Source organism: Barbus barbus (assembly GCF_936440315.1).
Source record: "Barbus barbus genome assembly, chromosome: 2".
In the NCBI taxonomy this organism is placed as follows: domain Eukaryota; kingdom Metazoa; phylum Chordata; class Actinopteri; order Cypriniformes; family Cyprinidae; genus Barbus; species Barbus barbus.
Genome location: NC_136730.1, coordinates 41,752,147 through 41,990,206, shown reverse-complemented (window position 1 = coordinate 41,990,206; position 238,060 = coordinate 41,752,147). Strand labels below are relative to the sequence as shown.

The 238,060-nt window shown below is 38.3% G+C and overlaps 5 protein-coding genes across 7 annotated transcripts; 3 read left to right on the top strand and 2 right to left on the bottom strand.

Moving 5' to 3' along the window:
- Positions 1-1,337: 1,337 nt before the first annotated feature.
- Positions 1,338-69,534, top strand: phlpp2 (PH domain and leucine rich repeat protein phosphatase 2). Its single transcript, XM_079436303.1, has 19 exons — positions 1,338-1,625; positions 5,486-5,763; positions 13,659-13,792; positions 35,344-35,534; positions 38,624-38,749; positions 40,375-40,529; positions 46,012-46,158; positions 47,441-47,671; positions 51,093-51,295; positions 51,384-51,444; positions 53,566-53,661; positions 55,188-55,343; positions 57,056-57,256; positions 58,618-58,784; positions 64,509-64,635; positions 64,800-64,913; positions 66,323-66,517; positions 67,595-67,826; positions 68,224-69,534. The coding sequence occupies exons 1-19, from the start codon at positions 1,461-1,463 to the stop codon at positions 69,484-69,486; spliced, it is 4,242 nt and encodes a 1,413-aa protein (XP_079292429.1). The 5' UTR covers positions 1,338-1,460; the 3' UTR covers positions 69,487-69,534.
- Positions 69,535-74,773: 5,239 nt separating this feature from the next.
- Positions 74,774-79,070, bottom strand: LOC306882288 (MARVEL domain-containing protein 3-like). Its single transcript, XM_079436821.1, has 4 exons — positions 78,958-79,070; positions 78,467-78,636; positions 77,831-77,925; positions 74,774-76,310 (listed from the first exon to the last, which is right to left on the bottom strand). Exons 2-4 carry the CDS (start codon positions 78,631-78,633, stop codon positions 75,703-75,705), a joined length of 870 nt encoding a protein of 289 aa, XP_079292947.1. The 5' UTR covers positions 78,634-78,636; positions 78,958-79,070; the 3' UTR covers positions 74,774-75,702.
- A 1,679-nt stretch (positions 79,071-80,749) lies between these two features.
- Positions 80,750-110,499, top strand: usp10 (ubiquitin specific peptidase 10). 2 transcript variants are annotated; one of them, XM_079436799.1, is made up of 15 exons: positions 80,750-81,000; positions 91,401-91,469; positions 92,296-92,341; positions 92,688-92,747; positions 93,622-94,830; positions 98,260-98,351; positions 98,468-98,577; positions 98,838-98,896; positions 98,975-99,078; positions 99,893-99,992; positions 100,127-100,307; positions 102,268-102,433; positions 102,822-102,966; positions 104,525-104,590; positions 107,102-110,499. In XM_079436799.1, the coding sequence occupies exons 1-15, from the start codon at positions 80,980-80,982 to the stop codon at positions 107,287-107,289; spliced, it is 2,616 nt and encodes an 871-aa protein (XP_079292925.1). In that variant the 5' UTR covers positions 80,750-80,979; the 3' UTR covers positions 107,290-110,499. The 2 variants fall into 2 exon arrangements, with proteins under 2 accessions (XP_079292925.1, XP_079292926.1); XM_079436800.1 differs by lacking the exon at positions 92,688-92,747 and having other exon boundaries at positions 80,757-81,000; positions 107,102-110,493.
- A 7,825-nt stretch (positions 110,500-118,324) lies between these two features.
- Positions 118,325-140,457, top strand: LOC306882914 (cysteine-rich secretory protein LCCL domain-containing 2-like). The gene is made up of 15 exons (XM_079437912.1): positions 118,325-118,657; positions 121,303-121,637; positions 125,258-125,376; positions 126,531-126,663; positions 129,546-129,661; positions 130,033-130,133; positions 130,223-130,390; positions 130,967-131,027; positions 131,119-131,185; positions 131,280-131,410; positions 131,504-131,547; positions 132,119-132,191; positions 132,304-132,379; positions 137,100-137,230; positions 138,628-140,457. The coding sequence occupies exons 2-15, from the start codon at positions 121,383-121,385 to the stop codon at positions 138,677-138,679; spliced, it is 1,527 nt and encodes a 508-aa protein (XP_079294038.1). The 5' UTR covers positions 118,325-118,657; positions 121,303-121,382; the 3' UTR covers positions 138,680-140,457.
- Positions 140,458-177,101: 36,644 nt separating this feature from the next.
- Positions 177,102-193,023, bottom strand: hnf4b (hepatic nuclear factor 4, beta). 2 transcript variants are annotated; one of them, XM_079445555.1, is made up of 10 exons: positions 192,371-193,023; positions 189,326-189,509; positions 188,244-188,338; positions 185,209-185,312; positions 183,493-183,636; positions 183,266-183,353; positions 182,277-182,429; positions 180,715-180,978; positions 179,228-179,347; positions 177,102-177,930 (listed from the first exon to the last, which is right to left on the bottom strand). In XM_079445555.1, the coding sequence occupies exons 1-10, from the start codon at positions 192,483-192,485 to the stop codon at positions 177,803-177,805; spliced, it is 1,395 nt and encodes a 464-aa protein (XP_079301681.1). In that variant the 5' UTR covers positions 192,486-193,023; the 3' UTR covers positions 177,102-177,802. The 2 variants fall into 2 exon arrangements, with proteins under 2 accessions (XP_079301681.1, XP_079301680.1); XM_079445554.1 differs by having other exon boundaries at positions 177,102-177,933; positions 192,371-193,018.
- Between the last annotated feature and the right edge of the window lie 45,037 nt (positions 193,024-238,060).

Here is a 238,060-nt window from a genome sequence, read left to right as displayed (position 1 = left end):
ATTCTTGATAAGAGTGAATGACTCCAAATCTCTAGATTTACAGACCTGATGTTCTTTTAACAGAACAGACTGATGGAGGAAGTGTCATTATCAGAAACAATACAAAATGGATATTGATTAACTAAAAGAAAATGGTCGATTTTTTGCCTCTTCTGGAGAGCTGCGTACTCAGTAAATGTTCAACCTGTGTTGAATTCTAAATAAAATGTGTTATAAAAAAAAAAAGTGGCTAATTGAACCGTTTCAAATCAGTTTAATCTGGATCAGAATGATATGGATTTGAAAATCCCATGTTTTGCTATCCAGGATCAGGTAACCCATCTTACTTTTGTGCCGGTTTTTCAAAGCAAAATTGGATTAGATCACCCAGATCCAGATACACACTTTTTCAGATTTCCAAATCTGGATTACTAGTGCTCTACGGAGCCCCTAAAGGGACATGGAGGAAAAAAAAATTGAGATGGGGGGGGAAAAAAAGACAATGTTTGGCATTCTAGATTTTGCATAACTACTTCTGACTGGTCCATCTCTGATGATTGTGCCAATGTAGTTTACAATCAGTGATTTAAAAAAAGAAAACATATATATTTTATTTTTGTAATATTTACAGCTGTTTGGGGATTTGGTACGGTGGCCGAGAGAGCTCAATGCGCTGCAACTTCAGAAAACACATGCAAATAGAAAAAGCAAGAGCAAGTCAAGAAAACATCTTCATCAGTTTGACAGCAGGTGCTGCAAATGCTCACAACACAAACAAATACATTTTATTTGCAGTGCGTTTCTTTGTTTGGTTGTGTTGTGAGCATGAGCAGCGTGTGCGTTGTAAAATTGGGGAAGTTGTTTTCTTTATTTGCAGGTGTTTTTTCTATTTGCAGCATGTTGAGCTCTCTCGGCCACCGTAATTTGGGGATATATTACATGTTACAAATGTTGTATTTTTTTGGACCAGTTTTAAAGATTTATTGTATTTTTGTTCCTGAAATCCACCCTTTTGCTGGGATCAGAATAATCATTTTTTTTGTGGATCAAAAGTATCCCAATCTTACAAAAACGTTTTGAACAACACAAATTTTGGATTTAATCCAGATCAAAACCAATCTACTCCGAATTAAGAATCCCTTTTTCATTTGAACAACCCATTTTCAAGATTTGATCCAATCCGATGGCCAAAATCCGATCAGGTTACTTTTGAACAACTGGCCTCAGGTTTAAGGATTCTCATGAATAATTCAGCAGCGGAAGTGCATGAATGGGCGGAGTTATCTATGAATAATAATGAGCGCCGCCCCCTTATGTTTATTGATTGGGTTTATTTGACAGCCGTGCGCTTCAGTCCCACTATGGCGTCTCATCAAATCAGGATGGGCTTTTTCTACCGTCTTCTGTACTGGAATTTATCTGTCGCCGATTGGTATCTTACATCTGGATTTCTGTGCTGAAAGACGTCAAATGTAGGCGAAATGAAGGACGAGAAAAGCACAGCGCGGTCGCTCCAGAGCGCCGACACGGAGCGGAGAAATGCAGCCGATGTGGAGGATGTCCAGGCGGGCAGCGGAGCGCCGCTGATCCCGGTGCTGCATGAAGCACCGACAGCCCGAGCGGGAACGGGAATACGCGTTTTAAAGGTACCAGATCTAGCTCTGTTTAGGTCTCGGCGTTGCTGTTAAGCAGCAGGGCCAAAGTACGTGTGAATCCGTGAACTGCATCAGCAATTATCTGTATAACACTTCCACACGCCGCCGTGTCTCAAACCCAGCGAGCGCCCTAGCTAGACAGCATCGTGTTCCGCGTCTCGAAACGCGCCTGTGATGCTCGATATCGCTGTCTGTGTAGGCGGTTCACTGGGTTTTGTGACCCATCCTGTGATAGTAGATGGTCTAAATCTCAATGCCATTTCGAATGAAAGAGATTGCTCTCACTTTATGTCGCTTCTCTTTATTAGTTTATAGGCTGCATCAGAATGGTAACATGTTAGGGGCTGTTCTGGCTATTTTGTAATTGCTATTTCTGTCTCTGTGCACTCATTTCATCGCGTCTCGCTGTTTTTTAGAAACTCGCTCCCTGAGCACTGTTGACATGATGAGAAAAAGTAGTTTAGTTATAGTTTTAAAAACGCGACTTGAGTATGGCAAGCTGTTTTAACATGTATTCCTTAAAACTATAGGCCTACCTTTCAAACGGCTCGGATTCTGAGTCATGCATTCAACCGCAAACTGGTGCATTACTACTTTTAAAACTGTACTTGCAGATAATATATTATTGGTGAAATAAAAGGCCACATAAGTGTACTTGGAGCACAGTTTGTTTCTTAAAGACCCCCTGTAGGCAGACATTTTATCCCTAAATTTTATACTAAAATTTTATACTAAAATTCTGTGAAAAGATTATTTAAAGCTATTATTGTGTTCAATGAGAACGTAGCAAGTAGACATTACAAATAGTAGCTTTAGAAAGAAATATTTTATTTCAGCATAAAATTTATTACACAAACATTTAGGCTACAATGGCCTAACGCAAACTATGAAATCTCAGTATTATTTGTTCATGCAATGAAAGTAACTGGTAACCAAAACAGCTTTGTTACCAACAGTCTTCAAAATACCTTGTTTTATGTTGCGCAAAAGAAAGCAAGTCATTTGGGGTTGAAACTAAATGAGGGTAAGTAAATGACAGATTTAAAAAAAAAATTTTTTTGGCGGTACTATCCCTTTTAATGTTGTTTTTTTTTTTTTTTTTTTTTTTTTTATAGCCCAAGTGAAATGATACTCTAAAGCATTGGTTTTCAAACCCTGGGTCACAATAGTCCAGACTTAAAAAATGGGTTGCCAGGATAATTTAAGACAGGGCTGTCCAAACTCTGTCCTGGAGGGCCGGTGTCCTGCAGAGTTTAGCTCCAACCCTAATTAAACACACCTGAAGCTGCTAATCAAGCTCTTACTAGGCATACTAGAAGCTGCAGGAGTGTTGAGGCAAGTTGGAGCTAAACTCTGCAGGACACCTGCCCTCCAGGACCAAGTTTGGACAGCCCTGATTTAAGGAAAACGTATGTAAACAAGTTCAAGACTCAAGAAAGAAGCAACTAAATAAATAAAAACAATGAAGGTATCCGGCAGCCGCCTCGGGTCAGAATCAGATGTGTATTTGTGTTTGCGCTCTGTTTTTGCAGCGTTGTACTTTGTAGCAAATCAGAGACATAGCTGTTGATTTCTATAACACAGTGTCCAATCAGAGGAGTTTTAGTGAGTCAGAATCCACTCACCGCGCAGAACGCGAGTGTTCTTGTTCAGTCCAGAGTTCTGGAAGCTCTTGATGCGAATCCCCCGATTATAATGATCAAAGTGTAGAGGTGATGTAAATAAGAGATTAATTGTGCCGTGTTGAGACATTCATTGATTATAGCCGAATCAGAGATCGCGCTAAACTGAAATGAGTGACAGCTTTTTAAGGAAGTGCGCTTTCTTTGCTGTATATAGCCTATTCTCCATACAGAATTTGAATAAAAATGTCCTTTTTCATGCTGTTAGGAGGACCAATATGGTGTACTTGAAACAAACTTTCGGAAGTGACATCCTTATATTCTCTTGAAATCGATATGACATTGTGATAATCATAACTATAGACTGGACAATATATGATGTGTTATATAATTGGTATTTCTACGTCTTTTCTAGACATGGAGCACTTTATTTTGAGAGTTGTTTGAGTGAGAGAACATCTGTAACTTTGTCCAGATTGGGGGAATTGTAATGTTTAATAATTTCGTATTATGTAAATAACTTTTTACATGTATAGATTTTTGTTTGTATATGATGTCAATTGTTTTTAGAAAGAGAATCGGCAAAAATCTGTATCGACAGGTATAAACAAACAAAAAATCGGGAATCGGCCAAGAAAATTGCAATCAGTGCATCTCTAAAAATAACAATTTAATTTTTTTGGTAAATTGGGGCTCTGCACCTCCACATATAAAAAAAAAAAAAAAAAAACATCTGATCACATGGCTGTAAACTGAAATTGAAAAAATATATTAGTCACGATTTAGATTGCTTAGTAGTAATACAAAAATAAATACTAAAAACATACATTAAATTCGATAGTTCTTTTAATTAAATGCATATTAAAACAGCTTGCCATATCTGGAAACACCTGCGTTCTGTTCCATTCCGCTGCATCTAGCCGTTCATGAACGCAGGAATGCGTTGTGTGACGTGATGATGCTACGACCATTATCTTCACAATACACAGCACATAATACGCTTACAGGAAATATGCCCGTCATTATATTCAGGCACTGTAATAGATTATCTGGACAAATGTAGATGTCCGATGCTTCCTCCTGCCTGTGAGTGAATAAGCAGTTACCTTGTTCAGCTTACAATGCTCTTCCCCACTATTATTAGATCACTGTGTTCTTATAGTCATGCTATCTTATCTAGTTGCTCTTATCTATTTAAAAAAAAACTTTTCATTATTCACAGCATTAGGATCCAATGCAATGTTCTCATTCATCAATATTAATACATGTCATTATTATTTATGTCACACTTACAGTAAACATAACTTGACAGATGAGTGCAGATAGAAAGGATTTGATTAGGAGAAGTCAGCTGTGAAATACTGCTCACTTTTATTATTACCACATTATTTAAATGAGTAGAACAAACATAGACATAGAAGACGGCATGTATGAGAAATTGCCAAATCACCTCTAGTTTCTGATCCGATTTGATCAGTGACCTTTTGTGGATAAATATTATTCAAAAATAAGTAAACAAATGCAGAAAAAGGTTTGAGTATGTGATTAGAAAGGTTAATAATGATGAGTCATTATATTATATTATGCTTCACTGAAGAAAGAATCAGGTTTGGAACAACATTATTATTATACATTTATTTTTTTTATGATTTTATTATCTTATTATGAATATTAAACCGGTTGTTCCAAACCAATATGACTTATTTTCTTTCTTTCTTTATAAATAAATAAATATTATGTGGAATATAATAATAATAATAATAATTATTATTTAACAGGTTGCTCTAAACCTATATTACTTCCTTCCTTCTGTTGAACCCAAAAGAAGTTCAATATTTAGATTTTTTTATCCTTCCAACGAAAGGTCCACTGTTATTTTAGACACCCAGAGCTGCTGATGCCAGTGTGTAGTGGTCTGAGCATCATCAGAAAATGATTTCACCAGCTTTACTAATGACATGTCGTCTCTGAAGTGGTCTCGACTCACACATCTCTGCAGGGTGTTTGTGCCCTGGGTAAATATTTGCGCCAAGCGAAAACAAAGCCTGGTGTCTCTCAAACAGGCTTTGTGTTGCAGGGTGGAGTCCCGACAGCCACCAACTTGTGGTTACCAAGGCATGATTTCCTACGACTGATTTGGACTCAAACATTTTATTTGACCTTATTTCTAGAAGGACATAATTTCTCTAAAGAATGCAAGCAGCATCTAATCTAGACTCTTCTCCGCAGCGTAACATGAAGAGGAACGGCAGTCGAGGCTGTGTGACACGGAAGACGCGCTTCGGCTCTCGTGAGCGGGACTGGCTGAAGGGCGACGCTCAGCGAGGCTGCGTGTGTCTCTACGGGGCCTCGGAGCCTCAGCCTCCAGCCCCAGGGCCCCAGACCTCCAGCAGTGCCCAGCCGGACCTGAAGCTGGTGCTCTGCTCCACCAACACCACCGCCGAGGAGCTGTGCGCTCAGAGAGACGTGCAGGGCCTCTATCTGCAGCTGCACGGAGACTTAATCAGGTAACGCAGATGCTCAGTCACCCAGCTGTAATTTTCTGGCTAGACGAGGTCTTGTTTTGATGATAATCCTTATCAGACTCACGCTGTGGAGCAGTCGGGCCGCACACACACACAGACACACACACGCGCAGACGCAGGTCAGGGTGTTTATCAGAAATTATAAGGTGAATATCAGATGCTTATTGGTTATAAACAACTGGTTATGTGAGTTGTAGGTTGGTCCTTTATTTGCACATATGTGACCCTGGACCACAAAACCATAATAAGGGTAAATTTTGGGAAATTGAGATTTATACATCATCTGAAAGCTGATTAATAAATAAGCTTTCTGTTGATGTATGGTGTTTTATTAGGATTATAGGACAATATTTGGCTGAGATACAACTATCTGGAATCGGAGGGTGCAAAAAAAAATCTAAATATTGAGAAAATCACCTTTAAAGTCGTCCAAATGAAGTCCTTAGCAATGCAATTTATAAAATATCTTCATGGAACATGATCTTTGCTTAATATGCATGGTTTTTGACAAAAGAAAAATCAATAATTTTGACCCATACTATGTATTTTTGGCTATTGCTACAAATATACCCGTACAACTTAAGACTGGTTTTGTGCTCCAGGGTCACATATTTTAAATGTTAATGATCCTCCAGGATATCGTCATCATGAACATGCTCGTCTTATCTCAGGGTCCTACAGTAAGGATGGCCTGAAGGCCCGGCTGGAGTGTGAGAAGTGCACTTAATTGTGTTGAACATGCATTTGCAGTGTACTTCAAATTAAAGTATATTTTTAACAAGCAACTTTTGCAGGTTATGTAATATTTATGGCATAAAAGACCACTTAAGTGTAAAAAATACACTTTCATGACTTAAGCGTTGCTTAACATGCTCAAGTGCACTTTTAAAAAGTGCACTTTGTAATGGTCAAATTAAAAGTGTTACTTTAAAGTGCATTTCTTTACAAGTCATTGTTTTAAAAATCTTTTGTTATGCTTTAAAATTATTTTGATGTGTTTACTAACATACTAAAGCACATGTAAAGTGTTTTAATTGTATTCTTATTTATAATTTTGTAGTTATGTAATAATTTTGTAATATAAAATTTGATTGTTATAATTTTAACTGTTGTGTGTTCAATATTGTATTTAAAATTAATATTTATAATGTACTAAATTAAAGCGTCATCGTTACAAATGAGTCATTACAAATGTATTTGTCCTTCGTTAATGTTTAAGCCCTGCTTAATAGGGTTAAAAACACTCTAGGGTTCTAACCACATTTAATAGAAATATAAATTCTAATAGTTATATTTCATTAACTTGCAGTTATGATGCAATAAAGTGTCTGAATTTTTTTTCGTTTAGTTAAAATTTAATAAGTACTTTTTTTTTATTTTATTTTTTTTACGTGTTTGTTTATAAATGAGTTTTTGTACCATGCAAACTTAAATGCTTGGTTTTCTGTGACGATTTGAATGTTGTTGTGGATTGATCTACCTGTGACTAATACACAGATGAGATTTATCGAAATTGTGTGAATGATTTGTGAATATTGGAAGCAGTGGTTAGAACATGAAAAGTATAAACGCAAGAAAAAAACATTTTATTTTCTATTCATGTGTTGCTGATAGTTTATGAAGCCTGATGCATCTGTGTGTTTATGAAACAGAAATATTATACAGTGAATGAATTATAGTAACTCCTCTAAAGAATATTTAAAATAAAAATAAAAAAATATTACACGATTGTCTGAGATACTTGATTCTGATTGGTCTACTGCTACTTCTCTGCTCGAATATTTTCATTCGATGACTGCTAACTTATTTTTGCCAATGGCAGTTTATTTCCTACTTGGCTGTAAATATATGAATTTATATAAATAGTATAAATTGTATAATGTTAATATAACTATATTTATATAAAATAAATATGAACTGTATAGTAAATAAATAGAAGTAATATAATTTCAATCAATATTTATATTCAATATTTTATTCCCATTTATTCATTAGCCTTGTAATGAGCTTGAAAATGTAGTCATCTGATTATTGCAAAAAAAAATATTTCTTTTTGTTTCCCTGCTAAAATGTGATTTGTATTTATTTATTTTTATTTATTAATTATTATTTTTTTACATTAATTTTTTTTTGCTATACATTTTTGTAGGGCTGCACAATTTGGCAATTTTTTTTTATTTTTTTTTTTGTGAATTAGATCAGTATTTTGATTCTTTTTAAGTCTAAAATATTTTAATTAGAAAATTTTCTAATTATTTCTATGTAAATGCTTTTTTGTAAATCAATTATTTAAAAATGTTTTATTTTTACAGCGCAACGTAATGTCTTCACTTTTGAACATTTTCGAAAAAAATGACAGAATTTGAACTTTTTTTGAGTGACCTGTCCTTTTACAATCATTACTACCAGAGTTTGAAAAAACCCACATTTTGAAAACAGTATGAACATTAGTAATAGTGTCTTAGCAACCGCTACTGATAAGTGCACAAGAGCAAAATGCCAGAATATGCAGGCGTTTGCAACACTCCCTGCGCTCTCGAGGCGGGTTTGTGCTTTCCCCTGTGTGTGTGTGTGTGTGTGTGTGTGAGTCTAGTGTCTGCCGTCTGCAGTGTCTGTGGTGGTTTTGAAGGTGTGTCTGACAAAGAGAGAGAAGCAAGTCATGCTTTCCCCTCTCTCTGCCCTTCTGGGAATGACTGGGCTGTGGCTGAGATGGCTGAAATCACATTATTTTGCAGGAAGCAGTCCAGCCCTGAGCCGAGGTAAAGCTAAGCTGAATTAGCTGTGAGGAGGCTGCACATTAGAGCAGCTCACAGGGACATCTGCTGATGTGTGTGTGTGTGTGTGTGTGTGCACGCTTTCTATCCTCGTCTGCTATTTATTTCACTTCAGGTGAGCAGCAAGAAACCATTAAATCCCTAAAGTGTCCTTGTCAGTTTCACTCTGCCTCTCAAAGCAAAGAGCAAAGCTGGGGCGACTGCAGAGTCGGGCTGCATGATTAGTCGAAATAAAAACAAAAGCACAATATGGCTTAATGCAGTTATTAGCTGCAAAGGCAACTGAAATAAATGCAGTGCGTGTTTGCAATCGGCTCATTATCCGCCAGTGTTTTCAGTGTCTCAGTGCGGCTGGGTTGTTTCGCAGTAAATGTCTGCTCTGAGTAGCATTAAAGGGGTGGTTGACGTTTTTTTTTTTTTTTTTCTAGGCTTGATTGTGTTTATGGGGTGCAGTCTAACATGTTTATGCTTTGTTTTTAAAAATCACATTATTTTTCACATAATTTACCTTTATTCTACACCGCTCTGTCCCTTCTCTGATAAACGCCCTGATCATTTCCTGGTTTTATGAAGCCCCTCCCTCAGAAATACGCGATGGGCTCTGAATGGTTAGCTGACCCAGTGTGTTGTGATTGGCTAAACCGCCTCTAGTGCGTGTCTAAACGTCCCGCCCCTCGCCTCAGCGGCATGTGCTCCGGTTGTATTTTAAACAATGGCGTCGTCTATACTGCTCATCAATTTGAGCCCGATTGAGACTCAGAGAATATTAGTGAAGAGGATCACGCAGAACCTGTACAAGCCGAGCATGGCTCTCAATAATGTTTCTTTGTTTGTTGCTGTCTCATACTTTTAGATATGCTGTTATTTGTAAATGCTACTGCTTATGTTAGCTTCTAATATACGGTTTTACCCTGATTAAAGATGTAATACAGCAGAATACATGATTGTGTTGTAGCATTTTTGTAAAGTAGTTGTTTACTTTGTAAAAGAAAGAAGTGTTTTCCAGCAAAGATTGCTCACTACTATGGCAACCGCGTGCACATCCATGTTTAATGCTTTTCGCAGCTATGTGAGAAATATCTATCTATACACACAAAGTGTATAATTGGAACACAGTTTATTGGAGCTGAGAGAGAGAGCGATGCAGGGGACACGAGGTACAGTATTAAGAACCGCTGCTTTAGAACATTGATTTTGAAACTTCCATTAGAATCTTTAGAAGACACACTCGTGATTCATATTTGAATAGATTTTTTCCTGCACCCCTAGTTTTGACGGCATGGCAACAAGCCTTCCTCTTTTCTAAAGCAGTGCAACATGGCTCGGGGGCCGGGGTTTATGTAAAGTTCCGGGATTTGTTGCCATATTTGTAGGCATTAAACTGCCGTAATTTTAAGTCTATACCTCCGTTTGTATTGAACTTTCAGCGTCACAACTTTGCAGATATTGTTTATTTTGCAACATTACTCGCTAACTAAAGTTTAAAAAAAGTGAAATCACAATCAACCACCCCTTTAATGTGCATTTGGAAATTTAGCATGCACTAACCATCTTCCCATACTTTTAATGAGAAGAGCTCATCAACAAAAGAGAAGCTTTGAGGGCAAAATAAAAGTTCAGTGGTTTAACGTTTTAAATTGAAGAAATTAAGACATCCATAAATATTAGGATTGTAATATTATAAAATTATTATTGTTTATTGTTATTTATTTTTTATTTTACATCAATATTACAACGTTTTTTTTTTTTTTAGTAATTGTATAAATTAAAAAATATTTTATTATTATTATGCTGTAATTAGTTATTTATTATTGTATTTATCTTAAATACTTTTTAAATTACAAAAATATTTCTCATTTTGTTTCTATTGTCATTTAGATTTTTATATATTTATGTACTACTACTAGTAATTGTTGTTTTTCTTAAACACAAATTATACAGCAAAATTACAATAATTCTTATTTTGATTGCATTTATTTTTAGTAGTAGTACAAATAATAAAAATAATTTATTATACTGTTTTTATTTTAATGCAAAAGTACTATCTATTTTTGATTTATTGAGTAATAAATAATAATATTTATTAAATACAGATTTCTTTCTTTTACAGCTAAATTACAAAATTAAAATGTCTTATTTTTGTTTTTAGTATTTTTTATATTTTTATGTATTTAATTTATTCAATAATAATAATGTCGCAAATTAGCTCAAAAGGGAAATGTATATAAATAATTACAATTAATTAAAATGATTTATATCAGCTGCCAGTAGTAACTGTAGCAGAATTGATAGTCATCCGCTAATCTGTTCGTCCAGCGAACGTTCATATCAACTGTAAGAGAGCATATTTTCGTGGCTACAGAAAATATCTTTCCTACATTATTAATGCATTAGAGCATGTAGCGAGGATCAAAATCGTAAAGGGACACTATTCACAAGCAGGACCAGAAACTCATGTAATTTGTGCTCAAAAGTTTTATTGACTAACGGCTAACACGCATAACTACTCTAAACCAACAAATGAATAAACATACACTCGCGCGTACATACAAAGAGGAGCTAAAGTGGATGAATGAGAGAAACCAGAGAATGAAGCTATGAAAAGAGTCCGTTAAAGGGATAGTTCACCCAAAAATGAAAATTCGGTCATTATTTTCTCACCCTGAAGTAGTTCCAAACCTGTATGAATGTCTTTGTTCTGCTGAACACAAAAGAAGATATTCTGAAGAATGTGGGAAACTGAGCAGTTCTGGGGTACCATTGACTTCCATAGTATTTTTTTTTTCCTACTATGGAAGTCAATGGTTCCCCAGAACTGCTCAGTTTCCCACATTCTTCAGAATATCGTCCTTTGGTGAACTATCCCTTTAAATGGCAATTTCAGTTTTTATTGGAAAAATTGCAATTCTATATATATATATATATATATATATATTACTCCCCAAATCCTGTAGCCCTTCAGCAAATCTCCGTCTGCTGATCTGGGCTTCTGCTATGAAGGTACGGTGTGGCCGACCCCTGCTCCGCTTCAACACGAGGACACCTGACAGGTCTGCTTGTGAGCATGTGATCGGAGCAGCTGTGGGTCATGGATTGCAGCGTTCGCCGGCCTATCTGCTTCAGAGCGCCGCGTGGATCCGTTAACAGGATTAGAGCTGTGGAATGAGATGACGATTTAATCAGGGAGAGAAAGGCGGCGGCGCTGTGCGAGGTGGATGATTATGAGGCCGGACAGTTTTAATAAAAAGCAGGATGCCGTCATGTCACGAACAGATGATCGAGTCAGATCAACAGACTGATTATTTGCTTTGTTTAAAGGGAATATTGTCAGACGTCATGAGCTCGGTGTGCTTTTGCTTTCAGTGCTTTAATGAATGTTGAGATATTGAGTTGGACGAGACGTGATCCCTGTGGATTGGGATATATTATCTGTCAGGCGTGCTGGGAAATCACCCAACTCTGAGGGAGAGGCACTGCTGGAGGATGTTAGGACAGAGTCTGATCTTAAATCGAAACGCCTGTGGGTTTTCACGCTGGTTCAGGGGGTTGTGTGTAGCCCCACATTTTCATGCTGACACTATTCAGTACTTGTAATTTCCCACAATGTGTACCAGTCTGTCCATATTTGTGATAAATAACTGTTACTGAAAAAATGTTTTATGCCTTAAAGTTTATCTGCATGCAATTCTACTGCTGTTTTTAATTAATTAATTTTTTGCAAAATTGCAATTCTGTTTTTATTTATTTATTTGGTAATTTCACCTAAAAATGACACTTTCTCTTCCAGGAAAATTTACCAAAACTATTAATGACTTATTGTTTGTGTACAAATATATATAGTAATAAATGTATAGTAATACTAGTAAATTTTGACCTTGTGGGGCTTTTTTTTTTTTTTTGGTCCCCGTGAGGAAACGGATTATAAGTACATTGCAAGGGCACATTCAATACATGTAAGTGTATTTCACAAGAGTTTCATGAGGATTGGTAGCTGAAATAAAAAAAAATAATGTCAGGTATTTATGAAATGTCATTATAAATCTGATAGTTCCCTTATTGCTCAATAATATGCCCCAGTCAGTCAAAAACATACAAATATATCGATTTTGAGGCATCACCATGTTGTACTCATTTGGTTATTTGATTCAAAACAAACACACATGGCAACAATTAAGGAATATTTACTGTTCATATAATCTTTCGTTTCTTAAAGGAATAGTTCACCCAAAAATTAAAATTAGCTGAAAATTTACTCACCCTCAGGCCATCCAAAATGTAGATGAGTTTCTTTCTTCATCAGATTTGGAGAAATTTATCATTTCATCATTAGCACAGCAATGGATGCTCTGCAGTGAATGGGTGCCGTCAGAATGAGAGTCCAAACATCTGATAAAAACATCATCGTAATCCACGAGTAATCCACACCACTCCAGTCCAGCTGCGTGTTTGTAAGAAACAAACCCATCAAGAGGTTTTAACTTCTTACCAAAATACGCATTCATAATCCATAATAATGCTCCCTCCAGTGAAAAAGTCAATCACTGTTGTCCTTTCACATCAAAATCCACCCACAAATTGGTTTAGAACTGTTTTCAATCGTGATCTGTGCAGATTTCTCTCCTGATTCAGACGAGAAGACTTATTTTTACTGGAGAATGCAGTATTAATAATAAAAGGCTTGTATTTTAGCTAGAAAGCAACGGTTTGAAGTTTAAAAACGTCTTGATGGATTGGTTTCTTATAAACATGCAGGTTTTCTCTTGTCAAGTCCACTTCTTGGACTGAAGTGGTGTGGATTGTGATGTTTTTATCAGCTGTTTGGACTCCCATTCTGACGGCACCCATTCACTGCAGAGCATCCATTGTTGAGCAAGTGATGCAATAATAAATTTCTCCAAATCTGTCCTACATCTTGGCTTGAGGGAGAACATATTTTCAGCAATTTCATTTTTGAGTGAACTATTCCTTCACAATGTTTTGTGAATCTGGCCCCTGGTTTTGTAAGACATCAGTTTCTGAAGTGTATTTGTCAGTTGTTTATGATTTAGAGTGCTGTATTTCAGTTTGTTCTCGGCTCTGACTCTGGTCTCCTTCTGTTTGTAGGAGGCTGGACCCCTCCGAGCATCCTCTTCAGATGGTCTATGAGTACCTGACTGCTATGGGCTATGAAGACCCGCTCCGTGTCCAGCAGGAAGCTGCCAACTCAGACCTTAGCTGCATGATCCGCTTCTACAGTGGTGAGTTGTGGGCCGTGGGAGGCTGCTTTCTGCTCTATTGACTAGGCCAAAATCCCAGTGCTCTGTGAACACATTGCTGTCTTTACAGAGCAAACTCTTTTGAGTCCACCAGAGCTTTTTTGTTGTTTCGTGTACACTGGAGAGGGAAGCTCATGCACCATTTCTGCGACTGGGTGTAGTCAAATACTACTGCACGGGTGCAAATCTGTGTTTTTGTATACAACGCCTTTGGCCTGACAGCTGTGGAATGAATAATGGGCTTTTTCTCAAGTCAGGCATCAGTGTGTGTCAACATCAGTGTTGAGGGGATTGTGTCTGAATCTCTTCAGTCACACAAAGGATGCCAATTAAGCTTTTGTACATAATGGGTTCTAGAACAAAACTCTTCCTGATGAGGTGATTGACTGCTTTTTTGAGATTGGAGAAAAAAAAAAAAAAAAAAAGCGTCAGCAAAATGTTTTTCCTCCTTCCACCAAAAAAGTACTGTGGCAGTGCCACAACGCAGTTGTATTGGAAGGTAATACTATGGCATTAAATGATGCCTTATGTCCAAAACAATATATTACCGTAGTGTCATATCCAGATAACCATGGTTATACCCTCATGCTTGTTTTGCTGGCCATTTCTGTCAAAAAAAAATCTGTGTAATGAGTCAGTCCATATAAATACTGTTGCAATTTACCATTATTTTCTCTATAATTACACACACACACACACACACACACACACACATATATATATATATATATATATATATATATATATATATATATATATATATATATATATATATATATATATATATATATATATATATATATATATATATATATATATATATATATATATATATATATATATATATATATATATATATATATATATATAGGTCAATAAAGTATAAAAGGAAGGCACGTTCTTAGAAATACCAAAGACTATATAAATACCAAGTTGTTTATTTTTACAATGAATGGGAGAGAATGTAAAAAATGTTGTCTAAATATGCAATGTTATTTATAAATATAATAAAATTAAATTTACATTTGAAGTACTAAAATGACTAAGTACTAAATAGAAATATATATTAAAAAGACACACACTTTCCTTGAAACAGACTTTGTAAGTATACTCTTTGTTGGTTTTATAAGGTTTTGAAAAATTTGTATACCATTTTTTTTAAGAAATGTTTTCATTTATTGACTCAAAAAATCATGTGGTGTGACGTAATTAAAAATATATATTTATTTTAGTTTTTGGAGATTTGCACTACATAATTTACTTGCCTTGTCATAAATTGGCCAATTTATGATGTATGTAGGAGGCTTATTGAACATGGCACAAAATCATGAGGGTCTACCGAGTCCTCTCTATCATGTCATTTCCTGTTTCTTGTTTCCTGTGGCTTTAATGTGACATTCACTATGCATTGACTGGCAAATGACTAAGCAAGTGAGCGGTTTTGGCCACAGCTTCTGCTTAAATGTGTAAATCCTAAAGCAACATCTGAGGCATGATGAATTCAGCTCAGTGTCGATATGAATGGACTTGATTACACGCCGCATTTTTCACAGTTTTGTTATAAATTTAAATATTGTGCAGTGTGAACAACCAAAGATATTCTGGTCCCTAGATATGTCTAAAACTATTATGAAGCATTTCCAGTAATTGAAATAAAAGCTGAAATAAAATATCAATATTAGAAGAAAATCTTCAACGTTAATAACTTGCACTATAAAACAATAGGATGAATGGATGGATGGATAGATGGATGGAAAAATCTACACACCCCTGTTAAAATGCCAGATTTCTGTGATGTAAAAAAATGAGACCAAGATAAATACTTTCAGAACTTTTTCCACCTTTAATGTAAACCATAACCTGTACAACTAAATTTAAAAACAAACTGAAATCTTTTAGGAAAGGTGGAGTAAAAATTAAACTAAAATAATGCATAAGTGTGTACACCCTCTTATAACTAAGGATGTGGCTGTGTTCAGAATTAAGCATTCACATGTTAAATAGGAGTCATTACACACCTGCCATCATTTAAAGTGCCTCTAAATAAACCCAAATAAAGTTTAGATGTTATAGTAAGCTTTTCCTGACATTTTCTTAGTCGCATCTTACAGCAAAAGCCATGGTCCACAGAGAGCTTCCACAGCATCAGGGGGATTTCATTGTTAAAAGGTATCAGTCAGGAGAAGTGTACAAATGAATTTCCAAGGCGTTAGATATACCTTGGAACACAGTGAAGACCGTCATCATCAAGTGGAGAAAATATGGCGCAACAGTGATATTACTATGCAATGGATGTCCCTCCAAAATCGTTGAAAATATTTGCCAAGAGGCTGCCAAGAGGCCTACAGTAACATTAAAGGAGCTGCAGGAATTTCTGGCAAGTACTGGCTGTGTAGTACATATGACAACAATCTCCCATATTCTTCATGTGTCTGGGCTATGGGGTAGGGTGGCAAGAAAAACATCCAAGCCCGGCTAGATTTTGCATAAGTCTCCCAAAAGCATGTGGGCAAATGTGTTATGGTCTGATGAAACCAAGGTTGAATTTTTTGGTCATAATTCTAAAAGGTATGGTTGGCACAAAAACAGCACTGCGCATCACCAAAGGAACACCATACCCACAGTGAAGCATGGTGGTGGCAGCATCACGCTTTAGGGCTGTTTTTCTTCAGCTGGAACTGGGGCCTTAGTCAAGGTGGAGGGAATTATGAACGGTTCCAAATACCAGTCAATACTGGCACAAAACCTTCAGGCTTCTGCTAGAAAGCTGACAATGAAGAGGAACAACCCAAAGCATATCCAAATCAACAAAAGAATGGCTTCGCCAGAAGATGATAAAGTTTTGGAGTGGCCCAGCCAGAGCCCAGACCTGAATCCGACTGAAAATCTGTGGGGTGATCTGAAGAGGGCTGTGCACAGGAGACACCCTCGCAATCTGACAGATTTGGAGCGTTTTTGCAAAGAAGAGTGGGCAAATATTGCGAAGTCAAGATGTGCCATGCTGATAGACTCCTACCCAAAAAGACTGAGTGGTGTAATCAAATCAAAAGGTGCTTCAACAAAGTATTAGTTTACGGGTGTGCACACTTATGCAACCACATTATTTTAGTTTTTTATTTTTACTCCACCTTTCCTAAAAGATTTCAGTTTGTTTTTTAATTTAGTTGTACAGGTTACAGTTTACATTAAAGGTGGAAAAAGTTCTGAAGTGATTTATCTTGGTCTCATTTTTTTACATCACAGAAACCTGGCATTTTAACAGGGGTGTGTAGACTTTTTATATCCACTATAGATGGAAACAAACAGTTAAACAGTTGAGTTTTTGAATACATTCAGCCGATCTTATTTAAATTTTCGTCAGTCTTAGTACACGATGTAACTACAGAAGAGTCAAGCTTTAAATGGGAAAAATATCAAAACTCTTTGGTCATTTGAGCACGATGCTAATGGTCTAATCGGATTCAATGATCTATGCTAAGCGGAGCTAAAAGTGCTACCACCAGATCCGGAGATCGGCTGAATGGATTCAAAAACTGTAAAACTCAACTGTTTAACTCTAGGGGAGTTGTAAAATGAGCCTATTTCCAAAAAAAGTGGAGTGTTCCTTTAACAGCTCCTTTGAATCACATTCAGTCATTATTACCCACCCTTTTAAAATCCGTTTTGTAGTTGTTTATCGACCCCAAGGACCACAAAGTAACTTCTTGGATGAATTAGCTGTGTTGCTCTCAACCTTTCCTGAGGATGGTACTCCCCTAGTTATGCTTGGAGACTTCAGCATCCACCTAGATAAACCTCAGGCTGCAGACTTCCACACTCTGCTTGTCTCTTTTGATCTCGAGGGTGTTAACTATGGCTACTCACAAATCAGGCAACCAACTGGACCTTATTTACACACACCACTGCTCCACTGATCATGTGCTGGTTACTCCACTGCACACCTCGGATCACTCCCTCCTCACTCTTAACCTCAACATGGTTCCTGACACAGCACATACCCCTCCACATGTCACTTTTCAACGTAACCTACGCTCACTCTCATCCTCCTGGCTATCTGCTATGGTTTCATCTTCGCTTCCTCCTAAACACTAAACAATTATCATCTCTTGATGCTAACAGTGCTACGGATACTTTCTGCTCCACTCTTACATCTTGTTTAGACACTGTCTGCCCCTTGTCTTCCAGGCCAGCCCGTACCAGCACTTCTGCCTCTTGGCTGAGAGATGTTCTCCGTGAACATCGTTCTAAGCTCAGGGCTGCAGAAAGGGTATGGCACAAACCAAAAACTCCTACTGACCTTAATGTGCATCACTCACTCCTCTTCCTTCTCTGCTAATGTCTCCACTGCTAAAAGGGAATACTATCATAATAAATAAACTCTCGCATGCTCTTTAAAATGTTTTCCTCCCTCCTTTGTCCTCCTCCTCCCCCTCCTTCATCAACTCTAACAGCTGATGACTTTGCCACGCTCTTCATTAATAATATTAAAAGTGCAATTTTCCACACCACAGTCTGTCAAGCACATCTTACCAGCAAACATACACTGCCTCACATCCTTCTCTTCACTCTCTGAGGAAGAAGTCTCCAAATTCATCCTTTCTAATCATCCTACTACTTGTCTGCTTGATCTTATTCCATCTCATCTCCTTCAAGCCATTTCTCCTGAAGTTGTACCTTCACACACTAACATTAACACGTTTTAGAGAACTACAGTTTCCTTTACGGTTTCCATTCTTCCTTTCATTGCGCAGACATGATACGGTATCAGCACGGTCCATTATACTATATACCGAGCGGGAAAAGGCGTTGTTATTGTAATATTAAGTGCTTTGTACTGTAATGTTTTCTCACCGGTGAATGAGACATGAGGTAATCTGACTGTTGATGCCATCTCTCATTATGTTTGATTATGTTTACATAGACTCTCTGGTCTGTCTGTGCGAGTTTGTGTTTTGGAGGAGGCGTGGCTTTGGAGAGTGATTTGCAGGGAGGATGGGATCTTATGCTTTCAAAGCTAGCTTGCTTTTCTCTGAAATCGACTACCCTACCTTTTAAGCATGCGCAACAATAACGATGGATTATTACATGGAAAGCTTTCATGAACCGCAATAAAATTCCCTGCATATGGATGCATCCTCCATACTGTCCTTCCTGAGTGTATTTAAGCAGCGGCAGTTAGACACAGACTATCTCTGGGCCTGATTAACCCACGGCTCCCCTTGGTCCGGGGCAGTGAGTAAATGCCTATCTGTCAGTGCCTCAGGGGAACGGAGACGTACCATTCCTCATCCTCAGGTCCTGTCAGGGCCGTGGTGGTGAGGTACAGTCCCTCACGTCTGCCTGATATATGGCCACGGAGACTGAACGGATGACCTGCATCCTCCTCATTTGTACACCGTAACTGTGGGGACAGATGAGACTTAGTGGAATAGAGTGCTGTGTGTTTGCTGTCCTAAAACCGTCCCGACATCTCAGAGGTGAGGAAGGAACGATCAATATTGTATAGTTTTGGTAATGGTACTTTATCAAAATGTTGCATTGATCTACCGACGCCAACTATTGATTTTTCAGTTGTTCTTATTTTACATTGCAAGGCTTTATAGTTTCTTGGGTATCACAAAACACACAGCTTTTGAAATGGGGCTGATGATGCAATGGATGAGAATAAATCAAACTCAATTTGTGGTGGTGATGATGATAATAATATCAGCACACCCCCCAGGTGCTGAATGCTGTACTCACATTTGTGTGTCATCCACTAGTGTTATTATTTAATAATGATATTTAAGGCCCTGTAATTTACAGATTTCAGGCCCAGATGAAATTTATGGATGCATTTTCTCAGCTGGTTTGGTTGGAAATCTGGTGCAGGTTGAATTTGAACCGGTACAATATGTACTGCAGTGTTATCAGTAGCTGACTTTATGAAAACGTTATGAAATGAAACAAAATATTAATAAATAATGACAAGGCAAGACTGACAGTATGTGAGCAAATGTAAGTTTACATCGTTTTTATCAAAAAATACTTTTAATTTCTTTTTGATGTAAAACAATTCCTTGAGTATGATATCACTTGTGAAAAAGTGTGTTAATTGGGTTAACTTGTCATTCCTTTTTGTATTATCTCTGTTTTATGTGGTTATGGTTGATGGTTTTAATGTACAGCACTTTGGTCAGTCTTGTGGCTGTTTTTAAATGTGCTTGATAAATTAACTTGAACTTGAACTACTTTAAATCTTTTTTTTTTTTTTTTTCTTTTTTTTTTTTTTTACTAGCAGGTAATATAATATTAATAAAATAAAAGGCCACTTAAGTGTACTTTACTTGGAGTACAGATTCAAGGGTGTTTCTTAACTAATTTAAGTATACTTTTATATGAGAGTAATGAAAAATTGCAACTTAAGTGTACTTAAAGAGTGCACTTTCGTGATTGTTTCTCAACACACTTAGGTACACGTTATTCAATAATACTTTTCAAGTAAGTTTTAAATGAACTAAATTACAATTTGATCATTATAAATGTGTTATTATAAAGTTTAATTAGTGATGTTTCAATTAAAGACATTAAGTATATTTTATTTTACCATAAATGCCTGTCAGTACATTCAGCAGTACACTTTAACTGTATTTCAAAGACAATAGAAGTAATTATGAAATTACATAACATATGAAAAAATATAAACTTGTGTATGTAACTATAAAACATTTTCATTTAATTGCAATTAACATGCACTTAGTCATCATGAAATCAAAAATTACAATTGTAATATTTTTACGCAGTGTTAAAATATTTATTATAAATGATTTATCCGTGCACATAATTATTAAAAATAATAATTTGCATTTGTGATCTTTAATCAAAAACATTAACCTTCCCTCCCTCCTTCAACGACATCTCTTCATGATGTAAGACTTGAAAAAGGGGTTGGACTACACTGACTGTCCAAAGACCAGGCTTTTAGCACCCTTCGCAGGGTTGACCGGTAATCTGACCAATCATAACACCGAATCCACCTTTTTGTTCGACAAACAAACCAGACAGGAGAGTAGATAATGGTGAAATTTGGAGAGTTGAAAATGGTGTATTGACGTCCTTCTGCTGTTGAGACAACATGCCATCATTCATGTTTCATGCTATAACTAACAGGAAGAGATCAATTCACATTTGAAAAAGTGATCCTTCACCTCAGAGTTCAAAATATTTGTTTGAATTTCTTAAATTACAATTTAAAGGCTGAAACTGTTTAATACTAAAAGTAAACTGCTCTGTCTTGTCTGTCAGCGCGTTGTCTGTGTCCTCTTTGATCTGTGATTGTATTTTTCACTGATTGATGATGTGTAGCTTAAGAGCGCAATCACCTCAGTTCAAGCAGCACGTTAACAGATCATCTGTTCCGCCTTACTACTAGTTATAGCATGAAATAAACATGAATGAACATTAGACTTATGTTGTCTCAACCGCAGAAAACCGACAAGACCCCATAGTCCACCAATCTAACTCTCCTGTTTGGGTTGCTTGTCAGACAAAATGCCGGATTTGGCATTATGATTGGTCAGATCGCCTGTCAATCAAACTCCCAGCAACGGTTGAAATCCTGCCCTACATTCCAGAAGCCTTTTCACTCGGATATACATCACAATATGGAAGAAAAGACTGTCGCAATTTCTATGTCATGCCGAAAGGGATAGTTCACCATTGTATGGAAAAAAATACGATGGAAGTCAGTGGGGACCAGCAACTGTTTGGTTACCAACTTCATCTTTTGTTCAACAGAAAAAAGAAATTTATACAGGTTTCGAACACTGCTCAAAACTCGCGTTTGAATCATCGGTGGCAAATTCTTTAAATATGAAAACATACTTACAGGCTGTGAGTCAGAAGCGCCAGCCTGTCCTTGCAAAGTTGGAGTTGTCCCACTTTATAGAAACAGCCTTTGAGCAAGCCAGCATTATAGACTACTCTTCCAGTTTCAGGAAATAGTCCTCTGTAAAATGCGCTGAATACTCGGATATTTGCATTTCATTTTTCTGGAACAGTGTTGGAAATACAACTTAACCACTGATTACTAGCTGTGTCCTCTTTTAAAAGCCCAAACAAAGTACTTTGGCTTTCACAACGAAACACAGCGTCTCCAGGACATGGCGCCGGCGGCAGCAACAATACTACAGCGAGAATAACAGTTCCGCCCTCTTTCATTGCTTATACGTTTGGGTGGTGTTTTGCAAATCTTCCCACTCCGTTACATAGACATGTGGGGGCGTGTTTAAACTAGGTGTTTTAGGAGGGTGTGATCGAGTCTTAACTTTTATAAAGATATCTCTTTGGTTTTGAGACTTTAATCTTTGCAACTTCAGGGATCTTATTTATGCACAAACTTGAAATCGCATCATATGACCCCTTTAAGTCCAAAAACTTTACATTCAATTCGCACTTAAGTATATTTTGTAAAAAATTTATCATTTCCATAACAAGTACTCTCTTTCAAAGTATAAGTGCACTATTTCAAAAGGGATTTAAGGGACTGTATCTTTTCACAAGGAAGTGTGCCTGCAGAAGAGAGCGCAATTACAAGTGAAGCAGCCATTGTGTTGAATATGATTTGCATCATGTTATGTACCAGAATAAATAGTGAGTTAACAGATGAGAGCTGCAGCCTAGGTGAAACCTTTTGTGTTTCTGTTGGTTTTTATACCTCCAAATCTCATCTTGTTAGATGATAGACAATCAAAGATGCAGAGCAGAGTGAATTTGAGGTGTCAGTCATGATCCAGCCTGACCAGTTTCATAAAAGGGTTATAAATGCTCATTTTATCTCTTTTTTTTTTTAGGCAAGAATCTAAAATAGATGTTCGTATGTTGATGTTAACCAACAAATTAGTGTGTATGTTTTGCGTTCATCTTTTACTGTGTCACGGTGAACACTGTTTTTATCTTTGAAAGGCGTGTTATTGTGTAATTGTTCCCAGCAGATGGTTCAAGGTACAGTGCAGCTGCGAAAAAATGGAAAGCTCCTTACAATATATTAATTTTGTTGATATTTTTGCTGGGATCGGTTATGATTTCCTTTAATACACCAGACAGCTTCAGGGATTTATCTAAAATGATATAGTGACATTATGTATGCATGCATGCATATTGGGAGAGTGTGTGTGTGTGTGTGTATGTGCTCGTAAATGTGTTGGTATCCCTCAATGTGAGTGCCAGAAGACTGTTGGAGAGCAATCAGTTAATAGTAGAGTAAGCCCTTAGCTGTGAAGCGTTTCAGTCCTGATCACGTTACATCCTATCTGTGATGTTGTAAAATGTCTTACTGAAGATGTCAGAAATTTTAAAGCTATGCCGCTTTATCTAGGGAATATCTGATTTCAGGAATGGTGTTTGATGGCTTGTTAAAGGAAACAACAGTTGAGTGGCTGCTGTATTCTGTGCACTTTTGGACTAACTTTTGCCAAGTGAAGAAAGAGAAAGTGAGCGAGATTGCTGTCCTCACAGTGAGTTAAATGCTGGCCAGAGCCTGTGAGATTCAGCCGCTCGTTTTGTTAACTTGTGGGAAAAACACACGTCCAGAGTCAGGGCCAGCTCAGAGTGTGTGAAGCGCTACGGACAAACACTCAGCCAGTGGACTTCAGAGTAAAAGACGCTGTGTCTCTGATAATCTGGACAAAAGTTGCTCAAAGCTTCAGAAAGAGTTTTTCACAGCAGTGCCATAGAAGAACACAAAAAAAGAACTTAGTTTGAACATTTTAATCTGAAGAACCTTTTTTCAATATAAAGAACCTTTTGCATGTCTCCACGGATTTTAAAACTCTTCATGGAACCACAGATGCCAATAGAGAAGCTTTATTTTTAAAAGAAAACATTAACTAAGAGGTGGCGATTTCACATCAGTCTCAACAGTTTGATTACTTTGAAAACATACTTAGCCTGCGTCCCAATGTGCATTCTATCCATCCTAAATTCTATGTGATATTAGTCATTTTCAATACTATTTAGGGCAGATAGGGTGAATAGTATGCACATTGGGACGCAGAGTTAAACATATCTATCAGTGGGGCGTTAGCATATCAGACGAAACGGATGAGTAAGATCTTTGTGCAAATTACTAGGGCTGGGTAAAAAATATCGACTCTCCGATTTTAATCGATCTTCAGTTTAACGCAATGATATCGATTCGGGAAATCCCCGAATCGATTCTTAATGCGCGTGCTTCATGTAAGAGGATATGAATATTCACCTCTCGTCCTGAAGGTGTCACCATCTTTCGAATTGCTCCACTAAAAAAAACAACTGTGTGCACCCTATTATTAATGTAGATGTGTATTTCAGTAATAAACTTAAGTAGGAGAGTTTCAGTTACCAGCATTTATATTACCAGCATTTATATCAAAATATGGATCCCATGTCTGCAAAACTAACATTTTAAATGAAATATTGATAGCTAATCGAATCGAAACCATAAAAATAAGAATCGAATCGCAGAATTGGTCACAATACCCAGCCCTACAAATTACCCACCAATTTGCCAAAATGTTAAATAGTTACGAATTGTCAAGTGTGTTGCAATATCAATGTTTTTATCAATCTCCATTTTAAAGAGGACATTGTTTTAAATATTCACTTTTTTTTTTTTTTTTGCATATAGTTTCTGGCATGTCTGCCAGCTCAGAAAAGCTATAAAAAAAAAAACACACAGCCAGTTTGTTATGGATTGTCATCGAGCGAGCTGTTTTAGTTTAAAGCTTGTTGCTATGATGATAGTTGGCTATTTGAATAAGACCACCTCAGAGCCATATATTCATGCATCTTGTTGACGCTCGTCCCATTCAATAATCGCAATAAGCTTTGTTACTTTTAATAAGAAACCGTCTTAGATTTCAAATTCTGTCAGTTTCGTCACAAATGTCAAACAGTACATGTGGTTTTGATGCTTTTTATAGTGGTGTGACAGATCGCTGTAGTGCCTCAGTTCAAGCGGCACGTGAACCGATAATTACTTCCTCTTTACTACTAGTTATAGTGTGAAATAAACGTGAATGAATGAACATCAGAAGGTATGTTGAAAGATAAAGTTTAGAATAGCTTGGGTCACAATGTTACATTTTCCTCACAAAAGTCATTTCAAAGAACTCTTAGAGCAGAGATTTTGGCAAAAAAATATATTCTCTATTATATATTATTTATATTTTTACCTGTTAATGATGCCGAAATGCATGTTTGAATTGATCTGTCCTGAAATAAGTTATGACAGACACGCTTAAACGTTTATATTTCAACACCACATTGGAGTTAGAAAACGAATAACATCTTTAGAATTAAAGATGTAAAATAAATTTGTAGTTTAAATGTTTGTATACAACTTATATACAAAGTTCGATGGCAATGGCAACGGCGGCGGCGCGTTTCTGCCGACCAGCGCGTCTGGAAGCAACAGGCAGAGCAGCGATGATCCTGTAATCACCGTGTCGGAGGATGAGGTTCGGAGGGCGCTAAAGAAAGTGAACGTCAGGAAAGCAGCCGGACCTGATGGGATAACCGGCCGTGTTCTGAGGTCCTGCGCCGATCAGCTCGCTGGTTTGTTCACTTCTATCTTTAATGAGTCCCTTGCTACCGCCGTGGTTCCCACCTCATTCAAAAAATCCATCATTATCCCTGTGCCAAAGAACAATAAACCCTCTTGCCTGAATGACTATCGCCCAGTTGCCCTCACATCTATAGTCATGAAGGTTTTTGAGAGACTTGTAAAGAGCCACATTTGCTCCTCCATCCCTGATACTCTGGACCCTCTTCAGTTTGCCTATCGCCCAAACAGATCCACGGACGATGCCATTTCTCACGTTCTCCACTCTTCCCTCACACACTTGGATAGCAACAATGGAAATTATGTAAGGCTGCTATTCATTGACTATAGCTCAGCTTTCAACACTATAGTCCCCATCAAGCTGGCATCTAAACTCACAGACCTCGGCCTAAACTCCTCACTCTGTGACTGGATTCAAGACTTCCTCACCGGCAGACCTCAAGTGGTGAAAGTTGGCCAGTTCACCTCAAACTCCATCACTCTGAACATAGGAGCCCCACAGGGCTGTGTCCTGAGTCCCCTGCTCTACTCTCTCTACACGCATGACTGCGTGTCCTCTCACAGCTCCACATCTATTGTCAAATTCGCTGATGATACTGTGGTTCTGGGCCTCATCTCCAACAACGATGAGACCGCATATTTGGACGAGGTAGAGAGACTCACATCATGGTGCCAGGACAACTGTCTCTCTCTGAATGTGAGCAAAACTAAAGAGCTGATCATGGACTTCAGGAAGAGACAGCAGCAGCCCTACACTCCTCTTATGATCAGTGGGACCCCTGTGGAGAGGGTGAGCAGCTTCAAGTACCTCGGTGTAAACATCTCCGAGAACCTGACTTGGACTACACGCATCCAAACACAGGTAAAGAAAGCCAGGCAAAGACTGTACCATCTGCGACAGCTGAGGAAATTCAGGGTCTCACCAGCAATCCTGAAAACTTTCTATTCAGGGACCATAGAAAGTGTATTGACTCAGTGCATCTCAGTGTGGTATGGAAACAGCTCCAATCAGGACTGCAAAGCACTACAGAGAGTTGTGCGCTTAGCTGAGCGCATCTCAGGGTCTGCTCTCCCCTCTCTGCAGGACATCTACCTCAAACGCTGCAAAAGTAGAGCTGTCAAAATAATCAAGGACTCAAATCACCCTGGTAACCAGCTATTCACTGCAACCAGCTAAGTCCAGTTTGATTTTTCAAGTAGGTTTAATGTAATTCAAGTTTAAATGACTTGTATAACCAAGTTGATAATATTTTAAAACTTAAGTTCAGTTGCTGCCTTAAATTAAGTGTTTTTTCTACAGTGATCATCAGTTGAATTTAGTAGTTTAGGTTAATTTTAACCTTTTAATATTAGTAATGTACTAACTGGGTTACCTGTATAATTTACAGGTTTTTTTAAAGAAAAATTCACATGTACCTGAAATATTTCTGAATGAATCGGTATCATATTGATTCAATTCAAATTGAGAGCTTTTGAATCCGAATTGAATGGAATCTTGAAATCCGTCCCCATACCCAGCCCTTGCTCATTATATGCATATACTAGCATCTGCACCATTTCATTCTTAGTACTTCACTATGAATGGACGGAAAGTTACTTGACATCAAACTTGAAGATTAATTCAAACTCAAAAATGATGCTTTTCACCTTTAAAATGCTGTGTTCTTCTGCACAGATGTTCTTAAAATTCTTCTGAAGAGTTAGTGTTTGATTACAGTATATTTTTCCTCGTCAAAACACATTAGCCGGTTTCCTCAGTCCTCTCCTTCTTTTAAGAAATCCTGCTGTGGTCATGGAACAATCTGAGGGAGTGAACATCGCTACATGCTGACTCAAGAGACACTGAAGGCAAAAACAGGCCCTGAGGTCTGGACTGGTCCTGCATGCTCGGGTGTTTCTGTGCAGTCGTTACTGCTTTTTTTGCTCTAAAGTCCCTCTTGAAAAAGAATCCACTGGCTGTTGCTGTGGCTTTGCAAAAATAAATCATCTGCGGTGCTGGATTTAGCCACTAATGAGGTATTGATCTGCGAGGAGCCTTAACTTTTCAGGGGGAAGTAGATGGAGAAACTGTGAGCTGAGACCTGTCTGGAGGACACACAAACACATTCAGTGTTTTGCTGAATTAAAAGTCTTGACTTGTTTGAAATGGAAAATATTGAAGTGAATGAATACTGAAACTGTCTGCACATGATCTGTAAAATCAAGAGAGCTGGTTGGCAATCTGAAAACATTTGGCAAGGTGACAAGAACTTGAGAGTAATTCTATTCCCAATCACATGTGAAACTCTGTGTGTCATGTCAATAACTATCCTCTGTGACTGCACGTCATCCACATATGGGAGTCTTATAGATTCTTTAATGTATCTGCATAGGCAAGAGTGATTTGAGCATAGCAGATCCCAAAATGCTTGTACATTTCAGGCGTTTCCTGCAGGAGTTATTAAATTACCTTAAAAGGTAATTGTAATGGTTAAACTGTTACTTTACCAAAATTATTTTTTAACATCATAGTTGCTGTTTTAATGAAGCAAAATGGAAATCTTTCAGAGTAAAGTGCATGTACCGCATTCATGATATTTTCATGATGTACTGTATGTGGAAAAACCTATAACGATAGTATTTTATGGTTCTTTTTGTTAGTTGAATCTGTGATCTGAGGCAAATCAGAGAGGGCATGCATCCCATTTGGCAACAAACATGCTTGTTAATGTAGCTGTTCTCTCTGTTATTGAGAGCACTCTTTTGCAGTGAATTAATACATTGAAATTTAATGCATTTGGAGGAAATAGGAAGTAACAGCAGCACCTACAAGTGTTAACGTGTTTATTTTTAACTTGAGACATTATAGTAATGGCTGCTAGTATTTGTCACATTTTAGTTGCATGTATTGCTTCATGGCCTTAATTAGCTGCTTAACTCATAAAAAGGCGAAACAGGAAATGGATGTGTCCCATTATTCATAACTAGAGTGGTCATGGAGGTTCGAGTCCCTCAGGAAGGCAGTTGTATAGTTTTTACCCTTGACATGTGTACTAATAGTTTGAGTCTTCATATTCAAGATCACTTTTCTGCTTAAACAGGGTTGGTGTTCATTTTCCTCTCTGTCCCGATGAAAATGCCTCAAAGTCCATCACTTGTGTTACATTATAGGTTTATTATTAGTGGGCTTCACGCGGAGTCCTGAGTAAACCTGTACTTCCGCCCCACTGGTCTCCCTGTGAGCCGGCTCAATCTATGCTATGTTATATGGGTTAAACAAGCACACCTATTCATCTTTTCTCTATACGGGGGATGTTATTTCTGAACTCTGCAGGAGTCTGATCATTTCAAGACTTTGTTCTTTGATGGAGGCCAAACTCTTTGAAGCTGGTCCATGCTGAACCCCAATGAAGAGAAAAAAAAAAGTTTTTGTCAGAATTTTGCAATGAGAAAGTGAGTTAAAGGTTGATTTGCTTCATTAAAGGGTTACAAAATATAAAGCACAATTTTTGAGGCCATAACACACATGCTGTGTTTTGTACATAATGGAAGACGATATATTAGCATGTATTTTTTTTTTTAGTTTTAATTTATTTAATTTTGGGCTTTATTTTAGACTTATTATGGGTTGGAATGTGTCAGATGCACACTAGATTTCAACATGTTAGGACGTTACTTTTTCTGCCAATCAGAAGTGTTGATTGCAAAATAATAATTAGCATGGTCTGAAAGCAGGAGTTGCATTTGTCCCCTGGTGTCATGAAAAAAAAAGTTTCACGAATACACAACAATGTTTTCAAAACCATTCGCGTTTACACGCATCCACGAAAACGCCCAAAAACGCTATATTACCAATGCCAGGCCAGTAGTTGGCGCTGTCACCTTGTTAGTAAACAGTACCTGTAGGGAAGTGATGATTATATGATGTGTCTCCGCTGTTGGTTGTAATATTGGTGAAGTAGCCTAAATCCACACTTTACTGAAGAAGCGTTAGCAGCAACAACAGTACCGTGTGTGTGCTTGTTCACGCTTTCCTTTAAAACCGACACGTACTGCGCATGTCTACATGCCTACCACGTACTACACATGTGCATGAAGTCACAGTTTTCAAATATTCACGTATCGGGTGTTTACACGGAAACGATAATGGTACAGTTTTCAAAAACTTGCACTTTGAAACCCGTTTTCCAAAAATATGGGTTTTCAGTCCCCAAAACGCCGTTGTAATGTAAACAAACAGTCAAAGTGCATAAAAAGGCTTCCCGTTTTTGTCATGTAAACTGCCACTAAAGGTCTTTGCACACGGAGTCCGAAATTTTCGCACGTTAAAAAATAAATACGACCTCACGTTTGGTCAATCACGTTTACACACTGCCTCCGAAACTTTCGTCCGTCATGAAAAAGAATTTCAGATCAAGTTCGATTTTTAGCATTTTCGCATCTGTAGCACGCTTTCTGATACAGGAAAGGATGAATGCCCCGGAAACATGCACACAAAAATGTCGGTGTGCAAGGACCTTAAAATATTTCCATTTGGGAGGACTAAAGTTTGCAAATGTGGCTTGAACATTCAGATGCATTTACACTTGGCGACGCGTCTGAAATGAAGGGTTTCGTGGCTCACTCTCTCTCATGGCAGGACTAGTAACAGTCATCAACTGTAATATCTGCTGGAGGCATGAAGGCCAGGACTAGATGAATGGGTTTACCGTGGGCTTTTCTTGTGCGGGCGAGCCACATCTTTGCTGTCTGGCAAATCTACAGCTGAAGATTGATTTCCAGGATTGCCTGATTGGAGGACATTTTAGGCTTCCTCCACTACTGAAGGCTTTCATCTGCTCTCAGACAGGCTCTTCTCCTGCAATTATGGAGGATTCCTGCGTGTAATTGAGCGCTGGCTTGTTTACCACGTGGAAAGCGTATCGCGTTGGCCTCTAATGTATCTCAGTGCATTATCACTCAGTCACAGTGTTGTTCTATTAGTGGAGATTCAGGAGGAAAGTGTATTTCGTTTCTGCGGTCTTGTGGCTTGTACAGTTTTAGTCTCTGTCCGTGTTTTTCCAGATCGCTCACTTGGATGTCAGACAGCTGAGCTCACTGAGATTTAGCACGCTAGGATAGACTCATCTTTGTACAGTCACTCGTATGTCATGGGTCATGTGATTTCTAGCACCTCTGGTCGAATGATGGGAATATGATGTTACAATTATTGTCATGTGAAATATGTTCATCCTTGCATATCTACGTGAGATTTACATTACAGAAGTAAATGCACCCTGCATATTAAGAAGTGCTTGCTGACACCCTTCTTGATAGACGAAATGTTTGATATGATATTTGGTTTTGATTTGACTTTTTAGCCAATTTAAGATTTTATAGAGTGGGTGAATCTTATGGTTCAGGTCAAATTTCATAAAATTAAAACTATATATATTTATTTCTCAGAATTGCGAGTTTATATCATGCAGTTGTGAGAGTCACAATTACATGTTTTAATGAAAAAAGTGGAAAAGGGCTTCCATAGATATGGCAACTGACTGAAATAAAAGAAGTTAAATATAAATATTAGATGTTTTTCATGTATTTTAAATTAAATTTCCGTTAATTAAATTCAATTAATAGTTAAGTAATAAATTAATGTTTAATTTTAGTTTCAGTTATCAATAATAGCACCGTTCACAATGCAACGCATCAATCAATAAATGAATAAATGATTATTTCTTTGATAGGCTATTTTCTGTGATGGATATGTTCGCATGTTTACAGAGATTTACCCTAGAAAAAGAGTAAACTGCCATTTCAGCCTTTCCTTTTGTTCCTTCAGTCATTTGAAAGCATGGTTTGCCCACAAAGCTGTTTTTAAAGTCTGGATTCACCCCAACCACAATCAGCTGTCTTTTCTTTTAACAGAGTATTTTGAAGTTAGCACTTTTAGCTGTCTTTCTCCAAGCAGTGACCCTATTCCTGAATGAATCCGTTGTGAGTTCACTCGGTGTCTGTTTTAGACCGGATCTTGTGTTGGTCATCCAGTGTCTTCTTGCACAGGCCGGGCCGGCCGACGGTTATTGGTTGGTTTGTGTGGTGTGTTTGGTTTGGCATCAGCACTTTGGCATTGCTGTGTGATGAGCTCTCGTGTCACTGATTCCCATGACTCATTGAGGTGGTCATCCAGCAGAATGAGCAGAGACGTGCGGTCAGATCTTTGCTGACTAGGCAGGCTTTTACTTTTCTTAGATGTTGGCTGGAAATGGGTTTGGTGACGTAGTGCTCATTTATTGCCATTGCACGTGTATGTGTTAGTGCATGTGAGGACAGTAAACTGGAAAGGATATCTCAGTATTTTTTCAAGGCTTTTGCTAAAATTTAATACCGGTTTATTTATGCATTTGCTTTGAAAAAGGGTTTTTAAGGAATCTTAAACTTGGCAGCCATGTTGCCAAAGTAAATTGTTTAAAACAAGAGAAACTGGACAATACGGTGTAAAATAATCCCCCCCCACTAAATTAACAAGGAAACTTTTAGTTTTAAGTTTAACTTTTTGTTTTACTAAAACATTTTTTTAGGGATGCAGCAATATAAAAATTCTGGCTGATGCAATAAGCAGACTATAATTTAAAATGTTTAAAGCAAGATGAAATATTTCGTCAAAGTCTAGTGTAAAATAATAAAGGTCAGCATTTTTCCCCCCAAAATAAACGAGGAAATGATCTAAAAATTGCATGTATTTTTACATTAGTTGTGGCCTAATGGATAGAGAGTTGGACTTATAACCCGAAGGTCGTGGGTTCGAGTCTCGGGTCCGGCAGGGATTGTAGGTGGGGGGAGTGAATAACCAACACCCTCTCCACCCTCAATACCACGACTGAGCTGAGACCCTTGAGCAAGGCACCGAACCCCCAACTGCTCCCCGGGCACCGCAGCATTGGCTGCCCACTGCTCCGGGTGTATGTTCACTACTGTGTGCACACTTGGATGGGTTAAATGCAGAGCACAAATTCCGAGTATTTCACCATACTTGGCCACACACCACTCCCCCCCCATAGTTTAAGGAAGTCATGTGACATACTATTCTTTGAAAGGTTAAAGCATGTAGAATACCATGTCACATACTGTTTTCGAGGAAATTAGGAAGTACAGTGTACAGAGTATGCATTAAGCGTCTAGTTCCTCCTCTAAGTGCTTTATTACCGGCGTTCTCACCCAAACTCACGCCAGCGCTCGACTCAGAAGTAGACATGTCAGAAAACTCAAACAGAAGAGTGTTATGAAAGCAGCACGGTGTCAAGCGTTTACACTCTTCAGAAGGTCAACCTACACGTGCTTTACTTACCGCTGCTCTCTGCATATGAGGCTAGAATATTTTAACATCCAGAATATTGTATACTTCACCAATAAGTCCAAAGATTAGTGAAGCTTCCACTCAGTTTAAGATATACTCTTATTGGTTAATGACTATTGCAATATGTTGTTTGTAATGCTCTGAAATTCTCCAGCCTTTGAGCTGATCTACAATTACAAGCTATATTGGTTGATGATTGAGCTGTACATGATGCGTTACATTTACTTTGTTTCTGCTCCATACTTGCTACTGCCTACAGAGGGTGCATGCGTATGTATCACTATGAGCTGACCAATACATGTGACATGGTTTACTGGCAGCCCTATTCACCTGTTTCCACGTCCCACCGTGAGCTCACACTTCACACTACATATGGACTTCATTAGCACATCTGTGTGTGTGTGTGTGTGCGACGTACAGACAGTTGTCCTTTCCATACACTAGCATGCATATTACTTCAGACCCTGCAACCAGTGTGTTATTTTAGTACAATTAATATAATATTATTAGTATTACCTTTTATTTATTTCAATTTTATTTTTAATAATTTATTAATTCAGCTTATTTAAATTTCTAATTTTAGTGTTTTTTTTTTAATTTTTTTCCTCTTTAAAAATGGGAAATATGAATTTAAGAAAACAAAACCATACAATTCATACGTACATAGGGCCCTATGAAATCCATTTGTATTTATTTCCCAAATTCAGTTTTTTTTTTTTTTTTTTCTGGATTTTTTCTTTACTCATTTTTTAATTAATGATATTTAATTTAACCATTAAAAAGCATGTCTAATTCATTTAAAATCATGAAATATTTACAATTTCACATCAGTTTATTAAAATGTTTAGGGCTCTATGAAATGTTTTATTTTTTCCCACCATATGTTTTATTGTTACCAAATTCTTTGTTTTAGCATGTACAATTATTTTAATGCATAAAACAACTTAATTTGTTGTAGTAGTATGAATACCTTTTACATTTCTCTGTGTATATGATATGATTATAGGGCCCTACATACAGGCAATTCAGTACACCTTTTCTATGTTGAGTGTTTTTATTTTAATATTTTTCAGGAGGCATAAAGTGAGTGTGATTCATCTATCCTGATATCACAATGAAGAGAAAAGATGAAAAAAAAAAAAAAATTTTTTTTCCTTTTGTTTAATTATTTTATTCATATTATTGACATTTTATTAATATGTAGCTTGGCATAATCTTTTATTTATTTTTTTTATAATTGTATTTATCTTTTTTTCATTAATATTTGAAACACGTTTGTCAGGAGAATCAGTGTGGTGCAACCTTACAGTCTATGGGTGTAACCGATATGGGAAAAACCTTCTTGACTGTGTGAGGTTGTCAAGGCTCTTGAAATATTATATAATTTGTCCTTTTTACTATAGGTTAGTCTGGGTCATCAAATATAATGGTATGACTCTCCAAAACATAATAGTTCATAAAATTAATAATACTTTTAATCATTTTAAAAGTATTTTGGTAACACTTACAATAAGGACACATTAGATAACATTAGTTGTTGCATTAACTAATCACTAAGCAATACATTTGTTACAATATTTATTAATTTAATTTATTAATTAAACACTTCCGTTAAGTAAGGTTGGCAGATACAACTTGATTTTATTAATGTATTAGTAAATGTTGAAGATTAATAAATGCTTTAGAAGTATTTTTTATTGTTAGTTCATGTTAACTAATGCAGTTAACTAATCTTAACTAATGTGGCCTTATTGTAAAGTGTCACCACAATTTTAGTAACTTTTTAAGCAAGTATGTATTCAAGATGTAAGGAAATATGTTTATACATTTGACTTTATGGTTACACCACATGACATTTTTGGAGTCATTAAATTTAAACTTTTCATTAAACTTTGATATAGTTTTCCAAAACGATCCAAAACCAACATGAATACAAGGAGTACTTAACAAAGTACTAACTTGTCACATGTTTAAACTTTTTTTCTTCATAAAGGACACTTGATTCATTGACCTCTACATCATTGACCCAAGATACAAAACTCATAGCAATTGCACAGAAACAAACGCGCTGACAGAACACCTTTGCATTGTGGGATCGACCTCTGTGTGGGGAAAATATACCTGTTTAGTTTGATAAATGATATCTGCGCTCTGACATATATACATGTGACGTGACCCTGGACCACAAACCCAGTCATAAGAGTAAATTTTTTGAAATTGAGATTTATACATCTGAATAAATAAGCTTTCCATTGATGTATGTTTTGTTAGGATAGGACAATATTTGGCCGAGATGCAACTAAAATCTGGAATCTGAGGGTGCAAAATACATTTAAATATTGGGAAAATCGCCTTTTAAAGTTGTCCAAATTAAGTTCTTAGCAATGCATATTACTGATCAAAAATTACAGTAGGAAACTTACAAAATATCTTCATGGAACATGATCTTTACTTAATATCCCAATGTTTTTGGCATAAAAGAAAAATGGATAATTTTGACCCATACAATGTATTGTTGGCTATTGCTACAAACATACCTGTGCTACTTAAGACTGGTTTTGTGCTCCAGGGTCACATATATTCTGTATATGGCAGTTGGTGGACTTTTGTGTGTGTGTGTGTGTGTTTGCACAGAGAAACCGGTGAACGCAGACCAGCAGGAGCGGACTCTTCTGAAGGGTGTGTTCAGCGTCAGGAAGGGAAAGACGCAGCTCCATAAATGGGCCGAGCGACAAGTCATCCTGTGCGGGACGAGTCTCATCGTTGCCTCTGTCAAAGACAGCCTGACCGGCAAGATGCACATCCTGCCCCTGGTCGGGGGGAAGGTAGGGGTTCTCACACACGCACACACGCACGCCCCGGGCTCCAGGAACAGATAACAGAGAGCAGATGCATCAACACAGCTGTGAACGAATGAGGATGAGGAGGGAAGGGAGGGAGACAGACACACGACAATCAGACCTTTCTCTCCAGCATGTGTTCCAGCATGGGGGCAGTTGTGGCCTAATGGTTAGAGAGTCGGACTAGTAACCTGAAGGTTGTGGGTTTGAGTCTCAGGTCCAGCAGGAATTGTCGGTGGAGGGAGTGAATGTCCAGCACTCGCTCCACCCTCAGTACCACGAGGTGAGACCCTTGGCATCAAACCCCTAACTGCTCCCCGGGCACCGCAGCATTGGCTGCCCACTGCTCTGGGTGTGTGTTCACAGTGTGTGTGTGTTTGTTCACTTCTCACTGCTGTGTGTGTGCACTCGGATGGGTTAAATGCAGAGTACAAATTCCAAGTATGGGACACCATACTTGGCCACATGTCACGTCCTTTCCTTTTAAAGGAACATTCTGGATCGTTTTCCACTTTGTCTGTGGACAGTGAGTGCCATGCAGTCGATTACCACACACAATACTTTCAGCTCCGAATCATTTCAGCTTCAATTTATAGTAATACACTTCAAGTGGACGTCTAGCAGTCGAGTGGCCCAGAGGGTTTAAAAGCAGAAATGTGGAGTTTTTTTTAGTTTTGTTTTTGTTGAAGCACTTGCATGAATTCTTCAGTTGTGATGGAGAAAGGAAATGTACTTGCAGATAAGCTCAAAAAAGCACTGTTACATATAATTTTAATAGCAATTAACATGAAATCAAGTTTCAACGCATATTACATTCAGTGAACACACTTAAAGGAATAGTTCACCCAAAAATGAACATTTTTACTCACCCTCCATTCATTCAAGATGTAGATGAGTTTGGTTCTTCATCAGAACAGATATGTAGAAATGTATCATTGCATCACTTGCTCATCAATGGATTCTCTGCAGTGAATGGGTGCCGTCAGAATAAGAGTCCAAACAGCTGATAAAAACATCACAATAATCCACGCCACTCCAGTCCACCAATAAATGTCTTGCGAAGTGAAAAGCTGTATGTTTGTAAGAAACAAATCCATGTTTCTTAAGCTAGAGAGCATGCTAGTTTTGTAAGATCCAAGCTTTGTTTACAGCAAAGGAAAACCAGTCTCCTCTTGCCTAATATCGAAATCCTCCATTTTTCTTTCCAAATCCTTGGTTTGTATTTCTAATTCGTGACCGGTGTTTTGTTTTCGTCACTTATCACCGGAGCTTATGCTACGCCTATGTCATCCACTGGAACGCCACTCTCTCATGAACAGATGTACAACAGTTAGCAGAGATTACGGTTTATAAAATTTTAAATATTTGACCCTGGACCACAAAACCAGTCTTAAGTCGCTGGGGTATATTTGTAGCAATAGCCAAAAATACATTGTATGGGTCAAAATTCTTGATTTTTTTTATTTATTTTTTTATGACAAAAATCATTAGGATATTAAGTAAAGATCATGCTCTATGAAGATATTTTGTAAATTTCCTACTGTATATACATAACTTATATATGTGTGTATATATATGTGTATATATATAACTTAATTTTATATTAGTAATATGCATTGCTAAGAACTTCATTTGGACAACTTTAAAGGCGATTTTTCTCAATATTTCTTTTTTTTGCACCCTTAGAGTCCAGATTTTCAAATATTTGTATCTCAGCCAAATATTGTCCTATTCTAACAAACATACATCAATGGAAAGCTTATTTATTCAGTTTTCAGATGATGTATAAATCTCAATTTAAAAAAAATTAACCCTTATGACTGGTTTTGTGGTCCAGGATCACATATGCATATTTTTCTTACACAAATGCATTGCTTCAATTAAGCTCCTGGAGCCGTGTGGAGCAAATTTTATGATTTATGGATGCATTTTTTGGGGCTTCAAAACCTCAACAACCATTTACTGGCATTATAAAGCTTGGAAGAGCCAGGATCCTTTTTTTTTAATATAACTCCGATTGTATTTGTCTGAAAGAAGAAAGTCATATACCCTTAGGATGCCTTAGGATGATTCAGTCAGTGTGGAATAACTTGACTGGTCTGGTCTGCAGAAAGCCAAGTCCTGATCCCAGCTGAACTCCTCTGGTGACTTTATATGCAGACCTTGAGCCAAAAACTCATCACCAAACACCAATGACTTGTACGTATATTATATGGACAAAAGTATTGGGACACCCCCTTCTTTAGAACAGAAAAAGGCTATTCCAAAACTGTCATAATTCATGTATTTAATTGTATTTGCATCTCTGTTGCAACAGTTTTGGACGTGTCTTAAATGACTGTACCCACATGTACAAGTCATTGGTGTCCCAATACTTTTGTCCATACATAGTGTATCTGTGTGGATTTTGATGTGAGATGACAACGGAGGATGGACTTTTTCATTGGAGGAAGCGGACTCATATGTGACCCTGGACCACAAAACCAGTCATAAGGGTCAATTTGTTGAAATTGAGATTTATACATCATCTGAAAGCTGAATAAATAAGCTTTCCATTGATGTATGGTTTCCATTGATTTGGCCGAGATGCAACTATTTGAAAATCTGGAATCTGAAAAATCTAAATATTGACAAAAGTTGTCCAAATGAAGTCAATTGCAATGCATATTACTAATCAAAAATTCAGTTTTAATATATTTACAGTAGGAAATTTAGCAAAATATCTTCATGGTACATGATCTTTACTTAATATCCTAATGATTTGTGGCATAAAAGAAAAATCAATCATTTTGACCCATACAGTGTGTTATTGGCTATTGCTACAAATATACCTGTGCTACTTAAGACTGATTTTGTGCTCCAGGGTCACATTTTATGGACTCCTATTTTAGTCAGAATCGATTATTTAAAATTAAAACATCTTGATGATGGGTTTGTTTAGGCAGAATGGCTGCTTCTGAGGAAGAACTAATTGCTGAAGTTTCATGGCATAGAAGTGTTTTTTTTTTTTTTTTTTTTTTAAAGCATGCCGTGTCTCCATTACCAACAGTTGACATCTTGCTTTCTTGGCTCAGGTGGAGGAGGTGAAGCGGAGGCAGCACTGTCTGATGTTCAGCTCCGCCGGACCGCAGGCTCAGACCTACTACGTTAACTTCGACACGCTGGCCGACTACCAACGCTGGCATCGGCAGGCTTCTAAAGTGAGTGAATGTGCTTTATCTAATCTAGACATGCATTAAGATTTCATTAGCAGACCCACAGTGATTCAACAGCCGATCAGTGTTTTCTCTTCTTTCAGTTTTTCAATAATAAAAAAAAAAACCCTCACAGACTGTATGCATTTGTATTTTCCGTACCCGCCGCCTGCAGTGAACAGCTTTGCTGAAACAGCTGTCTGTGTTTTCATTTGTGTTTTGAACACGCACATTTATTGTCCTGAATTTGTATGTTTGCTTTTTTGTTTGGTTTCTCTGCGCTCGGTTGGTGTTCATTTGTCTTAATCACCTCATTAATTGGCATTCCAAACTCCGGCTGCGTCTCTGGAGTCTAATGAGGTCTGACCATCTCTGGAGAGCTCAGCGAGCTGCCCAACGCCAGAACCACCCTGAATAATGCAAAACGCGTTCTGGACAATTGTGTGCGAGGGTCATCCTGCGGCAAAGGGCTGTTTGAGGTGGCATGATAGATGAGAGAGTGAGCGTTTGTTTTGTTTCTCTAATGTGCGTCGCTACAGCCGTTGTTCTGTGAGGTCTGATTGACTCCATAATAAGAGCCTTTCAGTTCAGATCAAGTCATTGTTGACCAAAACTAAAATGATTTAAAGTCATTTTTCTCAGTTGAAATAAAACCTAAAATATTAGATGAAAAACCAAACCACTAAAGCCTAAGTTTGAGTTTAAGCTAAAGCTGAAATAAAAATAAAATATTTTTTACAATAAACAAATTTAGCAAACGCATAACAAAATTGCTAAAACTGAAAATTTTGACAAAAGCTAAATCAAAACATTAATAAATATTATAATAGTATACAAATAATACTGAAATAACAGTGGGACAAGTCAGGCATTTAGGGATTGGTGGCAATTGTTTATTTATTTATTGTAACGTGCAAAGCTCTTAAAAATCAACAAGTTATGATTTTCTGAAAATTTCAAGTGGCATGATTAAGTAAAAACATTAACATTTTATATATTTTCAAAAATTCTAATTTTTATTTATTTTTACAAATCATGCATTTTTAACAAATCATGCATTTTGAGTTTATGGTAATATTAGTAATATTTTAAAGCAAATTTGATTTTTTGCAAACATGAATTTTTAGTTTGCTTGTTGAAATATTAGTAATATTTTTAATTAAAGATGCTTTATTACTTTAACCCTTTTTTATAAATAGAGATGAATAAAGATTATGCTAAACTGCTTCTGTATCAAAGTTATGGTCACCGCTGAGATCCTTAGCAATTCTCAAGCAATGATGATTTTCTGATTGGATGGAACCACATTTTAATGTAGCTGATAAATAAACTATTTCTTGGTGAATAAAAGATTGTAATTCTTATTAACCCTGGAAAACCTGACGTGAAATAACAGTCAAAAAACGGTTTATTGAACTGATAGACTAAATAAATGCATGTTTGCATAACATTGGTTATCTTCTGGTCCACCATTTAATTCAAGCAATAAACCATTCGAGCCAAGGCCTTGCAGTACACTGATTTTCCCATGGTTAGGCTTTGCGTCATGCGTAACCTTATTTTGATATAAGCCGTTTAGCAGCATATGAGTGTGTAAAGAGTGGGATGTTGATGAGGTGTGTGTTTTGTAGGTGGTGTCTCAGACTATCAGTCTGGTGGATCTGTCCTGCTACAGTCTGGAGGATGTGCCCGAGTATCTCTTCTACTGCCAGGACATCACACACCTCAACCTGCGCCACAACTTCATGAGTCTGGACGGCCCTGGAGGACTCCTCAATTTCAGCAGGTGAATTCAGCATTAGATATAGGCTTTATGCTTGGTATACTATTGTTCGGTGGGGTTTCGTGATGGTTTGTGTGCTTTATGTAAATTGCGGACAGAAAGACAGAAAACTGAGCTAATGTTTTCCTGCTAGGTGTACTTTAGAAAAACCTTTCTTGAATGCTCTTTGCATAATCACAAACCTGTGCATAAATTTAGGCTGCAGTTTCCACCTGGGATCTGGTCTCTCGCTGCGCTGCCGTGCACAGACTCAGTGTAAATGGTAGAAGAGCTATTTGTTCTGTACATGCTCTTATGTCAATGACAGCCGCTTCTGTGCAAACACAAGCAATAAGAGCATCAATAAATGGGAACTTGCAGAAGAGATGATGCTATTACACGTTAATCATCAACTATGATTATTGGTGTTTAAAATGGTACGGTTATCATTAGATGATGATGCAGCAGTAAACAGGCCTGTCTCTGTGCAAAAGAAATGTCTAGGTCATGTTTCACCCCAAAATCAAGAGAACATAAATGTATAAGAAGCCTAAATTGTCCCTAATTTTTTAAATCACTATTTTTTCCTTTTTTTGTGACCCCCAATCAATGTTATTAATGTAATGAACCGTCCATCTTGTTTGGACACATTCTATTCGTTTATTCATTCATTCACCACAGTTATGTATAAATAAAGTGGTGCAGAGTGATCTAATTGACAGGTTAACTTATATCTATTTTTTTGTATTTCAATAGGCTGTCAGCATAAACTGGGTAGTGGGTAGGCTTTTAAAGTTGGCATGAAATGGGAATTGGGATTTTCTTCCTTAGTGCAATGGCTTCTCAGTCGAGAAATTGTTACTTGAAAACAAATTTTTACTGAAAATCTTAAAGGTGGGGTAAGCGATTTCTGGAAGCCAATGTTGATATTTGAAATCACCAAAACAAACACGCCCCTACCCCAAAAGGGTCTCGCCTATAGCCTATGCAACCCAGGCAACGATTAGTTCTGTGAAACATTAGCCTCTTTTCCACCGAAATTACCTGAAACAATATGTCCCAGGAACCTTTTTTTCTGCGTTTCCATCACGGTCTAAACTACCGAGAAGATTAGGCAAATAGTCTAGTGACTTAACGTTATATCAGAAGGACTAACCGAGGTTATGCTCCTCTCTTCGGGATACATGAGCACTGAGCGCCCGGTGATCGCATGGAGCTCAGTCTCTGAAATCGGCAAAGCACATTTTCAAATAGGCACTGTTTTTATAAATAAACCGCAGATTTGAGTTTTAAACAACTACATTCTCGCCTGAAATGCACGCTTCCAGTGTAGGCAGACTTTAGCTGTTGCGGCGCGCTGCGTCTGGTGTAAACACGTTGTTACTCACCTATCAGAAAGAAACAAAGCAACCTTGGCGTCCGATCTCAGGCCTTCTGCTCCTCGAGTTCTCTCCAGCGCTGGAAAGCTGATCCGATATTTACACGGGTCCTACTTCTTGCCTTATCGTTCCACAGACGTTTTCCTCTGTTTTTTTTATTTATTTTTTTATCCGCCATCTCTATCTTTCTGTCGCTCAGCTCCGCTGTTCACTGAGCGCTCTCTCCTCCACATCATGAGTAGACACGCCCCTTACTGCTGATTGGCTACAAGTTTGTTTTGGTATTCGGCCCCGACACGGTTTTCTAAAACATTTTTGAAAGATTACATACCCCACCTTTTAAAGTACTAAAGTAACTAAAATTAAATAAACTAAAACTAATAAATAAAATAACTCCTATATACATATTTAAAAAAAATGACAAACAACAAAATGGTTGGAACTTTAAAATGTTAAATTAAATGAAAGGGAAATTATTAAAAGTAAAATCTAATTCAAAATCTCTATCGGTCTATCTCTCTCTATACTATAATACACTATAATAGCATATCAGTGATACTAAATGACACTTAACTGCAAAATTCCATAAATGAACCTTGGAAAAAATGCAGCAGCCAATTAACATTTGCATATTACAAAATTAAAATTGTTCACATTTTAAAAATGTGAAATCTATAAATATTGCTTTGGCAACTAAGTGAAATAAAATAAGTTTAAGTACTAAAACTGCTAAAAATAAAGATGAAATAACTTTATTTTTATTATTATATCTCTCTCTCTCTCTCTCTCTCTCTCTCTCTCTCTCTCTCTCTCTCTCTCTCTCTCTCTCTCTCTCTCTCTCTCTCTCTCTCTCTCTCTCTCTCTCTCTGCCTCTCTCTCTCTCTCTCTCTGCTTGTCTCAGCTCTGTCATATATTTAGTAACTGTGTGTGGTGGGCGGTGCAGGATGCGTAGGCTGATTTTTTTTTTTGTGTGTGTGTGAGCCGAGAGCTCAGCATATGTTCTGAGTCAGGCTGCCACCTCCACGGCTGTGTCATCGCCTTTCCTCCCATCCACATCATTCACTCATATTAATGTTTGGTGCTGTAGTGGTTTTTGTGATTTTGTGGTGTCGGGCGGTTGCTCTGGGCTGGACAAGCGCTCAATGGTAGTCATTCGTCCATGAAGAGCCCTGTCTGACGGTGTCATTTGCCTGTGGTAACAAGGATACAAAGGCCATTGAGCCAGTACCCGGAAACAGGAGTGTGGGAAATCAGGCAGGAGAGACCAGGACAGGCATGCAATGATGTCACTCGGTTTGAAACGAGACTTTGAGAGTAATAGTCATTTATAGCGCAAGTGGTTGTTTTATTAGTTCTCTTTGCTAAGCCATCACTGTTTCTGTTGCTCATATTTATAGATTTGAGCGAAGCCATAACCCTCAGCTCGTCCTACGCTGTTTGTGCTACAGACATGAATGAGATTTAAAAACAAGCCGCTTGGTGAGGAGAGCTGTGCTGTTACTTTTCTAAGGGATCAGACTTGAAGATGCACAGCCATTCAAAAGTTTGGGGTCATTTGTTATTATTATTTGAAGGAAAGAAAGGAATTAATACTCTTATTCAGCAAGGACAATTTTATTTAGCAGAAGTGACAAGACATTTATAACGTTGCAAAAATTATTATAGTTAAATAAAGATTTCAAATAAATGCACAAATAATCCATATATATATATATATATATATATATATATTAGTTAGTCATGGCCAAAAATATCGGCACCCTTGGTAAATATGAACAAAGAAGGCTGTGAAAATTAATCTGCATTGTTAATCCTTTTGATATTTTATTTAAAAAATTCACAATCTAAACTTTCATTTGGATAATAAGAATTAAAATGGGGGGAGATATCATTATGAAATTAATGTTTTTCTCAAATACACGTTGGCCACAATTATTGGCACCCCTAGAAATTCTTTTGAGTAAAATATTGAGTAAAGTATATTCCCATTCATATTCACAATTTTGAGCACTCCAAGGTGATTATGAACATGAAATTATCCAGCCGTGGCTTCTTGTTTCACAGAAATATAAATAGGAGGGACAACAAAGCCCAAATTCCCTTAATCATCCATCACAATGAGAAAAACCAAAGAATAGGCCTATATTTCTGATGTGCAGCAAAAGATAATTGAGCTTCACAAATTAGTGAAGTGGCTTTAAGAAAAGAACTAGAGCAGTGAAAATTCCCATTTCCACCATCAGGGCAATAATTAAGAATTTCCAATCAACAGAAAATGTAATGAAACTGCCTGGAAGAGGACGTGTCTATATCGTCCTAATGCACGGTGAGAAGGAGAGTTTGAGTGCCTAAAAACTCTCCAAGGACCACAGCTGGAGAATTGCAGGAAATATCTTGGGGTCAGAAAACCTTAAAAAAAAAGTCAAACAGCTCCTACATCACCACGTGCTGTTTGGGAGGGTTTCAAGAAAAATGATCCTAGCTCATCCAAAAACAATCTCCAGCATATTCAGTTATCAGACACGACTGGAACTTCAAATGGGACTGGCTTCTATGGTCAGATGAAACAAAAAAATTAGCTTTTTAGCAGCAAACACTCAAGATGGGTTTGGTGAACACAGGGATAAAAAGTACCCCATGTGTACAATAAAATATATACTGCTGTATTTTTGATGCTGTGGGCCTATATTTCTGCTGGAGGTCCTGGACATCTTGTTTAGACACATGGCATCATGGATTCTATCAAATACCAACAGATAAAGAATCAATAAGTGACTGACACTGTTAGAAATCTTATAATGGGCCATGTTTGGATCTTCTAACCGTACAATAATCCAAACACAAACCTCAAAAACAACACTAAAATGGGTCACTGAGCACAAAACCAAGCTTCTGCTGGCCATTCCAGTCCTCTGACCTGAACACTGTAGAAAATGAGTAGAAGAGAAGCACCAACATGGAGCTGGGAAATCTGAAGGGTCTGGAGTGATTCTGGATGAAGGAATGGTCTCTGATCTCTTGTCAGGTGTTCTCTAACCTCATCAGGCATTATAGGAGAACATTTAGAGCTGTTAAACTGGCAAATGGAGGTTTCAACAAGTATTGAATAAAAGGGTGCTGTTAATTGTGGCCAACGTGTATTAGAGAAAAACATTTCATAATGATATCTCCCCCCATTTTAAATTCTTATTCTCCAATGAAAGGTTAGATTTTTATGACTTTTTAAAATAAAAGATCAAAAGGATTAACAATGCAGATTATTTTTTTTTTTTCTGTTTAATATTTTTTTGTGGAAACTTTTTTCAGGACTCTTTGATGAATAGAAAGTTTAAAGGAACAGATTTTTAAAAAATCTTTTGTAGCATTATAAATTTAGTGTCACCTTTGATCAATTTAATGCATCCTTGCTGAATAAAAGTATTAATTTATTTTAAAAACAATGGCTTTTGAATAGAAGTGCACATATATTCTACCTTGAATGTTACTTTTGGACTTGAATATGTAATAATGGAGAGATGCATTTTACAGTATATGGCAGATTACTTAATTTTTATTTTTAATATTTATAGAATGTTTGATGTTTTTCCTGTCCTTTAGTCGATTGTCATACCTGCTAAATTCACTGAAAGAAAACCTCCCCATGGGATAGTAAATATGGTCTCCCAGAAGAGATATTGTCTACATTTGGATCAAAACTATCTCCATTGAACATCTTTCTTAATTTGTCTCCAGGACACGTCTTTACAGAAATGTACAATAGTTTTATGCAAGATTCTACATTTATTAATAAAATAATTTTATTTAAAACAAAAGCATTAATAAATTGCTGTTAACAAATTAATATAAGTACTTATTAGAATCAGTTAACAAATGAGTAAATTAAATTAAACCGAAGGACTGAGTGATTGAGATCCGGTATGTTTGTGTATTGGCTGTATGGAGAATTTTTTTTTTTTTTTTTCTCTCCCCTCTCCTCATAATTGCTGGTCTTATATATGTAGAGAAACAATTTGCTTGCTCTCTAAATGCATTTAATGTAAATCCATTATGCATAAGTGTTTCTCATGATAGAGTCGTCATCATCAGGAAATAAGTGTGTCCATTAAGAGCACTGCATATTTCTGCAGATTTGCCCAGCTGAGGAGCTTAAATCTTTCTCACAATGGGCTGGGCGTCTTCCCGGAGTCGCTGTGTGAGATCCAGACACTGACGGAGCTCTATCTGTCCTGCAACGGCCTCAGTGCCATCCCGGCCCGCCTCGAAAACCTCCAGAGGTCAGCACACATCACACCACCTTACTCTGCACAACACACCGTCTGTGGCTGCTCTTTTGGCCAGAGTTTAACTACATAATACACCGTTGTTTGTTTGTCGCTGTTGGTGTAGCTGATCTAAAACCGAAAACTTGTGCTCGTTTAGTTGAACTCAAATTTCAAGTCCCTGATCCTTTTTGTTCCTGCCAAAGTGACCTCTCTCTTTTTGTAATCAGCTCGAAGTGCACAAATGGGCCGTGTAGGTCATTTGAAAAACATTGCACAACATAATGAGCGCGATTATGGGTTATAATCTAAATAATCTTTTGATTTGCATGATTGTGTTTAAAATATTCAGTGCTTTATAGCACCGCTGCTCCTGCAATTACAGTCCGCTATATTCAAGTGCTCTCCCAAAGAGCCTGTCAAACGAACTTCTTTTTTTCACCTAAATGAGCCAGTGAAATGCATGAAGTTCAGTCGTGCATATTACGCTTGCTGATTAAATCAAGCATAAAAATCAGCCTAGTTTTACTGCCCTCAGCTCAGCTTTATATAGGAGGTGCTCTGAACATGACGGAGGCCTGCAGTGGAGTCTTACTGAATGAACAGGATAGTGCCGAGCATACCGCTCAATATTACTGCCCTGAAAACAATTAGGCTATATTATATACAATTATATAATATATTATATTATTCGGAATGAATGAAATCTCTAATTATGTTGCTTTAAGTGTTAAAAATGTACTATTATATTATAAAGTTAACCATTATGAATGAAGTCTCTATGTTGCTTTAATAAGTTAACCATTATAATATGTATTATATTATATTATAGAGGATTAATTTAGTAAAGCAACATTCTGTGAGGCCATGCATTCTTGTTAAACATTGTTTATAGGCATCATGTAAAGAGGCAACAGATATATAATGGAAAAAAAGACACCAGTGCTCAATAAATACATTTATTAATAATAATATGCATACATTTGGCAGTTAATAAAAAATGGTTCATATAACAAACATAGTTCTTCAGCATAACCGTAACTGTAGCCTTGTAGATTTTCTCTATGGCCAAAAGTTTGTATACATAAAAGGTCTGTAACAAGGATAAAACAATCTAATCGCATGGAATGTGATTTTGTTATAAAAGAAGTTCAAATCTGTTCATTTTAATAAAATATCCATGCCTATAAATATAAACAATATTGACAATGTAAAAACTAGCATCTTTAATATCATAGTAACCACTTTATAATTTTCCAAATTTAAAAGCGGGTTTGTTTGGCTGTGATCTGCTCAGCTTACAGACGCTGTGTTTGGATGGAAATCGCTTGGATTCTCTTCCGGAGGAGCTGGGCAGCCTCACGCAGCTCTGCAGCTTGGGACTCTCCTTCAATGACTTCCCTCACGTCCCCGGCGTGGTGGAGCGCCTCTGTGCCCTGGACAAGCTGGCGATGGCGGGGAACAGGGTGGAGATTCTGGATCTGTGCAGCCTGCTACGAATGACTCACATTAAGAGTATTGATTTACGGTGAGCCATTAGAAACATCTCTCCATATCCATCCATCTCTCTCTCTCTGTGCGTCATGTTGTCGGCTTTACCTGCCTCCATCTCCTTCTGTTTCTCTTCTCTCTCTTCTGTCTGTCACCTGTCTGCATTATTACTCTTAGCTCAGACTTTATGCATAATGTAGGATCAATATACAGTAGTTATGTAATAAGATCAGCTATCGGTAAATCACAGAGGTGACAGCAGCACAGCTCTGTCACACACAGCCAGACTACAACACTCAAATCTGGTGCTATTGCACATTATTCTGACCAAAAATGCACATTGGAAAAGACCATCTGAAAACAGCAAACTGCAGCTGGATGCTTTTCTTGTCATATATGGGCAGTGAAATGGATCAGACCACAATAATAGATTGATGTAAAAAATGTTTTTAAATAATAATGACTATCTAGCAGAAATGCAGAAAATGTTTATAGATACTGATTGTACACAGACATAACATAATGTACAGTTCGAATCAAAGACTTCAAGTTTTCCTACTAGTTTTTTTTATTTATTTGAAGAAATTAATCATTTTATTCAGCAAGGATGCATTAAATTGGTCAAAGGTGACAGTAAAAACATGTATAATGTTACTAAAATAAATAAATGCTTTTTTTTTAACTTTCTAAATTCCTGAATATATATGCATATGTGTGTGTGCATGTATGTATGCACGTATGTATGTATTAATATAATACAATATAAAAAATCAGTTTCCACAAAAATATAGCAGCACAACTGTTTTCAAAATTGATAATAATAAGAAATGATTATTGAGCAGCAAATCAGCTTAAGATTTCTGAAGGATCATGTGACACTGAAAACTGAAATAATGATGCTGAATAATCAGTTTTGCATCACAGGAATAAATTACATTTTTAAATATATTCACATAGAATTTTTTTTTATTTTATTTTTTTTATAATTTCACACTATTACAATTTTGTTTTTAATCCAATAAATTAAGCCTTGTTGAGCATAAGAGACGTTTCTCAAAAATGCATATTTAAAAAAAAAAAAAAAAAAAACTCTTTTGAATAGTAGTTTCTCCTGTAAGTGAATAGTAAATAGTAAGTGAATATAGTAAATTCTCCTGACTAAATCTGAATATCTTTCAAAGATTTGATGTTACTAAGACATTTTAATTTATTTTGTTTAAAAGCACTTATAAACAAAACTTGTCATAACACAAATCTTAACCTGTATGGCTTTACTTCCAGCATCGTAACACCAGATGATCAGGATGGAAATGGTGATTTCCCTCAGCGTTTGGCATTTTTGAGTGCAATATGCATCAGACGGTTAGTAAACGTGCTGTGGGCGTTCTGATGTTAAGACTGCCCTGTCACTAACAGTCACGATTGCTCTTCTCATAAAGCCTGTGGTTCTGATGGCAGCTCACAGTCTGTGACTCACCTGAGAGAGAGAGAATGAGTAAGAGACTGAGGTTTGTGGATTTTCTGGGTCCTGACTGCACCTGCTGTGGATTAGAAATACAGCCAGGCTCGTAGCGCAGAGCTGAGCTGTCGTGGGAACTCGCGCCGGGCCTCAGAGAGAGACCGAGGCGTCTGTCACCTGAACAAGCTTTGAGTTTTTCTGCTGGATTATCCCACCACTCAGATTCCACACATACTCGCCCATCTCACGGGCAGAACGAGTGCAAACAACAGATGTGAGGGGGAATTCGAGTTCACGGGGGGCTTCGAATAAACAAGAAAAGGTTTAATGCGCCTATTATTTGGCCCTGATCGTCATTAGCCAACTGTGGCGTCTCTCATAACGGGAAGCTGTTCAGTTCAATGCAGGGGAACACGGATGAAACATTGTGAAGGTCATTGCTGGTTCTTTCAGGCTTGACTTCCACAAAATGTCACCTAAACATCAAGTCAATATGCATTTATATATGTAATATATGGAAGAATATTCAGTGTATTTGCTGTTTATAATATAAAAATATTAGCTAATAGATTGGGGTGAGTAATATTTTTTTTGTTTTTGAAGAAGTCTCTTATGCTCACTAACACTGCATATATGTGATTAGAAAATACAGTAAGAACTGTAATACTGTGAAATATTTTTGCATTTTAAAATAACTTGTATTTTTATTTTTTTATATTAAAATATAATTTATTCCTGTGATGCAAAGCTGAATTTTCAGCATCATTACTCAAGTCTTCAGTGTCACATGATCCTTCAGAAATCATTCTAATATGCTGTTTTGCTGCACAAGAAACATTATTTCAAGCATGGTGATGGATATGACAATGTTAATGTATTTGGTCTTGGCGGAAATAGATCTGCTACACTGCTGCTGTTGGTTATTGCTGTAGTTGTAGATTATTGCTACAGTACAGGAACTTGCTACTGCCAATGCATATGGCGATACGGTACCGTGAGTATTTAAGACATAATGCTGCTGCACAAATAGCATATAAAATAACCGTAGCAGATCTATACAGGTGGAGCTGGGGAAGGTGGAGGGCTTCAGAGAAACTCTGAAAGCACACTGCAGGAATCTCAAGTGAATGCTAGCCAGCCATGTAAATGCAAGGCAGTAAGCTCATTGGCTGCATATGCAGCATGAACCAATCACCTATCATCAATTACGTTAACAACCCATCAGCCTGCGTCATCTAGAGTTTCATGACTGGACTATATATTTTTTACTAATGTTGAAAACAGTTGTGCTGCTTAATATTTAATAGTGTAGGTGTAACATTTTTATATTTATATTTATATTCGCTATTAGTAATGTATGTAAAAGATCTCCTAATATGCTCTCATTCCCTGTTGGCAGTTAGTGCAACATTAAGCACGTTTTTGCAACCTTTATTATTTGTAAATTCTAGAAATTATATTTAGCATATGTCTGTACACGTTTTTTGTCTGTGACGCTATAATTACCCTTATTCTGGATTTCTGAAATCTTATTTTTATCAGACAGGAAACTGGATTTTTATGAAATCTCTGACTTCTCATTTTACCTTCATGACTCAAATAAATCAGCGAATGAATGTTGAACTTGTACATTTACATTAACCGTTGAAAAACATTTTTAATATAAATCGATTTAATATTTCAATATTGAATTATATTATAACAGTATTCAATATTGAGTTATTTGAGAATTCATTATTTAAAAAACAGCAATGTAGCACTTAGGTTTTTTTGACTGCACAAGCAAACTCTACAGTAGACTTATTTTCTGAGCTTTTTAAAATAAACATAAGACAAGTACTCGATCCGTGTTGTCTCAGAGCTCCACTCTGTTTTTATCATTTTCTGTCCATATTTTTTATTCATTTCTTTGTCCACCAACATTATTTTTGCCGTTTGGATTCTTCACTTGGGTTGATCTTCAGTATATATGCAGCTGACATTAGGTCTGTGTTTGTAGGTTAAATGGCCTCCGCTGTGTTAAAAGCGACACTCTGGAGCCGGTAAAACATCTCGCGCAGCTGGACCTGAGAGACAACCAGCTGACGTCTCTGGACCTGAGCTCGGCCTGCAGTCTGGAGACGCTGCAGTGTCAGAGGAACCAGCTGGGAGCCCTGACGCTCAGCGGCTTCATTCTGCGCACGCTCCACGCCAGTGACAACCGTGAGTACAGACCTCCACAGCATCGTTTCTGAACCAGAGGATTCCCTTCTCAGGCCTCACCCTGTGTTATCACTAATATCTTTCATAGGTCTGACCACAGTCAACATCTACCCTGTTCCCAACCAACTCACACATATGGACCTATCAAGGTAACTGACATTAATTTTGTGCATATTGTCTTTTGAATCTGTTGTGAAACACACATTTCTACCAGCAAATACAGGTCCTTTTCAAAAAATTTGCATATTGTGATAAAGTTCATTATTTTCTGTAATATACTGATAAACATTAGACTTTCATATATTTTAGATTCATTACAACACAACTGAAGTAGTTCAAGCCTTTTATTGTTTTAATATTGATGATTTTGGCATACAGCTCATGAAATCTCAAAAAATTAGCATATCATGAAAAGGTTCTCTAAACGAGCTATTAACCTAATCATCTGAATAAACTAATTAACTCTAAACACCTGCAAAAGATTCCTGAGGCTTTTAAAAACTCCCAGCCTGGTTCATTACTCAAAACCGCAATCATGGGTAAGACTGCCGACCAGACTGCTGTCCAGAAGGCCATCATTGACACCCTCAAGCAAGAGGGTAAGACACAGAAAGAAATTTCTGAACGAATAGGCTGTTCCCAGAGTGCTGTATCAAGGCACCTCAGTGGGAAGTCTGTGGGAAGGAAAAAGTGTGGCAGAAAACGCAGCACAACGAGAAGAGGTGACCGGACCCTGAGGAAGATTGTGGAGAAGGACCGATTCCAGACCTTGGGGGACCTGCGGAAGCAGTGGACTGAGTCTGGAGTAGAAACATCCAGAGCCACCGTGTACAGGCGTGTGCAGGAAATGGGCTACAGGTGCCGCATTCCCCAGGTCAAGCCACTTTTGAACCAGAAACAGCGGCAGAAGCGCCTGACCTGGGCTACAGAGAAGCAGCACTGGACTGTTGCTCAGTGGTCCAAAGTACTTTTTTCGGATGAAAGCAAATTTTGCATGTCATTCGGAAATCAAGGTGCCAGAGTCTGGAGGAAGACTGGGGAGAGGGAAATGCCAAAATGCCTGAAGTCCAGTGTCAAGTACCCACAGTCAGTGATGCTGGTGTTGGTCCACTGTGTTTTATCAAGGGAAGGGTCAATGCAGCTAGCTATCAGGAGATTTTGGAGCACTTCATGCTTCCATCTGCTGAAAAGCTTTATGGAGATGAAGATTTCATTTTTCAGCACGACCTGGCACCTGCTCACAGTGCCAAAACCACTGGTAAATGGTTTACTGACCATGGTATTACTGTGCTCAATTGGCCTGCCAACTCTCCTGACCTGAACCCCATAGAGAATCTGTGGGATATTGTGAAGAGAAAGTTGAGAGACGCAAGACCCAACACTCTGGATGAGCTTAAGGCCGCTATCGAAGCATCCTGGGCCTCCATAACACCTCAGCAGTGCCACAGGCTGATTGCCTCCATGCCACGCCGCATTGAAGCAGTCATTTCTGCAAAAGGATTCCCGGCCAAGTATCGAGTGCATAACTGAACATAATTATTTGAAGGTTGACTTTTTTTGTATTAAAAACACTTTTCTTTTATTGGTCGGATGAAATATGCTAATTTTTTGAGATAGGAATTTTGGGTTTTCATGAGCTGTATGCCAAAATCATCAATATTAAAACAATAAAAGGCTTGAACTACTTCAGTTGTGTTGTAATGAATCTAAAATATATGAAAGTCTAATGTTTATCAGTACATTACAGAAAATAATGAACTTTATCACAATATGCTAATTTTTTGAAAAGGACCTGTATTTTTTTCTGTCCAAACCTAAAGCGAAAATGCTACACAATGCACCAAAATCTCAGCCAGATGAAGCATTTATGATGTTTAATGCACCAATTTGGACCAACGAAAAAATAATTTTTGCACATTATGGTTCAGCTGGTTAATAAATGTTAATCGAATTGTTAATTAAATGTTAATTGAACATACACACACACACACACACGTGTGTGTGTATGTGTGTGTATTTTTATATATATATATATATATATATATATATATATATATATATATATATATATATATATATATATATATATATATATATATATAAATAAATAAATCATCATGAACATTGTAATGCAAATGTGACCAAATGTTGCTCGGCTCATTTACAAGAGGCTCAGCGTGCTCCAGTTGTGTCCTTTACCCTGCTCACTCCTGTACAATGCTAATGCTCTGATGTAATTAGCCTGGAGTTAATTCCCATCCCTCCTGCAGGAATCTCCTGGAATACCTGCCAGACTGGGTGTGTGACAGCAGGAAGATTGAGGTGCTGGACGTCTCCCATAATCTGCTGTCTGAGCTCCCGGCCAGGTGTGTGTGTGTGTGTGTGTTCAGATATATATATGGTTTTTGAGGACACAAATGTGTATAATGACTTGGGTACTATATAAATAAACATGGTTTATGAGGACAGTTCCTGTAAACCAAAAGGGTTAAAACCATACTAAATGGCATTTTATGACATTCAAAGAATTGCCAATATTTTTCTGTAAGGGGTAGGTTTAAGTGTAGGGTTGGTGTACTGTAGGGTGATAGAAAATACAGTTTGTACAGTATAAAAACCATTACGCCTATGATGAGTCCCGTAAACCACAAATGCAAGTGTGTTTGTGTGTGTTTAGTGTGTTTAGACTGCCATGAATTGAATTTGCATCTTCCCCAGTTTCCAAAAAGAAACTGTCCTCCTGTTCCTCCATTCCAGACTCTTAATGTCAGCATTTTGTACTTATTTATTCAACAAAAATTTGATATGAGTGATGTGGGTTAAAGCGACTGTCTGGCCAGACGGTGGATCCGAATAGAAACGGGCCGGCGTTCATCAGCAGACGCGTGATGAGGCCACTCTGCTGTCTCAAAGCAAAGTGATGTAAACGCCAAGCAGATGAAAGCACCATTTCCAGCTAATTCCACATTAACATTCAGTCATTTGCATCTGAAAGAGCAAAAAGCCGTGCACAAATGAGATAATATGCAGCTTGAAGTTTGTGTCCCATTTGAGACTGTGAGTGCTGCATGAAAATGCTGTGTTGCTGTTTTGAAGGAATGGTTCACCAAAAAAGAGATTTGTCTTTATTTACTGAACCTCATGTCATTCCAAACCCATAATGCTGTTATATTTTCCATGAGAAGAGGTTTTTTTAAGAGACGTCATGCAGCTCTTGTCCATGCAGCTACATTACTGACCAAAAAGTACAACAACAAAAAACAAAACAATGAACACGGAAAACTTATCCACTGAAAATCTTCAGTTGCAGCCATAATAGAAATATTGTAATTTTACAATTGTACTGTAAAATAAAATCATTTTTTAAAAATACTCATTTTTTGTTTTACAGTGAAAAATTACAATAATAATTTACTGAAACTCTTCAGTTGTTGCTTAAATTTAGTTTAATATTTTAATTTAATATTAATTATTTTTTATATAATATTAATAATAATTATGATTCTATTTATTGTATATACTTTATTATTATAATTATTATAGTCATATTGATATATAATCACAACAGTTTTGCAGCGAACAAACCTGGAGCTTTCTTTCTTTTTTTTCCCGTTAATTGGTTATTTATTTTTTTACATTTTATTTTAAATTGCAATTGCAATTTTTATCAGATTTTTTTAAAAATCAGATTTCCACAGAACAAAATATTAGCAGATGAGTTTTTATTGACACGAGGATGAGTGAATAATATTTGCATTTTCATTATTTGCTGAACTATCCCTGTAAAGGCGTCTAGGCACTGATGGTTTCAAGACTGAATTTCGGTGTGAAACCAAAAACAGTGTCTTTTCTTCTGAAGTGTCTTTGTTTCTCTGTCCCTCTGTGCTTCCAGACTTCTCAGCAGTCTGAGTCTGCGTAAACTGCTGGCTGGTAACAACAGGCTGGAGAGACTGGCTGACCTGCTCGACCACATCCCTCTGGAAACACTCGACCTGCAGCACAACAAGTTGCAGGAACTGCCAGAGAGCTTCTTCTACAAAGCCTTAAAGTAGGTCACTCCCTCCTTCTGCCCTCTCTCTGTTCGTCTTACTCTCTGGGCTGTTCTTTCTTTCTTTTTTTCTCTTTCTCTCTCTGTTTCCTGCGATTTTTCTGCGTGTGGCAGGTGCAGTGCAAGCTGCAGCTGCGTCTCTCTGCTCTGTGGACCTTTAGCCCTGCTGCTTGAGCTCTTCATCAGACCTCCTAGCCTTTTACAGGAACTTAGCAAACCACATAGTTCTCTGGAAACAGCTCTTTGGAGATTAAAATCGCTAAGATATTAGATACATGCTCAGAGCTACTTTGAAACTGTAGCTACTCATGATTTAAAGTAGTTAGACTGAAGTCAAGCTACTAAAAAAGTATCCAGCTACATGCAAGTTATTTAATTGGGCAAGGTCTTTTTAATTATATATCAGATTTTTTTATTTATTATTTAATCAGAGCAGACCCAGAAAATGAAATAGATAAATCATGATTAGAATGGCAGATTTATACTTAAATTGACCCCTATAAATACATGTAAAAATGCTAGAATATTAAGTTGAAAGCGGGGTTATTATAGTAAAGTAAAATGATAAAAAAAACATTTGTTACTAAAATATATTAAAATAAAATCTACAAAATGTAAATATTTTATTTCAGCCAGATGCTTGATTTACTAAAAGAATTAAACTAAAACTGAAATTAATATATAAAAAATTATTTTTAACACTTTACAATAAATGTATTGATTAGTTATTGATGGTTCATGCATTAACTAACAATGAGCAGTGCATTCTTTACAGGATTTAGTCATCTTTGTTATAGTTAGTTAATAAAAATACAACTGTTCATTGTTAATGTCAGCTAGGGTCCATTAAATAATATAGTTAATTATTTAAAATAAAGTTAATGTTAATTAATGGAAACTTAATGTAAAGTACTACCAAATAACATGACAAAATGAATGACAAAAACATTTAACAAAATTACTAAATTTTCTCCTGTGAGTCGAAAGTTTGAAATATTGCAAAAATGACATTTGACTGAAATGCTTGTATTGAAACATTTAGCATCCTACCTATGATAAAACTGTGGTAGAAGTTAAGTTTCGTGAAGGACTGCCAATGGTAGGAAGCCTTTTAGCTGTGTTTATGATCAATCTGTATAACGGTGACTGTAAAATATGTATTTTAGGTATGGAAATTACATGTTTTGAGTTTTGATATTTGTGATATGGCCATTGCACTACTTTGGGGGCTACTTTAACCCCCCTCAAACCCCCAAAAAAGAGAAATTGACTACGGTCCGTTGAATTCTTAGAAAATAATGCACACTCTGCTTCGTGGCCACATCACCACCTCAAATATAAACAGCTGAACAACTGTCAGGCTACTTGTGGAGTAAGTAACTAAAACTACATTTCCCAACACTGGATCTACAGCAGCACAGAGGAAGGGACATGCTTCTCCAGAGCCTCTCATGGATGTGTACAGGAGGAAGCGGCTCAGTGAGGCACAGTAATATGAGCCAGAACTGCCCGCAGCTCTTCCATTTCCTGTGGCTTAATTTAATTGTCATCCATTAAGCATCTCTAATGCTGAAAGATGTGCTGCAGCTCTGAGGCTTTGGTTGTATCAGAGATGATTTTTGCTTTATAAACGTGCTTTTTAAAAAAAAAATATTACTTATACTGTGTGTAAACTTACTAACTTGTCTTCCCTTGTTCTTATTGTCTACTAGTTTAAAGTATTTGAATGTGTCTGCCAATGCGCTGGAGACGATCCCGCCGAGCAGCCAATCGGAGGAGAGCCTCAGCACCCTGCAGGAGCTCTATCTCACTGGAAACAACCTGAATGAGAACTGCCCTGCTCTACTGGTGGGGCATCAGAACCTGCGGGTCTTGCATATGGCTTATAACCAACTGCAGTCCTTCCCTGCTAGGTACGAGACCTTGAACTAGTGTGCTTCCATCAACAGGATGGTAGGAGCCTGTTATTCAAATGACATGTGACCCTGGAGCACAAAACCAGTCATAAGTAGCACAGGTATATTTATAGCAATAGCCAACAATACATTGTATGGGTCAAAATTATCCATTTTTCTTTTGTGCCAAAAATCATTAGGATATTAAGTAAAGATCATGTTCCATGAATATATTTTGTAAATTTCCTACTGTAAATATATTAACTTAATTTTTGATTCGTAATATGCATTGCTAAGAACTACATTTAGATAACTTTAAGGGTGATTTTTCTCAATATTTAGATTTTTTTTTTTTTGCACCCTCAGATTCCAGATTTTCAAATAGTCTCAGCCAAATATCGTCCTATCCTAACAAACCATACATCACCTGAAACCTGAAAAATAAATAAGCTTTCCATTATTGTATAAATCTAAAAAAAATTACCCTTATGACTGGTTTTGTGGTCCAGGGTAGTGTTAATTTTGTCAGCTATTTTCAATTTTAGTCTTAGACTTAGTTCCGTGTTAAAATGTCCTTGTTAGTTTTTATCATATTTAGTCAACCTTATCCTATTTAGTTTTAGTAAAGTTTTAGTCGACAAAGTCTCAACATTTTTGTCTAGTTTTAGTCAAAGAAACTTGACATTTTAGTAATAAGATTATTATTATTATTAATGAACCATACAGCAGTATTAATTTTCAGAATCAGCTTTATTTGCCAAGTGTGCGCAAAAAATGTATGCCTCATTTACTCTATATATACAGCTGTTGTAAATATAAATATGCATATATATTTACAAAGTACTAGGCAGAGAGAGTCAATAATTAGAGATGGGGAATGAATTACAGGGGAGAGGGGAAAGGTGTTGATGGCGGTGTTGTGAGACGGTCAGAGTGGATGTGGGGTGTCAGACCAGGCTTTTGCATTTCAAATCTGCAATAAAACTTTGGCAGCCATTTTTTTTATTTAGTCTTACTCGAATGTACATTTTAGTTATCATTTTAGTTATGACGGAAACTTTTATGCACATCAGGCCATAGCTGGCGTTTCATCTGTTATAAAGGAGAAAAATGCAAAAAATTTTCCTATGCAAAATGACAATTAAACGTCTGAAAAATGGTCTGCTATAAGCAGATCTTCACGAAATTAGGTGAGCATATGCACCGTATGACCCTGAAGAAGCATGCAAACTTTTATGGAGATCGGCCTATGATTAATATATATATATTCCGCAATGAAGAGCGAGCGTGTGCACATGGTTCAGATCAGACATTATATCAGTGTATATGACCATGAATTGCTATTGTTCCTTTCTAAATGAGCTCCCTTATGTTTACAGCAAGCTCAGTAAACTGGAGGTACTGGAGGAACTGAATCTGAGTGGGAACAAGCTGAAAACGATCCCCTCCACCGTGTCCAGCTGTAAGAGACTGCATACGCTCATCGCCCACTCCAACCATATCAGCGTGTTCCCAGAGGTCCTCAGCCTGCCCGAGATCAAGGTCTGTGATGTATCATGACAGGAAATGGGAAACACTGCCTATAAATATTGGAAGGATCTTAAGGGTCAACCAGAGAGTCATCAAGTGGCAGGAACAAATTATTGTCTAAAAATGTAATATGTATGGATAGCAGTTGCAGTAAGTTACGAAAAAAAAAGTTTACTAGTTATCAACCCTCATAGACATGATTTCAATAAAAATGTTTGAATAAAACATTCTAATCAATATTTTAGAATGCTTTCTAAAAGACTAATGGATGGATAATTCTGTATTTTTAATCAAATAAATGCAGTCTTGGTGAGCATAAGAAACATTAAATCTCAATTATTCCAAACTTTTGACCAGTAATGTATAAATTTAAATGCTAAATCTAAACTGAAATGGTGAGAACATGCAAATTAGGGACACTTCATTAAAATTTAAACCTAAATTTCTCTAAATTGTGTTTAACTTCCATTTAGATGTAATATTTAAAGTTGTTTAAACAGTTTAATTTTTTTTCTTGTTTTTGTGTATATATTATAATATTTATAATATGACTGTGAAAACCTCACTATTTAAAAAAAAAAAAAAAAAGAGGAAAAAAAAGACATTTAATTCTGGAAAAACTAAATAGTTTTTGTCCCCCTCTAAAAAAAAATATACATTTTATTTCAGTTATTTTATATGGGATGATATTCGACTCAAGGTGATTAATAGATGCATGCACAATTATCCATGTACTGCATAAATTTTATGCATGTATCTTACTAACCACAAACAAATGTCTTTCAATTTGAGTCTGTGGAATTCGGGATTAAATGATTGTGCAGCTATTTTAACAAATACAGACATGTTTGCGTATAAAAATGTTGTGATCTGCATTAATATATCATAAATTGCTCATGCAAAAAGGAATCCATGCATTTGTGGATCAAGTGACACGTGCATTTATTGACATCTTGTTTGCATTAATCTTGTTTGGTTCAACTGGATTTTGAGACTTCATTTTTGCAGTTTGCAGCATTTCACGACGCCCACACACACAACTACCAATGAACAAAGCCCAGTGCAATTCATTAACGTGTACACGATTTGAAAAATTCACAAATGTGCATCACTACACTGAAATCAATGCTTTTCAGCCAGTGTCTGCAGAGTTAAGAATTACACCAATGTGCAGCATTTTGTTCAAATAGACTTATTTTTGAATACAAATGTTATAGCTTGTATTAAACTATCATAATTTGTGCATGCAGCGATTTTAAAATGCACGTGCGTCGCCTGATCCACAAATGCACATTCATTCACATCTCTTCTGAGTCGATTTTATGTGATTCATTTGAATTGAGACTTTTGAATTGAGACGCCCGTTTATCCTTGCCCAATCCACACACAGCTCGCGATCCACACGCAGCTGAGCCTAAGAAAATCAGCAACCATTAGATGGCACTAGCCCCAGTCACATGTGCACATTCCATTGTGTAGGCTTTTATGAATGTTACATCGTTTTTCTTTTGTTTCTTTTTGGTTTGGCTATTCTACTCTGCCCATAGAAATATAATAAGAATGTTTTATTGAACTTGTTATAAAGTCTTAGGACACAGAATAGCTTATATTAATTTTGCCAAACAAGAACGTCGTGATGGTACCTTGATGGGTTTTTTGACAATGACAATGAATGTTTAGGGACAATTAGCTAGAACACATTTTATTTAGGCCTACTTATTACTAAACTGAGTCATTAGCTTTTCTGAGTCCGTGTCGGCTGCAAAGATGAAGTTGACCTTGCTGATTTGCCATTTGTTTCTAAGTAGCCTATAAATAGCATCTAATTACTATTTACACTTATTGCAAAGATCTGCTACTTTTACAGCATGTATAGAATGGCTATTTTCAATGTGTAAATGGCAAATCTCTAAAAATGCTTGGTGTAAATAGAATATATCATATTTTCACTTAGTGTAAAGCATCTATGGATATTTGTACTTATAATAGTGTAAACGGCATCTATTGCTATTTTCACTTAGGGCAAATAGCCGCTGCCCTAAACTAAAACCATACGGCATTGCCATTAACAGATGTACAGTTACAATCCTTTCATTCTATGGATGGAGGCGTACACAACCATCAATGATCCTAAAGTAAATAGCCAGCTTTTCTTGAAAATCAATGGCTTTATTCTCGAAATTGAATATTTCGCGCACAACTACCGATACCGATAGTTATGTGCAAGTTTGACATTGTCGAATTTGTGTCAGTGCATGGTCTGCGCTGCTCCAAAACGTATGCTCTGCTCCATGCATAAAGCGCGCGCTGCAGAGCCGCCACACAGTGCCGCAGGAGTAAGATTTCTGATCATGTGAAGAGTGAGAGAGGCGCTTTCAATGAGTGCTCTTTGGGAGCAGAGCCTGGTTTATACTCGCCGCGTCAGCACCAGCGGCAAAAATTAAACGAATGCTGAGGAAAGGATGGAGGACAGGATGGAGGATTTGTTTTCAAGTGAAAGTAAAATAAAAGACTGCTTCTTAAACCAGAGTAGGTGAACATGTTGGTTTTGTCTTTGCTGTTTATCTCATGTTACGCTATGGAGGCTTTCTTTAAATGTTCTTTATTTGATTCCTCAGTGTTTGCTAAACGTTCTGGTGTAGCCTATGCCATGCCTCGTCTTATTCTTTTATGTTAATTACATTATATAAGTTAGATTGTAGCATACTGTTTTATTATTGTACATTTTAGGCTTGCTGTGATAGACTGTGTTGGCGGTGCTACCGGTGTTAAGCCACAAGACCAGTTACATCACTTGCCCACCGCGGCACCGCCCCCCACCGTCGTTTTTAATTTTTTTTTATAGTAATAAAATTCATTTAGTTCAGTTATAGGACACTACAATTAAAACCGAACGTGGCTGCACAACAGCATCACCGATCAGTTTTTTTTTATTTTTTTTAAACATTCGTTTCTGGGGTGGCGATGGCGCAGTGGATAAGACACATGCCTTTGGTGTGAGAGACCCGGGTTCGAATCCACTGTGAGACACCACTGTGTCCCTGAGCAAGACACTTAACCCCTAGTGTAGTGGCACAAAGAGGTTGTCGCTCGTCTGGATCTCAGTTGGTGCAATTAGAAAGGCTCAAAACAGCAGAGTTTCAAATGTGAAAGAAAAGACTTTATTATAACAAAACAACAAAGCCGAGAACGCAGCCGCCACATCAACTGCCTCTCAGTTTTCAAGTGTTGGTTCATCACCTTATATACCTTTCTCTTATCTATGTTAGAACCTTCTATTTTTTTATTTGCTATACCTGGTCGGTTTGCCACCATTATCTCATAGCCCACTTTGCTTATTATCTAATTGTGGAATATGGCTGCCGTTGCTCTTTTTTAAAAAACATGCATAACCTTTATTATCTTGAGGTGACTCAACTGTCAACGGTCTTAGTTTTACATATTCTTCAAATATGGTATGGAAATTTCCAACTAGCTCTCCCTCTGAGTGCATCTCATATGAACTCACTGCACATAGACAGGCATTCATTCTCAGGCTATTTTAACACAGTATTTAGTATATTGATTGCTTCCATGATTTACATTTTCTTGTTAGTATAACCTATATTCTACGGCAAAATTATACAATACTAGTTGCTCCAGAGGCGTGCGACCTCTGACATATATAGCAATTGTAAGTCGCTTTGGATAAAAGCGTCAGCTAAATTAATAAATGTAAATGTAAATGTTCTCATTTATTTGGTTCCACAGTATTTGCTGATTTTTTTTCATTATTTTGCATCAAGGTGTATGGCGTCCGTGCCTCCAAAAATTCTTATTCATTTTGCTAATAAACATTCGGTTTCATAATTATTTATTCCTCATTCTTTACTGATTTTTAGTTTTGTATACCCATTTAAACTTTATTTTTTTATTAGGCATAGCATGGTGTATTTTTATTCATTTTGTTAATAAAAGTTATATGTTCTATGTTGTATTTTGTTGTTGCTTGAATTGAATTCAAGCAATTGATGCCAAATTGCTGCTAATTTAAAAGTGAAAGTAAAATGCGCACAATGCTTTTATAAGCTACTTAAGCAAAGGAAAGTAAGGGAAAGAGGGAAACTGCTTGATACGGAACCACCGCAAATTTAAAAGTGAAAGTAAAATGTGCACGGTGCTTTTTCAAACTAGGCTATTTAAAAGTGAGGGAAAACTCAAACGAACTAAAAGCAAACAAATTTTTGCTGAATTGCCGCAAATTTGAAAGTGAAAGTAAAACGCGCACGGCGCTTGCAGGCCATTTAAAACCGAAGGAAAGCAAGGAAAAGAGGGAAAACTCAAACAACCGATTACATTAGACAGACATGATACATTTTGGTAAGCCATACTGTATCTTTCAACATTTTATGAAGTACTTTCATGTGTATTTTGCACTATAACTTATTAAACCAGAAGAGACTTTAACTTGAACTGGGGTGCAATTAACGATCTGTCACGTCACATCTAAAACCGTCAAAACGGCATTCATTGTTTGTATTTCATGATAGAATCTACAGGATTTGAAAGCTGAGAGTTTGTTTCTTATCAGAAGTAAGAGCACAGAATTCTTTGATTTGTTGGATGTGAGGCTTGGTACAAATGTTTGGTGTATAGAGAAAAACTGCGGATCTGGCAATGCTGGCTTGAACTACAGGTGATTCATCTGGTCAAATAGAGCCTGCTTTAATGTTGCTTTTTTTTTTAACTGTTAATGCATTATTGTCACGTTAATTTTGACAGCCCTAAATTCAACAGATTTTCTTCAATCAGTATGAGTTGCAGTCTGACACGGTTTTCCGCCGCCTTTTGATTGACAGTATATAATCGGCCCTGATCATCCGCTGATTTTGAACAATCCACTGATGGCTGATAGTGAAATAAATGCTTTTATCGGCCGATAACGACTGTTGGCCGATACATCGGAGCATCTCTACTCAAAATCCAGTTGAACCAAACAAGATTAATGTAAACAAGATGTCAATAAATGCACGTGTCACCTGATCCACAAATGCACGGATTCCTTTTTGCATGAGCAATTTATGATATATTAATGCAGCTCACAACATTTTTATACGCAAACATGTCTGTATTTGTTAAAATAGCTGCACAATCATTTAATCCCGAATTCCACAGACTCAAATTGAAAGACATTTGTTTGTGGTTCGTAAGATGCATGCATCAAATTTATGTAGTACATGGATAATTTTCCGTGCATCTATTAAAAATTTTAAGTCTAATATATCCCATAATTTTACAATACATATTTTTTACTTTAATATTTATTATATTCTACGTTTATTTTAAATTTACAAGTTATTTAGTTATGTCTGGCAGAACTGAATTGTTTTTGTCCCCAGATCCGACAAAATTGAGTAGTTTGTTATACACTTAATTTTATTTCACATTATTTTGCATACTGTTTTTTACTTTACTTTATTTACTGTATCTTACATGATTTAAAATTTTTATAGTTTGCCAAAATTAAACGATTTTTCTCCCAAAATCCAACAAAATTGGGCTGTTATTTGTTACACACTTCATTTTATGACAATTTTTATTTTACATAATTGATTGACTTTATTTGACATTTTAAGCTTATTTAATTGAGTGTGGTGAAATTGAATCACTTTTGTCCCCCAAATGCAACACAATTGTGCTGTTGTTTGTTACAGTTTATTTTCATGAACTGTTGTATTTCTTCTGCTCTTTGTGTAGCTAGTAGATGTGAGCTGCAATGAGCAGACAGAAATCCTGTTGCCGGACTCTCTGCCTTCAACGCTGCAAGAGCTGGATCTGACCGGCAACAGCAGCCTCATGTTAGAGCACAAAACGCTCAACCTCTTCAGGTGAGACGCTACAAACAGCAGTCCTCTGTGTGGGACACCCAGTACATTATGCAGCTGATGAATATTAATACGTTCTGATACTCTCACAGACCCAGGTGGTTAATTGCTTTTTCTGTTTTTTTGTATTTATCTCTCACACCTCTGTGTGTCCTCCTCTCTTCCAGTCACATCAGTACTTTGAAGCTGGACCAGAAGCCAGCCGTGACCGCAGGAGACGCACAGGGCACATCCACCCTGTGGGATCATGGTTACGCTGAGATGTGTGGGCAGAGAAACAAGTGAGCAAAATCTGAGGACATGAGATTCACAGATCAGGAAACTTTTTTTTTTTTTTTTTTTTTTTTTTTTTTTTTTTTTTGGATTGAGCCCCAATCAAAAAAATCGAGTTGTTTTTGCAGATTACCATCCCTAACCTATAATTTTCTATTATATATTGGGGAAAAAACAGTCAAATGCCAGCAGAAATAACCAGTTTCAATCAATTTCAGATAAACCATTCCCTAAACGTCACGCAAAAAAATAATAAAAATAATAATAATAATTAAAAAAAATTAGGATGGTGGTTTTCATGTCATTCAGGCAGACCCTTCCTGTCCGAGTCGGTGTTTCTTGGCCAGAGTGAATCAGGACCGGATTTATGAAACATTTGCAGGAATAAAATTTTTCTTAAGTGCTGTTTTCTTACTTAAGAAATGTTGTTTTCTCGAGTATGTTTGAATTCCCAAAACCATTTTTCTCTAGTTTGTTCTTAAGCAAATACAAAATAATTGAAATTCTTAAAAAGAATCTTCTTAAAAATCATTGTAAATAACTTCTTAAAGTTAGGATAACCTCCAACTTGTCTTAAATTCCCAAAAATGTAAAATTTCCCTTTCTGAAATGACACCAATGATTGAAAATGTAAACAATGATCGGTCAGGATTATGCATGACAGAACTTCTGAATTTGAAATTCAGCAACTCTATAACCAACTTCTTAAATAGGAAGGCAGTGCTGAAGTCGCATCAAGTCAGCTTAAAAAAAAGACAAAGTTTTTCATTTAGTTGATCAGAAAGTCTTCTGCAACAGCTGCTAATCATACCACTAACAATATTGACTTCATAAGAACAAGAGGTTCTTAAGAAAACATTTTTCAAGAATTGCACTTAAGAAAAATTCCAAGTTTGTAATCATTCTTATCAAACTCCTTAAGAAGGTTTTTGTGAATCCAGCCGATCTGGCCCCGAGACAACTAATTCTCTAACCAATAAATGCTTGGATGGCATAAAAACAGTTGGCATTCTCAGAATAATTGTAGCATTGGATTTCGCTGATACCAAGGGCAAGACGCAGCAGGAGGGCCGGTTTGAATGCAGAATGCATCCCATAGGCTTAAACGCCTTGTTTCTACATGTTTAATGTGACCTCAGTGTGCTTGGCTCCCCCTGCGAAGGGCATTACCTCCACAGTTTCAAAGCAGTCCGTCTCAAATATCGCATCCTCTCTCGGTACCCTTCATCCACCGAGGGGGGCCACTTTTGTGTGTTTGTCAGAGAGAGAGTTTGTGTATGTACCTATATAGGTGTATCCATGACCATTCAATGAAATGTATTTGTAATGTGATATTGTACACTTTGTAAGATTTTGGTTGGGTGTTGGTTTCATCAAGAGCAGTTCCATTGAAACCTGCTGTTTTACCTGGGTTCAGGTTGTGTGTGTCTGTGCTGGCCGTGGATCGCTTCGGGGACAGTCCGGAGGCTGCTTATGGGATTTTTGATGGCGATCGTAATGAAGAAGTTTCCAGGTTACTGCAGTGCACCATGGGAGATGTTTTGGCAGAGGAGATACAGCACTCCAGTGTGGACAGTGTATATATGTGCAACACTTTCCTTACCTCCCATAGGTGTGTTTTGCACACACACACACACGTTGATTTGATTAAGCTTTTTTTTTCCCCATAAATCATGTTTGCTTGTACAATCATTGGTAACTGTATGAATTTATAACACATTTTATTACGCCACTCTCTGGAATACTTGATTCAGTCAAAACATTCCATCAATATATTTGTATAATGACTGTCTATTTATACACTGGTGTACTTTCTAGTGTCACTCTGCATTCTCTTATCACAAGTAATTTAAATGTCATTAATTTATTTATTTGGCAAGTAGTCATGTAATGAATGGGATAATGTATAGTCAGTTGGTCATTACTTATGTAATGCTCAGCAGAAAGTAGTTAATGTACATTTAAATGTATTATGTATTATATATATATATATATATATATATATATATATATATATATATATATATAGAATGAATATGATTCACAGTTTCATCTTTAATCTTTATGGAAAGTATATTAGCTATAATGTGTGATAAAGGAAAATATCTTTAAATAACAAATTGTGTATTGCAACTGTTGCATTCAAGTCCTCATGGAAAATGTATATTTACAATTTGGGAAGTCGTAATTACAACATCAGGTGTGTTTAAATGAGTTTGGTCAGAGCAAGATAGCAATTCAGCAAGATTTTTTTTAACTACTTCTACAAAATAATGAATGCAGATCAAGTGTGTTTTGTAACCTAAAGTCATTCTATATCATTATGAAGTCATTATCTAAGATACTAATTTCCCTGTTTAATACTGTAAAGCTGCTTTGACACGATCTGCATTGTAAAAAGCGATTAAAAAATAATCATAGTTGTAGAGTACTATTGTAGTTCATATATGCAACTTAAAACAGCTAGTTTTATTGAAAAAGAAATCCATTATTGCATCCACCATATTTTGTCACTGACGCCCACAACTCTGAAACTCAAGCTTAAAGAAAACTCACTTGCAATTACAACTTGCCATTCAGCTTCTAAATATGACTTAATTGCACCATAGTTCAGACAGCTTTGAATTTAGATTCTTAGCTATATGAATAACAAATGCATTTCTCAGACTGCGTTGTGCATTTTTTGCAGAAAACTTGGCATGGCAGGCCAGAAGCTCGGTGCCTCTGCTCTGCTCTGTTACATCCATCACGAGTCCTCCGAGCCTGGCCGCTACTTCAGCCTCACTGTGGCCAATGTAGGCACCTGCCAGGCTGTACTGTGTCGTGATGGGCAACCTCTTGCCCTCTCAAAAGTTTTCAGCCTAGAACAAAGCGCCGAGGAGATGGAGCGTGTCAAACTGGCTAAAGCTATTATCACTGAGGTATTGACTCATTCTCCGGTCATCCCATAGACCTTAGTCAGGTTAGATGCCACATTGAATTGTACGTAGATGAAAACCAGGCTGTGAGGGATAGACTTAGTCTTAATAATGTATAAAGTTCCTAGATCTCTCAAAAATCTCATCGCTTTTTCTTTTTTTGGAGACGTTTTGTCAGCTCAATAATTGGTATGTTAAACAACATCCATTGCAGTCCCATTGAAGGCGCTTTATCCCTCACCTCTTAGCCTCATTCCTGTCAAAAATTAAATATGGCTCTACCCTGACTAAGCTCCAAAAGCTAACTGGCTGATGCATCATGCGGTTTATTGTAAATATGGCCATTAATTGGAAGTAGCAGCTTATTTGTCTCTCTAATTATTTGACTCTTGTGCTGTAGGATAACAAGGTGAGTGGGGTGACATGCTGCTCACGGTTACTTGGCTGTTCCTACCTGTTTCCTTGGGTGCTTCCCAAACCCTGGGTGCACACAGAGCCTCTGTGTTCCCAGGATGAGTTCCTGATCCTAGGAAACAAAGCACTCTTCCAGAAGGTTTCCTACCAGGAGGCAGTGAGCACTGTGCTGGCTGTCAGAGACCCCCGCGCTGCTGCCAAAAAGCTCTGCACGCTGGCACAAAGCTATGGGTGCCGGGATAATGTCGGAGCAGTGGTGGTAGCTTTGCATATCGGAGAAGACAGCTGTACATGTGAGCCTCCTCTCTTGAATGCAGAAGCCCGAGGACCACCTTTACCGATCTCGGTGTCCCCTGGTGACCCAGCCACACCGTCATCTAGCAGTGGCATTGCCTCGGAGTTCAACAGCGAGATGTCTGCTTCGGAAGTGGGCAGCGAGGCTGGGTCTACAGCTTCGGACGAGCACCCCTCTTCGGGACCAACAGCTCGTCCGGAGCGCCGCTGTAGTTTGCATCCCACTGCTACCTTGTGCAACACAGGGCCAGTGGCGACCTTGGGACCAGGGGCACACCCGGCTCTATTCCAGCGGCAGCCTTCCAGCGCAACCTTTTCAAGCAACCAGTCGGACAATGGACTGGACAGCGACGACGAGGCTCCTTTAGAAGGCGTCATCTCAAACGGGAGCAAGCTTGAGGTGGAGGTGGACATCCACTGCTGCGCTTTTCAGCTGCGCTCCGGACCACCGGAAAGTCCCAAGGACCTGGACGGCCAGCATGATTCGAGGGGCTCGGATTATCCCAACAGCAAAATGCGGTGGCAAAACAGCGTGGTGGTTTCTGCCACCAACGGCTGCCTGCTGGCCGTATGCGGCCGAGAGATCTCGGATCTGAAGAAGTCTCCTTCAACCTCTAGTCTCTTCGGGAAGAAGCTGTCTAACGGCTCCGTAGTGGCTCTCGAGGACAGCCACAATATTATTGAGGTAGCATTGGAGGCCCCAAAAAAGAAGTCGGGATATTTCGCCGCACCAGCCCAGCAAGACCCGGAAGACCAGTTAATTATACCACCCAGTCTGGAGCAAGATGTGCGGGAGCAACTGAGAGGCCAGAGCCCTGTGGTTCCTGGACCGCCGCCGGTTCCTTCAACACCTCCTTCAGCGAGAGACCCCAACTGGGACCATCCTCAGCCCCCCGTCCCCGGTCTCCACCCCACCACCGTCCTGCAACAGGACGTCTACGACACAGCTCTATAGTTGGTGCAAGAGGACCGCACCATTGGAGCATCTCTGCATCGTAGTGCCACATCAAAGAGGCTAGCACGCTCGAGATAATCCAGTTCTTATTTAGTGCCGTCATCACGTGTGGGTCCATGCATGTGCATTCTTGGGCTGATCCGAGTCAAGAACGGAAGGGTGGAAATGTCAGGGCCGATGAAGATTTTGTGAAAATAAATGGGCTATTCCTGACCAAAAACCACAGCATGGAGCTGGAGTACCTCATACATCACCATGCGCGAGTTCATTTCGACATTCGCACTTTATATCAAAGGTCACACAGGCTTACGTAGGCTTCAATAATCACATTTGCCTTCTGGAGGAAAGATGCTACCAAGCTAAACTGAGACCAAAAGATGAGAAAAGTGCCTCTTGAAGATGGTTGGGGTTCTGAGAGCCTTTACTGTTCTGGTGTAAGTGCAGTGTTGTTCTCCTACCATCCTATAGTGGCGACTAGTCGGTAATCTGCACTTTTGAAGTCTGTGAGGAATATTTCAGACAGATCTCTTCCCCATCTGACCTGCTGGAAACATCCCACTCCATTTCATTGAAAGGAGTGGTGGTTGTTGTGGAAAGATGTTGCTGAAAAAGACCAGAGCATTCTCCGCCGTTCCTGATCTCCTCTCTTGTATGCATACGGGATCTCCCAAACAAAGCCATGGGGGTCTCTGGGACCCTCTGCACAATAGAAGAGTACAATGAACCCAACGTAGTGATGGAGGTCAGAGTGAGATGGAGACAGAAACTACATCCAATGCTCAATGGAAGCATCGGCACACCTTTAAGGTCATTTGGGGAGCAGAAAGACCTCACAACCTTGTCTGAAATCATAACTTGAGCTGTCTCGGGTTGTTTAGAGTACTTGAAGTTTCAAGTGTGCCATGACTGCATGACAGAGCCCATGCTGTATAGCCTTGGGCCGTGAATACGTCATCGGGTCTTTGTAGTAGTCCGGTTTTGCTGTTGATCTGAGCGAAGTTGGGATATTTTCTCATCTCATAATAAAATTATATTTAGGTTTTTTATGTATGAGAGGTACTGGGTAAGATGATATCATGCATTGTGCAGTGTGTGTGGGTATGTGTGCTCTGTTAGCCATGCATGGTACGTATAAGGAAACAGGCTGGTTTGAGTTAGTTTTTTTTATTTGAATCAGGAGACCTGAGGAAAGACTATATTGGATCATTTGAGTTTGTCATTGCCACAATCACAGTATCAGGGAATTGTGAGCAGTAAAACACTGCTCATGGTTTGAGGAGACATCTAGTGGTGTTCATTGGAAACAACAATGTTGTTTTTTCAGGGTTTTCCCTGGAATTAAGTTCCTTTTACACAACTCATTACATTTAATTTATTAATAAATAAAATAAATACAGAATTAGATCATTAAAATTAGGGACAATTAAGTGCAAAGTCTATTGTTAATTGTTAGATACTCAATTTAATGATGTTATTAAAAGCCCTTTTTTTCTTTTGCCGATTGTAGGGCATCAGTTCTATTAAATTATATTTATTAGGTGCACGCTCATAACTCATTAGATTCAATTCATTCGTAGTCTTTAGAAAAGAAGCAACAGTTCACATTGACACTGACGCACTTCAAATCTAGAAATTGAATCTCATAGACGTCTCAGCATTGGCATATTTAAATTTGTAGATCAACTTGAAATTGAGCTCAAGTCTGTTGCATGCTCAGATATTATGTTCAAGCCATTTCACCAAGATTGAAGAGATTAATTTTGTGAATTATAACCTTTATAAGCAGACATTTTGAGTTTCTTTTTCTTTTTATTAAATGATATTCTCCATGGTCAGATGGCAATGTTCGTTGTGCCAAACTTGCATACAGATTTGTGCTTGCTATATGTAGGAGAAAAAGCTGCCATGCAACTAATCTGGATCCCCGTATTTAACATCCAGGAAGGTTTTGAATTGAACTTTTACTGCCATTAACTTCAAGCATTAGAGAGATGTTTGTGTTAGTTATAATTGCCTACAGACCTGAAACTGTAGCTCTTGTGCCAAAAGATGCATAGTAATGCTACTTGAAGGGCAGGTAGGGTGCTACTGAGAGCTGAAGCCAGTGGCATGGACGCAGCAGCCCTACATGACTCATTGTTTTTTTTTTCTATCATGGCCTTAAAGCAGGTTTTCCACAGTCTTTAGTGTTTATAGTCCAGTTCTCTTTTTTTGCACAAAATGTGAAGTACAATTTTCTAGAAATTGATCTCTAGATTCCCTAAGAGCTGTATGCTTAAGTGCATCAAGTATTGTTGTACAGTCTTATAAAGTAAAAGGGTTTTACACTGTATAAGCACTTTGTTCATAGCTCAGAGAATCTATATACATACATTTAAGAATTGCATTTTAGCTATTGTTGAAATGCATATAAAATCATCATTAGACTTTGATCTGTGGCCTCTTTTAGTTATTTTTTTTATAACCCCTGAAAAATGTAATTAATGTTTGGTTGAAAGGAGAGATGTGGTTGAGGCGCAACATGCTGATTCATACTGTGCTAAAAGGCAGAGTACAAGCATTCGATGGCTTGCTTTGTTTGCAAGATGTAGTCGAAGTCTGTTATTGGCTATAGAAGCGTTTCATCCCTCGCAGTGCTATAACATTGAAATGGAAAGTAATATTTTGAACCGACATCACTGATACAGCCACTTTATTACCACTTTGAGAGCACCTTCTATAGACCTACAACATGATGCATATCTGCATCGTACTTAAAAATGATATGCAACAATCATACGGTGTCTAATTAGATCAATATTAATCTGAAAATTGAAGAACATGACTGGGGAAAATCCATAAACTTGTGTATGTCTGTGGGTGTCAAGTGCAGTGCTCTGTTGTGGAAATAGTGTTTCTTCAGCCTAGGCAACTATACTAGTTGCTTTGCCACGTAGACAAATGTTGTATTTGATATCCCTTTAACATTTGTGCTCTGTGCTCTCCTGACCAAAACATGTTGAGGTGAAACTCACGTTTCTGAAAATGTTGGCAAAATGCAGTTTTCCTTGGTGTATTATTCAAATAGCCATTTGAGTTTACTTTAATTTGTTAATGACACAGAAGAGGTGGTTCTTAAAGGCACAGCGGACACCAGAATCAACATTATTATTTATGTAACACAAAAGAACATATTTTGAAGAATGTTGATAACCAAACTGTTTTGGTTACCAACTTTTCTCAAAATATCTAAAATGTTCCACAGAAGAAAGTGAGTCATAGAGGTTTGGAATCACATGAGAGTGAGTATAGAACAGAAAAACATTTTTGGGTGAACTATCCCTTTAATTATATGCTTAATGGAAGAACACACAGCACAGTTATACAAATGTTCCCACTCACATTAAATATTAGACTTTTTTTTATATTTTATGGCATTTTCTTTGGGGGGGGGGGTCTAATATTCTATCACAGAGCATGAAGTATTTTGGTAACAGTTTACTTGAAGCCTGTATGCATAATGCATTATAAAGGTATTCATAATGTACGTCGTAATGCATTTTCATAAATAAATGTAACCAGAGTTTAAAAGCGTTGTCCTTTTGTTTTAATGCATTATGTGCAACGATGAATAGATAAATATTATAATTTATTATAACTGGTTAGAATTATTCTTAAGCTCAGAGTGCATTACAAGGCATAATTAATGCATTACAACTACATTTATAATGCATTATATATATAAAAGCTAAGTATTACCGTACTTTTTTTTTAAAGTTGATTTTGTTTGCCATTTGTGTTAGCGGTGTCTTAGTTTGGGCATTGCACTATAAAATGTTAAAGTTTGAAGTGTTTCAATCTAAACACCGGTTATTAAAAACAGGTCAAAGTTAGCTAAAGCTTCTGCGCATTACTGCATTTTCTGTAACTTTCTCTGATTTTATAACTGGCTTTGCAACTCTTGTGTGAACACTTGCGCAGAACTAAAGGAAAGTTTTACAATGCAGCAGAGTGATTTAGATTTCCCTTTAAGAAGATAAAGATATGATTTCACACAATGACAAGCAATTGGTGAAATTAAAGGTTGATTTATTTTTTTGGTTATAACACCACCTCTCCCAGCTCAACTACTAGCAAGCCATTCGTAGGTTTATTCCTGAAAAATAAAAAGTGTAAACATTCTGGATTCATCAAACGTGTGCTTTTAACATGGCAGCCAGTGTCAACCAATGGTGTAAGCTTAGGGGCAGGGCTAACTGTTTATCTGACCAATGACAGGTGAGGGAAGTGTTCAAGAAACTTGACTAAAAACTGATCAATTCTGCACTTCCATTTAGTAGAAAATGACACGCATCACCTTTTAACAACTCATTATGTTTCTGCTTTTCCATGTTTTATCCAGTGAAGTTATCAGAAACATGCTTCCTTTTTTTTTTTTTGGCCGAACAAGGAAAGCATTTGTCTTAAGTCTCTTTGTAAATCTGCGCAGTGTGAGAGCTGTTGTTAGCGCATGAAGTGTATGATTGTGATTTTACCCCGAGAGAGATGAAAGCTGCTTTTGAATGCAAAAATGCATCTTTATCTGGTGTATTCATTGACATTTTTGCACATAATCACAGTTCGTTCTGGACAGACAGATTGAGATGAAGTTCCTGTTGTTGACATGTGACCAAAGCTTGATCTTGTCATTTATGTACATTTTGTTTTTAAGAGATGCTTTAATATTTCCTCTTGATGCCAAGAAGCTGAGGTTTATTTTTGTACTTCATAGTTTCATGCAAATTTATAGGTCCTCCAGTGCAGAATCTAGGATTTAAGGGTTCTATGGTAAACCATCACCCATCAAGGTACTATCTTTGAAGATATTAAATATTCATGCATTTAATGTGAGAAGCATGCCCTATATAAATGAATATAAATATATATATATATATAAAGAATATTATGTGATTATTTGTATAAAATATTAACTTTTCTGTTTATAAGAAATTGTTTTAATATCTGAAGCATAATGTATATTCTATTTTTAAGTTTCTAATTTAGCATGCAGTAAACTGCTGAATTTTTCATCGTGTTAAATTATGGAATTGTTTTTAGTTTAGGAGATCATTTGAGTTGTTTTACTGATTTAGTAAAAGGACTAAATGCGAGCACTTTTGCTTTCTGTCAGCTAGGACTGTACTTAGAGTGGGTGCTGGCTCATCGTTTCATTTCAGATGCTGCTATGCTTAGTTTTGAGCAGAAAGCTGTATTTTTAATTAACTTTTCAGCCAAGTAGCAATAAAAATTTTTACTGTGAAACTCGTGTCTTTGTCTCAGAAGTCCTTTATGGGATGTATTTGCATATAACTGATATGCATGTCTCAAAATACTTTCATATCTATAGTTGTGTAACAGATGCACATATAAAGAGAAGGAAATTATCTGTTACATTTACAAACTGAACTAGGCTCACTGGCACCAAAGATAATACAGACATAAATGAGCCATACATAACACATAGTACAACTTCCAAACGATCTCCATCTTTTTAACTAATTTTACATAAGAATAGCTTAATAGCCCAATCACTAGACTATGGAAATTACTTTTACTGTACCTTCTAAGCACACTGCAAAAGAGTGTTGTTCATTTTTGTTGTTTTCCAGTGCAAATGTCTTAAATCATGATGCATTTACTTGGGAAACTATTTCACGTTTTCTGTGAAATTGATCAAAATGAAGCAAGTTTTTGGTTAAAACAACTGGTTTTCCGGAGCCAGATATTTTTCATACCTCATTGACATTCTTGTTTCAAGCATAAACGCTTCAATTTGTTCATATTTTAAGATTTTTACATTTGCATTTCAAATAACCGATTTAAGAATATTTACATTTCTATTGGAAAAAAAAAATTTCTGCAGTGAATGCAACATTTAATGTCATGACTTTGAATTTACAACTTTCAGATCTGATTTAACACCTTGTGAAAGGATAAATAAAGACCTGCAGAAACTCTAACGTAACACATTGTGTAATTCAACTCACTCAATATATTGTTTCTTTTTAATTAATCAAATCTAATGTTTGTGAAAAATATGAAAACTTATAGGTCCTTCATAATAAAAACTCTTAAGAGAAAGCAAACGTATAAAAAATATGGAAAAATACATATCTTTCTGATACTGTAAAAATACTAACCAAAGCATTTACACTGGTGTAGGACCTTCTGTGCTTTCCACATGAAATAGCGTAACCTTCACAGGTTGTTGTCTTCTGCCGGCCTCTCCTTCATCTTCTGCACTCGTATGAAGGCTCTGATGGCCAACACGGCGCTTAGGGGGAATATAATAATCCCCAGAACACCAAACAAGCCTCCTGCTATGTCTGCCCCATTGAAATTGCACTCGAATCCTCTGTGACCTTTGCTGCTGTACATGGCTTCTCTTTCTTTACAGATTGGGTTGTTGTAGATCTCCTGCAGCTTTATGAAGTAGAAAGCGACGGCAGGAATAAAACCCAGACCTATGAGCACATCCAGCAGGGCTTCAGCCAGCAGCAGAGGAGGGAAACGGTAGGGCATGCGAAACACGCCGAGGGCCAGCGTGGCACAAGCGTAAAGCATCAGCGCTCCGCCGCAAGCCATGCTGTAGACGTAAGGGGGCAGTTTGAGCTGGTAGAACTGGTCGTCGAGCTTCTGGACCTTCTGCGCCTCGGCTCCGGTGAATGCGTTGGCTCCTCCGTAATAGTAATGGTACAAACCGCCTAGGCTGGCGATATCCCGATACCGACCCGAGTTACTGTGGTTCACTCCAGCACAGATGACAATCAACAAACCTAAGAAGAATTCCATGGCCTGACAGATGCCTACAGGACAAGAACATATGCACAATAAAAGAGATTGCATAAATATACAATATTGTTCAAAGTTTTTAATATTAATACTTTATCAAAACTGACTATAAATACATTTATAATGTTACAAAAGATTTCCATTTCAAAGAATCCTGAAAGAAATGTTTCACAGTTTTAACATACTACTTATGATTTCTGACAGAGGATATGACACGGATATGAGTAACGATGCTGAAAATTCAGCTTTGCCATCAGACATTTTAAATATGAAATAGAAAACAGTTCACAATGTTACTATTTTTACTGTATTTTTGATCATATAGAGTGGTGGCCGAAATGATTAGCACACTAGTAATTTCAGCAGCTAAAAATGGTTTTTAAGTCAGTTATTTGTATGTTTTGCTGTAGTGTGTCAGTAGGAAATATCAGTTTACATTTCCATGAAGATGATCAGATCTCTGTGTGGAGCAAACAAAAATCTCACTGGATTATTACAGTTAATGGCAAAATGAATGTTTGGAAATGTAAACTGATATTTCCTACTGACACACTACAGCAAAACATACAAATAACTGACTTTAAACCGTTTTGTAGCTGGTGAAAATACTAGTGTGCTTATTTTAATGAGCATGAGAGACTTTCTGCAAAAACATGTCAATAATATTACTGACCCCAAGCTTTTGAACAGTAGCGTATATAAAAATACATAGTATAAACGGCTTTCATTTCAGTGCAAAACCACTTTAAATAAAATTCTAAATCACCATTTTTACACCGTTTATAAAAGTATAAAGGGACATGCAAAAGTATAAACACAAGTATAGAAAGAAATGAAGCAAAAACAAATAAATGTGTATATTGGTCAAAGAAGAGACAACCTGTTCTGGTTTCCGCATCAAATAAAACTGACAAAAAGTTAATTTATATACATAGGAAACATTAAATTAAAGTTATGCTTCTATGTTAATGTTTCAAATAACTTTTGAGAAAATATTGAGTCAAAATGTTGGTGAAATAATGTTCCATCATTCAGTGTAACGGATATATTTATGTAAAATTGAAACTACATACTTCTGATCTGTACTTAATACATAAATTTTAAATGATAAAAAAAACTTAAACCCTAGTGGTATGAAGGATAGTGACAAATATTGCTAAATATTTAATATTACCGTTAATGATTCTTGTTCTAAATATGTCTGATAAGATGTTTTGGTAACTACCGAATTACATTTTAGCTGGTGTCTTCTGTAAACCGTAGTAAAAATATGATAGTCATTATTTTTTGCTCAGAAAAAATAAACAGGACACATTCTAATGTATGCAAGAAAAAAAATTAAAGCTGTATTAAACTTTATTGAAAACTCCTTTTTGTCTTATATCTCCACCTAGTTTGCTGCCATGGTTAGTGACTTTTTCCCCCTAAATTAAAAGATAAATTCATTTCTCTTAATTTCTGAGCTCACTAGGTTAGCAAGAGATTGTTTCAAAGTAGCTTCTCCAGCACAAACAAAACCTCAAAGTGAGTTTACCTCTGCTAGTTGTGATGTATTTTAGGTTGTAAAGTGTATGATGGTAGGGTTGATGGTCATCATAGTATGAAGATGATGTCTCGGTGTAACTGGGTCTGTAGAAAATATCACAACAAGCAGGGCAGAAAGTCACAGCATGCATGCATACTTCTGCTGCTGAGGACATACATATATGTGACCCTGGAGCACAAAACTAGTCTTAAGTCGCTGGGGTATATTTGAATTGTTGGCTATTGCTACATTGTATGGGTCAAAATTATTGATTTTTCTTTTATGCCAAAAATCATTAGGATATTAAGTAAAGATCATGTTCCATGAAGATATTTTGTAAATTTCCTATCATATATATATCAAAACTTAGTTTTTGATTAGTAATATGCATTGCTAAGAACTTCATTTGGACAACTTTAAAGGAGATTTTCTCAGTATTTAGATTTTTCTGCACCCTCAGATTCCAGATTTTCAAATAGTTGTATCTCGGCCAAATATTGTCAGATCCTAACAAACCATACATCATCAGTGGAAAGCTTATTTATTCAGCTTTCAGATGATGTATAAATCTCATTTTCGAAATGACTGGTTTTGTGGTCCAGGGTCACATTTTGTAGGTGTGAAAGAGACAAAATCACTCCTTACACTCCCTGACTATGATAGCGGGTGGCCTCGTACACACGGGGGTCCCTTTGTTTCTCTCGGTGGCTTCGTGATCTGTCGTCTCCATCAGGTGTTCTGTACTCATCTCTCCTGTCTCGACTAGAGTAGTCTTTGTCCCTTGTGTGATGATGCTGGCTTGATTCTGGCATTGCCTGAGAAATAAGGAGATTTCACAAATGTCATGGGTTTAAAACTTGATGTATCTTCATGCACATTCATGTGAATAATACTGAAACCAACATGACAAGTGGTCACATTGTTAGTTAACTGATGTGGTTGTGGTTTATATATTGGAACAGTCTTTCAGTCTCTCAAGAAATATTCTCAGTTTAATCATATTACTTTTATAAAAGTATTTCTGTAAAGTATAGATGGTCTTACTTCCTGAAACTAATCACCAAAATAAACCGTACTAGGAAACGATAATTTACACGTAACTCGGTAATAAACTAATTAATTAAGAAAGAGCCTACCTTTTACTGAAATGGCCGAAGTAAGCAGTGATTTGTGTGGGTTTCGCTCAGGTTTCTTGTGTTGTTGTGAATGAACACACCTGTGAAACCTGTCTGACTCTGACTCCGCCCACAGAAGCGTCACGAGACTGTAAACCAGTCTGACTCTGACTCCGCCCACAGAAGCGTCACGAGACTGTAAACCAGTCTGACTCTGACTCCGCCCACAGAAGCGTCACGAGACTGTAAACCAGTCTTTGTGCTCGTTTTAAGAGACATGGAGAATTATTTAAATGTGATTACTAATTAGAAAGCTATGAAGACTGTTAGAATTTGCTCCGTATTTAAAGTCAAAATAATAATTATAATTTAGAAAATGATGATTAGGCTAGGGCATAAACACAACTATACAATAAATTATTTTGAACCAGGGAGTCAAGCACTTTTTGGGCTAATCTATTAATTATTTTATTTAATTTGCAAGAGTTATGAAGAGAAAGCATTCTATCAAACAGCTCGTTTCAATGAAACACGATTCGCCAGCAGTTTGTTTCGATCAGAACTACACCTGTTGTCCAGTTCCTCATACAGGTAAGCTTACATCCTTCTGGTAGTTGTAGTCCTTAAACAGAAAGTCGTTCATTTATTCATAAATTAAAAAAAAAACATAGGAAATTTCTGATTGCTTGAAATGGTATTACAGGTTTTAGGATTACAAACCCTTTGATTAACTTTCATGGAGTGAAACACTGACAGTAAAGAAAAAAAAATAAAAAGGCATTAGGACTTTAAACAATACTTTGTATCTTTTTCTTTTTAAATTACCTATTTTTTTTAATCACAACCTATTATGTCAAAAAAACCATTGGTAAAAGAGCTTTCATGTTTAAAGGTCCAACAGACTGGAATAATGTACCTGCTCATATTCGATCTATTACATTATTTAAGATGTTTAAGCAACCTCTGTTATCATATTTTACTTTGGATTGTCCATGTTATTTTTGAAGATGGTATTGATTTATATATATGTATATATTTGGCTTATGTTGTGATCAGATACACTAATCGGTATATTTTGTATTATGTTTTGTTTCATATTTGTTACTAGTTGTTATTTAATGTTGTGGTGCTTTTTTTCCAGTTAATGTTTGTGTTTTGTTGTTTGGTGTTGTTTATGGATGTAATGTTATTTTGTTTTTTTGTTACTATGTTGTGATTGTGATGCATCTCAAGGGGTTAATCCTAATAAATAAATAAATTCAAATTCAAAACATTTGTCAGCTTTACAGTGTATATATTATATATGCACTTTTCGTTTGTATTTGGTCTTTTTGTTTTTCTTAATTGCCCCTGGCAATTTGATGTGGCTTGTTGAAAATAAAAAATCAGATCATTAAAAAATTATTAATAAAAATGCTTAGTTTTTTTATTATTAATTTTTTTATTGAATGCTTGATACAAACATTTCCTTTATAATCTGTTATGGTTAAAATAAGAAAAATAACAGAATATATCACACATAGTGAAATCAATGTCTAAATTGGATTTTGTAGCAAATTATTTTGAAAAGTCAGACCAAAATTTTTTAACAAGGCGGCATTTGAACAAAAAGATGATCAAATATTATAAGGTAAAAGCCATGCTTTTTTCCAGTTAATCTTATATATTAAAGAATTCTAATAATAATAATAATAATAAAGTATTTGTGAGGTAATGACTAAAAATGCTTACAGTAAACCAATGCAAGTTTGAATTAGCACGTCACTTTGGCGCGCCCGCCCCGCGCACGCACACGATCTCAGGGCGCGCGCTCGAGCAGCACACACACAGGCGCGAGATAAAGATGGCGGCGACGGTGGGGGAAACGGCGTGATATGCTGGAGTAGTAGCGCTAAACCTGAGTAAAACCACCGTGTGACAGACCATAGCAAAATGGAAACCATGTCACAGTAGGCGTTTACTGGTAATACCAAGTACTACAAACTCACCTTCCCCCCCGAGACAACATTAATCTAGTGATTGTGGAGAAATCTCACCGGGAGCATGGCATCGCACAGCAACCAGGTAACGTTAGGAAAACACTTCAGCCTCGTTTTATGTTGCGTTTCATCTCATCATGGCGTGCGGAGTGTGTGTTTTGACTCGTGCTGTACGTTACTCTGTGTCGGAGTGTGTGTTTTGTCCGCGAGTCTGTGTGTGGCCCACGCGCTGCTGCAGCGGCCTGGCCACGCGTTAATAACGGTCATTAGCACGCGAGCGTTTGTGAACCGACCGCGCTTTTGGCGACGTTTCTATCGGATATCCTGTGTCTACCCCCCTCCACTGAGTACAGTAAGAAGCTATGTTTCTACAAAGTGTCTTCAGTTCAAGCGAGATGAAATAGAGTCGTGTCGTGTGGCTAATGTAGTGTAATAGGCCTGTTGATTGGGGGCGGTATCGCTTCCTGTCTACAACCTCATTCAAACTCCTAAGTTTGAGTTTTTCGTTTGTTTTTTGCGCACATGCCATCATTACATCTTCAGTGACGGCGTGTTACCCCCATGCTGTATTTTCATCCGCTTCAGAGCGGTTTTGATGTATGCTAACTTTAAACGAGGCACCATGTAGATGCTACATCATTGTAGCTCCGACTGTTAGCCACATGCTGCGCACACAATGCTTTCCTTAAGGTCCTGTATAAACGAATCGTGCTTAATGTTCTAAACAGGGCTTGTCATTTGGCACAGATTCTTAAGTATGTGAAGTTATGAGTATTTCTGGTCACTGGGACATGCCTGTAATAAGCAATCTAGATACATGAAGCACGAGGTCCTGTCAAAGTGTTAGTTAGCCAGGCTACCTGCCAGTATTCATGTAAACATGAAGAATATAGTCATTTTCTCTTAATTTTGGCATGTTTGAGCTGCTTTTTTCTCCCTGGTTTAATTTTAAAAGTAGCTTTATGTAATTCCTACAGTATTGTTAGGTTTATCATTCAAGGTCTGTCACTGCCATGTTCATAGCAAAGCTCTCTGTAGATATGGATATGCATTCATCAAGATCTATATATAAACCTATATTAATTTTTCTGTTTTTTGACAGCACTTAGAACATCAGATGCACTGAAGATCCTATTATTCACTTTATTAATTTACTGTCTTTGTACCAGTTCTTTCTTATAAATTATTAGCCAGAACTGTTAAAGTAAACTGCACGTGTAAAAGTACTGTAGTACTTTTGCCTTTTTTAGTAATGAAAAATAAACAATATATATTTACCCGTATACTGTCAGCATTCAGTAAATACAAATGAATATCATTTAAGGATGTCTTTTGAATATCTAAGAAATATTTAATCCCACGATTAGATCCTCTGAAGTGTGTATTTTTAGCCTTAAAAACCATAAAAACACACATGCAATGGTCTGATGGAGAGTTTGTCATGTCATTCTCTGTGTGTTGTAAATGTTACACTCTTTTTTTCAGGAAAAGTGTGCAAAGACTATTTATTTATTTGTGATTACAAAATTAAAATCTGTGCCTAATTTGTTGTTCCTGGTCAAAAATGACCTGCCTTTTGAGAATTGCTCGTAAATTTTCTGTGCTATATCACCAGTTCTTAAATGATTATTATTATTAATTTTATTTACTTGTTTATTTAGTGGATATATTGTCAGTTCTGTTTTTTTTTTTTTTAGACAAGGTGGTATTAAAAAGATTCTCCAAAAATTTAAAAATGCTCAATTGTTTTTGAAAAGTTGTCAAAACCTGTGTGAGCGAAGTCGGCTAGTTATAGTCCATTGCGATAACATGAACTAGCATTTTCAGGGGAAAAACTCTTTGGATCACAACAAAACAAGAGGTTTCAGTTGCTTGAGTATGACGCAAACTAAATGTGTTTTAGTAATTCGTTTTTAAATTATAATTTAGTAAATATGTAAAATGCAAAATTTTTAGCATCATTATTTAATATTTTTAAATTAAACTGTGTTAAGTCATTTTTATGTAGGCCAACAGCCACCCTGCTGTCTGAGATATTGGCATCGGCCTTCAAAAAAGCCATATCGGTTGAGCACTAATATGCACCGCCACATTATTTTTAGTCAACTGGTTTACGTTGACTAACTGTAACTGCTGCGACTGCGTACACAAACGTCAAACAGAAGTAGAGTTAACTGTGATTTAGAATAAATTCACAGACTAGTTGGAATCCCACATCGAGTAAACAATAGTTTCCGACTTACTCTAGTGCATGCTTGACATGCATGCTGCTCTGTACCCTCAAATTCCCTTGGCATTGGTCACACTTTCAACCGTTACAAAGCTTTGTGAGCCGATGTGTCTATTAATGGTGTGTGACAGTCTTCGCAAAACAATGTTTACAAGGATTAGGCAATGTTGGATTGAATATGTGAGATGAATTTGATGAAGACGAGTCCTGTAATGAAAGAAGCGCCCTGAAAATGGAAGTTGGATGTACTGCAATTCTGGGTGGTGCAGTTTATGAAGTTTAGAGGATATCCCTTGGTTGTAGCCCGTTATAGATAAATGAAAAAATAAAAATGCAGGCAGCTGATGGGCACTCTCCAAGTATGATGACATCTTCTTTAAAAGCTCAGTGAGCTGGCATGTGGGAAGATGGCACCACAATTGAAATGGTACAACAGGATTATAGCTAGCAGCACAAAAGTAAAACTTTGTCCATCTCCTTCTGAATGTGTGTGTGTATATATAGAGGATTTGTTGCTCTAAAGAAGCATTAGGGGATACGTAGATATGTTGAATCAGTGATTGGTTTTAGGGCTGATTTGAGTTACTTGACGCTTGACCTGCGTTGATTTGACATTATATTGCTGGACTGAGCAGTATAAAGGTCTTGCCATAGCATAAAAAAGAAAAGCCATATCTGAAAGCGTGGTGTTTGTGGTGATGGGAGAACTTGTTATGCGATTCTTTTTAAGGGAAGGTCTGAAACCAGAAAATCCAGTCACTTGTCTGGTTTGTCTTTATCTGTGGGGGGGGTGTGTGACACATTTTACGTAAAACCACATTCACAGCAGCTCTTTCTTTATCTTCGTAAATGTGGTTTATCAGTTTAACGTACTGGAATATAAGGTCATTTAAATGGATAGATTTTGTCATTTACTCACCCTCATGTAGTTCCAAACCTGTATGAATTTGTTCTGCCAAACACAAGATATTTTTAAGAAAGATTGTAACCGGGCTGTTTTGGGGCACCATTGACTTCCATAGTAGGAAAAAAAAAATACTATGGAGGTCAATGGTGCCCCAGAACTGCTCTGTTTCCCACATTCTTCAGAATATCTTTCTTTGTGTTCAGCAGAACAAAGAACTACTTGAGAGTGAGTTAATGACAGAATTTTCATTATTGGGTGAACTCTCCCTTAAAACAGTTTTTAAAAATACTTAAACTAAGCAACCTATCATGTTAAAGTCAGCATGGAACTAAATTTGTGATTGCTTTTTATTCCCTATTGTTAGGTGTATCTGAGTGAAACTGCTTCTCAAACAAGTAATGTAGGCCTGGTCTTGATTTTGTCTATCTCAAGTATTGATTGGATTGTTAGCTAATTGCTACGCTCTCATGTGAGTGACAGGTTGCTGGAGTGGTGGGATTTTTGTCCTGCCCTCGAACCGGTGAAAACATCATCAGAGAAGGGATGTAGTTGGCGAGGTGATGTGGAAAAAAATGTTTTTGATTAAGTTTTGAGGGCATGTGAGTTTGGATAAATCGTTTATCACTGCGGTATTCCATAAACTAGTAAGAATTGTCCATTTTGATTTCATGGTGACTTTAACACTTCCTCACTTATGAGCATCACCCATGGCTCTTTCGCGTTCACGAAAGTGTGTGAGTGTTATCACCGGAGCATGTTGAAATAATGCAGATGGCTAATTTGTGGTAATCCCCAGTCCAAATGAACTGTGATGGGGAGCTTAGTGTGGTACGTGCGGCATGCCTGTGGAAAAGGGGCAAAGAGACATTCTTTCTGTTGTGATTGTACTCACCATCCAGAGGCCATTGGATTACGGCTTGCTGCTTGTCCCTTGTGGTGCCATTTCAGCAGTGTAGGTCAGTGATTTGCAAACAGTTACATGTGCTTGAACTGCAGTTTCTTTTTTTTCTTGCTCTCCCTTTTCATGCAGCTAGTGGTGAATGTGAAGGGGTATTATGTGCACGCTTGCAGAGCCTGTTGAGTTTTTAATCTTTGACGCTTTCAGTTCACCTAAAGACTAACATCAAGTTACTGAGATGTAAACTTTTAAAAATAATTTAGTACATAATTTTAAAAATAATTTAATACAGTTACTTAATGGTAAGTGTAGTGATTAGTCTTAACTAAATTCAGGAGTCTTTCAGTTACACTGTTAGTGCTTGTAGGATTAAGGTAATTATAGCCTTCACAGAAAGCAGGTTATCTGCAGGATGGTCTAACCATTATAGGACCAGATGCCATGTATTAAGATGAGTACTCCCAAGACAGCTGAAGGCTGTAGGCCTGCAACCAGTTGCTAGCCTTGGTTAAGAAAACACTTAGTAATAATGACCAGTTACTTCAAGGGGGTTTCTGAAATGAACTGCAACTAACATCATTTTGATTATCATGTAATAAGTCTGCACTGTGTGTGGCAATACCAGTTATGAGGGGTGATTAGGGCTGGGTATCAAGTTCGATACTTTTTAGGCACCGACCGAATTGCCTCGATACCACCGAGTATCGAAAAACGTCTTGTCGTTCGGTACCAAATTTCTATACCTAAGGGGTTAATCTCATTAACGTCAGTGAGCCAATAAGCCTGCAGCACTAGGTGTGTTTGACTAGAAGTGACGCGGTGCTGATTGATCAGTGTTTGACCTCCGCGAGAGCGTTTCGAAAGCGTACGGAGCAGTCTGCTCTCTTTATCCTTCAGTTTCGCTTACTTGACACAGACTGAAGCTCGCGTGACATTTCAGCGTCTGCCGTCTCACTAAATGAGGACATAAACACATGAACAACAGCTCTAGAACTGCTCGGAGAGTCACTTCATCAGCATTTTACCATTTGATTTGAGTAAAACTTGCATCATATTATATACACACAGAACTGTAAAGGTATTCCCGGAAACCTGTCAAAATAAAAGTTAACTTGGAAGACTGCGGCAGAAATAAATTAATATTGTTCAGCAGTGTACATACTGCTACTACTAGGCTACTATTAAAATTATTAAAAGTCTTATTTTTTTAATTAATGATCACACAACATTTCCATGTTTTAATTTTAATAGTAAAATTTTGTTTGCCAAAATAAATAGTTTTATTTTCAATAATTTAAAGGAAAAATGAAATTAATGTTTTATGCCTTCATTTGAAAACCAGATACAGAACACAGAATTTCTGAGGAAAAAGAAAACATTTCATAAGGCTGTTTTAAGAATAAATTTGAATAAACTAAGTAGTTTTTATGCATTCAAATAATTAGACATACTACAACATAGAATTTAATAACAATAAAACATATTGTGAAAGAAAATAAAACATCCACTTATGAAAGTGGATAAAGATTTAAAATTTCTTGAAGTCTTTAACAACCTAGAATAAATGAATAGAAATGATGATTCTGTCTGAGCTATGCGTTTTAAAACGAACACGCACTAATGTAAACTGAAAACTATTTGAGCTTTATTAAAATTATTTGTACTGATTTATTGTTGGCTATATTTTGTTCCTTTGTGCAGTGGCTCAGGAGATGAGTCTTTAAGTCTGTATACATGTCAACAAGTTTTTTGAGATAATGTAATCTTGTTAAAACTGTTTTCATAAAATTGGTATCGAACACAAGGTATCGGTATCGATATCGAACATTTTTGAACGATACCCAGCCCTAGGGGTGATACTAGGACATTTTATTACATTTAAAGGGGGGGAAATTAGGAATAAAACTTACTTGACAACAGTTTCGTTTTCAATATCATAACTAATATAGTTGCCTTAAATGTCTAGTTGCTGGTATGCGAGGAGTTTTTCAGCCTCTCATGTACACATCTCATGTGGCTCATCCACACAAAGCCAGAGCTTTCCCTATCCAATTTTTTCCCCCTCGTTCTTCCGTAAACATGTTGTCGTCATAAGAAATATCTGCGTACACAAGAAGCCACTGAAACACTCAAAACGATGTAGTATACATGCCAGACCAGTATGTGGCGCTGTAATTCCAACACAACAAGACAAGTTATTAAAGTTAGTAAAGCTAATAGGCTCAGTAGCTTCTGCAGCACGAACACAAGCATGTAGTCTGCCGTTGTTGTTACGTGATGTAGCAGTGTCTGATGTGCCCGTTAACAAAAATCACTTTTGTAACAAGTTTGCCACCTTTAATGATATGCTCTTTATGCCAGAGTCCAATATTTCTTAAAGATGTTTTATTAAATTCTGCTGGATTACCCAAAGTTCTCTTAGGAAATGATATTACTCAGCAAACATTTTTAAATAAGTTAAGTTTTATGAAAAATCTCGGAAGATTTTAGCTTGGTAATGGATATGACAATGTTAATGTATTTGGTCTAGGGCTGCACGATATATTGCATGCGCGAATTGTGTAGCTTGTTGGTGAACTATGGCTCTGTATATTAAATGCTGCTCCATTGGAAAACCGGTGATGGAGATTTACTGCTAATCACAGAACCATTTTTACTGACAAGATGCGCATGACTATCGCATGCAAAATATTGTGCAGCCCTAATTTGGTCTTGGCGGAATAGGTATGCTACGCTGCTGCTGGGCGGTTTACTGGTTCATACCGAATACTGGTTTATTTTTATGAATTTTTAATATACCGCAATACTGGTGTATGTCGCTTAAACAGCGTTTGGAACACTGCGCGACTGTTTGAGAGGGGTCCCTTTTCGCTGTTGCACTGTGGTGAGGGCACAGCTGTCTGTTAGTTTGACGTTGAAGATGAACAACCCTCTACAATGCGAGTAAATCAGGGGTTCGGTGCCTTGCTCAAGGGCACCTCAGTCGTGGTATTGAGGGTGGAGAGAGCGCTGGACATTCACTCCCCCCACCTACAATTCCTGCCGGCCGGAGACTCGAACCCGCAACCTTTGGATTACAAGTCCGACGCTCTAACCATTAGGCCATACATTTAACTAAAGAATCATGCAAGCACTTGAATATTTCCCCCTTTACTCGTACTGCACAAAAAGTGGTTCAATGTTGAATGTTATAGGGACTGATTATTGCAAATGCAGATCCCAGTGTGTTCTGGTTAAACTTTTTTTTTTTTTTTTTTTTTTTTTTTTTTTTTGCGCTAAGCTTTGCATATGGTGGTGTGTTCTTAATGACAGCTTACCTAAAAAAAATATATATATCCTATTCCTAAAATAAGAAATATCCCAATATATCGCCTTGCTTACAGTATCTCAATATATCGCAATATATCGTATCGCAACCCCTGTATCGTATCGCCAGATTCTTGCCAATACACAGCCCTAGTTGATACTGGTTTCATTTGTTTGGTAACAGCCTAAATGTATTTATTATTCTAATTGACTGATTAAATGTAACAATTTGACTCAAAAGATGCGCACTTTTAGAAAAAAAGGCTTTATTAAAGGTAAAATTGCCCATAAAAGGTAATTTTTTTTTAAACTTATATGAAAAGATTAATTTCTATCACTGATGTGAACTGACCGCACAGAATATGAAGAATATCAAAAACTGCAGCTGTCCACAGTAGTCAGATATCAGCACAATAACATACTCTGCAAAATATCGCCTAATTATCATTATCAAAAAAAATCCCCCCAGATTTTTTTTTTCAATATCGCACACCCCTACCGGGAGAACCAGCTCATTTGCATTTAAAGGGAAATACACAAAAACGTGCATTTTGGTTCATACCCTAAAAGTGGCAAATTTAATAAGCTATAAAAAAAAAATTCTGTGGGGGTATTTTGAGCTAAAACTTCACATACACACTCTGGGGACATCAGAGATTATCTTGTAAAAAGGGGCATAATGGGTCACCTTTAAATCGCTCTCTAATAGTATTTCATGGCCCTATAAAACATTTTATTTTTCCCCAAATTCCTTTTTTTTTTTCTTTCTTTTCTTTTTTTAAATGCTTGTGCGATTTGTAGATAAAGTCTTCTGACTGTATCATTGTGCACATTGTTTTTCCTGTTTGTCAGCATTGTAAATAGTCAGGCTGTAAATAGTCAATTGTGTTGTTGCCTGAATTCAAGTGCTTCACACTCGCCCAAACCATCTCATACTGTTCATTTTACTTGTGCAGATCTTAAAATGGGTCATAAATCTGCAGATACCTTGTAAATGGTGAAATCAAATTCCTTCCTTCATATTTGTTGATATTTGTGTATTGAAAATATTTTTATTTGACGATTAGACTCCTATCTGATTTTCTATATTTAAAAAAAATATATTTTTTTTAGGCTAGTTAAATTAATTTTCAGGCTACCAAAATCTGAAGAGTACCTGCCCGAAGGGCTACCAGGGATTTTGAAATTTTGCGAGACCTTGGGCTGTACAGTGCACAAAAAATTGGTCTGAATAAATGTAGTAAAATAGCACGTGTGTGATAGTTTTGCATGTGTATGAGCCTGTTTACAAACCTATTGTCCAACAAAGATATAATTTATTGATGTGCTTTTTCTCCAAATTAACTTCATAACATAGTTGAGTGTTTCAAATATTTATGACCAGACGTGGTTTCATATTACAGAATGATAGTATTATATACAGTGATAAAGGCAATATCGATTCGCATTGTTATAAATATACTTTCCTTTATGAAAATACTCCAGATTGAAGAACACAGATAAAAAATATATTTTGTGCAATCGTATGTTTATTGTCTTCAATTTTCATCAGTTAAAGGTTCTCTATCTCCGTTGTCCGTTTTATTCAGCGATACCTTCATGGAGCGTTGGCAGTAGTATTACTTCTACTATGGATATGTGGAGTTTCTGCACAAGGGCGCCCTCCGGCTTACAGTATGAATTAAACGGTGTGTACTCAGCAATGCTCCCAACACCCTATTTTGGGTAAAAATAGGAAAGATAATACTTTTCTCGAACAAAACCGGATTCCCTGAATTATCGTCATTGATATCGTTATTGTAATAAAAACCAGAAATATTGTGATATATTTTTAAGCCCATATTGCCCATCCCTAATATCAATACAGGGCCAGCTGTATCAATACGCGTATCATCAAATCTCTGTGACTATACGTCATCGTATCGATGTATCGAACACAGCACTGGTTGAGACCCCTATATTTTGATCAGTTCTGTTTTGCTGTTCAGCTGCTTTTATGTGAACGTACGCTTAGAAACATGTGATTGGCCTAATCTTGCTTAAGATACACTAAGCAAGTAGTCATTATTTTTATTTATTCATTTATTATTATTTTTTTTAGAATTTAATTTAGAATGTTTTTGCACATTCCTAGTTTTCCCATTCTTCTGCTTCAAATGTGGTATGCATCATTTGAGTTAAAATGGTCTAATGTCTCATGAGAATGTGATTGAACAATAAAAATCTTTGTTTATTCGGAGCATTACATTTGGGAAACTTTAAAATTACGGTCAAGGTATAATGTCATGTGTTTTCTCATCTGACCAGTATCCCACATCAGGAGAGAACACTTGCTATTGCGAAAAGCTAGCATGACTAATATGCGATTGAAGCTGTGGGATTTGGAGGTCAGGAGACCAGCAATAATCAGTGTTGATTACAGATAGCATCTTGATTCATTGGTAGCATGGGAAAATATATTGATGTGATAAAAGATCCACATATTCTACTGCTTTTCACTTCATATTGTGCATGCATTGTGAATATTTGATGCATATTTTGATATCAGATAAACGTTTTTGACTTGTTCTGTTGTAAACCATACTTTCAATGCATCTGGAGTACTTGTTTAGTCTAAGGAATTAAAAGTCAGATCACAGGTTGTGGCAGGTTAGCACACTAAAAATCTATCAATGTAAAAACCTTCACAATATATTCAGTAATGTTTAAATGTCTGTGCTCAAACAACGTTACACATTGGCCGAAGTGAGTGCTTGAAGGGTCTCTCTCTGCCATTGCTTTGCCCTGTAAAGTGGGACACGAGGGAGCCATATTGCCATGCTGCATGACTCATCAGTTTCCAACTTGCTCTATACTTTCACCCAACCTGATGTTGCAATCATGCGGGAATGATGGCTGCCATGCCCTCACATACCCTCATACACAGTGCTTTAATTGTTTTAATAAATAAGTGGGCTGAATTTAATAATAGACTCATTGTGGTGCTGACTGACTCCAGAAAGACCACCTCAGGGTTATAGTGTGCCGTAATTTAGTAAATGATTGTTTGCAATTAACATGAAGTTAAAATACCTAACAATCATTAAGTGACACCTAACATTGTGCTTCTGTTCGATTTTTATTTATTTATTTTTTTCTCCACAGTACATCTTTGGGGAGTTCAGCCCAGATGAGTTCAATCAGTTCTTTGTGACTCCCCGCTGTTACGTTGAGGTAAAATAATTGCATACATGAATTCATCCTAAACACACATTAAATGTTAAAGGCTGTCCAGAGCGTTCTTTTAAGCTTTTTAGAAGTAATTACATTTACTGTATCGTCATTTATAATTTCCTTTATTCTCAAAGTAATTCTGCTACCATAAAGATATTGTGATTAGGTAGAGTGTTTTTGTAAGTTTCAAATATGTAAAATAACAATGTATTTTGTAATTTCCACTTTTCCCATTTTCATGTGCAACAGTTAAGCACAAAATTAAAGTTCAGTTTCAAAATAGAGTATTTGCCTTTTTCTACCCTAGTTTCAGTGTTTAATTTGTTTAATTCCAAATTAAATGTAAATTTAAATGTGCAAGTGTTGGATCGTCTGAAACTGAATTTTCTCTAATACTATGCTTTCAGTGTATCAGTTAAAAATGTAACATTAGAGCTAGTGTAGGAAATGGTGCATGTAAGTTTACTTTAAATCTTGCTCCAATTTGTTACACAAGGTATGGTAAGTTTGACTTCAAATACAAATACATTTCCATTATGCATGTTACATTGCCGATGTTATGCCACCGTACTCTCCATCCACCTTTTCCCTCCTTTTCTTTTGTACAAAAAAACAAGTCATTGTTGTTTAGCACACTGCATCCTACGTCTATTTTGGTTGCAAATTATACTCCAGCCTTCCAATCCAAAGTACGTAAAAAAAAATGGACCCGTTTAGTTCAGATAACATGCATTTAAATTAGTTGGTTATGAAGGTTTATTTGTGTATATGTACACATTTTATTGACTTGATGTGACTGAGTGATCTCATGTAAATTTCTTATCAGCTTCCCCCCTTCAATGATAAAGTCTCCTGCGTCAGCCATTCCTCAGGTAAGATCAAAGCCTCACTTTGAATGTTGCTACAAGTACTGATTCAGAAATAAAGATGAGTTATAGATTACAAGATCCTGTCACATAAGCATACACAATGGTTTTCGTTTATTATGCCTTAACCATAGCTTACATCACACATGGAAAACATTTTATAATATTCATCTGTCCTGTTCTCACCCTAATCCTTAATTGGTAGAATGGTCTTCATTCATCACTGAGTTGAATATAAACCTCCTTAGGCTACACGCCCATCTCTGTAGTTCTAATAATCTTTCCCAGGACAGTGTCATATTGCCCTCTCAGGTAGTTGTGACCTTCACCCTCATCTGTATCAATTATTTAGGAGGTTACTGCACTCCTGCTGTGCCTTACATAACGGAATCATTGAGACGGCAGGTTTGCGGTGAGTTTTCGGTCCACTACACAGTGCCTTACTCCTCTGTTTTTGTTGCAGAACTCAACACTCAGGTCTTAAACACTGACCGCTTTCTAAACCTTCCCCTTTATCAACCTTTAAACTTTTACTACTTATTCTTGCCTGTCCATTTAATCTTTGGAGCTTTGCATGCCTAGGCGCCAGGCCTCTGTCTGGCACACGTACGCATCTACCTGCAGTGCTTGGAGTTGACGGGAGGCTTTTGACATTTTTATTTTCATTCCTTTTCTGGAAACTCTCTTCCAAAAGCCATCACATTTCGAGAGTGGACTAAGAATATGACTTCATGGACCGTCTTTCAGGACCTCTAACTCCACCTGAAAATGTGGCAGTCTTGACAGTCCACAACCTGCTTATGAGTCCGTCCTTCATGCTTTCCTAAAATAAAACCCCTAAAATGAATACTAACAGAGGATGTGGTCTTAATCTATTCATTTATCCATTGCTTGGGATCTTGTTCCCATGATGACTTCTGGTTGCTTTGATTTCGCTGATTACTGGCTACTTTTAAGACTCAGTCTTACAGTAATTGTGACTAACGCTGTTTCATTCACTTCAAACTATCCTTCACTGCTTCGTCTGCACAGTTCAGTACCACAATCACTTTATATGCATTCAATCAGATTTGTTGTATTTAATTATTGACTACATGATTTTTTTGTGAATACAGCTTTGTTAATATTTTTATCCTTTGGTAGAGCTTATTGAATATTCAAGTTAAGATGTGTAACTAAAACCTCGAAGTATCTAATTTCAAATCGAGAACTTCTCTGTATAAATGCCAGTTATGCTGAGCCTTTTTACATGTATGTCAGTCTAACTGAGATGTTTTGATCTACAGGAGAGGACTACCAGCATATCGAGTTTGGTGTAGATGAGGTAATGAATGCGGAGCCTGTGGCAGTGAAAGACTCGCTGTACAAAGTCTCCAGCACTCTTAATCCTCAGGCCCCTGAGTTCATCTTAGGCTGCCAACCATCTCAGAAGGCCCTTCCCACAGCCACGCCGCTCACTGATATCCCAGATGGCGCCGACTTCAACTCCCTGTGCTGCGGTAATTCCGAGACCTTGGTCCTGGGCGGCCACCAGGCCTGCTCGGACAATGATGGCGTTTCGGGTGGCTTAGGACAACGTAAGAAAAAGAAAAAACGGCCGCCGGGATACTACAATTACCTGGAGGGTTCCAACAGCAACAGCACCGGTGTGGCCACAGATGGAGTCGGGGCCTCAGGCCTGGTTAACGGACATGCTCCAAATGTTCCACTCATGTGTTCAGAGGACATGGTAGGGGACGTGTTATCTGGGGCTGAGCTCATCCCCCCAAATTCTGTAACATCCAGTACATCCACACCCCAAACCACCCCTCTTTCCCATCAGAGGACTTGTGAAAGCCCTGACAATTCGACATTGGACTTGACGAGCAGAGCTGCCTCTTTGTCCGACAGAAACGGTGCAGCTTCTTTGTCTACTTCATCTTCGTCCTCTCAGAGCAGCGGGGTGGCACAGAGTGCCAGGACTGCAGAGCAACATGCAGAACCCCCAGCTCTAGAGAGTCCAGTACTTCTGGGTAACGGAGGGCACAGCTCCTCTCCACCATCTCCTCTTCCCCCTGCTGCTGCTGTGGCCACCCCCACAACCACAATTCCTGCTACTACTGATGAGAGGGAGGCCGAGGGCTCGGGGGAGGCTAACGGGCTGCCAGAGACTGCCTCGGCTGCCGGAGCCGCTGACGGACTCCAAGACCCATCTGAAACGGTCGAGGTGCAGTCAGCTTCCTCTGTAACCCCTCTCTCCTTAGACTCTGAAGTTCAGCTGGTAGTCTCGCCCGGTCCCCCTGCAGCACCTGTGGCCAACCCCCCGAAGTCCTGGGCCAGCCTCTTCCACAACTCCAAGCCTCTGCCTGGAGGTCCTCAGGCTTACGTTGAGGTGAAGAGCGAGCCTGCTGTTGTCGCGTTGACTCCGGCTGCCTCCGAGTTGCCTGAAAAGGCCAATGAGGTGCGCGAGAGCCCTGTCCCAGTGTCTGAAGACCCTATGGCCCCGAAATTGGCAGGTAAAATGTGACATGACAGTGTTAGAGGTTTTGAGTCCAGACCGCAAAGTGTTGTACTGCACATAACAACTGTTGATCAACTGGTTAAGCAAATGCTTGTTTGCTCACTCGTTTGCATATAGGGATAGTTCATCCAAAAATAAAAAGTAATTTACTCACCATCATGTTCTTCAAAATCTATCAGACTTTCGTTAGTCTTTAATACAGAAATTAAGATATTTAAGAATTGTCTATTAAACTTGGTAAACATAATCCATGCGTTGAACAGATTTAATTTAGGCATTTATTCACAAACTTTGATAATTACACATACATGGGGCATATAAAATATGGTAAACGGAAGTACTCATGCAAGCACATTTGAGTTTATAGTTCTATGTATGTGTGTTGATAAATTTTTGATCTAAATTCTGTTCATATAAAGTGATCATGTCTCTTTAGAAGACTTGGATTAAACTGCTTGATTCATATGGATTACATTTACCTTGGCTTTAACTTTTTGATGGAGGGATAAATATTTCTTAGATTTCATAAAATCTTTATTTCTGTTTTGAAGATAAGGATTCTTATGGATTTGGAGCAAAATGAGGGCGAGTAATTATGACAGTTTAAATTTCTGGGTGAACTATCCCTTTGTTTTTTTTGTCATTGTTTTACATGGTTCACATGATCAATGCCCCAGCCTATATTCAAATGACAAATCTTGGTTTAGGTAGAAATTTATTAACAAATCTAAAATGTCAGTGAACTAACTTGTTGGCTTATTTAGAATTTAAATGTTCAGTGTTGATCTGTTTAAATGGAATCACATCTTCAATTTCTGAAAAGCTTACTCTTTTGGCACCAAACCATGTGCCATTATTTATATCTGCCTTTGAAGAATCTTCACACAGCTCTTTTGCCTACAATGACTGTTTATTGTGACTACATCTGTCAAGTTAAAGACCAAAAAAAAAAAAAACACATGAAAGTTGTCCATTCATCTTATGTGCTGTATTCCACATGAAATTGGACATTACTATTTTCATATAATGTTTTTCACCTACTATATGTGACCCTGGACCACAAAACCAGTCTTAAGTCGCTAGGGTATATTTGTAACAATAGCTAAAAATACATTGTATGGGCCAAAATTATAATTTTTTCTTTTATGCCCAAAATCATTAGGATATTAAGTAAAGACCATGAAGAGATTTAGTAAATTTCCTACTGTAAATATATCAACTTAATTTTTGGTTTGTACTATGCATTGCTAAGAACTTCATTTGGACAACTTTAAAGGCAATTTTCTCTATATTTTGATTTTTTTGCACCCTCAGATTCCAGATTTTCAAATAGTTGTATCTGTCAAATATTGTCCAATCCTAACAAAACCCTACATCAATGGAAAACTTATTTATTCAGCTTTCAGATGATGTAAATGTCAATTTTGAAAAATTGACACTTATGACTGGTTTTGTGGTCTAGGGTCACATATAGTAGGGAAGTATGTACTTTTGGATGCAGCCAGTGATCTCTTGATATATAGAAGGAAGCTGAGTAAATGTTCCTTAGATTTCCCTTTTGTATTTCAGAAAAGGAAATAACAGCATGTGGGTTTGGAATATGAAGATGAGTAAATAATAGAAAGATAATTTGATGAAATTATTGCATTTGATTCTCTGTGATTCATGTTTCTGTCCACAAGATGGCAGCAGCATGTTTTGCTTATTTGCTGACAGCACCCATAAGCCCTCTCTGGTTCCTAAACACTTCAGACGGGTTATTAGGGCCTATTTGCTCATTCTTTTAAAAACCACATTTCCTCATCCTGTTGCTCAGACTAATCATGACAGACCTTGAGAAAAGGCCCACCCAGGTGCTGTTTACCCATCATATTTCCGACATTAATGCTCAGAAAGAGACTTTATGGGAATCCCAGTCTGGCTCCATCTGAAGCACAAAAGCAGGGTGGTTTCTCATCTAGAGCCTGAGTGCTGATTTGTTACAATGGCTACTGCTCATTTAACAACTGTGACCTGATTTCATGACCTTGGAACCAATCACAGGGACTTTCCACTGCATTAAATCCTCCTTTGGATTTCCTCTGGTGTTCCTCAAATAGGAGAATTCTTGTGCAAGAAAATAGTGATAATTTCAAAATCTTATAAAACGACTGCCTGGTATATTGTGTAAACTTGCCGTATTATGATTGGATGCATTCTATTGATCTCAGCACTGGCTTATGAGGCATTTAAACATTCTAGACTCTTCTCCTGGGTAAATGCATGTTCTGTTGCATAACAGGAAGAGCGTCTGCTTGATTGATTGGCATTTATGTGACTGTATTTCAGATGTGTTTTCTTCAAGGCTGCTAATGGAGATGGGATTTATGATCTTGTGAATCTGTTTTTATTATACATATATTATTGTGCAACAAAAGGTGATTGTGAAACAAGTCTTTCCGTCAGCATTCCTTTTTGTCATTCGCTAATCTCTTTTGATGTAAGACACTTGGACAGGCACTAAGTGGAGAGGAATCTCTGCTCTTGTCCTGACCATTGGCTGCCCTCGTATGATAGTTTTAGTAAATCTACAAAGTGCCATTATGCATTTCTGTTTTAGGCTCTCCAATTGGATTTCTGCTCTAGCTGTTGTTTTGAGTTAGTCATGAATGTGATTTGACCTGGTTTAAATCTATCCAGCCACAGTCACACAAAGCTGCAAGCTAAAATTAAAGGAACGTTTAGATTTACGTGACCATTGCTGACGGTTTACTACTTTAACTTCAAAATCAACATGTGATCACAATTGACCCCATTTACTTTTGCAGTTCATCATTATTATAAATCAAATCACTTTCTTTTTTTCTGTTGTCACCGAATAGCTACTTAAAACAATCCAGTCAATTCCCTGTATTTTATATACATTTTTTAGAAATATTGTTTCAGTCATTGTCACAAGTAAAATGGGTTGTTATTAAAGCATCCAAACCAGCTTGTCATAGAAACATTAACGTGTTTTAACCAGTGGAAGATAAAGGGATTGTTACTTTCAGTTCTGCTATGCATGTCACTTTAATTCTATTCTAAAATTGATCAATTCAAATTTCCACGTTACCATGGGAGCTGTACCATTATTTCAGTCTCCCTTCCTAGGCGTGGTACAAAATTCTCCTCATTTCTGCCACAATTAGTTTCATGTGCGTCAGTCACATGTTACAAGGTTAGAGTGATGGACATCACATCTTTTTTTCTTATGATTAAGATTGACAAGTGTGTTTTTAGACTGTGTATCTGGTTAAATGTTGCTTTTGAATGGAAAAACATCTCATGTAAATGCCCCCCAAAGAAACACTTACTCATACAAGGCTTCGTCTTGAAAATTTAGTTTTGTACATCCCTAGTATTTCATCCATGAACTTGATTCGGTTTTCTTTCCATTTGACAGAATTAATTGAAAATGTGAAGTTGATGCACAAACCGGTGTCTTTGCAACCAAGAGGACTGATTAACAAGGGAAACTGGTGCTATATCAATGCTGTATCCTTTTTCTTTGCCTCAGTTCTTTCAGTCTTATTGATGTTGCTTAAACAATACTGAATTTATTAAGCTGTCTTGTCCTGTTTATTAATTTTTACCTTGACACTGAGCTTTAGACCCTGCAGGCCCTGATTGCATGTCCCCCCATGTATCATCTGATGAAGTCTATTCCCCTTTTCACTGAGACTCAGAGACCCTGCACATCCACACCCATGATGGATAACTTGTAAGTTTTAGGCTACTTTGCTGCCCTAATTAAGTCATAATTATTTCTGTTATTACACAATGTATTGTGGACTGGATGTGGAATACGTCATAACTTGATATTTAAACTTGTTTACTAGGTTAAAATGCTTGATCTACATTAGACCAAAGTTAGAAATAGGCACAAGTGATTGGTTTTGAAGTTGTTTTTTTTCTATAATGCAGGATTTTCATATGCCATACCGTCATATGGTATGTTGACCTTAATCCTTTGTCTTGTAGTGTTCGGCTTGTGAATGAGTTCAGCAATATGCCTGTCCCTTCCAAGGCTAAACAGCAAGGTAAAGTCTTTCCAGAGTTGATTGATTAAATCTTTTTACTCCCTGCTCTGTATTTATTTATTTTTTTTTCATTTGTAGCTGCTGGAGAGAAGATAATGAAAGATCTTAGAGTGGGTGTTCCTTTTGAACCAACATACATCTATAAACTCCTCACCCTCATCAAATCAAGCCTTTCTGAGAAGGTAAACGTTATGAAGACTGTGCTGTTTTTAATAAAGTCCATTAATAGTGGGGTTTGCTTAAGTCTCGTTCTTCGAGGGTGCCCAGTGGTACACATTGTGAATGTCTTCTTTATCGTAAGAAAACTACAACTGCTACAATTGTAGTTCATGTCATTTTTGGTAGTAATTGCCACAGACAATTTACTAGTTTGTCTATCATTTTGACTTTGTTGAGAGATGACCCTCGTGCTTGACTCATCCAAGGACAAGACCTTCCTGTTCCGTTTCTTTATGTATCTGTCTACACGTTCAATAACATTGACGAATGAGTGTCTTTCTGAGTCAGAAAGCTCTAATGAACAAGATCAAAGCTGAAAGATAAAGACCTCAGTTAATGAGCTGAATCTTTGGATACACAGTCTTCTTGATCTGGAAGAACAAGATTGACCCTGAGAAATGCTACCTTTGCGGACCATATGAAGAGGACGGATGGCATCAGGGCACAGCCGAATTGGACACTCGTTTGGAGATGATTTCCCACAATCTTACATGTCATTTGGCAGCTGATTTGAAAGAACAGCAAACTTATTCTTGTTCCATATGCGTTGCAGTTATTGAATTAAATTATAATGTGGTTCTCATTAGTCATTAGGCTTTATGGTGCCTTGGAAGCCACTGCTTTCTGAAAGTAGTACCTTCTTTCAAAAGCTTAGTCATTGTCTGACTGGTAACTGGCTTTGTTTGGAACAAAGTCAAAGAGTGTGGTGTGAGGTGTGGCGGATGAGTAAAGTCTGGCTCTGTTAGCATGTGTTAATGATCTCTGTTTTTCTCTCAGGGTCGCCAGGAGGATGCGGAGGAGTATCTTGGTTTCATTTTAAATGGACTGCATGAGGAAATGCTGGCACTGAAGAAGCTTATCTCTCCACAGGAAGAGAGTACGTTCCCTTCTTATTTCAGTATTAATTGCAAGGGGAATCAGGCTCTTGACTGGTGTCCTGTCCATTCTAGGTAATACTCTATTTCTGGCTGCTTCATATTAACTAAATTGTCTCTTTCTGCCTCTGAGCAGAAGCTCCCACACCAAATGGTCCCGAATCTCAGCCTAGAGTGGAGGAAGACCCTGTGGAGAAGGAGGAAGAAGGCAGTGATGATGAGTGGGAACAGGTCGGGCCCAGAAACAAAACCTCCATCACCCGGCAGGCAGATTTCATCCGCACTCCCATCACAGACATATTTGGTGGCCACATCAGGTAGGCCTTGAGTGCACATTTCCACGTCAGCTATTGTCAAGCTGGTACTCTGTGTATCTATAGTGTAGAAGCTCCTATATGCTGTTCTACACAACTTAAAAAAAAAAAAAAAAAAAGGTATTAAAAAAGGCTTGAGAACCACTGCTGTAGAGTTGTAATCCTCATAACAGTGGCTTTATGAGACACCTGACCTCTTTGACACATTAAACCACAGAGGTAGACAGATATGCAGCACTTCTGCAAGAAAAATAAACTTGTGGAAAAGAAAAGCCATTGGAACCAGGAATGGGTTTGGCCTTTTCATTGGCACTCACTGCACACTGTGGTATGACACAAGAGCTGGGTGAGTGTGGTGCCATCTTCAGCCCATCCTGCTGTCCTGATGCTCCTCCAAGCTGTGTGGCTGTGGCCATTGCAAACAAATCACTGCAGAATAACAAACCCTGTGGCTCACCACCACCGCCCAGCTAATTTAGGTGGCTGCAGAAATGCAGACGCCTGAACATGTGGGGGCGTCAAGGCTTAAGTGAAGCCTTTTCTCTATGCGTTTGGGGCTATGGTGTCTTTGGTTGACTGTTGGAGAATTTAATTGCGTAGCTAAGCCTTTCTTTTGCTTTACTGTAAGAAACCTACAGTTTTTTTTGGCTTTCCGATTCATAATAGCATACTATAATTTGATGGAATGTGATGGTTTTAAGTCCTCTAGGGCTTATTACTTTGTTTTAAAAAAAACATTTAATTTCAGTTGTTTCTCATCAGCGGTAGCTGTCATGGTGCTTCATTATACATTAAACATAATTGCAATATGATTAATTTATAGGGATGCACGATGTTGTATTTTTGCTGATATCCAATATGCAGATATTTTTCAGCTAATTTTAGCCGATGCCTATATCGATTATATTTCCTTTTGTTTGGAAACACCAAGTGTTTCCCGTGCAGAGATTATTAAATAATTTTTAATTTTGGTTAGTTTTTAACAACTTAGAATTATATAAAGTTTTTTTTATTTTTTTTTTATTTTTTATTTTTTATTTTTTTGATGAGCACATTGAAAGCTTTGAAAATAACTACACTAGTCAACATTTGAAGTGGATCAAAACCATTCATCAAAACCAAAACAATACCCGTTCTTGTCTTAGGACAACTTTGAACTTTTTTGATCCATTTCAAATGTTGACTACTATATTTTAACTAAATGACTAACTTTTTTTTTTCAGGAAGATGCAGTGGTTGCATTGACATTTTAATTGCAGATTTAACATTTTGTAGATGGTCAAGAGCGTAAAAGAGTTGTAAAAATTCTAAATCTTTTAGAGCTCCTTATTTTTTTTTTTATCCATTTGAAAAAATTAATGTATAAATCTGTATATACAATTTTATTTGCAAGTCATGTTTGTGATAAAAAAAAAAAAGTATTCATGTAAGCTACATGAATTACTGCTTTATTTAATTAGAAACACAATCTTAATAGAATTTCTGTATTTTACTTTCATTTTGTTACAAGTAGGAAAACAACCTTACCGAACAGGCATTAGGACCCAGGGGAAGCTGCTGCTGCTGCACATGCTAGTGACTGTTTATTCTATCGCACATCGGAGATGTCTTCTGTATGTGCATTCTCAAATTGAATGAGGGCTATCCAAAACAGTGAATCTAATCGTATTTAGACAAAAGTTTGCTTCAAGATTGACCACACTATTGATGTGATTTGTATTGCTAGCACACCCTTAGCACATGTGAGTTATTCGTCTTATCAGCAAGGCATATCGGCATATTTTTTTCATATCTGGCCAATGATATTGTTTGTTTTAGGCCATTATCGGCCAATTATGATAATATTGTGCATCCCTATTAATTAGTTTAATATTGTTTAGTTTGACCTTTTTTCTTTTAACAGGGAATAGTTGGTTATTAATTTAAAATTGGTCCCCTTTTCACAATTTTTTTTTTTTTATAGATCTGTGGTATACCAGCAGAGCTCAAAAGAGTCAGCCACCTTGCAGCCGTTCTTCACACTGCAGCTGGACATCCAATCAGAGAAGATCCGCGCAGTTCAAGAGGCCCTGGAGATACTGGTGGCGCGGGAGTCTGTTCAGGGCTACACCACTAAGAGCAAGCAGGAGGTGTGAATCATTAACCGCAAACGACATCTACCCACAGATGTGTCTACGTTAGTTTTTCTGTGGGATGTTAATGTGGCTCCCTTTACTGCTGCATTGATGTTCCCCTTGAAACCGAAGATGGATTTTAATACCATTACTCTAGTTGACCACTTATATTAGAATTGTATTTTATAAATATATTAATGTAAAACTTGTTCCTCATTTGGGATGTGCAGTTGCTCAATTTACTCATGGTGCCAGAGCTCAGGGCTGGTACTAAGGAATAAGAAATCAACCTACAAATGGCTAATTATCAACCCTTTATATCTAGATTTGGATACGAGAAAGTATTTGATGCTGATGAAGTTGAAACCTGTGGCTGATTTCCTAAACTATTTTTCTACTTTAGATTGAGATCAGCCGGAGAGTGACTCTTGAAGAGCTTCCTCCAGTGCTGGTGCTTCACCTCAAGAGATTTGTTTTTGAGAAGACCGGTGGATGTCAAAAACTGGTCAAGAATATTGATTACCCTGTTGATCTGGAGATCAGTAAAGGTGCTTATTTCATTCTTATGAAACTATTTTACTGCGGTCACATTTAGATGGCATGATTTAAGTTGCGCTTGTTCTTTACTAGGTGATACCAGGAGAAAAAATTCCTGTTTTCCACAACCCACTGTTGCTGCCTGTCATTTTATTTTTATAGTAACTTGTAACTACTAAATATTTGGAATAATGCTAAAGTAAAACCTTTATAAAGCATGTTATAAGCTGACCATGCCATGCACATCTGAGATGTTTGTATTACTTTGTAGTCTCTGGTAGGGTTGGGCGATATGGGCTTAAAAATATATCATGATATTTCTGGTATTTATTGCGATAAGGATATCAATGACGATAATTCAGGGAATCCGAAGGGCACCCTTGTGCAGAAACGCTACATATCCATCGCAGAAGTAATTGCACTGACAGGAAATCCCTAATATGGACAAAGGTATCCAGTTATCGCTGAATAAAACGCACAACGGAGAAATTTTAACTGAGGAAATTTGAAGACAATAAACATATGATTGCACAAATTATATGGTTTATCTGGTGTTCTTCAAGCAATCTTGGGTAAGAAAAGTATACTTATAATGCAATTCTAATCGACATAGCCTTTATTACTATATATAACACCATCATTCTGTAATATGAAACCACGTCTGGTCACAAAAAGAAGTTATTTCAAACACTCGACTATGTTAAGTTAATTTGGAGAAAAAGCATGTCAATAAATGATATCTTTGTTGGACAACAGGTTTGTAAACAGGCTCATACACATGCAAAACTGTATTGCACACTACGTTTATTCAGACTGCGCTGTACAGCCCTGACCAATTCCAGATTGTACAAGAAGCTCCTCATTTAACGATAAACTCCTCCTCAATTTCACGTCCGCCTTCCGCGACTGTGTCAAGAACTAGACTTAATCGTTATTATCAAGGGAAGACTAATTCTTATCGTGGGGATAAGAATTTACCGGTAATTTTTACTGGTATATTGCAAACGATAAGATATCGCCCATCCCTAGTCTCTATTTTCCACACACACTTTCTTCATTCTCATTTCCTCTCACTCTCTATTCTTTACTCAATTTCACTTGAGAAACCTCTCTATTTTAATGGATTGGTCCAAGACGATAAGCCATTGTTTTGAAAATCTGGGGATTGTGTTTATGAGCAAAACTCTACATGTGCTCCCAATTCTGCTACCCATGAAGAGACCAGGTTTACCACAAAATATGAACCTGACCAAAATAAACAAGTGTAATAATGAGGGAGCAGCATAAAGACTTCTCTATTGTGAATTCCTTCCTGCTGATTAAAGTAGGCTAGATGTCACTCACTCCAAAAGGGAACCAAAAAATACCAGTCTGCATGTTAGTTCATCTGGACTCGATTTAGAACAACTTCTCTGGATTCAGTTTATTAAGTTTTCTACTCTTACTGAGTGTTTTCTCTCTCTTTTTGTGTGATGCTGTTTCTCAGAACTGTCAAATGGATTAGTTGTTTAAGTGTACCAGCCATAAAAACTGCTGCTGCATATTAAAATGATTCATCATTATTTTCAGATCTCTTGTCACCGGGGGTGCGGGGCAAAACTCTGAAAGGCCAAAGAACCTACAGGCTCTTTGCAGGTATGTTTGTTTTGTTTTATTCCATTGTTATACTGCAACTACACATTTAAGTCTACTCTTTGCAGTTGTGCATTGAGAACTAAATTCTAAACATTCTCTGACCGAACAACTAAAAATCAGTAACGCTGTGTTTTGGTCCATTCTGTCCAGCATTGAGAGATGTGACTGGTACCATGTGACGACAGCATCTCTGGTGCTTCAGTGAGCTGGAAGTGAAAGTGTCATGAAACTCCCCTGTTTCAGCACTGGTCTTCCACACCTTAGATCTGGGGGGGGTGGGGGAAACTCTAGAAATCGGTGTGTAAAACTGTGGGAAGCGGTACTTTTGATGTCATACAACAATTGATCTGTGCAGTGCACACTGCCAAAACCTGGTTATTTTTGGCAATTTAGACATCCTGGGCAGAACGTGTCCCTGGAAAGTGGCATGTCTGGTCACCTTAGTTTACAGGGGTGAACTGACAGCATGGAAGCTCTTTCATGAGATTTGAATTCTCCGCTGTAACCTCATGCATAGTACACCGCAGTGATTGGATCATAAGACTTCATTCTTATGAATAATACTGGGAAAAGCTCAGAAAACTGATTACGTAGATGCGTACTCTCCAGCCATGGCAGCCAATCACCACTCCAAATTAACGCATGTCACTGCATGATTTATAATAGTACTTTACGACTGTTGCTTGTCAGACTGTACGAACATGATGATCATGTCACACTGTGGGATCTCAGTTGTCATTTAAAGGGATAGTTCACCCAAAAATGAAAATTCTGTCATTAATTACTCGCCCTCATGTCGTTCCAAAAAACTTTATTCAATTCTTCTGACCTGCATTACACGCAGGGATGAAATGTTGGCTATAATGAAAAATCTATGAAAGGCGGCAATACTTGTGTATTTAAGATTTTGTTTATCATAGCAAAGGAAACATAGGAATTCCGTGAGCGGGGTTTATGCGGTTAGAAAAAATCTCTAGCATTAATTATCATGGCTTGTCTTGAAAAACGAAGACAGTTTGACGTTCATTGTTGAAGTTGCACTGCAGGACACTTTTTGACACAGCCAGAATTTCGTCTGAGGTAAAATTTGATCGCAGCCGTCGTTAATTGGCTGTTGGTGAACATGTCAAACTAACAATCAAAGACTACAGATTTTAGTCTTGGAGGAATCATTTAGTATTTGAGAGACCTATGTCTCAGATGGCCAGATCTTGGCTAAAATCGGATTGTGTGCCCGGCTTAAACTTTACTCCTATCTGTTTTCAGATCTTTGGCTAAGAATTTAAAAAGTTCTGAGTCACAGGCATAACTATGTTTTAAAGAGATAGCAAACAAGCCTGATGTCTTTCCCCTATGAGCTTCTGTACACATTGATGTTACCTAAGAATGGCCCTCAGCTATACAGCGTGGCGTAAAATCTCCTGCCTGATGATTTGTCATTTGGACCTTTTCCACAGTTAGATACTAATCCTGTTTATATGAGCTTACCTGACAGGCCTGTGCACAAATACTTTTGTCTTCCAGCAAGCTGTCATCAAAACTTACGTTTCTCTTCTCTGCCCCCGCACAACATACTGACCTGTTTAAACACACATGGCCTTCCCTTACAGGGGATGTTCACCTTTTTCCCCCACCTCCAAGAGTGAATTGTAGTTTATTTTTCTCTCTGAGGGGAAAAAGTGGCTGCCTGCTTGTCAAAAAGTAGCCTGTCCAGCAACCCCTAGCAACAGTTGCCATACCATTAAATTTCCCCGAAGCCTATTTTCTGACTGTTTTCCCATGTTTGAACATCTGGTAAGAGTGGAAAATAGAGAGATTGTCTCTAAAATTTTCATTTAATTTAATAGCTCATGATATTTCACCTTTCCTTACCGTAAACGTTACTGGCAGCCAAGCATTTACATGTTGAATGTGTCCTATCAAAAGTCTGCCAATTTTCCTGTGCGATTTGTTAGAACCTGTGCAAATTATGTCAGGCTTGTTGTAGTTTACACTGTCGGAGAAGAGGTTTAAGTTGTATAACTGTAGTTATTACACTCACTATATATTACAATGATTTTTTTCTATAATAACTATGTAGCAATGGCTTTTTTTATAATGCTGTATGAGTGAAATGCTTCTGATCAATTTTTCTCTATTTGGAACTCTGCAAATTCAAAACAGATAATTCATAAGTGTTCCGTAATGTGAATCCGTTTTGCATTGAAGCCAAACTTAAGTCAAAAACAACAGTCAAGGGAAAAATAAGTCAATTAATTCATTATTAAAAAGCCAATATTTGCACACCTGTGACCGCATGAGTTGAATTGTGTAACGCTGAAGGTTGCAACATTGTTTAGCTACTGTAAACAACTAAACTTCTGCTGCTTCGTGATTTGTTTTGGACACATCTGGCACTGTATTTTCTCACAGCTGCACAGAAATATCTACCATGCCATAGGAGTGGCAGCAAAATCTATTGGTGTGAATTTGAGTTTTGTACATGCTGAGTCCTTTGTGTTTTTCCCGCAGTCGTCTATCACCATGGGAACAGTGCCACGGGTGGCCACTACACTACAGATGTCTTCCACATCGGTCTGAACGGCTGGCTGCGCATTGATGACCAGGCGGTGAAGATCATCAATCAGCATCAGGTGGTGAAGCAGACTGCAGAGCGCACTGCCTACCTGCTGTACTACCGTCGTGTGGACCTGCTGTAGAAACCATACTCATGCACACAAACACACTCTCTCTCACACACACACACACACACACACACACACACACACGTACATTTAACCACGTTTACATGCAGACACGCACACAATCTCACACAAACAAACACACACACAATCTCACACAAACAACCACGTGTCTCAACAGGAACACTGCCCAACTTCACGATTTTCCTTTTCCCCTCAACCCTGCTATTCCAGAGAGCCAGCTTTTCCAACTTTTTTTTTTTTTCGTCTTTTTTTGGAAGAGGAAAAGACATCAGACGTATCTAAAGACTTTCCTGTAATAGTGTTTTCCCCCCTCCGCGTGGGTCTGGAGTAGCTGAGGGGAGAAATGTTAGCACTGCAGAACGCTCCAGTTTGGAGAGACGGACCTGAATCACTGCAAACGTCCACAGCCTCACGTTTGACTGGCCAGAGTGGATCCCTGCTGAAAGAACTCAAACCAGTTGAGGCTGATGGACTGCTGGAGAAAATCATTCTTTTTCTTTTTTTGTTTTTGTTTAATCTACTTTTTTAAATGGCATAGGATAAAATATGAAGTGTTTTGCCTTTTAGCAAGAGATGTCAGCCTAATTTGCAGCAGTTAAGTGGAGCCTGTTAAATTCTTGACTAGAGCATCAATGTGGCCCAACACCAGCAAGCTACCAAAATTTGTGTAGATCTCAATGTAGGAGTTTTTCAACTCCCCAAGCGAGACACTCCAACTCCACCAACACCATCACAACCTCTTCTCTACCCCATTTCTCTGATGCTTCAGATCTAGATTACACTAGAGTCATGGTAAAAAAAGATGGCGGGTGGGAGAAAGCGTGCTGCATTGTGCTGAAATGGAAAAAAGCAAAACAAGAAAAAAAAGAAGAAAAAAAACTAAAATTGGCTTCTTGGTTTGAGACCTTCAGTGTGATTTATTTTTTTGGGGTGTAGGATTAGAATGACTATCTTACAATTTTAATGCGCTTTAGGACATAAATGATTACAAAAGCTTTGTGCACGTTAAAATGTAAAACCGGACGATTAAAAAAGGCAGATGTGCGTCGTTTGCACATTTCTTGCAGATATTTAAGTTTTAAAAGTATTAAATGCAAAAATCTGAAACTTGGCGGTGGTCACCTGGATCAGCTCCCTGGGGGGGTTGTGCTTGTTCTTTAGGCTTTTTGTGTACTTTCACATGTTCATGCAGGCGAGATACCAGAGATGTCCGATACTCCATCATGAACATTGACTCGCGTTCATTTTTTTTTGTGCCCTCTCGCCATCTTTCATTAGTTCTGTTCGTTCTTTTCATGTATCGTACGAGTAAAGTGTATTTGCTGTCCACTGGCTGCCTTTTGATGTCAGTAGAGCAGCAAGAACTGAGCCACTCCTGCCAAGTTTGGAGAGGGAGCTGTGTTGAGATACATCTGGTCTGCATCTCATTCTGTACGTTAGCCCGCTCCGAGCAGTCAGCCTGTAATAAACATGTTGAGGCTTCGTGTGCAGCTCTGAGGATAATATCTCGGAATGAGTAGCAAGAAATGTCTCTTACTGCAGTTATTTTGCTGTCGCACGAGGTGAGATCAGCTTTGCCTGACGAAGCCTAAAGTGCAACCGCAGATGCGGACAAACAGCAAATCATGTTTGCGTCTGTTTTAGAGACCTTGCATCATCAATATTATACCTGATTGTATTTTGTTCATTTTTCATTTTTTTTAGTTTTTCTTCATTCCCCATTCGTATATTTTCTGTTCCATTTAAATTGATAATTTGAAAGGAAATGACCCAAGGTTAAAGCACAACAATGAATAAAGTTATACAAGTACTATGCTTGACCTTATTTCATTTTGACTTTTTTTTGGTAATTTAAATTCAATTTTCCACATAATAAAAGTATCACTGACATGGAGAAAAGTTATTTATTTAATAACTAACACGGTAACTTCGCTCTACTTTCCTAGGCCCAGAAAGGGTAGACAGGCTTTTAGCATTTTCTGCACTGATTTGGGTGTTAAACAGAGCTGAGATTACTACAAACAACTTGTTGGTAGCTGAGATCATCATCATCATCAAATGAGCTAAGTTGTTAAATAAAAGTGGTTTGAATGATCAGTGTTTGAAAACTCCTCACATTCTTGTTCATCGCCCTGTTACTGAATATACCTCTAATAACACAACTTTTTGGGAATGTTTCAGGCTTTACACTCAATGTTTCCAATCTTTACACAAGCGATACGTGCATTTTAGCCCCTCACAAATGCGCACACTTTGTGTTGTTGGCGACTTGTAGAAAGTAAACACATCGCTTCCAGGAACAGATCCTTTGAGCTGAGCTCTTCACACAGTCCTGCCTCTGACCACAGGTTAGGCTGGTGTGAATTCATCTTTCCACTCTAGAAATGCAGAGCATGAATTTCACATCCATCTGAATGAGCTTATTTTATCCCAGCAACAAGAGCACAGTCGAAATCTTCCCTCGAATCCATGTAATCCCAGTTTTCATTGTCATTTCATTTACAGACATTTGAAATGTCAGATTTTGTGTACAGAAAGGGTCGTTTTTTTTTCAATTGCTTGATTACAGTTGCCAAGTCATGCTTTACCGTGTGCCCTTTTGAACTTCTTGAATTTGGTTTATTTGAATCAACAGAAGGACACAAGGAACGCATCCCCCACGTGAAACCAAAGGATACAGAACTTCTATATAAACAGACACTGATGCCTCTTATGATTGCTAGAAGATAAAATGTGCAAATTAAGTATTTTTTTCCCCCCAACCTCCCAAACTTTGTCTTCATATGCACCGTTCAAGAACTTGACCTGATTTCAGTTGCTGACTTGTCACCGGAAGAAGCTTTTGGAAAAATCACCACTGTTTTAATGTGTTTAACGCCTATTTGGTCACATCTGATGCACTCATCATGTCTTGTTTGTTTCTTTTGACTGTTTCAAGGTGGAGATCTGGGTTTCATGTATTAGTTTGACCCTTGAGGCGGTTTCTTTCTCTTCCTTGAGTATGTCGGTCAGGGAAAGTCCTGGTGTATAGTTCAGATGCTGTCTGTCTTTTCGGTTTGTGCTTCCTAACCCTTGTGTCTGCTGAGATCTTGACGCGTTGGGAAATTGAGCTAAATACAAACTATATGCTGTGTCTTATCCTTGGCCTTCAGCCTTCTACTTTTGTCATCCGTTCAAATAAACAATAAATTGTGGCAAAGCTTTATTTCCATTGCAGATTCAAGTCCGAAGCCTTTCAAACGAGGCTGTTCAATGTAGTCTTTTCCATTGCATGTTGCCCCCTCTCTTGAGGAATGTGCAGCGTAACCACGAGCAAACGTGAAATAAAAAGAAACCGATCCTTGCAATTCCTCCTTAGCATGTATTATGAACTAACCCAAGTAGGTTGAATTTCAAAATTGCTTTTCTTTGTGTGTTATTCAACATTTCTGCCATATTTCTTATGTGCTCAGTCTGGCAGTTCTGCATGGCTGTTCGTCCAGTGTGCAGTTTCTGGGCTACGTGGCCTCATTGTTTATCTTGTAAAGGCCGTCTCATCACTTGTAGGAAAAGAGCTTATCCACACAGGTTTGGTTGTTGCTTTTAAACATGCAATCAAATGTGGTATTTTCTTTGTTAATATCATAATATAGTTTAAGATTCGTTACAGGAGCTGCGATCTAGGGTTGGATTGGCTGATCAGAGCCTGAATGTATTTGGAATGTGCCCATACTTGGTGCATATCCTGGCACTGATCTTTTGTTTGGTAGAGTTTACATCTGCTTATTTAAAGTTCCAAAAAAAAGAAAGAAACACGAACACACGAAGCTAACTCCATTAGATAATGTTGCAAACCAAGTGGTAATTTTTATAAATGGCTCATACGCTTAAAGCAGACCTGTTGATTATATTTTATTATTTTAATTTTAATATGCACACTCCTGTTCAAATGTTTGGAGTTTTGAGGTTTTTTTTTTTTAGAGAATTATGCTATGCAATCAGAAATACAATCAAAACCATAATTTTGTGAAATATTTTACTATAAGTTTTCTATTTGATTTTTTTACGGTGTTATTTGTTCCATGCGACGCTGTATTTCAGCATCGTTACTCCAGTCTTCAGTGTCACATGATCCTTCACAAATCATTCTAATATGATGATTTGCTGCTCGAGAGTTATTAAAATTAATGTATTTAATATTTTTGTGGAAACCATGATGCAACGCAAGAATAAGTTTAAAAGAACATCATTTAATGGAAATAGAAATCTAATGTTTTAAGTTTTCCTTACCAGTGTGTCATTGCTAAATAAAAGTGTTAATTTATGCAAGAAAATACAACACATATGCCTCTAAGTGCTGTCTGAAATCTTCTAAAATGAGCATTTTTATCAGGCTCCTATATTTATGGGTTAGGTTAAGTTATTTTACTTTAATTGCATAGAAAAGGACCTACACATTGCCATTAGAGTAAAATTACGGAACCTAAACACAGGAGCCTGATAAAAATGCTAATTTTAGATGAAAATTTCAGAGGCTTTTGCATCTGAACACTTCGTGTACACACACACACACACACACGTGTATGTATAGAAATGACCAGTAACCGTGTCACGTGTAAATTATGATTCTCTACATGCTGTGTATTTAGATTTGGATAGTTAAAGAATTCAGCTCTAACACAAACTAAAAGCCACAAAACCTTGTCTTTGATTTCGTTGGGGTCCTTAAAAACATTGCTTTGTAACTTGAATCCCCACCATCGCAGTTATACGTTGGCCTCTGATTGTCTTATAATGATGTAGTATTACTTCATGATTGTCTTGGCTGCTTGAACAGACCTTAAAAGAATTCTGTTTAGAAAAGAGGAAAGATCTTTTACAAGTTCTTACAACAATAAATTGTCTTGGTGCTGCTGACCATCTCATAATTAGCATTTGACATGGAGCAGTGCCCTCTTTCCCCGTCCAGGGTTGGCACTAAGTCCGGCTCACTCAAACAAACTGCAGGCATTGAGTCTGGAGTGCGCAGGAATCTTAAACGTGCCTCAGCCCAAGGAGAACGGCATATTCAAAACAAGACAAATTGTTTCTAATGCCCATGTTACAGTGTGGCTCCTGGCACCGTGGAACGGTAGTAGGCGTTAGGACTTCGGGTTGAAATGAACATTGTGTTTTATGTACCGTATGTACCTGAAAACACCAAATTGTAAGCGATTTTTATATTTTAATTTTCCAATTTTAGGAATTTTGCTTTGTCATTTTTATTAGGGTTAGTTAAGTTTTAGGTTATTTAGGAGTATTAATTAATGATAACAACCCTGGTCCCAAGACTTTGGGTCATCATATGAAAATATGTTTATGAAACCTGAGAGGCTTCTTGAATTGGATGTAAATTTTCCATGCAGTTTTCAGTATTTATTAATACAGCATTTCTTAATATCATGATTTGCCATTTTAGCTTTGTGTTTTTCGTTTTAGCAATGTGTGTAATTTTTTCTTTTTAGCTTTCATTTATTTCTATTCCAGTTTTAGTAATTTCATTCATTGTTTAATTGATTGAATTCAATTAATGTAAACAATGTTTATAGTTCAAGTTGACACTAACAGCAGTTCAAAATACAGGCTGTTCTGAGTCGACCATGTGAATGTCAAAAGGCAGCAGTTAGGTTAAAAAAAAAGTCGGTTTAATGTTTTTAAAGGAATAGTCGACCCAAAAATATATATTCTGCCATTTACTCTCATGTCATTCCAAACCCGTATGCATCTCTTTTTTTTGCTAACACAAATGAAGATATTTTGAATAATAGTGATAACCAAACAGTTTTGGTTCCCATTCACTTCTATTGTATTTCAATGTAAGTCAATGCATGGCTAATTTTGAATGTGCATCTATAGAGAAATTAGATTTTTGTTGTCAAAATGGCGTAGTTCCATCTACCAGCAGGGTCTGCCTGGTCCGTACCATAATACCATTGCCCAATACTGACTGGATTTAATAACTAATGTGGTCAGTCCTTGGTTTCAGCCTCAATTTCTCCTTGCTCCTTTTTTAGCCGCTTTTCTGAAATGCATCTGTTGAAATCTTTCCTATTTTGGTCTTTCCATAGAGATCTAGGTCTGGTTTATCTCTTCTTCAATTGTGACCCTGGACCACAAAACCAGTCATAAGTGTCAGTTTTCTGAAATTGAGATTTGTACATCATCTGAAAGCTGAATAGCTAAGCTTTCCATTGATGTGTGGTTTGTTAGGATCGGACAATATTTGGCCGAGATACAACTATTTTGGAATCTGAGGGTGCAAAAAAATCTAAATATAGAGAAAATCTACTTTAAAGTTGTTCAAACGAAGCTCTTAGCAATGCATATTACTAATCAAAAATGAAGTTTTGATATATTTTCAGTAGGAAATTCACTAAATATCTTCATGGAACATGATCTTAATATCCTAATGATTTTTGGCATAAAAGAAAAATTTATAATTTTGACCCATGCAATGTATTTTTGGCTATTGCTACAAATATACCCCAGCGACTTGAGACTGGTTTTGTGGTCCAGGCTCACAATTGTTCTCAAATCATGGAGATTTTCTTCCTATCTCACTACTTACAGAGAGGGTCTCCAAACTTTACTGCTGAATAAACATTGTAGGGCAATGCAGCTTTCACCAAATAAACGACTGTCCATGAGGCTGATGTAAATTTGACCCCATACACCTCCGGTCAGCATCTGAACTCGGTCAGGGTCACGGCTGGTGATCCGTGCAGGAAGAAACACTGGCAATTACATTCAGACCATCACTGATTACATGATGAGCAGCAGCAGGACTCACTGAGGATGTTTGTGTAAGACAGTTTTCTGTTCAGTGTTTATTTGCAGATATGGATACCAAGGACTGTTGTTCTCCAGAATTGAATCAACATGGGATGTTCTCAGAGGACTTGAAGTCACCATGACCTGTCATGAATTGAAGTCTTGGGTGGAAATCAAGGTTAGCGCCCGCTAGTGGATACATGAAGAATAAATACTCTTGAGTGAAAATCTGTGCAATGCATACTGCTCACTGTATGTGCTAATTATGAAATATGCCTTGTGAAACAAAAAAGTATGCTTAATTGTTTTGAATGTACACTCCAAATCTTAAAAGTATATATAAAAAAACAACAGCTGTGTTTGTAGATAATATTCATGAAATAAAAAGCCACACAAGGAACCTTTTTAATAGTAAACGCAAGTGCCCTTTGTAATATCAGCACTTTAAAACATGATAAATAAAATTATTTAAAGTGCACTAATTTTGATGTGTTGACCAACATACTAAAGCACATGCAACATGATTATTTAACTGTAGTGTTATTAGATTACAAATGCATTTAAAATATTAAATATAAATGTAATGTTTTAATTCTTGTGCAGTGCATTATGGGATACAGTAACCAGCACAGCTTGTATAGTGTTCTGGCAAATGCATGTATTCTATGCATACAGAAAACTGGCGTACTAAGTACAGTATATCACACACACATCGTATTCTACACAGTGCAGAAAGACTAGTATGGTAGTATGCTTTTCTAAAAGCAGCCACAGTCCCAATACAAACTAACATTCAACCACGTTCGCCAAGGGAGTTGTTGACATCCTGCCTGAAAATATAAATTGCTAAATCAAACGTCAGCGTAATTGAAACCAATCATTCACAGTTATTGTTTTTATGCTCCTGAAAGCCAGTAAAACATCTTTATATGCGCAATTGTGATGTTGCCATGTGTGGCTGTCCATGAATCACAGCTTGATGCAAAGGAGCCAGTACAAACACAATCAAAAGGACCAAGGACACCCCTTTACGAAGCGTTCGGGTTCGAGTACCAAAAGAGCAGCCGCTGTGTTTGAACTGTCGACTTTTACTGAAGGTTTCTCCGGTGACGCAAAAAGAAGTGCGCTGGTCCCCGTGTTTCCCCCCCTCAGTAAGAAACATTGTTTAATAGTTTAATGGCTGAGCCTCAAACTCTATATAAACCTGAGATTATGGCTTCCCCTCTCACCGCTGAGCTCTGGGATTGTTGTGCTTGGACTTCAGAGTGTTACAGCTCAGTTTTCTCATAAAAGAGACTGTGATTCGAATACACAAAGCAGGGAATGAATCTGGTTTGGAAGAAGGTAGCATATGGCTGCTAGGTCAGCATTACTCTACTGGTCACTACAACACTGCTGCACAGAGACAGATTTGATATTAATAAGACATTAATAGACCAAATCCAGTTAGGGACAGTGCTGTATATTATATGGAGTAAGTCAATAACATGCCTTAATTTCAATAAACATGTTAATAAGTTAAAGGCCTAATAATATGAGATATTTGGCTTTATAGGGTTAAGATGGATTCAGAAGTCGTCAGCCAGTTACTAATCCTATTCTGGTTCATATGATCCAAAGTTGCACACCCTTGTGCCAAATATCTAAACCCTATATCGCCTGATTGGAGGATGTGAGATATTTGGTGGTGGACACACATCAAGCAGATCCATCTGACTCAGCTTTTTCAAACACCAGGTTTCTTTGCTTACAGCCACATCTATTTATTGTCGACTTCTATGGCAAAAAACATTTGAGTGCCAATTAATTGCCACAATTCCGCTCGTCATATCCTTAACTGACATGTTTGCTACAGCATACAGGTAGAGGCAAGCATATAGATGCTACTGACTGCACTATTGTTGCTTCAGGGAATCGTAGAATGAGTTGTAAATATGAAAAATTCACAACATGTAACGGCAGAGTGAAACAATGTGATCCCACTTTCACCTATTTCTCAGGACCAACAAGAAAATAGGTTACATAACATATGAAACATAAAATATTTTCTTTAGATGTGAAATTAGTATTCTTGTATATTCTCTTCTGATTTCTAAATTCCTAATAAATGTAAGCGCACAGGTATTCTTCATCATGCACACAGGCATTCATACAGTCTTGTAATTTATTAGTCAGTGATGGTTCATGTTTCAACGACGGAGTTGTTACAACAGCAAAAGTTGTAACAAGGACACCTTAAAATAAAGTTACCTAAAATATTCTTGTAATTTTAACTCTATTTTTCTATTTTAACATATTTTAAAGTTAATATTTGAAAATTTATTTTCACTATCAATGTTAAAAACTGGTCAGGATTATCAAAAGGATCTTCTGTAACGTAAGGTAGGTTTTGTAACATCCGTAAGGTAGTTAAGTTTCGGAGTTAAGGTTTAAAAAAAATATGGTCATGCAGAATGATGTGTGTTACACATATACAGTCATTACCAAAAATATCGGCCCCCTTAGTAAATATGATCAAAGAAGGCTGTGAAAATTAATCTGCATTGTTAATCCTTTTGTTCTTTTATTTAAAAAATGCACAAAAATCTAACCTTTCATTGGATAATAAGAATTTAAAATGGGGGGAGATATCATTATGAAATAAATGTTTTTCTCTAATACACGTTGGACACAATTAACAGCACCCTTTTATTCAATACTTGTTGAAACCTCCATTTGCCAGTTTAACAGCACTAAGTCTTCTCCTATAATGCCTGATGAGGTTAGAGAACACCTGACAAGAGATCAGAGACCATTCCTTCATCCAGAATCACTCCAGACCCTTCAGATTCACAGCTCCATGTCTGTGCTTCTTCTCTTCAGTTCACCTCACTCATTTTCTACAGGGTTCAGGTCAGAGGACTGGAATGGCCAGCAGAAGCTTGGTTTTGTGCTCAGTGACCCATTTTAGTGTTGTTTTTGAGGTTTGTGTTTGGATTATTGTACGGTTGGAAGATCCAAACATGGCCCATTATAAGATTTCTAACAGAGACAGTCACTTATTGATTTTTTTTATCTGTTGGTATTTGATAGAATCCATGATGTCATGTGTCTAAACAAGATGTCCAGGACCTCCAGCAGAAATATAGACCCACAACATCAAAAATACAGCAGTATATTTCATTGTACACATGGGGTACTTTTTATCCCTGTGTTCACCAAACCCATCTTGAGTGTTTACTGCTAAAAAACTCATTTTTCAGTTTCATCTGTCCATAGAAGCCAGTCCCATTTGAAGCTCCAGTCGTGTCTGATAACTGAATATGCTGGAGATTGTTTTTGGATGAGCTAGGATTATTTTTCTTGAAACCCTCCCAAACAACATGTGGTGATGTAGGAGCTGTTTGACAATTTTTTTAAAAAGGTTTTCTGACCCCGAGACTCAACTATTTCCTGCAATTCTCCAGCTGTGGTCCTTGGAAAGTCTTTAGCCACTCAAACTCTCCTCCTCTCCGTGCATTAGGATGATATAGACACACGTCCTCTTCCAGGCAGTTTCGTAACATTTTCTGTTGATTGGAAATTCTTAATTATTGCCCTGATGGTGGAAATGGGAATTTTCACTGCTCTAGCTCTTTTAGCCATTTCACTAATTTGTGACGCTCAATTGTCTTTTGCTGCACATGAGAAATACATTCTTTGGTTTTTCTCACTGTGATGGATGATTAAGGGAATTTGGGCTTTGTTTTCCCTCCTCTTCATATTTCTGTGAAACAGGAAGCCATGGTCTGCTAATTTCATGTTCATAATCACCCTGGAGTTCTTATACTTCAGAGATATTTTACTCATAAGAATTTCTAGCGGTGCCAATAATTGTGGCCAACGTGTATTTGAGAAAAACATTTATTTCATAATGATATCTCCCCCCATTTTAAATTCTTATTATCCAATGAAAGGTTAGATTTTGTGAATTTTTAAAATAAAAGATCAAAAGGATTAACAATGCAGATTAATTTTCACAGCCTTCTTTGATTTACCAAGGATGCCGATATTTTTGATCATGAGACTATATTATTATTATTATAATTAAAGAGTTAAAATTAAAATAGGCAGGAAGGAAGTATGACAGAGTACATAGTAATAACTTGTTATAACTAGCCTTATTCTCCATGCATATTACTGATGGCGAAATGTCATATAACCATTAATGTATTGACGAATCTAATGACATTTCAAAACGGTAACTCATCGACAAACATCCGGCTGTCGTGAGTTGTTGAGTAATCCTCTGGACGCGTCTCTGGAGCTGGTGTGCGATGATTTACGTTCTTTGCGTTTTCATCCTGACATCGTTCGTCAGAGCGCCGGAGGTTTGCCAGGAACACAGCCTTCCTCAGCCTCCCCTCCTCTTCTTCACGCTGCTCTCCTTCGCTATAAAAGGCGCAGAGCTGCTTCCACAGACTCAGTCCGAGTCACCAGCTGTCAAACAGAGTCCACTACTCACACTTGTTTGACTTTCAAGGAACATACTCCAGCCGCAAGACTTAGAGCTGCAGCAACCTCTGGGATCGCTCGTGCAGAAGACGCAAACTAGGTAAGACGTGTCTCTGACTGTGCATTATATGGAAGTTAAATTAATAATATGCATCGATTACCTGGTGCATTTAGTCAATTAAAATAGGATGTGCAGCATCAGGGGAGGAGCTGCTTTTTTCCTCCTTTTTTGTTAATGATCCATTTATAGTCAGAGTGTAGTATCTAATGCTTATTAATCTGCACATCAGTTTAAGAGCAAGATGCATTATGGGCATAATTTTGGACATTAGTTGCACTCATTATTGTCAGTTGGAAAATCTGCATGTGATTGAACTGTCATGCTTCATCTTATTCCATTTCAAACTTTAATGCTTGTGAAAAGCACAATGTGCAAAACCAACCAGCATTTAGCCATATAAACTACAGTTGGACCACCTGGCATGTTTTGGCTCGTGTTTATGTGGACCAGGTGCCCCGCTGGCGTTTTCCTGGCTGCTTTGTCTGTCATGGTAGTATAAAATTCAGGCGAGAGATGAGATGGCACTGAATGTGAACTAAAGAGAAAGAGAGAGAGAGCGGCAGCTGGAATTGAAGGGGTGCCTGTGTTTACTCAGACCGGTGTTGGATGTCAAGGCTCTGCAGAAAGAGTCAGAGAGAGGGAGAAGTAAATTACAGAGCCATGAGAAAAAGATTTGGATTACTGTAGGTCCATTACGTTTCTGGAGTTTAATGTTTGGCTCTTCGACAGTTAGATGTGTGGGCTAGAAGTGGCCTCTATTGTCATTCACTAAATAACTCAAATTCACTTGCTCTTCGCTCCCATTCTCGCACACCGTTTGATCCTGGATAACTCCATTCCCAGAGAAAGTCAGTCCGGGACAGAGAAAGACCTGCTTTGATTAATGTGTGAATGGCACAGCTGCTGAATGTGGATCTGTTCTGCTAATGAATTATCCGTTGTCACCTCAGGAAATTAATGTTTGATAAAGTTTATGGATAGATTGTGAACCTGCAGAGATCAAACAGACCTACTGGTTCATCAAACTAAGCTATCTAATCGAAAGAGATCAGGCTTATGGTTTGATCTTTTGAGTAGTAATGAAGATTACAATGGGGTTTTTGTTATGTGAGGCTTTGATAGTAATTGTTCTGTAATGATGGGGCCTTTGGCTTGACAATTGATTATGGCAAACAATAAACATTCTTCTAATTGGAGCACAAACTATTCATTTGCTGTGGTTTAATGTGGGCCGGTGAGTGCTGCTCCAGTGAAGATAGATGAAATATTTCATCTAAGCAACTTGTGGCAATTCTGCAGGGAGTAAAAAAGGTCGAATTAGACAAGAATCCTGCAATGTCTGTCATATTTCATCTCAATATCATAAGAAACATACAAGGACTTATATTTTTCTTAAAGAAAATGAAGCCTATTTTAGGACCATTAAGATGTTTTGCATTCTGACTTTATTATTATTAGAAATTAAGTAAATAATTTAATTATTAACTAATTATTTGATTAATTATTAATTAATATAGCTCAGTTCTCATTGCTGTAATGTGGAAAAAAAGTGTATAACTTCTGAATAATCATGATATTATCTGTTGTATTTGTAAATGTACTTTATGGTGATTTAAAAAAAACCATTTACTTCAATATTTGTACTGCAGTAAACATTATTTGGTATTGCAGTAAAAAATAACCACTTTAATTCATGTATATTTAAACACAATTTTGATATTTTTACTGTGATATAGTGATAGTGATATAGTAAAGATGATAACCACTTTAAGTTATGAACGTTTAAATAAAAAAAAAAATTATTTCATTATTTTTACTGTAACAGTTTACTGTAACAGTTTATTTTTTAGGGATTACAGTAAAGATAATCAGCGCTTTAAATAAAAAAAAACTCCATTGTATTTCAATTCTTTCACAGTAATAAAGTGATTACATTTTTAGGTGTTACAGTAAAGATAATAACCATTTTAATTTATGCTCATTTAAAAAAATTGTAGTTCAATATTTTTACAGTAGCCTAATAACGTGATAGTCACATTTTTAATTATTAACCGTACTCATTTTATGTTCATTTAAAAACTTTGTATTTCAATATTTTTCCAGTAGTATAGTGACAGTAACGTTTTTAGGTATTACAGAAAAGATAACCACTTTAATTTGTTGAAAACATTTTTACTGCAATAGTGAATACAGTATCCAACATGATTTGGTATTACAGTAAAATTAGAAAATGAATTCGGGAAGAAATGTGCTGAACTGTCATGAAAGTAATATCCCAATTAAACATGTTTGTCTTAAAATTGTGCTTGTTTTATGAAAACTTACTTATTTAGCGGTGAAATGTAACCTGGACTTGTTACTGTTAGATTGACCTAATGGCTAAGCATTAGTTTAAGCAAAGAAGCAGTGGCTGCACTTCATGGATGGATGGATGCGTCTCGTGTCGTTCCAGAACAGCAACCCTCTATGATTGTTGTTATTGGATTCTGTTTGTGTTCATATATGTGTGGTGTGTGTTTAGTCAGGATGCAATAAGAGAGACTAATGAAACCAATTTAGCAAATTCTTTTTTGAAGCACTGATTTCTCTTTGTGTGTAAACACATGGACGTGTGTTTACTATCCAGCATTTGCTCCGACAGCTTTCCCAACGCTTGTCCTCATGGAAACCATATTTCTTTCCAGATTTTTCAGAACAGAGCCCTGAAGACACGCTCACACAAGGCAGTCTACTGTAGTCCGACCCTGAAAGCATCACCGCTGCCATGCACAGGCTCGTCTCCATTGCCCTGCTATTCCTGAGTGCCCGTTTGGCTGCTTCCCTCTTCCTTCCTGACTCTCTGGAGCTGAGGCAGCTGATGCAACGCTACCAGGATGAGCTGGAGCCCAACGGCACAAAAGCTGATGCACCTGTACGTACTCGCAGAGCTATCAGGTGGTCAGACAGAGAGGAGATCCTGCAACTGCACAACAAGCTGAGAGGAGAGGTGTACCCGACCGCCTCCAACATGGAGTTCATGGTGAGAATGGAACACAGTTTGAGTCATTTTACACTTGCAACCAACCAACTCTTTTTATGATTTACTGTAATACTGAGGGTCTGTATAGAGACTCTAAAATGAACTGAGCTGAAAACTCAGGAGGTTCTGTTCCAAAACCTAGGGAATCACCTTCATAGAAAGCATTTTAGGCCATCATAAGTGTGCTACAGATACAAAGACTGTTTCAAAATGTAGGAAATAAAGTTATGTTGATTTCTAAGATCTTATTTAAGTTTAAAATGCTGAAGGAAAGTTTTCGATGCTACAAACTGAAACTTTCCACCCAAGATGGCAAATAAATTTAGAGAATTATTGATTATAAATACAAAAATAATCGTTCAATACCAAAAACTATCAAATTCAATCCATTTAAAAATGCATTAATCTTTCTAATATTTGTGTGTGCTATGCATTCCTTTATGAAATGGAAACTTTTGCATACCTTTTAAAAAAGTACATATTAAGGAAAATAATATAGTTTGAAAAAATATACTTAAGTGTTAAATGAATGTAACATTTTCAGACTTTTAAATACATGCTAATTGCAAGTATTTGAAATGTTAGTTTAAATTGATGTTCTGTTGAAACTTGTATCATGCATTAAAATACATTTTTAATTACAAATTTGTAATTATGTAATTGCAATTTAATGCATTTAAAATATATTTACTTTAAATGCAAACATTTATTACCCTACAGTTGAAATTAAATCAAGTACTTTGCTTTAGTATGTTAGTCAACACATCAAATTATTAAAACATAATGATTTAAAATGCACTTTAAAATAACATTTTTATTTTACCATTACATTATTACAAAGTGCACTTTTTAAAATTTTACTTAAGTGTGTTAAGAGACAGTAAGGAAAGTATACTCTTTTTAAGTACACTTAAGTGACCTTTTATTACATTAATATTATCTGTAAGTATAGCATTTTTTAAAACACATGATTTCAATACAATTAAGCACACTTATTTTTCTCAAGGTTTGTTATGCTTAGATTATCACACTGTTATTTTAGCAACATGCTAGCATTAGTTGGAATCAGTAGTTTGTCTAGTCTCCCAGTGCTACCTATGAATAGTCAAATCAGACAGTTTTGAGGCTCGATTTCAGTTAGTATGCTGCTTTAGAAGGTAACTGTCTGTGTAGACAGCAAGGCAGTTCTGTATTCATTTTTGTCAACAGGCATTTTTTTCAATATCGACCACACATGTTGAGAACTGTACAAAACCAGCACTTGTTCTGCATTAATGACCCTGATTTATACTAATTGCATATTGTGTTAGCAGCATTCATCGTTTTTTTTTTCTGGTGCAGTAAATGTCTTTAGGTTTGTGTAGGTGCCAAGTACTGGCTTTAGTGGAAAAGACATGTTGAGTTTACAAGTGTAATCCTGCGGTGCCTTTTTACTGTGGAGACAATTACACTGAGGTTTAGCTGCCTGCTGACGCAGGAGCCATGACACAGATAGAGAACAGAGCCAAAGATTGGTGACATTACTGGACCAGAGATGAAGCCTCAGTTATGTGACAGAAACGGCAAGTATGTTGCCTTTATTTTCAAGTGCCATAGGGATGCCCTTGTGAAAAAGTACACTTTAGAATACATTCAAAAAGAGTACTTATTATGGAAAATAATATACTTAAGTGCGCACTGAATGTAATGTTCTTGAACACTTAGTTGCATGTTAATTGAAATGAAAATGCATAGTAGTTTAAATTAATATGAAATGCAATTAGTTGAACTTAAGCGTTTTTAACCCACTTACGTAGGACTTCACTACATCTGCATGTAATTTCATTATTACATCTATTTTCTTGGAAATATGGTGAACTGCTGAATGTACTAACAAGAATTTATGGCAAACTAAAATATACTTTAATGCCATTTCTATTCAAACTTGTAAGTAATGTATTTAAATATATTTAAAATTACACATTTGTAATGACAAAGCTGCAATGTAGTACATTTAAAATGTATTTTAAATGTAATATATAATAACACAATACAATTCAAATCAAGTGCTTTAATATGTCAGTCAACACATCAAAATGACACTTTTAACAAAAGATTATTAAAACAAAGTTATAAAATCTACTTTAAAGTAAAACTTTTAATTTGACATTATAACAAAAAACAGTTAAGTGTGTTAAGAAACACAGTCATGTAAATGTACTCTAAGTACACTTAAGTGGCCTTTTATTACTTGTTTTTTTACAGCATGCTTTTATGATTTGAAGTACACATGTACATTTAGCACAACTAAGTGCACTTCTTTATACAGTAGGTATAGTTATAGTTCACCCAGAAATTATAATTTTGTCATCATTTATTTGACCTGGCAAAAGCTCTTGGTTCAGTTGAGCATAACTAGATACACCTGCATCACTTTCGCACATTTGAAGGCCTCTATAGTATTCCATAGCAAGGCATTGTGGGAAATGGAGTTTTTGAGAGAGAAACTTTTTCCATAGGACTTTTTAAGTAATCATAGGTGTACTAGGGACCTATAGAGAGCACAGTCCTGCTTTATTGCTGTTTTCTGTGTACCTTTGCCGTATGGTAATCGAACGTGAGTTTAATGTTGATGTAGTGAGTTTTTTAGGGGAAAGATACAAAGAGCAAGGGCTTATGGTTAATGTAGTTGGGTTTATGCCTTTGAGAAAGACAGGAGTCTACCACAAGCAGGGGTTTCAGAACCGCTGCCAGGCCTCAGCGAACAAGTAAGTGTTTCAGAAATGTGGCTTAGTCCCAAACAGCACCTTTAGAACTGAGGTTAGAGAATGTGTGAGTGTTTGTACCCATCGTGCAGTTGGAAATTTACTCAGAGGTGAAGAACCCTGTTCTGTGGTGCAAAGTGAGTCCTCCCTCCCTACAGGTGGAGAAATAAGCTGGGCAAATGTGTCTCATTTAACCCTGATTGCTGGGGATTTACAATGGATGTGAGCCAAGCTCTGATGTGCGTGCATGTAGCCAATATTTTAGTTGTATTGGGCCTGATTCCCAGTCCAATAGTGAAGATGAAGAGTCAGAGGAAGGCAAAGGGAATTATCTGGGAATACAACTCAGCATGTTCAGTATTTTGTTAAAGTCTCAGTGCAGATATATGGGAATTATGGACTCTGTGTGTTCTGCTGGGAGTTTGATTTAGTTTGTGTGTGTATGAAGTTTCATTTGTGTATGTGTATGAAATGAAGTTTCCCCTTCATTTCACGGGAAGTCGTGGCCTAATGGTTAGAGAGTCGGACTCGTAATCCAAAGGTTGCGGGTTCGAGTCTCCGGCCGGCAGGAATTGTAGGTGGGGGGAGGGAATGTCCAGCGCTCTCTCCACCCTCAATACCACGACTGAGGTGCCCTTGAGCAAGGCACCGAACCCCCAACTGCTCCCCGGGCGCCGCAGCATGGCTGCCTACTGCTCCGGGTGTGTGTTCACGGTGTGTGTGTGTGTGTGTGTGTGTGTGTGTGTGTGCATTTGTTCACTACTCACTGCTGTGTGTGTGCACTTGGATGGGTTAAACGCAGAGCACCAATTTCGAGTATGGGTCACCATACTTGACAATACGTCACGACTTTACTTTTTACTTTACTATGATCAGGTTTGGGACGATGAACTGGAGAAGTCAGCGACGTACTGGGCAGAACAGTGCCAGTGGGATCATGGACCTAAAGACCTACTGATGTCCATCGGGCAGAACCTGGCAGTGCACTGGGGAAGGTACGAGTGCAAACACATTTACTAAGACCACATCAGTCTGTTCCTGTAAAGTAACCAGTCGTACATGGTGTTAACAATGCCTTGGGAAACCATGGAAATATTTGGGAATTTTAAAACTGTAATTTCCAGGCCTAAAATGTCTGGATTTTTTATTTTATTTTCTTAAGGCAAGAAGAGTTATTCCTTCACATTTGGAGATATTTTTTGTTGTATTTCGGACTTTTTGTGTATTTTATCCTTGTACTTTACATCTACTATTATGCATGTATCCAGATCACCTTAAATTGAAGTAACTTTTAATAACATTTCACAGGCATAACATTTTTCCATTGTCCTTTGTCAGTAGTATAGGAACCCATACCTTTTAAAAAATAAAAAATAAATAGTTTTTGTATAATTTTCATTGAATTCATTTAAAATCAACAATATAGCAATATATGCAATATAGTTTCCCATGAGAAAACAAAAAAAAAAAGGTGGTGATTTTGTATTAATTCATTTGTGCAATGATTTTTTTGTAAAAAAAAAAACATTTTGGTCCACCCCTCCCCTAAACATATCCATCAAATGCAAAAAAAGATTGTATGAAAATGTACAAATAAGATCATATAAACGCATACGAAATAGCCGAAACATGCAAGCTCTGCCCAGATTTAAAAAGTAACTCAAAAGTAACTTAATGCATTACTTTCCATGAAAAGTAACTAAGTAACGTAATAGTTACTTTTTTAGGGAGTAAAGCAATATTGTAATGCAGTACTTTTAAAAGTATCTTTCCCCAACACTGTTTACATTGCATCAAAAGTATACAGTTTATCAGTTCATGCATTCACTGGGAATTTAAACCCATCACCCTGCCACTGCTAGCGGTATTTTCTCCTTTTTTGAGCTGAAATTCAATTTATTTTTTACTTGAACTATTATGGATAAGCATTTAATCCACCAAAAATTCACAACCAATCACCCAGGTGAATTTCCTATTATTTTTTAATCCTTATTCAGTAATCAAAAGAAATGAAACCTGAATATACAAGTAAATGTAATGGGTTTGATAAATGCTGCTCTTTAAGTTGCTTTGTGTAAAAACATCTACCAAATGAATTAATGTAAATGCATTCATAATTGTATTATTTCTTGCATCTCTCTCTTGATAGGTATCGCTCTCCAGCCTACCATGTGCAGGCCTGGTACGATGAGGTGAAGGACTACACCTACCCTTACCCGCATGAGTGCAACCCCTGGTGCCCTGAGCGCTGCTCTGGACCCATGTGCACCCACTACACTCAAGTGAGTGAGAAAGACCAGTTTGCTTACAGTTTACAAACAATTATCCCAGTGGGACTAAACAACATGACATTGTTTATGGTTTTAAAACTTGCGTGCAAAGGTGTGCACATGCCAGCAGAGTTTAATAAATTGCATGTGTGACATGAATTAAAATAGAAATGCCTTTGAAAGCAGCATGTGGACCACTGGTGTTTAATAACCTCACATAAAACAGTGTCATGTAACACATAATGGTCCCAAAATGTATTTAGACATCTGAGCTAGTCTTAAAAATATGTGAATGCCATTTTATTACATTGCAAAATATCAAATCACGTGGTAATTAAAGAAAGGTAGCACAAAAAAGGGTTGTCAGGTATGATTAAAAAGTACATACAGTATTTAATTTGATTGAATAATATGCTAAATTAAGGGAAAAAATATTTTGACATTTCCTGGATGTCAAATCTTAGTGGACATGTTATTGGGGAACTGATTCCATCAACTAAAATCACTTTGGGAAAAACTATAAATCCTAAATTGTTACAGATACCATTTGATTTGATATTGTGTTGTCTAATGCTTATGTTAGTTCACCCAAAAATGCAGATACTTTAATGAAAATACTACTATATTTTTAATATTCTCTTGTCATTTTGGAAGTCCAGAGAGGTTTGTTATTGGGCATCAAGCATGCACTGTATGCTTGAGATTCTTTTTACCATATTTGATGTCCTCTATGTATGTAAATTGATGAATGTTTATATTCAAATTAATTCTGTTCATCTTATAAAATGATAGTATCTGTTCAGAATTTGAAAAAGTAATGTGGATACTGTCAAAACATTTTGAACATGCCAGATCAAACAGATGCAATGCACAAAGAAAAGGAGAGTAGGAACGGGAGAGCAACTAAAGTTCAAGAGAGACGACAACAGAGAAAATTGAGGACAAAAGGAGGGGTTGAGCAATAGCCTCATGTCCTCTCAGACTTTACTTTATCGCTGGGATGAGTTTGTGAAAATACACATTCGCTCAGCTCTGAAAGCAGGTCACAAGCATCTGGAAGCCGTTCCCAGACTCCTGAATCATTTTCCTGTTTCACCCGAATTCCTTTGAAGATGCAGAACGCAGAGTCGTAGGGGATCCGCGCCAAATCCGCGCCGCGAATCTCCCCATTGCCCTCCTCTCTCACGTGCTGGATGTGGGAGAACAGGTCTAGAGGCCCCACCATCTTCTTGGTGCCAGACGGTCCCTCAGGGTTAAGCTTGAGTTTGTGTTTTTTGAGACTGATTAGTTTGCTATATCATTGTCCCATGGCCAACACTGTCTGCAGCCTCTGCAGAGGAAATGCATTCCCGAGGGAGTGTTGAGACGTGCTCCCTCGATTGCGTTCTACAAGGTTATATGCAAACCCACTACGGTTTAACAGTATGTACAAAAAAAAAGTCTGTGTAAGCACTTCCCTTTCATTTCACAGTCAAATGGTTTGGCTCGTGCTGCTGGGCTGCACCCGATGAACTCTATTGTGTTTAAGCGAATCAGAGAGGGCCCTGACCGCAGCTCAATGGGCTGCACGCAGGCATTACTTTGTTTGTGTGGATAAGAGTGGATGTAGGGACGTTTTTCAGGAAACTGGCCCGGTCACACTTGAGGTGCTTCTCCTTTCCGCCCTACAGGGCAGAATGAAAGAGGACAGTCTCTATTCACGGCCCCCGTGGCCCCATCAATCTACTGCTGCTGCCCCAGAGCAGAGACCACTTCCTGCTGGGGAACACTTCCTCCGCAGAGGGGAGTCGACATGGATGTCTTTTTTATGGTTTCGACAATAACAGCAAATGGACCTGCATCTTTCATGCATGCAAAAAGAAAACTATTTGGTATCACTTTATTTTAGGTGTTTTATTTTGGTCAAAAAAAATATTTTTGGAACATTGTATTGTGTTTATGGTGAATTGACAAACATGTTTGGTGCTATTGAGGGGGGATACAAGTAAGGTTAGGCACATGTTTTGTTGTATGGTTAAGTTTAAGGTAGACTGAAAAGGTAAGTGGTTGCAAACAATTTATTTTAGCTACATTTAAATAACAAAATGTTGAAAGTTAGTCAATTAAATGTGTTTATTTAAATGGATTGCAACCACTTACCTTAAAAAAAAATGAGTAAATTCAGTTTTACTAATATATGTATAGGGTGAGGGGTAGGGTCATCAGTGTAATCAATACAATACATGAATTAATTACAGATCCACAGCTGGTTTTAGCTGGTCTTCCAACCTGGTCATAGCTGGTTGTAGTTTTTGCAGGCTGGTTTTAGAAGGGTTTTGACCACTTCTTTAGCTGTTCAGGCTGGGAGAGCAGCTGACCAACCAGTTACCAACAGCTGAACATCTTAACCAAGCTGGGAGACCAGCATAAACCAACTAAAACCAGCCAACCAACTTAGGCTAGTCTTTTTTTTTCTGTGCAGGGATGCTGATATTTTTTAAACATAATTACAATGTAAAATTGTGTATATATACACAACAGGCACATTGCATTAGAAAATTGCTGCCTTCTAGTTTTTTGTGGTTACCAGTCGATGGAGCTGTTAAGGTGTTAGAGTTTTTTACTGCAATGCTAAACAGCTGCTATGGGGTTCCTAGGGTGTTCTAGATGGTTTCCAGGTTGTTTCTGAGTGGTTGCTAGGGTGTTATAAATGGTTGCTTACTGGCTCAAGTCAAAAAGAGCTTTTACCACATTGCTATACAGTTGCTAGGGTGTGTTTCTATGGTGTATCTAGACTTCTGTCAACATTCCAGATGACTTACATGTCAGTATTTACGAACAAATCCATTATCCTGAGTATAAGCAAGTGCCTTAGCAGACACCATTATTAATAGCATATTTCTCTTCATTTTCAGCTGGTCTGGGCCACGACCAACCGTGTCGGCTGTGCTGTTCACACGTGTCCGCGTATGAGCGTATGGGGAGAAATCTGGGAGACCGCCATCTATCTTGTCTGCAACTACTCACCCAAGTAAGACAAGCTCTTTCTGCTGACGTTTATTCACTGAACACCAGATGGCTAATTACTGTTCCTGAGGATGAGCCTATGGAACGAAACTTTCTTAAAGCAAAGGTTCCATCCTTAAAACATGGAGGCTATAAGCAAAGTTTCATCCTTAGGAAAATGGAAAAGTAAATGGAGAATTTTAGGAAAGGAAAACATTGGCAAAATATGCTATTCTTTTCCAAGCTAATGATTTAATTTGGCAGCTGGGAGTTTTTTTCCTTTAACTAGTCTTGAGACCCGTGAGAGTATGTGATAATGTGTTTTGAGTGTTCAGTCAAATGTCCAGATTTTGCAGTCGTTTCCAAACTCATGCTGAACCCGTGCCCTATTTCTAGGGGGAACTGGATCGGGGAAGCCCCGTACCAACACGGCCGCCCCTGTTCCCAGTGCCCACCAAGCTATGGAGGAGGATGCAGAGACAACCTCTGCTACAAGGGTGAGTGCTGATAGATGAATGATTATAAAGTTATAACACATGGAAGTCTAAATCTAATTTTTTGTTTTATTTTGTGATTTTGTTTTTAGGAGACCCTGAACGGCATGAGTCTCCAGATATGAATGAGGTGGAGAAGCCGCAGGAGCCTGTACAGCCTCGAACTACTCCAACTAAGCCTCAGCCCAAACCCTCTTTGCCCCAAAAACCTGCAAATGCCAATCCTTCCTCAACCAAGACTACAAAAACTGCCTATCTAGGTTAGTGTGAATAATATTACTTGAAATAAACTGCAAAAAATGCTTTTCTTACATTTTTTTTGTCATGTTTCCAGCCAAAATATCAAAAAATGTAAGTTTTTTTTTTTTGCTTATAAAAAGGAAAATAATCTGCCAGTAGGGTAAGCAAAATAATCTTAGTTCAAACAGAAAACAAGATTATTTTTCTTACCCCATTGGCAGATTATTTTGCTTGTTCTAAGCAAAAACTCACTTAATTTTGACTTGTTTTTTTCTGAAAACAAGACAATAATTTTTCCTTGTCTAGAAAATCCTTCTTGATTTAAGAATTTTAAGATATTTTGACTGGCAACAAGACACAAAAATCTAAGAAAAGCATTTTTTGCAGCGTAACGAAAAAACTATTTAGAAATTATTTAAAAAAACGATTAATTATTATAATTTTTTAACAATAAATATAATTGAAAATAAATAAAAAATAATTATTAGCATTTTTAGTATTTTACAATTATTTAAATGTAGCTTTGGTAATAATGTGTACATTTATTTAAATCGCTTATGATAAAAGATTTAAAATTTCTACTATTTACCTTTCAGCACAAAACATTAAATGTGAGACAAAAATGAGAGACAAATGTAAAGGAGCAGCCTGCAACAGGTCAGTGTAAAATAATTTGATATTTCTTTAAAGATTTTAAGATATGTTAAGTTCAGTAAATTTTACTGGTGATTTTCTTTTTCTTTTTAAGGTACAACTGCCCAGAAAACTGCTTAAATAAGAAGGGGAAAGTGTGGGGAACACTGTACTATGATGTTGTAAGTTATACTTTGAGATTTCACATGGTCTTGTTTAAGTGGATGATGTTAGATTTTTTGACCAATTCCTTTTTTTTTTCTCCTACTTTTTTAGCAATCGAGTATTTGCCGTGCTGCTATCCACTATGGAATAATCGACAACAATGGAGGCCTTGTGGACATTACAAGAAAAGACAACTTCCCATTCTTTGTAAAGGCAACCAAGAATGGCGTAGAGTCATACAGGTAGGCTAAACATTACGATGATATCATTTGAATCCAGTTCGTCTACAATTCACAGGAGTTACTCAAATCTGTGTTCTGTGATTTTCTTTACAGTAAATACAAACCTGGCAATGCATTTACAGTGTCGAGAGTGGAGGGTGAGGATTTCATCCTTCATCATTCTCATCTTGATAATTACTAAAATATTCCCATATTTTTCAATATGAAATCAGAATTAGTGTATTTTTGGATATTACATTTTAATATAATAAACCTTTATATTAGGCCGCCTCATATAAAGTGGGACCTAAATATGTGACACAAGTTTCTAAAGGAATGACATTGAAGTATATTTGAGTTTATAATAGAATTATGAAATTATATAAAGATGTGCTGAACTTAAGTTGGTCAAAAAATACTCTAAAGGTCAACTAATTTAATATACATTTAATTGCATTAGCATGCAATTAAGTCCCCGAAAACATTACATTCAGTTAGCACTTAATTATTTTATTTTAAAGTAATCTTTTTAAAAAGTATGCTAAAGTGTATTATTATGTGAATGCAAATATTCTCATTGATTTCATATGCATATTAATTAAAGCTACTCAAATGACTTGTAAACCATTTCCAGAATAACTGACGGTTACACTTTATTTTAATTTTAAATAATAAACATGTTATGTTTTAAGGCCTGGTTGACCAATAATGTATTTTTCCCTTCTTTAGAGCAAACAATAGACTGCTACACGACAGTGGCTGAGATTTGTCCCTTCAAAACGTCCATCTCTCATTGTCCAAGGTATAGTTCAAAGTATTGAAATTCTCATCATATATGCTCTATATCAGTTCAATTGTAAGTGCTCTGCTTGTCATAGCAATGTAGCTTATTAGTTTCTCTTCTATCTCATCAGAGTCTTCTGCCCAGCCAATTGCATAAACGAACCTTCATATTGGGCTCCAGTGGTCGGCAGCAACATCTATGGAGATGTGAGTACCTGCTTCAGTCCGAGAGTGTCCTTATAGGGCTGAGAGATGAGAAATGAGGGAGAACAGGCATTCGTAGTCAGGCACTTACGAGTGCTAAAGTGAGCATGCTGCTCTTGTGGTGAGGGTCGACCGCGGGAATTGTCTGTGTGAGTCTAAAGGGAGTTTTCGGTGAAGGTGGCCTCCATTGTCACCACTAATTTCTTTCGCAGAGTTTAGAGACTGACCACAGAGCAGCAGCTGGGAGAGCAGCTCTCTTACACTGACTCATGCATGCCTCAGGTCAGGACTTGGCCTTACGGACCACTTAACCGTTTAGAGAACGGCTTGCTGTGTCACGTCATCATTGCAGAGGTTCTTTTTTAACTTATTAATCAAAATGATGACACTGATGCATTTGATAGCCCATAAAGAAGTCCACTTAATTGTATTTAATGTGCATTTGTAGGTACTTCAAATCTTAAAAGTATACTTTTAAAAGTCTTTTATTTGCTGATAATATATTCCTAATGAAATCAAATGCCACTTAAGTGTAGAGACTGTTTCTTAACACACTTAAGTACACTTTTAAACAGTTCACTTTGTGATAATGTCCATTTAAATCATTGTTTTATTAATCTTTTTCACTTATCACTTGTTTTGATGTGTTGACTAACATACTAAAGCACATGGAAAATACTTCATTGTAATGTTAACTTTTGTGTGTTATTCAATGTTACATCTAATGCCAATATATTTTAAATGCGCTAAATTTCAACTGCATCATTACAAATGTGTAATTTAAAATATTTTTAAATACACAACATACAGATATCAATGGAAATGACATTAAAGTATATTTAAAGCATATTTTATTTTAACATAAATACTTGTCCTCACATTCAGCAGTAACATTAACCATATTTCAAAGATAATAGAAGTAATTTTAAGATGACATAAAAAGATGTACTGGGTCAAAAAAGCACTCTACGGTTAAGCTAATCACATTTAATATAAATGTAAACTATAAAACATTGTAATTTAATTGCAATTAACTTGTGATTAAGGATCTGAAAACATTAAATTCAGTTTGCGCTTAAGTATTGTCACGTGTTGGTTTCAGTTTAGTTCCTGTTTGTTCTTATTTGGTCGGCACGCTGAACTCTTTGTTCTGTATCGGGGCTAATTACCATCGCCCCGTGGACCTCCCAGACACCACCGGACTTAGCTGGAGGGAAGGGATCCTCTGGTGTCTGGAGAGTGTCCTGCCCCGATCCAGAACCAACTTGCCGATCGCAGCTTGCTCCAGTCTGCCGTCCGCGGGTCTCCCATGTCCGCCGCCATCTGCGGCTCTCCCGAATCTGCCGCCGTTCGTGGCCCACACAAGCCAGCCGCCGTCCATGGCTTTCCCAAGCCCGCCGTCTGCGGCCCATGCAAGTTAATATGGCAAGCCCGCCGGTCATTGTTTACCCAAGGCCGGTGCCCGCTCCTCGACAGCGCCCTCCAGTGCCTGCTCCTCACATGAACCCTCCTTCGTCTCCACTGGTCCCGTTAAGCCCTCCTTCATCTCCGCTGGTCCCGTCCATCTCTCCTTCGTCTCCGTTAGTCCCGTCCAGCCCTCCTTCGTCTCCACTGGTTCCGTCCAGCGCCACGCTTCCAGAGCGCCCCCAAGAGTCCGCGCTTCCAGGGCACCCACCAGAGACTTCTCCTCCTGAACTGCTCCCAGAGGGGAACTTCCGCAAGAATTATTTTTTTGGGGGGGGCCATATAGTCACTGCCTGTGTGGCCGGGCCAAGGGCCAAGGCCAAGGAGTGCCCTGATATGCCATGGCCTCCTGACTCTCCTATTCCGCCATGGCCGTCCAAACTCCCTGATCCGCCCTGTCCTCCCGAGTCCCCTGATCCGCCATGGCTCCCGGTATCCCCTGATCTGCCCTGGAGGCTACCCTTGTCTCCGCCCTGTTCTGGCCCTGCTCCAGCCTCCAGGGCGCCTCCCCGATGTGACTGTTACGGTACTAGCCGCACCTTCCGGGAGGGGGGAGATATCTGTCACGTGTTGGTTTCAGTTTAGTTCGTGTTTGTCATTATTTGGTCGGTTTCCTGTCATTAGTTAATTCTTGTTTATTCCATTCACCTGTTTTGTATTAATAATCTCGTTTGTTCCTTTGTTCCAGTCCCTTTATAAGTCCTCAGTTCTCCCTTAGTCTTTGTCTTGGTTGAATGTTTATAATGGTATAGTGTGTTGATGCCTATTAAAACTACTTTTAATCTACTCCTTCGTGTTTGTGCGCCTACCTCTACAACCACAACCGTTACAAATATATTCTTTTGAAGTATATTATTTCTGTAATAAGTACTCTTTTTCTTTTTTTTTTTTCTTTTTTTTTTTTTTTACAATATGCTAAAGGGTGCGTCTTTTCCACATAAAAAAAGGCAAAGAAAAAAATAAAATAATGTCAATTACTATTGTCATTCCAAACCTGTATAATTTTTTTCTTCCATTTAACACAAAAAGGAACTTCTGAAGAATATTCGAATATAATAAATGATGATTATTCATTCACACAACTCACTCTGCATACCTTATGTGAGAGACAGGTCAAACACGGTCAACTCCAATTTGTGAATGGATCATTCAGAAATGGATCAGCTGGATTCATTGCACAGCTCTGAATCAAACTAAGTTTAATTTACAACAATTCAAAGTCAGTCTTCAGTTATTTCTTAATTTAACTTAAATCAGGATAATTAATTCATGTCTTCTCAGAGAGCTAGTGTGGATCGGCCTGGTTGTGTAGTGGTGTGTGAACTCAAATGAACTTATTGCCTTTTGGCCCTTTTGGCTTGTTACAGCCGCATTCCTGTGTAAAAGCTGAGCCTCTGTGTAGCTGGCCTCAGATAAGAGCACGCTTTCCAGCAAGCGTTAATTAACCCTCATTATTCAGTGGTTTGGGCTTGGTAATTTGTGAAGGTAGTCTTTGTTTGAAAGAAGTACATGAGCAATTGGATGAGTATTATAAGATAGCGACACACAGACGTGTGCGATGAGCTGTGCGCTTTCATTACTCTTCATTACTGAATGGTTTTGTGGACAGAAGCAGACATTGGACCTTCTTTCCAGGTTAAAAGAATAAAACCTGAAGGAACGTAGTTCCAGAGGGCTCACGCACACTAAGCTGCTCTGAAGCCAGGCCTCTTACCAACTTGCCTTTTCTGGAGCTCTTGAGCTCTGGTCTTGCTCTTGTGTGTGCCTTAGACATCGAAGTGACGTAATTTGTCTAGGCTCCTTTAGACTGTTTACATCTTAAAGACTGTGGAATTGAGTGTGGAAAACATATTTGCATGGTGCTATGGACAGTGTCATTATTACTGTTGCTCACTTACGACTAGATTTTAGCCTTGATTTACAGCCTGGAGGGGTTGAGTTTATATTTTTTAAAATAAAGGTTCCAAAAAGAACCTTTTGTGCAATGGAAAGATTCCATAGATGTTAAAGGTTCCTCTTGGAACCATAGATTCCAATGAAAAACCTTTATTTTATGAGTGTAATTGACGAAAGACAGGGCCAGTCTGCAAATTTTGGGCAGGCGGAGTTGACAGATTTCTCAGAAAATTATGTAGTGATGGGTACAGACTCCAATTGGTAAGCTTCTGACTATGATTCCATCCAGCGTGTTTCATATTTTGAGCTTGTTGTAGAACAACTTGTAGTGTGTGATCTTCAGTCGTTCAGTTAATATCTAGATATTTACAAGTCAGGAGTATATGATGCTTAGAGTTTTGGAATATATACATATAGAAGTTGTGTAGTCTATTTCAGCCTTTAGGGATTCATGTGTCATGTGGTGTAACCATCAATTTATAAATAATAACATATTTTGTTCACCTTTTGTACACATCTTAATCAGTTTTTAAAATGTATTTTTAAAACAAATATCATGATTTATTAATTTATAAATATTATTTTTTTGGGGGAAGTCATACCACATGACATTTTTCAACCTGAATTAACCTTGCTTTGCCATAACTAGGTCAAATTACTTTATATAATTTACTGCTTTACATTTTTAAATAATATTTTTTTATTAATAAGCATTAAACTAGTTTTAAAATATTGTATTTTCTAAGAATTAATTATAAAAGATTATGCCAAACTAAACATATTGTTAAAAAAGGTCAAAATGTATTTAATTTCAGATATAAAAAAGTAGTAAAATAGAAGAGGTGTATTTAAATCATTGCATTTAAAATATATTTTTTTTAATTAAAAAAGAAAGAAAAAAAGAGCATCAATGTAACTACACCGAAAAAGTGTAGTTTGCTCACCAAGGCTGCATTTATTTGATCAAAAATACAGTAAAACAGTCATTTTGTGAAATTTTACAATTTAAAATAACTTTTGTTTTTATTGTAATATATTTGAAAATGTAATTCATTCCTGTGATGCAAAGCTGAAATTACTCCAGTCTTCAGTGTCACATGATCCTTCAGAATCATTCAAAAACTGTTTATCAATGATAAATAATTATGCACCAGTAGTAGCTGCAGGGTAAGCATAAGGTACATCTTTCAAAAACATAAAACAATTACCTTTTGACTGGTAGTGCATATACTATAGTATATAACAAAAAAGTTTGTGTTTTGAGGAAGCATGATATAAATCTTCCAGCATGAAGGTCAGTGGAACTACTTATGAACGCTGTCATGTCGACTTCAAGAATATGCTTTTGTCTCCTCGTGTCCAGGGCTCCAGTATCTGCCGAGCAGCTATCCACGCTGGAGTGATCAAAGCCAGCGGCGGCTATGTGGACCTCCTGGCTCTGGATAAGAGGAAAAGCTACACCGGGACCTTGAAGAATGGCATCCAGTCCGAGAGGTACATGTCCTGTATCTCGCTTCACCTCTGCTCTCCATTCCTCCCTTCGCTTTCTCTCAGTAACTCAATTCAGTGGTCAGAAGCCATGATGGGCCAAATCTGCCTGTGGCACGTTAGTGGTTGAAGAGTAATGGTGTGGTTTCTCGTCGAGGATGGACCACACAGGGGATCTTTACTTACTCTCCAATGCAAAGTGCTTAAATCGACAGAATCGGCTCCAGTGTAATGAAATCTACCACTTGAATCAAACACCATCATCGAAGGAATCGATCGTGGCCTCTTAAACGCTTGCCGGCCTTGACCGGCCTATATACTGAGCATAGTAAAGCCATTTACTGACAGCTTGAATAGATTTCCTATTCATATGATGCAGTCTAGGGGAAATGGGGGGTAGCCAGTCGTGTGAACTCTGCGTTATTAACAGGGAAGTATTCACATGCTCTCTATATTAACACTGGATGGAAAAACTGTTGGTGTCTGACTCAGTCAAGGATAATTACAGCACATTCGATGCCAATGAAGCAACCAATACACCAGCATCTGAAGGCCAGTCCATTTCTGAATAAATGAAAAGGCCAAGAGCAGTAGTCAGTAATGAATGCTGGAAGAAATCTGAATGAAACCGCAGCACGAGACAAGCACTGAGCCAGTGTTAATGTCATGCTTTCCAAAGCTAATCTAAAGCATGTACACAAATCATTGAAGTCGATTAGAGAGCAATGATACTCAATGAGTTAAGAGGACGGTCAGACTAGACCAACCCAAAGTTGAATCCCTATGGTTTCCTTTCTGACTGCCACTTAACTGTATTGAATAAGCACTTCTAGTGTACTTCAAATCTTAAAAGTATATTTTTAAAAACTGTACTTGTAGATAATATAATAATAATTAAACATAAGGCCACTTGAAGTATAAATTGTACTTTAACTACAAATGTCAAATAAAAAGTTCGATTTTAGAGTGCATGTTATTTATATATTTTTCATATATTTTGTCACGCTTTAAAGAAGTACACTTATTTTGATGTGTTGACTATCATACTAAAGCACATGCAACGTGTTTTAAAAATAGGTTTCGTTATTTGATATTTCATTTAAAGTTCATATATTTTAAATGTACTAAACAAATGTGCAATTACAAATATAGAAGTCCTATTTAAGTTGATCAAAAAAACACTCCAAAGTTTAAAGTTCAGCTAATTGCATTTAATATAAATTTAAATCATTTTTATTTAATTGCAATTAAGTGTCTGAAAACATTACAAGAATTTGCTTTAGTGTGAACTGAATGTAATTTAACGCGTCTTAGATCTTTTTCACAAAGATCTGTTCATAAAGTGGCAAGTGTGTGTGTTTTAAATAGTTTGTTAATTGTTTATTTCTCTTTCTTTCTCACAGTAAAACCAATACAGAAGGCGGTTCGTTCCGTGTCTTCGCCGTTAGAGAGTGAGACGGCACTGACGGGACACAAAAGATCACTGATTTGCTCTCGAAAGTCAGGACATATCAAATGAAATGCAACTTTTGGATGAAAGAGACATTTGCAGAAGACCAAAGGATCTGTCTAAGTCTGCTAGCTCAATCCATGGGCTTCCAAAGGTTTTATATACAATTGCGAATAAGATTTTTGACCACACATACAGCTCTTAACAAAACGCAGTGTGGTAGAATTGGTATTTTAACAGCGGTGCTGGTTTTAATCGTTGTTATTTTTTAGATTCAAGTAAGTCGGTTTATTTTTTGATTATATTCTGTTAGTCTTGAATACAAGCAAATTCTCTAATTTACATACAAAATGCATATTGATTACACTGTATTTAATCTGTACAGATATTTTGTTGATTTATCAGGCTCATTGTGTGCATCTCATTTTTTGCTTTATTTTCTAAATCATTTATGGAAGCCATAGCTGGAATAGGGTGTAATAGTCACACCCACTTTTTTGCTTTGAGAAATATTTTTCCCAATTCAGTTTATCTGTAGTAAAAAAAAAATCCAACCATCTCCACGATGAATCACAAAATTACAAACATATGAAAATATAATTTTGAGCTCAGAGCTCATGGTACGTCTGTCTCAAAAGTTTATGCTTTATTTGCTAAAATAATTTTCTCTATGAGGAAAATGAGTGGGATGTTTACTTGTGGAAACTTACTATTGCAATAGTAGTTGAGTGTGTCCAGTGCAGTAGGGGGGGGATTTATTGGACCTGAAGTGGGCAAACAAATGCTTCGCAGAGAATTGGGACAGAAAAAGAGGCAAACCTCCAAGCAAAAGAAACCTTTCCTTCATAATGCATGTGAGCCTTCCAGAGTCAACAGTACTCGGACATTATGGTAAAGGTGCAAAAACATTGAAACAATATTCAATCCCAGGAGGATTCAGAGTCACTGAGTGCATGTTTATGCTCATCTTTCATTATGGTATCTTCAGTTTTGTTATTTATTATTATGCCTCCTTCAACCCCTGCTCAGAACTGCATATTCTGTGGAACAGAACCAAATATTTATGAATGCACTCACTTGAGAGTCGAACGTCTGTCAGCGTCAAACATATTCCTGTTTGGTTAAATGCTATACACAACCCAGAGCTTGTCATTACTGCTAAAAGCAATTTCATTAGAAGTTTAAATGTATTTTTTATTTCGCACGAAATTAAACTCAAGTGCACCGTGCCGACTGAACATCAGTTTAAACCACTTCATACTGCAACGTAATAAAAAGGTACTTGCGCTGAAATCCATGCCTCTGAAAGGAAAGATCTTAGTGCTTATCTCTTAGTTAGTGTTCAGATTCCAGGATTTAGACTTAATGTAGATGTTCTTATGAAATAAGGGCTGTGGAGCACAATAATCCCTTTGAAGGCTTCCGTTTTGCTGCTTTTAACTTTTCACCTACTTTTATTTTCTTTGTAACTTTCTTGAATTGTTACCTCAGTCTTGTTGCAGCGATATATTTGAGTATTGATGTTTTTAGGGAAATCATAAATGTTTGTACAGTACAATGGTTTGTGTAAATATTCAGATATGTGCTTCGTATTGTAAAAGTATGAAAGTGTATGTCATCTGTGCCTTTTTAAAGCCAGAGGATAATTGTTTTTGCACAAATTTAAAATTAAGACTATAAAATCTATTATATTCAGACGATGCCTGTCTTTTGTTTCATAAAACATGTATTTATGTTACTGGGTTTTATACTGTCCAATAAACAGGACTTATTTTGTGAAATCAAAACCATATCAAAAATTCCCCTAGACCACCCAAGCACTGGTTGACTCTTCATGCACCATTTTTTTTTCAGTGAATAAAGAGTAGTAGGAGTATACCTATCTCAGATATTTCAATATAAATGATTTAGACTTCAGTCAGGGTCATCGGTGGATGCATTTTGTTATAAAAGGAATTCTTGGTACAAATATCTGAAAACAAGTACTTTGGAAGAGAGATGCACTAAATGAGGCCAGTCCAAATCTGAGACAAACTGTTCTTAGCAAGAACGGCAGTTAGGCTCTTAGCCAGAACACATTGTCATTGAACAGTTTAACAAAACAGGTTGTCTAAGCACATGGAGATGCATGTTTTATGCGCAGGCCTGTTCTGGGTCAAAAACTATGCAAATGCAAATAATACAATTTCTGTCATGACAACTCTTGTACGGATTTGCATTGTAATGTACATGAAAATGTTAATGTGTTTGGTTTTAGCGGACTAGATCTGCTACGCTGGTGCTGCTGCTGCTGTGGCAGAGCAAGTACTGATACCTGCTACTGCCAATACATCCACAACATGCTGCTGTGAGCAAGTAATAAATACTGCTGCTGCGCACATATGAAATAACCCCCATATATAGCATACAATCACCACGCTGCAGATTTATACAGGTGGAGCTGGGGAAGGTGGAGGGTTTCTGAAGCACACTGCAACTGCTGCAGCAAGCACTAACCAAGTATTTGAATGTTGAACAGCGAGCTCATTGGCTGCTGATACAAAAAGAATCAATCAGCTGTGCCATGTAATAATGATGTTATTATGTCAGATTGAGTTTGACCTATTAGACTGCGCCATCTAGAGTTTTATTCCAGAACTTTGGAAATGTAAATAATAAGCAGACAATTGCCATATATTCAGGCATGTGAAAAGGAAGTACTCTTTAGAATATTTTTAAAAAGAGTACTTCTTACTGAAACTAAAAGAATATATATATATATATATATATGAGTATATGTAAGTGCAAATGCAATGTAATGTTTTCAGACACTTTTTTGCATATTTACAATTAAATAAATGTTTTATAATTTAAATTAGTTGAACTTAAGAGTGCTTTTTTGACAAGTAGGACTTAATTAGCTACACCTTATATATGTATTTTCATAATTATTTCTATTTGAAATTAATTTACTTAATGTATGTTATGTTAAACTGTAAGATGTTTATCAGCCCTGGTCCCCTGGAAGAATGTTCAATGGTTGAAACAGGGCGTTCCCCTGGGAATGGTCTACAGGAGAAAAGTAATCTCGATAGATGCGTCCAACACGGGTTGGGGAGCTCTGTGTGAAAGGAAAACCGTCGTTTGGCCATTGGTCAAAAGCGGAGGACAGTCTACACATCAACTGCCTAGAAATGCTGGCTGTATGTCGGGCCTGTCAAACCTTCCTACCAGACACCACGTCCTGGTCCGCTCGTACAGCATGACTGTGGTGTCCTACATAAATTAGCAAAGACTGACAAGGGCTGTCATCGAGGTGCCTTTTTGTGCTACTAGAGTGCCTCCTGGAATGGAATTATGTCGGAGCTATAATCCACGCTCAAGGTCTACGTAGCAGCTATAGCCGCTTCTCAAGCCCCTATAGTGGGCCAGTCAGTGGGTGTTTTCTGAGAGGGGCCAGAAGGCTGAACCCGCCCTGCCCACTCACTGTCACGATGTGGGACCTGCCCACTGTTCTAAGGGATCCCCCCTTCGAGCCGCTGCAGTCTGTGAACCTTCAGTCCTTGTTGTTAAAAAACGCTCTGCTACTGGTGCTAGCATCGGTAAAACGTATGGGAGACTTACAAGCACTCTCTGTGAGCCCTAATTGCCTGGAGTTCGGGCCTGGCGACTCTAAGGTCGTCCTGAAACCAAGGCATGGTTACATACCCAAGGTGCTCTCCACTCCGTTCAGAGCACAGGTGATTTCTCTCTCTGTGATTCCTCCCTCAGAGGAGGACCAGGAGCGGAATCTATTCTGCCCCGCTAGGGCACTGAAGGGCTACACTGAGCGTTCCGCCCCGTTTAGGCAGTCGGAGCAGCTCTTTGTCTGCTTCAGTGGCCACGCCAAAGGGCATCCTGTCACAAAGCAGAGACTTTATAAGTGGGTAGTTGATGCTATTCTGCTAGCCTACTCTTCCTTGGGCCTACAGTGCCTCATAGGAGTTAGAGTCCATTGAACTAAAATGTCGCCTCTTCCTGGGCGTTGTCTAGCGGCGTGAACATTGCAGACATTTTTCTCCTGAACTTTTTTTCCCAGTACTCGTTACCATATCTCAGGGAACCGAGGTTACGTTCGTAACTGAGTATGTTATTATCAAGAAGCAGATGATTAGGAGTTAATTAAGAGAAAACTCTTAGTTAATAGTGAATAAGAGTTCCCTAATCTGAAGTGTTCCCGACATTTTGTTTACTTTTTAATAGGGATGCACCGAATCCAGATTTTTGGGGTTCGGCCGAATACCGAATCCACTGTTTAAGATTCGGCCGAATCCGAAACCGAATACCGAATCCTCGCACCCTTAGTTTTAACATCGGCGATGTTGTGTACTGCTTAGGGTCCTTGCCACTAGAGTGCTGCATTGGGATTGGGACCCGCCGGGTCCCGTGGGACCCAACGCAAATCTCGCTGGAGCGGGCGGTTTGAACTTTGCTGCGGGCGGGAATGGGCGGCTAAAAAAAAACACTGCGGGATCGGGAGGTAACCTAGCGACATGATGTCATTGTCAACAAAATCAAAGTACTTGAAGTCTAAAGAAACGCGCGGTAGCCTAAGCGTTTTAGATGTCCCCGATAGCCCAGGCTATATTCATCTTCCCTACCAGTGCGTCAGAATACATGCAGGTCAGGGAAAGGAACAAACATGAATCTCTTTAATAATAGCAATACAATACGTTTTTTTCCTGCGGGACGGGAGAAGACACAAAATCAATGCATCTCTATTATCGTGCGGGAATAAATTCTCAGAGTTTTGCGGGTGCGGGCGGGAGTGGACATATTGCGGGAGCGGGCGGGAGTGTAACACACACGTTGCGGGAGCGGGCGGTAATGGTCAGAAATTCGGCGGGCGCGGGACGAAGAAAACAGTCCCGCGCAGGGCTCTACTTGCCACCACGAGACAAATTGGCATTGCAAATTGAACATAAAGCTCGACTTGAATCGCCTTCTTTTGGTTGAAAGTACTGCCAAACAAAACTTTTTTTGCTTACGAGTTCCATTTTCAGATTCTTACAGCCTACTACATTCGAACGGGTCCTATGTAAACACCTTCACGTAATCAACGGCCGTGTGACGTCGAAGCGCAAGTCTAGGGTTCGGTTTCGGTGGAAAATAAATCTAAGGTTCGGCCGAAACCGAACCCCGTCAAAAAGCCCAGGATTCGGCCGAATCCGAATCCGAATCCTGGATTCGGTGCATCCCTACTTTTTAATGATATTGACTATTTGGTAACACTTTAGATTAAGGAACACTATTCAGTATTAACTAGTTGCTTATTAGCATGCATATTACTAGCATATTGGCTGTTTATTAGTACTTTTCACTTCCTTTTCCCCTTTCCACTTTTAAAGCACATATTAATGCCTTATTCTGCATGACAATACTTTAGATCCCTTAATCCATCCCCATAACTAATCTTTACAACCTTACTAACTATTAATAAACAGTAATTAGTGTTTGTATGTTTCCTAAACTAAAGTGTTACTGACTATTTTTTGATCCGTTTGTGTAAAGTACTAAAATCTGGATGTACAGTACATTGCAGGGATGACGTGATGTTGAATATATGTGTGTGCTGCACTTCACTTCAGCCCTTTAATCCCGTCTTCCTCATGTCATTACGAAGACAAGAAGGAATTCACCAGGTTTACCATAATGGTAACTCTGAATGTTGAAAACCTGCTGACACTTCAGACCTGTGTTTATTGAACAGCTGTTATGGAAAGTAAAGTGCTTGCGGTTTAAACAGTCAGATACACTCTTGAACAGAAACGACAAGCATAAGAACAGTGTTGGGTTAAAAACCCTTCATATCTGCTGTGATGATGATTGCATTTTCAAGGCTTAATGAGAGATTTCTTTAATATCTTCACTCCTAAACAACAATGAGAGCAAATGGAGACCTTTTCCAAAAGTACCTTATTTCTCCTCTGTTTTTTCCCCACTAAATAAAGGGCTGATCCACTGTAATATGTCAAACAGCATTTCAAGGTCTTGTGGATTAGAGGGTTATGTATTGTTGTCTTGAATTGTGACTTTAATTATAACCTATCATAATCAGTGTCTGAAATCCCTCCACTGACTATAAAGGTTTCATTTTGGCCTACATATAAATCTTTCAGCTGTAATTTAAGAGAGCTGTGGGTATTCTTACCCTGGCCTTTCACACTTGCTTGTGCTTCCTCACCAACATGTGTTTTAAAGCTAAAGACGTTTCTAGGACATGACATTTGGCAATTATATGAGTCATTCAGGTCATTCAAATTGGGGCAGATTCTTAAAGGTGATATGTATTGTTTCTGTAAAAAATAATGGAAAGATGCAAAAGAATATTTTGGAAATTTAAAATACCTAAAATGCATTTTGGCCATTTTAAACATTTAAAATAAATTTTACATACAAAATATATTGCCCATTTAAAATACTATGCTGCCATATGGATATGTTTGGTTGTCAAATAGATCTTAATCCCATTTTAGTTTCCCAAACTTTTCCTGCTTTCTTTCACCAATGCTGCAGTGGCCTACTTCAGGATCATGTGATTATTTGATTGAGCATGCGACATGAGTTTTTGACACTTCAGCAATGGAAAAAGGCCTTTAGGATGACTCAGAGACATTAATTCACATGTTATGGTTATAAACCCACTGCTGTGCATGATGGAAACAATCTAGATAAACGCAGCAGTCAGCAGTCTTCTGTATATGTATGGCAGACTGAACCATACAACAAATCTTGTTAGCTCAGTTGCCATAAGTTCACAAAGGTTACTAATTTCTAGCTAGACATTTCTGAATAGATGATGTGGAGCGAACATGTTCCAGGCAAGATTGTTGTTGTGTGCACAAGCGATATAAATGAGTTCCCTTTCGATACTTCACTCGTACTGCGTCTTGCTAAAGACGCTTTGGAAAAAGTCATTTTTGAATCATCATTTTGAAGTCATCATTGAAGCCTTATTCAATCACGCAGTGTAACCGCATGGCCATCGGTTCGTGCAGTGCATTAAAGACGAACCAATGGCTCGGCAGCGGTGCTGCACAAACCTATGGTTGCAAAGCCCACCAGAATGGGTGGGGCCATCTGGCTATATAAGCGGCTGCTTCGCCACAGGATTCAGATTTCTTCTCCTTCAGCGACGACGACGTTCCTCGTTGATCTCCACTGACTGGAACACGATCTCCTGCTCGGCTGACTCTCCGCCTTTCCCACTGCCTTCAGCATCACACAGCAGTGATCCGGCTTTCCCTGCTGCTATTCGGCAAGTGATATTAGAGCAAATTTCTAAAGAGCAAATTTCAAAGTTGTCGCAAAGAGCAAAGTTGTTTCAAATGCCACGCCGATGACGGCCACCGTGAGTGCATTTCCTGCTTAGGGAAATCCCACGTGGAATCCGCGCTCACCGAGACGGAATATTCTCATTGCGAGAATATGAGTCTCACCTCTCTGCGCTCGCGGATAGCTTTCTTTTCAGAAAGAGACTCCGCCCCTCGTGCCCTCCCGTTTTCTTCCTCCCAGGAACCTGTGATGAAAAAACAGCAGGGCAGAGGATCACAGCACTCGGATGCGAGCGAGCTTAAGTTGGCTCAGGCCCCGCGTACCTCGCTCTCTCCACGTAGAGAGGTTTGTCCTCTTCACCCAACCTGACCAGCGTCCCTTTGCCATCGCGAGCAATCTGGTCTCATTTGGGGGGGGGGAGTTACGACAAGCTGCTGGATGACAGCATGTCATTAGCAGCCTCGGACGCCGAGGAACTGTTGGGCTTGACTGCCGACCCCACCCCCTGCTGCCATCCGTGCCCTGCGACGTTAAGCCCGGGATGGATGCAGAATTACTCCGCGTTCTCTCGAAAGCCGTTGAGGAGCTGGGTTTGAGTGGTCTCCTCCAGAAGAACCCATGACGAGCTCACCAGCTCATGGCATGCCCCATACTCTGCATGCCTTCGTACTTCCGCTTCATCTGCCCTCACTTTGGTCGACGGCACTGAAGATAAGGGATACGAGAAGCTTTACAACCTCCTCCTCTGGACGAGTCAGTGGCCGCTCACCTCTGCCCGCCCACTGCCGATCTATCCAAGCCGTGTAGGACAACTTCGCCTCTCGTTGGACGCGCCTACACTTCAGCTGGGCAAGCAGGTTCTCCAGGTCTTCCAGGCCAAACTCCTCACCAGCACAGACGGGTCTGGCCCAGACCCCGCGACACTCAGGAAGCTGAGGAGTGCGACAGACCTGGCTTTACGCACCACCAAGGCCACGGCTCAGGCCGTAGGATGCACCGTGGCCAGTCTAGTGGTGCTAGAGCGCCACTTATGGCTGACCTTGATGGAGATCAAAGACGCCGACAAGGTCCCGTTCTTGGATGCACCGATCTCTCCCAATGGTCAGTGGTTGAGGGCTTCGCTGAGCATTTCACTGAGGCACAGAAGTCGTCCCAGGCCATGCGACACTTCCTGCCAAAGCACTCTAGCTGCCTTGAGTTGCCCCAAGTCTACGCTGACTCAGCAGCCTCTGAAGCCTACGCCTGCTGCCGCCGCCCAACCAGCCAGGCCTGAGCCTCGACGACGTTTCCGCTTGGCCAAAGGCTACCAGTTTCCAAAAAGACAGGGACTGCCGGCGTTGTCCTGATCCAAGGGTCAGAAAGAGGAGGAGTCCATGTCTCGCTGCAGCCGGACCACCCCCCAAACTGCCTCTCGTGAACTGCCAGTCATCCTATCCAGTTCCGGGTGCAGTCGGAGATGTGTTTGCTGCAAACTCTGGGCCCATTCAAGCGCCCAAGTGGCGATATGATGTTACAGCGACTAAAATAAAACAAAGAGGTGGTTCTCCCATCCTCATCCCCAAAAAGGATGGCGGCCTGCGGCCCATCCTCGATCTAAGGCGCATGAATCGTGCCCTTATGAAACAGCCGTTCAGGATGACTACACTGAAACAGATCCTCTCGCAAATCCACCCAGAGGACTGGTTCTTTTCTCTGGACCTCCCACCACAGGCGATTCGTGAGATTCCCCTTCGAGGGAGTGGCTTATCAATACATGGTCCTTCCCTTCGGCTGTCCCTGGCTCCACGCACATTTACAAAGTGAATAGATGTGGCTCTCTCCCCCCTGAGACAGAAGGGAATCTGCATTCTCAATTACCTCAACGACTGTCTCGTTCTGGCCCAGTCAGAGGCGGAGTCACTATCTCACAGAGCCCTGCTCCTCAGCCACCTAGAATGCTTGGGGCTCAGGGTGAATGTTGCCAAGAGTGTACTGTCCCCGAGCCAACGAGTTTCATTCCTGGGAACAGTGCTCGACTCAGTGTACAGGAGACCGATGGTCATGACAGAGTGCGCGGTAGCCCTACAGCAGCTCGCGGCCTCCTTCAAACCTTATGGCTGCAGTGTCTCCAGTGCTACGGTTGGGACTGCTTCGTATGCATCCTCTTCAGTACTGGCTGAAACCATGATTTCCATCCCATGCGTGGCGTCACAGACGCCTGCTTATCAAGGTGAACCAGGCGTGTATCAGCCCTGGCCCCCTGGAAGAATGTTCAATGGATGGAACAGGGAGTTCACCTGGGTATGGTTTACAGGAGGAAAATAACCTCGACAGATGCGTCCAACACGGGTTGGGGAGCTCTGTGCGAAGGAGGCTCAGGGAATCGAGGTTACGCTCGTAACGGAGTACGTTATCGGAAGATTTGCATTTGTATTTGTGAGGACTTTTGGAAATGGAAAACTGGCTCAACAAAGCCAATGCATACTTTTAAAACGATGAGGGGAACTGCAGTACTGCGTTTGCCATATTAATTTATCTCATAAATCTGGTCTTTGTTTTAGTCTGTGTAAATTTTGAAAGTTTTCCTCCAGTTTCAGAACTGATTATAAGATAGATTGATGATTTGGCAGATCCAAGCCGTGTAGGACAACTTCGCCTCTCGTTGGACGCGCCTACACTTCAGCTGGGCAAGCAGGTTCTCCAGGTCTTCCAGGCCAAACTCCTCACCAGCACAGACGGGTCTGGCCCAGACCCCGCGACACTCAGGAAGCTGAGGAGTGCGACAGACCTGGCTTTACGCACCACCAAGGCCACGGCTCAGGCCGTAGGATGCACCGTGGCCAGTCTAGTGGTGCTAGAGCGCCACTTATGGCTGACCTTGATGGAGATCAAAGACGCCGACAAGGTCCCGTTCTTGGATGCACCGATCTCTCCCAATGGTCAGTGGTTGAGGGCTTCGCTGAGCATTTCACTGAGGCACAGAAGTCGTCCCAGGCCATGCGACACTTCCTGCCAAAGCACTCTAGCTGCCTTGAGTTGCCCCAAGTCTACGCTGACTCAGCAGCCTCTGAAGCCTACGCCTGCTGCCGCCGCCCAACCAGCCAGGCCTGAGCCTCGACGACGTTTCCGCTTGGCCAAAGGCTACCAGTTTCCAAAAAGACAGGGACTGCCGGCGTTGTCCTGATCCAAGGGTCAGAAAGAGGAGGAGTCCATGTCTCGCTGCAGCCGGACCACCCCCCAAACTGCCTCTCGTGAACTGCCAGTCATCCTATCCAGTTCCGGGTGCAGTCGGAGATGTGTTTGCTGCAAACTCTGGGCCCATTCAAGCGCCCAAGTGGCGATATGATGTTACAGCGACTAAAATAAAACAAAGAGGTGGTTCTCCCATCCTCATCCCCAAAAAGGATGGCGGCCTGCGGCCCATCCTCGATCTAAGGCGCATGAATCGTGCCCTTATGAAACAGCCGTTCAGGATGACTACACTGAAACAGATCCTCTCGCAAATCCACCCAGAGGACTGGTTCTTTTCTCTGGACCTCCCACCACAGGCGATTCGTGAGATTCCCCTTCGAGGGAGTGGCTTATCAATACATGGTCCTTCCCTTCGGCTGTCCCTGGCTCCACGCACATTTACAAAGTGAATAGATGTGGCTCTCTCCCCCCTGAGACAGAAGGGAATCTGCATTCTCAATTACCTCAACGACTGTCTCGTTCTGGCCCAGTCAGAGGCGGAGTCACTATCTCACAGAGCCCTGCTCCTCAGCCACCTAGAATGCTTGGGGCTCAGGGTGAATGTTGCCAAGAGTGTACTGTCCCCGAGCCAACGAGTTTCATTCCTGGGAACAGTGCTCGACTCAGTGTACAGGAGACCGATGGTCATGACAGAGTGCGCGGTAGCCCTACAGCAGCTCGCGGCCTCCTTCAAACCTTATGGCTGCAGTGTCTCCAGTGCTACGGTTGGGACTGCTTCGTATGCATCCTCTTCAGTACTGGCTGAAACCATGATTTCCATCCCATGCGTGGCGTCACAGACGCCTGCTTATCAAGGTGAACCAGGCGTGTATCAGCCCTGGCCCCCTGGAAGAATGTTCAATGGATGGAACAGGGAGTTCACCTGGGTATGGTTTACAGGAGGAAAATAACCTCGACAGATGCGTCCAACACGGGTTGGGGAGCTCTGTGCGAAGGAGGCTCAGGGAATCGAGGTTACGCTCGTAACGGAGTACGTTATCGGAAGATTTGCATTTGTATTTGTGAGGACTTTTGGAAATGGAAAACTGGCTCAACAAAGCCAATGCATACTTTTAAAACGATGAGGGGAACTGCAGTACTGCGTTTGCCATATTAATTTATCTCATAAATCTGGTCTTTGTTTTAGTCTGTGTAAATTTTGAAAGTTTTCCTCCAGTTTCAGAACTGATTATAAGATAGATTGATGATTTGGCAGATCCAAGCCGTGTAGGACAACTTCGCCTCTCGTTGGACGCGCCTACACTTCAGCTGGGCAAGCAGGTTCTCCAGGTCTTCCAGGCCAAACTCCTCACCAGCACAGACGGGTCTGGCCCAGACCCCGCGACACTCAGGAAGCTGAGGAGTGCGACAGACCTGGCTTTACGCACCACCAAGGCCACGGCTCAGGCCGTAGGATGCACCGTGGCCAGTCTAGTGGTGCTAGAGCGCCACTTATGGCTGACCTTGATGGAGATCAAAGACGCCGACAAGGTCCCGTTCTTGGATGCACCGATCTCTCCCAATGGTCAGTGGTTGAGGGCTTCGCTGAGCATTTCACTGAGGCACAGAAGTCGTCCCAGGCCATGCGACACTTCCTGCCAAAGCACTCTAGCTGCCTTGAGTTGCCCCAAGTCTACGCTGACTCAGCAGCCTCTGAAGCCTACGCCTGCTGCCGCCGCCCAACCAGCCAGGCCTGAGCCTCGACGACGTTTCCGCTTGGCCAAAGGCTACCAGTTTCCAAAAAGACAGGGACTGCCGGCGTTGTCCTGATCCAAGGGTCAGAAAGAGGAGGAGTCCATGTCTCGCTGCAGCCGGACCACCCCCCAAACTGCCTCTCGTGAACTGCCAGTCATCCTATCCAGTTCCGGGTGCAGTCGGAGATGTGTTTGCTGCAAACTCTGGGCCCATTCAAGCGCCCAAGTGGCGATATGATGTTACAGCGACTAAAATAAAACAAAGAGGTGGTTCTCCCATCCTCATCCCCAAAAAGGATGGCGGCCTGCGGCCCATCCTCGATCTAAGGCGCATGAATCGTGCCCTTATGAAACAGCCGTTCAGGATGACTACACTGAAACAGATCCTCTCGCAAATCCACCCAGAGGACTGGTTCTTTTCTCTGGACCTCCCACCACAGGCGATTCGTGAGATTCCCCTTCGAGGGAGTGGCTTATCAATACATGGTCCTTCCCTTCGGCTGTCCCTGGCTCCACGCACATTTACAAAGTGAATAGATGTGGCTCTCTCCCCCCTGAGACAGAAGGGAATCTGCATTCTCAATTACCTCAACGACTGTCTCGTTCTGGCCCAGTCAGAGGCGGAGTCACTATCTCACAGAGCCCTGCTCCTCAGCCACCTAGAATGCTTGGGGCTCAGGGTGAATGTTGCCAAGAGTGTACTGTCCCCGAGCCAACGAGTTTCATTCCTGGGAACAGTGCTCGACTCAGTGTACAGGAGACCGATGGTCATGACAGAGTGCGCGGTAGCCCTACAGCAGCTCGCGGCCTCCTTCAAACCTTATGGCTGCAGTGTCTCCAGTGCTACGGTTGGGACTGCTTCGTATGCATCCTCTTCAGTACTGGCTGAAACCATGATTTCCATCCCATGCGTGGCGTCACAGACGCCTGCTTATCAAGGTGAACCAGGCGTGTATCAGCCCTGGCCCCCTGGAAGAATGTTCAATGGATGGAACAGGGAGTTCACCTGGGTATGGTTTACAGGAGGAAAATAACCTCGACAGATGCGTCCAACACGGGTTGGGGAGCTCTGTGCGAAGGAGGCTCAGGGAATCGAGGTTACGCTCGTAACGGAGTACGTTATCGGAAGATTTGCATTTGTATTTGTGAGGACTTTTGGAAATGGAAAACTGGCTCAACAAAGCCAATGCATACTTTTAAAACGATGAGGGGAACTGCAGTACTGCGTTTGCCATATTAATTTATCTCATAAATCTGGTCTTTGTTTTAGTCTGTGTAAATTTTGAAAGTTTTCCTCCAGTTTCAGAACTGATTATAAGATAGATTGATGATTTGGCAGAAGTGGGATAGACCAGGACAGTCATGGAGGAGGACATGAGATTTAGTAGAACTGAACAGAAATTATGAGTCCTGTGAACTCTGGAGAATGAGAGGAAGGAGGGGAGAAAGATCTGGTGATGCAGGATAACAGGCAACTGGAGGAGTGTTAGTGGAAATTCAGATATTTTCCTCCTTTCTGAATCATTCTTTCTAGTAAAAATTAGACCATGTGGGATGACAATATTATGCTATTTGGGACAGCACAGAAAATTATTTCAAAACTAATGAGTAGTTAGTTGTAAATGCTATGGTATACTAAAATGGTAATCAGTTTTGATATCATGATATCCCATTTGTTAAAAAAACAAAAAAATCCAAAGGCCAAAAATATTTTTGCTAAAATGTTGCAAAAATGTAAATGTTTTTTTAAAAGTATAAATTAAATATTTATTACAATAGAAAATCTTAAAAGCATGGAACATGCTCTAATATAACAATATATATATAAAAATTAAACATCTAATCATTATCAATCTAGTTGATCTCAAGTAGGATATTTTACCCATACACTTGATTGGCTCCATGACTCTCTCTCCTCTCCACCTGTAGCTGGTGTGTGGTGAGCGCACTGGCACCGTTGTAGTGTGGCTGCCGTCGCATCATCCAAGTGGATGCTGCACACTGGTGGTGGTGAGGAGAGACCCCCCCCCCCCCCACACATGATTGTAAAGCGCTTTGGGTGTACAGCAATACACAAAGCGCTATATAAATGCATCATTCATTCATTCATTCATTCGCATTTAGTCTAAATGTAACGATAGATAGGAAATATATTTTAATTTTCAAAAATTAAAAAGCGTTACTGATTACATTTAAAACATATTTTGACCAGAAAAAATATTTTTGCTGTGTGGAACAAAGTACCATGGGATTATGTCCAATACCATAATTGTGCCAAGACACCACCACCAAAGTTCCTTCTATAAGTGTTAGCTGATGTTTAGATGAAATTTCTCAACCAAAACACAAGACTGCTTTTTTGAGAAATTAGTCAAACAAAACTAGTTGAATTTCACTAAATGTTGTAACTAGTTTTAATCAATATTTGCTCTGCATGATTGTTAAAACATGTCCATGGAGAAGTTTTCAAAGTGGACATTGCCTTACACATTAATCAAAGTAAACAATGCAGGTGAGTGTCTGTGCCCACAAATCTCAGATTTCCACAGAGAAAAATACAGTACCTTCAGCTCTGCTGGACACCAAAAACTAGGCCTGTTGGTCATAGTCTAACATTAGTCTTTGAACTATCATGAGATCCAGATGTCATTTCTAAAGTACAGTAGGTTTATGGTACATCCTTGTCTTCTGGCATGTGATATAGACATCCGTTCAAGAATCATGCTATAAGAGCGGTCAAAGGTGAGGGGTCTCAGAGACACGCAGGACCCTCCAATAACAGAGGCAAAGGAAATGGTGTGTATCTCGGGAGTCTGGCCTGTAGAAGAGCTGCAGTAAATCACCTGAGATCTAGGAACACCACTGAAGCTCTCATCAGACAGCCACAAATATTTGTTCACACTCTGACTGACATAAACATGTCCACATATCTTCCAGATACATAATATAATCAGTAGGCCTTTATAAACATAATCTGTATTTTATGCACAAGTAGACAAAAACTTTTTTGTACTCTCGCTAATTTCCCCAAACTACGCAAAGACTGCATTGAGATACAGAACTATTAATAAAAGGTGAAAAACGTTTCTATTCCCTGTCTGAACCCATCTGAAATACTATCCTGATAGATTTATAACAGAATCTGCAGATAATGAACCCTGTAAAGCCTAACAAAGACCAGATAGAGATTGCTACGGTGTAGGAAGGTTGATGTCGACAAAATGTGCAAATCTCTTAGTTTAACCAAACATAGGTAGAATGGTGAAGGTACACAATTTAACAGAACAGACAAAGGCTAAGGAAGAACTGAGGGTTTATGTAGGGGAGCAAACAAAAGGAACTGACGAGTTAGTCATACATAGGTGAGCAGAATGATAATCAGGAAGCTAAGGAAACCTTGGTCACAGGGGAACAGGCCAACTGAAAAAAGGACAAAACCAAACATAACCCTACCATTACTCCCCCCTCCTGGAAGGCGCGTCCCACGCTGTAACAGTTCCACCTTGGAGGGAGGGCTGGCGTGTCAGGGAGCCAAGGAGGCACCGGCAGTTCGGGGAGCCATGGAGGTACTGGCCATTTGGGAGGCCAAGGAGAATGGGCCTTTGTGGCCTTGTCCACATTACCTGGCTCGGCCACTATGGCCGTGCATGGGCATATAGTAAAGGAGGGCTGGATGGGACCAGCGGAGATGGAGACGAAGGAGGGCTGGACTTGGGATCTGTTGCCCTCCCTGGGCCAGAGGGGCGAAACAGCAGCCCTTTCAGGGCTCGACTTGGGAATGGGAGCCCTCTCTGGGCCGAACTTGGGAATGGAAGCCCTATCTCGACTCTGGTCAGGGGTTAGAGCCAAGAGTCTCTTCCTCATTCTCCTCTTTTGGGTTGAGGTTAAGGTGATTGCAGCTGTCAGGGCTTGGGAGTGGATCGGCTGGCGGGCTTGCCAGTGGAGCGGCCGTTGAATCTGGGCTGAGGACTGAAGCAGAACTTGGGAGAACTCAGGAGAAGCACGGGTGGAATGGAGGGATCGGGCTTGTTGCAACGTGGAGGGTGCTGGTAGATGGTGAGCTGAAGCACCCACCTGCTTCCAAATGGGAACAGGACTACTATCCTCCACATCAACAAGGAACTTGGAGCCATTTAATTGATAAAGTTTGCTACGGGTCTATAGCAATCGTCAGAAGACGAGTCCCATCCGGAAGCAAGCATTAAGCATATGATCGCTCCAGCTCATCAGATGGAAAACACTCAGGAACTCCTCCACATATCACTAAAAAGGCCGTCCATCCTGCTGGATGTTCAGGAGAACGTCCTCAGCCCAGTTCATTTTTTGAAGTCCGTTCTTCTGTTACGGTGTGCCGTAGGAAGGCAGATGATGACAAAAGGTGCAGTTCCAAATCTCTTAGTTCAATAATAAACATAGGTAAAGTGGTGAAGGTACACACAACTTAAAATATCATAGACAAAGGCTAAGGGAGAACTGAGGGTTTATGTAGGGGAGCAAACAAAGGAACTGACGAGTTAATTAGTCATACACAGGTGAACAGAATGATAATCAGGAAACTAAGGAAAACTAGGTCACAGTGGAACAGGCCAACTGAAAACACAATGAAAACTGGGACAAAAACCAAACATAACTCTTAACATAGATGAAAAAACAAACGTTCCTCAAAAGCCTAATGGATCATATTTTATAATTACTTTTCAATTTACAGAAGCAATGTTGGACAGAAGTTATGTAGTAGATTGTGTACACTAGGTTCTTCAGTGAAAATTTGATCATGCTGATAATTTCGTGAGAAGTCGTGGCCTAATGGTTAGAGAGTCGGACTCGTAATCCAAAGGTTGCGGGTTTGAGTCTCGGGCCGGTAGGGATTGTAGGTGGTGGGAGTGAATGTCCAGCGCTCTCTCCACTCTCAATACCACAACTGAGGTGCCCTTGAGCAAGGCACCGAACCCCCAACTGCTCCCCGGGCACCGCAGCATAAATGGCTGCCCACTGCTCCAGGTGTGTGTTCACAGTGTGTGTGTGTTCACTGCTGTGTGTGTGCATGTTGGATGGGTTAAATGCAGAGCACGAATTCCGAGTATGTGTCACCATACTTGGCAGTATGTCACTTCACTCACTTATATACATTTAGAGGACTTAGAAATTAGAATAAGGCCTTAGAAATGTCTTTAATTTCTTAAGTATTCAGTTAAACCACACAGGGTGCCATCATGTTGTTTAGTGAGGAGAAACTGTTTATAATTCTGAGCCTGAGGGATATGGAGTATGAGTCAAACTGTGGTTCAGGCCCAACCGAACCACAATGCTGTTTTTTTGGTTTACACTTTAATGGACTAATTTTTCCCAAAGGGACACACTTTCATAGTGGGAAAACATGACAGATGTTACAGTTTAAGTGTTCTATTCCTGTACTGCGTTTTACCACTCTGCTAATGCACAGTACTGCTGAGATGGTTAAAACAACAAGCTGAATCTCTGAGATGTTTTGGACCATTGATGCTCTGGTGGCTTGTTCTGAGGTGCTATTTGATGAATGTCAAGTCTTTTATTGCCACCATATGCTCATGAAATTCTCAGAAGATTACGTTGGCATCTTCAGGATGGGCTCTTTAAGGTCCACTGCAGTGTTTGTAGAATTGTTGGTGTCAGTGTAAGTTCATCCATTAAAGTTTAAACCGAGAAAACCATATAAATGTCCTTCCAGAGAGCATTGCATTCTCACAAATGCCATTTATTGGATATTGCATAACCCAGAATTGTGTATTAGGACTTGAAGATCCTGAACTTTTTAAGATGGAGATGCTTCTCAGCAACGGGGCTCATTTTGTGTGTGTTATTTTGTGTTATTTTTACAGTTAAAATGCAGATGCAGAATGCTTGATTAATTACATTTTCTAGACACATTTTCTAAAATTCAATTATAAGCATCTCAAAATGCACACCTCTCTCTCTCTCTCTCTCTCTCTCTTTAGTCTTACTCCCTTTTTTTCAAAATGCACACAACTAAATTGATAAAAATAATAAATTATACCATTAAATATTTAAAATTAAATGAATGGGGGGGGGGTTATACTAAACCCAGACAGAAACCACATGTCTAATAAGGTTTAATATTTCTCACACTTAATAAATGATATTACAGCAACACTTCTATGAACACGCGTGACTCATTGGAAATACCCTCTTATCATCAGAGGGACTCATTGTTTTCCAAGAACGATTATGATCGTCATCAAACTGGAATCATAGGGAAAATTTTCCCATATCACAGACTGTGCAGTTGTGACGTAGTCTTTATAGGGTGGCCGCTCTCGCCAACACTAAAGCAAGTCAGATTACGTAATGACCCCCTGTTACATTTTTGATAAGATTACAAAATATGGTTGAGCTGTACAACAAAAAAACCTCAGCACATGCATAATGTAGGTCTTCTGTATCTGACCGGAAAGGTTCTGAGAAAGGTTTCTCTCCCAGACTGAAAGGACTAGACTGGGAGTGAGACGAGTTTATTCACCCCACGGGAGGCACTGGCATCACAGGAATAGTTCAGCCAAAAATAAAAATGTTCTGAAAATGTACTCAGCCTCAGGCCATCCTAGATATGGATGATTTTGTTTCTTCATCAGAACAGATTTGGAGAAATGTAGCATTTCATCTCTTGCTCACCAATAGATCCTCTCCAGTGAATGGGTGCCGCCAGAATGAGTCCAAACATCTGATAAAAACATTGCAATAATTCACACGACTCCAGTCCCTCATCTTGTGAAGTGAAAAGCTGCATGACTGCAAGAAAAAATTATTTAGACCATTATTTAGACGTTATTACCTTTAAACCATTTCTCAAACCATAATATTGCTTTCTCCAGTGAAAAAGCCATCTCGTCTGAATCAGGAGAGAAATATGCACAGATCAAGCACTGTTTACAAGCAGAAACAGTCGAAAACATTTTGGCGAGAAGCAATTGTTTAAAGATAAAATGACTTAATAATGTCAGCTTTTCACGTCACAAAACATTAACTGATGGACTGGAGTGGTGAGGATTACTTGTGGATTATTGTGATGTTTTTAATCAACTGTTTGGATTCTCATTTTGACGGCACCCATTCACTGCAGAGGATCCACTGGTGAGCCAGTGATGGAATGCTACATTTCTCCAACTCTGTTCCCAGAAAGAAACATCTTGGATAATTTCAGCAAATGTAAATTTTTGGGTGAACTGTTCCTTTAAATGACAAAGAAAAGTTCATGACACAATACGCTTCTCTAAACGTTTGTTTTTACTTTGCTTTCCCCCCAAATGTCACCACTTTCACAAAGACTATAACAAGAAGTTGTCTCTTGATGTCAGTTTAACTCAACTCTGCGTGGGGAATGTTTTCAGTCAAATTCAAAGGGTTTTACATTCCCTCAAGCTGTAATTTACTTTCTCTAACCATGTAGGACGTGAATGGCTTTATTTATTCAACAACGTATAGTTATAAGACTACAAGAACCAGATGACTATAAGAGGTGAAACTTGAGCTGTGTGTTGTTCCACTGAACCATAAATTAACTGTATAGTTGGTTTGTTGTGACGTCTATCCGCACATGTTGGTCGTCTCAGGGTCTGGCTCTTTAAAGAGCTCAAATGCCCCAGCTTTGTTGATTCATATTTTTATTTCCCAGGAGGAAAAACACCAGTCTGACATGGGCAGAGAGCCACCGAGGCTGGCCGCTGACATATGCTGAAAGAGGAGGGAGCAGCAGCCCCGATTCCAGACAAAATACTCATTCTTGGAACTAATATTTTAAGCTGTGAAGAAGCAGCTTAAAGAGAAACAGTTCATACTGTTCTCCAGAAATCTCACATCCCTCACGTCTCTTTAATTCGTTCAGACACGGCATCCATTCCATTGGACGTCTATTTTCTCTGAGGTTTCTTTGGTGTTTGTCACTTGGCGCCACCCAAAATGTAAATATTGGATGCTGCCACTAATGCAATCAATGAGTGTCCTATCACATATTGTCGATCAGAAATTTTTATATTCTATTCTATTCTATTCTATTCTATTCTATTCTATTCTATTCTATTCTATAATGATAAAAACAAACAAACAAACTAGTGGATCATCCTTATAGTAAGTGCACATGCTTGACCATGTAATTTCTATTTTTAATAATCTTACAGTGTTTTACTTTTTACAGTTGTTTTTGTTTTATCTGTTTGCAGCACAAAAAATAAATAAATAAAAATAATAAAAATAAAATTGAAAACAAATCACTCTTTTCCTCCTGTTCATTTTGTTATCGTGGAACAATTTTGATTTACACATGTTTTCCATGAATGCCATATTTTTCCACAATAATAATTCATGGTTATCTCTCCCGTTCTCCAGACAGAGGCGTTACTCAGAAGTATCCTGCAGTATAAGCCTCTTTCCTGGCTCTTGTACAAGGCATCTTATAGCATCCTGAGACTCTTACTGCTATATTGTACTTTTTTATTCAATATACTGTCATTTTGTAGGCTATTTGGTTGAATGTTTGCATTTAAAACGTGTGTTGCATGGTCTGACAAAAGCAGAAGAGATCATTTTCACAGATACTCGTAAGATACTTTTCACATACTGTAAGCTTTTCTCCATTGGTAAAGGAGCCAGTACCTGTTCAGGAACATCTCAAGGACTTTGGGTTTCACATCAGCGTGTACAGACTCAGCTTGCAGGATTCTGTCGTAAACACGTTCGGAGACAAAACGTGTTCTTCCTCTTTTCAAATCAAAATCATTCAGGAAGTTCCAACAAAAGCTGCCAAATACTTTATGTTTTGAAAAACACAATGATCCACAAATGTAGTATTGCCTCCTCCAGCTGCAGAAAGTCCCATTCAATGACTGTCAATCATTTTTAGAATTTAAATCATGTGTTTCTTCCAAGACTTGTTTGCAGATCCTCATAGTGGGTTGCAGGTATTTCCACATTATAAGCCTATTTAACACTGAACATATTAACAGTTTTTAGAGTGGTGGTTTACCAAAATTAATTGATAGAAGCTTATCACAATACTTTGAAATGGCCATTATAATGAATAAAATAATTATTGAATTGTAATCATTTTTAGCATAAACTACCCTAGTGAAAAATAAATATACTTAAATGGATTTGAAATGCATTTATTTCATGCTAAGTATACTAAAAATACATTTTCATATTTATGTACTTAATAAAATGCCCTGCAGTTGTACTTTTAGTATACTAAACTGGTATACTTAAAGTCTGCTAAATTGGAACAACTAATTTTGTACTTTATGCACTTAATTGTGCATAAATAGTGCTGAAGTATGATTAAAGATATGTTTAGTATATTTGATTGTGCTGAAGTGGAACAATTGCAAGTACACTTCAGGTACATATTAAAAATTTAAACTGATATTATACATTTCTCATCAAAAGTGACATTAAAACACATTTTAGACTTAATATTAAGAAATGTGCATTGTGCTCAGGGACGAAAGTACCATTTTTCAGAAAAACATAATTTAAAAAGATAATGTTGTAGACAGAGATATATATTTCCCTATCTGTCGGTCACTACGAGTTATGTCGTGACGACATTAGGGGATTTACTTGGAAGCCCCGACTGCCTCTGATAAGAGAAAACGCCAATGAAATTTGGCTAGTGGATTTTGCATACCTGAGCCACTCCCCGTGCATACGGGTATAAAAGGGCGACAGGTGCATCCACTCATCAGATTTTTGCTTCGGAGCCGAGTGGATGAGAAGTTTGCGATCTCCACAAAGCCTTCTGCCTCAAAAAAAAAAAGAGTTTGTTCCTGGGTGGCGTCACGGTGCAGACAGCGGTGTCCCTGCAGCAGCGATTCCCCTGGGCACTTCACCTGAAAGAGCAAATTTCTAAAACACTGAGCGGTTCGCGTCTTTTTAAAGATGCCGTTCCGTCCGTGTTCTCTTGGTTGCGGTCGCTTCCTGTCCTCGGATGACGGTCACGAGCGTTGTCTTCAGTGTCTGGGCATCCAGCACGCTGAAGATGCGTTTGTGGATGAGTCATGCGCCTGTTGTGGGCGTATGAACATGGCAACGCTGCGTTCTCGCCTTTCCTTTCTGAAAGGATTGGCACCCTCTGCCGCCACCCGTCCCGGTCTCTCTGGCTCGAGCAGAGGACCGCCGGCTGGCGCTCTGGGAGATCTGAGGGTGACGGTAAGAGCTTCTCCGCCGGGCACGTCCCCACGGACCTCTTACTCCTCCCGCAGCGCTTGTTCCGTCCGGTTCCCGAGTGATTTCGCTGGTTCGCCTCACGGGGCCGCCAGCATTTCATTCGGTGCGCCGCCCGAGGATCAGATGTCGATCGCGGCATCGGGGGATGGGCTTTCGTCCTCTGAGGATGAACGATCGGCGGGGCTGCCCCCCTCGGGTGTTGTCGCCACTGCCGATCCGGACCCAGAGCTGACGGCCATGCTTGCCCGGGCAGCCGTGAGTATCGGGCTGGAGGTCAACAGACCGCCCAGTCCCGAGCCCTCGCGGCTGGATGATTGGTTCATCGGCGCAAAACGCGACCAGCGGCCGCACTTTGCCCCGGTGCCTTTCTTCCCGGAGGTGCATGAGGAGCTGACGAAGTCGTGGACGGCCCCTTTCACGGCCAGAAGCCGCTCGTCTCCCTCCTCCGTCCTCACTACCCTCGATGGCGGGGCGGCCAGGGGGTACGTGGATATTCCCCAGGTGGAGAGAGCGGTTGCGGTGCACCTGTGCCCGCAAAACGCCGCCACCTGGAGGAATCGTCCGCGTCTCCCGTCCAAAGCCTGTAAGCTGACGGCCGCACTCGCCGCCAAGGCTTACAGCGCTGCGGGCCAGGCCGCCTCTGCCCTGCATGCCATGGCCATCCTGCAAGTTCACCAGGCCAAGGCACTAAAACAAATGCACGAGGGTAGTCCCGACCCGGGGTTGATGCAGGAGCTGCGCACGGCGACTGACTTCGCTCTCCGGGCGACGAAAGTCACGGCGCGGTCCCTCGGGAAGGCGATGTCCACGTTAGTGGTCCAAGAGCGCCATCTCTGGCTCAATCTGGCCGAGATGAAGGACGTCGACAAAGTACGCTTTCTCGACGCCTCCATCTCCCAGACGGGGCTATTTGGCGACACTGTCGAGGGTTTTGCCCAGCAATTCTCGGCAGTACAGAAGCAGACGGAGGCAATTCAGCACATCCTCCCTAAACGGCGGGATGCTCCAGCTGCCACCGCTGGCCCAAGGGCCAGGCCCCAGTCTGCTGGTCGCCGTGGGCGCCCTCCTGCGTCCTCCAGAGCTGCTCCGCCCCGTGCTGAGTCGTCACCTAGGCCGGTGCGTCGAGCCTCTCGCAGGAGTGCGGCGCCCCCTGCGCCTCAGCCGGCCGCCAAGTCCTCCAGGAAGACGACAAAGCGGCCCTGACGCGCACAACCCGGAGATGGAGGAATTTGCTCTTTCCCAGGAGACGACGAGGCTAGCGTCGCTCCTTCCCCCGGAGGAGGGCCGGGTGGAGAATCCTGTCTTTTCTTTTCTTTCTGTTCCGCCACTGGCTCAAGGGCCAGTGGTACCCACATTGTCAAAGAAAGAGCAATTTCCCTCTCCTCCGGGTTCCCAGGTCTGCGGGCTGACAGTGTGCGACGCACTGCCTCCTCACTCTCACCCGAGACCCATATTGCCAGTGGCCAAGAGAGTGCGGTCTGGGGACGCGATGCCTCCCCGCGCACCTCTAGCCAGTCCCCCCGGGGACTCAGGGAGTTTTGTGGGGATGAGTCAGAACGCACCGCCTTCTGTTCCATCCAACCTTACTCCCCCTCGCTGCACCACTGCGGGCACGTCGATTGTGCCTTTGGTGCCACTTGCACGGTATCTGGGGGCGTGGCTTACGCTACCCAGCCCGTCTCGCTGGCTCATTCGCACAGTTCGACTCGGCTATGCGATTCAGTTCGCCAGGCGGCCTCCCAGGTTCAGTGGCATCCTCGAGACTTCGGTGGCAGTCCGAGATGCACCTGTCCTGCGCGAGGAGATTGCTGTCCTTCTGGCAAAGGGTGCAATCGAGCCGGTCCCTCCAGCCGAGATGAGGCAGGGGTTTTACAGCCCCTACTTCATCGTGCCCAAGAAAGGCGGTGGCCTCCGGCCAATCCTGGACCTGCGAGTCTTGAATCGGGCCCTACACAAGCTCCCGTTCAAGATGTTGACACAGAAGCGCATCGTCAAATGCGTGCAGTCCGCGGATTGGTTTGCAGCGATCGACCTGAAGGACGCTTACTTTCATGTCTCGATTCTCCCTCGACACAGGCCGTTCCTACGGTTTGCGTTCGAGGGGCGGGCATGGCAGTACAGGGTCCTCCCCTTCGGGCTCTCCCTGTCTCCCCGTGCCTTCACGAAGGTGGCGGAGGGCGCCCTTGCCCCGTTACGGGAAGTGGGCGTCAGGATCCTCAACTATCTCGACGATTGGCTCATTCTGGCCCGGTCGCGAGAACAGTTGTGTGGTCACAGGGACCTGGTGCTCCGGCACCTCAGCCAGTTGGGGCTTCGGGTCAACTGGGAAAAGAGCAAGCTCTCCCCTGTGCAGAGAATCTCTTTTCTCGGTGTGGAGTTAGACTCCGTGAGTATGACGGCACGTCTCACGGACGAGCGTGCCCAATCAGTGCTGAACTGCCTGAGTTCCTTCAGAGGCAGGACAGTGGTTCCGCTGAAACAGTTTCAGCAGCTCCTGGGGCATATGGCATCCGTAGCCGCAGTCACGCCGCTCGGGTTGCTTCATATGAGACCACTTCAGCACTGGTTACACTCACGGGTCCCGAGATGGGCATGGCGCCGCGGGACACGTCGTGTGACCATCACACAGTCGTGTCGCCGCTCTTTCAGCCCCTGGTCAGACCTTGCTTTCCTACGGGCCGGGGTGCCCTTAGGACAAGTGTCCCGGCATGTTGTTGTCACAACAGATGCCTCCAGCAGGGGCTGGGGCGCTACATGCAACGGGCAGGCAGCCTCGGGGCTCTGGACGGGGCCTCGACTGCTTTGGCACATCAACTGCCTAGAGCTGTTGGCAGTGCATCTGGCCTTAAAGCAGTTCCGGCCACTGCTTCTAGGCCAGCACGTGTTGGTCCGCACGGACAACACTGCGGCTGTTTCGTACATCAACCGGCAGGGGGGTCTACGATCACGCCGCATGTCACAGCTCGCCCGCCATCTCCTCCTCTGGAGTCAGTCACAGCTCAAATCGCTGCGCGCCGTCCACATTCCGGGGGAGCTCAATCGTGCAGCCGACGCGCTCTCACGACAGCTCACGTTCCCCGGAGAATGGCGACTCCATCCCGAGACGATCCGGCTGATTTGGAGTCGATTCGGGGAAGCTCAGGTAGACCTGTTTGCTTCCCGCGAGTCCTCCCACTGCCAGCTGTATTTCTCCCTGACCGAGGCCCCCCTCGGCACGGACGCACTGGCACACAGCTGGCCTCGGGCTCTGCGCAAGTATGCGTTTCCCCCAGTGAGCCTGATCGCACAGACGCTGTGCAAGGTCAGGGAGGACGAGGAGCAGGTCTTGTTGGTTGCGCCATATTGGCCCACCCGGACCTGGTTTCCGGAACTCACCCTCCTCGCGACAGCCCCTCCCTGGCGCATCCCTCTGAGGAAGGACCTTCTTTCTCAGGGGCTCGGCACCATATGGCACCCGCGTCCAGATCTGTGGAACCTCCATGTGTGGCTCCTGGATGGGACGCGGCAGACTTGAGTGGCCTGCCACAGGCTGTGGTGGACACCATCACTCAGGCTAGGGCCCCTTCAACTAGGCAAGCCTATGCACTGAAGTGGAGTCTGTTCGCGGACTGGTGTTCTTCTCGTCGAGAGGACCCCCGAAGATGCACGATTGGAGTGGTGCTTTCTTTCCTGCAAGAGAGGTTGGAGCGCAGGCTGTCGCCCTCCACCTTGAAAGTGTACGTGGCTGCTATTGCGGCCCATCACGATGCAGTGGACGGCCGGTCCCTGGGGAAGCACGATCTCATCGTGAGGTTCCTGAGGGGTGCCAGAAGGTTAAATCCTCCTAGGCCACCCCTGATGCCCTCCTGGGATCTCTCTATTGTCCTGGCTGGACTTCAGAGGGGTCCCTTTGAGCCGCTGGACTCAGTCGAGCTGAAATTCCTGTCGGCCAAGACAGCGCTCCTGACCGCGCTCACTTCCATCAAGAGGGTCGGGGACCTCCAAGCATTTTCGGTAAGCGAAGAGTGCCTTGTGTTTGGGCCGGCCTACTCTCACGTTGTCCTGAGACCCCGGCCTGGATACGTGCCCAAGGTTCCCACCACGCCCTTCCGCGATCAGGTGGTGAACCTGCAAGCACTGCCCTCGGAGGAGGCAGACCCAGCCTTGGCGTTGCTGTGTCCCGTAAGAGCGCTGCGCATATACGTGGACCGCACCCGGAGCTTCAGAAGCTCCGAGCAGCTCTTTGTCTGCCACGGAGGTCAGCAGAAAGGGAAGGCTGTCTCCAAGCAGAGGTTGGCCCACTGGATAGTGGATGCCATCGCCTTGGCGTACCAATCCCAAGGCGAGCCGTGCCCCCTCGGGGTGAGGGCTCACTCCACACGGAGTGTTGCCTCCTCCTATGCGCTGGCGCACGGCGCCTCTTTGGCAGACATCTGTAGAGCTGCGGGCTGGGCGACACCGAACACCTTCGCGAGATTTTACAGTCTCCGCGTTGAGCCAGTCTCTTCCCGTGTGTTGGGTAACAGGTAAGTGGCGGGAAGAGTTGGCCGGTGTCACGCTTGCTGCGCCATTCCCCCTTACTCGGGGATACGAGCGCCTATTCTCTCCTCCAGTTAGTTCCCCGAACGGCGAACCCTGGCGGAGTTCCTCCAGCACCCCCGGCAGTCAGGCTGGGCGGAGCAGTCTGACGCCAGGCCCAGTACCGGTGTTAGCTTGCCCGGGTCTCCGGTCAGCCCCTGTACTCGGCTAGGTGCCCGTGCGGCCTGATTCCCTTCGGGTGATCCCACACGTGTATTCATCCACGGTACGGTTTCCCTCATGGTAAACCCGTGTCTTCCCTTTGACAGAGCTCTGTCAGGCCCTGCTGGCAGCCTTCCTCCCTTCTCCTAGGTAGGATCTGCCCCAGGGTCCAGGCGTATGTAGCACTGCCCCAGGCTTGGGCCAGTCCATACCAGTGTCTCCACACGTTACCTCCCTTCGGGCAGGGTGTGGCCTCCGTAGCGCCCTTCTCCGGAAGGCTCGCTTCCCCGTCGTTACTGCCGGGCTGTAACAACAAACAGGAAAGACTTGAAGCAATCTTTCATAGAAGGTCGAAATCCCTTCCGATTTCTGGGGAAAGGAACAGCGGCTTGGCTATCTCCAGCAGCAATGTACTCAGTGGTCCCTGCGGGCACCAAGGTTAGCGAATTTGCGCTGGGGCGACGGGAAGGTTGCGACCTTCGCATCGCATTTGTCTGTCACGCGCTAGCTTGTCAACATCTGCATGCCACAAGGTCGTGACGGGGTTCAGGTTGTGGCGCTTTCCATAGACCCCTAATGTCGTCACGACATAACTCGTAGTGACCGACAGATAGGGAACGTCTCGGTTACGTACGTAACCCTCGTTCCCTGATGGAGGGAACGGAGACGTTATGTCCCCATGCCACAATCTCGAACCATCGCTGGTTGCCAGGGACACGTTCTCGGCTCCTCAGCGGAAAACCTGATGAGTGGATGCACCTGTCGCCCTTTTATACCCGTATGCACGGGGAGTGGCTCAGGTATGCAAAATCCACTAGCCAAATTTCATTGGCGTTTTCTCTTATCAGAGGCAGTCGGGGCTTCCAAGTAAATCCCCTAATGTCGTCACGACATAACGTCTCCGTTCCCTCCATCAGGAAACGAGGGTTACGTACGTAACCGAGACGTTTTGCTGTGGCCTATAACTCAGAAGTGTTGTCTATCAATACCAGGTGGTATTTTGTACAAATGTAGAAAGACTTCAGTTTAATTTCACTTTGACCATAAGCTGCAGATTGTTACTTTCGTTGGTTGGGACGAAAGTAACACAACAATACAAGCTACATTTTTTGTGTTACTCTTGTTTTTATTAAATATACATGACTATGACCTTGTTAATATGTAAGTGCAAACATATTTTGTCCTTTATCTTTGCAAAAAATATCAAATTACATTTTCATTTTAAATTTAAGTTTGTACTGTACAAACTTGAATTGTTTATTTTTATTCAATTTATTTTTATAACATTTTTTTAATAGATTGAACAATATGAAAATTAAATTAGCATAATATAAATTCTCAACATAATGTAACAGTAGGCCTATTCATGTTTCCATCCAGTTGTTTGTATGCATACATTCAAAATGTGCATAAAACATCTGGAAACCCTGCAAATTCATAGGTGGAGGTGGAAAAGCTAAGGTATGGCTAAAACCTAAATACGACTAAGGTAAATGTGACATAGCAGCTGCCCTGAGACTGATGTTCCTGACAGATAGGCCTATGTCCAGAAACGCCCTCTCATGAACATCTGGCTGAATCAGACCTATGTCTGTCTCTCTGACCCTCACTCTTAGCATATTCTATTGGTATAATAGGACATGTTTTAATAAATGATGCAAGACACAGAAAGCAGTGGGACAAAAGAAGTTCCTGTTTCGTCCCGACAGGAACTCTTGACATTTAAAACCGATTTACTTTTATACTGATAAACTCTGAAACTTCAGGATGTGTTACAGCTCTAAATAACCTGTAGACTGATCATTACTGTGACACATGAAACGAGAAACACAACACCATTACCGCTTCCATAATTTACTTATTGTACTCGAAAACTGCTTTCTGGACCTAACCTCGGGAAACAATGATGAAATCACGTGATATTTCTCCGCTCCATCAAGGGTTGTGTACTGAATGTGCTGTCATAGCTTGGAAAGTAAATCTAGTCAGGGCTCTGAGAAAATCACCCGCTCTCCCCCTACGCTAAATAAAGTTTAATTATAATTTTTATAACAGTCTCGAGTTATCTGTCAGTAAATATGTTAATAGATTTTAACTATACTTACTAAGAAGTAAATGTATTTTACATTTTACTGACGAGTTTGCACCCCTGTGTTTGTTTGCTTAAATGTTTATCTTTGTAAAATGGTCTTTTGTGCTATCCACCTCACATGCAAAGTTGGTTGATTGCGTAACTGCAATAAAGTAATAGGCTAGTTAACAATTACTTATTTACATAGGATATCCTTTATTTGATATTATTTAGACACTTAGGCTATAGTTTGACAGAATGTTCTAATTCAACACGCCATGGGAAGTCAATCTAACTTAACGGTTTGGTTATTTGTGTTTTCACCCCTGATGGAAGTTAATCACATATTATGCACACTGTAATTGACTGCATTAGGTTAGTTTAGGTTATTTTCCTTGTACTAGAAGATGTAAATCTTACAAACTAGCTTCCAGTTCACAGTTTGAGCTCTAGAGTGAACATGCATCAAGCAAAGAGCTGCTGGCAAGAGGTAGCAATACAAGGTTGACATAAGAAAGAAATGACAGATTTAATGTACTGTGTGAAAGCCATTTGAGAGAGGAAAGCTTCTATATTTCACTAGACTATTTTACATTATGTAATGTTATTGCTTAATACTAGTAATGTGTAAATGGTCTTTCAGAATTAAGGAGACATGGTTACATCAGATGAGTGGAAAAGTACTCTCCTGTTTGTGGCCTCGTTGCTTGTGCCTGATTCTCCCTGTGGAGTCGCTCTGTATGTAATCAGGTGCGCTAGAGGCCTCAGTTTAAGCCAAAGTACAAGGGCTGCCAAGACTTGCCTGTTTGCTCCTTATTTTCACTTATATCTCAGCTTCAAGAGCCAGGCTACAGGTGCGAGTGTGCGGTTCAGGGTGAAAATGTGAGCTGGAGGTTGCAGAGGGGTCATTCATCAGTGTCCGTTTCGTAGAATAACCTACACAGATCTGGTATTGAAGCTCATGGCTTTTCCATCGTTCGTTATAAGAGAGCTTCATGCCATGCAAATAGTGGTATTGTGAATGATCTGGCCAGACAATAGAGCCGAGGCTGGACACACATTCTGGCCCTGTCAGATCAAACACAGCTGCGCATGTGCCCTCAATAAACCTGCTCCGTTTTTGTAATTTATAGTACCACACGTCCTAGATTTCCTCTCGACAAACATCAGCAGAAAGACATAGTAATTCAGGGAGCCATCCATAAACACTGTCAAAATGGAAGTCCAAAGATGTGCCTGAGAACTTCTCCTGTAAAACAACATTGACAATGACAACTCGAGGCACTCTGAGGAGGCTGTGATAGTTGGCCACAGTGTGTGAAATTTGGAGTTACGTGCTATAATGCCCGTGTTGCCAGTTACATTGCACAAAACACTGACTGCACTCTTAAGAAAGGCTCCAAAGATTTTTTTTATTTTTTATTTTGCAGTGATGCCATAGAGGAACCATTTTTTTATGTTCCTCAAAGATCCTTTCAGTAAACAGTTCTTAAAGAAACAGTTCACCCAAAAATTCAATTTTGCTGAAAATGTCCAAGATGTAGATGAGTTTGTTTCTTAATGGGAACAGATTTAGAGAAATGGAGCATTGCATCACTTGCTCACCAATGGATCCTCTCCAGTGAATGGGTGCCGTCACAATGAGTCCAAACAGCTGATAAAAACACCACAATAATGCACAATTAATCCACACCACTCCATCATTAAACGTCTGACGGCACCCATTCACTGCAGAGGATCCATTGGTGAGCAAGTGATGTAATGCTACATTTCTCCAGATCAATTCCCATGAAGAAACAAATTAATCTTGGATGGCATGAGGGTGAGTAAATTTCCATAAATAACGAACCTTTATTCTGGATGGATGGGGAAGAAAAAGGAAGAATATCGCACCTATGTAATTAGATAAAGCCACTTTGTGGCTATCATATAAGAACTGATAATAATGTGTGATGTACATTAAAGGAATGACACGCCAAGGGATTTAATTAAGATGATAAACTGTTAATTACCACCACTGAAATTCATTATGTGTAACGAATAAATTACACAAACTTTCAATGTCTGATTTATAGTATGTCATAACCATATTTAGATTTGTTATCATATAAAGGCCTGTTCTATTAAGGCTTGTCTGTTGAAACACTACTGAGAGGCTGAAAGTACATCAAGATGTCAGACTTTGTTTTTCTGACTAATCACTGGCTCAGCATACTATTGGGCTGCGTTGTTCTACATCATATTATAAAGACTGCAAACAGACAGGCTTTGTTTAAACCTCAAAGCCTTAAACGCAAGCTTTGATGTCTGGTTTTCATCACCAATTTAAAGGTACATTCAGGAGTTTGGCACTAATTTAAAACCTTTTACAAATTAAGAAATAAACTGTTTTTGTAATGAGTCAGCTGAATAGTGTACATCCACACACTGTAGGTTGACAATACTTACAATACTTTTCTATAAATAGTGCTTAAATTATATATAAGTTCTGGGTCTTAAAGAGTGCTTATAAAGAGTGCTTTCATGACTAAATACACTTTGCAATAATGTCAAATTAAGGTTTTACTTTAAAGTACATTTTAAATCTTTAATTGTTAATAATATTTGTCATGCTTTAAAGGAACACTCCACTTAAAAAAAAAAAAAAAAAATAGGCTCATTTTCCAACTCATTTTCTCATTTTCAAAAATGACCAAAGAGTTTCAATATTTGTCCTCTTTAAAACTTGACTTTTCTGTAGTTACATCGTGTACTAAGACTGACGGAAAATGAAAAGTTGTGATTTTCAGGCGCAATGATATGCGGATATTGAGCGAGATGCTAACGGTCTAATCAGATTCAATGATCTATGCATTAAACTGCAAATGTATTATAGCAATGTGTGTACCTTATAGCTAAGAATGCTAGCTACGTAAATTACTGAATGTACCTTAAATCTGCAAACACAACAGAGTTAGTTACAGACTTAATTTAACCCATTTTGAGCTTGTTTGAAATTGTTTGTTTCTTTTATTTTAACCATTTTGATTCCTGCTAAATTCTTCAAGAAACAAGATTTAGGTAGTTTAAAACATTTTAATTTTTTTATTTAATTAAATTTTTTGTCATCTATGCAAATGCTTCATTTAAGCAACCTGGTTTCCCGTCATAAATAAATTTGCACAGTAGAAGCTGGGAAATCAGAGAAGAGTAAAAACAGCTGACTTCTTGCAACGCCATTATAAACAGAGAGGAGGTGCTTGTGTTGTGTGTTAAAAATGCTTGGCTTCAAGTGACAGGTCTGTGCTTTACTTCTCCCCACTTCTGGCTTTCAGTGTCTTCTCTCATTCTTGGATAGTAAATCAGCATCTCCTCCAGCTACGATGACTTTATTTTCATGGCTGTGTCTTCATATTACATTGATATTTTGGGCTCTTAACCATACAGGTTTCTTTGATTAAAGAATTATACAGAGACACAATAATTTTCCCACTGCTCTCAACCACAGTGTTGTTTTAACATTTAGGCTGTAATTTCAATGTTCTCACAAAACATTGAACGCAGTCCAAAAAGAAAACAATATGCATTTGTCACATTTCAAAAGGTTAATGAATGATGAAAAGATGGAAAAGAAAGCCTTTTAACACTCACAGCAACCAACTATTATTATGTCCTCTTTTTTCTGGGTTTTGACTTTGTTTCCCTGTTGCTTTCATACCTGCTGAAGGTAATAAGTAGTTTGACCAATAGCGTGCAGGCATTGAATATATTCAACCAATCATGAGGACAAAGCAGGTTGGCTTTACAGAGCCGTCAAGGCAAGGCAAAAAATGCATACATAAGGGATGCATCTCAAATGGAAGGATCTGCATATTTAGGATGCAATACCATAAAGCTCTGTCGAAGGATGTCTCAAATGGAAAGATCCTTATAGTAGCAGTTTTTGATTTGCATCCTTCATTCGGCCTGTTTTGAAGGATGCATCAGGTGTATCCTTTGCATCCTTCGATTACCCGCATTCTTCGTATATATTCAGATCACTTACCAAGCTCATATACAACAGGCTGCCTGCATTTCAGTGAAAAAATTTGGAATTTGAGGCCAACTTTACTAAAAGAATTTTATATACTTTCTTATTTTCACTGGCTTTGAGCTACTATCAAGCTTTGTGTCATGAGCCAACTACAGACACCTGTACAGTAACGCAAGAGCCAGGACAGATGACTGAATCCAGACACGCGTGACAGCTGTTCTGGATAGCAGTAGGAGGGATGCATCTTAGTTGACTTTTGAACTTTTCCACAGGCTTCATTTCCTGAGAAATGGGAGAATTTGGATTACAGTCTATGGATCAGCGTTTGGTCATTTTGATTCATTATGATCATTTTTGTTGGCAGCACTGAAACAAGAGATGTGTTCCTAAACATTTACAGATGCCTGCTGACCTTTTGTTTCTGAGCATATTTATTCTCCAACATGTACTGGCTACTGTGCTGGAAATGGTAATAGACAATCTTATGTAAATTGGCTTATAATGCATAGTGAATGTTATGTAACGAATCACAGGATTAATCAGGAATACCTTTATGTTATGTCTGCTAATACATTGCACTACAGCTACAAAATCTACGTTACAGGAGTCTTTTATTTATTATTTTCCACAAAGCTATAGCAAAACTGTTGTTTTTAAGAGCAAACTGACAAAACATAAGCACCACAAGTCCAATGTTATTTTAGGATAATTGATAGACTATTAATATTTCAAATTTTCTGTTTTCATTTTAGTTTGAATGTTTATTTTAGTATTTCTTTTAATGCTTTTAGGTTTTGTTTGAGTTAATGATATTAACCCCACCCCAGTCACTCAAAATGACATGCTGTATGATGAGAAACCACTCCAACTCCTACTAATGCGGTCACCCGTTCACCCTTTACTTGACTTGACTTGTATTAAACTACTGACTAATGTCTGACTGTTCTTTATGGTCATTACCAGTATATGGTATATTTTTCTTTCATTGGAAACATAAGACGCATGACAGTTCTGAAACTGGAACAGTGTGTTTATGTATTTGGATGAATGTTTGGGAACATTGTTGATAAAAAGGCTGTCTAGTCAACTTCCTCTATTTCCCTGAAATTTATTAACGATATATTTATTTATACATTTATGCATTTATTTTCTACGGAAGCGTATTGCATTTACTTGAGGAAAAAAAAATCTACTCTGTTTTTCTGAATTAACGAGTTAATTATCTCAGAATTACGAGATAATTTTTCATAAAAAAAAAGTTTTTGCTCTGTTTTTCTGAATTAACGAGTTAATTATCTCAGAATTACGAGATAATTTTTCATAAAAAAAAAGTTTTTGCTCTGTTTTTCTGAATTAACGAGTTAATTATCTCAGAATTACGAGATAATTTTTAATGAAAAAAAAAATTTTGCTCTGTTTTTCTGAATTAATGACTTAATTATCTCAGAATTACGAGATTTCTTTTCCTCAAGTGAATGCAATACGCTTCCGTAATTTTCGACATCAAAATCAGTATTATATAATTTTTGTGTTTTAAGGCACTGCCAATTTTTGTACGATAGCTACATATTTGGCAATTTTGATGTTATGCTGTATAAGAGATTGCAATTAAATGTATTATAGTTTAAATATTATGAAATATTATTATAATATATTAAACGGAATTATATTTGACCAACTTAAGTAGGACTTAAAGTGTCAAATACACAGACAAGAGTTCATGGTAAACTAAAATATACTTTAAAGTCATTTCTGAAACTTGTGTTGTGCATTTTATTATATTTCTAATTACCTATTTTTAATGAGAAAATCGCAAATTAGTACATTTAAAATATGCTAACTTTGAATGTAATATCGAGCACAGTACATGCATTATAATAAAATACTTTACATTTGGTTTAGTATGTTTGTCAACACATCAAAATAAGTGTACTTCTTTAAAGCACTGCAAAATAAAAAATAAAGTAATAAAGTAAAACTTTTAATTTTACATTGTTACCTTTTGAAAAAGTACTGCCCCGTTGAAAGCTTTTGTACCCCTTTTTTCTGAGATTGTTGGAAATCTGCATGAAATTAGTCTTAACAATAATAAATAATGTCACTGACTTGCCAAAAGTGGTGGCGAAATCAAGTTACCCTTCCAGCAGAAACTCACAGGCCCTGCCAACAATTACAGTAACATCCGGAAAAGAAGAAACCTGGTTTTGCAGGTCTCTCAGAAGCAAGACTTCAGGTCAATAAGTGCGACGGCATGCTGAAAGACCCAGTTTGTGCTAATGTGGACTGTGTGGTTTGTCGTTTATTCAATCTGTTTTCCGATGACAGCAAAGACGGGACTGAAGCAGCATGGAAAAGCCCAGGGAAGAGCACAGAGAAAGGGGTGGGAAAGGCAGCCAGCTGGAAATAAAGTGGAGTTCTTGGAGAATGTTGAACGGCTTTTCAACACCAGTCAGCAGCCCCGAATAATCATGAAGAAAGAGGTATCTATCTACTTGAATGAAACCTGTGGTTCACTCTTAGCAAAACACAAAATAAACTGCTATAATAAAAGGAGAAAACATTTTATTTCACTGTTGTATTTAAAAGTGATGACAGGCATGCAGTGATACCGGATGATAGAATATGTGTCATAGATGGTTCGGATTATTGTTATAGCAAAAAAAGGTGAATTCAATTGACTGGCTTGAATTTAGACACTGCTAAAAAAAAAAAATTTGGAATAAAACACATTTCCTTCTCCATACAGTAGAGTGCTGTAGGAATTATGTACAGTAGTTTTGTAGGCCAAAATGTAAAAAGGAATTAGTATTTTAATACTTCCAATTCCATTGTCCTGAAGTCAGTGGATTTTTGTGAGTTTAGTTTTCTGGTTAAATGTCTAAAATCAGTGTTGGAGTTAATGCATTACAAGTTATGTAATCAGATTACTTTTTCAAGTAACCAGTAAAGTAATGCATTACTTTTAAAGAGTTACTTCTTCAAATAAGTAATGCAAGTTAGTTATCACTGACACCTCTCCTGTACTGTGAGAGGAATTGGGAGTGAGGTGCAGAGGCAGACACACATCCTTCAGTCTGAAGCTTATTTATTTCACCTTTACAGTTGGCAAAAAAATAACTTTTGTGGTTTTTGTTATTAAAACAAACAAACAAGTAAGCCTAGCCCAGGTGACAAAAAGTAATGCAAGAGTAATGTAATGCATGACTTTGCATAAAAAGTAACTAAGTAATGCAATTAGTTACGTTTTATGGAGTAACGCAACATTGTAATGCAGTGCACTACTTTTAAAAGTAACTTGGTGAACACAAGCTCAAGATACATTCATGTTTTATTCTATGACGTAAATTGCATCAATAACACCCCCTTGTGATTTTTAAAAAGCTTTTACTTGTCTTGAAAAAGGGTGTCTAAATGGGACTACAGTGGGGATGTTAAACATCATGACACTGAACAGGTTCACTTTCACAGCCTCATCATGTTTATAATCACAGTCTTGCAAACTATTGTAACAAATTGTAACTCTCAGGGGAAATGTTTAGTGATGTTAAAGTCATGTGATTATAACTTGCATTTAGCTTTTTACTTCTGCCGATTGAATTTATGCTTCAAAATTAATCAAATTTGTGTTACTTTGTAAAGATTGCCAAGATGAAGTGTAAGAACTACAAACTTTTGTCAGTCACAGAGCTTTTTTTCTGCGATAATCCGAAAGCCAATGGAAAAATCCTATTGGGTGTTTGTCAAGGGAATGTGGGTGATGTGAACGTCTTCAAAAAATACGTCATCACTGCAAGTACTTTATTTACAGCCGTTCAGAAGTAGATCCGATCTGACTTTCTGAAGGCCCTTAAAAACATGAAATGAATTATTTTCATTTGAATCTGAACTGGATTACAAACACACTCTCAACAGGTTTTTTTGTAGCCTACTCACTGACAAAATATGTGACCTACTTACACTGCTGTGATGAAATACTTTTTCTGGTAATTTACAGACTAGAAGTGCTATCCTGTTATGATCTCTGTCTTTCCGTTATTGCATTAATGCATCAAATTCACAATGCCTATGGTAATACCATAGTAACATAGTGGCAGTTTTTTTGCTAGCTGGGGACATGTCTTCACAGGTGAGGAGAGAAATGTATTGAACTTGGCGCAATTAAATCGTTACTAATGCATTAGCTATGATTAGTTTTGCAAGTGTGTGTGTTTATGAAATCACAGGTTTGATAAAAAAAAGAGGTCCTATTGAATAAGTGTTAACAACTGTAGTTCTTAGTTATTTGGACAGATCCGCTCGTTGTGGCTACTGTTGCCAGGGGGGCAAATATTTCTTGTTCCATCTCTTTATTGATGTATAGCCCCTCTGCTGCTGGTGACTCAGACTATCCCTCCTGAAGGCCTGACCAGCACAGCTGCTAACTTGTTTCTAACCTACAGAGAGAGGGAGAAATCAAGAGAGTCCACCCAAAACATCACCCTCGTGTCATTCCAAACCTGCATGCATTTTTTTTTAAACACAAAAGAAGATATTTTAAAGGTGTGGGTCCAATTGAAGTCCATAGTAACCAACATTCTTCAAAATATCTTTATTTGTGTTCAGCAGAAGAAAGAAATACAGTTTTGAAATGACATAAGGGTGAGTAAACGATGACAGAATTAGATTTTTGGGTAGACTATTCCTTTAAACATTGTGGTAACCTCATACATGGTAATTTAAAAGATAATATGCATTCTGTCTGAGTTCGGCAATAGTACAATGCATCTTTGCAATGATAATCTAAATAAAACTACAGTACTTAAAAGTGCTTCACATGTTCGGATTAGTTTTGTCCTCCTTCTACAGTTTTTGTAAGTAAGGTTTTGTTTGTATGGGATTATTTCTCATCACAATTTGTTCTGTTATGACTTGTTCTAAATGTATATTTATAGAGAAATAAGTCAAATAATATGAAAGCATAACAAGCACTTCCTGACATGGGAAAAGCTTCATATTGGATAATAAGCATTTGGCGCCCTCTGGTGATTTTTTTCTCTCTTTTTTATTGATCTCTAATTTATTCTAGTTTGCCTCATAGCTGAGTTCCTTTCCAAACAATTAAATAATAATTCACTTTTACCTGATAATCAACAAAAAATAAATCTAACATGAGCATAAACTGCAAAATATGTATTTAAAAAAAAAAAAGATAACAGACAACAGAAACAAACATATGATAGACTGAAAAAAATTGGTGTATTTTTTTTTCTTTGAAACAATCTTCACTCAGACATTGCTAGTAAATTTCACAAATAATTACAAAGAAATGGCAAGTAATGCACTGAATTAAATGTGCATTTTTTAAGAACAAAAACTGAAATAGTATTTTCTTGTAAAACCTATTATTTGTTTTATTTACAACAACAAGAACAAAATCACTTTTACAGTGTATGATATGATAACAAAACCATGATATTTAAGGCCTAGAGAAAAATCTCTTATATATTCCAAGTGGGGAAAAAAAAAAAAAAAAAAAAAAAAATCGGGCAGCCCTTTTTCTACATATAAGGCAGACCAACCCTCATGTGTTTGACATCTGGTATCTGATTGAACCATGAACCCATGAGAGTTGTTGAACTGTAATGTTTATGCACGTGCCCTGCCATGTCACCATCCAATAAATTAGACAATCATTTACCAGTGATCTCCATACAAAATATTTATATACTGCTTGGAGACCGTTTATTGTGTTCATTTTTCACTCTCATTAAAATTTTAACACTGTTAGATTTTAACACTATTATTAAGCATTATCCTACTCACTATGTGTAAAATATAATGACTCCTTGTTCTCAGTTTTATGTGTTTTTCAGCAGAGGTCATAAGTATATAAAGTTATTCATGTCTGTTTAACTGAGGACCTTTATACATGCGGTTAAAGGCACGTGTGGACAGTTGGCATGGCGAGACTGTTGGACATTTCTCTTGGCATGTCTGCTGCTTGTCCATGTGTGAAGACCACATGCCCGGTGTGTGTGGATAACAGGGCATCTTCAGACAAACCTGCTGCATACAAAAGGTCAGAATGTCAAAAGTGACATTAAAAATGCAGTAAATTGAAAATGCTTTGAAACTAAGTATTGTGAAAAGTGCTATGCAAATATAAGGCAGCTTGTTTCAATAATGAGAAAACATTTGCAATTACTTTTTTAAACAGAAAACTGAATTACGAGATGTAAACTTGCAATTCCAAGAAAAAAAAAGTCAAGATTGCAAAAAAGTAAATTCGGAATTCTGATAAAAAATAAATAACTGTGAGATATAAAAAGTCAGAAGAGTGAGATAAAAAGTTGCAATTACATTTTTAATTTGATTTATTTATTTTTTATTTTGTGGCGGAAACAAGCCACAAATTCCATGCAAACACTGTAAAAACCCGGGAAAATAATTATAATGGAACAAATAAGCCCTAATATTACTTAGATAATAATACTAGCCTGATAATAATAATAATAAAAATATAACGATTGTCTTGCTTTCATCAAAGGCTCTCTCTATCGTTGATACACAATACTATATGTGACCCTGGAGCACAAAACCAGTCTTAAGTCGCTGGGGTATATTTGTAACAATAGCCAAAAATACATTGTATGGGTCAAAATTATTGATTTTTCTTTTATGCCAAAAATCATTAAGACATTAAGTAAAGATCATGTTCCATGAAGATATTTTGTAATTTTCCTACTGTAAATATATCAAAACTTAATTTCTGATTAGTAATATGCATTGCTAAGAACTTCATTTGACAATTTTAAAGGAGATTTTCTCAATATTTAGATTTTTTTGCACCCGCAGATTCCAGATTTTCAAATAGTTGTATCTCGGCTAAATATTATCCGATCCTAACAAACCATACATCAATGAAAAGCTTATTTATTCAGATTTATTCAATCTCAATTTGACACTTATGACTGGCTTTCACATATTATACTATCGGCACAACCCTACTCTACAAGAAACATGGAATTAAACATGCAATTTTGAAGTAGAAAGACTGAAATTGTATTTTCTTGTAAAATATACTCCGGTAATATTTGTTTTATCTATGGAACATCTTTGAAAAAAATATTTGTTTACAGCATGATGTTTAATTTGACTGTTTGGGAGAAGCGCCTGGTCACTGCTTCATCGTATGGAAAACAGCAGCATGGATATTGTGCAAAATATCTTCTTTTATGTTCCATGGAGGTAGAAAAAGTCAAATGCGCTTGATACGACAAAGACTGTTGATTTTTGGGTGAACTATCCCTTTAAACTCTATAGGACTGACAACTTGACTACCTGTGCTTGTGATACTCACAGGAGGGTACAGGAAGGATCACGGATGTGAAGTTAGGCATTGGGATGTGCTCCATCAGTATTCCTCTAGAGAGGACAGACTCTGTAGCTGTGGTGAATATAAGTGGCTCAGGATTTGACTCTACAGAAAGGCAAAAAAAAAAAAAAAAAGTTACTGTTTTATTCCATTTCCAACTTGTTTATACTTTAACTGCAGGTAAGTCAGAAAGAGCCCCCATTCCCTCAGAGAACAAATGGTGGGTCTTATCTTAAGCCCGAGAGCTTAGACTAAGACAGATGGACTCTGGACTGAGATCTCCTATGGAATCTTAACCAGCGCTAAGTTCACTGAAGTTTATGCTGGAGAAAGTCTACAGTAACTCTCCACGATGTCTCCAGACCAGCACTGCTCATCTAAGAGTATATACTGATCCTAAATCAGCAGTATATGGAAACCCAGAGGAACTCAGGAGAGTTTATTGAATTCTTAGCAATCTTAGACTTTTGATTGAATTTTGTCTCATATGTTCCTATATGAGAAATAAACAGAGGAGAGACTATTTTTGACATACACTATGAATATAAATCTATAAAGCTTTTAAAAAGAGTTCTTATTATACAAATATACTTGAGTGTAGAATAACTATAATGTTTTCAGACACAACTGCATGTCAACTGCTAAAATGAACATGAACATAAACATGTATTATAGTTTAAATTTATATTAAATGCAATATTAGATCGCTTTTTTGACCTACTTAAGTAGGAGTTAAGTAAAAGACATTCTATAATTGCTTCTATTGTCTTTGAAATATGGTTAAAGTTATTGCTGAATGTACTGATAAGAATTTATGGTAAACTAAAATATACTGTAATGTTATTTCTATTGAAACTTGTATGTCATGTATTTAAAAATGTAATTACACAATTGTAATATTGCAATTTAGTACATTTAAAATACAGTAATTTACATGTGATTTTTACATGTATTTCAGTCATCACAATAACTGTACTTCTTTAACGCACAACAAAAGATTATTATCATGATTTTTAAAACATAATAATTTAAAATGTATCTAACATTAATTTAACAGTTAAAAAGTGTGTTGAGAAACAAGTGTGTTAGGACAGACATTTATTTTTAGTTAATTAATAATATATTATCTGCAAGTTTAGTCATTTAAAAAATGTATACGCTTAAGATTTGAGGTTTACTACATGTAACTGGCCTACAATTAAGTGCACTTATTGAAAGCATTTGATGAGAAATGAGTTCTTGATGAGATCTTTGATACTGAATTGCAGACTTGAATATCTTGGCAATCTGACCAGAGTCTGTGACATTGTTGAGATCTTTTTTACTGGAGACACATGTAAGATTTTGTCAGGAGAATAATCTGAGAAGCTTGAGACTTCAGCAAATGTCTTAATTTGATCTCCATTTAAGCTCACGGATGGCTAGGAGGAGTAATTGAGATCTCATTTGTGATTTTTAGATTGGTTTTATACCTGAGGCTAGCAGTGCTTCAGATCCTCTGCTTGCTTCTTCTCCCAGGAGCATCTCCATCAGCAGGCTGTCCACACTGGCTTTGCCCAGGAGACGCATCAGCTGCAGCTGCTCCACCATCTGCCAGGCCACACTCTGGAGTGTGGTCAGCAACAACAGCAGCTCCCCAAACCGGCCTCGCTGCTCGCGCGTGGCCTCATCCAGCAGCACCTGGGCCTGGAATCGCAGGCGGCGCACTGCCTGAGAGCACTGCAGTCCAGGACAGTCTGAAACAACACACACATCAAGATTAGCTGAGATGGCATTCGTCATTTAGTGCATGGATTGGATAATCAAGATTTGTATGTGCATGTCTGTCTGTATATCTGTGAAAAATTATATTTCAATAAGCAACAGACAGATCATTAAACTCTTAGGACAGACAGCTGCAAATGATTTTGGGGGAAAAATTCCAAATCAAGAATTGAAAGCAAGTCAGTTCTTCAGTTCTGAATTTTGTCCAACTCTTTTGTAAAGTTTTTTTTTTTTTTCCATACACTGTAAAACATTTTTTTTTTTCCTTTTTTATTTTTTTAAGTAAAATTGGAGCATGTTTTAGAAGAAAATAGTATTTAAGATTTTTATACTTTAACATTTTTGCTAAATTTACTATCAATTTCAGAGTGAAGGTTTTTTTTTTTTTTTTTTTTTTTTTTTTTTTAAATGACATCACTTCCTGGGTAAGAATGTCATTAAGGCTTTTGTAATGTAAAGCATATTACAAAAAACTAACAGGATGGAAATTATTTGCACAGGTAACACATACTGTATAAAATCATTCGCAATTGAAATTTTCAAGAAAATGTATTTTGTACAGAAAAAATGGCCAAAATATATTTGTTATTTATGCTAAATATATGTTGTAAACAGTAAAGCTCAATTAAATATATTTTTGAAATTGTAAAAAAATATTGAAATACACAGAATGTAGTTTCTACCTTCATATGCCAAAATCAAAACTAGATCTACGATTAAATTATTTATTTATTTATTTTTATGTGCAAAGTTCACGTGTTATTTCTTCACACATTATAGACAACAAATAAAGTTTTTCTTCAAATGTGACAAAATTTTATTTATTTATTATATTTATTTATTCTAAAATATTTTGAAACATATTGTAGCAAATATATTTTTGGGCTAATATATATATATATTAACAAAAATAAATATATTAAAAAAAGAAAAAAAAAGAGAAAAACCTGTAATATTTTACATTTTAGCTTTATATGTTAGATTGTAGCACATGGTACAAAAATGGCCTCTGCTGAAACAAAGGAAAATGAAACAAAGCAAATCTTACTGACCAACCTGGCTCCACTCTTATAATCAGACCTCCAGGCCAACAGGCAGGAAAGTCTATAACTCAACAATCCTCACCAGCATGTCCCAGATATTAATAGATCCCCATAAAACATCATGAAACCAAGAGAGACAGAACAACCAAAGAGTGCCAGGAACAAGTGCAGACGCTCCTGGCATGGACAGAGTTTGACTGGGAACACAGCGGTGATCCCTGACTAACCTGGGGCGAAGAAGATGATGGTTTTGAGACAGACAAATTCAGTGTCTGTGATGTTCAGCTCTTTCAGAGGTCTCACCAGCTCTTCCAGGATACGAGTGGCTACCTTGGACATCTCCTGCTCGGTGCCTCGAACAGGAATGATGAAGTCATTTCCTGTACAAACACAGTATATTGACAAATCATGCTAACATTAAGGTTGTTACTTTCGAGCCAATAGCTCTGTAACTTAAAAAACAAAAACAAACAAACAACAAAAACAGCAAGTATTTGTATAATTTATAAACTGGAACAGGTACTTAAAAATGTATTGATTATAAATTTTATAACATTTATACAGTGCCAATAAAGACACATATTGAAATCAATATTATTATACTATTAAGGTACTATTATAGTTTTTTTGTTTAAAACTTTGTTTTAAATTATTAGTATTTTTTGTTTTCATTTTAATTTCAGTTTAAGTTTTCATAATTTTGCTGTGTTTTTGTCATTTTAAAATATATGGATATTTAAAAAATATAAATATCTTATTTAAAATTGTAATTCAGTTGTATTTAATTATGTCTACATATATCTTTTCATTTCGGTTATTTTAGTGCATCAAGTTAAACTAATCGGCAACTAGCTGAAATAAAATATGAAATGTTTTTATTTATTTACAATAAAATAATAAAATGTATTTATTTATTTATATACTGTACTTTATTTCATTTTTATTTTAAACAAACAAACAAACAAGTAAAAAAAAAAGTTTTAGTTAAATAATGACTGCAATTTATTTCCTGGTAAGTGCAAATCTTTCAAGAATAGTTCACTAGTTTGTGAGGTAAATCTAATATGATTTCCATTTTTTTTAAATAGTAAGTTTAATTTAAATTTATGCATTTTAATAATTTATCTAATGCATACAATATGATTGCGACATGAAAAATGTAGTGCAAACAGGAATGGCCCGTCTTTAAGTGAACCCAACCCAGCCATCCGCTCACCCAGCAGGATGATGTCATTGTAGGGAAGTGAACGTCGTGCCACCCCGAAGATGAGGTGCTCAGCAGAGTGAGCTCTTAACAGTGCCACCTGCACACACACACACACACACACACACACAAACACACGCACACGCACACACACACACACACACACACACACACACACACATACTCAGGACAGGAAGTGACAGCTCATGATCAAACAAACAGGTCAGGAACAGGCCTACCCTGTCATCCACCGAGAGCTCGCAGAACTCAGGGATGCGCTTCGCCCATTCCACTAGGAGGAGTAGCTGCTGTTTCATGGATTCACACACATCTCCCACGCCGGCTATCTTCTTGGAGTTGATGTCCCTCATGGGATTCTGGTTCTGCAGATGGCAGAATGACTCTGAGCTTAATATGAATAGTTCAATTACAGTTATGTTTGCATTTATGCATTTCCCAGAGGCCTTTATCCAAAGCGACTTACAACAGAGAAGCATAAGCGGTAACACTTTATTTCGATAGTCCAGACATTCTACTAACAGTAAGTAACTACATGTCAACTAGCAGTCATTAGAGTATTATTAGGCTGTCTGTTTAATATCTTCTAACACTTTATTTTGATGGGTCCACAACATACAATATACTAACAATCAGAAATTTTGCAAGTATACGTCAACTTATTCTACTAACCCTAAACCTACCCTGCTGAGAGTTAGTAGACATGTAGTTGCACATTAATGAGAATTAGTTGACATGTAGTTAAAAAGTTACTTATAGTTAGTAGCATGTCTAAAGTGGACTATCGAAATAAAGTGTAACCACATAAGCAATTTGTCTCAGAGTGAGCCGTATTTGCAGTATGCAATGGCACGTTTATAATAAAGCTAGAGCAGAGGAAAAATTCAGAGGAGTGAAAGAAGAAGATTTTCTATGTTTTGGTTTGCAAGTGCATTGGTTTAGGGTTATGGAGTGTGTTTTCAGCTGCTTCCTAAAAGTTGTAATGGTTTCAGCTGTTTGGAGGTTGGCAGCTCTTTCCGCCAGAGAGGAGCAGAGAGGGTGAAGGTTCTGGAAAGTGATTTTGTGCCTCATTGTGAAGAAACACCAAGCTGAAGATAAAAATGGGCCAGCATGAAAATATTTTTTATAACATGATTCGAGCTCAAGAAGCAAAATGTGTGAGGCAAAGCTATGGTTCTGATCCTTTTAGATGTATAATCCAAGACTGTAAGGTCCTTCAAAAAATAAACAAACAAACAAACATCTTGACAGATGAAATAAAAATAAATATTGTGATTTTCAATCGTTTCCTCTTATTTTCATGCTTTTTTTTGTCTTATTTGAACCCTTGTGCAGTGTTGAAAATCTGAAACTCACTGTGTTCTTGTCAGAAATGACTGACCTGCATTTAAATCTCTCATTAGCACAGTTTTTCTTTCTTTTTATTTAATGATTTGTCATAGTTTTTGAGTGAAAAAAGATTTATTGGTGGCTAATTTTGTCAGTGCTAACTCAAAAACAGAGGTCCATAAGTTTAGATCACTGAGGTCTATGACCAATCAGTTCCAAAAGGAAATCCAAAACCTGTGTTAATCGAAAGAAAAAAGTTAATACAATGATTGAATTCAGGATTTAGTAACAATATAGCACACCAAGAAATTTAAGTTTTTTTTTTTTGTTGGCTGGTCATTTTTGCATCCCCAAAATTCCCCAAAAAGTCCAATGCACCAATTATACTGGAAGAAGATACTGTAACCCTCTCTGCGTCAAAATGACCTGGACACAACATGAGGGTTAAACCAATTTAAGTCATTCTGAGGTCAAATGTCCCCTGTTGGCTTTCTCATTTAAATCATTGTTTATGATTTATACTGTTTACTCTTAAAGTGTATTGTGTAAGAAAAGGATATTGTTTACAAATGTGAATGTTTTCAAAGTAAGTTCAGCAGAAAGTTCACCTGATGAGTGCAAGCCTCTGCCTGCATCAGCACATCAATAGTGAGAGTCCCAACGCCTTGACCTTCTCGACGACAGCTGATACGGTCACGCTCATTCTGAACAGCTAAGAGACACAAACAAAGAGAAAAATAACAACTTTCCTAATGTGTTACCTGATAGAAAACAGATAACGGTATAGCCAGTGGATGCACTTAAAACACACACACACACACACACACACACACACACACACACACACACACACACACACACACACACACACACACACACACACATACACACACACACACACACATATATTTTATTTTATGATGTTGCTGTGGCTCTGTGTCTCCATTAAATTTTGCAACAACTTGAAGCCCCCAACACTTATGTCAGAGTTCTTTTTGTGGACTATAAATCTGCATTTAATACAATTATTCCAGTTAAAGTTTTTGATAAGGTAAAGCAATTGGGGATTCAACACTCCCTTGCTCTTTGGATTTTTTTGCAGAACAGAACACAAGTAGTTAAAATTAATAATACATTTTCAAGTCTTAAGACAATTAGTGTGGGGGCCCACAAGGATGTGTACTGTCCCCATTATTGTACTCTGTATACACTAATGATTGTGTTTCACATTGTAAATCAGTGCAAATTTTTAAGTTTGCAGATGACTACATTAATTGTCTTAATAACAAATAATAATGAATTGGACTATAGAAGGGAGGTTTCTACACTGTTTGAATGGAGTTATACTCATAATCTGAAGTTGAATGTCTTAAAAACAAAGGAAATGGTGTTTGGTTTCTGACGGTGGAAAAATGCTGTCTCGCCATTGACTATTAATGGTCAGCACATTGAAAAGGTTCAATGTTTTAAGTTTCTCAGGACTACCATCTCTGCAACATTAAAAGTGGGACAACAACCTAAGAGGCATTGCGAAAAAATCTCATCAAAGGCTTTTTTTCTTAAGACAGCTTGAAAAGTTTGGTGTATGTAAAGTCGGTATGCTCAATTTTTATAGAGCTGTTATTGAAAGCGTGCTGACTTTTTCACTTACAGTATGGTTTGGTAGCTCCAAAGTACAGCAGAGAAGTCAGATTTGTAATATCATTCGAGCTGCTTCAAAAATTATTGGCTGTGATCTTCCCACTATTGATGAGATCTCTCACATTTGCAGAAAAAAAGGTTTAATAATCCTGAAAGACCCCTTACATCCAGCCAGACACCTCTTTATGCCTCTTCCTTCAGGTAGAGCAATTAAAACTAAGTCTACACGTTTTCTGAACAGCACTTATTATAGAATTGTCCATGCTCTTAATTCCTCTGGTATCTATGCATCTTCATTTCACTCCTTATAATTTATAGGACATGTATGTATAGTTGGATTTATGTATGTGTATTTTTTATTTTTATTTTTTTTGGCCAAACACCATAGTTGTTTGGAATTTGCTTGGTGAGCTCATATATATTTATATATATATTCATTCCTCATTCATTCATTTTCTTCATTATGATATTGAGACATATATATATATATATATATATATATATATATGTATATATACTGTATATAGTTACTGCCACTGTGTGACATCCTTACAAAAAAGCAGATAAAATAATACTGATGAAATAAAAGGCTACTTAAGTGTACTTGAAGGGAATACAGGCTCTTACACACTTAAGTACACTTTTAAAAAGTAAAAAAATGCCAAATTAGAAGTTATACTTTAAACTAAGTTTTAAATCATTATGTTTTAATATTTTTTTGTTCTGCTTTATTAGTTGACTAGCATACTTAAGCACATGTAAAGTATGTTGTTATAATTTTAATTTACATTTATGATTAATTTATTTGAAATGCACTGAATTGCAGTTTCATCACTACAAGTGTGTAATTACAAGCACATTTAAATACATGATATGCGAGTTTAAATAGAAATGACATTAAATTATATTTTAGTTTACCATAAATGCTTGTCTGTACAGTCAGCAGAATGCTTTAACCATATTTCAATAGTAGTAAATATGAAATCATATATCATGACATACTTAAGCGCTACTTAAGAGGACAAAAACCTTCAGCTACAGTAACTACAATATAATACAATTTAGACTATAACACATTTAATTCATTTCATTTAATTGCCATTAACATGCTATTGAGTCTCTTAAAATGTTACATTCAGTTCATACTTTTTCATTTGCAAATATTGTTTTAAAGCAAATAATTTTTTTAATAATAATTTTTTTGAAGTATGCCAAAGTATACTTCTTTTTCACAAGGGCAATTAGTGCATTTATACGGTTAGCTATGCACTTTTTCTTCAATATCTGTTTGAAAAGCATCCCTGCCCAACACAGAAAGAGCTTGAAGTGGAAATAAGTATCATTTATTTTGTGTGGAGTTTGTGGACCAAACTGAAACAACATGCAACATTTTCAACCAAAACATTGTAAGCCAGCTTATAGTGAGTTTTAGAGTCTCACTGACAAGCTTTAGAGAGTGAAAAAGTTACAGGTGCATCTTACTCAAAGAAAACAACGACTTTTAGCACTTTGGAGAGACACTGATACCTTCACCAGGGTCACTCAGCATTACTGTATTTCTGGAGCTGTGTTACTTATTACATGGACACAGCTTCATCCCGCTGAAAGCACGAGCTCTATTCTATACGTGGGAAGGACACTGTGAAACTTGGCATTTTTAATACAATATTTGATGAGATGTCTTAGACTCATGGCTCAGAACAACACCTTTATAAAGCTTTAATCAATGGCCCAGATACTTTTACATTGTTTCTTTGCTTTTCACCTTGAGAGTATATTACAATTTATATGATGGTTTTGGCAATTGCCTTATTATAATAGTTTGAGTTCACCCAGTTGTTCAATATCTTTAATTCAGAGAGCGATGCAGACATTCACAAGTATTGGGATAAGTCCAATAACTCAATTAGTTTATATGCAGGCCTAGTCCAGATCCGTGACCTTGAAAAAACTCTTGAAATTCTGCATCATAAACTAAAATGAAATGGACTCAGGCTTTTACCTTCTTTCCTCATGCCGGCTCTGAAGCACTTTCGAAGTCTGCAGTATCGACATTGGTTTCTTTTGTCTTTGTCCACCACACACTGCCTGCTGAACCTTCACACACAAAGACAGAAGTACATAGGCAACTATAATTCTCACATTTGAAGAGGTCCAATGAAACACTTCAGGTCATGCTCTTACACATTCTGATGAAGGTGGTCACAGATCAGATTATTTCTTTATAGGACACACACATTGTGTTCATTTATAGATGGGCTCCTGCCACAAAGACAATATATCAGTCAACTCCTGTGGAAATGTGAAATAACATTTCTGCTGTATATCATGTGATGCTGTACAGGACTGCATAGCCTAGAATACAAATCCATATTGTCTGCATTTGAAACACTAATTATTAATTTCATGAAATATTTCTGTAAATTTTATAAAATTCATACAAAAAAATAAAAATGCTAACTGTATTTTGTAAATTATATTTAGTGTTTTTTTTATGTAATTTAATTTTCTTTTCTTTCTAAAGTTATTTTAGCAGTATTTATATACTATCATTTCCAGCTTTTATCTTAATTTTATTTTTATTTTTTAGTAATTGTGTTAGGCCTATGTGCTTTTCTCATTTCTATTAATTTTTTCCAGTGTTAGTTTTTACTTATTTCCAGTTTGTCTAATTTTAGCCTTTCATCTTTTATTTCAAATAGTCACCATTTCAACTAATTTTGTGTTGCAATTTAATGTTTTGTGTTTCTACTAATATTTCTACTTTATGTTATTTCAGCTTTAATTAAATTAACAAATATATTTTAGTCAATAACCCTGGTATCTTGTATTTTCAATCCTACGTTTCATTCTTTGCCAGCTTTTATGGGATCCTACACTGGCTTTCATTGTGCTTTCAGTGAGCATTAATTAATTAGCCGTGTCTGAAAAGTCTTTTGTCTCTAACTTGACCTTTAAAAACCTATATTGCTTACTGCTTTGCCTAACAACAATTCATAGAGGCCATACTAGCATGTTTAGAGATGAATTAAAAGTGATTTTAAGTGTATTAAGCACATATAGTGGATAGTTGTCAGTTCTCACCTGCATGTGTAGGCATGGTTCTTGCGCACACTCCTCCTGAAGAAGCCCTTGCAGCCATCGCAGCTGGACGCACCGTAGTGTTTCCCTGTAGCTCTGTCTGCGCAGATAGCACAGAGATTCATGCTGCTCTGCTGCGGCGCAGCCACTGGTACTGATGCAGGCACATGTCCTGGAATTAGTGGCTCTTCATTGGAAAAAGAGTGGACAAAACAGAATTTGACATCTGTAGCACCACTTTGACAATGTAGATGCTACCATTTATTTAATGCTTTTGAAAGGTCTCATATGCTCACCAAGGTTGCATTTATTTGATAAAAAATTTGTAAAAACAGTAATATTGTGAAATATTATTACAGTTTAAAATAACTGTTTTCTATTTTAATATATATTTTAAAATGTAATTTCATTTTCAGTATCATTGTCTTCAGTGTCACATGATCCTTCAGAAATCATTCTAACAAGCTGATTTGCTGCAAAAAAAACATTTCTTATTATCGTCAAAGCAAAAAACAGTTAATATTTTTGAGGAACTTGTGATTTTTTTTTCAAGCAAGATTCTTTAATGAATAGAAAGTTCAAAAGACCATCTTTTTTTTTTTTTTTTTTTACTTTTTGTAACATTACAAAAGTATTTACTGTCACTTTTTTGAATTTAAACTATAATTTTAAATTTAATTCATCTTTGCTGAATAAAAGTTCATTCAGAACGCTTCCTCCATTGAAAAAGTTCATCCACTGTTGTTCTCTCACATCAAAATCCACCTACATATTTGTTTAGGACTGTTTTCGCTTGTAAACGAAATGTCTTTGGTCTGTGCATATTTCTCACCTGATTCTGACGAGATGACTTTTTCACCGGGGAAGCCAATATTATGGATAGAGGACTCATGTTTTAACCGGAGGCAATGGTTTGAAGTTATAAATGAAGTCTTAATGATGGTTTTCACGTCACAAGTTGACAATTCATTGGCTGGAGTCATGTAGATTATTTGTGGATTATTGTGATGTTTTTATCAGCTGTTTGGACTCTTATTCTGACGGCACCCATTCACTCCAGCATTCATTGATGAGCAAGTGATGCAATGCTATTCTGCAAATATGTTCCAAAGAAGATACATACTCATCTACATCTTGGATGGCCTGAGGTTGAGTAAAATGTCAGAATTTTTTATGAAACTTTATTAATACACAAGATTGTTTTTAGTTTTTTTCATGTAAAATACCATTGAGAAAAAATAAATACTAATAATTGTCAGTCCCCCTGTTGCAGATCCCTGACGTAAATCATTGCAATTCCAACTCAGCGGAGGAAACGTGTCCAATCACCCAGTGGATTATCCGCCCGGCATCAGAGTGTCTGTACTTATTACTTTGTGAAAGTGAAACTCCATTTAATTAAACAGGTCAGTGAAAAGACTCAGTCTACTGCTATTTCCCAGGTAATTTCGCAGTGTTAGCTAAAATTTAATTCAATTCCCTCATGTGTTGCATTAAATTGCGCTCAGGATTTGATTGCCACCAGTTTGCATCCCAAGCCAGCGAACATCACATCTTCACTTAGGCAATGCAGGAATAAAGCCTAATGTATGCAAATAATACACTCAGCACTTTAAAGCCACTCAGAGAGGTAATATGCTCTAACATACAGAACGCCTCTGGGTTCAAAGGGCAGTTATATTATATTAAGTCTACAATGCTTCTGGCACCCACGCATGTGTGCTTTGGTAAGATGGATCCAGTATGTCTGAATCAGCAGCGCTTCTAATGATTAAAGAAAATGAGATTATAATGGAAAGCAGGAACAGGTTGAAGTGGTGCACATAGGCTTTTGAAAAGTCCTCTTATGACCAGACAGTAATTGAAATAGCAGCATCTCATGCTATAGGAACTAATGTCATTGCGAAGTTACCTTTTAGTGCCCTGCTCTGTGAGCAAATGGCCTAAACACTCAAGTATGGAGGAGTTTACAAATGAGAGTGGTTAAACACATGCTCTACTTGGCTTGCATTGCAGTTCTCCATGTTCATTGGCAGCAGACATGCATACAAATGCTGACAGACCGCTTTTAAACATTTATCTTTGTGTTTATGTTTTAACTCAACCGAGCATGTAGTGTATATGCAACTCAAATGCAATATCAATCATCTTCAAACAAGCCTCCCCTGCTGAAAAGACCAACTTTGCTGGTCAACAGCATAAATTGTATTTTGGAAGCTGGGATGGAGAATGGGATGCTACTGCTGCACTTCTGTGGGATTGTTAACTAGGCCACTGACTTTACACTTGTTTTTTTTGTTTTATCTATCAATTTATCTCCATTTCATTTCAAGAATGTCAAGGTGAGACAAATGTCTCAATATCATAATGAAGAAAATGAATGAACGAGGAATGAATATATATATATATATATATATATATATACATACTGATATGGATCAGAGTCATTAAATGTAAATTTGAAATCAGTATAAAAACCATATGAAACCAACATGTACACAAAGAGTACAATTCTTTTTCATAGACATACTTAATGTATAAGTCAGTGCCCCGACTACCTCAACAAACCACACTTTTTTGTTCAACCAGATTAATTAGAAAGATCATGCTGTTTTACATGGATAAGCTGGTTTACTAAAGCATTAACTAAATTCTCAGAACTTTGGCTAAGGGTTTGGCAAGGTTTTCTCAAAGTTATGAACAAAGAGTAACATTAATAGAATGTTCATTTATATATCAGTACTTGGTTCAGAATGTTAGAGAACATTTAAAAGTATGGTTCCCATAATGTTTTCAAAATTATCAAATGGAATGCTTCCTTAAAAATTTTTTTTTAAATATTTGGAACATTCCAAGAACATTCAGAAATTCTTAGACAAAACATTCTTCGAACATACTTTTGTTAGCTGGTTTGGGCAGATAATCTGAAAAGCTGTTTTTTTAGCAGGATCTTCAAGTCCACAATATCCATGAGGCCTATCTTCAGAAATCATTATTGTCTTTTTGCGTCAATGAGTAATGAGTTAGCAGACCAAAGGTTAGACGTACCCGTTTGTAGAGGAAGAACACGTAGGCCTTCAAACTCCAGCATGGTGAAAGTGGGGTCCAGGGTTATTCCATAGTCTGTTGCACTTAGGTCGAGTGAAGTCCCAGAGAGCTTCATGGCAAAGTCAGGATTTGGCCTGTATGTAAGAATCAACACCACACTGTAAAGCTCACCAGAGTTTCACTCAATGGCCTGTTGAGTCCATCCGAGCTTGTAAACGGTTCAGCCTCAGCACATCAGTGCGCTCTTGGATCTTTTACTCTGCCCTTCCCAATCAATGGACTTCAAATGGTGGAATCACATAGAGATCGTTGTTCTACCATACGTTGTCTGCACCCAGGAACTGAAGCGGAGCTCTTTGATTTCGCTGAGGATACAGTAATTAATGTCCAAGACTCATCAGAGCTAGACTGATAGAGAGGCTGAGATTTTGCCAAATGTCGATGTGTTTGCTGTTCTCTTATCAGTGTAGAGGGAATCATAAAGGGGAGGGATCTGGACCAGGTAAACATGACTCATGTCTTCAGTGGGAAATAACTTCAAGCTCATATTTATTGTTCAGTAACAACAGCGTAGCGTTGCTTCGTTGGTGGATTTGCGTTCTTTCAGAGATGCATGTTAAGGCCATGAGTAGCACTGAGACCTAAAGCAGGATCACACGCTTGTCCCGTGCAGGCGTATTCTGAATTATAGAAGTTTGCGAGGTGTTTTGGAGGCTGGATGTCCATCTCTTTTCTTCAGGAGAACAGCCAGGAGCTTTTATTTTCAAACTTTGCCCTTTTGCTTATTTGCTATCAGGTCAGCGGTGCTATTGATCAAAGGCAGCATGATAACATGCTATTGCGTTACATTCCTTCTCTTTTGCCACATTCAAATTGTATCACATTTTAATAAGATTAACTTGAGCCCCTTCAACAAAGAATTGCATTAGCTATTAACACAGTCAATAAGAATGCTACTGAGTGCCTTGGCTCAGTCAGTAAGTTTTTGTTTATCTCTTATTCATCTGAAAAACACCAGTGGTTTTAGACTTTATTCTTACATCTACTGGTCTTGTTTAATGGTTGCAGCCAGTATTGCCAGGTTTTGCTATAGAAAGAAGTGGCCTGGTCTGAAAAAACAAACCCAAAGTAAGTAACTCTGTCTGGAAAAATTAGCCCAAAATAAGTGACCCCTGCGACGTGGGGCAAATTCATCTGCGTAGGGAACCCCTATATATAGTTTTCCAAAATGTTGCTTGTTTTCATTCCTTCAACCATTTCTAGTCCCTTTCAAAAAAAACAAAACCAAAAAAAAAATACCCTCCCCCAGTACATTATTCAAGCACCAAATGACCATATCATCACAACATAAATGCACTGAATTAAAAGTGATGATTTTATTGTCCTCAAAATTTATAGACCATGTAATCTCTAGCCATTTTATTTTCGGTAGTTTTTATAAACTTCTTAAGAAAACAAGCCCAAAGTTACTTATAATAAGTATATTTGGCAACACTGGTTGTATGTCACTTCACATCGAAATGGTTTTATTCCTTTTATGTGTGTGTTTTTCATCTTACGCTACAAACATTCATATTAATGCACATTTTGGATTAAATCTCATCAATATGCAGCAGATCCAGTCATCGAATGTTCATGCTTTGTTCATTATGTAATAGTGTTTTTTTTAATCTTCTTTTTTTTTTTGCTTTGTAAATGCATGACACAGCTAGTCATGTCATGTTAACATGGTGGTGCCCTTTTATATTTGTATTATATATATATATATATATATATATATATATATATATATATATATATACAGATATACTATGGTAACATTTTTTCTTTTGCTATTTGGCCAAATAAGAACACACAAAAATATATTGTTTTAGTTTGGTTCTGATTGTATACAACTTGGTCAGAATATTATTTTTATGGATAATAATGCAGTGATTTCTGAATAGTGTGATGTCTGTGCTATTAAAAATTCCATGATGTTTCTTATTAATGTCTTTTTTTATATTGTGCTCTAAAATATCTTCCTTAATAACAATGAAGGGATATTTCTATTCATTCCCTTTACAGAATGATAATAATATACCATTGATGATAGCTTACAAATATTACTGAAATTGGAATAATACTAGAAGTCTTTCTCATGCCACTATTCAGCTCAGTAACAGAAAAGCTATTTAAAAGAGGGAACAGATAATAAAATAAAAATAAAATGCACTAGGACTGAATGTAGTAATTTTATTTTTTACAAAATGTATATGTCAGGATGCATATTACTATTTAGAAGAGAAAGATCCATCATTCTTTGCTGTAATGGGATTTCGTCCTTCTCTAAATGTCAGGCTAGGCTGTGGGTCAGACCTCCCCCAACACACGATAACACACACAAACCACGCTTTAGATGATTGATAGATCATAAAAACCTGTCAGTCATTGCACAGCTGAGCAGTGTGCCACGGTCCACAAGAAAGTTACTGCGGCTTCATACTGAGGAAGAAATCAGCAGTTGGAATTCTAGGTTATTTGCATGACAAATCAGATTTTTAGTTATGAATATTAGTACATTTTGGGTAGTTCATTCAATCAATCAATCTATTTTATTTTATTTTATTTTATTTTATTTTATTTTATTTTATATTTTATATTTTATTTTATTTTATTTTATTTTATTTTATTTTATTTTATTTTATTTTATTTTATTTTATTTTATTTTATTTTATTTTATTTTATTTTATTTTATTTTATTTTAAAGAAATGGCCTGAAATGGTTTTGGCACATGATCACTAGGTGGAGACAAAGTACAGAGTATACATCAATACATCACTTCTATGTTTTTGAAGAGCACTCACAGAACAAATGCCAGACCTAAAACCATATGCAGCGCTTTATGGAGAAACACCATGAAACATGTCTTACCATTAAAGAAAAAGTCTCTGGCAGATACCAAAGGTTCAGATTGCAGCACTCTCTATTCTATGCCTTAAGTGACTAAAGTAAGTGGCTCACCTGTCTTAAATCTGAATGCCTATACAGCCAGTGTAAGGCTCTGTCAGTGCACCAGAATTTACTCCTCACAGGTGCACTAGAGGTAGCTCTACCTGTCTGCATGTGTGGACTGAAGAGTGATTGATGGGTGAGAGCAGCTGTATTTCAGACTCAGAGCCTGTGCAGTTTGGAAAGGTAAAGTGTGGAGAGCAGCAAAATTGGACTTGGCTGTTGTTCAGTGCTGTCACAACCTTGCCTGTAATGCGGCTAGGGCTATTAACCAAACATAAATAAATGATGGCTCTGGTGCTTTGTAGCATCCTGGTATCTGAAACTTTCTTTTCAAATCTTTTGTTTGGTGGAGTCAAAAGTAGTTATACTTTTAAATATATACAGGCATATACACTATAGAATTCTGCACAATCGATAACTAGAATATGTGCATCATAGTATGCAAAAATATTGTGCAAAATTTGCAGAATTTTTTTATTATATATGTATGTATGTATATATATATATACATAAATATACATATACATACTTTTTTATTAATTATACTATATAAGAATATATGTGCAGAAAAAAATACAAAAAAGGGTAGAAAAAAGTATTTATTTATACAAAATATGATAATATTCATTAACTAACAATATTTTTATCACTAAAATAGTAACAGTACCTTTGTTTTCACTAATTAATAAACCTTACTGAAACTTTTTATTAGGTTATGTTCAGATCAATTAAAAATAACAAATACAACTTTTGATTTTTTTAATCTATCTATCTATCTATCTATCTATCTATCTATCTATCTATCTATCTATCTATCTATCTATCTATCTATCTATCTATTGAGTGTATATATATATATATATATATATATATATATATATATGCGCGCATGCACACGCACACACATACTCACAAGCACAAATAATTATGCATAAAGCTCAGGTTTATGAAAATGACTGGAATGAGCAGAGCTAGAGGTAATCAGGCAGTAGAAAGTATGATTACACTATGTAGATGTATCATATCCATGCTACATATTTCATACAGACCGCAGTTAATTCTGCAAAAGCAATAGCTGAAATAATACACTGTATCATTACTGGGGCAGTTTCCTAATGGGAAAAAATCTGAGCATAAAAATACATGACCAGGAGGTGCAGAATGAGAATTACTTTGTGGTATCCAGGACGATGATGCATTGCACCATCTAGTCATTAAGTGCTGCACAATTGAATTATCAACAAAATTGAACCACTCCAAATATTCACTTTATTAGTTAGTGCATCAAGACTTTTAGTTGAAGGGACTTAATGGTTTTCGTGCTTTCCATTTACTACCATTTCAGTAATGAAGCTGCAGATTTTTCAGACCGATCATGTTTTGAAGTCCTCTAATATCCACAACAATCCCAACCACGAATGTGAGCACATGCTTATTGGATGTTTTTGTGAATTTGTGAATTAGAAGCCTGCAAACTTCATGCAAAAAGTCTCTCAGACCTGTATGTTCCTTATTAGAAAAAAAGAAGACGTCTGTAGTTTAATTCCAAAAAAACGGAGGGGGGATAAAAAAGCAGCAAAAATGGGTTATAAACACATGGCAGTTGTATGATTTAGTGGAGCAATAAAGAATAGAAAGGTGGCCATTCATCATGGGAGCAAGCTCACCAGGAGAGGACCTGTCATGGACACCGCCAAGTCCGGGAGGCAGTTCAGAGCACACACTCCAAAAACGGGCTCGGACCGATGGCTTTTCCAGACATCTTCCGATGCAGACGAGCACGCTGAGCGTTCAGCACTGTCCGCCATTTCTAAGCAGACACAAGGGGAAGATTGCGGGCAGATGGACAAAAGCGTAATATGGACAGCAATGCAAAGCAAAGGCTGAAATATGCCATGACCTGCATGAAGAAAAGACTGCATACATCATTGGACTGATATGATGACTTGAGATTCAAAGAAATAACATGTGTTTGAAGTAATTACATTTGATTGCATGAGACTTTCGGCAGATATTTTATAGGATGAACCATAAGTACAGCCATAGATGATGTGCTGTAGCGCAAAGCGAAGGTTCACAAGATAATTTGTAATTGCTCACATCAATTCTTCCTTATACACTACACTACTATTTTTTACATTATTTTTTAAATGTGTGTACACATTCATTCTATAATATAATATAATATAATATAACATACTATAATATATTGAATTAATATAAAATATTAATTTATAATACATTTAACTTTAAAATTTAAAGCTGTACTTTTTAACGTCTCTTACAGTATATGGGTAAAGTACACAATAAAAAAGTTTGTTGAATCTATTTTAAACATAGAACAAAATAGGATGCAGTTAGCAACGTAAAACAGTTTCATAGACAAATCCAGCACAATCAAAGGACATCTCCAGAGATTATAGTTAATGACGATACTCTTTCATATGCATTGTGTTGGATTTTAAGGCCATGACACGCCGTATACAGGCCATGATCTGAATGGATGTGGCTGTGTGATTACATCCATATGCAGTAGACTACCCTGCTTTAAAATGTGAGGTCAAAGTGTCACACACTCATACTGAAAATCGGTATGGCAGTAGTGTTCATTAACTCTTATAAACTTGAGTTCACTACATGTGGGTGGAACAAACTGCTGTCAGCACAAGGTCATGAATGTTTCCCATGAAGATTCCAGCGGAGATCCCTAACTATTTCCTCTGTCGGAAGCTGTAAAATGGATTTTTTTTTTTCCTCCCTTATCCATCCGATGTGCCACTCAGCATGTTTTTACCATTTATTTTGTTTCGCCCACAAGACGTTGTATTTTCTAAATATGGCTATTTGAACTAGGCTCCATCTTCGTTCCATTTACACCACCATTTACATCAGCTTTCCCCTTCAGTCATTCTTCACTATTTAGTCGCTCTCCAAAACTTGAAAGCCGTTGTAGAAGAGAAATGTGGTTTAGATAGCAGTGCTTTGCTTTTAAGTTTCTGCAGAAAATGTGCAACACCTTGTGCTGACCGAGTATGTCCATAACTGCTAATAAAAGGAAAAACACATGCTGGCTCCTCTGAAGAATTAGAAAAAAACTCCAGCCATTCAAGGCCTCTACGAAGCAGCTTTTAATTAAAACCACTTGTTCCCGAACTTGTACTTAATGTTTCCCATTAGTCATGTTTGAGGGATTACAGACAGCTCCAATGAAAGTCAAGGATTAAATGGAAAATGCAGATGTGCGAACAATGCAGCTTGTTTTATTGTGATCACTGTCGTTTAGTAAGTTATAAAAAATTAACTGGGTTTGACAAGGTTTCCTAATTTCTTTTCAATTAATGTTGACTTTGCTTTTTGATGGGGTTACTCGGGTCTGTGAGAGGGGGGATTGGGTTCAAATACCTCTAAAAGTTAGATTTTCTTATTTCTCTTTATTTTATATATTCAATTAGTTAAAATCACACCTTGACCCATTTTGTTAAAACTGAAATGAATACATTTGTTGATGAAAAAAGTTTACAAAGAAGTCTACTTTAGACATTCTACTAACAGTAAGTAGCTTTGCAACTACATGTCAACTAGCAGTCATTAGAGTATTAGTAAATTGTCTGCTTAATATTTGCATACACTTTATTTTGATTGTTCCCAACACACATTCTACTGACTATAGCTACATGTGGACATATTCTGCTAACCCTAATCCTAAACATAATGCTAACCTAACAATCTACTAATACTCTGTTAGTCTAATGAGAGTTAAATGACGTGTAGTTGCAAGTTACTTATAGTTGAAAGTACTATAAAATATAGAGTAACCAGATCAATGCTATTTTTTGTCAATGCAATTTTATCTTAATTTAATTTTACAGCCTGATCTCATTGTTTGCATGTAGTACATAACATTTACAGGTACAAAATATAGCAGTTTTGTAATTGATGCTGAAACATACAATTAGGACATAATGAAACCGTAAACATTATATATTCACAGCTAAACAATGTAATATATATATATAAAATATATATCCTAAAGATATTTGTGTAGATGCACTTTTATCATTTTCTTCGAAATATGAATTAGATTTATAAATCCTTTAAACCTACCACTAGATGTAAATGTAACCATTTTATAGAGTATAAAAAGAATGCAATAGACAGAAATATGCCGGAAAATTGCCATTTTAGTAACAATATAGCATTTTTTTTGTTTTTTAGATTTTCTTATCCCACTCCTACCTCTAAACCTAACCATAACCATTTCCTAAAAATACAGTATGTACAGTTCACGAAATCATGTAGTGATGCAACAGAAGAACCATTTTTGGCTCCCCAAAGAAGCTTTCAATGAACAGATTTTAAAACAACCATTTTTGGCTCTATGTGCTAAAATTGTACTTTTTTCCACCATAAAGGAGCTTTTGCACAATGGGAAGGTTCCGTGGATGTTCATGGAACCTTCAGTGCCAATAAAGAACCTTTATTTTTGGTGAAAGGAAATAGTTTTGAATTGCTCTCAGGGGCTCGAATTCCATTCCTACTCTATTCACATTTAAGATGCTCGGTGACCTTTGACACTTGGGGTTTCCCTGTCGTGCGGATATCCCTGTTGCTCTGCAAATGTTTAAAGGGCAAGGTGAGTCTTGGAGGACGTCTTGGCCCCGTCCATCATTACGCCAGTGCCCTTAGCTGGAGCATCATGTCCACACATGCTGAACTTGGCAGAGGATCAGTGAGTTGGAAGCGCATGCCTGTACATTAATTATGCCTCTCACGTACCCACCACTGCGCTAGGTGTATGTCTTTAATTATATACCCCGAGTTTGACCTCTTAGCAATGGAGTGCTTGTTTTCCTCTAAAGTTTTGAGCGGCCCCTCTGAGATTGGTAGAACGCGCGTGAAGCGATGCATCAACAGTGTGTTTTGCTGATTAAAATGCGGAGAGGTATTATTCAACATAAGCGCGTCGGGTGAACTCATCTCAGGAGTTTTTCTCAAAGGGAAAGTGAGTAAAATAAGTTGGAAATGAACTGTAATTCATTTATAGACTAGACTATCTGCAAGGCATGGGAGAAAAAATGCAAGTGATGTGTAATGGGTTACTGGTATTATTATTATATTATGAAACTTTACAGAGAAAACGATGAGCAAATTCATTGCGCTGACACTTCTAATTAAAGTGTTGTTTGTGCTCTTTAAAGCATCCCAACTAAGCAATCACAACAGAGGCTGATTTGTGAGGCTAGAAAGAGAAAAGTGTGTGGAGTTAGGGGGGGGGGGAAGTAGGTTGAGAAGAGAAATGAATCTATGCGACGGTCTCAGTACAAGGTATGAAAGTAATTATTTTTGCTTTTCAAGATTTGGGCATATTTATGGGGCATTACTGTAGAAGTGGGCTGTTTAATGTTATTTGCAGAGAGCACACATTGTTTTCATCAAGAACATGAGAAGCGGAGGGCACGGCTGAGAGAGATGTGACCTCAACGCTATAGTGTGCAGCTTGACTCATCCGATGGGGCCTCAACAGTTGTTATGCAAGCTACACGCAATTAATAATGGAAGCAGGTCTGAAAGTTGACAACTCCTTGAATCGCCGTTTGTCTGGGATATTTTGTGAAAGGCAGCTGGAGGCATGAATACAACCCTATTATCGCTATCTAAAACTAATACTAAAAATATTTTCATTTTACGAATTTTTTTTACTTTTAATTATAGCTAGTTGCCCAGGCCTAAAAAAAACTAATTTTTGTTTAGTTTAAGTCAAAGTACTAAAATAACTCAAGATAAATAAAACTAAAATGAAAAACCAAAACATAAATAGAAATCTATATAGACATATCTATGCATAGTTATAAAAAACAAACAAACAAAAAAAAAAACACAAAATTACTAAAATGTTAACTATGATGAGAACAGAAAGTATAAAAATGAAATCTGTAACCATTAAAACATTTTCTTTACTTTAAATAAAATGAACATTAGCTGAATTAAAATTGGGAAAAGTAAAAATAAACCCTTTTTTTCTAAATTCAGCTATAGTTGCCAAGGCAAAATTTCTCATTTTTATTTGGTTAAAGCTGAAGTATGTTTGTTACGACCAACGTGTTTTTGTATTTTTGTTGCATTTTGTTTTTGATTCTCTCTCTCTCGCTCTTTCCTGCACTGGCTGTCATTTAATAGGTTCACTATCTATTTATTTGAACTAAATGAACTACGAATAAAACCTAATGAAAAAAATATATAGATATATTAAAAAATGACCAAAAAATGACAAAAGCACACAACAAAATTTCTAATCCTTTAACCAAAATTAAAATGAAAACAGAACAGAAACAGAAAATAAAATCTATAACCAGAATTTTTTTTTCTGGTTATATGAAATAAAGTAAAAAAAACAACCTGATTTAGTTTATTTTTGAGCTCGAAATACTAAAAACAAACAAACAAACAAACAAACAAACAAGCAAACAAAAAACAACCTAAAACTATTATCTAAAACTTCAAAAAAACTGTATAGACATGTTTAAATAAATAAATAAACAAACTGTAACAAAAAACACAAACAAAAAACAAACAAAAAACAACAACATGAAAATAAAATCTAGTTCAAAATATGAACTATACCTACAATAGTATATCAATGCTTCTAAACTAACACTGGTATAACCCCTGGTCAAAGATACTGCATGTTATGAGTGATATAGCTAACACTGTCTGACATTGTCAAAGAAAGAAAGAAAGAAAGAAAGAAAGAGAAAGAATGCAGTGGTTACGCTATGCTGCAGCAGACAATGGATTGCGTGGAATGGAAATTAAACTTGGTCGTACAATAAAAACAATTATTCCACAGCTCTGATGGAGCCAAGACGTGCTGAGCGTTTGCAAAATGAGTGTGTCTTTCACATCAGTGGCTCGTAAATCATTTAAATGCATTCTTCAGGAAGAATTTTGGAATGTATCGTCAGATACTTGGACGGCACGGTGTGTTACGTCCCATCGTCCTCGGCTCAGGTTGAAGGGGTTAGGTGTGTGGAGCAGATTGGGGAGAAAAAAAAATTGTATCATGTTATATTGGTCTGTACAATAGATGACAGGGGTGGAAAAGCCGGGTTCTTTTTTGCCAGCTTGACTCCAGAGCAAAGAGTAAGTGCTGACTCGTGGGACCCACTTACAACTAAGACGTGGAGTGCTTTCATCCCATCTGGCTGAATGGCGAAATAAATAAAAAGAATGGAAAATGGCTGGGCTGTACCCCTGCTCTTTGTTAAAACCCTATCTCTGCTGCTCCATTGCCCCAAGCTACATTAAATCCCATTAAATTCACCTTCATTAAAGCAGCCCCTCTCTCCTCCTTGCTGTGGCCCCTAATGTGGGTCCTCTCAAGGACAGAGCAGTAATGAGGGTAGACTGGATTTAACCTTGAAGAGTACAGGTTTTGATTTCAAAATCAATAACTTATGCTTCAAACCACTACTAGACCCAGGCTATAATTTTCAGGCATTAATTGTACAGATTATGTTTCTCCTCCAAAACTGTATTGCCAAAATGTCATTTAACTTGAAACTGCACCGTGCATTTATACTTTTTTTGGAAATCCTACCATCTCGTTCGTGACCGATGGCGATCGACAGCTCGCACGTTTTCTTTATCAGCCAGTCTTTGTGCGTACACACAGCGTGCTTGTTCTGGCTGGACGGCGGGGTAGATGGGATTTCAAAGGGTCTCTACACTATGTATAAACAATTAGGCAACAGGAACGTTTTCCAAAGCGAAGCCAGAAAGTCACAGCACGGACTTTGCTCAGGTCCTCGTGAAATTGCAGGGCAGTGTCGTCATACGCGGCCAAGAGACTTCCATCTGAGTTATTTGATTCGCACTTGGTCAGGAGGAAGTGGAAAATGGGGAATTATGAGAAGAGATTTGAACATGGAGCATGATGGGAAAGACAAGAGCGGAAAAAAGGCGGAACACCTGAGATAAAGGAAGAAGTTCACACTTCACTTTCCCTTTCTTTAACCACCTTCTATACATTTGTCTCCTCCGCTTGTCATTGCGGAGGTCCCGTGAAATGTATTAATTTGTCCTGCGGTGATAATTTCTACTCGACATATTCATAATGTGAAATATTGGATCTCATCCTAAGTTGGGGTGGGGGGAGGGAGTGATCGTGGCAGCTTAATTTTTTAATCAAATCCTCCCTTTAATGGAGCTTTATTAAATTACATAGCTCATACTGGGGGAGTGGAGCACCGCTGCTATGGTGTAAAAAGAGCTTTTTAGGATAATTAAATAAAATTAATAAAAACCCAAAGCCGAGTGGGAAGTAAAGAGAATGGGAAGGAGGGAAACCCAGCGGCCACATTTACGCTCAGATTCATTCTGTCTCGTTTGGGTCCTTGGGAATGCACCATGACATATTAGCAGAGTGGGGGAGGCTTCTTGAATTAAGAATATGTCACTTTTTCCATCATAAGAGTGAGCAATGTGCTCGCCTATGCAAATCAGGGTAAAGGAGGATTCTATTTCTTATAGAATGCAAGCTGATATATTGATATCTAAGGCTGCATCCTTGTTGAATGCTTATCAATCTTATTTTTCTAAATCTAGATGTTTGTATACTTTGATCAAAGACCTGTAATGTTGCCTAGAGGCTAAACAAAGCAGAGAATTCTGGACCTTTTTATTGTTACTGAAGAGCACCGTGACGCTACCATAAATATTGTCCTACAGAATGCTGTCATAATGTGTACTAATGTAATGTTTTAAAACTCATTATGTGTGTTTTTTTTTATCCGTGTACGTGTGTTGACAGATATTTGGCACAGATGATGCATGTGAACAGCTTAATTGAGCATGTAACAGGGCTAATTGGAGCAGTGATGTATTGCTATTGTTACAAAAATCCCACAGGGCCTCTGTTTGTCCTCACTGGCATGACAGTAGATAGGCATTGCCTCGCTTTATGAAGCAAGCTTTTTTTTTAACCTTAATGAGGCTCAGTCTTCATGTAACTGATATAATAGAAAAAAGAAGCTAAAAACAGAGTAGCATGAAACTAAAAATAAAGTGAAACTCTACCACTTTTTGTTTACAAAAACATTCAGGAAACCTGAATCAGTTCATTAGGCAGCATAGGCTCAATGAAAAAAATGTGCTTCGTTTGCAAATGCTCCAAAAATGTACCTATACATATACAATTCACCGCAGTTTCCAACTGAAACGAACACTAGTGGCAGTAAAACACCAACACCAACCTTTATTCCTTTTCACACAAATGATGATTACAGGGGCAGATTATCAATTAATAAAGACTTGTTTTTACACAGTTTCTTGCACAATTCTGTTATGACCTCAAAACACTATTACATTAGTGCATTATTTGTAAATTAATACACTTTGACACTTGAAATCACAAAACCAGCTCCATATGTATGATTTTTCTGACATAGTAAACTTGCTCGGTAGCTCACCTGGTACAGCATTGCCCTTGAAATATGAACACAATGACTTTTAGACTCTGTCATGGTTTGCATTTGCTTTTGTTAATGCTGTCGGTAAGGTTTAAGGTAGGATTTAGTTTTAGGTATGTTTTATTTTAAACATTATTTTAAACCTTTTAGCACCACTAACTGGACATTTAAATACTGAACAACCAACATCATAAAATGTTCACACATTTATGTTCATCAGTTTCAGAGAAAACCTAATGCACTTTTGGACATTTTAATGCCACTCACTGGACATTTCACTTTGAAAATGGCACAAAATGTACAAGAAGCAACGTAATACTGTATCACTTTGCAGAAACGTTGCCACAAGCATGTTAAACAAATAGGATATAACTATAATAATTCAAGCAGAATGAATCTGGCTGTAGATGTAGACAGTGTGATCACTTTTTATTATTCAAATTGGAGTAAAAGTCAATGTACTTTTAACATTTCACCTATTAACTGAAGTAAAAGATGGTATATTTAGAAAAGACCAGTCACATTTTCCCATGAGACCAACTGTGACTTTAGTCAGATTTTATTCCAAAGGGCTTTAAGAACTGGGCATTGGACAGTTTAGTTAAATTTAATGCCAACATGAAGCTTATATGGGAAATAATAGAGACAAACCTAAGAGGGGCCTTCATTATGTTGTGGAGATCTTGTGTTGTTGCACACACACACACACACGGATGTTGCTATCATCTAGGTGCTTACGATGTGTGCCAACTTGTTCTCAACTAATTCAGTCTCTCTTCTCCTTATAGGAGTGATCTAGGACACGGGCTGCAGTGGGGTCTTGTTTGATTTAGTTTACAGGCGGTATAAAATGAACCCCACTGTGATGTGGAGGACCTGGCCTGAAGGCCTTCACAGGCTATCTAAGGTTGAAAGGCACATTTAAAGTAATTAACCACGCATGGCTATACAAGGCTACTGGCGTTGCTATGGCTGTGTTTCATACATGGTATATCTTGCCCCAAAGGACCAAAACTGCAATTAAAACACAGATTCAAATAAGGAAAAACAGGCACTAGATCCAGAACAGGAGGCCTAGGACCTTTTTCTAAAATGTTATATGCATTTGTTCACAGCAGATCTGTTCTGACAGGGCCGCAGATAGCAGGGAAAATAATGCAAAATGTATATATGATAATGTACCAAACCATATTGCCATGCATTGAGAATGAATGAATGAATAAATAAATAAATAAAAGGATTCACAGCAGGTCTGTTTTGACATGTTTGTAGAAAAACAATGCAAAACGCAAATATGAAAATGCATCTAACATTTGTCACGCACTGTAAAAATAATATAAAATAGTACTTTAAAATAAAATAAAATTTAATTCACTTCCATATCAGCTTTTAAAAGGATTCACAGCACGTCTGTTCTGATGAAGATAGGGTTGGAGATAGCAGGAGAAAGCAATGCAAAATGCACATATAAACTGCAGTTAACCATATTGTCATGAATTGTAAAAGAAAATACAATAAAATAAACATTTTCCATATCTTTTTGTTGTTGTTATTGGTGCTATGTCATTTGTGCAATCAAAAATGTTGTATCTTGGCAGAAATACAACGGTCAAATGGTAAGCAGCCAAATAATCCAAATGCTAACATGGGCAGGTTGTGTCACATCCCTTTATCCTTGAAAAATGTGAACAAATCTATAAAACTACAGCACATTAAATACAGGTTGTGTTTGGTACTGTGTTGTGCCACCACTTGATGTCCAATGCAAAATCTGGGTCCTGAAGCAAAACCAGTAGTAAAGCACTGATCTGTTTCACAACCTCTTTTTACTTACTAACCCCCAGTCTTACACAGTGCTAAAATATTCTTTGTACAGCTCAGTGTCCCCAGGTTTGGATGAATCAACCTGAGGGTGTTTTGTTCAACTGTTTCTGTGGTAAACATTATCGCTGGATAAACCAAAGTATTTTAAGTGTGATAACATTAAACCTTACCGCAGCTGAGATCATCTTCCCCCATTCTCAAAAAGACACGTTACGCTCATATTTCAGATCTCGGAGGATAATGTCAGAGATTAGCGTAAAACTCAACTGATCCTCCCTCAACTGAAGATGTTGCATCAAGTTATAGAGTTACAATGGCTCTCAAAGCTGGAGAAAGGATTTTATGCATCCCTTTCCCTTGGATGATGGAAAACCAAAGCACCCTGTGCTCGTTTAAACTGTTATGTGACGTTTAAAGGCAATTAAATAACATTGGAAGTTTCATGTTGGGTGAGTTTGTAACCAGCAGTGTTGTAAACGGGTGTACGGTTACAGAAATTGCAATGCAGTAACTATACGGACCCATATCCTTGACTATTTTTGGTCTGGGCTTCTTGTTGCCTTGATGTACCAGACTATCCACTGCTTGTCATTCCTGGTAAGAGCTATAAAGTTACAGATAGCGAACTTTACGATTGCTTTGGAGAAGAGTGCCAAACACTTTTATGTCTCTCAATCCATTGAACTTTTTAATGCACTGATATTTTTCTCGCCGTTACCCCACTGGCTGTGTGCTTTAATTAGATTACACTCAAGGAATCACTGTGGTTCAGAATGCCAATTTGTGTCCCAGACTGTGTAAAATTTGCTTTTCCACTTGCTGCCAAACAGAGCAGGTGAGAGCAGACGAGGTCCTCAGGCAGGAAGAAGAACAGACGACTCTTTATACATTTTGCTCTCGTCCTTTCAATCTCTCTCTCTTTCTCATTTCCTTGGTCTCTTTGCTCTCTAAAAACTTTCTACATGAGAGGTTAAACCTATTTTTCAGAAGTCTACAATACAAAATCAAACAAACAAACAAACAATACTTGAGATGATTTGATATATATATATATATAGAGGTTATATATGTCAGAAAGTTTTTGAATGTCTGAATGTCTGCATTTTTTAACCTATTAAACCTAATTTAATATTAATACTGGTTCATATATATATATATAGTTTTAGTTAATAATAACAATACTGATATGGGCCTATGTATGTGTAAGTATAGGCTATGAAAAAGAGTAACATCTCTGTTATCTGCCCTGTGAGTTCACACAATAATAGTACTCAGACTGGTGCACAACATTAAAATAAAGCTGTCATTCTGTTCTGGATCGATTCCAGGGAAGAAAATGTCCCGAAAAACATGAAATATCATTATTACTCTAGGACATGTTGCTTCCAATAACAATCTGACTTTTTATTTAGTCTGTCACAAATCTATAATTTACATTGAAAATATAGTCAACGTGTTTGAAGAGATGGGCCAAGGAAAGCAAAGGAGAAGTGAACAGCTGTGGGTGATTAGAGGAGGCCTTGAGATGGCCAGGGATTCAAAGTAAACATGGACCCTTTCCACAGTCAACAACATTTACAAATGTAGAAGAAGGAAGCTACTGAATTTGTGAAGAATGTGCAGCAGAAATAGAAAGCATGAAGGCATGAAGGCAACAGATGGTGAAAATTAAATCCATGCAGCCGAGCGGCTAACAGGACTGAGAGTTTATTCTTCTGACGGTGGACCTTGCCGTGCTTGCAGGGCAGGGGAAGACTGTTCCGGGTCAACACTCATAGGTTTACATCTACCCACCTCGCTGTCCCGCTCTTCTCTCCACATTCCACAAGGAAAAAAAAAAGTTTCCTTAAATGGCCATCATCCTTGCCTCTGTAGGCATACTACAAAACCGCTACATAGCAAAAACCATAATATTGATCATTCGCCCATAATATCTCATTCAGAATTTATATTTCTTCATGATACATGCATCTCTTAACTGCATATATATATATTAGTGCTGTCAAACGATTAATCGCGATTATTCGCATCCAAAATAAAAGTTTTTGTTTACATAATATGTGTGTGTGTACTGTGTATATTTATTATGTATATATAAAGACACACACATACAGCATATATTTTGAAAATATTTACATGTATTTGCATGTATATATTTATATTCATATAAATTATATCATACATAAATATATGTAATATATAAATGTAACATATTTTTCTTAAATATATGTGTGTGTATTTATATATACATAATAAATATACACAGTACAAATATTATGTAAAAAAAATCTTGGATGCGATTAATCTCGATTAATTGTTTGACAGCACTAATATATATATATATATATATATTAGGGGTGACCCCGAATAGTTGACGATTCGGTGCTTCGATAGGAGGAACCTGATTCGTCTCACGGTCGAATATTCGCAGGTGTTATGATCACTACCAGTTTTCTCCCAATAAGTTAATACACAGCCTGTTAAAATAAAGCTGTAAATAAGAATCTGAAAAAAATAAGCTTCAAATAAATAGTTTAATGTGCGTGAATAAATCCAAACAACCCTATAGATTTAAGTTTCACTTTCCATAATCTGTGACAACAGAGGATCTTGGCAGCAGGGATTTATATCTTTAACAAGACTCAAATTGACACAGGTGAGTGAAAGACTGGAATTTTTTTCGATCACGTAGGGTACAACATTTCAGCTGGTTTATGTGTATATCGTGTATATTATTTATCTGGTATAAGATGCATTTGAGTTATGCTGCAGTAAAGCGCTTCATTGTAGTATAGGGTGACTATCTCTTCTGCAGACCAAACAACAATGAATGCAGAATATTAATAACTATGACTGGGACTGTCATACACATAACATTACAACGAGAACACTATTATAATAAACCGCTGTGAAGTTTAGCTGCCGTGTTTCTGCACGTTGTTGCACGAAGAACATGTCCACAAAAGGATTTCATTCAGAGCCTTCACTTCTGCATTCGGAGCATTTTGTACAGATAGCCTATAAGTCCTATAAAGTTATGTTGTAAAAATAACGAAGCGTATTCTATGAGATAAATGATATAAAGGGGTCATGATGCTTTTTTTAAAGGTCATTATTTAGTGTATTTGATGTCAAGATGTGTGGGCGTATTAGGGGGCGTGGCAGAGTCTTAACTTTGATAAAGAATATCTCTTTGGTTTTGAGACTTTAGTCTTTGCAACTTCAGGGATCTTAAAACTTGAAATCGCATCATATGTTCCCTTTAAATCCCATTGATTAAAAACCTGCTATTAAAAGCTTCATTCTACTGGTCATCTTCAGCGCATGCAGCTCGCAACAGAAATGCAGAACATTAATAACTGTCATATATATATATATATAACGTTATAATGAGAGCACATTTTATTTTATGAATTCTTAGGGTTTGGCTGACTTTTTAATCAAAACATATAACATTATTTACCAGGCTCGTATCTGCGAGTCGTCCATTACACATTTTTCGCTGTGCATTAACGTCAGTAATTATGACTATCTCTCGGTAATGTATTTTAACATATGATTCGATTATCAGCAATATCGGCTGATTGGCTGTTCAGCTGGCGAACCAGTGCGTGAGAAAGGAGCAGAAGGGACGTGCTAGTTGGCCGTCGGGTGTGGAGCGTCGCCACTAGTTCCGTCGGCGTCGGCTTGGTGTGCACCGGGCTTTAGTCGGGGGACACCCCTAATATATATACACACACACACATACATACATAGGCTACATACATAAATGTATGTATGTATGTATGCATGTATGTATATATAAGTGAGAGACCACAAAACCAGTCTTAAGTAGCACAGGTATATTTGTAGCAATAGCCAACAATATCCATTGTATGGGTCAAAATGATAAATTTTCATTTTAAGTAAAGATCATGTTCCATGAAGATATTTGGTACATTTCCTAACATAAATATATCAAAACTTAATTTTTGATTAGTAATATGTGTTGCTAAGGACTTCATTTGGACAACTTTAAAGGCGATTTTCTCAATATTTAGATTTTTTTTTGCACCCTCAGATTCCAAATCTGTTCTAACAAACCATACATTAATGGAAAGCTTATTTATTCAGCTTTCAGATGATGTATAAATCACTATTTCCCTTATGACTGGTTTTGTGGTCCAGGTACACACACACACACACACACATATATATATATATATATATATATATATATATATATATATATATATATATATATATATATTATATATTATATTATTTAATTTTAAAAGTTTACTTTTGTATTTACATTTTTTTTAAATATGCCACTTGAAATATTTTCCCCAACATTTTGGAGGACAATATTTCACGTGAATTGCTGGCTTAAGAAAGCCTTTAAGAGGCAGAAGTTTGCTGCCTAAATCCTGGTTAGCGCTGTAGCTCATGCCCTTGTTAAGCAGTTGGTGCTTGAATAAGTCTTAAATCTATCAAAGCTCTTTCATGCCTGACATCGCATTGCACAAAGAAGAGTGGTAGGTGGATGACACACGTGGAAAAATCACAGTGAGGGACTGAATGGTCAGAAGCTGTTCTGGAGCACTTTGTCTGTTTCTCCCCATGTTCCTGAGGGCACTATCACTTGGAAACCTCTCCACAAACACAAATCCTGGTCTTTTTTGCCTGTTTACTCAAAAGAAACAGGTGTGGAATTTGATTTGGGTAAACTATTTTGTCTTCATGGATTGTCTTTATCCATGATGCTACAACAGGAAAAAAAACCCTGCCATAAGTGTCACAAATTATGTGCCCTGATTTGAGAAGGCATTTGATTTGACTTGTAAAATGGTGGGTTAGTCTGGGTGAGAGGAGCTGGGTATTGGCTTTCAAAGCCCGGCACAACTTCAGAGGATCGGGGCTTAACATTTGCTTTTTGTTTAACCTCACTGCTTGAAGAAACGAAATACTGCCTTTCAGAGAGACCGAAACACCTCGTTGATCAGATTTAAAAAAAAGCATGGCACACCATTTACTGTTGGTTCATTTCACTCTCAATATTTCAGCATCTCACTAATATGCATAGGTCGGTCTTTATAGTGAGTTCAGAGGCGGTTCTGGCATGCTGTGCCACACATTTTATCTTAATGCTTGCCTGAGTTCCTTGGATTCAGATTTTGAAATATTTATGGATTATTATGTCAGAAAATGTGAAAGGCATTTTGGAGCTTTTCTGAATTTCTGACGTGATTAATCACTATTTTTCAAAAGCGGCAGATGATGCAGCCTTTAAAAATTTTTTTTTGTCTTATAACATTGCATTTGATAACAATTTGCTTAGAAATAGCTGGTCTCCAGGGTAGGGTTGCACTAGCCACTCATAAGTTAGTAAGTATGTAAAGTTCACGCTACAGGCTTAGAAACTTCTAGCTAGTTTGTAATTAACTCTTTACTTTTTTGGATGCATTTGTTCTTAACACTAAGCGTAACTAGTAGGTCATAAGCTCTCTGTAAAGTAATGCGTAATCACATTATATGATGTTTACTCTCAATGATCCAAAAGCAGCCTTCAAATGTGCGAGCAGAAGTTGCATTGAACTGCAGTGAATTTCAGTTTATCCTTGATTCTTGGTCACATAACTAACAGTAAACATATTTTTCATTTTATTTAACATGCACGGCATGGACTGATGTACACAGAGTTGTGCTGTTTAGGTCAGGTTTGGGTTGAAGAGCCGCTAGCAAAGTAATTTATTACACATAATGTTCTCTCTCTTAAAATGTAAACAAGTGTAAATGTCAACATATATATGACTAAAGGATTGAAGTCTGTCAGGTAAAACAAGAGCTTATTGATGAAATTCAATGAATCTGCTATATTAGTCCAACAGTTACTCCTTGTTGGAGGCTTCTGTAATTATTCAGTTTATATGTAGAGATATGTTTCAACTAAGTTTAATGGTGCAAGGCAAAAAATATTTAGTAGTGCGTAAATTGTATCTAATTGCAACCAGCCCCAGCCATGTTATGTGATAATTTAAGAGCGAAGATTTTGTTTCAAAACAGCCGGTCCTTCGTAAGATGGCTGTTGATGCTTGATGTTTGGGGTTTTTCAGCTTTTGCCCAGATGCATAAATTCACCCATGCTTTAGATATGTCTCACTCAATACCCTGAACCCCCAGTACAAGGCTCTCGCAGGGAAAAGTGGGGCCGACACGGACCTCCCTCTCTACTCTGAGTGGCTGTTCTGTTCGCCTTTTGCTCATCTGGAGAGTGGGAGTTTCTGTGGTTTTTATGACTTAATGACTCCTGTCGGCTCTGATCAGGGAGCCGAGATGAATGTTGCCAGCTGTTGTAACCCTTCTTTCCCCTTCTCACATGCACCCTCTCTCTCTGCCTTGCTTCCTCTGGCCTCACGGTGGGGATGGAGCTTCATTTTTAGAGGGATTTCGAAAGTTTTAACACGCTTTGAGATGGTAGTCACCCACGGCAAACCTTGGGCTTTGCCCTGGCATTGCGATTCCACACCATGGGTGTGCGGAGGTGATAATGGTCGGACTGACACAGTGAAAATCAGTCATGAATAGATGCATCAGATTAGAGCCTCGTTTCTGTTCTGGGACTGACGGAAGGTGGTAAAACGTAGTGTCAGTTTCTTATCCTGTATTCTGTGTTAAAGACCAGAGTCAAGGGAACAGTTAAAATCTTCATTTAAAGTCTGAAATCTTAGCTGGCCAGGATCTGAGGCTGGAACGACACTCCCTGGAGGTGGGCTGGGGTCATTAGTTTTAGTTTTTGAAGTGTTCGCCCTTTTGATGTTGAGTGTTCTCTTAAGGCGGCCTGGCCTGAAGGATATTTAATTTTGCGCCAGCAAATTTCCAGTTAGGAATAATTTGAACTGAGCATCTGTCAAAGGAGCAGCCGTTTAAATACATTGGTCTCGGTTAAAGAGGCAGAAAATGAAGCAGATTAGTCCGAGTACCTTTTGCCGGCACGGACGGAGCCTGGTCAGGGCCGGTTTCAAGGCTGCCGTGCGGAGGGCAGAGAAGAAAATGCTCCCACTCCCATCTCATTAACGCCCATGCCCAGCACCTCTGGAGTTCAATCACGCGTCTCTCTCCTGAGCTGCGCCACACACACATGCCGCTGCGGCTGAAGCGGGATTGTTTCAGGATTCTCCATGCCTTGATATTTTATTTACAAATCTTCAAGGAGAGAAAAGGCCAGTACAGGGCCCTCATTGCTTTCTCAGACGCCCATAGTAGCTTGGGAACGCAGCATCCCTGGTGTCTCTACATCAAAGATCTCCTTGTGTTCCTACAGGGTGAGCGGAGGGAACTTTTATCAGGGTACACAATCTGAGGCAATGTTTTATCACTCAGAGATTGTTGAAAGAGCATGCATTAGAGTGTCTGACAGCTGCTGTCAGGCTTTATTGGAACTGACTGGGCCGGTCTGTTGAAAATCATCTTGGCTTGACTTTTTGTCCAACAACAGGGGGTTGTGTCGGAGCTCAAATCACCATGTGCACCCATCAACTATTCAAGAAGACAGGAAGTGACATGGCGGTGACACAGATGACACAGTAGACACAAGCTCTTACTGTCCTGTCACCTGCCGTTTTGCATATTCTCAGTGCAGGTTTTATTATTGTTTCCTGTCAGATGACAAGTCCTTCATATTGATTTCAGGTATTATTTTATCACTTGCCACATTTGAGGAAGGTGTGTAATGGAATTGAACCAGAACTTTGAATCTAAAATGGCTTGTACAGTCTTCATGTATTTTTATCAGTATGTGGGTCAGTAACAAGAAATTCTTGATTTTTTTTTTGTTGAGTAGATTGCCATAACTTTTTACTACTTTATTTGTGAAAAAAATCAAAGAATCCATTCATGGCAACTCTCGGAATAGTTTTAACATGGATATGATGTTAATGTATATTTTGTTTTGGCGGGCTAGATCTGCTGGCAAGCCAGTGAGCTTGTAAGATATGCTGCTGCTGTGTGCAACTGTTGCACATATAGCCAGGTGAAACTGGAGGAGGTGGAGGGTTTCAAAGGAATAGTAGTAGTGCACTGTAGGACCAGCTTAAAGCAATCACTGAACCAGACTATCTAAATGTTGAAAAAGCAATCTCATTGCCTGCAGATTGCGCCGTCTGAGTTACGTAAGATGTTTTCAGGACCTGAGGAAATTTATAATTTTTTACTTAAATGTTATGACACCCATTTTTAAGAGAAGTTTCAATTTAATAATTATTCCATTGAAACTTCTCTTAAAAATGGGTTAATATTTTTTTACCTTATGAAAAAATAATTTGAAACCAACATGAATACAAAGAGTCATAGAAATGTATTTTTCAAACTAGATTTTTAAAAGATTTTCCTGTTGTTTCTTTTACTTAGTGTTGCTGCAGCCCTGTATTAGTTTCTGCTTTTATAAGAAATAAAAATTCAGAGCAGTTTTGCGTAGGTCTCGTTTGAGGTTGATCTCTATGAGAGCATGTATTACTTCAGTCAGTCACGTACACCTGATATATCTTTCAGCTCAAAAACTGTCAGAACAAAAGGTGTCATCAGAAACTGACATTATCAGCAGCGCAGTAACCATTTCAAACACTGATTTCAGCACCTCCTCTCACATATAACTTTATAGGGGACAGCGATGATCTAAAAATATTTAAATCCAACAAGGAACACAAATATCCGTCCAAATCCTATTCCTTTCCCATCTCCCCATGTCATTTTCTCTCTCTCCATCCACCTGTGGGTGGATAAAGACAGGTTGCGTGAGCCGAGCAGCCCAGACGCTATCTTCTGGGAAAAATAAACAGCACATTAGTTCCAGATCATCTTGGAAGAATATGAAACAGGAGAGCAGTGGAGGGGTTAGTGGAAGTCCACTCCAGGGGGGAGGCCGGGGATTATTAGGGAGCTGGGAATCGTATTAAAGTCAAAGCTTTCCCTTTCTCTCTAGCCTTCTTTCCATCCTCACTTCTCTGTTTTTGCCATGTGCTGTAAATTAACAGCACCCTTCAACTCAAAGTCCGCCACTTTCTCTCTTCATTTTAGTAAGGCAGTGAAATATGTTTAAGGGCCAGGTTCACAAGCATTTTCCGCTTCGTCTTGGTTCCTCTGTCTAAAATGTCCTGCTGGCGTGATTCTCCCAGAGGTTGTGAAAAGGAATCTGTAAATCTTGCTCCGCTCATACTTTCTACCCCCTTGTGAAATTTCATTGTTGCCTGTAATACTAGAGGAGTCGCACAATGGGATCCACGCAATTAACCTTAAAGACGCCACATATTATCAAGGATTAACTAGTCTTTAGTGTTAATCGTCTACAAATTAAAACTACAGAAAGGTTTACAAAGGTCTGATTATTATGTTGAAAATACTTTTTTGTCTCTAGAGTCTATAGAACCTTGATTAATCAGTTTGCTTCCGATCGGGCCGGTGCATTTCAAGATATACGGTAATAACGTTCTTCTCTCCATGTAATCTCCCTAAGTACGGCTATTAGTCAGCATGCTAATGCCAGCATGTACGGTATCACTCTGTGCCCCTGGTACAAGTGATGGGTAGTTAGTGCTAAATTTTCATTGCAGGGATGAAGCCTCAAGCCCTGGTGGTAGGAACTAATTGTGCCACCTGAGAGCAGGATTGAATTAGAGAGAGAGGCAGTTATTGAATGAGTCAAAGTGGGAGAGGAAGATCGGGAAGTGAGTGTGTTTGATGTCGGGTAGTCGTGTTGCTATTACAGGCTTTGAAGTAGGATTGGGTGTTAAATAAGCAGGAAATGGGCAGCAGTTAGTTTCTCTAAAGTTCTTCCATTCCCTGTGCTCGGGCCGAGCCGGGGGCGGCTGCATCCGGGTGAAATCTTCTCCTGTGCGGAGCTGCTCTGGAATGGGCTGTCAGGCTTCATTAGCTAAACTCGTCTCCCTTCGGAGCAGAGAAACTTGGCCAGTGATTTAAAACCAATCTCCAGTACCTGGTCTCTCTTTTATGAACTTCCGCGCCATTACCACAGACTCCTCTACAGTGTTTCACCTATAAGAGTTCCTCTGGAGTGAGGCAGAGGGAGATCATCTCCCGTTTAATGAACTCTGCGCCTGACTGAATGTATTTTTCTAAACTATGTTTGATTGAGTGTTTATATGTTTGTGAAAGTTATGACATGCATAGTTTCCTCTTTTTTATGCTATACTTTAAATTTAAAAGCGACCTGCTGTTTGAGCTGTGGCTTAGTGGTTGGTGCAAAATGTCTCCCTTGTGAAAAAGAAGCGCACTTAGCTGTATTGAATGTGCACTTGCAGTATAAAATGAACGATAGAGCATAATATGAAACGATAGACTTTTTATTTCATCCATCCGATATATATCGTCATATCGCACAGCCCTAGTTTTATTCAGAGGTGTGTTTAACTGATTTATTTAAAAATTTATTACCTGAATGCATTTTAGAATTTTTGTCTAGTGTAGATTTGAAACGTCTTTTATAACGTTTGTTACATTCAATGTTTTTTCAACAAATTTGGTAAAGGATTACTCCACCCCAAAATAAAAAATTTGTCATTAATCACGTCATTAAACACCCTCATGTCATTCCAAACCCGTGAAAGCTTAGTTCGTCTTCAGAAAACAATTTAAGATATTTTGGATGAAAACCAGGAGGCTTGTGACTGTTCCATTGACTGCCAAGTAAACAACACTGTCAAGACCCAGAAAAGTATGAAAGACATCGCCGAAATAGTCCATCTGCCATCAGTGGGTCAACCGTAACGTTATGAAGTGACGAGAATACATTTTGTATGCAAAGAAAACAAAAATAATGACTTTATTCAACAATTTGTCTCTGCATCAGCGTAGCGCCATTTTGGAGAATATCCACTGGACGCAAACTGCATATGCTGTTCTGTGTCAGCCGGACCACACGGATGAACCGCTGATGGCAGATGGACTATTTTGACGATGTCTTTCATACCTTTCTGGGCCTTGACAGTGTTAATTGTTTGGTAGTCAATGGGACAGTCACAAACCTCCCGGTTTTCATCCAAAATATCTTAAGTTGTGTTCCGAAGAGGCTTTTACAGGTTTGGAACGACATGGGGGTAAGTGATTAATGACAAAATCTTAATTTTGGGGTGGAGTAATCCAATTTAATTGTATACCTTGTGTAATTTATTCTGAAATCGCCATGAAAATAGCCTTGATGCTGGCATGGCATTAAAAAGTGAATAAATAAATAATAAATAGTGTACTTCAAGTCTACTTTGAAAAGTATTTCTAAAAATCGTACGTGCAGATAATATAATATGCATTATAGTTTACCTTAAATGTCTGTCAGTATATTCTGCAATACACTTTCAGCATATTTCAAAGACATATTTGTATAAAGAGCTATGTAAATTCACCACTGGCAAGATGGATTAATATAAAATAAATAAAATAAAATCTGTCCCTGTGCAGCAGAAACAATTTTCTTTTAAAATCGGTGCTATGCTACAATAGAAAATAGAATAGAAAAATAGGGAATAGAAAAAGGGCTGTGGTGAAACAATGTAGGATGACATCAACACCCATAATGCATTGGTCTGTAGTTTTAACAAAAACTATAATACATTACATTCAGTTACTTCAGCACTTATGGTTATTCATAAAAAATTTTTTTCCATGATTATTATTATTATTATTATTATTTTTTTGCAGTGGTGCTTTAAAGATGCGACTTTAAATTCATCTCTTTTAAATCACTTTTCCGAGAACGTTTACTATAAAAACCATTTATGGCACCATTGTGTTTAAAATGTTTTCCTAATAAACAGTATATACTATAATAAAAAAAAAAAAAAAGAAGTTGCCATAGAAAAATAATCGTACGTTTAGATTGATGTCGACTAGTCATTAGACTAGTTGACATCAAGTAAACTAGTTTTATCTCTGATTTTGTGTTGGTCTAGCTGGTGGTCAAAAAACCCCAAAACTGTTTGATACCTGGCATGGCCTTTCTGGTGAAGCTGGTTGACCAAAGATGTCTTTCTGTTTAAGCTAGTTAACTGGCATGCCAACTGGTTTGCTGTTATAGCTTATATTACCCTGTTGAAAAAAACAGCATATGCTGGTTGGGTATGTTTTGAAGCATGGCAGCTGGTTTGGGCTGGTCCTTAGTTGGTCATGATCTGGTTTAAGCTCATGACCAGCTCATGACCATCTTATAATGCTTTAAAACACCAGCATATGCTGTTTTTTTTTTCAACAGACTAGAAATTCAGTATCACAACCACCACTATTTCAATGCAAACCATCATTAAAACTGGCTGGCGTTTCACTGTCCTCCTTTCAGATGAAGTACTGCCCTCCTCTGTGTAACCGTGCCCTGTGAAAACAGGACAGAATAGCTGTGCTCTCCCAGTCCTCTTGAGCTGCGGTTTGACTCTCTCTGTGAAGTCGTCTCAGTGGGCAAAGAGGCCAAGAGCGTTTCACTGCCTCACTCGAGTACCAGGAGAACGTGGGGTGAAAGGGCAGGTGTCTGCCGTAGAATATAATTAGATAGAAGAAAAGCTTTGTCCTCAATATTGTTGCTTTGGGCATTCTTTAATTGCCCCCCTCCCTCTTTTCGTCTCCGACTTCCCCTTAGTCTCTCGAAGGCTCATTTGCATTAATTCTGAAGGACTTTCACAATGATCACGGATGTCTTCGACGACTTCTCGCACACACTTAAGCATGCACGCATTATCTGTGCCACCTGGTCACCCTGATTTCCTCTTGTTTGCACGCAAACGCCACGGTTGTAGAGTGAACATTGGATTTATGAACTCTAAGTGATCTAAGCACCACCAGAAGATGATTGATCTTTATCCCTGATTGCTTTTTTAAATGGCTTCGCTCTTCTCCTACGCAATCGCTTTCAGCACATGTTCATTGGACTTGGAAAGTGCTTGCCCCATGTGGCAGTACATGCTGCTTTAGCCTGGCACAGCAGGAGATAAAGTGTAGAGTCTTTGCCTCCTCCCGAGGCTCCACGACTCCACACCCTCGGCTCACGCACAGAGTACATGTGTAATAAACAGGAAGTGGCCTTAGGCTCTCCCGCTGTGTCTTAGGAGCTCAGTCATATCAATATGTATTCAAAAGAGCTACCTCTCCAGGGATCAGCCCTATGCCATACTACGCTCACATAACAAAGAGTGGGATTTCACTGCGGATTTTGCCTACTGCACCAGGGAACATGGTGCTTATGATAGATGCCTTTCATCTGTTTTTATCCAAGCTGTTACCTGAAAAAGATTTAGTTAAAAATGGCTAAAAATATGAATCAACAAAATAGTCTGACATAAATATTCCTGTGAGGAGTTGAGTTGATTCTTGCCTCTCAGATGAAAATTTGATCATTGAGAGGGTTCTCTTTCATTGCTCAGGAGACTGTTATAGTTTAAGTATTAACTTTAGGATGTTAGAAATAGAAACGAATGTAACTGTTGTTGATAATACATTAAGGCAAGAAAGTTTTATAGAATTAATGAGAAATGTTTGTTCTAACTGAAATCTCAAACTTTTGACAGACTTTGTTGAGAAATGTGTGACACTGGAGAGTATTGTGGTCTTTTTCTCAGAAAGGAAAAGAAAAACAGTTAAGATACAATAAGAGATTTTCTTTTTGATTTCACTGTAACTATTTAGAAAAATTTAAATTCCAATTCTGTATTTGAATACATTATTCTATATTTGGATATCTATATTATTTACTATTATACAGATACAGTAGGCTATATATAGTGAGGTAAATATATTAAAATGAGATGGCATTTAACCTATTTTCTCTCAGGGATTAAACAAAGTTAAATCAACAATATTGAACCAACCAAGAATTTAATCTGCATTGAACATTAAATGGTTTGTAAACATTTCACATCTCAAAATGCGTGTATAAATTATGCATAAAATACTTATGCAGATGCTGGTAATGCATTATGCATTATGTGTCAATGCAAATGTACAAAGGAGTATGCTAGAATCACAGATACCTATGATTAACATTAGTGGACATGTTAGGTACTGGTATTGCATGGATTATAAAAATGTGCCAGAAATGCTAAGAAAGTTTCTCAGTGGAATCAACCACGCACTGGGCCTACAATATTAGAACAGATTAAGTTTAGTTTAAAAATTGTTCAATTTACTCTTGTTCTTTATTGTACAACTGAGTTACTAAATTTAATCAATTTGTCCTTCTGGTCTAATTTGGTGGCTGTTGATGGTACTGTGATTTGTACTGCATCTGAAGGAAGTGGATGTGTGTTTTATAACTCAATACTGCACCATTGTGGAATGGGGTTTGAAGCTGATTGGCGAATGCTGTGGGTTTTCAAAGGAAGGCAATCTTAAATGTGTGAATAGAACAGGAGCTGTCATGTTCAGCTGGATGTCTCTGATAACTTTCTGAAGATGTTTGTGAGAACCTAGCAAACAGCATCAAGCACAGGCATGCAAAGCACAGCCACTCATTACACAGCACCTTATGTGAGAATTTCAGAGCAGTAAAGAATTGAAAAATGTTTTATTGTAATTCAAGGATGAATTTTAGTATTTTGACTCATCTCAGTATTTGCCATTCATATTTACTACCCAGCGTAATTGGAAAAACATGCCTGTGGTGATACTACAGTAAAATCTTGTTTCATTGCTTCTTGCATACTTCATGACACTTTCAAATTTAAATGTTCAGGGAGCGGCATGTTAAATTTGATCCAAAACAGATACACATGAATCTGGCAACATTTTATTACATTGGTTGTTGTATATATTGCAGCAGTTCAGAAATGTGACCCTGGACCACAAAACCTGTCTTAAGTGACAGTTAATAAATAAGCTTTCAATTGATGCATGGTTTGCAATATTTGGCCGGGATACAACTATTTGAATATCTGGAATCTGATGGTGCAAAAAATCGAAATATTAACTTTAAAATCGCCTTTAAAGTTGTCCAAATGAAATTCTTAGCAATGCTAAACAAAAATGAAGTTTTTATATATTTACAATAGGACATTTTTGGCTTTACCAAAGTCTCTTTAAGACATGTCACTCGGCGGCCATCTTTGAAATGCCTCTTGAAATGCAGCTTTGTATGTGGAAACATCAAATTCTCCAAAACTGTTCACTAAGCTTACGATTAAATTTCATATTTGAAATCACCAAAGAAATCTGACAACAACTGTGTCATAAATGTTGTTTCTTTTGCTCAAATAGCATTATAAAAATCAGGCTAGATCAGCCAATGCGCATGCACAGTCCTGAGCGCGCGTCTCAGAGCACTGACCGTTACTATAGCAACCGGGACTTCTAACGGCAACTGCAGTGACGTGCTGACTTTACCGATTAGCGATTGGCTCTTTAATTCAGAAGGCGGGGCTTCTGGCGTTTGAGCGGCCATATTAAGCATTGCATTTTTCCCCATTCAAAACTATACAAGTGACATGTCTTGGGTATTCTATAGTCTTTGTCTTTACTTAATATCCTAATGATTGTTGGCATAAAAGAAACATCAATAATTTTGACCCATACAATGCATTTTTGGCTATTGCTACAAATATACCCGTGCAACTTAAGACTGGTTTTGTGGTCCAGGGTCACAAATTAAATGCGTGGTGGGTGGCACTAAATGGATAATTCTATATTGTGTTTGAAAAAAAAGTACCACCTATGCTAAACTCTACCCTAAACCTAACCAATAGTGTTAACAAAGCAAGCATTAGATAAAAACGCATTTGCTAATGCATCCATGCCAGTTTAGCTTGCTTCTATAAGTCTTTGAGCTCTTTTATTGAGACTAATGTTTCATGGGACTCATACTCAAGTGCTCCACATCTCAAGTGCAGTGCTGTACCAGGTGAGCTATCGAGCAAGTTTACTTTTTCAGAAAAGCAATACATAGGGAGCTGCTTATGAGATGAAAATGTCAAAATGTAGTACTAGTACAAATCATGCACTTATAAAAGTGTTTTGAGGTTATAACATATTATTGTGCAAGGATCTGGGTGAAATTAAGTCTTTATTATAATTGATAATCTGCCCCGTAATCATAATTTGTGTGAAAATAAATAATAGTTGTTGGTGATTTACAGTTACTAGTGTTCATTTTAGCTGTAAACTGCAGTGAATTGTGTGTATATGCATTTTTGAAGTTTTGCAAATATTGGTAGAGGCAAATTTTCCAATTACAATACCCAAATTAAGGATTATTTAGAATTGGGGTGAGGAGAGTAAGTAATGCAAGGCTCTGTCAAACTGGTGAAAAAGTGAATTAATCTGAAAATGTGTCCTCCTTAATATCTGTGGTGGTTATGCCCCTGACCTAACTCTTAGGTTGCCAAATAAATTGCTTTTATGAGTAAAACATATTACTTTACCTCTAAAAATGCATTTGTTAAAATCCAGGCTTTAGCTTTATCAGGTCCATTTAGGCTAGCTAGCAGCACTGAAGAATAGGTTGTCTAGATTAAACCCAGCATTAATACTGCCCATCTCTCATTAAAACCTTAATCGTGCGTAAAATGAGATTGATGGAAATTTATCCAAAAGGTCAGGGAGAGGGGATTTTCGAACGCCTACACACGATTTAATGGACAGGATTTTAATTTAGCCGCCTCTCCAAACACCAGAAGCTGCAAAAGATCTTACGAAACCCCTTTCCAGTGGCCGTCTCTCTCTACATGTTATGCATGTCTCCTCCCCTTCCCTCTCATCCTCTCGTTCTCACTCCTCTGAATGTCTGATGAACAGATGAAAGGCAGGAGAGTCAGCTGGGTAGCTCTGTTTTAGTCATGAGGGCAGGAAGGGGCAGCATATTGCTGTGCCTATAGTTCTTCAATGAAACACGAGGTCCGTGGCCTTTCCTGCCCCCTCTCAGAGTTACTTTCTTAGTTTTGCACAGTAGATGCTGGGCGTAAGATGCAGCATATATTCCATATGGTAAGCATTGCTTATGTAATGGATAATACGCATTCAGCCTGTCATTATCGCAAAATAAACCCGATAGGGTGATAAGGTCTTGTATCACCCTGAAGGGCTTTATTTCGCGATAATGACCAGCTGAATGTACATTATCCTGCTTATTACACAGCAACATGCCCAATAAATAAATGTACATGAACTGATGATTTGAGTTGAATAAAGGAAAACTAACTTGTAGATTAGAAAAATAGTACTGCAAGAAAAATTGTCCATTGCAATGTAGAAAACAATCAGCTTACAGAAAAGACAAACATTGTAATAACATTAAAGCCTACTATATCATATCTGATATATTTCTAAGGCCTTTAAATTATCAACATGATTACAACAGAATCTACTGTCTTCTGTTGTCTTATTGATAGTTTATACTTTTGAGCAAGTAAAAGGCCTAATAATTGTAAAAATGTCCCCCTTCAGGGTTTTATAAAATAAAATAACATTACTGCATTGCTAGTAATATTTCAAGATGTCTGAAGCTGGACTGAAACTACTTGGGGTTGCTTGTTTATCCATACATTTTTAGAAAAATCAGGGTCATTATCAAATGTGATACATTTGCGCTTTTAAAGAACATTTATTTTTTCATCTTTCAATCATTATTATATTGCATTGGATTGTTGGTTTTGCCCCCCCACAAAAAAACAAACAAACAAAAAAAAACTATAGAGTGTTGATCATAAAACTAAGCATACTAACTAACTAAGTAACTATTATCTTAATAAGACATATTATTGGATGATATAAAGTGACAGCTGATATCAGTTTGAGTTTTATGAAAGTAGTCTACTGTACTGTTATAGTGATCTCATTGGTTTTCAGTTAAATTAAATTTCAGTTAAATTAATGAAGGAGATTATACTTAATTTGGTAACAAGTAAATATATTTTTTTGCTTTAAATTCTCATTTAGCTTGTTGTCTCTCATCCCTTTCATGTTCTTTCCAGCAGTGTATTTGTTTAGTGGCTTTAAATGGAGACTCTTGAGCGTATTGTTGACTATAAAAACTTTTATTTTCACAAGATTATGGCAATTAGCTATTTTAATTTGGGATGGTATGAAAATTATGACTGGTGGGTCTTGGACCAGCAGTAAACTATGCACATTAGCATCATTATGCATAAGTTTTTGAACAATCAGTGTCACGATTGGCCTTTCAGAAGTAAGCTTTCCAGATATTAATTTGGATATTCCGGTCCAGAGTTTCTTCCTCTCTTCTACAGGAAAGTTTAAGGCCAGCATTTTGAAACGCGGACTCCTCACCCCCAGCTCTTACAGTGAATCGAATGTATTTATTTCTGATTAGCCTGCCGTGTTGCATTGAGCCCAATAAGACCAATGTGCAGTAACAGGATTAAAAAGCACAGTTGGTGAAATTAAGGCCATGCACGCACATCATCACATCACAACTGCTCCGCAAACTACTTCTTTAAACTCTCCTGCGCGTCTGGCTTATTTTCGGAGCTGCGAGTCCACAGAACAAAGTGTGTACAGTATTAGTGCCACACTCGCGTCCTCTGCCGAATGCATTCCTGCGTGTGTGTGTGTGTGTGCGCTTGCCTTCTAGGTCGAGGAATATTTTGGCAGCGCAGCAGAGAGAGCGATGGATGTTGTTAACCATTGAATCATACTGCAGTTTAGTAGCTCGCCTCCGCATGGCACGCAGAGGTATGGAGCAAAGCGCCTGCTGTTTTAAAGGTTCATTTCACATCTCCTCCTGAGTGAGGCGGCTTAGTAGCCCGGCCGTTGATTGATTGTTGAGACCATTGATCTAATTTTGAAGCCTTTTGAATGTTGTCTCCCCTGTCCCTCCTCTTTGTAAGGAGTTGAATAAACCTAATTTCCCCACGCCACATGCAGAGGCAGTTCAGCCTGAGTGGGGAAAACAGAGGGAATAAATAAATAAAGAAATCCCTAGAACCAGGCCCTTCACAGCAGAGTGGGATTTTTATAGACTGGATCAATTAAATTTGTCTTATTTGGAACGGTGGGGCTCCGTAACTCGATAAGAGGTAATGCGGTTGAAAATGCCTCTTGCTGGGCAGCCATTAGGCGGGGGAATGTTACTGTGGGAGTATTAACATGCAAGGATTACACAGAAACAAGCCCGGTCTGAACCAATTAGAATCAGGAATGGCCTCAGAAAGATGAGAAGAGGGCATTTTCGCAGCGAGAGGCCTGGGTTGCTCCGGCCTGCTGCGGGGTCAGAGAGAAAGATGGAGATCTGGAGATGCAGGGGACGGGGGAGGGAAGGGGTGAGCGAGGGATCGGTGCTCTTCTTCCTTCCCCCGTCTGTGTACATCTCCTGCCCCCTGTGGACTGGTGAAGAGGTCTGGAGGAAGAGTAGTGTATATCTCAGTGTGGTGCTCACTCTACAAATCCTTTGAAACATATTTTTATTTCTTTGATTTTCTTATTTTCTGTGATCGTTTACTCACCCTCATGTTGTTATTTTTTTCCCCCCCATACACAAAGGAAATGTTTGGAATAATGTGCCTGCTGCTCTTTTCCATGCTATGCAAGTACAGAAAAAATATACCGTATTTTCTGAAAAAATTTAATTTCTGTATTTTTCCTGATCTATTGCTTAAGAAGATGTGGAATATAGTGCTTGAGTCGTGCATTTTTCGCACTTGACAATACATAATATATCATATTTTCTGGAATATAGTATAGAATATTATAGAATAATATGCAACTTTTTTTTTTTCATATGAAATGAGCTGCGACTTATTTTTCAAAGCATATACAATGCAATGAATGGCAAGCACACAAAGAGCTTACACATTTGAATTTGTGCCAAACTAGAGAAGTTAGCCGAAGTTTATTTGTATAGTGCACTGTAAAAATGACCGTGAATTTAACAGTAAACGACTGTAAAAATGCTACACTAAAAACTGGTGAAATGGTTAACGGTAAGTTCTCCTACTATATTCGGTGAAAAACTGTATTGGACATTACATGTAATTTTACAGTAATATACCGTTTTTGGAAGCAAAAAAAAAAAAGAAAAAAGTATAATTTACAGTGAATAACCGTAAATTGACATTCCCAGAATTCCCTGCGTTACATTTCAAATTTGATTTTTTTTGTTGCAATAATTATGTTTCTTCTTAGTTTTTTATTATCAGTTGTATACATTAGGGTTGTATGTTACATCTGGGGAAGTCGTGGCCTAATGGTTAGAGAGTCAGACTCGTAATCGAAAGGTTGCGGGTTCGAGTCCCCGGCCGGCAGGGATTGTAGGTGGGGGGAGTGAATGTACAGCGCTCTCTCCACCCTCAATACCACGACTGAGGGTGGAGAGAGCGCTTTTCTCATCACGATCTGCTTTTAGTGGTCATTAGTGTATTACAAAGGTAAAAAACAGATTTCAGTACTTTAGTAGGTTGGTATATTAACATTATATCAGTTAACATAATTACAATATTTAAATGTAAATTTAAGTTAAATCCGCAAAACCTAAAATGTTGCTACCGTATTTTTATGGTAAAATTCTGGCAACCACAGCTGCCGTTTTTTTACAGTAAATTTGACTGAATTTATTTTACAGTGTGCATGTACACATGCTGTTTCAATTTCAATTTGAATAAATTGCATTTGTGTCTTTTTTATTTTTTTAATTCTTCTATTTTTAATTTCTGTTCTGTTCAGAATAAATGTAAAGCATTCGTTGTGGAGTGAGGGAAACTAAAATACATGTTTATAATGTCTTTTCTGCCCTCATATTGTATTCTGGTCATTTTGAGCTGAAAAGTATTTAATTTTTTTCTGAAAATGCTATTTAAAGTTATTGCATTGGACTAAAACCTACTGAATTTGCTCACACAGGGTATAACAACTTCCCAAAAAGATACTTTTTGATTATTTTTGTATTCCCCCACTTTGTTACACCTTGTTATTTTTACCAAATATTGGATTCAGTCTTTTATCAAATTGTTTTCTTTCAATTAGCACAGGTTTTGTATTTCTTTTTGGAACTGATTGATTGTAGGCCTCATTGATCTGAACTTACGCACCTCAGTTTTGAGTGAACATTGCCAAAATTATCCACAGATAATGCTTTTTTTCCACTCAAAACTGAGAAGTATAAGCTCAGATCAATGAGGCTTACACTCTTTCTAAAAGGCTGGGCAATTTTGACCGGGAACACCAATTTAGGTAAAGGATTTTCCGCATAGCACAAGGGTTAATAATCATTCAATTCAATTTATATTTGTGTATTGTGATCCTGGCATGTTTGATGCAAGTGACGACAAGGACACAACAAAGTTCTCGGGTTCCTAGTGAGTTTTCAGTGAAAAAACTTGTTCATTTTTGCTATAGCTTCAGAAAAAGTGGTTAATGTGTCAGATGGACCATATTTATGCTTCTTTATTGTCATTTTCAGATCTCGACAGCCTCTTATCACTTTGTGTGAAAAGGAGCAGCGTGAATATCCTGACTAACATTTCTCTATGGAAGAAATAAAATCTGGTTTGGAAGAAGATGAACGTATGCAAATGATGGCAAAATATAATTTTTTTGGGTGAAATACGTATTCTTATAATATTTCCATGTTTTGGTTTTTGAGAGATAATGAAGGAGAATTTGACAGTAGAGGATGCTTTTTGAATTAGGTTAGTTCACACGTTTAAAAATATTGTTTTTCATTTCTAGCACTTGTTAGCTCTGATAACCTTACTTTTATAGCATTGCATCAATACAAAACCCTTTGTTATTGCTTTTAAATAAACTCCTTTTACGTATGTTTTAGTGTTCAAATCTTGTGTGAAAAGGTGAACAACGTTTTCTACTTCAGTCGTACCGCCATCCCTTATGCCCTCAATTTCTCCACCACCCTCTTCAATCTCAATTGCCCCTATTTGATCATCCTTCTATTATGAGTGTGTGTGTTGTACTGTCTGTCTGAGTACATTAGCGAGTACAGGCTCGTTGTTTAATAAGTATTAAAATTGGCAGAGATGCGAGGCTGCCTGAGGACATGTAACAGGGTCCCTCATGCCACCAGCCCCTCCTCTGACGAAATTACCCACTCTTGTTTAATTGGGATTGCTAGCTTCTCTGCTTGATTGCTCATGCCCACATTGGCATGAAGTGGCAGGGCAGCGTTCCACTAAAGCTGTGACTATAGCTGGTGCCACGCTCACTTACTCGGTTCCCCCCACCCGTCTCGCTGCTCCGCTTCCAGCCGATTACATAATCCACTAATACAAATTTGCCCTGACTAATTAGCATCATCAGCTCGTGGCATAATTTGATCGGGCGAGCCATGTTTCTCTTATTCTGCGCTGTGCTGTGCTGTGCGTGGTGTGTGGTCTGGGCACAGCATCAGCGTTTCCTCTGCCGGGTGGCTGGTTCCACTTCACGACGTACCACTTGAGAGTTATTAAACGCAGAATGGTTGAGGTGGGGGAAGAGGAGGAGAAAGTATATCCTAAATTGCAGAAAATAAAATTGTTAGACAAGCATTACAACAGTAGAATCTGGGTGCTAATCATATGTGACCATGTTGTAGTAATCTATAGCCTAGTATCTGGCAAAAGCCAAGTCTAAGTCTAAGTCTATGCCAATCATAATATATACAGTGCCTTGCGAAAGTATTCATACCCCTTCATTTTTTTTCTTCATGTTTTATGTTGCTGCCTTATGTTAATTTGCTTTAAATTACTTTTTTCCACATCAATCTACACCCCATACACCAATGACAAAGCAAAACAGAATTGTCACAACTTTGTAAATTTATTAAGAATATGAATATTCATTCCCTTAACTCTGTACTTAGCTGAAGCACCTTTACAACCTCAAGTCTTTTTGGGTATGATGCGACAAGCTTTGCACATCAGCATTTGGCAATTATCTGAGGTGTGTGCCTTTCCAAATCATACTCATTCAAATGAATTTGCCACAGGTTAACTGTGTAGTAACATCTACAAGTGATATGAATGCTTCTGAGCTAAATTTCAAGTCTCCCAGAAAAGGGTATGGATACTTATGCAATAGAATCGTTTCAGTTTTTTATTTCTAATAAATTTGCAAAGTTGTTACAAACCTGTTTTGGGCTTTGTCATTGGTGTATGGGGTGTAGATTGAAATGGAAAAAGAAGTAATATACAGCTGTTTAACATAAGGCTGCAACATAACAAAACGTGAAAAATATGAAGGAGTATGAATACTTTCGGAAGGCACTATATAGATAGAGAGAGAGAAAGAGGCAGACTCGGTGAGTCTCTTAATGCTCACCAAACAGGGTTGCCAGGTCTAAAAACAAAACCAGTCCAATTGCCATTCAAAACTATTCCAATAATATTTTTTCCCCCACTTTGCTTACCCCTCCATCAAAATCTCAGGTCGCTTCAGCCCATGGGCTAAAAAACAATCTGCGTCAACAGTATAAAATATCAAAATCCGTGGTAAAACTGTGGACTTGGCAACACTGTCACCAAGGCTGCATTTATTTGATCAAAAATACAGTAAAAAAAATATTGTGTAATATTTGAAATTACTATTTTCTATTTGAATGTATTGTAAAGTTTTATTTATTTATTACTGTTATACAAAGATGAATTTTCAGCATCATTACTCCAGTCTTCAATGTCACCCGATCCTTCCTAAATCATTCTAATATGCTGATTTGCTGCTCAAGAAACATTTCTTTTTATTATCATTATTATTATTTTTATTATCATTATTATTATTATTATTATTATGTTGAAAACAGTTGTGCTGCTTAATATATATGCGGAAGCCTACATTTTTAATAGAGTAGAAAGTTAAAAATAAATGAATAAATAATTTTGCACTTTTGATCTATTTAATGCATCGTTGCTAAATAAAATGATAATTTTCTTTCTTTCAAAAAAAAGAATGAATGAATGAATAAATGAATGAAAGAATGAAGAAGTTAAATATTTGTGCTTTCCATTTTGTTATTCTGTCAGAATGGCTAATTCTGAATGTCTGTTAATGAAGAAAGATGCTCTTTGAAGACCAAAAAAGAAAAAGAAAACGTAGTCCTGTGACTCTTTCGCATGTTCTAAGTTTCTTAAAGTTGCACAATTACCTTTGCATAAGAAATGGACCAAAAACTTTGAGCTTGTAACCGTGAGTGAATGATTTTTTTTGGTGTGCTATCCCTTTAATGAACGCCAAGCTTGAGGAACATTGATTTGTTAACCTTCAGAGCGTTGTTACAGTGTGTAACAGCATGATTAGCGGTTAATGAATGTCTGGGCAATTCTGCCAAGCAGCTTGTTGGCTTTTTGAAATTTGAGATTTTGACCCTTATGTTTTTAGCATGTCAGTCTACAGTCTACTTTCTGCCCGGGCTACCCTTCCTCTGCCCTCTTTGTTCTCCTCTCTCAGAGAGACTTCAGTAGTTCAGTCTGTGCGAAAAGGGCTCTAGCATCAGTAGAATTGAGGTGACCGCCAACCCTGCTCAGACAGGCTGGAGTGTGATGAGATCAGACGAGTGTGTGTGCGTGACGGTGGCAGGTTCAGTGAGCATGGTGCTTCCTATTGTTGTCTCGGGGTCTGCAGGCTAATCAGGACAGTGACAATATATGAAATGGGGATGACAATTGGATTTACACACAAAGCACGGCATAAGCATATCTACTGCGGTCATTAGCGAGGACATGAGTTCATGGAGAGAAAGTGAAGAAATTAAGTTTGAGTGCATCCAATTTAGCTTGATTGCACGCATTCATTTACATTCGATTATGCTGATACTGACAGGCTCCTAAATGCAAGCTGAGTGTTTTGCCTGTGCTGGGAAGTGTAATACCTTCAGATAAATGACGTGACTTCTAATTTGACATCTTTCCAAACTCTCTTCCAAGTGCTTGCTTTATTTCTTACCTGACCCAAGGTTGTTTTTCATTGCTTGGGAGACTAAATGGAGTTCTTGATTATTTTTTCATCTAAATTTCATGATCAACATTTTCACAGGTGTTTTACCTAAAAATTGGCAGGGGAAAAATAAAGATAAATAAATAAATGAGACAATTGTTGACAATAACGGTTCATTTAATTAACATTAGTTAGTGCGTTTTATGAACTAATAAAAAGCAATACTTATTACAATACTTATTATACAACAGCATTTAAAAATTTATATATATATATATACATATATATATTAATCCTATGTATCAAGTCATTGAAATCTATGAACAGGCAAATTTTAGCACAATTTGTGACACTGATGTTGTAATTTCCTCTGAAACTCTGGAGGAGACACATGAGACTTTGTATGAATATGAAATATGAAAAACTAGAGACTTTTTTCTCCTTTAATCTTTATATCTGGGAGAAATAGTTGAGATATTAAAGAGACCCTTTTTAAAAAAAAATATTTAATATGATCCCTTGTAAAAAGAAGTAGGCATACACTAAAACATAATTAAAAATACTTGCAAATGAAATGAATGTGATTATATTTTACATTTATATTAAATATAGCTAAACTTTGGAGTGTTCTTCACTTAAGTTCATATTTGTATGTCGCTTCATAATGACATTTATTGTATGTTTGAATGTAATGCCGAATGTTCTGACTTACCTTTTTATGGTTTATGGTTTATGATTTATGGTAAACTAAATTATTTTTTATCTTATTATTTATTATCTTTACTTGCCATTTCTATTGAAGCCTATATGTAATGTATATGATTATTTGTATTTACCATTTGTAATGATGAAGTTGTAATTTGGTAAATTGAATATATATTTTAACAGTTAAATTTCTAATTATAATCAACTTTAAATATGCTTTAGTATGTCAGACCACACATCCAAGTGTAGTTCTTTAAAGCATGACAAAATGTTATTAATAATGATTTAAAATAGACTTAAGTAAAACTTTTAATGGAACATTATTAGAAAGTACACTTTTTTAAAAATGTACTTGTAAAGTATCTCTTTACATACAATTAGGTGGCCTTTTAGTTCATTAATATATTATTTGCTAGTACAATTAAACACTTCTTTTCACAAGGGATTTCATACTCTCTGCAGTTCCCCTTCAGGAACTCGAGCTGCATCAGATACGCTTTGGGAACGCCTTCAGCGTGACCGTGCTCTGAATTATCTGTACAATCAGTCCAATGGAAGGACAAGGTGTCACGGGCGGGTGACGTCACGACCAGGAAGCTATAAAAGCACGCGAGGTGGAGCCGGCTTCAGCTTTCTGTCATTCAGCAAGCACTCTGTGTGTCTGTCAGTCCAATTTTTCGTTTGTGAGTCTTATTTGGTGTAATGTGTCAAAATAAAGCACTATGTCCAAGGCCACAAGTAAAGTTAAGCAAGGCGATCTCGGATCACGCTTCAAGCTGTATGTTCCTCCCTGCTCTCGTTACATCACGAGCGGGGATACACACAGTTTGTGCGTGGTCTGCATGGGTGTGAGGCATGCGGAGTCGGCTCTCGAGGGAGCCGACTGCTCACACTGTGAGCGGCTTCCACTACGCATGCTTCGCTCCCGGAGGGCTCTCTTTGAGAAGGGATCCTTTGCGAGTGTTCCCCACGGTGCTGGTCCCGCAGCTGCCGAGGCAGAGCGGCAGCTGCACTCGTGGGGCTCGCAGACCTGATCTGGCAGAGGGAATGGCGAATGGAGATAGGCGAGTCCCTATCTTCTTTTTCGCCTGCCAGATCGGGGCCCTCTCCCTGGGTTCGGAAGCCCGTTCTGCGGTTTCTTCCCCCCGAGGTGAGGGCTCGACGCTTCGTCTCTCTTCCTCCGAGGAGGTTGAGCTGGCGAGCGTCGATGAGGATTCGCCTCCTCAATCGCCCCAGTATGAGGAGCTGTTGGAGGTGGTTACTCGTGCGGTGGCCAAGCTAGACATTGACTGGCCCGCCGAGAAAACATCTGAGCCCCAAAGGAGCAGATTAGATGGACGCTTTTTGCGTATGAGGCCACCACCTCCACACCTGAGCCTGCCGTATTTCCCCGATCTCCACACCGAGGTGTCGAAATCGTGGGTTAAACCGTTTTTTTCCCCGCCTCTTCGTCTCTGCATATGATTACTACGGTAATGTGGCGGGACTGAAGGAGTGCGGGTACAGAGCGATGCCACGGGTCGAACGGTCGCCTGGTGTTGCATCGTCTCTGAAGGCTCCAACTTTGCCCACCAAACCGCTACGAACTACATCTGCGTTGGTGAGCAAAGGGTATGCGGCAGCAGGTCAGGCTGGTGCGTGTCTGCACACTATGTCCGTGTTAAAGGCGTACCAAGCAGAACTACTGAAGGAGTTAGATGAGGGCGAGGAGTTTAAATCTGAAGATATTTCTGAACTCAGGAGAACCGCTGATTTAGCCCTCCGCGCCACCAAGGAGACCGCCCGTGCTATTGGGCGCTCCATGGCAGCTATGGTGGCAGCGGAGAGGCATCTCTGGCTAACCCTTTCAGATATGAAAGATAAGGATCGGGTCTGCCTCATGGACGCCCCGCTTGCGCCTTCTGGCCTGTTCGGCGACACTGTCAATGCAGTCGTCAACAGGTACCAGGAGGCTCGTACACAAGCGGCGGCATTCCAGCGGTTCCTCCCTCGCCGCTCTCGAACTCTGGGGGCTGCTGGGAGCAGGCAGCCCCCTCCGCATGCCAGCTCCTCATATCGGGACACACAAAAACAGAGCGTCGCCTCTCGTGCGCCCCCGCAGGGAGGCCGAAGTGGACGGCGCTCTGCGCCGGGGACCTCCATGTCTAAGATGGATCTGCGGGCCGTCATTCAGGCTAGAAGGTCCTCGGCGAAGAAGTCCTGATGCAAGTGGTCCAGGACTTCTGAGGGCGACCCCTACTGGGGTGGAGCGGTGCCCACCGCATTACACGGTGCCCGTCTCGCCTCAGTGCCCTCAGGGGATCGGTCTGCCAACCCTGCCGCTGTTCCAGGGCGCAGCCGTCCCCAGCGAGAGATGCAGTCTAGCCGCTCCTCTTACACCAGAGGTCAGTCTCGAGAGACTGATTCCCTTAGTAGATTATTTGGTAGCATGGAAACCACTGCCAAATGTATCTCGTTGGGTCCTGCATACAATAGAGAAAGGCTATCGTATTCAGTTTGGCGCTCCGCCGCCGCGATTCAACGGGGTTATTCTGACTCAGGTCGGCCCCGAGCAGGCTCTGGTGATAGAACAAGAAGTCGAGACTTTACTGAGGAAGGAGGCCATCGAGGTGGTCCCTCCTCACGAAGCTCAGTCTCAGTCTCCCCGAAGGGAAACCTACTGCGCACCTTCAAGGTCACGAGACATTGCGTACGTGCCTTAGACATGTGGAGGAAACCTTGGTTCTTGTCCCAGGGCCCGGTGTTGGAATCTCCTTGTCGCCATGTAACACTAGCGACGGATGCGTCCCTCACCAGTTGGGGTGCGGTCATGAATGGCCACCCTGCTCGCGGTCTGTGGAGTGGCCGCCATCTGACTTGGCATATCAATTGGATGGAGATGCTGGCCGTGTTTCGAGCACTCAAACACTTCCTCCCAGACCTAAGAGATCCCTATGTGCTGGTGCACACCGACAGCACGTCAGTGGTCTCGTACACAAACCGCCAAGGAGGTCTGCGGTCACGACCCTTGTACAAGCTGGCGCACCACCTCCTTGTGTGGTCCCAGGGCAAACTCCTCTCATTAAGAGCATTACACAGTCCTGGGCATCTCAATGTGGGAGCAGACGTTCTGTCGAGACAGGGGCCGAGGCCCCGGGAATGGATGCTTCACCCCGAGGTGGTGAAGCAGATATGGAGAGCTTTTGGCCAGGCTCAGGTGGACCTGTTTGCGACTATAGACTCAGCTCAATGTCCCCTTTGGTTCTCTTTGATTCCTCCAGCTCCTCTGGGACTGGATGCTATAGTGCAGACTTGGCCGAGGCTTCCTAGAAGCTAAAGCCGGCTCCACCTCACGTGCTTTTATAGCTTCCTGGTCGTGAGGTCACCCGCCCGTGACGCCTCGGCCTTCCATTGGACTGATTGTACAGATAATTCAGAGCACGGTCACGCTGAAGGTGTTCCCAAAGCGTATCTGACACAGCGTCTCGTTCCCTTCGGGGAACCATGGTTACATGCATAACCTGAGACATTTTTTTTCACTGAATCTCTACTCAAGCCATATGTATACTGCAGCATAACAACAATTTCTGACATGTTATTTCAGCAGAAATCAGTGCGATTATCACAGTGTGTCCCGTGCTGGTGGTTTGTGTACACACTGCCCTTATATCTCAGCAGCAACAGTTTGGGATTTGTGTTGGGACAGCAAGCGGCAGTCTGGGAGAGCGAGAGTGAAATTATAGGAGGAGAGATGTGAAATATTGATGGTCTCTCTCTGTGTCCATCGCAAGCCCATTTATTATTCATCCCACCTTGAAGGTAGAGTTGCCGCCCTCTCATGCAGGGTCCTGCCCACTCATGTGTTTGCTCTTTCTGGGCTGCTGGAGACTCTGTGTAGCTCTGCTGACATTTGGCTCTTCTCTGGCTTTGGTCATTCGCATGCAGCTGCTTTCTATTTCTAACTTATTTTTTCATTTTGAAAAAGAGTCAACGGTCACCCGAGTGGTAAAGATGGATGCTGTCTGTAAGTGTGGATCTGTATTTGGACCCATGAAATCAGGGGTGGCCTTTTGAATCCCTGATCTTAGAGAACACAAACAGCATTAATATCTATCTCTCTATCTCTCTGTCTCGCTGTCTGTCTGTCTGTCTGAAGATAGATCAATTAGTTATTAACAAAAAAATGTGCAATTTAAAATCCTTGTTTGTCTGAGACCACTAGTGAGAAAAATGTATATATTAGTGCTGTCAAACAATTAATTGCGATTAATTGCATCCAAAATAAGTTTTTGTTTACATAATATATGTGTGTGTGTGTGTGTGTGTACTGTGTATATTATATAAATACAAACACATGCATTTATGTATTTTGAAAATATTTACGTGTATATATATATTTATATTCTTATAATATAAAATATAAGTATATTTAATATATAAACATAACATATTTTTCTTAAATATATCATGCATGTGTTTGTATTTATATATATATAATTAATATATTATATAATGTATATATTATATTACATATATATTATGTAAACAAAAACTTTTATTTTGAATGCGATTAATTGCGATTAATTGTTTGATAGCACTAGTATATATTTTTATATATATATTCTATCATTAACCGTCAATTTAATTTTCATATTTTAATTATAACACATTTAATTGCTTTTATTTTTGTTCACATTTTCATTTTTAATAATGAACCTAAAGGACGAGCATATGAATTTATTTATTTATGAAGAGAACAGATGAACAGAGACACTTTTCATGTTCAACATCACACCCCGCAGTGACAGCGGTGGCCACTAAAAACAACAAAACATTGTGTTATATTTTAAATACAATATGTGTGTTTTTGCTCAATTTTGCCAACGAATATTACCTATAAAGCCACAGCAGAACTGTTGTGCGCCTGAGAGCAACATAACGTTGTTTATAATGAATGAATCTGCATTTTGAACGAATCGGGTTTAGCCCTAATTTAAATAGAAAGTAGTAATTTTAAATTCTAATAATATTTCACAATATTAATGTGTCACTGTTTTACTTTTTAATCAGGTCCATTCAGCCTTGGTGAGCATATACTTTTTTTTTTTTTCCATAGATGAATCTGAAAATTTTAAATTGGGATTGTGTGCTCACAAGTGTCTCTACCAAGGTCTGAAATTCAGTTCTGTATATTTCAGCATGTCATTCGCTTTATGTGATGTGGCTTTTTTGAAGCTCAGGTTTGGTGTCACACACAAGAGTCCTGCTAAAAGGAAGCTCATCCCCTGATCTGCTATCATCCAATGTGAACGGACAAGCGGTGGTGTGGAGATTGGACCAGGTGGGTTTTGGGGCTTCAAAGTTCTCCATGTAATCCCATGAAAAAGCTGAGAGGTGCCCTGAGATGTGAAGAACATCTCTCCAGGTACCGCACACAAAGGCCTGGCTCATGGTCAGGTCTGGTTTAACGTCAGCCCCCCTTTGATGCCACGCGATCCTCTAACTTTTGTTAGTTTACTTGGCTGCATTTTTATGTATAATGCGTATTTAGACTGTTAGAGTCTTACTGACAGGAAATCCTGCTGAAATAACTCTGGAGTCTGAGCGGTCTTGCTAAAGGCATCAGTCGACTCAAAGGGCTCAGCTGCCAGGTGTTCAATAACACAAGCGCAGAAAGCACCAGGTCAATCTCGGGATAAATCTTCAGAGGAAAGAAAGAGCCAACGTAAGCAAAGAAGATCCTACCAAATTCATATTTTCTGAGCTGAATGGTAATATCTGACGATAGTGATCGATAGATGAACTTTCAGATAACGGGTTAGAAATTATTTAAATGCATGCAGAGCTTGCGCTGGAGATGAGAAAGCTCCTCTCAGTCCCTCT

Bases quoted from the DNA above. Each gene is read 5' to 3' on its own strand.
- phlpp2 (XM_079436303.1), top strand. From the start codon at position 1,461: ATGAAGGACGAGAAAAGCACAGCGCGGTCGCTCCAGAGCGCCGACACG. The intron at 13,793-35,343 runs GTGAGTTGTGGG...GTGTTTGCACAG, and splicing joins CATGATCCGCTTCTACAGTG to AGAAACCGGTGAACGCAGAC. The intron at 55,344-57,055 runs GTAGGTCACTCC...ATTGTCTACTAG, and splicing joins TTCTTCTACAAAGCCTTAAA to TTTAAAGTATTTGAATGTGT.
- LOC306882288 (XM_079436821.1), bottom strand. From the start codon at position 78,633: ATGCCAGAATCAAGCCAGCATCATCACACAAGGGACAAAGACTACTCT. The intron at 77,926-78,466 runs GTAAGGAGTGAT...TATTTTCTACAG, and splicing joins CGCTATCATAGTCAGGGAGT to ACCCAGTTACACCGAGACAT. The intron at 76,311-77,830 runs GTAAACTCACTT...CTTGTCCTGTAG, and splicing joins ATACATCACAACTAGCAGAG to GCATCTGTCAGGCCATGGAA.
- usp10 (XM_079436799.1), top strand. From the start codon at position 80,980: ATGGCATCGCACAGCAACCAG. The intron at 98,352-98,467 runs GTATCCTTTTTC...ACTGAGCTTTAG, and splicing joins ACTGGTGCTATATCAATGCT to ACCCTGCAGGCCCTGATTGC. The intron at 98,578-98,837 runs GTAAGTTTTAGG...TTTGTCTTGTAG, and splicing joins ACACCCATGATGGATAACTT to TGTTCGGCTTGTGAATGAGT.
- LOC306882914 (XM_079437912.1), top strand. From the start codon at position 121,383: ATGCACAGGCTCGTCTCCATTGCCCTGCTATTCCTGAGTGCCCGTTTG. The intron at 121,638-125,257 runs GTGAGAATGGAA...TACTATGATCAG, and splicing joins CCTCCAACATGGAGTTCATG to GTTTGGGACGATGAACTGGA. The intron at 132,192-132,303 runs GTATAGTTCAAA...CTATCTCATCAG, and splicing joins TCCATCTCTCATTGTCCAAG to AGTCTTCTGCCCAGCCAATT.
- hnf4b (XM_079445554.1), bottom strand. From the start codon at position 192,485: ATGAAGCTCTCTGGGACTTCACTCGACCTAAGTGCAACAGACTATGGA. The intron at 180,979-182,276 runs GTTAGTCAGGGA...GTGTTGTTTCAG, and splicing joins CATCATCTTCTTCGCCCCAG to ACTGTCCTGGACTGCAGTGC. The intron at 179,348-180,714 runs GTATAAAACCAA...GCCTTTCTGTAG, and splicing joins TGAAGCACTGCTAGCCTCAG to AGTCAAATCCTGAGCCACTT.